Raw genomic sequence first — 232,975 nt, 5'->3', positions numbered from 1 at the left:
CCATCTTTACTCCTCCTCTCATAATCCCAGCACTGTACACCTAAAGATCACTCCTAGTTTTCAGATTTCCTTAGTGTATATGCAGCTCTCCTAAATGGTATGATTCAATTTGAAATTACATCTCTATCTTGTCCTTGGAAAGTAAAATACTCTTATTTTGGCTATAACAGAACTGAAAAGATAGTTTGAATGATTTTTTACTTTGAAACAATAAAATGCAGAAACATTGTTATTAAACTTAAGTTTTACTAGTTTTAACTATTCTAGGAATATGTGTATTCAGGAATATTTTGGAACTAAAAAATTATCCTTTTTATAATTTGAAAAAAAAAAATCATAGAATGGCCTGGGTGGGAAGGGACTTTAAGCCCATCTAGTTCCAGCCCCCTGCCATGGGCAGGGACGCGTCCCACTAGACCAGGTTGCCCAAAGCCCCATCCAACCTGTCCTTGAACACTTCCAGGGATGGGGCATCCACAGCTTCTCTGGGCAACCTGTGCCTGTGCCTCACCACTCTCACACAGAAGAATTTCTTCCTAGTATCTAATTTAAATCTCCCCTCCTTCAGCTTAAGGCTGAATGTGCAGAGAACAGTCTTATTCTTTCACATCTCTATTGTCTAGAACAGACCTGTCAGTATTTAATACAGTGTGTGGCCTACTACTTCTGAAAGAACAGATTTAGGGATTAACCTTGTTATTTGAAGTGTAATATTTGTTCTTCTATGTGTGAAGCATCCCCATCTCATTTCTATTGCATCTCTCTTGGTACCACAAAGATTCTACATAGAAGACATGGAAATTATAAACAATATGTGCCTAGACCCCAGATCTGCAAATTAAAGAATTCCTTCACGATCTCACTAACTTGTTTTTCTCATAATATACTTTCCTAAGCCTGTCGCAAACTAAAAATTGAAAAAGAATGACTGGAACACAAAGTGATGCCTTAAGTCTGCAGACAGCAGGAAAGCATAACTGTGTATGGCCCCATCTACCTCAGAGTTTGTCAAAGATTTCTGGTCAGCTCTGCTCACAGTGAGACAAGGGAGGGGACTGTTTTGGGAGGAAAGCACAAACAATCTACCCATCTTCAGCTGATGCGAGTGACAGTGGTTTTCTCTTCCTCTGCAACATAAGCAAAGGAAAGAGGTGGCAGAGAAAGCTCTTGGTGCTGTTTTTGCCTGCTGATCTGCACTGCCAGGTTGCTAGGCCTTTGCCTGGCCTGATGAAACTTCAGAAGAGGGCAAAAGAGGAACTAAGTGTGGATGCTTGGGATCCACAGCAGGGTTACGACAATGCAATCAAACGTAGAATTTTCTGAATATGGGCTGACTTGACAGGACATGGCTAGTGAAAAGTGCAAGCTAATGACAAGGACAGTCATCTTCCTTGTCCTAAGTTTGCTCCCAGAGAAACCTGTTTCCCTATCAAGCCAAGGCTATAGGAATAGATGGGGCAATAAAGGGAAGAGTAAGGGCACTTAGGGTTTGAGTCTTTTTAAGTATGCCTAGGAATTCCCAAAGGTCCCACAAGTACAGCAGACTAAAAAAGTTTTTTTGTTCCACAGGAGTGGAAAGAAGGGGAAGTCCCTCTGTAACATGAATAATGAAGTGGAAATTCCACAAAAATTCTTGAAGGTTTCTTCCCTGCTACTGCGCCTGCTCTGATGTGACCAAAATTCCCCATCAACTTGACGGGAACTTTCTGAGCAAGAACTGTAAGTAACCTCAGTTAGAGAGTATTTTGAGAGAAAAAATTGTGAACAAAACAGTAGGGGCTTGGGGAAAGTGGCTGTTGTCCATTTAAGGTTTTTTTAATAGACCCCAGACATTTTACAGTTTATGTCTAATTATACCAAGTAGCAAGAAATAAGTATAGAGATGCAGACAAGAAATATCTTGTATGGATATCTGCGATCCAGAGCAGTTCTCTGCATCAGCATCGATGCAAACACATCAGCATTTCCTGTCAGGCAGAACACTAGTTGCAAGAACAGGTATTTACCATTTCCAGCCATGCCTAGCTAACATATCCACATCAATCTGATTCCTCTTTAGCCATGTGGATATCAAATCCATATTTTTCAACTGAATTACAATTAAAAGTACAATCTAGCAGATTCACACAAATCTAGCTGTGACTTCCAATAATAATTTTTGTTATTAAAAATGAGCAATGGCTTGATTATAAGTTCTAACTTTAAGTACTTAACTATGTTTTTTTAAAATACATCTTAAACTCAAGAGGAGTCAATGCAGTATATTGACAGGAGTAGAACTACAACAGTGAGCCAGATTTTAACTCCTACTATATCACTGAATCGCACATCAGACAACATATTTTATCCCATTGAGTCTTAATTTACTTGAACTGCATTGGTACTTAAACTGTGAAACAGTTGGTGAGAGTATTATATTTAATACTGCTATTCATCTGAAGAGGGAGGTGCTTACAGTTTTTTTGTTCCTTTTCAATCAGTTGGACTGGCAGGAAGGATGTTACTGTGGTAAGTCAGCTGATGTGATCAAAAATAAATGGCAACGTATCTATCTTGATTTTTAAATTTAATAGCCATTCCTAAACATTTCCATAGGCTTAGACTCCTAAGAGAATGTCAGACAAATACTGCCTTACAAAAGAATTCATTTGAACTTAGTATTAAATTAATTCAGATCTTTTCCTGCTTAGCCAATAAAACATTTATCTGTTTCTGACTTTCATCTGCTAAATACCTGACTGTCTACTAATGTTGTCTGTGAACTTCCCTTTGTTATTTGCTGCATACAAAGAAAATAGATTGGGTTTTTTTCTAAAAAGCAAGCCTTAAACATTACAGCAAGAACAGCAGTTATTTAGGACAATAGCTTTGGTACTAACTTCTGTTGTAGCCAGTGGAGTGAGACTGAGCAAAACCTCTTGCTGACATGCCTTCTGTCAAACAAGTTCCTGCCAGTATAAGTAGCATTTCTTATGAACTGGGTTAGAAAGATGAATTATAGGGCATGCTACACATTTCCTCTGACACAGAGCAAAGTGCAACCCCATCTGCTAATTGTTAGCAATTACAGCTAGACCTGTATATGCAGATAGGTGGCTAGAAAAGCAAGACACTAATTGTATTAACAGCGCTATGCCATCTTGGATCCCTAATGTATAGAAATGTTGAGCTGATTTTCTTCTCTAGCATCTTCCTTTAGTATAAAGCACTCTCACCATTCAGCTTAACAAAACAGAAGAGGTTTTGTATACCCTGTGAAAGACTTGCTTACCTCTTCAAACTCCAGTTGCCTCAGTTTCGCTTTATTATGAAATTAAGTTTGCTTTGCTTCACACCATACCACGTTACTGGTAATTGCCTCCCTATCCTTTGCCACAGACTCTTGCTGGTACCTCCCTACTTTCATCTGCATTTTTGCAGTCTTGATGTCACTTGACCCCAGTAGCTTGGGCAATGCTGGCATGAAACCCATATTTATCAGCTCAGCAGAGGTTATTAGCTTCCATTTCACATAGAGCCCTGGATCACCTTTGATGTTAGCATGTCTCATTAGAGAGGCATTCCTTACCAGCTGGAGATGGTGTTTAGGATCTTCCCAAGGGCAGTAAATAATGAACTGGATGGAGTACATTTCTGTGTTTGAGATTTCAGTTTGTGTACATGAACTTAGTTATGCCCACAAGAAGAATGAAAAATACACAGCACTAAGAATATAATGGTAGTAGAATCATTTCTGTTCAAATCTCTGTTCTTCTGAGCTCCCTCCCTCAGGATTATCTATTCATTTTCTTGTCTGATTTTCCCCCTGGTTATTTGTCAAATTATTTATGTCTGAAAACAGCTTTTCTCTCTATGAAATACTAGTGAAACAATGAAAAGCTTCTACGAAATCCCTGTTTTGCCTTTGGGAAAATCCTTCAACAAGCTTGTAGAGCAAGAAAGCACAACTTATTCTTTTACATCATTACATTAAAAAGACCGATATTAAAACATTTGAACTAATTAATAGAAAAACTAAAGGTCAGGGAAAAAAATAACGAATGCTGAATAAAAAATGGTAATCACACTTACTAGATAGCATTCCTGATTAAGCTTCTTGCAAGAGTGTGGATCATGAGCCACCTAAAACTGGAAACAGCCTACTCATTCACACCTCTTTCAGAGGCCACTGTTAATTGTAAGATCCCTTTGTTTGCTTGTGTCCAGATGGTTCAATTCACTGTAATACCAGTTTAATTGTGAATTCAATTTAATTGGAGATGAACACAAAATTGGAATTCTTACCTACTCCTGTTCATCTCTGGAAAATATGCTGTAAAGGTTTGTAAAGACACCTCAAAATTCCAAAGCATTGCTTCAGAGCAGGTTTAGTGAATCACAGTAAACACTAGGGCTGTTTTCAGTAGTACACAATTACTGGCACATTCATATCATCTTCACTTCTATTACATCTACTGAATGAGCTAATGGTGTGTAGTAACAATATCTAGGTTATTTTCTATAGTCTATTAGAAGTAATCTTGAGAAGGAACTCCAAGGTTCCTATTATGTATACAATCAGTGTGATAGCTACTATTATACTAAATGGAAAAATGATGTTAAGTAAAAGCAATTAAAATAGTGACCACTATCACATGTTAACAAATCTGAATTTCTTAGCTATTTCCCTTTCTCTTATTTTCTGATATTTTTATGTTGCCATGGGGTAAATCTACCGCATTTTTAAAATTTTTACTCAAGGATTTTTCTACGACAGCTAATTTTTCTTCTGCTAAAACCTACGGTGATACATTTGGTCATTTTGTTTAGGCTTTTCTGAACCACTGGTGTATCAACAGCTGTTTCCTGTGTATTCCCTTCCAGTGTCTAAATATCTTCCTTGGGATTCTTCTAGCCAGCTTTATATACCTGTAAAATGCTATCTTGTTTCCTAGGGTGGTCATACAATACTGAAGTTCTTTATGATTTTTACATACTGCTCTGTAACAAAATTTTTGAGATCATCTAAGTTAAAGGTATAGCATGGTGTGCTGGTGGCTTAAAGATCAAAGGATGGTTTGGCAAAAGTGTAATTTTTCCCTGCAATTTCAGGCTTAAACTGAGATGTCAGGGTTTGTGTTTTTTTTGTTCTTTAATCTATTATGAAGCAATTTCATACGCTACTGATTTTTTAATGCTTATATTAATAAGCAATCTGCCAAAAGTATTTGATTTTTGTAATAACCTGGGTAAGATTAGAATCCTGATATCTATGTATATTGGTATTGATTCCAGCTTGATAATTCTTGTGTGGGCCAGAAAGGGTTTATTTTTTGCTTAAGATTATGACTTTTAAAAATTAGTAACAGGTCAAAAAATGTATAAAATATTAACTGTAAGTAGCAGAATATTATAGCCCTTTTCAAAGGTGGTTTTTTTTTCAGAAAATGCTATATTAAAATAATGAATAGTTCAAAATTTATTCCTTTCTGCTACTATGACCTATAGGATATTTTTGATCATAGAAGTGGTCCACCTTAACAGTCTACCTTAAAAAGATGAGATTATTCAGCTTGTTAAGTCTGTATCTCTGTAAAAGGAAAACACCTTAACAAAGAATGGTTTGTTGCTGACCTGCAGCTGGTTATGGTATTTCATCTGAAAGCCTATTTAAGTCCTTAATGGTAACATTTATTCCCTCTCCCTCAGAGGAGTACTTTACAAACAAAATTAATTAACAAATGAGGATAGCCAATTTTGTCCTATAGTTTAGGCTGACAGTCACCCAAAAGGGGTGTTGGCACTAATAATAATCATTATCTCAAAGTATCAAGAGGTCTCCTGGCTCCAATGAGATGTCTGCTGGAGCTGATGCTTTCATCCTAGGGTGATACACATAGAGCACAGCAGAACAGATAGCAGCTGGCAGAAAAGCAGAAGCTATTGCAGAGAGCACAGGTACCAATAGTGGAAATAGCCAACAAGTAACCTCTGACTCAAATTATCAGCATCTGAACCCTTAATACTTTATGCAATTCATCCATAGTTCCATTAAAAAGATGATTGACACACATCCAGCTTGTGAGGCTTTTTTTAATGTTTCAGAGCTGATCCTTCTACACTGAGTGGATATACATCTTACAAATGATTCAGATTGACTTGACTTCATAACGGTTCTGCTCTGAGCTCAGATCTTTTGCTCCATCTAGTTCTTTCTTTTACTGCTTCTGTCTTGTCTTGATGCAGTTAAGTGGAAACATGTAACAGTGAAGTATTAGAAGTACTGTAGTTTCCTTTACAGCAATATGGACTGTGTTTAAGAAATTAGTCAGGCATTTAGGAACTGCTAATCCTTCTTGTGAAGAATACAAGGCTTGTTTCTTCGAAGGAATTTCTTACTCAAGGGCCCAAGGCACAGTTTGGTTTTACCTACTAAATGCTCTTGCAGCAAGACAATGATAAAAAAAGTAAAAGTAGTGTTCAAATGCAATTTTCTTTCCTTACTGCCAATTTTTCTTGGGCTGTTTTGTGATGGCATTGTTATGATAGATAATATCATATTTATATGTCTGCTCTTTGAAGACCTAATACTTATCCCAGTGCTTAATAACAATGATAACAAAGAGAAATCCAGCTGTTCAAGAGGTAGTAAAAGAAGCTTAATAGCATAGCGATTTAGAAATAAATTGCAGTTCAATTATCATGGGAAATGGACACCAAACAGGAAGCTTCCTCTAAATTACCAAATAAATTCTTCCCATAAATATCACATTTTTCACTGTTGCTACGGGTCTGCTCAATTTCTGTATCCTAGTCTGTAACAGCAGAAGATCCAGTGTCATGTATAGTGACAGTTGATTTCCCCCCCTCCTTCTACACCAACAAATAGTAGCTGCAGAAGGAATAAGAAAAACAATGAAACAGATAAGTAAATACCAAATTTCTAAATAATAAACCTCCATTCCTAACGTGATCCTATTTTAAGTGAAAGTCAAAATTGTGGCCGTAGACATTATATAACTAGATTTACTTTATACAAGAATTATAGACTTGAAGATCTTGTACCTTATGTAACACTTATTTTAACTGTGACTTGAAAGTGGTTCTAGGAGCTCCTTAAGCTTACAAAGGAAAATCCAGCTGGAACTGCACCTACTCTATATTGTGTGTAAATCAATAGTGCCCCCTTGAGGGGATTTTTTTTTTTTATATGCATAGGGGTAGACAGCTTGAGGATGACTTCAACTACAAGGTAAACTAAACATAGTACTTTATCTACAAATAAGGCCCCAGAAAGTTGCACACATTTATAATATTTCTGCGGATTTTTCTATTAGGCTAATGTGGATGCAAACAAGCCTTGTTGCTTCCAAACCTGTCTGTAATTTTGGCTCTACCTAAAAATGCATAAATTGTTTTATCCATCTATTAGACAAATCCTGCAATTTTGTATTAAGGATGATACTTGTAGGACCATTAAAGTAGATAAAGTTCTCAGACTCAACCCTCTGTGATCCCAACATTGTGAGAAAATGACATCACAGATCCTATATGCCTTCTACTTTGGACTGCTAATGCTGATGAGGTACTCATTTGACTCAGGATACATCTGTCTGCAGACCGCAAGTGTGCCTGCAGCTCAAAGTTCCGTCCAAACTGGAAACCAATAAACCAGTTAAAATATTAGCAGCATAGCTATAGTAACTCTGGATTCATTGCTGCATGTTTACTGAGAGCCACTAGTGGGTTTCCACAGCCTCTACTATTACAGCTAAATTTCTACTAGTGTCTGAGCAGGACTCATTTAAACCTATCTTGGCGCACCTACACAAGCTATTATCACATTGCCAAGTAACTATCTACAGATACTGTTAGAGGAATACAGGAAAAGATCATTGAGAACAATCATTTTTTCCCCGCTTTCAACATTTGTTATGTTATGAAATAGACCTAAATATGATAGAAAATACTTTAAAAACATTTTTCAAAACTAAAAAGCACCCTAAAATGCCAGCCTCCCGAAGCAATGTTCTCTCTAAAACAGGAAGAAAAAAAAAATCTTGCAAATCTGGAACAAATAGAATGATGCTGGTGTGCAGTAAAGACCAACGTAAAAATGCTTTGTTTCCAAAGATGATAATGGGAAGAAAATTCAGAAATTTGGGCAGATAAGGATTTCAGAAATAAGCAAGCAAGATATATTACAATACACCAGATTATTAGAAGGAGAAAGCATGCTAAAACAAAAGTTCCCTGACATTGAAAAAAATACAAGAGGAATAGCTTTTTGTAAAAGCATGTGAGAAATTCTGAAAGCACCATGTGTATAGAATTCAGTAAGGGAACTGCTGATTTTACAATCAAGAGTTGCTGCTGTTGCAGGGTGTGCCCACATAGGGGAATGGAACAAATTAATTGTACTGAGCTCAGTTACTACTTATTGAAATGATCTGCATCCGTACGATGCAAATAGTGGTTTGCAGCCACTGCCAAAATATTACACATATGCTTCTTTCGAATGTAGTTAGTTCATGGCATTGTAAGTTGGTATAACTTCCATATTGATGCCTCAGAGCTATACATTATTTTGCAGTCCTCCAGGTGCTTTACCACACAACTTGCCTTCTCACAAAACCACGCAGTCACGATTAGAGCTCCACCATCCCTTGTACTTACAGGACTCACATTAGATTCATTCAGATATCAGAGAGTCTTAGGTAAGAGACTGGCTGAGCTCTGAAGGAGAAGCAACATGCTGAAGTAGACCCTGATCAAAAAAAAAAAAAAAAAATCTTTCAGCCCTTTTATCTGCCAGCTATCAATTCCTATGCACACCCAAAGATCCAGTCCTGCAGTTGAGACCTTGGCTTGTTGGCAGTTGTCTTGTGACTCATTACACCTGCTATTTTTGTATGCCATTAGCATTACACTTCATGAAGCAGACTCAAGATGCACCTTAAAAAAAAAAAGAATCATATCAAATACTAACATATTGGGTAGATGCGAGTTTTTCCTCCTCTAATCAGGCACGCAGAAGTGGTGACTACAAAGGATTGTTTAGAATCAGTCTTGCCCTGTGTATCTCAAGTCATCTGCTCCTAATCAACCAAAACATCATTCAACTTGTCACAAACTATCACCTTAGCTTTTTGAGCTCCCTATCCTGACTTCGTGGCCTCAAACCTACTTGTATTCAGTGGTGAAAGCACTGAAGGACTAGCACAAAAAACATCACTACAGTCTTCAGGATTAAATGGTACCTTTTCCTCAATGACTTCCTCAGCCATGCCATCCTTTCATGTTGGTTCAGCTTCAGAGTCTGCCACTCTGGAAGTACTTCTCTTTCCCATGCATTATCTCCTTCGGCATCCTGGCTTTACAAATGAAAATTCTACCACAGAAAGTACTCACTGGGTATATAGCAAGGAGCTAAACCTTTTGTGAGGGTCAGTTTGAATCACTCCATCATATTATAGATTTGTATACAGTATACCACATGAGGCCTTTTGGAGGAGTTTTCCAAGTAAAAAGTATTGTATTTCATCTGTACAAAAGCTTTCAAGACACATTTTTCTCATATAAAATTATTCTGGCACAAAAATGCATACAAACAGCAAGGAGCCAATAATATTAATACCAAACATGCTAAACTGTATTTATGTCACTGAAAACCATGTGTATTTCTGCAGGGAATGTAAAATTGAGTTTTAAGTACAGGAAGTGCTCTATTACAGCTCTGGCACTACAATGCTTTGTTGTTTGCTCTGAAATAGTAAGCTAAGCCTGTCCAGCCAAGTGATGTATCAGGAAGGAATCTTCTGATCTGTAGCACCAAAATGTATCTTGCTGGTCTCCAGTCAGCTTTCCCAAACAATCAGTTTTTCTACTTTATCACACTGAACACATTACCAGTATTAAGACTCCCAGCAGAGTCTCAAATGCAATTTCTAACCTCCCCCAAACCCTTGTCCTCTGTCCAGCTCTCCTCATGGCCTAAAGTCCTGCCAGGATTTCTGCAAGAAGTGCAAAAGCATGGATTAGCTTCACCCCATGAGCCTCAAAGCCCTGCTTGCCAGCCCACTATGGTAATATGCAAAACAGCAGAACACCATTAAGCCTTGCTGAGAGCCATCTACTACAGCCAATCATGTCAAACATCTTAAACAGAGACTGAGCTCTAAGGAACCTTGGGTGCAGCAGTATCTCAGTATTAGGAACTGACTAAGAAAGCATCTTAAGCATGCACCCCCTCCCCCCAAAAAACCCAAACCCCAAAACAATAAAACCCCCCAAAACCAAAACCAACAACAAAGAAGGAAGGAATTACAAGCCTGGTCTTACAAGGTCCTTGAAGCCTCTTCACATTGGGAATAGCAGTTTATCTCAAAGACTGTCTGATCAGCATTTCTACCTACAGGCTATTGAAAACAAAAGCTAGTTGCTAACCTCTGATCCCTTCAGCTGAAAAGCAGGATGGCTTTCAGTCTTCTACCCTTCAAGAAAGTAGAACTAGGACTAGAAAGACAAGGCCACAGCAAAAAGCTCTATGCACCAAGAACTTCACAGTCTGCCTTCCATTGTTAACACTAGTTTGAAATCACTAATGTTTGTACCACTCATTTCACTTCATTTCCTGTCTTTGTTTTCTACAAAATCTAAATAGCCTGCTTGTTCACACCTTTGTAAAGACCATTTAGAAGTTTTATATGCTTGCCATACTTAGGAAGCTTTATAAGGTTAAAAAAGCATGAGTAAAACACAGTGAGTGTGCAATGACAGCATAGCTCCCAGCCTTGAGTTCTACTGTGAGGTAATCCATGATGCAGTCACAAAATAACCCACAAAGTTACACATAGCATCACTTGATAATGAACATTCTGTAAAAGCATAGTTTCCAAAGTGGTTTGTTTTTTTTTTAAATCATAACATTAATGCACAAGTAAAAATCCCATATCCTGAATACGTAGTCCACAAATTTAAACTACTTAATAAATAACTCATGGTGCTTTTGTAAAAATCAACTACGAAAAGTTACACAAAGCTTAATGAAAACCATGCATGCACTGGAATTCTACACTCAGTCTACCCTCCAAGTAGGAACACAAGCAGCCCTGCTTATGCTACTATCATTTAGTCTATTTATAAATTGTGAAAGGCTCCACTCTTCATCTCCCAACTCTGCTTTATTGTGCCTTCCTGTTCTCACACCTACTGGTATGGCAGTTGCATTCAGACATTCTTCCCAGCAGCTCTTAGGCACGTACAACACAGCCTCATCTGTCCCACTATTCCAGAATGGAGCCTCTGGCATAGCCTGATTAGGTGGCACCTTAGCAGACAGTAAAAAGGAAATATCAGAGTAAGAGTGAAGTAGCAACACCGCAGCAACACCTTCATAGTGCTGTCTGTAGTGGCAAATCTTTCCCAGTGATGCTAGAATCAAATAGTTCCCCTCACCTGCCTTTGTTTGTAGTGGGTAATGTTGGCTCACAAGTAAACCTTGCCAGAGCAGAACAACAGCATAGCTTTTTCCTACTTACAAATTGAGAGGCCTAACATTAAAAGTGGGAAGAAAAGTAGAAATAGGAACACTGGTTCCATCTACTCTCTTAAGCAACTGGAGAGCCCCTAAAAACATTATTGACCAGTGCCCATCAAACCTGCAAACTTTTGGGAGGCCAGCTGCAACAGCGATGAGAGCTAAAATGGTGGTGTGATGAGTATGTAATTTATGAGCTTTGCTCAGATCCCTGGAAAAGTCACCCTGAAACTGTTGTGTCACCCTGAGCACGTGGCTTAATCACAATTGTGAACTGCCACAGCTATAGCATTAATTGGTAGCATGGAATCTTTTCTATGCCTGGAAGATAGATGACACACATTGGCAAATGGGATAAAGTTATGCTCTCTAGCATATGTGATTTGCATAATTCTTCCAATATTTGAGTTGCTACAAGTTCTATACATCTGAAAACTATGAAACAAGACAGACTATGTTCTGCACAAAACACTTCCATCTGTATCTCCACTGAAATATTTCTTGTATATCCAGCTGATTTTTCTGTTTCAGAAGTATAAAGCACAGTTTCTGTGAAGCACTTTAATGCATTGTCTTTCTTGTTTTTCCTGGCTTTTATAATCAACAATGCAATTAGCTGAAGTTCTTGGGGGCAACTGAAACATGTGGATAATAAAAATCAGAAATGCAAACTCTGCTTAGGTTCCTACAAACCACCCCCAGAACCAGCACTTTTGTCTGTGCGGTAATAAATACCTTCTTGAAAGCCAAGCCCTGTGGTAAGACTAAATGACTCAAACTCACATCCCTAACCATTGCCTTTAAGATTCTTCCTTGCACTCTGCAGACCATGAAACTCCAAGGCTGGGCAGCTGTCAGATCTGTTCTAGTTTCTCTCCCCTTATATCCTCAGATAATACTTCAGTAATCCTAATATTGAGTATCCTTTTTTAATGGAAGTTCTAAAAAGAAATTAAAGTGCATATTTCCTAACATGTTAAAAACTGAAGAGAAAATTAAACTAGCTGGTGTGCAATAGAAATCTTTCTGCTTAGCTTGCATGACACTTGGCTGAAAATGTTAGAGATTCAGGAGGGATCTGGGACTCGTATAGAAAGTTTCACAACCTCAAAAACAGACAATATCTTCCCCAAAAATTCAGATTAAAAAAATAAAAATCATAGCCTTAGAAGTTTTAACTATTATTATCAAGGACTTGTAGCAGTCACATGCTCTGACCTTTTCCTACTCTTCTGCAATAAGAAAAATGCCTTAGCATCTGCCAATTTATTCCTGCATTCTTTAGATTAGAACAGGGGGACAGAGTGAAAGTTAAATCAACCTAGATCAATTTATCTTCTCTTAAGACAATTATGAGCTTAAATTTTCTAGTTAGGCAAAAATCAAAGCCAGTGTCATGCTTCTATGACCTTTGAAGGAGTTTAAATATTACTGTTTTGTCAGTAAGGTTAACAGTGCAGACTACAACCAAAGTTAAGGCTATATTAGTTACTAATTTAGTACAATAAGATAAAATCAGTAGACCATGCTGAGAATAGAATGTATGCAGTTGGGGAGTTTTAGCTAAAAGTCATGTTCAGCTGGTCCTGCTGAACCAGCTCACACATAGTTGAAAGCTGGTCCAAGGACCAGCTGTTGTTTTGGAACTTTTTAGAAAGTGATGGGTATTTGGTGCTCAACTATCACAAACCTAGCAGACTAAACCAAATTAACATGCAGTAAGTGGGCAGCCTGGAAATTCACTTCAAAACGACAATAATGTTCCAAACCCAAATACTTATGCAGATCAGACTGTGTAAAAGCCATCTTAATGCGCATCATACAAAACTGACAGCCATAAGAGTAAAACCATGAAGAAGTGTGTATTTTGCCCATCTGAGGAAAAAAATATTTGCACCATCTAATATATCCTGGCAGTTTGTCACTGAGCTTGTAGCCTCTATTACATACTCTCTGTTCTAATCTACTTCTAGTTGCAGAGCAGCAATGAACAGTTCACTTCATGAAATACACAAATGATGGCCATTTTCAACACTGAATAAAGCCTGAAAACCTTTGTACAGTATATTTAGCTTGTAAACATAAAGCCATAACATTTCATAGGAATAATGCTGTTTTAGTGACGTGCCATATTTGTGAAAGGCTCCATGATACCAGTGAGCAAAGGTTACAGTAGACTTGTTTAGATTTTTACTATAGATGTATCTAAAATATAGAGAACAGCAAAAGTGGGGCTACTGCAAAGGAGCCAAGGGCAATAACAACACAAGGAAGAACGCAGACCTTACCAGCCAGGGTACAGTCCTGCAGCAGCCAACCAAATGCTGAGCAAGATCAACTGGGGCCCTGGGACAAATGAGCTGGAGGAGTGGAGGGAGGAGTGTGGATGTGGGGAGGCTCAGGTGAGGCTGGAAAGAGTGACTGAGGTAATAGGGACAAATCAGCTGAAATCAATTTTACCTAATGTGAAATATATTTAACTCTAGAAGTTGTTTGACAACTTCTAAATACAAAATTAGAATGTATGCTACATATTTCCAGGATGCTGGTAAATAAAAGATATCAACACATCCTGAGAAAGAAATATATCTAGGAACATCTTAGATTTTGTCATCATAATACTGCATTAGTCAAATGAAGAATTTGGTTTCTGACTTCAAACAAAAATTTTAGTCTGAAAAATATGTTACAGTATGTTTTAATCTATTATCTTCAGACTAGATCACTTAGGGTTATATATATATGCTTACAATATGCTAAACTAGATCGTTTGCTAATGTCAAAACTAGTTAATCATCAGAATTTGACAAAGTAAATTGCTGAGTTATATTGAACCATCATACTGTGCTATATCCAGAGACCTTTAACCTGTGTGCTGATCTTCAGGTAAGATTTCCTCCCAAAACTGAGTCAAATAGTCAACTCTGGTGGAGAAATGATGCCATGAACAAATCTTATCAAGAAAATGTACAGCTGCTACGTGAACTCATTATTCTTATTTTAATTTTTATTAAAACCAGCAAAATAGTTTGAATTCTGTGGGATGGTATCATCCTGCTTCCACTAGATTTGGGATTGACCTGTGATTTTTCAGAGCCTGACTTCCCAGAGGCAGTAACTCTTACTGTCTCTTTCTCCTGGCACTCTGACAGCTTTTTCTATGGCACAGAAAAGCAGATTCTCTGCCTCAGTCAAATTCTTGCTGAAAGAAACAGCGCCTTATGAGAAAAAACATCGTATTTTACATTTAAAATGTTTTTAGAAAATCACAGAGAGTGTATGCGTGCTCAGGATTTATGGTCAAATTTAAAAGGAAAATGGCAAAACTCCAGTCAGTGCTATCTTCAGAGTCCTGACCGTAACCCATCACACAATAATCAATCCTAATCTAATTATACTGATGACATGAAATTGCTGGTGAGACTGAAACACAGTATTATCTCATAGAGAAGTTCTACCCTCTTTACACTGCTATTTTACAGCAGCTGTAAGCATGGAGTGAAATACTACTAACAAATGTCAGAAATTTCTTTAAGACCACTAGATACCTTGCTGCATGCTACAAGCTTTTACCAACTATGGTAGTGTGGACCCAGAAGATGCTGCTTCTACTCATGTAATACTAATGTTCAGATCAGGCCATGAAGCTTTTTTTGTTGTCAACAGCTACAACACTTTGTAGCATCAGCAATGATGTACTGATAGCCTTCCTGGTTATGGCAGGACAGTGGAAGACACTTCTGAACTCCAGAACGGCAGGGAAATTCTTCCATGGGTAGTCTAATTAAGGGTCATGTCTTAATTTGTAATTAAGAATGAAGAGTCACGAGGGAACATTTCCCAGCTTTGTGAATGCCTGAGATAGTTACTGGCTGAAAAATGAGACCAAGAGTAACCCTTGCAAGAAAGAGGTGCTGCTCGTGAGGAGAATAAAACACTTCAAAGTGCTTAGGCTATTGCAACAGCAGTCAGCTTCAACTCGATGTATTTCTGGAATTTAGATTTAGGCCATGATTACACACATTTTTAAATGTTTAGACTGGAATATGGCAATAGTATAAAGCAGTAAAAGCATTAGCCTTGGAAATTCTGCCTGATTTATAAAACAGCAAAGTGTCACAACCACGGGGTGAACTACTCTTTTGTTCCATTCTTTGCCTCTGGCTGTAATTTCACGTGTGCCAGCTTCCACCCCTTTCTCCCTCCACTCTCCTGGTTGCCAGCATCAGTCAGAAGAACCCTTCGACAATTCAGAGAACCATTTCTTAATTTTCCATTGAAACAACTAGAAGGTACCAGTTTGTTTAAAACATGTATCTTCAATTTAGATTAAACTTCAGCAAAGTTTTCTCTGCTTTAGGACAGAGTTTCTTATCAGGTTCTTCTCTTCTTATGGGAAATCCTGTGTTAGTGGTAACAACCTATTCCAAAGCTGTAGGAAAATGGTTTTCCTGGTTTATTCCAGGGACTTTGAACATCCACATCTATACTATATATCTAGCTATCTATCACATTTATCTTATGTTGTATAAACAAGTATCAGCTGAAAGTGAGGACCGGACCCTGGTAACCTGCGGTCTAAAGTTTGCTGCTTTAAAGGTCCTTCAGTTCTTCTGAAAATGTGACATAAATAGTTTACAATGGCAGTCTAGAGCAATCTTTTTATTGTTGTAATTCTTAAATCTTCCAGCACTGGTGTATGTCAGAAATGTGTACATTTATGTGTATGTCAGCTTTTGTCACTTGCACAATTTCCCAAAACAGCAGTTTGGCCATTTTGGCTTCACAATATTGTCCATAGAAAGGAAGGGGGAATGGAGAGGGGAGAGGTGGCCAGAGAAATGGCTTATTTTGAGCTATCATTCTCTGACTTGCTTCATATTTGTATAGTCTCCTATTAAATAGTTTCATGTATTCAGATGGTAAACCTGCAGTAACTGTAATAACAGAATTCACTAGTTATTTCAGAGGATTTCCATTTCTGTCACACACAGGGAACAACTGGGAGAATAAATAACATGCTCATGTTCTGCACTGGCCAATGAATTTCAGCATTTTGCTCAGGGTTTCTAACCATCTCATACCCTTATTGATGCCATTTCATACTCCACATTTAGGGCTTCCCATGCTACCTTTCCTGGTTCAATGAAACTGTCTACTTCAGAATGAAGGAGACAGGACTTTCTCTTTTTTTTTTTTTTTTTAAACTTGCTCATGGCTGCAGAACTCAGTGCCAGAAGAGATTAGAATAACAAAGCTCACAGGCTTCAAATCAAACCATAGAATTCACCTTGCCCTAATTTGTCTTCCATCAATAACAATCAACTGAAATTGGACAGAAAAAATCTAAAGCGTTACAAAGCTTTTTAGAATTCAAGATGTGCAGACACCACAGAAAAATTAATGGTAAAAGCACTAGAGCAATTACTAAAATACTACTAAAATACTTAGTCAATGTGTGGAGAAAATTCCTATGAAAAGTATACACGTATATATGTGAATACATCCTATTTTTGGTAAATGAAGACCAAAAGTTGCTTTGGGAGAATATATGAAACCAAATGTATGGATAGACTTTTGGATAAATGTGTGGGTAAAATGTGCTACAGTCTGTGGCAAGTATATAAATGAAAAAACTAAAAAAGGAAAGAAATAAGTAATCTTGTACTTTTTAGTATCTCTTATTTCAACAGATTATAAGGTGAAAGCATTAGATGTCGGACACTTGAGATGCTTTTAAGATTAGATAATTTAGCTAAGAAGCATTATTATCATCACATGAAAAGCTTAAAATATGAATGATAACAGCTCTTAAAAATAGAGTTTGGGGGGTTGGAGTCAGCAGGGTCGGGTAGTTTCTTAGTAATAAATGTCTTCTCATTTTTAATAAAAATACTCAATTGTCATCTCTGACATTTTTATTGGAGAAGACAGTTGAAAACTATGACAGCATAAAAGAGAAGAGGGACTGTGTTAAGACTATTTTTGTGTCTCTATTAAATCCTTCTTTTGGACTTATGCACAGATTTAGTAGGGAGTGGGCAAGTAAGGAGCCAAGTTGCTACTCCAAATCCCATGCTAACAGTGGAAAACAGTTTTGGTTCCCCCTTCAGCATCCCAACAATGGGAAGGTGTGGATAAGCGAGCACCAAAGAAGAACTTGTACCTGTAACAGGGCTCTCGTGTTGGTTGCTAGACAGTGACATTCCTGCATCTCTTTGGTACCATCCCTGCTCTTGGAAGAGCAGAGCTAGGAATAACATCTGATGCAGGATGAATTCTAGTGAAATGGCCTTACATTTGTATAAAACATTCAAGTCATGAGAGAAAAGACAAGCTTTATAAAATGATAGAAAATGACCTAAATAGGAAGATCTTTAGAAGTTCCTGCAGGAGTTCAGTGTCCCTAAGGGGAGGAAAATTAAGGTAGCTCATTATTCCTTATTTGACATGAAGCACTTCTTCAATGTGCTTGCGTTCCTTAGAACCAATTTCACTTCTATTTTAGCTTTGACTAAAGTACAATGCAGTCACTGAAGTATACCATATTTGACAAAAAACCTCATGAATAAAACCAGACTGATCAGTATTTTAACTTTTGACATTTTATGCAAAAGTCACATTTAACTCTGCCTATTAGGCTGAAGAATATTACTGGGGAAAAAATGAGAATGTTCATGTGTTAAATTAGGTGCCAGCGGCACACTGCGTTGTACAAACTTATTGATACTGGCAAACAGCTTAATTAAACATTTTATCTAAGGACTGCTGAGTAAAAAGCACTTTCTTAAGTGCACGTTAAATTGTGCACATAAAACCTCCCACACTTGCTAGAACATACTCAATTTCTTCCTGGTGAAAAATAAAGAAGAATAAAAATACAAACTTACATTTTTAGTATATTTTTTGCATGTGCTGTTGTGTAGAGAAAAAAAAAAAATTAAGATGAAAAGCACATGCAAGGAATCACCAGGGAATATGTATGTTGACATTCATGCGAGACCTACGTATGATAAACAGGATACAGAGCTTTAGCTCTGACCCTAATGTTTGCCCCGTGAATCAAAATATATGTGTTTGGTAGATGTTTCTTCTGCTGTTTTATATAAATATAGATTCTTTTGGAAGAGCAGTCTTGCTGCCATAAAGCAGACTCCCATGGTTTCTTTTTTCTCATAGTAAATATTTTGCAGCTGGGTAGTCAGGAAGCCAATCTTGACTGAGTTCCTAGACAAAAGAAATGTGCTACTCTTCAATCGTCTGGCTACTGACTTCGGCCGCTTTGCTCTGGAAGGGTCAAATAGAACATGAAGACAAAGTGCACGCATATAAGCACGTCAATCTGGGCAAGCAAACTCGTAGTTGTAAGGCTTAACCTTACAAACTAATACTCAAGGGAGCTACCCTGCTGACATGAGAAGCTCTGCCCATTTTCCTGTGACATACTCATATGAATAAACCTTCTGGCCTGCAATTTGTGGAACTGTTCATATTTTGCTGGAGTAAAAGCAACAGCTTAAAAATTTATGAACTGCACAAATTTAGAGGCCTTAACAAGTCATAATTCGAGCTTGAAACCTATTTTTTTTTTTTAAAATAACACAGGAGAACATCTCAATATACATTTTAAATACAGTGTGTGATGTACCTCTTTTTCCTACATTGTTAAATATACAATTACACTGTGTTCCCACAGGCTTTCCATTAAATTTAATAACCTGCATTTGTGGGTCTAATACGAAAAATTCAACACAGGAAAGGTTATAGAATCTCTTTTATTAGAAGTTTTGAAGAACAAGTTAAGATAAAAATATGTCAAGGGCAGTCTAAGCCTACCTTTGCTACACAGAAAAAGTGGAGTGCACTACAGCGTCTCAGGGTCCGCTCCCACCCTTCAGGCCCATAGCTGCCATGAAGAAAAAGGCCTTTGCACCACAGCTTTCCAGAAGATAGCTCGAGATCAGGGTTCGCTTTGAGGTCAGATTTATAAAACAAGACTGGAATTTTCCTTTCAGAGATATAATTATTCCCTAAAAAAATTCCCTCCGAAACTAAAATTTATAAACACAAATTGGAAAAGTTGTATTACATATACTAAGGTGAAACTATTTATAGTTGTTACAGTTGTAAGACTATTTATTAGGTACTGCAAATTAGGTGGATGGAAGAACTAAAGCCTAAACAAAAGACTAATAATAAGACTGTTTACTGTAACTGTAAATCTAGGTATTGCACTTATGCCAATATTCTCAAAATTGCTCAAGCATTAACAAAATTATCCATATTGAGAAGACTACAAGGAAAAAATTAAAGGTGATGTAAAAACTAGCTTTGCTTTGCCAATAGCTAAAAGCTCATCTGCCTCACTTTTTGCCTCTTTATTTTATTTTTCAAATTTGTTAGTTTTGACCATCTGCAAGAAACTAACAATTAGGTGCATGGGTATACTTACAACTTTTTCAAATATCAAAACTAGCAGAGATAACACCCAGACTGCCTATCCTATAACTATCCTTAGGGCCTGAAAATACACAATAGTGAAACAAATATTGTGAAACAGTGCCTAATAAAAGAGGGGAGATTGATTTTTTTTTTTACCCAAAGATAAATAAATTAAAAAATGCAGTAACATATCAACAATGGCATTTACCAATAAGAAGCTGGATATTCTCAAGATTTTGGAATTTCATACTTCCTTATTATCGTGCTATAGGTCTTAAGCGCAGACAGAAAGACAACATTAGACATATCAAGATTCAATCAGAACAGATAACAGAACAGCTTTCCTCTTGATCTTACGTGCATTTTTCAAGGCCATTCTCTCCAGAGGAAAATATTTACAAGTTGTGCTGTTACTGTAATTTTGTATTTTGATGCCAGAGAGGAGTTAGGCTAGCCCCTTAATGCAGGCTTCAGTTACATTGGTGAGATACAACCCAGTAAAATGTTCCTGGATTGGCAAACTATGTTCAGATATAGGGCTATACTTGGACTGTATCTGTTCAGTATTTCTGTAACTGTTCAATACTTCTGTTCTAAAGACACACACAAAACAAATTGTTTATAAGCCTAATTTTATACTTAATGCATTAGGGTAAGAAATAACTTTTAGGAGGCGTTCATAACGTAATAGAAATTATATACTAGCATATATTTTTATATATATATATTTAATATTATACTAGCATATATTTATACTTGTGGGAAATGAAAAAATAATCTAGCTATTAGTGCAAGAATTATTTCATAAAAGAGAGACTGAAGAAAAGATACTTTGGGCTTTGTGATTTGCTGCATTACGCATATGAGTGGAACCTACTGGAGGTGAAAAGAATTGGGTACTGACAGAAAGAATTCAGCGATATGCAGAAACTGGAAAGGCTTGACAAAATTTGCTTGTCAGTATATATATAAAGCAACGGACCAAGAGTATGTCAAAATGTCTGATATAGTAACTTGTACAGAGAAGATGGAAAATTAAGCGATAATAGCTCTTTTGTGAGTCAGACAGGAGAGCATTTCCTGCTCCATCTTTTGCGTTATTAACAACAAAAACACTAACTCAAGAGTTCCCCCTGACATCTAAGAACAGAACATAATAATATTGGGCAGTTTCATATGAGGTGACAAAATGGTTTTGATTAGTGGACAGAATTCCCTTGTATTCAGTACTCTAGCAATTCTTCTTGTAACTATGATGAAATGCTTTAAATTTTATGCAACAAATAAAAAGTGAAAAATAAGATTACCCATGCTGAAGGAATAAGCAGATTTTTCTCAGCGTCAGAGCTGTGTGTTAGAGACATTGCAGCTGACCTCAACAGAGACAAGCATATTGCTAGGAGAAGCAAGAAAAGTCAGCTGGTTTTGGCATCTCCTATAATACAGTTATGCGCACTGATACGTAAGCGTGTGATGCAAAGAACAAAATTGGTTTTGCATTATGACCTCTTTATCACAGTTAATCTCAGTATCAATAGCGATTAGAGAAATCAGACTCTTAAGGTTTCAAATGAATTCTAAGTGAGGGACACATTGGGCATGACACTTTGTGGGGATGCTAAGGGAAGAAGAGATTACTGTGGCACAGAGATTTATGGTGCAAAACACTACTCACAAAGCAAGTTATTTTCTAAAGCCATTAGTTGTGCAACATTACATGAAGCAGGCTTTGAGGAAAGTGGAACAGATTTTGGAAAAATAACCAAAATATAAGCATTGTTTTTTGCCAGTGCAAGTAGAGCTAGTGTAACCTGATATAACACAGCAAGGCTGCTGGCAGCTACTAAGCAAGCTTAAAATGACGCTACTCCTATATAATAATTTATAGCTGATTGCGTATGCAAGAGGTGACCATGCTTTACAATCATGTAAGCCTGAATTAGTAATTAAATTATGTGAACAATCACATCGGAGGTAGCTGTTCTACAGTAGACAAGTAATACCTTCATACTACTAGTAGTCTTAGACCACAACACTGGCTGGAGAAATGGAAGCACTGATGGTGTAAAGGGAGTTTACACCTGATTTAACTAACTGCATTGTCCACTGTACCATTTGTTCCTCACTTGCGCTAAAGAACGCCTTCTAACAAGGACAGACTTAAAAGAGGATAAACAGATTTAAGAGAGTTTTGGTAATTTTTTTTTTCTTTTTTACTTACCAGTAACACACAGAAGTAAAGCAAGCAGTCATCCAACATCAGGAGAGAAATAAATTTAAACATCAGGAGAAACTTTTCAGGCTTTCAGCAGTTTAAGAGGTAAGGACAATGACAGCAATTATATTAATTTTAGTAGAAGAAAGGAATGCATCCACAAATACCGGTTCTAAGAAAGAATACCTAAGCCATTAAGTTTCAATGTAAACCTTCTTACATATTGCCTTGTAAATTATTTCCTAATTCTTACACCTTAGGGTGTTTGCAGAATGACTAAGTTACAAATTATGCTGAGGTACCTGTGCTCTCATGAAGGCCTGCTGAGTGGTTTAACATTTTAAGTAAGTTCAGGTATCTGGAATTAGGTACTAACAAGGAACATACGAGTTACTGTTTGCTATGCAATGCCACAGCGCTCTGTGCATGATAAAATATGGGTTAATGAGATTTTTCCATTATCCACGATCATCCTCCACATCTTTATTGTCATATAAATCAAATATATAAACCCAACCTTTATTATACTATAGAATTGTGATTGACAGAAGAATTGTTAAATAATCAGGGATCCCTGGAGGGCACCGGGCCATCTTAGATGAGGTTTCCAGGGCCTTGTCCCATCACATCCTTGTTATCTCCAAAGACAGGGAGGCCACAGCCTTGCTCGCTTTTTGTCATCTTGAAATTGTAAGCAACGAGCATTGTAATTAGTGACCATTTTCATAGCTTTTCAGTACTACTGAGCACATACGTGCCAGGCCGTGGGGGACAGCTGCTGCACGTTCGATCCCCAGTATCATCTTCCTGGGGTACAGGGCCTACCCCCACTCACCCCAATTAAATCTCGGGCTAAATTATCGCCACCCTATTTCAAAGGCCCTTATCAGTGCCCTCCTCGCACCTCCTCTTCCACCCCAGGACGCCCTCAGTTTAACCAAGTCCCTCTGACGGTCCGTTTGCTGGGCAGCGCGAGGTGCCGCATTAAACGATTACCTCGCAGCAGGCCTCATGGCCAGTCTATCTTTTAATGCCTACGTATTTCTGGTGGATAACCCGCACCTCCCCTAAGGCCGTGAGCTGATTACAGGGAATACCATTAGGGCAGCCCTTGACCCCTCGCTCGCTACCGCAGCTCGTCAGCGCCGGCCCTGCGGCCGTAGCGACCGGTAACGGCCACCGGGACGGGGCCCACGCGTGCCCCCGCCCCGTGACGCCGGTTGCTATAACGACGGGCGGGAGCGCCAACCTCCGCCGCGTCCGCGCCGTTCCTCCCGCGGCGGTCCCGGCGATGGCGGCGGAGGAGGAGAGCGACGTGGAGTGGGTGGTGGACACCATCGCCGGGTTCCTGCGGGGGCCTGCCTGGTCCATCCCCATCCTGGAGTTCATGGAGCAGAAATGCGAGGGTGAGCGGCGCGGCCTCCCCGCGGCAGGAAACGGGACGCGGGTCCCCCAAACCCACCCCCCGTTCCTCCGCCACCGCCGGGGGGGTGGGGGTGTCTGTCCCCCCTCCCGGGGCTGCTACGCATGCGCGCCCGCCGGGCCGGGCCGCTGCCTTCAGGCCGCGTCGGGGGCTGTCACCCCCTCAGCCCACGGACGGGGGAACGGGACGGGGCTGCGGCCTCGGTGCGGGCACACGCAGAGGGGCGAGCGGCTGCAGGGCTCCGGGAAGCTCCCGGGGCGGGGGACACGACAGGCCCCGCCGCGTCCGCGGGCCTGGTCTCTCACCGCCGCTGCAGGCACCGGTCAGGGCGCTTCCCAAACCCCCGTGGTTTTGTGCGGACAGCGGGCGTTTGGCACATCAGGCCGGTGTCCCGCGTTCGTGACGATCCCCGCAGGCGCCGTTCGAGAGTGATCCCCGCTGAAGGCTGGTCAGGCTTTGCAAAGCCTTCGTCTGCGCTCTCCAACCGTTTTTAGACCGGGAAAGTGGGTCTCCCCTGAGCAAGCCTTTTTCAGGACGTGGCAATTTGCATTCATTAGCTCGTACAGGGGATTATGGCATGAGCTTACAGTATGACACCTAATCGAGTTCTTCATTCTGCTCTGGTAATACCCTGACGTGGCTAGAAACCAGTTGGAGGCCTTTAATACTTTTCAAAGGCAAGATGTTTTTCCTTAGGAAACTGGGCAGTACAATTAAAATTGCTGTCTGGCCAGCGGGACAGAAGAGAAGGCAGCCCAAAGTTAAATTCTTGCAATTTTGTGAACGCTGGTAGTTAAGAGATGAGAAACCATAAGTTAGTACCCTTCAAAAAGTGATAGCACTAAAAAGTCAATGGTTATCAGTTGTGTTTTGTAGGTGGTCCTGTGCATGAGTTTAGCTCAGAAGCAACTCTAGTTAAACTTCCTTTTCTTCCTCAAGAAAGAGCTGATGGAATCAGGAATAATTTGAGGAATGCCCTGGGTAAACTGGAAGAATAGGCAGTGGAGATAGGATTGGGATAGACCTGTAGCTCTATGTAAAGGTGCCTGAGGAGACCCATATAGGTGTACATGTGTAGTGAGGAAATAGACTTTCTGCACTAAAGATTTGGCTAAATTAGTTCTACTTACAGAACAAATTTCCTGCTGTCAAAGAACACCTGGATCCTTATGGTAGCAAAATAATTACAATTTGGGCAAGTCTGAAATCATTGCCGAAGTGCTTTAGAAAAAAAGAAGCCTGCTTTTGTGATTATTGGAAAAAAAAACATGTTTGACAATGTGATGGCTTGTGATCCTACCCAGCCTGCAGACACTCACACATGAGAAGTATTAAAACATGTTGCTGTAGGCGAATTTAGGATACCTTTCTGTGGCTACTATGAATAAAATCTGTTCCTTTAGTATCACACGACAGGATGTAGGATTCACTAATAATTTTAACTTTAAAATACTGAAGTAATGAAACTAAGGCTTCCAAATACATTTCATTTCTAGGGACTTACTAACATCAAGCTCAAAGTAGAACAGCTCGTACTATTAAAGTATTGTACCTGCTTGCACTTACTCCTTCCTCCCCTCTATCCTGCTGTGGGCTCCAGAACAGATTCTCTAATGGTTGGCATCAGCAGGGCCGGCCACAGCTTTTGTTATGCAGTCACTCTCGTTAGGGTCCATTAAGAATTTTTATTCCATATTCAGTGAACCAGGTGCACCCTTGATTCAGATCACAGCTTCTAAACAAGTTGCTTCTCAGTTGTCCTGAATTGTTTCTACCCTTCACAAGCTTTGCGTGAGGCAAGACCATTGTGAGTATGTACACCTTTCCCTGGTGTAGTGGGAAATGAGAAAAGTAAAGCTGCTGTACTCTTTACAGCTAGGAAGCAACAGAGAAATCTAGGCTAGAAGTTTTTTCATGGAAAGTTTGCCTGGATGTGAGGTTGGTCAAGCGTTTTGATTATCATGCAAAGGGTCTAGGTTTAGGAATCGGGGGAATTGATTATCCCTCTCTGGAGCAATGATCTCTCTTTAGTAGGTTGAGGGGAATTTACTGGCAGTAAGAAGATTTATGGAACCTCTGTAAATTTCCATGTAGTGTGAGGCAGGCTTATGTAATGGTCACTTCCTGCGCATTTGTTTCTACGTAAGAAATTAGAGGACCAAATTAGAGAAATCACTTGCAGTAAATGATCTTCCAAGGTATCATTTGCACTACAGAGTGCTGTTGGATAATTCTCAGAAGCTATTGAGGAAAAAGAAAAGGCTAAAGAAGTGTTACTGCAGTGCTAGGATTGCTAAGAAGCACAGTTAAAGAGATTTGAAGTTTTAGTTGCAGATATCTGTGCTATTTGCTTTTCCTTTCTAGAAATGTACTGTGCTGATTCCATTGCTGGTTTTTTCTTTGTTTTTTTACTGAGATACTTTGTCAGGACAGAATTTTTTTTTGTTCTCAAAACATTTAGTCTCTAGGTTGAACAAGCAAGCTGGCAACATCTTGATTAACAATTTGCGACAATAATTTGCGATTCCTCAAAAATGGAATTTGAGTTTTGATAGTTGGTATGTAAGGAATTTATTTTGGAAGTGTAGTTACTGAGGCCAAGTCCTTGCACTTCAATTTATAAACAATCCTAATGGTTTTCTATCTGTTCATAATTGTTTGCTTTCTTTCTCTCCCTCTTTCTGGGCACTTGATTAGTTTCTCCTGGCTTGATTAATTTCCTTTTATGTGACTGTGAAACTGAAGTTAAATCCGTGGGTATGTATTTAAGGCGAGAGGGCTTTTCAGTTTTATTCAGATGCTCCAAGGTATTAACTGAAACATCATTTGGATGTAGATAAGCTTGATAATAGTTCTGAGCACCAGAAGATAACGACAAGGTACAAAAGGAATAAACAGATATTGTTGCCTGTGACTCCCCTCCGCACAGAGCCGCCTCACCAGTCAGTGAGGACTGGGGCAGAAAGGAAGAGTTCCCTCAGGTTTGCCTACTAGCTCTTGTCTGTGAGGTCAAATGAGCCAGTGGCTCAGTCCAGCAGGGAGAACTCAAACTTGACTTAATGCTCATCCCTTTTGAGGGGTCCTAGCAAAGATTTTTAATTTTGACAGGAAAATGATGAGTTTTTCTCCCAGGATATCTGCGTCCCCTGGCTTATCTTGATACGGTGGTTCTTCAGATCTTTGTTCCTCTCGGGTGACTGAAGCCTCTGTGCCAGGATCTTAAGGAAAATAATGATGACATGATTTAGGAGCCCTGACTCAAGAAAATCCAAGGTCTCCATTCAAAGTACTCCTTAATGCCACTTAACTCAGAGGAGATGCTGACCACAGCTTACTTTACTTGGCACTTAACTTCATCCTCTTTTTTGTTCAGAGCCTGAGAACAGAGAGCGGTTTGTGCAGGCTTTCCACTCTGCTTTCCATGTTGTCCTGCAGCTGGGGAAGGAGGGGAGGACTCAGAAGCATCCCTGTGGCAGTGCGAGGCTAGCTGTTGGCATGGGCAGTGACGGAGGAGGGACGTCCCTGTGTCACCCCTCCTTCTGTGCCCAGGAACAGTAGGAGGTAGAAGGGAACAGAGAAAGACAAAGGTTGGGGCCTGAGATCCCTGGAGGGGAGGAGATGCAGAAGACAATCGAGGCAGTTAAGTGTCTTCACCATCCTGGGTTTGGTAATATGGCGGTTGCCATAGGAACTGAATATTTTTAGAGTAAGATTTATAGTACTTTTTCTACCATTTGAATTTATCCCTAGATATTTTAAAAGTTTTTCTTTACTTTTTTTTAATCCCTTCATAAAAATATTCCCTTGCACAAAAATGAAACAAAATTAAATATTTGTTTTCCAGATTGTCATTTAAAAAGCAAGTTTCCCTTGCTTATTTAGAGGGCCTGAACTGTCTGATTAGATTTCTATCATTGCATTGCTCTAAGTTGTTAGAAAGTGATGCAAGTACTTTCTGTGTCAGGAGCAGCCATCTTGCTTCACACTTTATTAAGGTTTGAAGCGACATTGCCTCAGGGCTGTCACAGGTGGGAAATGATGCTTTCTAAAAGTCACTCCACATTTGTGTGGAAGTTATACTAATTCTATGCGCATCAGTACCATCTTCCATCAGAGACATCATATATATATATATATATATATATATATATATAATAATTCACACTCATTCACCAATTTAAGCAGAATTCCCATTCTTCAAATGACTTCAGAGGACATACGTGGGAAGCAACTTGTCCAACATATAGTGGCTAATCTTGAAGGGGATTGAGGAAGTCTTATTTCTAAGCCTCTGCTTTAATTGCTAGGTTTTACATTACCTCTGTTCATTGTTGACATGATAAAAATGTAAATTAAAAAACCCCAAACCCTAGTTTTCAGTTTCTCTTATTTTCTGCTTCTTCCATCTGTTCTGCAGTGTAGAGGTCATTAGTTTGATATTTCCAGTCAAGAGTTCTTAATACAAACTTAAATGAATATGATTAATATGGCCAATACTATACAGATGCCCATTTTGTCTAAATCAGGATAGATAAAATTAAAAAATAACTTACCTGCAGCAGATTTCCTTTTTGGGGGTTATCTGTTTTTATGTAGGTGGGGTTTCATTTTCCTGTTTCACCTTGGCCTCTCACTAAATGAATGGCATTTAAAAAATTTGGTTTGTCAGTAATACATCCTCCACATGGAGAGATGAGAGAGACAGAGAAATTTCCTGCTTTATATATGTCACCTACTATCCTTGAACAACCTTACACAAGTTCATATGGTAGTTCTTGTATTAAATCTTACTTTTTAGTGTATGTATCTGCTGAATCCTCAACTTGCTTAGAAATCTGCTTCTATTATGAAGATACGTTTTCCTGGTATTAAATTATGAAATTTAATTACATTAAATTACCAAAAGTATATGCTTAGCCTGAATGTGTAGAAGAATACATTATTATTATCAATCATGGCCTATATTTTCATATGACTAAATATATTACCTCGTAAAGGTTGATCTTTCTTTTTAAGGCATAAGTTAATTTCAGGTGTGTACGTAATGTGTGTTGTGTTTTGTTTTTCACAGTTTTTGATGATGAAGAAGAAAGCAAGTTGTCTTATACAGAAATTTATCAGGAGTACCAAGCTCTGGTGAGCATTATTCACTAGTTGTGGTAGTTTTCTAAGAAATAATTTAAAATGTTAAAGTAGTATTTAGATGAACTTCTAATTGTGTTATCTTTGTTATTTAGAATTGTCTAATATTGCCTATTATGTGTTATTTGGAAATCCTTTGAGTCATAGTTGTCATATGTGTTTTTATGCTTAAACGCCAGATACGTAGAAAAGAAACCTTAACTCACAGTCATATCTCTTATGCTGTGGTACATATTTTTCATTAAAATTAATATATCCAGTAGCTAAAATACTGTACTTATAAGCTTGATAATACTTATATTTTCTGTCAAGTTAAAATGACAAACAGCATGATGTCTGAGAACATGTATAACTTGTCTTTTGTTCACTAATGAGTCTGGTAAATCTTTTGAATTAACTTTCAATTATCAGAAAAAAACTACAGGAGATTTTTGGAGCATGCTTTAAGTACCTATAAAACCAATGCACGCAGATTTCTAAAATACTTTTTTTGTAACAAGGCTTGGTAATACTTGATGTTAAAAGGCATCAATTGAATAAATACAGACCAGCATCCATTTTCTCTCTGACCCTGAAAGGTTTCAGGTACATAGACTAGTAAAAAGCCTTTTACCTGCAGGGCAAAAAATTATGCAGAATACTAGCCAGGAGTCTGGGAAAAAGGTAGAGAAGTGAGATTCTTGGAAATTGGAGAAGCTAAATTAAGTAGTAATGAAATATAGCAATAAAAATGCTTATTTTGAGCAGTTCATGAAAGTAAATAAAGCCTGACATATCAGAAAAATCAGTTATACTATTGCAACAATTTTCCTTTGAGTTTAAAAAATACAATGTCAGCAGAAAAGAACATACAATTAGGAAAAAAAATTGTATGATTCTCAGGGAAAAACCTCTTAGAAAGTAAGACTTATACTTTCTTACAGGTTGAAAAATTGTTAGAAGACTATCTTAAAGAAGTTGGAATTAATGAAGAGAAATTTCAAGAAGCTTTTTCATCTCCTCTTGCAAAGACTCATACTTCACAGGTAAATTTTCCTTTGTTTAGGAATATATAGATTGAATTTTTAGCTTTGTATTTTCACCAGTATAGCAGGGTGGAGATGAAACTTTGAAAAGCTTTCTTGGTAAAACTGTAATTTTCTAAAACATAATGTGTTTGTTTATATTATGAACTTTGACCAGAAAAACGTGCATCTTGAAAATAATGACAGATATTTGTGTGGTGTCACACACCTTTTGAGATTCATCTTCTACACTTTGTATTTTCTAAAACAAACCTCTGAGCTTAGGGTGTTTCTGCCACCTTTATCTGCATATTTGTCAGCTTTATGTTAGTCTTCAGTCCATTTACAGTAGCAGACAAAGATTAAAACGATAGCCATATTCCATAAAATAAAAGATGTTTTCCTCTGATTTCATTATAAACCAGTAAAATCTTTAAGACAAACATTGGCCTTGACAAGATAAGGCATGGTTAGGCAGCCTTTCACCTGCTCAAAGATACCTTTCAGAATTGTCTCGGGTATATTGGGCAGAGGAGTGGGAACTTCTGCTGCCAGTGTAAATCAGGCTTTGTTGACATATCTCCTCCTAGATGTGTAGCAAGCTTCTTCAGAGCACACATTCTTCACTCAAGCTTACGCATTTGTTCAGGAAGTCAAATGGATTGCAGTTGTAAACTTACACTGGGAAACCCTCCAGGTTTTGAGATAATGTTATTGCAGGCATGTTGATCTAAAGACATAAACCATCAAATTCTTTTCTTGGCTATTAGCTCAACTTGCGTGGCTGGAAAAATAGACAGATAGGAGAATGAAATATAATTATTAAACACATGCTCCACAGAATTTAAGTAATTTCAAGCAGACTGAGATGGTTACGATTTCTCTAGGATTTTTAATTTTGTACATGTCTTCCTCCCACAGGCCATTTTGCAAACAGTGTTGGCAGCAGAAGATTTTAGACTATTTAAAAAAATGATGGTACAGAAAAATATTGAAATGCAATTGCAAGCTATTAGAATCATTAAAGAAAGAAATGGTAAGAAATGGTAAATGTGGCGTTTCACTCCATCTTTTTAGTGGTCTTTTGTTGACTATGTAATTTATTAATAAATGAGTATAGAATATTGGTTCAGCTCCAGTTCAAGTTAATGGAAAACATTCAGTTGATTTTACTGGGACTGTGATTTCAATACTTAGTTCTTGGCTTGTATTCTCAGTGACAGCTGTCTGTATTCCTTTTTAAATTAGCAGATTTCTCAGTTCTGTTTGTCTAAACTTTTCTGTGAAATTTGACGTAGTTTTTTTGTTAAAGAACTTTGGTGATAATTTTGAGTATTAAAACAATTACATCAGTTCATCAACAATGACAATATTGATAGTTTGAATTATGCTACTGGCATAGCAACGATGCTGTACTAGTGCCTTGCTTACTTTGCAGTTCACACTGTAGAGTTGCATATGAAAAATCCATATAGAAAGCATGGCCATCATGTTAACGCATGCATGATTTTAAAGAAGAGAAAGTACTTTACACCCAACTCTGCTGCTCTATTGACATTTCTGAAAGGATTTTCATCTACCTACTCCTTTCTTCCATGTCTTTAGTTTTACCTTTTTTTTGTCTTCTTACTGCATGCATGTTTTTTCAGAGAATAATTTTTAAATTTCAAGTTTCATGTAACAGCTAAATATGAAAATGGTTCAATTAGCCATGGCTGAATTGCAGTCTATAGGAAATGCCATATAATGGTCAATGCAGAGTATGGCTTAGGTTTTACCCTTAGGTGCCAAAACTTTCATAGCTCAGAAACCTTTGCCTTTTTGCTACTCGATGCCCAAGATCTAGAATCTTTTTGGAAATAGTTACAGAGAGGAAGAATTAGATGGTTTGTTTGTTGGTTTTTTTTTTTCTTTCTTTCTCCTCTGCTGAAGAGTGATGCCAAACAGAATAAAAAATAATGTTCTTCAGAGTAATGCATAAATTTTGCCGTGTGTTTTTTTTATAGGTGTGTTGCCCGACTGTTTGACAGAGGGTTCTGATGTATTCAGTGAAATTGAACAAGAAGAAATGAAAATACTGAGGGAAGTTCTAAGGTAAAAAAAGAATCAGTCCTAGTTCATACACTATTTTAAAATAAAAAATAAAAAGTGTGTAGGGCCTAACTTCCAGCCTTTTGCAGGAAACAGCCTTAATCTTACAGATAACATGAATGTTCTTGTCAAAATCCTACCTAAGAGAAAGTGAATGGTGCTAGGCAGCGGGTGTGATCAGCAATATTTAAAAACTGAGAGGTAACCACTGCACCATGATGAACTGTCTTGGTGATGCATGGAATGATGTGTAACTTTGAGCCCCATTGTTTCCATTCTCCCCTGAATCTCCAGGCAGACCTAAAGTTAGACCCGGGTTAGGTGTCTCTGGACAATAGGAGCACACCAGCTGTAATCCATTCAGGGAACACCCAAAACATTAAAGCCTTGGACAGGCAAATTCTGCTTTTGCAGTGGGCTTTATTCCTTTCTACAGCTTCCTTCCTGGTTGTGTTCAATGACTGTTGCCATGATCTAAGAAGGTGAGGACTGAGGACTTCTATAGATTCTCCTTCACTCCCAGTTCACACGTATATAAACATAATCTTAAATAATAGCAGATTAATCTCTTCAGGGTGTATTAAATTATGCTATTTTCCATCTGTATTCTGGAAGTACTTCCCTCCCTGTCTTTAAACCAGCAAATGAAACAAAGGGTACATAAGCCTTGCAAATTCTTACACAATTATTTTAGCACAGGGCAAGACAGACTGAGGATGGTGGGTTCTGTGTGTTTATCATAATTCTTTATTGCTATTAAGAATGTATTTTCACGTAAGTCACGGAAGCATTTTGGACACTAACAAATTCACTTTATCTTGTAATTGTTTTGATAGTCCTCAAATATTTAAGCAGTGCTAAATTTATCTAAAAGTCACTGATACTAAAAGAGTCTTGAGTATTTATGTGTATTTTGTGTTACAGGAAGTCAAAGGAAGAATATGAAATAGAGCAAGAAAGGAAAAGGATTGAAGAAGTGAGTATCTTACCTTTCCAGAGGAGTTCTACTGGTGATTAAGAAATAGTCTGACAGTCCTGTCCTGGGTGTCGACTGTATCACTTTAAGGCAATGTGTACCATCCTAAGCAAACAAAAGGTCTGTCAGGAAGGTCTTACTGACACTTCTTTTTGAAAGGTCTGTTCTGTTTACGTTTTTCTTGATGGTATCACTGACGCTAGTGCTAAACACGATGCCATTAACCATCAGTCATTTGGTGGAGCCCATATGATAAGCATATTCCCTCTTCAGTATCTGAATTCTAAAATCCTGGCGATGGATGTCAACCTTTCAGATCCAGCAAACATCTGAATTACTAATATTGTCAAGATCAAAGAGACTTCAAAGTATAAGCTTCTTAAAGATTACAGCATTCATAATCCTTCAGGAATTTTAAGGATCACTTCATAAACAGTATAGTTATTCATTAAGTCTGTACAATACTGCCAGAACCTAATCACCAGGAACCAGAAATCCTCTCCAAGTTAGACCGTCACTTGGTCTCCATCAGAGTAAACCACGCAGAAAGGTAACTGAATGTAAACAGGGACTGGCTAAATTGCCGGTCGTTCAACAACTGAGAAGCAAATTGAAATCTGAGCAAGGCTGCTTCAAGTAAGCAGCCACAACTACTGTGGAAACATGGCAATAAACTTCCTTGTCACTGGGAAAACATATAATAATAGCTGCATTTGTGGGCTGTTTCAAAAGGGAGCAGAATTGCTCTTATATTCTCTTCTATCATTAGGAAATTGAGCCTGAACTGACAAACCACTTGGAGACCAAATGCAGCTGCTACAGAGCTTGACACTTTATTTCCAATCCTACTCCCCAGTTCAAACCTGTGATGGGTGCAGATGATAGCTGTGCTACTGAATGCAAGTCCTAAACGGTTGGGATATTCTACCAAATTAAACCTCTCTCCCAATCTGACAGTGTGGAAAAGTGGTGACAAAACTCTTCTCTCCCATGTTACAATGATAGATTCCAGGAAATGAGTCACCTGTTCTACTGGATTTCTTATAAAACAACCTGGAAACTCAAGCCTTGGCTCATTTTAAGAATTCAAGTTGTATTAAGATGCAGGCTTATCCTAATCTTTATAGACCAGCCAAGAATATCAATATTCTTGATAAACAAGGCAGATTAGAGGGCCCCAGTCAAGTTCACCTGGACAGAGAGAGTGATAGTTCTTCAATAATACAGTTTTGTTAAAGAATTTTTTAATACAAAATAACTTAATATTTTGATGAACGCTGGGGGGTTCTGACATGAATTTGATGGTTGAACAGCGTAGACATTTTCTGGGCAAATCCCAACTGGCTTTACTATTTTGAGAGGTGCGTTGTTGTCAGTATTTCCCAGACAAACATAGAATCGAAACAATAGTGTCAGAGATTATCCAGACCTGTTGTTTCCATTCAGCTGATTATTTCTCTGTTTCTGTGGTAACTTTAGTTTATGTTCCTGGTTCTCTTAATGTATTGTATTTTTCTGGTGGACTGCTTGAAAGTCACAGGCAAAGTGTGGCAAAAAAACCCCCCTACATTATCTATTTGTGGCTGGGAAACAAAATACCAATTTACTTAATACTCTAAATTCTGATTGTTGATTAGGGAACAGGTTTTGAACTAAAATAAAAAATGCTGATTTATGACAATAAGCCAGTAAGAACCTTCTTATTAGTAAAATAGGTAGTTTGCTTTTTTCACTTTGACAGTGCAGTATGTAGTATAAACAATACAGTTTTAACTGGAAGTTCTTTTGGGAGCTTTCTTTGCATTGACAGTTTAATGCCTGAACTACAGTGCCAGGAAATGTAATGCTTGCTTTTGTTTGGTTTTTAATTTAAGGCACATGGTAAACTTAAATTGCCAGATGTTACCTACAGTTTTCCAGGAGATTCAAGAGAAGCTGTAAGAGTTAAGGAATCCACTGAGGGAGCTGACGATTCTGAAGAAACTCCACAATTTTCATTAGGTAATTTTATGGGAAAGTGCAATGCTGAGTGTGCAATGTGATACTGTTTTCAAGTCATTGAAGAGTCCACTCATATCGAGATTTTTAAGAACTTGGCTGAACAAGGCTGTTACTAAACCATCCTAGCTTTGAAGTTAGCCCTGCTTTGAGCAGGATCTTTGTGCTAGGTGGCCTGCACAAATGCCTTCCAACCTAAGTTGTTTTATTATTCAGTGATGTTATAAATCATCTCCAATTGGAGGAGAAATACAGGAGTCTAACAGCTGTTTTCATCTTTCAATTTACTGCACTTATGCAGCCACTACTGTTAAGAACGGTATGTTCCCTGTAAGTAACCGTGAATAATTTACTTAAAGGTACGATTTCTCTCCCTGTGGGTGGGAGGTTATAGATTTAATTTATAATTGTACAACATTTCTTGATAACAATGAAATATTTCTGAAGGAACCAACCTTAAACTGTTAAGATTCATTCAAGCCGAATTGTCAGACCACCAAACTGAATCTTCTTACCTTTGGTTCAGATTTTTTTTACTCATTTTAGTCTTTTCAATTTTACGTTTTTGGTTTTGAGTGGGATTGTGACACTTAGAACTTAAAATACCAAGGAGAGCTCTTTTAAGTAGTCGTGAACTTTACCCAAGTTATGTAGTGAAAGTTGTCTGAATTGTTTTGTAGATGATTATTTACTGGAGAGTGTGACCAAGTCAGTGCTTTTACAGGGAGGAGAAAAAAAGGAATCCCTGGCTGTGATGGAGGTGCTCTTTGTATGCTTATGTTGCAGCTAAAGCAGGAGAATTCTTAGGTGATAAACAGCATATATATGTATGGATGTATACATGTATAGGTACGCATGTATATACACACATGTATCTATGTATATAGGTATACATAGGTGATCTTCGAAAACAGGTTGCATCTCAGTGGGATTTGCTCTCTTAGGAGTTTGTTGAAAAATTTGTTACTTAATACTCTAAGATCACTTCCAAGAATATAATTCCAACTTTCGGAAATTAATAGTTTGCCCTGTCTTTAGTTACGTTTGTCCTGTGCCTAGTACTTGTCTTTGTTGCATTCACACTGGAAGTTTTCATATCACAGACACTCAAGCTGGATACTTTTAGCCTTGGTAGTACCTTTGGGGCATGCTTGCTCCTTGCTTTTTCATTTGATGGCCATTAACAGATGAAGTGGTTATAAGACCCTCTATTCTTTTAAACTGAGTTAGTGTCTTTCACATTAGGAAACTTAATAAATTGTGTCACTGACCTTTTAAGTATCTTTCCCCCCCCTCCTTTATCCCTTCCATCCTTCTGGTGAGGTTTTGTTACATTTATTTGAACTCTTCTCTCCCTTCTGCCCTCTGAAGTATGCAGAAGGCCTGCAGGTATACTCATGTTCTTCTCTTCTCCCAGCCTGCTTTTACTCCTCTTACTTCTGCATAGTTATGCCACCTTGCAAAGGCACCACTAGATTATGTCTATCCTGCAGTGGCTGTTTTCCTGTTTCGGTAGGAAGGCACATTCCTAGCAAATATTCTGCCTGCAGGACTTCACCCTGTGCTTGAAAGACAGGAGATATTGGAGCTCAGCAGTCAAAGCTTCTTGGCACTGGGTGCAGCCCTTCTTCTGTGCTGTCCAAGCGCCTGCTCGGCTGGCGCTGAGCGTTCCCATGCTCTTTAAATGCCAAAGACAGAACAGGTCTACAAAAAGTTTTAGTTCCTTGGAAATCTTCATCCTTGTTGAACTGGCATCTTGTGGCAGCATACCTGTCCAAAGAGGCTACTGAGAAAGTTTGTCACAGCTTATCCTCCAGTATCACCTTTTAGAAAAGTGGTTTTGGGTAGTGGTGAAAAACAAGAAGAATCTGTACTGGGAACCTTATTCTTCCAGACCCCTTTCTCGCACAGAACCGAGGACCGGCCTCCAAGAGCAGTCTGTTATTGCCTGCTTCCAAAACATGGGCTCTCAACTAAAGGTTCACCTCATATAATGGGATCATATCCTCTGCTCGACTTGCTGCTTCTTGGTGCCAGATGTGACTCTGCGAATGGAGACAGCAAGACCTCACTTGTAGGGTTGCGTTACCAAGGAACAGGACAGCTCACCTTTCTCGACCTGTGTGTGGGGAAGAATCCCATACCTCGGGAGCACTGGCTGCTTTTCACTTTGGTGAGCCCCTTACAAATAGTTTACAGAGTAGAGCTTGCAAAACCATTCTTCCTGTACTTTGACCACCCAACTTGTTGCACTACGGAGAGATCAGAAGGGGGAATTTCATAGTAAAGGTCATGCTCAACACCTCAGAGTGCAAGTGACCTTTCCAGCATTCTTGGAGAACACTTCCCTTTCCGGATGCCTGCACGGCAGCTGTCGCAAAAGTTGCACTCATGTTTGCACCAACTCGTGTGTATCATGTGGATAAGAAGGATGCAGTGTCTGCTGGAGTGGTCCTGGGTGCTTATCTTTTGAGAAGATTCCGAATTGTCCACATGGAAAAGAGCATTGCTTAGTCACCCACAGTGTGAATGTACATATAGACGAGTCCTCAAAGGAAAAAAACTGTTACGTACCAGTAACCGTAATTCTTTGAGATGCACTGTCTATTTGTACGTTCCCTATCCACCCTCCTTCCCTTCTCTTCTCAGTATCTTTTCAGGTTTGCGGGTTAAGTGACACTGAGGGCCCTATGATCACATCCTACAGGTACTGCTAAGGCACAAACATCTCCAGCTTGAGTGTTTGCGATATGGACAGCAACAGTGTACATTTACATACACACAACACATTTCAAAGGCCTGCTTTCTGGTAAGTAGCTTTCCTTAATCATTGTGTTGGTTATGGTGTCAGTATTTGACATGCAGTGTGTGGTTTTGGGGGGGGGTTCTCTGCTTTTTAATCAGACAGCTATAGTGTGAGGATTTTTTTCTAGCCATTTTAACTCTGACTTCTCACAGTGCCGCTAAGAACTTCCATTCATTACAAAATTACATTCTTTGGAACATCAAGACTTCCAGCAGTCATATTTCAGTGAAATGCAAATTCTTCAGCTTGACCTTTGTTTTACATTTCTGTCCTGGTTTGTTTTCTGTACTTGGGAGTAACTTTTCCTCTCCTTTGCTTTTCTCCCTACCTTTTCACAATTACGTTTTGTAATTTTCTGTACTAAAGAAAGCAGCAATGTTGAAGAGCTAAATGTATATCGCTTGCTCTAACTTAAAAAAACAATTGCGTGGTGTTCACCCTGCACTACCTTCAGTGGAGCTAGCTTCGCCATCTGTCCGGTAGAGACCAAGGAGAGTACTCGTACCATAATACTCATGCAACTTACTTCTCAGCATTACAGCAAAAATCCATAGTCCAGCACTGTAGAATTATAATTAGCTACATTCAGTTACGTTCTCAACTTGGATATTATGGGTAGACTCAAACTGACTGAACACAGTAAAACTTACATTTCACTGCCTGTATTCTTGCACCTGTGTGGATATTTTCAGGTGTATTTTAAAACACTCCAAAGCCTCTTCATTGTTAATACAAGTATAGTAGGAGCAGTAACTTACCTTACTTGGGAGTAGTGGTAGGTCAAGTCAAGAGAAGTTGTAGTAAAGTTCAGAAGACACCCTGCTCTACAGTCTGGAGACAGGAGAGGCTTTGACTCCGACATCAGTACCTATGACGCCATGGAGTGCAGTGGGATGCAAGGCAGAACTAACCTCAGTACCTGCAGAGATACGGAAGGCACAGCTGGAATCGGAACAGGGTTACTTTTCATTGTTGTCACACGTGGCACTTGTCCAAGACAAACGCAAGAGGTGAGCAGGGTATCATGCAGGACCCGTCCGGGGCTCTGAGTCCTGGTGGGGTCCCGCTCTATCCTCGCGCTGGGGCAAGGTTAGCTCTGAAGAGGAGTAACTGAGCTGTGCCAGTGTAACGCTTCACCTCTTGAGCTTCGCTTCCTCCTCTCCCCTACAAGCTCACTTAAATACTGTATTTTCTGATTCCTTTCTCCGAAGCTGAAAGTTGAAGCAATACACTTGTACTTAGTGCTGGCTGCTGATTGCTGGCTCAGCTTGCCAAGAATATAATCTCAGTATGAATTGTCTGTTGGGATATTGGATATGAAATTACATTCTGAGCATCTGACCATAATTTATAATTCACTGCCATAGATGTACTTACAATGTAAAACACTATTTCACTGCTTTTACAGTGCAAATACAGTATTTATCCGTGTTTTTTGAAAGTAAGTTTTACTAATAAAGCAGAGAAAAGTGACTTTTTAAGTCTTCCATTTCATCAGAAGAGACATCTGGATATCGGAAGAAACACAGATTTATTTTTCTAGTTGATATATTTCTGTTCTAATTGTTTTCCGTGTCAAATGGCTGTTTAGAGGAATCTCGGAAATCTGCAAGGGAAGACTTAAAACCAGTACGCCCGTTACAAAAAGGAAGAGAAAGCTCATCTCAGCCATCTTGTACCGAAGGGAAAGAAGACATTAAGAAAAGGGCAGCTGGAAAATGTTCAGAAAATGCAGCGCAAAAAACTGGGATGCAAGGACCTGTAAGTTTAAAACAAATGAGAACCCCCCCCCCCCAAAGATAGAACTAGAATGCAGAAAGACAAGATTACATATAGAGTATATATTTAAGACATTATTACATTTAAATATATTCTATTATTGTAGTCTAGTGGGTTTGCTTGTGTGGGTTTTTTTTTTTTTTAACCAGTATGCAAACACTGTTTTATGGTATTCACTAGTTTAACTTGCGTAAAGTTCAGATCATCATTCTAGTCTTAGAACAGAATTCAGCATTCAGCCTTTGTCCCATGGTAATTTTTTAGAAGACAGCACTGGCTTGAAACTTCGACTTGGAGGGTTTTTTTTTTCCAGCTAGTAGTTTTGGAGGCAAATATGATGTAAATGTTTTTATCTCACATAACGTGCATACCAAAAATTAATTACAAAATGTGTTTAAAAAAAAATTTCCAGAATTTATCAGAACTTGAAAAGCAGCAGCTGAAGCAACGAGAGGACTACCTAAAGAAAAAACGAGACATGCTGATGGCTACAAAGAAGGAGTCAAGAAATAACGTACTGTTACCAACAAACACTGACCAGAAAGAGGAGGAATCATCTCCAAAAGAGGTGAAGGATTCAAACATCTTAATCGTCCTGACCACTTTGTAAAAACCACAGATGATTTCAGTGAAAGTGTCAGTGTTGCTGCTGAATATTGTAGCAGGATTAAAAAAAACAAGCAAGGGAAGTAGAGAGGAAGTATTTTCAAATTTCTGTTTTTGCAGAAGCTTATAGACTAGAAGTTTTAGTGATTAAGTTAGCATTATTTTGCTTCAGTATCATCATATCCTTCTGATCAATTAAAGTTTATGAACAGCTAAAAAGCTGGTTTTTTGCTAATCTGTGATCTACTGTTTAGGTCCCCCTAAATCTCTCGGTCATTGGTTTTTTTATTTCCAGCCAAAATGGGAAAAAAACATTTTTCTTTCGCAAAGTCTTATTTTACGGAGGTAACAAATTTGCTCGGTTCTTTTGAGAGTTTTGTGCCTATTTCAAATGAAAATTTCCTTGATTTCTATTCCAGCAGCTGATGGAATAGAAGCGACATGATGATAATGATATATTTTAGAAAGATGAGATGCTCTGAAGGGTGGATGCTGGTTGTCTACCCAGTTGCCTCCAACAGAAAAAGTGCTAAAAATCACAAAACCCCTTGCACCATGGGGATGATAGACAATCTAGTTTGGGGAAAAAAGAAGTAAATCCTATCAGGGAAAGAAAGTACAGACATAAAAAACTTCAGAATCCTATGACAGGATAAAGCTCTACCAATATAGAGGTCTTTATCAGATAAAAAACCCAACCTTTTTTTGTTAATTATCATTAATATGACTTAACACATTTGCCACAAATAGGTCTGATCTGCATTTATATGGAAAGAAATGCTTGGAAACTCTCAACACAAATGAGGAAACTGGTAGATTAGCTTAAAACTCCCACAAAACAAATGTAGTAAGTTATGTTTAAAAAAAAATAAAAATAATCACAACTCTTCCTTCCAGAGCATGCACTTAAAACCAGAGATTTCGTATTGCCTCAGGTATTTTTCAGAGTTGCTGAGCATTTTATTATGCTCAGAACGTGCCCAAAATACTGCTAAGTGGGAAACTTCCAGAACAACTAAGCAACACCAGTTCAAGTTGAGGTTAGTCCTCTCAAAAAGCTTGGTACAGCACAGTGGAAGAGGGGCAGATGGATGTAAAGAGCCGTCATCCACGTCCCAGGATTTGCTTCTCAAGAAATGGAAGGTTAGCAGTTAGCGTCAGAAGTCAGGGGCCCTCCCAGCACAGCTGTACAGTTCATTGAAGTGTTTTTTTCACTTTGTTTTTAGGAAATGTCAGAAGAGAAGCAAAGATTACTACAGAAGAGGAAAATGCTTGCAGAAAAACTAAAAGAAGAAGTTATCAATAAGCGGTAATTTTAAGAAGCTCATTGTAGAACCCAAGAGCATAAGTATGCTTTAGAATAAATCATATAAATAAGAATCGAATGGATTTGTTTTCCACTATTATACTGAGTTTTATAGAACTTTCAGACAAGCAACTCACTCCTTTTATATATAAATATTTAAAACTACACTGAAATACACTAAACCCACTTATTTTCCAGAATGCTGGAAACTCATTGACTTTCACTGAACATGTTCAACAGTGTGGCCGCTGCAGCATACAGATTTTCTAAACAAAAGCAGACAGATCTGTTAAAATAATTCCTAGGTGAACACTTCTGAAGGAGTTCTATAATTTTAAAAATAAAGTTAAAATTTCTAACTTTGTTCCTCTTATTAGAATATTATAATCAAATCACTATTTTTCAGCTGTGCAATGTAAATAAAGTCTAATTTCACAAGGAAGCGCAACTATGACCATCTTATTTTTCAGAAACAGATAATGTAGCTTGGAATCAAGGCATTTACGTGTGAACTCTGGATTACATCATTTTGCATACTTTTGGGGCAGGTTACTAGTCCTTAGGTCCAATTTGCTATAAATGCAACTTCAAGTAAAAATAACTGCTTCAGTTGCAACGCTAGGGATGCCACGAGCAATCCGGTCGCGATCTTTTACGATGTCGTTTACTGGTTTGGCTTTGCCAGACTTAAAATGAAGCAGGGACGAGAGGTTACGATTTACACCATGTCACTGCATAGCTGACTGCAATATACTAACTGGCACGAAGAGAAACAACCCGACCAATTCAAGTTTCATGTAACTTTTTATTAAAATAGCATTTATAACTGATACATGTTGGCAGATGTTCGGTTCTTTTCCAAAAAGAGTGGTAGTGGAAGGATCCCAGGCACGGGAACGCGGCTGCCCACAGGCAGAACCCAGGCAGACTGGGACACAGCAGGTATGGGGGTGACAGTTCACCTTCTACTGTGATTTTAGATTTTCTTCTTTTTAAATGGGACATCTAATGCCACTTTACAGAGTCTTTTTCTAGTAATTATAAAAATTCATGACATTCTTGGTTTTGCTGTAAAAAAAAAAAAAACCCCCCTCATGTTGGTCTGAATGTATTTTAAAGCTCCTGACAGTACTTCAGGGAAGAGGTGGGGTGGTGGGAACACTGAGCGAGGACTAACATGCTTCAGTCGCAGACTCTCAGAGAACGTAGGTAGCTGTTAAAGAGAACGGGGACAACTTGGGTCCACAGACCAGGTGACGCAACGTTTCAGCCTCAGGTTAGTAAAGGCACATACTGCGTAACTCTGCCGCTTGAGTAGCGTGCATAGTGCTGGAGTAATTTAATCATCGTTACCAGTGGAGAGAAAAGACTCATCAGGAAGCAAACCAGATGATCGTCAGCAGGAGAGTGAGCACACGGTGACGACACTGCAGCTATGCTTCACCAGCAACCGCTTCCTCAGATCCCCTGCCTTCGGAGCTGACATGGCGTTTCATTGCACAGGTGAAAAATACGGAGTCCTGTTCTCGGCTGCCTGGAGCCTGCAGAGGGCAACACCGCCGTCCCCAGGTCCACGCACGTGAAGCATCATCCATCAGAACACTTGTGGCTAGCTTACACGTCTGTAAGAACTCCTCGCACCTTCCCTTTGGGATTTCATCTAGTGGTATAGAGTTACTTTTAAAACTGCATGGATAACTAGTCTTTAAAAATACTCTAAAATGGCCACATTTAAAATTCAGAGTTAACTTACCATGTACAACAAACCAAACAAAAGCAATAATTATGGAATTACAGGGTCACATTTTAATTCCTGAATTTTACAGTTCAGCATTAATATCACCACATGTATACAAATGGTGTAAAACAAGTACAGTGGTATTTTTAATACAAAATAAACTTCTGTTTTATGGAAAAAACTATACTTCATATCTACACAGACAGCCCATCTTTTTCCAAACAATAGCTAAAATTAAAATTAACTACAAAAATCTCCAAAACAGAGAAACTGCTTCAGTTTAAACTATTCCAGGAGAAATGGACCCATAACACATATTACAAGAGTGATCTATGTGGTGGATTGCAGCTGGTTTCGTATTTTAACATTTCTGACACATTAGTTGTCATGGGGAAATTTCCTCTCACTTCTTCATGATCTCAGATCACATATGGGCAAACTAACATTAAAATATTTACAGTTCACTTGCTGCTCTTGAAAATAAAACCCGGACCGTTTGCCTCTATCAACTCGCCTATTTTTGTCGCAGTTTGCTTACCTACAACGTGGAATGTGCTTTTATTTTTCAAAAAAAAGCAGCTTTCATATTACACCCAGATTCCGGTGCTGCTTGTTGATTCTGCCTCAAAGACCGGTGTTCCGTTAGTAAAGAATTCCAACTTGGTCCAAAGTGACTTTGGTGTTAAAACGCCGCTAAATTCATCGCTATGACAAACCTGTTAGTGTTTCTTATTACCACCTCAGTTACACAATTTAAACTCGCCAACAGGAAAATGACTTGCTGCTCCGAGAAGAGACAGCTCATTTAACACGGAAAGCAGTTTGAATTCGGTCTCTTTCACAACGTGAAGCCGACAGCTATTTGGGTGCACTGTGTACAGCACCCCGTTGACACAAGCACCTCCTGGAGATAGTTTGGAAGCGATCGTTCCTTGGCATAGATATTACTGGATGTCTAATCAAAAAACCAAGCAAAACCATCCATTTTGAATCCAGCTTCCATGTTGTCCTCTTGAAAAATACAAATTAAAACTTATTTTTAACTGTTTTAAACAACTCAACATGCACTATAACTGCAGCGTCCCTCCCTCCAACCATGAGAAATGGGATTGAATTGGTAATAAATGGTCCCAAAATCTGGATTGTTCTTATGCAAACAGAGTTACGTTATCCCTTAAAATTTTTTTAAAAGAGGCGTTGCTAAAAGAACACAACTGACAGCACCATTACGAAATTAAGATTACTGGGTTCAAAATTTAAACTTGAATTTTTTTTTTCCTAGTTCTGTTAAACACTGGGGAAACCCTGCAATATTTTTAAAAAAGTGTTTACCATACTTTTCCCTCCCCCTGCCCTCCCGACACCTGAGACTTTCCTTGCTGAGAAGCCATCATCCAGGTTCTGTGAATACTAACCCACTTTTTTTTTTTTTTTAACATTTTTTATTTTTATTGACAGCCTGAATGGCAGACTCCTTACTTACTAGAAAGATATTAAGTTCCTTGGAAGCTTTGTGTTTACAGAACTAACCCTTTCTAGCTGATATACTGAGTTTCTTTTGCTACTCCTTGTATTATCTTATATACTCATGGGAGAAAGCTTTCTGAATCAGATTCTTTTTAGCTCTTAAAACAGTTGCAGCATTTGAAACCCCATAATAAAAGTTTTTGTTCCAAAGTTTTGGTTTCATTTATGAACCCAGACGAGGTCTTTTCCGTGGAGATGTCTCCTCCTCTTCATCATCATCTTCATCATCAGGATAATCCACTAGGCCAACTAGACTTCCCTGCCAATTCAGAGAAAAAAAAAAAGAAAAAAAAAGAAAATCTCACATTGAAAAAAAGTCCCCAGGAACGTGCAATTTTTTCATTCAAAAACCCATTTGTTTTCAGAATGTTTTTGAATCACAAGGTTAAAAAAGCAGTAGAACTTCCTTGCTCCTCTGGATCTGGCCTCACAATTACTACTTACTGTATTTAATCTGCTTAAAAACACTTCGTAATTCCCCAACAGGAGGCCACGAACATAATTCAGAAAAAACCTCAATCTTGTATGTGTATCACACAGATGGCAGCAACTACACAGTTAAATTCCAGTCCCACCTAGGAACTCCCTAAGCCTTCCCCCAAACCAGTAAGGGTTTAACTAGACAGGGCTTTGGAAGAATTAGTACGTACACCCTGCCTACAACCAGTAAAGCCTCATGCCACTGCTCCACTGGCCTACACGAGGACAGCAGCTTTTGTACAAGTTCTCCCACCTTTGCGGCTGTCACCGCCGTGGTCAGGGTTGCGTTCTTTGAAGAGGAGCCGTTGGAGCTCGCTGGCGACGTCTGAGCTGCCACGGATTTACTGTTTGCACCGTTTGCACCATTGGCTGCGCCGGCTGAGTGGGAGAAAGTGAATTTGAATCCCCCAGCTGAAGTCCTTTTTGGAAGATTCTCTTTGTCTTCACTCTCCTTAGCTGAGGGACAAACATTTTCATACTTGAGTATCAGCTGTACACCACAGAGTACAATCCACATCACAGCACAACCATAGGGCAAAAACTGCCTTTTTTTTTTTTTTAATTCAGTTTAAATCAACAGCTCACCTGCTGACCTCACCCAAAGCACGCCAGCATTCAAACTGAGAACAGCACACAGGACGTTGCTCACGCAGCGCACACAAGCACACACCAAGTTTTGCTTTTGAATGCCATTTAGACTAGATGCGTGCTTGGAGCAATTTAACTCGTTGCTTTAATCCTAAACTAGCTTGCAAAGACCCGTTAGGAATTCGTTACTTAATTACCATGTAAAGAATACTCTTAACTCCTGCTTATCATACAGAGCACAAGCAACTGGTTTGTTTACACAATACTCCATGTATCTGCCATAGAGCACTTTTAGCACTGACAAGCTGAAATTTAGTAAATACCTTTTTTAGTTTCCATAAATTTTTCATAGCTATCTGGAAAATCATCCTCCTGTTTTGACTTCTCAACTGGAGGTACAACAGCTTCACCTTCTTCCTCTTCGTCTTCATTGAACCACATTTCTTCATCCTCCTCTAAGGCTCTTGCATCTCTGCGAAATCTATTGCTACGCAATATAGATGGAACACTGTAAGAGACAAAGGACAAGTGATTCCAGTTTTGCCTGCTCTTTCAGGCACGGCCAGGATCAGGCTTGTGACGCTGTAGAAGGAATTCAGTGCATTTGAGAAGACAGTCCAGCTCCATCCCTGGTTCTACCGTCAATGTAAGCTTCATCAAAACCTCAGCTGACAATAAAGCAGACTGAATCCTACCACTGAGCAACAGAAGAAGGTTCTGCTCTACATAAGCTCAGAGTTTCTGAATGTAATGTGTAATACACTGACAAATAGGAACTGTACTACAGCAGGCCACAAGGAAAGCTAGATGGGGGTTTACTCTAATTGAAGAATTTTCATCAAGAATGAAAGTAACCCCAATCCCAGCCTTCTGCTTTTTCTGCCCTCTAGGGAAGAAAAACCAACCAGCAGTAAGAAGACAGTACATCACGGCATTCAATAAAAGTCTGAGACTGCACAAACTGGGTTGTACCTGTTCAGTTTCTGGTTTTGTCGGTCTTTCTCTTGCTCATATTTTGTCTTCAATCCCTTGAATGTCTGAACATATTCGATAGATTCAAGTGCATTATAAAAGTTTTCAACTATATGTGCAATAAGGGACTTAATATCTTCCTGCATAAAAACAAAAGTGTTTCAGTCTCAAATATTAACATGTTCAGAAAGCTTGAGTTTATTTTTAAAGCAACCAATTCATTGTCTAGAATCAAAACATTATTGTAAAGAACAAATGCAAAGTAATCAGAATTTTCTTTAACAAAAAAAGCTGAAGTCTAGAAATAATTATTAAATTTCCCATATAAATGGACAATATCCTCAGTACTGTCCCAATTCTATTTGCAATAGTTTGATTAAACCATCATGCTATCTAGGATTAAGCCTTCTTGAGACAACCCAGCATTTAGGTGGCAAAAGTCACCTGGAGACACAAAGCATTTTCTTCTTGCTGGAAAAGAAAGCAGCTATGATATCCTGTGACTAAAGCCTGCCCTTCATTTTCGCAGACCACAAAGATTCCCTGAGAAGACTCCCACGCATCACGGCATTTGCAGCGAGTAGCTCGGGAGCTGCTGCAAGCCCTTGTTTTCTACCCCAGCAATACACCAAACTGGGCGCTCCCGCTTGTCCTGTCTGTCCTGTCCACGTAGACCTTGTTCCCACAAACGCTGCCGGGGAAGAGCTACCAATTCAAAGCCAACATTGTCCAAGCAAGCACACGTGTAGGATTTGAAAGGACAACAATCATTCAAATTTATAGTCTAATTTGTCTCATTTATACCCGATAATACCTAGATTTACTCACATAAAACATATTTCACTTAATTCCTCACTTTGAGGTTTTAGTCCTGAAACACTGTCAACCACTTGAAAGCATTTCACCCACAGGCTATGATCTTTTAACACAGACTTCCATATAAATAGGGCCTACGCACACGCTCTGAAGGGACAGTCAAGTAAAACAGCACGAAGCAGCTTACAGGCTCCTTTCTATTTGGATATTTTATCTATGGGATTCTTAGTTTGTGGTTTTAAGTAGTAATGCACCATTTCACATGAAAGATTTGCATTTTGTATTTCTACCCGAGATGTCCGACATGTGTAGTGTAAGGGCTAAAGAAGCTGCTTAACTTACCACTCTGATGAATTCAAACAGTTCGATCACAGCAGAGTTGAGCAGATTGTACCTAGTTCCATTATCCAACAGAGCATTTATAACTGGTTCAAACAGGTTTCCCTTGGTGATGTAACGGTTATAAAATTCATCTTTTAGGCCAATTATCCTCCTCATGAAGCGAAGAGCACCTATATGAAGACAGTAAGTCAAGAATTTAATAACTGCATGCCAGGGCTCCCATCTGCTTCTCTTGGAAGGAGCTGAAAAAAACCGATGTTAGAAAGATGCAGCCCCAAACCCAGAGCACTAAAAAGCACTTTCTGAAAGTTAGAAGAAACATTTGCTGACAGGTAAATTTTTTCTTTCATTCTTTGACTTTCCTGTGTGTTTGAAAGTGAACAGGGTTCATTAATTTCTTTTTGAAATACGGCAGCAATAAACTTTAACACACGCAACGTTAAATTATTAGCTCATTCCTGTGCTTCTCTGCGCACACCTCCCAGAACCAGTACCTATTCTTTAAGCACCATGGTTGACAAAATTTCACTCTCCACAAGGAGCACTAGATTTATGAGGTTATTAAGAAATGACAGCATTTCCATTTAAATGAGCTAAGGCAGCCGATCACAAATGATCCTTACTGTCATAAAAAACTTGAAAGGATCACTGTGGACTTCAAAAGGTACAATTCTCCTCCCACCATAAACTGGATTGGTCTACATGAACAGACATCTGCTACCTTTTTTTCCAAAATAAATAGGAAATTACCATGAATTTTGAATTTAAATATACTCTTGTACTCATACACATTCCACACAGCACATACAACCTCAAAGGAAATCCCAACAGCTCCATACTCACACAAGGCCAGAAATGTATGTTTTGAATTCATCAAGACCAGTACTCTTCTTAGCAAATCTTTGTTCATAATGTAATTCTTGATGTGATACGTGTGGTGTTCCACACAAAAAGTAAGCAGCTCCAAAATTAAGGCAAGTAGTTGTGCCGTTTGATAATTGTCTACAAGAAAAAATAATGCCTTAAGGTTATTTTTTTCTTTTCTTTTTTTTTTTTTTTAAATAAAACCACCATACACCGCATACACAACAAGTTTCAAAACTCAAGGTCAATTAAAGCTTACCAGGACAAATTGTATTACTCTTAGCGGACCCAACTACTGCATCTGAAAATAAAAACAAAAAATCAGAAGCAGGTTTTCAAAGCACTGTAATTATTTAAAAGGTGAGGAGAAACAATCAATTCAATTGCATCAAATCAAAAGTTGCTGTAAGCAACAATGCATACCAGGCGAGATTTCTATATTCAATTTACATCACAAAGTTTCAAACTCAACTAGGTGAAAATACATAATCCAATACTTAGGAATATTATTCCTACCTAGACTAAAAGAAAGTGCCTATTCTAAATTTTTCAAATACGATTATAAGTGTTACAGATATTCCACAAGTTTTATTTTCGTATAAAATGCATAAAACATTTTTTGACTTAGCACTTAATATGAGAAGATGAGTAAGAGGAAATAGACCGATATGTATTTGGTAAAAATGTTTGATTTAATCTCTTGAAAGAGTAGTCAGAAAAAGTCTGACTCCAGAGGCTGTAATGATGTTAAATTTCTGCTTGTAAAGCACTACAGAGAAACTAGCGAGTGTTATTTGCATGCACCAAACAGAGAGTTCCAAATTCATTTACTCTTGTCAGGAAAAATAAAAAAAAAGAAACAAGATAAAGGGGTTCCAAGGTGTATTTGTATCTTTCAGCATTTCTGTACTACAACCAGGTGAAAACTAGTCTTCAGAGTTAACACCCTGAGCGTACCCAATGCCTGGAACCATGTAACCACTGATGAATGTCACAGTATTTTTGTAAACTTTTAGAAAAAAGTAACTATGAATGAAAGACACTGTCTGCTTTACAGCAGATACTCTTTAAAACCGTACTAGTAAAACTAGTGTACAATTTACAAAAGACAGCAGGCCTCCCCTGTTACCAGGATTGTAAATCACTTGAAAACTTTACAAGATTTAAGGCAAGGGGACAAAAAAGAATAAAAAAGTAACATTACCTTTTTCACATTTATCTTCTGATGTATTAGCCAGAAGCGGTGCAGTAAGAACATGCATACAATGGTTGTAGAAGAAATTGAGAAATTCGCTTTTTTCCGTTTTCTAAAACAAAGACAACTTTATTAAATACTCGTATCTGTATACTTCCTTTTAATAAGTAAGAGTAGCAACATAAAAGACAGCCCGCGAATAATTCTATCAACTCCCTCAGGTCTGCCTGTATCTTTTTGGTTGGTCCTGCAACATTATCTTCACTCAAATAAGATACATTTCTTTATTTGAAGGAAAAAAGCTGAGACACATCAAACCAACCTAGCTATCGCCAAAAAATGCCCACCGTGGATGCAAACATGCAATTTCACTGAAGCACAGGACTGCTTAGTTTATTAAACGCTTGCACAATATCACATACACACACCTTTTATTGCCAAAAGTTAAGGGAAATTTTAGCTTATTTTTTAGCTTGTTTAAATTCAGTATCAGACCATACACACCATTGTCAAAAAAGAATAAAAATCTCTTTTTTTTTATCTTCCAACCACAGTAACAGCAATAAAAACTAGGCTTTTAATTTTGCTGAGACAGTAAAGTGTCTTTACCCCTTTGTATTTTCTTACATTAGCTGTGGCCAACATGTTCTCTGGATCTATCAGAGTACGCAAGAGCCCCATTAACTGAACAGCTCCCCCAAGTTCAGGATCAGTGTCGCAGATCATTTGCTCAATGACCACATTGATGAGGAGGATATCCTGAAAAACAAACCAAAAAATAATTAGAGACAGTTTCAATAGTGGAGTTATTTCCCTAGTTTCCATATTAGTTTTGGTTGGGGTTTTTTGTTTTGTTTTAAATGAAGTGAAACCGAAAAATTGAAAAAGTTGCATTTAGACACTGTCAGGCCCAGCCCTCCTCACCTAAAATCACTGTCAGGCAGAGCTACAACCTTATTACTGTAAACATTGGAACGGCAACGTGCTCTGACAGTTTTACATCTTAAATCTACTTTTTCCCATGTTTCTAGTATCTACATTTTTTGAGCTAAGTGTATCCCAAATTCTGGAGAGGTTTGTTTTGCTGGGTTTTTTGCTGTTTGCTCTAAAACGAGTATATTCAAACTCCAAACCACTTTTACTTACGTCATCACTCTGCTGGGCCTCTTGCATTACAAATTCTCGGACCATGGATGGACTAAATTCTACTAGATAAGAAAATATATCTGTAGCAGCAGATCTAACTTGCAGATCGTCCATTCCCTAATAAAAAAAAGAGAGGAATGTATTAGACTAAATCAAGTTTGTTATTTATTATCAAGTAAAGCTGCAAAGCAAAGGGAGGTAAGTTTTGAGAACATTTTATTAGCAAAGTTTCTACAAGAGATGCAGTAACACCATTACAGAAAAAAATAGAGCAAAATCTTTTCCCCACTATTTCCCTCCTTTAAAAAGAATGCCAGGATTTCTGTGAATTTGATAGCCCTGATTTAGGCAGGAAAAATATGTATGGTGCTATTTGCTACAATATTTAGGATGCAAATATTCTGTACCTGTTATCCACAGTTTATTGGTTTTGTACAAAAGGACCAACTTAACAAATCCATTTGTACAAAGAGTTCTGTATTCATTTATAGGCAACAAGAATTAATAATTTTCCTTAAGGTATGCAATTTTCTTTGATAATGGTACAATTTCTAAGCCTAAAGTATTAATGTAACAGGAACTATCTGAGACTGGTCTAGCCCTGGGAAAGAATAATGAGATTAGGGTTCATCTAATCACTCAACATCGATATGACTTTTTTGTTTCCATAACAGTAATGTCCTTTCGTAAGTTCACAGGTTGTTACTCCAGGATATAAAACCCCTTGAATTTATAGTTTCTGAGTAACAGCAGCACTGACAGACGAATTGCAACGGTCAGGCAGCAACAGCTGCTTCAACCAAAGCAGTGAAAAAAAGTTCTGTTTTCACATTGCTGATTAAGATAGATTAATCTGCTTTATAGCTCTGAAAAGGATTACATGATCTTTCGGACAGGAACAAGCTAGCAGTTCAAGATTATCTAAAAATACTTCTTTGGCACTGTTCCAACAACAGAAAAAAACCCACCAAGCTGCCACATGAAACAGAGTATCTTTCCATTTTCACACTATGTTGTCAGAAGGACTGTATTTACTACAGACTTGTCCATCATGCAAAGCAAAAATAACAACAGTAATAAAGTTAAGTAACTTCTGACAACTGTGGAGATCTTTTGAAGTCTGAATGTTACAACAGATTTCAAAGTTCAGCAGGGCAAAGCCGTCCAATCAAATTTATACGAAGGTGCTCGGCAGATCTGGAAAACTGGTTAAATGGCTGTGGAGTTTTAAAAATGTTATTAAAATCACTTACCATTACAATTTCAAGAGCTGGAAGAATTCCCAACTTTGCCAAAGTTTTGAAAAACGCATCTCTGTTCTGAGGTTGTAACGTCTGAGAAAACGCGCAGAATTCCTTGAAAAAGTTAACCTATTGTATAGGAAAAAATAATTTGAGGTGCATTTGATTCAGAAAACTCTCTGAAAGTAGCAAACTGTTACAATTTGCATCAGAGTTTATGTACTGGCTGGTATGTACCTTCCTAGAAAACAGCATTATTCTAGTCCTTTCTCCTCCAACCTCAACAACATCAGCAACGGAAAGCAGAAGAAAGTAAAACCAAACAAATTTAAGAGGCTGAAATCTGCCTCAAAGTGATACAGTCACCTTGTAGCTATTTTATCACCCGAGCATATGAAGGATCAGTGCTCCTGCTTGGCGTGCCTTTTGTTTGAAAGAACAAAGATGCTTCCCTTGCTGAAAGCAAGTTTTTAACAAGGCAATTTAAGCTGATAAGCATATTCAAGGCTAAATAATATTTGTAATATATCTATTACGGGACTACTGGTAATCCTCAGCCATAGGACTTAAAGGATCTTTTTGAATGAGTAAAGTACAGTGAAAAAAGCAGTGTTTATATGACAAATATAAGTGATATGGTATGTTGAAGAGTACTTGGTAGGAAGTCTACCTGTAAGTCTAGGATGTCAGCTTAGTACTTTCTCAACAATAAAATAATTATTTAGAACAAGTAAATCGGAGCTTACATCACAGAAATATTTTTCTAGGGAGTACATAAATGAAGATTGAGCTACATAAGAAATTATTCTGTGATTACAGAAATACAGTGACTGCAGAACTAGCAGAACGGTTCCAATATTTCTACTTAATCTCTGTAGTTTAAAGCATTCAAAGAACTACCAAGACCACTGACTCACCAATTCACATCGTTTGTCATCATCTGTAGCTTCATCTGTTAATTGTGCAAAAACTTCAGACAAAAATTTCTCATCTTCCTGCGTAACACACAAGAAGGATATGACTTACACAATGCCTCTTAAAAGTTAAAACATCGATCTTTATTGGATCTCACTCTGTAGGAAGTCAAACTTAATTTAAGCTTAGCTATGATGCTTAATTACAAACAAAATGCCATGCATTAGATTTGGTACATAAGGGTTTGTGTTTTTTTTTTTTTTTTCTCCACACCTACATTTTATCACAAAAAAGGGAAATGCAAGAGCACGCATTTGGGAGGATCGTTTCCAGTGTATTGTTCCAGCGCTCATTCTGTGCAGCGGAAGCAGGTCCCGGAGACCAGAACCACAGGTTACGCTGAGCACAGGTGGTGATTACTCAAACTGCCTTCTAAACAAACCTGCCGTTTCCTTTCCTTCTCACCACACCACCCCCGGTGGTTTACAGCTCTGCCCTACCCCACACACTCGCTGTAGGATTTGCCACCCATCCCCATGCATCAAAATTACAGAAAATGACAGAAAAATCTTCCAGGCTCCCTCCCCACGCCTTGCGTGTAACCTTCGAGGGGCGTAGTCTATATACTTCCACATTACAAACTGCCGAGAGACAATTTTTACCACACTGCATCTATGCCATTCACGCTACACCATGAACATCAGACACGTATCAGTTACCCTATTTCGGATCTGCAGCACTGCAAACATTTTGTCAGTCCACCTACGCAAGGGTGACCACATTAATACATGATGAGTTTGTCACAGCCATGTCCCCATCAACCTTGTTCTCAAAACAAGCTCCTCTGCTTGTAGGAAGTTCAGCTTTTCCAATCTGGAAAACTTTTTTCAGTATCATTTGCTTTGCATATTCAAATCCTCTACTACCAAGAGAGGCTTATTTTTAAGTGTATATAGGACAACATTTCACTTGTTAAGCGTTTCAGTTACACCGTTGCTTAAGACTCAAGGTACAAGAAAACCAGGATGAACAACATCATCTCTCAACTGTTTGGGCACTTCCTGCCCTCTCTGCATCAAGTTCTCTGCACTCCTTCACATGGAAAACAGCATTGGCGTTCTCTCAAATCAAATGTCTCTGTTACCTTTTAAATACAATATAAATCTTAAAGCAAACAGTAATATTATGCTGCAGCATTACAAAATTACGCATCGCCGTACTGATCCAACTCTACAAACTTTACTTATGTATTGAACAAACATGAACGGAATAGCAGCATTCCAATAAATATATATAAACATTACATTGCATAACATAAACGGTGCTTATTTCTCTACTTTTCTGTGCGCTGTCGCTAAAATCTGCGTGCTTTATTAGGCTAATGTAATACAGAATTTTTACAGCTACAGGAATGCCAGCCAAAGGTTCACACAATTTTGTTCCTGAAAATTTTAAGGCGTGGGGGAAGAAGCGCTTTACAAACAAATGATACCTGGAATCAATATCAGAGAGAGCGTAACATACACAGACTTAGTAGTTTATTCTAAGCTTTGCTGGCTTTAATAGCTTAATTAAGCCTGTTAAAAAAAAAAAGTACTTGTACCACAATCAAGAACAGATAGGCTAGAAAATCTCCGCTACAGAACACTCGGCAACAGAAAGATCTCTTCCTTGTATAACGCTGCCACACAGCGTAGTGCTGATGTCCGGAAGCATGGGATGGACCTAGGTTTGATTTCCGTGCTCGCTCAGTTTCCCATGTGGCTGCTGCCCCTCATCGACAGCAGCACCGAGATCTACTGCTTCACGGCCCGTAGAAAGGAGCTTTACTGCTGCAGCAAACACAATCTGTTACTCCTATAAACTGCCTTCTAGGGAGCTTTGCCGGTGTATTTAGGGTAACAAGACTTCTAATGTGTTCACCAAACCCAAAGGAGCTTTAGAGTTCTTGTGCCACAACAAAAAGCTGATTTATACCAGGGCGCTGCAAAACCAGTCCTGAACCTGAGGTCCGTACTACCACGTAATTTCCCTCAGGCGTGCGATCAGTAACATCTCTTCCATATATACTTTCTTCTTAGTTTGCAATTCTCAAGGCAGGTCAAATGATGTAGGCATCAACATTATTTGTAAATCAACACGCATGTCTCTGCTACAGTCTTTAAAACAGCTAGGGAAACCTATGTGCCATGTACTCTCTCTACTATGGCACAGATGGCAGTGACAGAGTAGCAAAGAACTGTCACAGGATTACAGAACTGTCTTCCAAGAGTACTACAGGTAATAGGAAAAAATCACGGTTTTCTGTTAAGGCACAATTAAACATTCAGTACAGAAAAACTCGTATGAAAAATAAAGAAGTTTACAGAGTTAAAAAAAAATCTCTAAATGGAAGCAGGAGTGTGGCCTCGGGAGAATGATACTGAATTTATTTTTAGTTTTAGAAAAGTAATATATGCAAAAGAATAAAAAGGGAAAGATTTATTTAATACAAAGCCATTAATTCACAAGTGGGATTTACTTTTTAGCTTCTCTCTGCTATTCAACCAAAGTAGAAAGAAATCCAAAAGCTTAGTCATGCAATTCTGTAGTTTTGATTTTTTTCCAGTTCTCTATTGCATTTTTTAGAAATACTCTTTATGGCAATGTTCTCTCTCCAGTTCCTCTCTCTTCCCACAATTTTACTGCTCTCCTCTTCTCCTCGATACATCTTCCTATTTCACAGAGACTATCCACACTCCAAACAAAACTGAGAGGTTTGTGATGTCCTATTCTACACCAATGCACCATTTTTCTAAGGACACGGATCAGAAACAGAATAAAACCACTTTAGTACCCATTAGTTTGCACAACAAAATATGAACTGGAAACCCCCAAGATGTCATGAAGTTCACACACAGCCCTTTACCAAGGCTCCTTCCACCGGCCAGGTTGGTTGTCACGCCTAACTGCTTTTAAGCCTGCTTCTGACTACAAAGTATTCAATCAGGTTTTTGACATAGTAACATGTTGGTTATTCATTATTACTTTTGGATATCAGTATGATATTAAAGAAAAGAATTAGTTCATACTACAACACGAAGATTTTAAGTTAGTACTGTAAATAGTAGTATAACAGAAATAGTTCTGCACATGGTCTTTTGAAACACAGATTCAGAATTTGTTATAAAGATGTCACAATGTCCCTGATATATAAAACAAAAAGTTCCTTGTTCCCTGTATATCTATACAAAACCAGCTCAAAACGTGTATGTTGCTTGTGAATCAGGAAGAACCTTTAACTGTTTACAACCCGTTAAAAAAAATTAGTGTACACACCTGAAATCTACCATTTTAAAAATAAAAGTATCAGAAATAAAGGGAAGCATTCAAAACATTATGCAAATGAAAGCATGTATGATTAATTTACACAGTGTTTAAGCTGTATTCAATTTCAAAACTACAGCTAAAGGTATCTACACACAATCTATCTATACCATATTAAAAACCACTTACCTGCAACATACTGACAATCTCAACTTTGTTGAAGAAAATAAAGGAAGTGAGGGTAGAAAGAAAATTCTCTTCAAAAACAGATGGTGTCGGCAAGATGATGTCCTGAATATACTGTACCCTGTAAGTCTGGTGGATTTTTTGCCTGAGTTCAGAGTCTGTTATAGGAATAACCTCCTTAAATTTTGCTGTTTTGGTCAAGAACTCCCTGTGCCGTTTTGGCTGAGCCAAAGAAGGATCATACTCGAGGCATCCAACAACATCCATAATACACTCATCAGAAAACATCACCTCAAACAGAGTTGCTTTGTTGAGGAACAAAATTCCTCTAATAATTTCATACAAATGATGTAAGCCTTCGGTGTTCTCTAAATTTTCGCAGACTTGGAAAAGCTGTAATAGTTTTTTAATATAGCCTTCATTCTCCAAGGCCAGCGCTAGCTTTTCTCTGCGGATGGGTGAGGAGAGAACAGAGGTAACTAGGTCAGCAATCTCTTCAAGTTTGTTGAGTTCACAAGTAGGAAGGTCGATCAAAGGACTAGTTTCAGGCATTTCTTCTATGTGTTCCTCTTCTGACTCAATAAGGTCCTGCGTGACTTCCACCGAGGGATCCTTACCTTGAACCTAAGTAGAGAGCACACACAATTACTGTCTCATCCCAAAACATATATAAAAATTATCAAGTCAATAACTGTAGTAATGTGTGCGTAAGCACTTTTATACCTTCAGCTGCCTGGAAAATGGCTAGCCATGCAGAGGAGTGAGTTTGCTGCCTCTGAATTCTAGTCACTATCATTATCCTCAATAGAACTTTTGTCAAAAAATCAAACCAAACCCTAACAGCATCTGTGTAGCCAAGAAGTCTGAAACACTTTGGAGACAAGCGCAAAATATAAAAAGAGGGGCGTAACAAAACCTTCTTTGAAGTGTCTCAAACAGAAGGATACAAAGCCTTAAACTCGTAATAAGAGCCCACAGCTATACCAACATTAAGTGAAACATAACAAAAAGACCAAGAACAAAGGCAGGAAAACGTCACAAATACCAAAGTTGAACAAGAAAAGAGGGAAGCAATTGCGTCCCACTCTGCGCTTTCCTTCCGCTTTGTCTGCCCCTCTAACTCCTTTCCCTGGCCTTCTCGTACATCCTATACTTGGTTGCTCCCACTGATCCAGTTCTAGAATTCATGACCTCCTATTGTTAACTCACAGTACAGTCAGGTATGCAGGAGCCTCAAGAACAGAGCAGGAAGGGTTTTGGAGTCTGAAGAAAGAGCCCAAGGCTACTGGTTCACGTTGTCTGATCACATGAAGACCTTCCTCCTAGACCAGTCATCAGCTCAGTCCCAATTTCAAACCAATTTAAAAGCTGGACTATTTAATAGACGCATATACTTGCGGTTGCTAGGATCGGTTCCTTTCAACAACAGTATTTCAGAACTGGCTGAGAAGACATTACATTCCAAACCAAAAGATTAAGAACCCATCAAACTGCCTGGTATATTGAAAGGAAACTGCTAGGAAATCTGAGCTCTACGTTTCTTTAGTTAACAGCTTTACATTGCATCATTTCAAAATCTGATAGGTTATGATAAATTCCAACATGAAAGCCTGGGTTTCTTTTAAGTACACATAGGTGCAACTTCATTGACTTGTTACTTCCAGAGTTGAAAGTATAAAATCTAAACTGTTTTGTGATAAAACAATGAAGATTAAAATATCCATAAGACACAGATAGTCAATAAGACTTAGGTCTTGATGAAAAAAACTTCGCTGAGATTTTTGAACTCATACAGCAATGCCACCTCTTTGTCTCTCACAGTGAATTATCTAGCTCCTTATTACAACACATTTTCAGCTCCACCACACTCTAACAAGCTAGCTTCCCAAGGCTGCCTGGGAGAAAGACAATTAAAACATCTGGCATTCCCCTTTCTAATAAAAAAACCCAAACAAAAGAGACCCCCAAGCACCTGAGTTTCATCATTACATTGATTTTTTTTCAAAAGCATGGAATTCAATTATGAAAGCAACAGTGTTCTAAATAGTGGCAACTTAAGACGTTGCCCAGAAAAGCCACAGGAAATAATGAGCAATACATATTTATTTTAGAAGTAGGTTTAAAAATTACAGCACAAATACATGAAGTTGCAGGAGACACTAAAATATCTGGAAGAAAGAGAATATTTGAAGTTAACTGTACCTGGCAGATTTTTTCCCAAATTTCATCACAGCCAGCTTTTTCTTGAAAACTCAGTGCTAAATCATAGTTTTCTGCTTCTGACCAAACAATCAGGGTGTCCTGTTTAAGACAAAAAAATAAATAAATACTGCTTCTGAAAGAGATCTACACTATATATTAATCTGTATTCCGTTAAGTCCTATGACTAGAGAAGCAATAATTATAATTAATGTTACACTTGTCAAAAAAGAACATAAGCCGCTAAAATATTAAATTACCTGTTCTGCCATAAAGGACATAATCTTTCTTTTTTGCTACTTAATGACCACTACCGTACATATTATACATTTAAATATACTTTTTTTTCATATCCAAAACAGTTATAATGGCATTTTTCTGCAACATACTTCTGAGCCAACAGTCTTGAAAAGGGAACGTGCACATATTGGAGATTAAGAAAATCTGCAATATAACAATTTTTTTCATATTTAAGAAAGTATAAACAAAAATACAAATTACAGTGTTTCCTCCTCAGAAAGAGTTTAAGACAGCCATAGCCATGTGTGAAATAATGCCTCACTAACAAACCTAAACACTTAAAATATTTTTTCCTGAATTAAAAGACACAAAATCTGAATAATCCAAAACTTGTAAGTTACCAACATCTTGCCAACAGGTATTTTCATTTTAGCAAGTTGGTTTTTTCCTCCATTACTATTCCCCGTCAATTCCATCTGTGCACTTGCACAGTGAATCTGGATGATCTACTGGAATTTCTGAATAGACTAAAAAGAGGCTTTTTATGAGGTTTTATTAGGACATTTGCTGCTGTACTGTAAGGAACGTAAGCCTCTGCTTCAATATTCAAATATATAGTTTAGCATCCTACAGGAAACTCATCTTCATGTCACAATGTTCAAACTGAACAGCGCTCTGCTAACTTTGCAGTACATTTGATGAGCTCCAGCAAAATGCTTCAACATTCTGCCAAGTTTGTTGACTTCCTGAACTATTACTATGCTTTAAAAAAAAAAAAAAAAAAGCATCAGCAAACCCTTCCTTAATGATCAATAACGTAATTTACTTCCCACGTTTACAGAGATCAATATTCACCACAAAAGTTATCAAGGCTTTTAAGTCTTTTGCATCACTTTTACTGTAAACAAAATATTGAAAGTGATACCTTCAAGCTTAGCAACCAAACCCAAACAAATATCTGACTGGTTTACAACAGCTACTTGATATACTTGAGGAAACTTCAGGGGCAACAAGAAACAGGCTCTGTCATTGCCCCTTCACTTCTTTACCCCAAAAGTACTTTTTAGTTCCCTTTGTGCACCAAATGACAGGAAACAATGAAGCTGATTATCATCTATAAGGTGTCCTCTATGCTAAAAGGCCAATCCATGACATGGTATATCGTACAACCACTGCTCAGTCACCATCCTTCACGTATCCGCCAAAGACAGAGGGACAAAACCATAATTACTACCAAATGATCATCACCACTCTTGAACCTACTGTCTGAATCACCACTCCTTAATCCTTTTTGATCAAAATCAGGTTAGTTTAGATGGTTTAAACAGACCTTTATTAACACAGTTATCTGGGCTTAAATAGGTCAGAGAGCACTCACAAGTATTTCCACTGGCAGATGTGAGGGGACTAATATTTGGGACAGGACTACTGACCCAGCTGGCATGGGACAGTAGGTAAACTCTTCCATCAGCACAGCTATCTGAAAAATCTCCGCAAACACAACTTGCCAGCTGCTACAATATCACATGAATGAAAATCAGCATTGCTGATAGGGCATTAATTCTTCAGTTCTTTTCTACAGTAATCTTAATCTCTAAACATCCATATGCAGTTGCGTTGTTTGAGGGGTTTGTCTTTGCTTTTTTCTTTAAAAAAAAAAGTTTAGCATAACATCTTTTTCTTACAGCAAAGCTGTTCACAAATGCCTACCAACAAATCAGCTTCTTCTCCCAAAACATAACCACAGGCCACACCAAAACCAACAGCATTTGTACAAGCTCAAGTTTTGTTTTTTTTTTTTTCCTTTCTCATTTTTACATATTGCTTTAAAGAAACAAAGTTTTCCCATTCTGGAAAGAACTGAGCTCATTGCACTATGGTTTTAATGCTGTTCACAAGAGTTGTTTGCTTATACTACAGTGCCCTATATTACACTTGCACTTTTGTCCTACAGTCACAAATATTAATAGGTAGCCCCCCTGCTTTGGGGCTCTGATTCACGTGCGCAAATGGTACAGCATCATATAGCTGACACGGTTTTTGCTTACAGCTGTCCACCCTCATCTCCGGCTCACAGACAGCTGAATCTCTACGTTTACAGTGTGCCATTTTAGAGTGAGCAGTTGAACTGGGCTTCAAGGAAAAAATTACAGCGGTCAATTGTGGGAACTGAAAAGTTCGGTCAGCTCCTTAATCAGGTTCCCTTTTAGAGATTAATCAAAAAAAAAATTCTTCAGTACAATTTTATGGCTGTTACAGAACTCAAAATCTGAAATGTTTATCTTAAAACGTTCTGTGAAATTACTGATGCTCTGACGCTCAAAATCAATACACTTCCAGGTGAGCTGAGACTCAGAGGTGTCTCAATGAACAAAGATGGACACGAAGAAGTCCTGTTCATAGCCCAGGATCATTCGAGTAAGAGATGCAGTGCAGGAACTCAGATGACTGCATGCACCCATAGAGATTTTTGTGAGAATTCCTGAGTTACTGAGCAGTATTCGTTACAATCTGTGCTGCCCACACAAAGCAGAAGTTACGTAAGTTTCTCCAAAAATATTTCTGAAAGACTTAAAAGATAGTTTCATCAGAAAATAATTGTCCGATACCAATGTAAAATCTACTCATCTGGTGTAGACTTCCTGCATGACCTAAGACAACCCACGAAGACCACAGACAGACAGACGTCGTCAGGCCTAGCTGCTGCGAGAGACTTCCACTCCCGCCTGCTTAGATCAGCACCAGCGATGCTCTTCAGCCAAGGAGCAACAGCCATGTTCCTTAATTCACTCAAACACAATGCAAGACAAACAAAAGAAGAGATTAACTCAGAACAATTAAACTAAGAGTAGTTCAAACCCTTCATCAGTGCTGGTGCTGGTTTGCGCAATGTTTTCTACCCCACCTCTCCTCGTTCCTGCCCTGGCCCCTCATCCCCCTCTGAGGCCAGCACAAGCGTGCTGTAGAGTCACCCAGATGGGGGAACAAATGCCAATAAAAATTAATCTGGCAAAAAGAGGTATTTCAACTGAATCAGCTCCTACATCTAACCTGTCACACAGTAACATGAATACTCCTGCTGGCATGAAAGAGTGAAGAAGCCCTCTGGCAACTGCTCGGGCTGGCTTTAACAGCACCCCTGCAAATGTGTTAAATACCAGCCTGAAGTAACTCTGATTTTGCCTGAAGCAAGTTGCTCTGTTGTCACATGAGTGATGGCAACTCTATGCAAAAGACGGTATTTGCACACATTCCTCAGCTCAGATTTGAAAATGGATAGAGCACACCTAAAGGAGAGTTCACATCAGAAAGCGGTGTTCACAGTAAGGATTTCTGTAGCATTTTGAAGTCTTACAGCCACGCAACTGAAAATTACCGCTGCAGGAGGTGGAGGAACAAAGCACACGAACGGATCCATCTGATTTCTCGCTGAAGACACGCTCTTCTGCCAGTTTTGCCAGGGAACAGTAACCTCAAGAAGAGGGCGGAACGACAAAAGGGTGTGGTAACAACTTTTTTTTAAACTGCTCCTGCTAGAGCCTCCAGAACGCACCAGACCCTGCCCTTTGGCAAATCTGGGGTGTCTAGTGCAGGTATGTAATTCTCAAAGCCCATGCCTCAAAATCCAGGGGGATCTAAAGCCTGGCACCTACGTCCAATCCAAGCCCTATTTCTCTTGAGAAAGAGGTTGTGATTATAGTATGCCTAACACATAGACAGAATTGAATTCTGCACGAAAGCTGGTGACCACAAACACGATTTGAGAAAGCAGATAACAGGCCTGCCCTGTTTATGGTTAGTCAATAGTTATAGTACTACTAAGCACAAACAGTGTAATATTGAGAATCGCAGAGTGATGCACAGCAACTAAAAACCAGTTGGTTTTCTTTTTTCACAGAATGTTGTTATGCAAATCAGAATTTAAGTGATAACTATCCTCTAAGTCCATTCAAGTAATTTACATGAAGACAGATGTGTAGGCAGGGCACATTTCCCTTCCATCAAGCTGCACCATCTCGCAGCTTTGCCCAAACTCAAGACCATCAGCACTGTAATGAAAATCTGCAACTGAAAGAAAAGAGAGCGCTCTCCTCCACGCTGCCATTCACCTACAAGGGCAGATCACTGAAACCTCCGAGTCTTCAGCCCACCTACATAACAGACTTCAACATTCAAGGAGGGATGCTGAGGGAAGACCACCTCTCCATCTCTGGTTAACCAAAACATTTTGCTGAAATGTTTCCACCTTTTTTAAAAAGGCTCTGCTCCTGAGACACCCAGGTTTTAATATTACAGCCTTTTGGTGATGAGACTGAAATCTCACAAACTGAGAAAAAAGCATGGGAATGCTATATTAAGGTCTGCTTTTTGCTACTCAGAAGGAAGCACTTAAAACTTGAGGACAAAGCTCTGTCAGCTAAAAGCTGTATGGTTTCAGAGGACAGACAAACCTAGAAGCTGTCTCTGGAAATCATCAATCACTACTCTTAAAAAAACAAAACCCAAAACCAACCCAAAACTATACTTCAAAAGATGAAACAGTGAAGCAAACACTTTCAGCCATGAGGACACAAAAGCGTTAGAATCACTGATAAGAGCCAATCAAAATAAACCTCAGCCTGAGTTTTCAAAACTACAACCTACAAAGACTTCCACAAGAAAAATGACAACAAAAGCCACTTAAGTCACTTGAAACTTTGCTACCAATTAAGGTGGCTTTCAAATAATCAGTTGTATGACATTTCAGAAAACAGGCTGCAAAAGGAAGCAGTTTAAAACTTTAGAGCAACATAACCTGTATTTGTATTTCATTATACATTAGTTTCCTCTACTAAACAGGAAACAGTTCGAGGCTCTTGACTTTCAGAATGCTGCAGAGCTCCATGAAGACCGTCCTCCTTCCTCAGTGTGGCCTGCCCAAAGAAAGCCTACGACTGTCATCCACCTGACTAAATCCACTGATGTCTAAGGAGTGAAAAGTAGAAACCACTGTAAACAGAGCCTTCTGAAACGCTGGGCCTGAGACTCTGACTCGCTCCCAAGCTAAAGTCAGCCAACCTGTGCTCAAGACCTAACAAAGTCTCTTTCCTCAAATTCTCATAACATAACTTGTCACCTTTCCATCAAAAAAAAAAAAAGCAAACCAAACAAAATCCTTAAAGATATGGAAGAACAAAATTACTGTTTCCTAGTGCTGAAACACTTCTGGATACCATAATGATGAAGAGCAGTATAAATCACTGAACAAAAGGAAGAGAGAATCTACTGCAGAACAAAGGAACAGACAGAAAATAAACAGTAATAACCATTCGAACAATGCAGGCAGAGACAACAAAAATTAATGCAGAAAAAGGAAAAAGCAGTAAAAGGAAAAAAGATTTAGTAAGCTAGTTTTTGTAGTGGATTAAATAAAAGTGACCTATTAACATCGCTCCCAACTGGTTTACTACTTTGTTTTACAGAAGGCTTACCCCCAGGAAACACAACCCTGCAAGTAAGTCTCACCATGGCTAGTCAGTTTACTTAGGATAGAAGAAGTTTTCAAGGCTGAAAACAGCAACAATGAAAGAAGTCCCACAAATTCCTCCATGTTATTTCCAGAAAAAGAACTCAAGAAGTAAATACGCTCTAACAGAGCTGGCCAAAGTTTTGCCTTCCTAATTCAGCAATTATTTTGAACAGCCTTGGATAGAAGACAAAAGTTACACGTAAATGATTCTAACTAATTTTCCTGTAATGAGTTCAATATCTATCCAAATTGCATGTATTCTCGTCAAAGCCTGAAGTCCAAAAGGGTTTTTTTAGGAGACCCACATTTTAATTTCCAGAACGTGAAAAATTATAGCACCTACAGACTTCTAAGCGAGTTTTTCACCTCTCTAAAAAACACCATTGACAATTCCACGTCGTGCTGCTTTGCTTTTTTTTCCCTGAAACACACAATTAGTTTGAGCATAAAACAATTCCTCAGCATCAGTAATCAGAAAAAAATAAAGCCTAGCAGTAATACTTGCCTGCTGTTTCTGATATGCAGTATTTGGATTTATCTTCGATTCTAACAGTAGCGACCCTGAAAAAGGCACGAAAAGGTATTTACTAAGTTTAACAAAATAAACATCTCCGCGCATCTTACAACAACCACCCATGCGCCAGCCAACATATGCTCAACTTCAACCATATCTTACAGAAAGGCCAGGAGAACCGTCGTCTTTAAACATAATTCCCTAAAAAAACCCAGGCAAGTCAAAATCCAACATAAATATCCCTATTAAAATATATTTATTTCTCTTCTAATTTAGACCAAAATTCTCTGTAGCGCTGTTTTTTCTCCTGAAACCTGGTGCAACAAATACCTTGTTCAAAGGCCGTTCAGCAAACCTATACAAACGCGCCCCAGGTAACACGCTGCCCAGCATAAAAATGTTTTTGCCCACAGAAGCCACGTGGGCCATTTGCTTTTATTTCCTTCAACTGTCCTTCAGAAGTGAATCATCTAGATACTACAAACCCAGGGACGTTATCTCGTGTATGCAAGTAGTGTATGTATCCTGGCAACAGCTCCAGAGTAATTTATACCAGTCTTAGGTGGTTTATTTAGCACATTAGCACCTGTCGGCTGACAAAGTGGTGAGCGTGTACCCTCCCCCCTCCAAAAGAGACCCTTAAGGTGACTTTAAAGTGAAATAAAACATGAGGAACGCCACGCAACTCGAATACAATCAGTGGATTTCTAGGACGGGAAAAAACCCCAACCAACCGAACAACTTTTTATAGTAGCAAGAAGGGGAGGGAAAGAGCACTTCAAAAGGGAACAAAATTATTCTGAAAGCGAACAAGATGTCGTCACGCGGAACAACTTCATCTCTACTCAGTCAAAAGAGATGCAGCCGGCTAATGTAACTGCAAGGGGGAAAAGTCTAGGGCCGCGGTGGTAAACACCGCTCCGGCTTATCTGGGGAAGGAAACTTTAAACGCAGCCGCAAGCTAAAGCAAAGAAAGGGAGAGGAAATAAGAATAATCCTCTGGGGTCTTCCCTAATAAACGCGGGGAGGGAAGACACCAGCAGCCAAGCCCAGCGGCGGGTGTCAGCGCTGGCGAGCGGGGCAGCGAGGGGCGCCGGGGCCGGGCGGGCTGCGCGGCAAGGGCCGGTGCCGCGGGGAGCGAGGGGAGGAGGCCCGGGCCCGGGCGGCGGCGGGCGGCCTAGGCCTCCGCGCAGCCCCGGCCACGCTCTCACCGTCCGACTCGGCGCGCACCAGCAGCGACATCCCCTTGAGCCGCTCCACGTAGGTGGAGGAGACGTGCCCGGTGCCCCTGTCGTCCCATTGCCGATCCTCGTTGAGGGTGTAGACCTTCACCCGCCGACGGGTGTCCGACATGGTGCAGCCCCGGCCTCGGGCCTCCGCGCCGGCCCCGGGCCCAGGCCCGGGCCCGCTCCGCCTCCGGGGGGGGGGGGGGGAAGAGGGGGGCGATGGAGCGAGGGCGGGGGGGAGGGAGGAAGCGGGGCCGCCGGGCCACTCAGGGGCACCGCGGGGCCTTTAACGCGCCGCTTTTCATGGCTCCCGGACGGCGAGAGAGCGACGCCGCGCCCCGGCTCGGGCCCTCGCTGGCGCCGCTCCGCCGCCTCAGCAGCTACCGCAGCGCCGCCGCCATCTTGTAACCCGACTCTCGCCGCCTTTCTCTTCCTCCCAGCCCGGCCACGGGCTCCCCTCGCAGGGGCTACGGCGGCCGGCAGCTGCCGCCGCGCCGCCGACGGGACGGCGGCCGCGGGCGGGGCGGGCTGAAGCGAGGCGGGGCGGGCTGAGGCCAGCAGGGCCCGCCCGCACCCCCGCGCTCCCCCCGGGTAGTTTACCACAGAAACGGGGAAGGTTGGAGCAGCGTAGTCACATGTATTTGCATTTCTCAGCCGTATCGTGCCTACAGCTTCTAATCGACACGTAAGCTATTCCACCCATTAAAGAAAAGCTTAAAAAAAAAATTTTTTTTTTTTTAAGTCTCGCTTAAAAACTGGTACCAGCACAGACAAAGCATCACCCTTTGCACGCAGGGAAAGGGCCGCCGCCATGACACAGAACGATGGGCGAGATCCGTGTCCACACGAGGGTAAGTTGTAGGAGCAGCCCGTGCTGTAATAACACAGCTCACAGCACACGCGGGGCCTAGAGCTGAAGTTCTGGAAGAAAAGGTTTCCCCTCTCCTCACAAAATAGCAGCCAGGTTAATTTGTGGCATCTCCTTTTGCCACTTTCCAACCCTTTCCTACAGCTATACCATAAATATGCATTTTGGTGCACAGAAGGCTCAAAAGCTAAGCTAAATGTGAATCTATTCACAGTAAAACCTCTCCATGAGAGAAAAGTGCTTAATTAGCCTTTACAAATGCTGTACCATTTCAGACAGACCACGTGCCAGGCGTTGTAGAGCCTGTAAATTTTAGTTTTCCATACCAAAAACCAGCCACACATTTCCTCTGTATTAAGAATAACAGTAAAAAAATAATTACATCTCAGTGATAGGGGAAAGACAAAAAACGTGCAAGAAATCAAGCTGTGTGAAACAGTGGGGACTTTAGGGAGGAGGGGAAGCTTGAAAGTGTCTTGGAACAAAATCTTTCAGGCTCTGAAGTGGAAGGGAGATGGGAGGGCGAGTGCTTCCCAGGCCAGGGTGTGTCTCATTCCCAGACGAAGCAAGACTTTTCTAGCTCTTGCCTAATGGCAAAAGTAGTTACACCGGTATAGCTCTTTCTTACAAGACTGGCATTTCTCAGGCGTGCGTTCGATCTTGTTCCAGATGAAGGGAAAGAAAAAGTTTACTACAGAATATGCCACCGTAAGTAATTATGCACAACTTTTCCATACATTAGAAAAACATTCTCTAGGCAGATTTAGGAAATTTACATCTATGTAATGTTTAAGTCTCAGCTTTTGCTCTGACATGAATTCTAACAGGCCTCCTTCAGATTTACTGTCATTCAGCACACCCAGTATGTGACAGGCACTGATCACCGCTGGGTGCAGTTTTCAATCAGCTGCACTGGTGTAGCTGAACAGCTGAAGAGTCTTTCACATTCCTTAAGAGGCAGCCTCACATGTCTGAGGACCGGTCAGTCTGCTTATTTAACATCTGCAAAACAATCCACCTCTAAAAGGCAGGGTTCAGCCCTTGTTTTCATCTTTAACAGGGGCTATTGAAAACACACAATCTTACAAGTTTTCTTTGCAGAAAATGACAACCGTAAGATAAGCGTATACAGTAGTTCTGAGGTGTATCTTTAGCTGTATACAGTATAGGAACATACTTCAGGATATGTGCATCATATCGTTATGGATAAGTCACTAACTGTACAAAAGGCCACATTATGTTAGTGGTTTCACCAACCACGGTTTGGGAATCACATTAAGCAGTTTACAGTTGGGTTCACCTAAGCCTCCCCCTGCCACATGTCAGTGGCCTTTTCTGCATTACATGGCCTGATCCCCTCACAGTTTTACACATCGGACATATTTCTGCCTCTGTGAAAGCTCAAGTAAAAAGAAAACACACAAAAAGAAACACAAAACCCAATGGCCACAGCATATTGCTGCTTCAGGATGTCTGCCACTCACAAACTCTCCCCTCTGCAAGACTTCTAGGCATGCTCTTGAGCTCTTCACACCAAGTGTGTAAAACTAAGTATGACCTCTCCTACTCAAGATTAAACACAGTACTTCTCCAGATATACAAAATAGCAAGAAACCACAGCAGAACATTCTGGAGCAAATTCTTATCTATCTCTGAACAGCTACAGGAAGAATAGGAGATATCAGAGCCAGAATTGACACAAAAAACTATTTATCTGCTTAAGCTGTGAAATAAAACCCATGACCTCTCCAGGTGTGAAATCAATGACCTCTGTGGAAAAATGCCACTCGAGAACACACACAGATTGGATTCCCTTGGACGCGGGGCTCCTTTTTGCCCAGAACGGCATCCAGGACTCCGCAGCCTGGGGTGTTAGAAACCACGGCATGATCTTGTCATCTATAGCAATAAAAAGCACATCAATTCTGGGGAGCTTTGCCTGATGACAATATGCAAGACTTGCTCCAACAGTTCTTATGTATCCGATTTAAACCCAGGGTAAATCCTAGACCAGGAAAGCAATACATCTACCTCTTCACATTGTAAGATTCAGAGCAAGCAAAGCAGCACTTTTTGATTGTGGTGGTGCACCTGCCAGTAGCTCATCTCCCCCCATTATCACAAAGCAGCAAGCTATAGCTGTTGGACTTCTCTATTCTTCATCAAAACAAAGAATTTTGTTAGGGTAGGCTGCAGACAGAGCAACTCATCAAGCGTCACAACATGGAGCAGCAGGGAGCTCTCATTTTTTGTTGTTTTCAAAAGCAAGACAGACAACTCATTCCTAAATCACTTAAAATTTCTTGGAGTGAAAGTAAGGGACTGCATCATTCCCTCTGGCATGTAATCCCAGAAGTACAATTAGGCCAGCTCTTATGCTTTTATTATAGTACTTGTAATATTTATTGCTGGCATTTAAAGATACCCCAGCTCCCGATGCTTTGCGCCTGTATGAAAATTTCAGCTTTGTCAAATAAACGCATTTCTGGCCCTTGTGACCTGGTGTAATGCTGCAACTGCCCAGCTTCACTTTCTAAAGCAATTCCTTTCAATGGCTCCATTTAAGATGGGTCATTAGAGAAGCTAATTACCTAGGGCAGTAGACACACACAAAAAAATATCACTACTGCTACTACAATAGGGCTGAGCGCACTTTCTCAAGTGCTATTAACCTACCTGCTCTCTGATCATGGCTGATACCACCTGAGAGTCAAGTATCTCCTGCCACAGTCCAACCCGCCGCTACTGACGGCTCTCAGGTGAACCTGGGATGTCTGAAACCAGCCTGCCTTCCCTCCAGGAAGGTTCAGACTATCACACACTTACTCAATTCTTGGCTCCCATTGAGCTTCTCTTCTCAGGTAAGAGCAGCTGGTTTGTGCTCCTCCCAGACAATTTCCAAGCATAGGGTTTTTTTTCCACCCCTTCCCATAGGGCCTAAAACTTGTTACAAGTGCAGAAAGTCAGGCTGACTGTACAGGTTCTGCCACAGTAGCATAAAAGTCTTTTTCCTACTTTGTCATCTAACAAACAGAAAATCCCCCAGCACTCCAATAGTTGATTTACTGAGACTGCCACCTACCACACAAATCATTAATACTCCTGTTACTGCAGGCAAGAAAATACCTTTACAGGAAAGAATGGGATTCTTTTGGCTCCTAAATCATCCATTTTCACAGATTCAAACGCAAGCATCCTACTACTGTGCTACCTAAAGCAAAAAGCTTCTATAAAGTTAGTATTTTATGAAGTATTTTAGTAACTAGAGCATCCATCTGTTCTACTACAAAAAGGAACCTTATAGAGAATATTCTACAATAAAAGAAGCTAAACTTTGGAAAACCACTTAGATTGGGGAGCTCCATTTCTGAGAACAGTTACGAGGAATGGAAGTGTCTGAGCTTCTGTTTAGGGACTTTAACATTTGCCTATATAATTTCATTAACACTATCAAGGATACATAATGAAGGAGATATCAGTCAATTAAGTTAAGTCATAGTAAGCAAGGACATTAGAATTCTTCCTAAGAAATAACAGAATACAGTCCTCAAAAAAGAAGAAAAGATTGCTAAGGAAAACTTTTTCAATCCTGCATGATGAAAAGACAGACAACTACAAAGAAGTGGGCCAGTCATTTCTTTCTTTCTTTAATATTTTAGAGCTTAGAATAAAAAAAAAAAGAATGAGCAATTTTTACTGTACATTCACATTTCTCCTCTCCCCAGTGCTTTGTTTTTTCCTTCAGGAGGTTCAGAGCCCACTTGCCATCAGGTGGGAAGTTGATTTTCTTATTAGGTCTACATACAAATTGGTGAACATCAGAAGGGACACCTCTGATTTTCAGTCTGTACCTCACAGTAGAAAAACAAGTAGTTCCCGTGAGCCCTGGGAAGTGTTTTCAAGTCTAAGAGACCAGTGAACCCACTGATAGAGAAATTCTGACACACTTAATGAGGGTGTTTTATAGGGAAGATTTATCACATCAATTGTTTATTCCAAAACAATTATTTTAATGTTTTAATTATATATTTTAAAATTTAGTGTTAGCAAACCCAGATAATAAATGATGATGTTTCAGCCAGGTTCTTTGTTTCATCCCCCTTCTGCTCAGATATTTTAGCAAGTCTGAACCCTGTAAAAGTTATTGATGTATGTATCTGAAACAGTGTCAATCATGTTAAAGGTGATACTTCTAAGTCTTTATCTTTTACTCAACATTTCAATCTTGCACACTGAAAAGCCAGTAAAAAAAACTTTGGCTGTGTGTGCCTCTCAACCAAGTATACAGGATAATTCTGCCTTGCATTGAGGGTCAGGTAATTTCCTTCTCCCAGGAAAGAATTGTTGAATACTTGGTTCGCATCTTTACATTTTTATTTTGAGACGATAGTGAGAGGAATCTCAAGCACTGAAACGTAACCTGCTCTTCAGTCTATACAATTCCATGTTCTTAGATGCTCATCTCACCCTCGCAACACAAGATAAGAGCATTGGTTGTTTCTGGTTTTATTTTAAAAAAGAGTTTTTAATAATTTTGAAGACTTTGAAGTTCTACATCACCTTTAAGCATAAATAGTGTCTATTTTAAAAATATGATTCACTACCATCCACCTGCAGATTCTTGCGAAGACATCTACAGATTCTAGCAAAGGTCGCTTGTATTCCCATGAACTATCACACCTTTTTTCCTGAAAGAGAGAGAAAATACTCTGTAACCAACTAATTGTATCAAGGCATGAAATTCAAAAACATTTCTTAAAAAAACCCCACTCTTCAGTGACTTTTAATTTCTTCTAGTGTTGTGGATCATTCCTAGATTGCCATAGATTGCCTGACTTTATCATTGGTTCATTGCATTTCCATTTGCCAATAACTGCTCTTGACTTTATGATCAGACACCTTTCCCCTCCTAAGGAAAAAAACCATAGGCAACAATTCGGGGAAAAGTTTAGGCATAAGTCTATTGGCAAACATATGCTGGGAAACTAGCTCGAGGGAAGAGCTTTGGGCGTTCCATTAATTGACTGAGATTGACTGACAAGTCTCCACTAATTGACTCAAAACTTTCAAGAAAGCAGCTTATTTTTACTTCTCTTCCCTTACTCTGCTGGGGTTTTTTGTCTTTAAAAAAAATGGTGGCAAGGTGGAGAAGAGGGAATGCTTACAGAGATGTAGATTAACAAATAAGTTTGTTCTGGAGAAAGTGGGCTGTCTAGGACACCTGAAACCGTCAAGGCATTTGAACCAATTTTACAGTATCTTTACAACTGCAGCACATAAAAGGGCAGTTGCTAACTTACGACATGCTGCAACATAACTGGCAAGCAGTATTTGCAGACCACTGAAGGGTAACTGTACGATATAAAAACCAGACTGATAGAATTCTTTACAATAGTTGTAAAGGAAGTGCAGTACTGAGCCATCTTAAGTTGTTCCTATGGCCTTACCTGTCACTGGGATGAAGAGGATGATTGTGGAACGGTGCCTCCCAGGACAATACTGTTTTTGTCAGTTAGGGTTTTAAGTACGGTTGTGGCTGGTGACTGCAGAATTTTACGTGAAAGCCTCATTCTACCATCAGTTGGATCACGCCCAAAGTATTTAACCTGTTAAGAAAACAAAACACTTTAAGACCAACCAACTTACAGAGCTGGAAATAGTATTTTCCTTAAAAGGTGGTGTTTTGTTTGTTTTTTTCCAATTTGATGTTAGAAAAAGCCATAAACAGGCACTGTTTAGCCTATATTGCTCTGTCAAATTAATGTGGTGCCTAGATAGCAAGAGTATGACACTAAATACATCTAATTCAAAATGATCAGGCCTTTAACCAGCACAGAAAGGGAATCTGATATGGCAAAATATTTTCTTAATAAACACAAAATTAAGAATGCACTCAAATTCTAAAATATGAACAGCAATTAGCATTTTAGAGTTAAAAAAAAGTTACCTGAATTTCTTGTCCAACTTCTAATCCTAGGGCACTAGGATGCTTAATCTAGAACACAGTGTTTTTCAGAAAAAAAAAATTCAGTGTGATTCATTTTGTAAGGTTAGTTATAAAAGTACTTTCTTTTAGGGATTCCTCATGCTACACTTCAGACAATCATAGTGGCTCAACACCACCTTACAAACAACAGGTTTCTAAATGTTACATAGAAAAGGGTATTGCACATCTAAAGAACTTGGCGATGTACATAAAAGCATAAACAGTTGGATTGTAGCAGGTGTACAGGTAGATCCTTTGCAGCTTTAGGTACAGGGCATGCAGAGGTTAAACAAAAAGGTGCTGCTGATCAAACACAGCTTTTAACATGAAAATGGACTGGAGAACAACAGTATGTGTGCTACAGCTAATGCAGACTACATTTAGTGAGAATCAATTAAAAACAGATACAAGTGTCTAGTTTATACTTGTTTAAGCACCTATTACCTTTCTTTGATCAAGTTGTGAATTATGAAGTAACACTGGTGTCATGTTTGGATACAATTTTACCATCACTCCAGAATCTCTGCAATAGAAAACAGCACAGTTCTTTCAAAATACATTGAGAGAAATCTATGTCTTTTACTCTGCATATTGACCCCAAAGCAAGCATTAGTAAACTTTTCATAAACAAGATTTTACTCCTCCCTTTATCAACCATAACATGCTCACTCATCTTACCTTAAGTGGAAGTGGAAAATGACTTATTTTTTCAGTAATAAGTACCATCCAAAAAGTGCATGTCATTTCAATCCAGTATTTGTCTTGCAAAAAATCAAAAAGCGAATTCCTACCATCTCTCTCGGATACAGAGATGAAAAGAAGGCCTTAAGTTTTATAATTTGTAGAGATAGTCTAATAACTAAACAAACAGCAAAAATAAACAGTCTTATTACGAAACAGAATAATATTTTCAACAGAAAAATAAAATCAGGAATGATGCAGGTGCCAGCGTCACTAGCCTAAGTTTGGCATCCTTAAAAATCAATTATTTTACATCATATTTAGGTATCAGGAATATAGCTGTGTAAATTGCTACTAATTTCTACTTCAATTCCAGAGCACTTTTCATACCTTATTTCAGTTATTGTGGCTGTATAAACTGCACCAAATTCCAAATTAACTTCCTGCTGTAGGGGGGAAAAAAAACCAAAAACAGTAAGACATGAATTCACAAAACGCAAACTGAAAAAGCTAACAACAAATGCCTGTCCTTACGTCATCTTTGCAGATTTCACGGATAAATTCTCTTGCTTCATGCATGGCACCAGGTGTGGGGGCAAACACAGAATATGTCTCTTCATCCAGCTGACTTACAGTTACACCTTAGAAACAGAATTTAATGAGAGGATTTAGGTGAACGTCACTATCGTTTCAGCAAGCAGAAAAGTTGCATTCAGTGAAGACTTGCATAGAGCAAAATGATTTTGCACAGACTCTCTAAGTTCTCAGAGTCCTAATCATTTCAAATAATCTTCTTTAAGCATCAGACAGCTTTACATGCAACTGAAAGGAAACCTTGTACTCTGTGTGGGACCGTTCACATTTGCAAAATTACTATTATAATTCTTTTACAACAGGAAAAAAGTCTTGAATGAATTTTGGTTTTATGAATAAATCTCAGCTTCTATGAATGAATTTCATAAATATTTTTAATAATAAAACTATAGCTTTCATTAATAGCTGATGGAAATTAAAGTATTTCAGAGCCAGATCATAGTAAGATTGCACAGTAGAATTCTTTGCACCTCTAGACTAGTTTTCTGGCCAAAGACTGCATAGGTTGGCAACCAAAGAGAAGGTTTTTTTTCTCCTCTTCTCCACCCCAATCAAGCTAGCTAGAGCATTAAAAGAGTTTCAAGTCCAAAGCAGCTGAAGCAGAACATCCACTTGATACACTACAGACATCAGCCTTTTTTAATTTGTGGCTTTCTAAAAGCAGGGAACACGTGAAGAAGTTTTACTATATTAAGTAATAAAGGAAAGAATTTACATTTACAAATAAGTGCTTATAAAAGAAATCTGATTTATTTAATAGCAATCACAGCAGAAACTCACCTCCGCCATCACGGCTGACTATTGGTTGACTGTTACCTTCATCATGTTGGAGATATGGTAAGGGTGGGCTATGTCTAGTTTCACCGCTTTGATTTGTTTGAAGAAACACTTTTAATGGTGTAGCCTCTCAGAAATACTTAACACTTTACAAATTCCGTTCACTAGTTCCTGAGGGCAACCACAGCGTCAAGCTATAGGCCTAATTCTAAATTACCTCCGTCAGTCTGCATTTATCTCAAACAAAGCATCAATTGCCCTATTTATGAAATGGTAGTGAAAAAGGCATCATCTTTGAATTTGGCATTTAAGGTCAGGCAGGACAAAAAACTGTGTAAACAAATAAAATTAATTTATAATTAATTTATTCCAAGAAATATAACAAGGTCAGGAAACTTGTCACGCTCTCACTACTAGTTTATGCCTCAGTACAGGTTGCTCTGGCAATGTGATAGCAGGTTGGACTGCTAACATATCCCAGCATGTTAAGAGTGTATACAAGCTCTTCCCAGAATCCTAGGAAAACTGTCAGTGAGCACTGTAGGAAAGAGCTCAATGTCCCCTCCTAACCACAGCAAAAACACTTTAGTTTGTAGGAAGAGAAGCTGCATAGATTTGATCTACACTTCAGCATATTCATGATCAGACTTGCTCGACTTCACATCTTTCAAAGTTATCTGCAACACTGTCCCTAGATGATCTTTAATTGCCTCTTCTGTAAGCCCTGAAAAACCACCATCACATGTGCACCAAACTTCTGGGAAGTCCTGCCGCAAGACAAACTGCAAACGCTTTTACAGAGAGAACCTACACAACTAAGTGTCACTGAAGTGAGCTTCACCTAGCTCTTCAAACCACACGCATCTCTTAAAGATACAATACAGGCTCAGTTTGTACTGAGCATTGGAACAGCTCAACATACAAGTCTGAAAACAAAGGCAAATACTGTTTTGCAGTCTGCAGCATAAAGCACAAATGAAAGAGGACCCTTTTCTCTGAATGGTTCTTCCTATCTACTTATTCAGGTCGTTGCTGCTGAAGCACAAATGCCAGTTCTTTGGAGGTGGTCTATAGAACAATTTGGGAAGTTTACATTTAGCTACTTACAGTTTCTGAAAGGGCATAAAGACAGATAGCATTAAGATTCAGCAATAGCTGTGCTTGTCATACCTGTGCTACCAAGATTCACTAATTAGAACTCCACGCTAGTAATTTTCACATAGAGAAGAGAAGCTAATAACACATTAGGATAAATTATCACAGGAAGCAAGAATGTCTTACCAGTCTGTGCTTGAAGTTTTTTCAAGTTATAGGCCCCAGGACCAACGAATCTTAATCTTTTTGATAATGGAACGTGGATGGTTTCTGAAAGAGCATTTAAAAATACTTTGAAATGCTAAATATAATAACCTTGAAAGCTATCACAAAAATCAGTCACATTCATTCAGATTTTAATCTTCTAAAGCTACTTGTAATTACATCCATGTTCAGCAAATCATACATTTATGAATTGAAATAAATGAAAACAGACTAGAAATACTTTGATGAGTGTAAATTACCTTAAGCCATGCCAATACTGACATCTAGATCCATTCTGATTTTGTGAGAGTTTCACATAACTTCAGTTTAATTCTGTTTTCTTGTGTATGCTGAAATAGTACAGTGCTGCCCCTCATGGCAATAAAACCCAAAAATTCATCTCAAAAAACCCAAAGAAAAAAAATAACCCCAAGAGCCAGGGGCAGAAATATACAACAAACATTCATTTAAAAAAGCTGTTTTACGCAGCAGCTTATCGTTAAAAAGATAATTATATAAGATCTGCATTCTTATCAACATGCAACTAACATTACCTACAACTGGTCCACTTTCTTTCCTGTTAGGTCTGGGTTTTGCCAGCGTTTGGTTCATAATTTGTAAAATCTCCCTCTTTGCAGCTGGGGGCGGGGCAAGGAGGAGAAAGAAGGAAGGAAAAATAAAGAGTTTTGTGTAAGATTATAACAAAACTGCATAAGTTTATTTTAAAGTAGATAAACATCCATTCATAAAATCTGCCTCCTGCCTAGCTTGACAATGTATCATGGTAACTTCACACATTTCAGGTTGCAGTAACACAGCCTGCTCTGCATATACAAACCCTATGCCTTCAGCACATTTATTGATTTTATGCAGCCCAGAACATTACATACAGTCCTGTTTCGGTGTACTGTTTAAATAAATCAGGGTGCTGATAAGAGCAACAGGGTGTATCTTTGATTACTAAGTTATGATACACTGGCTTGGACCTTCAGCTGAGCTGCTTGAGGTGATACACCGTTGAGTAGGAATTACTAGTTCTTACATTTTAGTAAGGGTTTTCTTACTAAAATCTTGCTATTACAATCAAGTTGAAAGTTTTCTCTTACAACTAGTTAAATCCTTATTAAACCTTGTAGCTTCAGTTTTTCATACGGCTCGAGAATATTTTAGTTGTCCATGTCAGAATACAGACAGCAGTAAATTCCAATAGTAAATGAGAAATAGTTTGCTGTTCTTTTTATAACATTATTCTGTTGGATTTTAAAAAAGTCATGTTTGTGTGTTAGTCCAAATCCACTTTGGTGTTATGGTAACACTTTACGTATTTAACTAGCAACAGACACCACCTCCCTCTCCCAACTTTCACCAGTCAAAAGCAATCCAGAGTTTCAGTGCACAAAGCTGCACTTCAGCCTTTACTACCTGTTTTATTCATGGGCTAGAGATCTTAACCACGAACTCCCTGAGATGACACAGACTTTTACTTAAGTTCTAAGAACTCACTGCTCAAGAGACATTTAAAAATTGGTCTGAAGCTCCTTCTAAATTACTTTGGAGCTTATTTTTAACAACCCTTTTTGCTGATTTATTGCACAGCAAAGAGCAAACCTTTTTCCCCCCCAACTCACCACATATGGTTTTAATACAGTATGACAAAAATTTTATAAACTGGCATGGCTTAGTAATATTAAACTTGCATCAGTCAAATCCAAAGTACTGCATGTAAATATTTCCTAAGGTATTCCTCTACCCTGATGTTGCTCTTTTGTGTAAGTTCCCTCCCCACTTTGCTATGCCACTAATTTTATAGCAATTTTTCAAAACAAGTTACCCATTGTACTAAACTGGTGACTTAGTATCACACCATTTTTGTTCTGTTTTAATAAAAAGTAACCTCCAGGAGCAGAAGATGCTTTCACTGACACTATGTACAATAATATGAAACTTAAGTGTAATGGAAAGGGCCTGGCTTTTTGGAGATTGGATCCTCTCCTCTGACACAAAAAGCTATTTATTTTGTACAAAGGGCCTGTATTGAAGCATAACAGACGACACCCAAACTAGACCAGTTTTGTGGAAAAAAGCTGCTTTCTTCAAAATAAGAATTAAAAAATTTAATAATTCATTATTTAGTTACATAAAACTTAGAAGGTAATACAATTTATCATTTAATATCATAAAATGGGTGCAAATATAAACATGGACCTACCTGTAGCTTGCTGAATAGCTTCCATTACAATTTTTATTGGTATTCCTGGCAGTTTTAGATCAACCTAATCAGAAAAGAGTTACATCAGTATGTACAGAAAGCTTTTTTAGATACAATCTCAGAGTTCCATTTTAGGAAGATTTAATGTTACAATACCTGCAAGGCAGTTATTCCTTTATTAGTACCAGCCATCTTGAAATCCATATCACCATAGTAATCTTCAATTCCCTACCAGCGTAGACAGAAAGCAAGCAAGTTGGAGTAACTCTGTCCCAGTGTTAAGTCTCATTACACTAAAAGTACGTTCTCTGTTTCAATAAGAGACAAAGTAATTCTGCAGACTTGGAATTCTGAGACTTGTGTTTTTCTTCAGCCTTATTCTGCTGTTCAGGATTAAAACTGTTCCTTTCCCGCCTTAGAAATTAAGAGCTTTTGTGGACTAGTTTCTGAGCAACAGATCCACAGTTGATTTTGCACTATCAGTGGCTGCCACAGGAAGAAGCAGCAGCAGGATGATAATATGCATTTTTCCCACCCTAGCAACTTTGCTAAGTGCTCATTCTCCATCTGATATATTGTGTTTTTCAGTAAATTAAAGTATTCAAGAATTATCAATCTCTTTCTCCCAAGAGAAAAGACAAAATTCATTGGAAAGAGAGCTTACAAGACCTTAAAAGAAATAGCTGAGTAATTACGAAAACCTAAGAAACATGACTGGACATTTCATAGAGATTTTTTGAAATCAGGGAGGAGTTTGGAAGACAAAACAGAGAAGGTGAAACTATTCACTATTTCTAGTAGTGTATGTTCCAGAATTAACTGGGTAAAACGTTACAAAAGGCGGCCATAGAGGGTATTTTACTGAATTAAGCAGCAATAAAAACAAGTGCTAGAAACTCACCAGAATGTCTGTCAGCAAACGATAGTCCTCAATGTCTCCTTTTTCTAGATTGCATTTGGTGATGAGACCTATTGCTACACCTGCCACTGCATTTGATACTGGAACTCCTATTAGTGGTAAGTAAAAATACATTTTTATAACCTTTGGTCATTCCCAAATCCTACAACACATCATCATACGTAGTTTATCTTTGTAAATGTCGTCTTTTGTACCTGCATCCATTAACGCCAGACTTCCACCGCAGGCAGAGGCCATTGAAGAGGACCCTACAGAGTTAGAATACAGGGAAAAAGAAAGGATTAAACATTGGTTAGGAGTACCTGAAACAAAATGAGCTTTTTTAAGAATCAAACTCAGTCTCTAGCACCAAGTTAAAAATAAGAAAATCCTAATACCATTTGACTCTAAGACTTCAGAAGTAACTCGTATTGTGAATGGGAAATCCTGAGGAATAATTGGTTTCAAAGCTCTTTCTGCCAGTGCACCTGTGTAAAAGAAAAGAAAAAGTGATCCATAAATAAAAACAATCAGATAAAATATTAAAACTTACAGCATGGGACTTGTCTAGTCTGAACTTACCATGTCCAAGTTCTCTTCTGTTCATACCAGTAACTTTGCCGATCTCATTAGTTGCGTAAGGTGGAAACTATGAAGTAAAAAATGTGTATACAGAAAATTAACTAGCGGGTTTTTTTTTCTTTTTTAAAACTTAAAAAATATCTTTGAAGTTTTGGTGCATTGAAAGGTAAAAACAAATGAAAAAAATCAAACTACCACATGACTTCTATCAGTCACGTCGTTTGCAAACCAGGACCAGTTTAGGTAGTGTTTAGTAAATGTTTTACTTGCACAGAACAAAAGAGAATAAAGCAGTTGCAAGATACTTGAAAAACAACACAACAAGCTTACTCCAATTAAACTTGTCAAACAACATATCAGAAATCTTGTTTCTGTCGTACAGATAATGAAACAAGATATGCCTGTTGCCCGGACGCAATACTTTGGGCAAGTTCCAAAGGCTGAGACAGATCCAAGATGTAAACTATATACTACACACTACTATTGGTGTAGTACGTCAGCTGAACATATTAATAGAGTTTACTGAAAATAATGGAGCAAGTTAATCCTGCTTTCAGTAATAACCCATTCTTAAGGAGATAACTTAATGTAAGATATTAAAAGGGCTGTATAAAATGGCAATTTACAAATTATCTAGTGCTTTTTAGGAAAGCAGCACTTTTGCTCATAAACTGTGGTATAAATTCACATATGAATTAGAATTAATAAGTTTTAGTGAATCTAGAGATAATTTATATCCTTGGAAATGATCAATTTCAAATTTAAAAGCAAGACATGAAGCCCTTCTGTAAATCATGCAGAAATCTGTGACACAGTAAAACTCTCACCTCATAATGCAGCATGAAGTTTTTATCTTTTATTCCACTATTAATTAAAAACAAGACCATGTCAAAAAAGAGCAAACATGTCTTAAATACAATATTTAATATGTAAGATTATATGCAGTTATGCTTACAAATAGACCCAGTAAAAACAATGAATCAATAGATTTGCTGATCACCTACATTTTTCCTAAAGTTTTCTATCAAATTAAAAAGCATAGTCTACAAAGAAAAAACCCTCATGTGTTAATCATTAAAATAGTTTCCCTAGCTGTTTAGAATAGAATAGGCCCTATCAGTTCTTTATGCTGGTTTTGGTGTCTTTCACTGAAGGAAGAGAGAAAAAAAAAATCAAATGTCAAGAACATCAGCATCCTACTGTACACATTGCAGTAGAAATGTCAGCACTCAGGAAAATTGAAAATCTCTGTAATCACAAAATAGCTCAATTAAATAGTGTGCTGAAAAAAGTTACCAAAGTACCACAAGACTTGACTCTTCGCAACAAACACAAAAAAGCTAATCTATAAAGAAAATTGCATCGAGTCAAGACTTGCACGTAGTTTCATAAAGAGGCAACCTCTCATTCATGAAGCGACCTAATAAATTAAAACTCATTATTTAACAGAAACTAATTTCCAAGAATACCAAAATTACAGAATATGGACAAACACCTCTAGGCCAAAAAATTTAACTGAAGCAAAGCTGACACACTAAAATGTAGAAGCTGGTGGGATGAGATCACTGAACTGCAGCTTTAAGGGAAGGAGTTTCCCCTCCTCAACAAGTTAACCCTCAGCAATAAAATGTTAACAGCGCAAGTACTTGCTTGCTATGTCCTAAGTTAAATTTTCCTTACTCCATTAAAAAAGGAACACAAATATATTTGCCCTCTGAACATTTTTATTTTGAGACAAAATGAGAATATTTAGATAGGCTGATTCAGTTGGGAGAAACACCTCCCCCAATTATCTGCTTTTTAATTTTTTTTCTATTTGAACCAAACTTGACAAACAGAACAACACTTCATGGGCTACATGTATCCAACCTATTGAGCAAAACTTCAAAACTTGTGAGAAACAGATTAAACGAGTAGAATACAAATCAAGTTCCAAGAGTGATAATGAATACATGGAACAGAGAGAGAATCAACTTTAATCAATTGTTTTAAAGAGATGATATATGGACACAGTTTTACAGATTCAAGAGTAATTCACTATTTTCTTTCTCTCAAAACCAGACTGGATGTTACTGTAATACTCTCCAATTTCCAGTGTGCGTCTATGGAATCAATGTCACCTTAACAAAAAACAACTGCCAAGATTTCTTGCAAACAGGCCACTTCAAAATCTAATTTTGCCCAGTTTTCAGTCCTAATGAATATACATCAAAGTTCATGGAACTTTTATCAAATGTGCTTAAATAAATGCTCACCCTCTTTTTATTACCACTGACCAAACACCAAAAGATACACATACCTCACTGCTGTTGAAATAAGGTCTGATTTTACACTTGATTCTATAGAGTCAAATGTAACTGTACAGAGAACCTAGAATAAAACAACAGAGGGTACATAAACTGCTCTTAAACACTTTCATGTTTCACAACTTTTACTGGTTATGAAGAATCAAAAAGAACGATTTCAGCAACAAATACGATGCCATCGCCTACCACTTCTGCAAACTTTTTTTCTTCCTTCATCACACAAACTTATTCATAATCTGTAAAGACTGTATAATCTTACAAGCCATCACATTTAAAAATACTAATTTAACGCTTCTTAACCTGGTAGGAGCCTAGAACAGTTTGTTCACCAAGAAACCAAACTACTCCATTTAAGAGCCAGGGTCAGATACAGTCACAATGGCATGCAAAAGAGCAAGCCTGTTTATCACATGGACTTGCGGCATGTGTTATTTTTAGCAGGATAAAAGAGGACAACACTGAGGAGTAAATAATTGTTTGCAACTACCCGTGTACCCTGTAATAAGTCAGATCAATGGCTGAGAGTCTTCTAGGAAAATGAGCTATAAAAATATAGGAGATCAAATTTCAAGTACAATCTTAATTCAATCCAGCCAACATGCAACACTTTTGGCAAACGAGGAAAAAAACCCATCTCATCAGTGTGATTTTTTTTCCCCCCTAAAATTTCCCTATTTAGTCCAGGTTACATATGAAGTTCCTTTTAAAAGGCTTCTCATGACATGCACAATTTAGCACCACTCTACATACCAATGACCCATTAACCGAGTCACCCATTTTTCTAAAAATGAACAGGATTATATTTTACATTAAAAGTTTTTGTTTCAACAGATATCTAACATGAAAGTCTACGTAGAGAGATGAAAAAGATATGATTTTGGACTCATCTTATTAAGAAGCAATTTCAACTTTAAGCCATCCTGAATTGGAAAGCTTTCTTAACCCCACTCAACCAAAAATGCCCCAAATCTGTCACCCTGAATTGAACAAGGAGAACCCTTACAGCTTCTAACTTTGGTTACTAGACATTCTTCACAGAGTCTGAAGACATAGTAATGCTTACCAGACTCTTTCTGGGCACATATGCTTGGAATGTTATCCCAACATCTGTACTGTTCATGTAGCAAGAAGCCAAGCTTTGTCTACTGTCTTAATGGACTCAGATATATTTTGATTAAATCTAAACTGTTTTCTAGTTGTTACTATTTGAAGGTGAAGAAAAAGGAAACTTTGCATTTAAATGAAAGATACAGATCTTTCAGCTTTTGATAAATTAATTTACAATTTCTGATGTTTAAATATACTACCTGTGTTTGACCTCTCTGAAATAAGGCTGATCCGTGAAGCATTTTAAACATGTTCACTTCGCATTTAATATCCCTGAGGGAAGTCAAATCTCTCCCATCACACCTAAAGTTACAAGCAGAAATTATGAGATCAATGAAACTATAGTATTGGATATAAAGTTGTCAGAAATATTACCCAGGAGTTTGATGTACTCACCTTCTATACTCATTCAGAACAAGATTTCTAAAAATATCCTTTGAAACCACATTGAAAGATTCCATGATTTCATAAGGCTCAGCCTCTGGAAATTTTTCTGGGTATAAAAAAGAAATTGCATCTGAAGTTGGAAAATGAATTTTATAGAACTTTTAGTAAAATAGTTTGGCCAACAAAGAGCACGCCGTAACTCTTAAATAGTGCTAGCTCCATTTAAGCATTCTTTAAATATTAAGAAAGCAGAAAATAATACCTTTCAGCTGTTCTTCTGTTTCAAGCCTTATTTTGTTAATTGCTTCATCTCTAGAAATCTACAACACAGGATTTGCAACCAGTTAACTCTACAGGGCAGAATAACAAAAGAGGTTTGGCTTGTTGGGTTTTTAATTCTGTAAAATTCAAGGAATAAGGAATAGGATTGTCACACAAATTCAAAGATCAATAATGTACTGCAAACAAATATTATGGTAGAAAAGAATTTACAGAACAATTTATATTGCAAATATATGCAGAGGAGAAGAAGAGGTTTTATTAACATTAGCTGTGAAGAAACTAGTTCTTACTACAGTTTCATTATGATATTAATTAAAAAAGAATTACATCACATTTGAATTGATTACTTACTTTATCATGGCTGGAATCTGTGAACACTGCATAGATCTTGTTAAAAGCAAGTCTTTTGGAAGAAAAGAAAGAATTTTTGACAAAGCAGCTTAAAAAACACTTATATAATTAGTTTCTTGAGGACTAAACATTTGTTTTCATTAGCAGTATGAAAGCACCAGACTGACATTTATAAACATTACTAGCTCCAGCCATCCCTCCTGCCACCTCTCTGGAATTAGTTACCACATCCACAGCAAGGCTCACGCAGGCCAACATCCAGACTCTCGTCGCCATTCCACAAGAATGGCCTATTAACAATACTTTCACTGGGTTTTCAAGGTATTTGGTTTGCCCTGTCCTCCTTACTACATGTAAAAGAAGAGAGCTGAAAGACCACGTTCCTAAATTTCTATGGGAAACACAAGTAATTCTGAATGCTCAAAACATGCTATTTTGTTAAACAAAACCCCCAAACTATCTGATCAGAGCTCCTAAAGATAAATAATTGTTAAACAAGAATTTTGAGTCACTTAACAGACTTTAGATCAAAATTAGGTGTTCTGAACTTACTTATTTGCACATTCCACAATCTCTTCAGGAGCAATAAATAACTTCTGAACAGTTCTCTTGACAACACCTCGTTCTTTCACTAGCTGTTGAATTCCCTGAATTATTTGCTGGGTATGCTTCACCCCTACTTTGATGGCATGACAGAAGTCTTGTTGCAATATATTCTCAGCAGTTGCTTCCAACATAACTATCAACGGAAAGTTAAAAATTAAGTAATTACTATTTGATTTTATTTATTTTCAATAGCAATCTAACTCAACTGAGGAAATACAGATTAACATTAAACTGCATAAATATGATGGAATTTACCTAATCAAAAGTAACCTAAGCTATCACTGTTGTTTACTCCTACTATTGTGTAAAAATTCAAGTTTCAAAGATTAAGAAAATATCTGCAAAGAGGCACCTACTTGATTTTCAAACACTCAACAGATATTAATAATTAACCTACTTACCAACTTGGCTTTGTGGAGCTCCAGCAACAACTAAATTTAAAGCACTAGACGACATCTGTTTCCGAGTTGGATTGATAATAGTTTCTCCATCCACCAGTCCTACCCTTACTGCACCTACAAAGAAACTCCAGAAAATTATTATTATTATAATAAGGAAGTTCTTTAAGGCATTATTTTACTTTGAAAATTATACATCTAAAACAATAATTAAAGCTATGGATTCATTTTAAAATAGTAGCATGTTAGATACATATTAAGAACAAATATGTAAGGCAAAATTATCTATTCTTGACTGTCTTTTGGGTAGTATTACTGGGTAGGGCATATGATGCCAAGCAGCATTATACACAAGGCTGTAAGTCTATTGGGTTTTTTTTTTTCATCATTAGAGCATGAGATTTCTAGAAAAAAGACAGGTGAAAGGAAAATATAGCTAAATATTTGTTCTTGGCTAGATCATTTCTCTTCCCCAAAAATATCCACAATGAAATAAAGCTCTTTTTAAGTTCCTGGAGAAAAAATATTCTTATCCAGCTATTTTCTAAACAATGCTTTTCAAGACTAAGTTTCTCTAAAGAAAAAAATTACTGGTCTCTATACTATACTATTTCTGGACTGTAAATCCTTCCAGAAGTATATTTAGTCCAGGAAATATAGTGCTTTGAAGTGCAATAATATTATCCATTGTCAAATTAGTTTCAATACTTGAAACAAAAGTTAGTGGACTTTAGATTTAGATTCTTGTTAGAAAAGAAAGCATGAATTATGGTCTAAGTCTTCCATTATGTTCAAATCATCCATCATTTCAAAATATTTACTTACCAATAGGACCATTCCATGGGATATCAGATAATGCAAGTGCTGCAGAAGCTAGAATGAAGAGATAAAAAACTGTATTAGAAAAAAATCTATCACACCAAATCACACACAAGCAGTAATTTTTAACAGTCCTCTTACCTCCATTAATTGCCAGAACATCAGGATCATTGATACCATCTACTGCTAAAAGATTACAAAGGATCTGGCATAAGATAAAAGACAATGAATAATTTGGACCTATACATTTTTATTAGCTGTCAATACAAAGCTAAGGACAACAAACCAAAACATTCCACATATTTATACAAGCTTATTCTGTAAATGAAAATTTGTTCAGGTACTTAAACTAGAAACCTAATGAAAAAACCACCAATGTATAATATCGTATCATGTCATATAAGATATACCATTAGCCTTTTCCTCCCTCTGTTGTACAGAGGATATTTGAATATTGTTCCTGTACCTCTGCAACAAAATTTGGAAACTAGCATGTAATAAAAATACTTTAAGACAAGGAGATGACAAGCTAAAGGGCAGCATTACACTATTAGACCATTTTTCAAAGTGTAAACCCTTCCTGGATGCTAATGAAAACTACTTGTCTTAAAATAGTGCCTATATCATGTGAAATTTTCATTGGAATGGAAAACTTGGGTACATCCAAAGGTAGCTATAGTTAAGGACAGCGAGCGTGACCTACCTGTGTATCATAAAAGTAGCCTACTGGAAAGAGTGGTCTGATTGACCGATCTGCAAAAGAAATAGTCAAAGTTTAAGTAGTACTTGGTTTTCAGTAGTTAGTATTCAGTTTGTCTTGTAATAACCCCACAAGAAACTGCCAAATTGTTTAAATGAAAGACCCAAACAAACAAAAAAGAAAAGGCAGAGAACCCAGGAAAAAATTTAGCATCAAAAAGCAACAAAAGCATGTACATTCAAAACGTTGCATTACTTCCATGATGCGTAGATTTCCTTTTAATTTTATTTCTGTCTCAAGTGTACAGGACTGTGTAACACTCCAGGTCTTATAGGCTGCTTCCTCTTCTTTTCATTGCTGTCTTAAGACACTGATGTATTCGACATCAGTTTTATACAAATGTTGAATTTCAAGGTATTATCTTATTCATGAATGGAGATAGCCATGATAGAGATGACTTTTCAAGCAGGATCAAGAGAGAGAGTATATGAGTATATGCCAATCAGTAAGTCTGCCTCTTCATATTTCATTTTAGCTCTGTTGTCTCCTCCACCTGTCTAGAGAGACAATGCAACTACAGAGGTAATATCTCTGCAGTTAGGATGAGATCTTAGATACAATAATATCAACAAAGGTGACAACAAGATTTCTCAAGATCCAGGCTTATATAAAAAGGAATATGCACACAAGCCCAGCTGATACACTGTTTTAAGAACTAGAAACTACAAGTTTGTTTTCTTCTGACATTACTGCAGAAACAATCAACTCTGCAAACAGCAATTATAAATTACTATATTTTTACTCACGATGATATTACAGAATAGTTAAAATACATTGTAAATAGGATGTTTCAGCCTACCTATTACTCTGCTTGTAAGGATTTCTTTATCAGTGGAACCAAGTTCTCTTCTTAGGTAGTTTGTAGGAATTCTTCCTGCTGCAGCAGCTTTCTGACGATAGTCAACCTTTTAAAAACAAAATGGGGATTCCTAAAGACAAGAGATTACTGATTTCAGAACCACACAGTTGTTTAGGTTAGAAGGGACACCTCAGAAGGTCTCTAGTCTAATTTCCTGCTCAGAGTAAGGTCAACTCTGAATTCAGATGACATTACTCAAGGCTCTGTCTTGATGCCCTCCCATTCTATATCATATATGGACTGCCCAGCCAGCCAGTCCCCACCCTGAACTGTTGCAGGGCACTAGCTGACTTTCTGTTTGTCCTTACAGAATTTCATAAAGTTCCTGTCAGCCCATTCCTCCAGTCGGCAGCCCTGCTTTAGCATATCATCTGCACCCCCCAGTTTGGCATCATCTACAGACGTGATGAGCAGGAATTTGAGGTCACTGAGACAAGTATGAAGCAAGCTGTGACCCAGGACAGACTCCTGAGGAACTTGCTATGATTCAGCCTCAAGGTAGAACATGAATCATTAACCCTTAATAACCACAACACTTTGAGCCTTATGATCCAACCGGTTTTCCACACATCTAAAATACAACATCTGAATGTGGATGTTGCGGCAGACAAAGTTCACAAGGCTGTTGTGGAAAGTCTTGCTAAAGTCAAGGCAGACAACATCCACTGCTCATCCCTCACCCATAGGTCTAGTCATTTTATCACTAAAGTGATATTATTATTTATGCTTATTCTGAAGTCCCAGGTCTGTAGTCTGCCACTTCATTCCTCATTCCCCCCTCCAGCATCTTCAACTCCACTATTTAATGATTACTATTGCTAAGGCTACCACTGATGATCACGAAACTAATTTTGTCATTAGTACTTACCACTAATGGCATAAACTGAGATGCAGAAGGCTTAGTTTTACTGACTGCTGTGACCATTACCGCTGTGTCACCTAGCTGGATTAAGGAAAAAAAAAAATAATTGAAATTACCTGCAACCAAAATACTAAGTCCTAAACTTATTCAAAAACTAAACCTCCAGAATATTCTTTGCAGAAAACAACTACATAAATCCAGGCTTCACACCATTATTTTTGCTTTCAAACACATTTTTTTCCTACAAAATACAGCTGTACATTCATTAGGGATTAAATTGCCACTTGAGGCTCTAGATCCTTTGAATAGGCTCTGATGTCCTGACAATGGCTGTTCAGATCCAGAAATGCTGACGTTGCACAAACTTTTTTTTTTTACCTGAACAACAGCAGATCCATCAGCAAACCTAGCAAGTTTTCCAGAAGACAATTCCATCTTTCTATCAGAAAGAAATAATCTGTTACTTATAGTGAATTCAAATCATTTTTGCAGTAACTTCTGCATTCATCTACACCACCAACCGTACAGATTGCAGGCTACGCTTCCCATTAGACATAAACCCCCTCATGAGATATGGAAACTGAAACTCTTGGACCAAAAGTGACCAAATCTCCTTGAGTTTAATGTGCTTTTGCCTCAGATGTCCTGCTGCTTTCACCTTGAAGCCAAGGCTTGCAGCCACATCAGAACGTCACTCGCCTACAGGGACACCCAGGGCTCAGAGGCAAAACGCTTTGCTCGCACTGTTAGATCAATCACTCACCTGTTCGAGTCGGGGTTTAGAGCGTTACCACTAGAAAGCGCAAGTACACGCCTGCTGTGCCCTCACAAGAGAAGGGGAGCTGCTTGCACACCCACAAAACACCTTTTCCCACCGCAGCTGCAGAATATTCTCCCTTCCGTAGGGGAAAGGGAAGGAAATACGCCTGCTCTTCTCCCGCTGTGAGCGAGGAACAGTGCGTACGCGCGTCTGTGGCGGTTTCTCCTCACGTCCGTTTAACCCACCGCCCCAGACAGCGCTCTCCATTCACTCCGGGGGCCGAGGGGTCTGCCGGCCCCCTGCCCAGAGCCGGTACCGAAAGCCGCACCTCAGCCAGCGCCGCAGCCCGGGCTCAAGGAGCGGGGGTGGGGAGCACCGGAGCGGGTGTGTCCGTGTCCCCCCGCTCCTCAGGGCGCGGAGAGCCCCTCACCTGCCCCCCACGTCCACCGTCACCGTCCGGCAGGGCCCGGGCTCCGCCGCAGCGCCGCGGGCGAGCGCAGGCCGCAGTAAGCAGCCGTCCGGCAGCAGCAGCCGCCGCCATCGCGCCGCTGTCCCGCCGCCAACAGCCAAACCGCCGAGCGCGGCGCGGCGACAGCTCGTGGCGGCGGCCGCCATCGCGCCGGTGGGTAGGAAGAAGCAACCCCCCAACGGCAGCCGCCACCTGATTGGCTCCTAGAAGCGGCGGGGGGCGGGCTGCCGTGCAGTAAGCTGGAGGCGGATTGGCTCCCGTACCGGCGGTTTAGTTTCGATTCTGCAGCGTGAGGGCGTCGCTGCACCCCCGCGCCCCCTGGCGGAGGCGCCCCGCCCCCCCGGCTACGGCGGCTGAAGAGGGTCAGGCAGCGCAGAGCGCGCGAATGAGGCGGCTCCGGGCCCCTCAGCGGGGCTCTGCCGAGAAGCCTGAGGTAAAAAATGACAGAAAAAGCTCCGCGGTGGCCCCTAGGTACGAGACGGCTTTGGAGCCAACTCAGACTAAAATTTGGGGGCCACCAGCCCAAACGAGGGCCCAGACAGAGGGAGAGGACACCTGCACCAAGGCTGTCACCTCCCTCCCGCCGTTGGCGCCTCAGAAGACTTTGTGGCACCTCGGCACTGGTGAAGCTCTGGCTGCCCCGGCCTGAGCAGCCACCGCCTTCAGTGAGCGACAGCAGCTGCGAGGCCTGGTGTGGGAAAGTTATGTTACACAGTCAAGTCAAAAATTCAGGGCCCTTCCTTTAGGAGCACAGAAAATACATATATTTGGAACTCTGTTGCCCCAAAGACCTTGTTCTGTGCCTCTTGTTTTCAAAACTAAAACAGCCCCGCATTTCAAAGTAAAGAATTGTAATTAAGCCCCCTGAATCTTTTTAGTAATTAATCTTAAAGCTGTGTTAACCATTGATCCCATAGCAGGGTCTGGCAATTGGAGCATGGCAACAGCGTTGAGAGACTGACGCCAGACTTCAAGGTCACGCTCATCTTGAGTAACTGAAGGGGTCACTTCATCACGCCATTCCTCGGTAAGGCAGGAATAGTGATCCTTAGCACTCTTTTAAGCCAGGAATGTCAAAATATTTTTTCAAAGTGCAAGAGGAGGGTTACAACAGTTGTTACTGCTTATCACAAAGGCTTGCCAGTTAAAATATTTGTTGTGCTGTTACGTGCTCAGAGTGCAACAAAATGTTACACTTATGGGGCAGTGGTTTTGTTCATACATTAATTATTCCTCAGACAGATTATTGCTCAGTTGTATAATGCAAAAGAGATTAGTAATTAATTTATTATTAAAGTCTGTGAGCATGAATGAATAGTAATGTGATCATGGAGATCTGATCCCCCCCAAGAGTGAGATCTATGCAGGATTGAATTAATACAAACTGTCACGCTTCATCCTGAACTCATCTGTCATCTGGAGCTAACAATTTAAATTTGGAGAATATTTAATAAAAAAATAGTGCCATTTATTACTAGCTTGGTTCTAATGCTATTCTGATATTGCTTGTTGCTTACCAGTCTTTTCTGTTTACTTAACTGGATTTTTTTGTTAAAGCTACATTTATAGAAAACAGATTCATTGGCTGGGAGAACAGTCCAAGTAATAATTTTTCTTCTATGCCAACATGTTTCTTATCTTTTTGGCAAGACACAGAAAAGAAATGAGATGAGCGATCCAGAAACTTAGGATTTGGCCTGGGCAAAAGGACCCTTAACTTTATCCAGATTCAGAATTCACTGGTGCAGTTTTATTTGGTACAAAAATATATTTGGTGGCAAAGCAAGAATGTTCACCATGTTTGCCTGAATTCACATTGGCTTTGCTGCTGACAAACAGAGGGTTGTTTGGAAAGATTTTTATGTCATTATTACTCATTAAAATTGCTATTCTCTAGCTCATAGCAAATAACTGTTCAAAGCTTTATACTGCTATAAAAATGTATTTTGTTTTGTAAGAGTGATAAAGGAGTGGTTGGAGGCATTTATATAATATAAGAGACACAAGAAACACAAATCTTGTCTTCTGTTAAGCACAGAAGGTGGTTACTTAGGGATTTTAAAGCTTAAATTCAACTGGGGAAGCCAACATAAAGCAGAGAATTACATGATACAAGTGACAAGAGGAGACAGCGGGGTGGCATTTCATGGAGAATGAACACAAAGCGATAAATATATGTTGAGGATGAACAGACTTATGTTGCAGAATTTTAGAAAGAATCATCACAAAGGTGTAGAGGAATACGTAAGGATGACAGAAGTGATCTGGAAGTGAAGATCTAAGGCACTGTCCATACACCACAAAGGACAAAACCACACAGAATTAGCATGAAATGTGTTTTTCTTGAGCACTTTTGCTGTTAACAGTAACCAGCATACAACAAACACTTTTGCACTAGCTCCAAATGTCTGACACTTTGTCTCAATAATTTCTGTGTAAAAGAAACTCTGACATTATCACCAGCAATATTATACAGTCATAACTTGGATTCTGACATCTTAGAGAAATGCCATAACTCAAACTTTTGAGAAGCAGCCATACAAAATGTATGCTTCAACTTTAAAAAGAGCCATTCATCCACATTACTTGTACCAAAGAATGAATTCTGTAGCTGAGATTATGTATGGTTGTAAAAAAGTCCAGAATAAATAGAAAAAATGTTTTTCAGATGATGCTTTTAAAAATAATGATTAACCTTGTTATTTTTTCCATTTGAACATGCTTTAGAAGAGTTAAACAGTTCACAAACGGCAGTGAGCATTGAAAACAGATCTTTTGACTTAAACCAAAATTATTAGATAGCTTTTTCCACACTCACCAAAATGAAAAGCCTTCATAACTGTCACAGGCTAACATGTTATGGCCATACCACTGTAACAGAAAAAGGATACAGGAACTCATATTTAGTTCAATATACAAGGCAGCAAACAAAATTCACATTTAACCTCATGAAAAAGGAAAAGTATTATTCATTTATTCAGCAAGATTAGAACTTCCTCTGGTATTTTTTTGTACCCAGATCCATATCCAGTTTAATGATATATAATATTATAACGCCACCAAAGAACACATGTCACTTCAATTTCCCCATTCACATTTTCCCCATCTAGTTTGGAATTAGGATAAGAGACATGTTTTTCTTCCAAACTTCTGCTTATGCACAACAGATGCCAGTAAACCGGGAATAAACCTGTTTTGCACTGAAACTTCAAAACTACAGCTTATGAACCACCCCGCCAACATTTCAGTAGGCAAAAAAAGTACCAAAAAGGTGTTTTTCCAGTCCCGTTTAACACAGATGCTTGATCTTTTCATACTATACAAGACCGCGCTCTGCACTTAGGATACCACGCTGACAAGATCACTTTCTAAAATTAACCTCCGCAAACACTCTTTCAGGTCTCACCTGGGGAAATCACACTTTACTGACTATATTTCCCATTGTCTTCCCAAAAACAAGACTGAGTGTGGCAAGTGGATGGTCCATGCTCTGAAGACCGGCACATTTGGACTCTTTCTCATCAAGAGAAATAACAAGCTCCAGAGCCAAGGGACCTCTGCTGTGAACGCCCTACCCACAGATGTTCAGCAACTATAAATAAGGGCTAATCTCAGCTCTGGTGACAGCACATGTGGAAATAGATTTCTCTTTGCTTTTTTTATTGAAAATGTATCCATCCAAAGTCCTGAGGGCATGCTGAAAATGCTAATTAAAATTTGTACACATACTCCTTGGAACAATGTCTAGGACTAAAACCCCTCCCGAAATCTTTCTCCACCCAGAAATCAGAGATCACCCAAGCAGGCTTTTCTCTCCCAGTAGCCTTGAGGTTGGGTTAGCCAGGCAACCCTCACAGCAAGCCCCAGAGAGGGAGCCTAGAGGTCAAAATCTCTTTCTGTGGGGGAGGTTGTTCCCCATCATGCTGCAACATGAGGCATGTTCCCCCAGAACAGCTCTCCCAACCACCACCAGACCCTTTTCCTACATTTCAGGCTCAGTAGCTATGACTGCCACCATTCACCCCATTTCTTGCCCTGTTCAGAAGAACGGCCACAGTACATTCTGCTTCCACAGACTATGGCTTTGTGGCAAAGTTATTCCATTTGAAAGCAAGAAAAATCAGTTGGAAATTAAAAACCAAACCCAAACCAACTCCAAACCAAACAATAACAACAACAATAAAAAAATCAAGACCAGCATGGTATCTGCAGCTATTTAGCATAAAAAGCTTGAGCTTTCCAGGAATTTTGAGAGTCCATCCTTAGTACCTCTTTTTTGTAAGACAGGATTTCAGAATAGAGATGTCTGCTGTACCTGAAAATGTAGCCTCCATAGTAGTGTACAAATGCACATTTCTTAAAGAATATTATATTACTTCTTCAGAAAGATCTGCTATAGCCATTTCAAAGTCTCCCAAGTCATACGAAGCCTGTGAGTTTCTCCTGGGAGATGTTTACTCAGAGGAGCTACATTAAGAAAAACACTGAAGTGCTTTCTGCTCTTTGAAACACCCAAACAGCTTGGATGTGTATGTAAAAGTGTCTGTGGAAAGTATTGAGTAAATATATCTACTTGACTTCAATAGTTTTAATATGCTTTGGATCATTAGTCAAGCTTACAGGAGACTGGCAGTAATTTTTGAGCCTTTTCTAGCAGCTTCTGCCACATTGAAATAAAGATGTTTAATATCTGTAATAACATTATTCCATCTTCTGATGCTGTACGAGTCTTACCAATATTTATCACATGGTAGTTATTAAAAGTAGGCATTGCTTTTAGCATCAGCTTAAGCAGCTCCCTTTTGTCCTGTCTATGCCCCATACTTCCCAGTCCACTGGGTGCACTGGTGCAACTTGTGGGATCGCAGCAGAAAACTCATCTACATTAAAGTTTCTCAAGTTCTGTGGGGGGAATTAGTTACAGTCCGCTTAGTCTTAAGCCACTTATTTATTTTGGCCAGAATACATCTGTAGTTGATCACCCAATTCTATCCATAGCCTGCTCCCCATCCTACAGCTAAATAAATACCTCATTTACAGCACTGTCTCCTTGGTAGAAAAAAAATCCTTTAAAAAACCCAAAACACATACATGTGTAAAAGAGTGATACGTGCATACTTTAAGTAACTGGTAAGTGTACAACCAACTTCTGTGGCAAGAGGCAACTACCATTTTGCCTACATTTTTTCCACTAGATGGCTTCTTACAGCTATACTTTCTCCTAGGTTTAAGTTCATACATTATATTATGAGATTAATTTGAGCTCCTTAAATAGCTTTGGCATGAAGTTATGCACTTATGTTTTAAAATTTGTTTTTCAAGTAAGACTTGTTGCACAAACTTGGGCATATGAAAGCAACTCACCGTAAATAACAAAGATAGCGCTTACCTTAAAAAAGTACCCCAATGGTAATTTACAGTGATTTCTTTTCCCCTTTTTTGCCATTATTGCAGAAAAAGACAATACTAGTAAGAAATTATTCCTCTTCCAGTAAAGTTTCCTAGCAGTGCTCCAACCATGCCACCATGCCCAGGTAGGATATCTTAACCTGCCCACTCCATTACAAGCTATGGAAAGCAATTACAAACTGTGCCTGGGACCAGCATTAAATAGGCTTTGGAGCCTCTTCATAGCCCACACCTGAGCAAGTAATTTTTTTTGAACTGGTAAACTTGTTTTAGCAGGATACGTATCTATCTATTCTCCTAACTTTCCAAAGAAGCCTTAGGAGTCTAAATTAAAATAGCATGATTTTAAACCAGCTTCTTTTCTGTTTTCCTTGGTCTTCTCTCCCTATTCTCGTCACAATTAGCTCTACTTTAATTTCCTGCCGTATGTCTTGTGATAGCTTTCAGACGCTGCAATGATTACTTGAGTAAATCTCCCTGTTTTCTCCAGAAAACTCATTTGGATGAACTTAGTAATCAAACCTTCTGTGGCAGGTGGATGTAATCTTTTATTTGAATGCGGGATTTTGGAGCAAAAGAAGGTGGGCTGATTACATCAAACAAACTATCCAGCCACACCCATCTGACTCCTGGCTTGCATTATCTTGGTGGGGCACCTGTGGCTCATCCTATTTTAGGAGAGTACCAGTCTTCATTCTCTTTTTTCTTGAGTACCTGTGGGCTACACACTGCTCTGGTCCCTGAGCAGGTAGGAGGTGCAATGCAGTAGTACTCTGTGTTGTGTATGCACGCGTATGCCTTGTTTATGGGAATGGAGGATAGATTTGAGCAGAGGATGCAGGCAACTAAATTCTAAGCCTGTGATTTTCCTAAGCATTGTTGGCCTTCTGAGTAAGTTGGAGATGCCTACAACCAGATACATCTTTTAAGTGAGTACTTGAACCCATAAGAAGCAGTTGTGGATGCATGTGCTTTTGTCCTAAGCCAGTACTATGATTTTTGAACTGGGTGGGTTTTTTTGGGTGAGTCCTGAGGATCATATAAAGTGTAAGTAAGGCAAAGGATTGAATGATTGTTGGAGCAAACTTCCCCCCCACCTAGGAAAGCTATTTGGATATGGTGGTAATCAAACTGTGTGTATATGTATAGCTTATAAGTTTGTATACAGTCTGTCATACCCACAGTGTAATAGATGCATGTAGCCTATCATACTTTTGAGTAATAAGGTTCTAAGATATTTGACTTATGATTTTTATTACTGTGAAATCTAAAATTAGTGAAGAATGTCAGGAAAACTGTTGCTATTTTTTCCCCAGTTTTGGTAAAAACCAAACCAGACAAAACAACAAAGAAAAAACAGGCTTTCCACTTGAACAAGTGGAGTGCAATTCCTCCAGGTTTGCTAGGGCTCACCTGCGTCCTGTCTGTTGTATTAAGTTGGGAATAAAACAGACTTATGTTCAGCAACCTGTTTTCAATGAAGGCATCTTGCTGGTGTACAGGATGCGATGGGTCTCCAACAAGACAGCTTTAAGATACGCTTTATGTGAAAAAACATTGACCGCTGGGTCTTTTGCAGCCTTCTGGCAGATGAAAAGGGGCTCAGCAGATGCATGGGGTGGGAGCGGTCTTTAAAACTGAGGGTCTGTAGTGAAAACTTGTATATTCAGATGCAGGGACTTTGTAGCTGCGCACAGGCTTTGACTAAAACATGTTAATGTGAGCTTACAAGTGCAGTTCTGTGAGATAATGGGGGGGTGCCTGTCTGCTGCTAATAGAAATGTTTATATATACTGATAAAAAGCCCTCTATATTACTTTTAAATAAAGACATGGTTTGTAATTCTTCTTTCCAGAATCTTTAACATCCTTGGCTGAGTACTGAAGTAGAACTGTAATGGTTTCTGGGAGTTGTGAATTTGGGGCCTTTAGCAGTTGAAGCCTCATCAATTCATTTAATCTGATGCTTCAAGTCCAGGTTCTCCTAAAATCATTATCTGCACATGCTGCGAGATTGTATTAATGTGTATTTCCATCCCCTGCTTAAAGGAAAATTATTTCCTTCAACAAAGCCTGTCCTCTCAAAGGAGTTACCTTCATATTTTATGCCACTTTTTCTTGAGCTGCTTTCTCTTTCACCAACTCCCCTGGAAACAGAAATATTTCAGATCAGTGTTTGGAACAGGTGGTGGTAGCATATGAGGGTTGTCTTTGTACATGTGTGTATTTGCTTACTAAATACATAGGCCTGTTTGTAGCATTTGAGATCCTGCAAATATTTGTTTTAAGTATTTGTATAGTGTCTTTGAAATAAATGCCTTTTTTGAAGTGGTAGATATGTTTTGGAGATGAGCATTGAGCTGGGGCTGAGGCTTGTGCTGGGGAGCCGGGGGATGTTCATGGGGTTGGACAGAGGAAAGGAATGAGTAGATGGACCTGAAACGGTTGTTCCTCATTTGTTGTGTTGTCATAAATGAGGGCATTTGGGCTGGAAAAAGGAGAAATGTTATTAAGTGGGGGGAAATTAATAAATGTAACTTGTAAAAGCTGGGTGACTACCCTAGGTGTGAGTGTGGGAGAGTGGTCCCCTTTAGCTGATGAGGTTGGAGAAACAATATTGAGGGAAAGAGCCTTTTCTTAAAGAACTCCCTGCAAGCAGGAATAGAGAGCACCTACCAAAGCAGCGCAGATGTGGCCCTGTAGGTCTTGGGCAGTGCTACTGTTCATACTTGGAAGCTACTTTGTTATCCCAAACCCTGGCTGAGAGGATGCCTTGCAGAGCTCAGTAAAAGGCTTTAAAAGTTACCTCTTCTGACAAAGTTTCTCTTTCCTTCAGATGTGTCATGTGATCATCTTTGGCTTCACCTGAAAATTAGGAGCATGAGCAACTACAATGAGAGTTACTACTTTTAAACAGTTCACCAGATAATGATGTGTTTCCTCCAGAGTAGTGTGAAACATCACATTTTCATCCTGAAGACTATCCCTTATGCTACATGTCTTTGCTGGAGTCTTTTTGGAAGACCCTTTCGGGGGGATCTTCATCATGCCCTGACCTTTCTGTAGTGAAGAAATTGAGGCTACCCTGCCCACATTTGCAGCAAGCTCCCTGGACAGAGGAAAACCCTACAATGAGTTTAGTTCATCTTTTTCTATTTAATTTTCCGCCATACGATGGCACTGGTTAGCTGATCAAGGAAGATGCGTTCCCTGTTGCAGTCCAGGCTGGGTTCCCGCTGTTTTATGGCGATGCCCGCAGAGTGCAGCTTCTGCCCACACAACTCCTCCACAGCTTGCTTGGAAACTTCAGGAGTTAGACTGAATATTTGTGGAATAATAGGAAACAACAGTTTATTTTTCGTTACATATTACTTCATAGCTCTCTAATCCTTGAGATAAATCTCCAGCTTGCTTTTTTGGTGCCATTGAACAAAATCTTCAGGGGCAATTTTTAACTTACAGGGACGATGAATCATTTAGGTTGGAAAAGATCTTTAAGATCACCAAGTCCATCTGTTAACCTAGCACTGCCAAGTCCAAAAAATTTTACTTGGTGTGAAGGGGAAAATCTACACAAATGATGAATTTTACAAAGTTTACAAGAGACAATGCTTTCCCCTTTGTGTGTGCAATGGGAGCGAAGAATGGCTGAAGAGCCACGAAGTCCATGGTTTAAAAAGAAGGACCTAGAGGTGTGATTTTAAGCCTTTTCAAGCATTTATGTGAACTCTGAGCATTGAATGCTCAATTCTTAACAAAACAGAGAGAGTTTAACAAAAATAAACACAAAAGCACTCTGGCTGTATGGGATGATTTTTAGATACCTGTTCTGAAAACTGAATTAGCACCACTTCTAACAGTACAAACAGATTTTGTGACTTGTATCTTCAGTTAGTTTAAAAAGAAACATGAATGCCATATGTAATGCACAAAGCTTCCAAATGTGTGTGCTTGTTTACTGTCAATTCAGTTTTGGGTGCCTAAGTTAAAATGTTTTGTACTCTTCTCTGTACCAACCTATGAGGCCATGCAGACTTTTGGCTGTGAAGAGCCAAAGGTCTAATTTTAAATGATTATGATAGTAATAATGATAAATACCAAGGAATACAAATAGGTCTGAAATAATCTGAAGCCCTGAATTACTTGCCCGGGGCTGAAAACTGAGCAAATGGCAGTGGCAGACTGAGGGTGGGCATCCTTTCAGGAAGGTGGTTTCTCAAACAAAGACAAGACCTTTGTTTGATGGGCAAGTAGATGTCTGATCTAGCATGTAATGCAAAAAAATGCATATTCTTATTTTATACGCATTTTAAAAACCAAAATCAGTTATTGTCTGTGATGTTTTTTTTTCTGTCGTAACCCATGAGCTAGTGGGACTGCACTCACTGTTGCCTTAAATCTTTGACAAATTTTAAAGGAACTATAACTTTAAGACCTGATGTACTTCCTTTGCTGCTTTCCTATTTCTGTTAGGGAGAAATGTGAGCTCTCTCTTGGTGTTGTATGAGGATGCATTTGCCTGATTAAAATCACTTTGGTCACTGCTCCGCTTGGGAGTGTGACTGTGGATTCAGGGTCTGCCCCTGTCCTGCAGCATCTTGTGGGGTTGTTGCCCATTTTTGGGCAAGATAATGGTGTAAGGCTTTGTGTTGGGGATTAGTGTGCTGAATGGATGAGTGAGAGGTGGTAATTAAGATGATGAAATGAAGGCAGCAATAAGGATTGATGAATGGAGCATGGGGTGAAGATGAGTGATTTGAAGGCAAAGCGATTGATCTGTGTTGTGTCAGGTGATGGCATGAAAATAATCAAAAAGGTAAATTTGGAACTTTTCAATTCCTTTTGTTGAAAAGCTAGTCATGATGATTTAGCTGTGGATGTGACACTTTGAAATAGCTATTTAATGATTACTTAGGCTTTCATGTTGGACATGCTTTCTTTTAACTTGGCATTTTAATTTCAAAAAGCATTTTTATTTTTGTTCTGTATGAAATTCAAGGAAAAAGTTTTAAACTTTGGTACAAGTTGGATATTGACAAAATCTGAAATTGCAGCAGTGGTTGAGTGTAGTGGATGACATGCTTGAAATAAAGCAACAGCCTTAGAGCTTGTAGTCCTATGGATTTTATCCGTTCTCTCTTTCCCCTTTGGCATGATGGTTTGCATTTTTCTCTTTTTAATTTCAAAGTAAAACTATAAATAGGAGTTGGGAACTGTGCGGATGTGATGATTGATATGGGTTTTGTTTGCTGTTCTCACCCACTTGCCTTATAAAGGAGGTCTAAGCTTAAATTAAGAGCTAATGATCGAGCAGTTTGTCAACCTGTGCCATGTCCTTGATCTATTTCCAGTGCGTTGGCTCCATCCTGTTGCTGTGACAAATGTCATTGATTTTGGCAGGGTGGAGTCAAACCCTTTGTATGGAGCTTTCAAATTTTGCCACAAACACAAATATGATAGACTGAAAATAAACTTTTTTTCAAAATGGCTCCTTGGAGTCCCTAAATGTTTACATTAATTTTTGGTTTTTTGCTTAGGAGAAAAAAAATCTGTTATCTTTTGGGACATGTAATAAGAGCTATACCTTGATATAAGTCCTCCTGATCAGAGGAGATAGCACATATTCCTATAAAATGAAGGATGAAAAGACAATTAAAAGTTTCTAAGGCAGATAAAAATATGACATATAGTCCAGACCCAGTTATAAATCACATCAACACTTACTATACTTATACTTGCATGGTGCTGCATTGTTGAAAGAAAGGTTAGTAAAAGAATTAGGTATGTGGTGTTTAATTCATATGGTTACTTACACAAGTTGCAACTAGCATGAAAAATGCCAGCACTGTTAGTAAAAGTAGTAAGAGAACAGTGATATATGTTAATAGTCATAAGAGTATGACTACCATTTAAAACTAAGTACAGTCAACTGTGTTTTGGGACCAGAGATGTGTAGAAGAACATGTACAATTTTTAATAGGGTAATAGCAGCTGCAGAAGTCAAAGTAGTAGAGGAAGGGGGAATTCTTTAGCTCACAGTGACAGGCATTTGCTCCATAGCTGATAATTCAGTGATTCAACTTCAACCTTTGATTTATTTCATTTAATTTTGTGTGTTTGGCCTTGAGCTTTTCTTCAGGCATTGCCCTGTCCTAAGAGCATCCAACCCCCCCCAATTTAACCTTTAAGTTATTTGTAACTCTTTGTATAGTGGGTGTAAAGAGCATCTAGAGGAAAACCAGGAGTTTCTCCATGGTGCACTCTGATTTTTAACTTTGCGTCACTGAACTGATCCTTATCAACAACTCCCAGTATATTATTCCTAGGATGGGTGATATTCTATCCCTCTGCCTTTGGCTTCAGAGGTTACACCCCAGTTCTGAAAAAAAACCCAACTCTATTAAATGTTTTTTAATTGGGTCCCCTGTTTTCAAGTTACTGAAATGATTGTGGGTGTACAGGCATGTATAAACAAACTCAGGGCAGTGCTATCCAGTGTATCATGTTAGCTATGTGCTCTTGTTTACTTAATCTTCTCTCAGTGACTTTTTTCCTTTAGGATTATGCCTTTTTTTTCCCCAATTCCAAGCAGTTGCCAGGTAGTTTCTACTTGCAAAATCCTCAAACAGATGCAATTCTGCCCCTGCCACGATCGACAAACAAGCTGTCATCTGCAAATCTGTTGTATTTTCTTCCTGAACCTTCTTTAGTCTAATACTTTTACTTTTGAGAGGAATAGTTGTAAAAGTATGCTAATAAAAACTTTATCCTGCTTTATCAAATGCTCATGCCATGTAGACCCATCTCCTGAATGTGTAACTTATAGCCTGGCTGTTACTGTAACCCACTCGCATCACCCATGCATGTGAGGCTTCCCGTAGGAGTGACACTGGGAGCTTCAGGCTTGTGGCCAAGTGTGCAAAAGGAAATGTAAAAAATCCAGGTCACCTCTGTAATCTTGCCTTTGTGGGTATGTGTTGTGTTATAGGCTTTAATTACTTGGCTACAAAATGTTTCTCAAGTGTACTATAACCAGCATTTTCTAAAACCTTAGTTGTATGAGTTTTGTCTCTTTTGAGCTGTTTTGCTTTCTGCAGACTGTGCTGGTGCTATGACGCCTGCCTGACAGTGGTGCGTGGTCAGCTCTACTTACACAGTGATTTCCACATGTAACAGAGGTACGGTGCAAACGCTGACGGGCACCAGCAAACACAGCCTCTAAGGAGGCTGTGCAGAAAAGATGATGCCAAAAAATGCTCTCTTCCCTCTGCTTTGCGCTCTGAAGTTTGACTTGCCATGCCACAAAATTTTGAGGCCAGGGCTGATTTTTTTTGACCCTGGGAAGGATTTAAAGCCTCCATGAGGTTGTGAGCCTCTTGCCCTGAGTGGCTGAGCTGGAATAAAGCTGAATTTCTTGGCTGACTCTGCAAGGTTTGGGGATTATTGGCCTTCGCAGTGGGATCTCTGGCCAAGGCTGGCCCTGAGTTCTAGTGGCTCCTGTGCCTTACTTACATGCAGGAGGGAATATGCTTTTGAGGATTGTGGTAAAATTGTGCTAAGGGTGCATTTGTGACAACCTGGGGTCTCTGTTTAGCACCTGCCTTTTACTGGGCAGGGGTTAGTTAATGCTTCCTGGAGGGGATTTCTCTTCTGTGACCAGGCAGCTGGTGATGGCACCTCCTAGCCTGACCCTTGTAGCTTGGCAGGACACACGCTGCTATCCTGAAATGCCTGAGGGGGACCGGGAGCTGGCAGGAGCCCATCTGTGTGTCCCCTGACTTGTGTTGCTGATGGCAGGACATGGGATGGGGGCACCTTGTGTGCCTGGTTGTGCTGGTTTTGGCTGGGATAGAATTAGGTCTGAATGCTGAGCAAATGTCAGAGCAAAGACTTGCACAGATTTATTCATGTTCAGGGAAATGTGCAAGTCTTGGTTACAAAATTAGGAGCGCCAATGTTTGAGAGAAGGAAAATGAAGTATTAGTGCACATACTTGCGCCATAACTGTACCCCCAAATTGAGTTAGTTATGGATAGACTTCCTCAGCCCTCCTGTTTCCCACAGATTTTTCCGTACTGGATGAAAACTTGCATCTCATTCCAATTGTCTGAGTTAGGTGGAGTGAAACCTGCCTTCAATAATACTGTGGAGCAAAATTTCAGTTGTGATTTGTTGTGATGAGCTGCACCATATAACATCATTAAACTCAGTTATCACACTTAAGTTTGCTTTAGATTTTTGTACTTTTATTAGCTATTTTGTTCAGTTGATTTACTTAAGTGGAGTTCCTGAATATGGAGGTTTTAAATGTTTTTTAAGTTCTTTAAGGATTTGCCAACCTGTTAAAAAAAAAAAAAACTTTTGCAGGTGTCTTGCTTCCTGAGGGCTTCACAAATGCAAGGAACAACACTCTTCTTATTTCATGATAAAGACACTGGAGATCTTAGTGAGTAAACTAATGATCTGTGTAATTATAGTACAGGTTGACATGCAAACATTTTACGAAGTATTTCTCACCAGCTGCTGTAAAGCCAGTGCTTCCTGCCTTGCTGGTCCAGAGACCTGAGGATGGACTCATTTCATGGAGGAATTGATTACAGTTGCAAAACTTTCTTGTAAATATGTTTCCTTGTCAATATATTCTTTCCACCAAACCAATGCTGATTCAGTTGTAAATGTTTTTGCATTTAGAGGAAAGTTTTTTCCTGTGTTATGAGTAGACAACAGGATTTCTTGCAGATCCCAAGCATGGTCTGATACAGACTGATTGTATAGGCAAAATCTGTGTATAACTGTTGCCATCACCATGATTTCTGGTCTCCAATCTGTGTTGTCTCTGGATCATAGCAAACAGATGGTGTTCAAGTTTTATTTGAATATCTGACTACATTGGAAATGAAGTGAAATGAATTCAGCCATCACTAATAAGAATAATGCCAAACCCTCAAGATGTTTCTTTCCTCCCTGGCTTTTCCATAGCTTTGTTTAACTTTGTTACACAGTTGTGTTTCATCTGAATGGTTTAAGCAATGACTTTGGAGATGCACCTGCAAAATTTTTGTGTTTTGTGAGATGAATTGCAATGATCATGGTTACTGTGCACACAAGGGTCTCTTTAGATATGCCTGTCTTGTTGGTGCATGCAAAAATGTACAGAAATGTGGTTTTTTGCATTAAACCCAATCTCCATAAAATACAGTTACTGTTCTGGCTAGGTAAATGCAGTGTTTTAATTGTATTTACAATTTGAGCCCAACTAGTTCTGTATTAGTAACTGTTTTCCTCACAGCAGTAATGAGCAACAACCACAGACATTGAGCTTTATGCTAACTCTAATTTTTGGAAAAATTGTTTAGCAATTAACGCTAATAGCTGGCTGATATTTGCATAGCATCCAAGTTCAGCTGTACATTTGCCTTTCACAGAGCAGACTTCCAAACAAGATCTGGCACCTGAACATGCCTGTGCTAGACTGAAATTATTCATGTGTAGTTGGATAAGTAAACAACTAAAGCATTTGGAGACTTTTTAGATTATTGAATTTTTTTTCATTTGGTATCTTTCTTTTTAACTTAGAGCTGCCCAGGTAGGTCTTGAAACTAAGCTTTTAGGCTTAAAAGCGCACTTACTTGTTTCTAGGATATGATATTGGTACTTGTAATAAAGTAATGGGATTTAATAAACCCAAAACAGCCTGAAAAAGGGGAAACCATTCTTCAGTGTGGTGGACATATCTAAGCAAACAGGTCAATACACTTTGCTATTGGGTTGATGCCCCTGCAGAGTCAAGCTATATGGCACTGATGGCTCAGTTCTGCTCGTCAGTGAAATATTTTCTTGAATTATCCCTTCGATGTTTTAAAGTCCCAGAAAAGGTGTGTGAGCACTTAAATGGGAAGGAATGCCTTTGCAAGGGTGACATGAGGTGAAAAGGGAAAGTGGCAGTACACGGGCTGCGTCGGCTCCTGAGTTGCATAGCATAGAAAATGCTCAAAATATCAGATGTGTAAGTTGAAATTGCCTCAAGGCAGCTTAATCTTATATGGGAGGAATTGGCATAGTGCATAAACCAAGCAGAAATGGGTCTTGGCAGCAGTGGAGGAGCAGCAGCGTCTCCGGGACAAGTTGTTCTGAACAGTTTATCACTCGTGTGAGCTCACGCTTGCTGTGTTGCTGACCTGGGGAATGCATCTCCTGGTTTGATCTCGGCCTGATATCGCTCTCGGTGGAGCAGTCCTGCGCTTTATTCAGAACTGAGCCAGCCTTTCAGGGAAATCCTCAATGGCTGCTTTCTGCCTGGGCTTTGCAGTGGTAGGGAGTGCTGTGTTACCACCCCTGGAATGGTGGAGGCAGGTGACAGAAGCAGTTTTAGACTTGGAAGGTGGAAGAAAACATTTGAGAAAGCATTATTTTCATTAAACTATAGGTCATCCCCTGCTTTTTGTCTTGTGGTTTTTTTTTTCTCCTCCCCCAACTGGGATGGGGTGGGCAGGTTTTGCAGCGGTCTGTGCATCCCGATGTTCAAATCAACTTGGGCGGTTTGGTGCCTCAGGACTCATTTCTGCTTCGTGATTGCTTCATGCTGGGACATTGCGGTGGGGTTGGGGGAGAATTAAAAGCTTTTTTGTTGTTGTTCTGGATGGGTTTTGGCGCTGAGAAAACCTGTAGCTCTTGCAAAACGTTCAGCATCCCTGAATTTAAACACTATCGTAGCATCAGACCTCACTGGATTTTGGCTTGAGGCTTGCATCCGGAAGTATTAAAACACTTGTGTTAGACAGGAATGTTGCCCTCGATATAAATTTCCATATAAAAACCTCTGCTTGTCGTTTCTCCATATATTCCCCCTGTTTGTCTCGCTCTTATTTCTTTTTATTGCTGTTTCTGCTTGGCAAATGCCACCCTGGTCCTAGCTGTGTGTCAGCCTTTGAGGGAGCTTCTGCAGGGCAATGAGGTTTTGAAAATTAAAAAATATATAAATTTTTAGGTTTCCTATGGGCTCTGTGGACTCTTTTGCCCCCTTGTTTGTGCCTGGTGAAGGAAATGTGTGAGCACTGGGATAAGGCTGTGAGCGGGGGGTGACGTGGGGGGAACCCCACAGACCTCTCCCAGTGCCTGGGTGGCCACAGCTGTGGCTTTTTTCCTCTGTGGTGGGGCACCCTGTCCCTGCCTGGTCTCCCCTGCACTCTCCCCGATCCCACTGTAGTGGGCAGGATGGCATTTACACCTTTAAAACCTCCTCAGCTCTGTACTGGCGAAGGGCTGTGTGGTTGTTGGCTCCAGCCTCAGCGCTTCAGGGCATGATTTCAACCATGTCTATGGAGACCAATTTTCAACATCAAAACAAACCAGTGTAAGTGGAATTTATATTACCTTCTAAAAACGCAAGTCAACAGAGCTGAGGACTCTGCTTCGAGGAAGCCTCTTGGGTTTGTTCAGGGAATTACTACAAATATTTTACATCCTTTTTGAGACTCCAGGCAACCTCAGGAAGTGTCTGCTGAGGACAGCTGTTGAAATACCCCAGGTTGCATTGCTGATCGGGGGATTTTTGGGCCTGTGGTGTGAGAAAGCACCCCCCATCACCAGATATCCTACAGTGCTTGAAAGCACAGTCTTAATTTTCAGAGCCAGGCTGATCTTTCTAAACATCTAAATAGTATCCCCCCCCTCCCCCCTCCGAAGCACAGTATTTTCAGCTTGGGTGATGGTGGTCAAGAACAATCAGAGCAAAAGCCTTTATCCCAGGTGCCTGAATGTGTGCAAATTTGAGTACAGTGAAAGGCAAAGAAATATTTTACCATCCAGAGATGGAAAATATCCCTGCAGCAATGTCACAGCAGTGGAAGGATTGAATTCAGATAAGAAAAGGCTGCAGCGGAGGATGTGTCGGGATGCTGCCCAAAGCCCATTGAAGAGGCAGGTTAAAGATGGGTGGGAGTGTGATGGAGATGCTCTACTCCCCTCTGAAATGTGCCTTCAGCACTTGGTGCTCAGACTGATTATCTTGGAAACTCAGTAACAGATGCTTAAAGCCAGAATCTGGAAACTTTACAAATGTGTTTTGTTTTTTCCCAAGCTGGTTGGAGCTTATGCCATGTCCCACAGTACAGGGAAGAGAAAGACGTACCAAGCTACTGGACTTAACACTTGAAATTAGCCTTGTTTAGGGATTTTGGCCTAGGTACAAGCATCAAATTATGTCAAGATGAATAGTGACTTAACTGCTAATTTTATGATAGGAGAAGGCTGTGCCAACAAGCTGCCAGCTTAGAGATGTGTTTTTATTATCTGGCTACCTTGTAGGCAGGTAGATTTGAGTGGGATGTTGGTACTGGCTGGATCCTTGTTTCTTTACGTATCAGCACTGTGTGTATGTATTGTACATCTGTAATTAATTCTTAAACTGTTTAAGGAAACATATTCATGAAAAATGTTTTCTTGTGATGGAACTGGGCATCTTTCAACTTGGTATGATGGAAATTGTAACAGCCAGCAATGCCTCTGTTGTGTAGTGGGAGGAAAAAGGGGGGGGGGGGGGCGGGGGGCAGCAGCTTCATGATAAAAGTGGGAAGCTGAACCCTAGCAAGTTTGCTTAGAGATGGAGTCGGCTCTGAAAATGTGATGCTCTTGCAAAGGTTTTGCTGTAGTTTGTCTGTTTCCCAAACTGTCTGGCTTGCAGTAAGACATAAGTGTACGTCAGCTTGATCCGCTCTGTGTTTGCAGAAAACAGAAGAAACTGCGGCCTTTTGTGATATATTAGAAGAAACTACTACTTGATTGTCCATGAAATTTTAGCACGTTATTTGAGATGTTTACTGTATAATTTAGGTCTTCCTTCTTCAGCATACCAGAGCAAAGGCAGAAATCTTCCGACCCCATTACAGTTTCATGTTACTGTTTTGATCCTCGTGATTTGGTTTTTAATACAAAAATCACCGGCCTTACAGTGAGTGCTCAGCATGTTGCTTCATGTCTTGCACTGCCTACCTACCTTTGTCAGTTTTTAAAGCTCTCATGAAAGAAAACAGCTGTACTAAATATTGGGGGGTAGTCTTCAGACTGACCCTGGGTTGCAAAATTGTCTGGAACCTGATTCATTGTGGGAAGAGAAAGCAGCAAACACAAACTTCAGCCTCAGGCTTTGAATCACTTCAAGGGTCGATTCCTGTCTAATAAGTGTGTCCAGAAATGGCTTTCCTAGAAACACCATTATTTGCAATGGTCTGGTTCCTGCTACTTTCCCCCAGGCAGTGCCTTTAGACTGGGCAGAAGTTAAGTTTTTCTCCCTTGAAGCTGATTTTTTTGCAAGTATTTGCTGCTCACAGTTTACTTTAATGCTTTTGTGGCCACAGCTGTGGCACTGGGTGTGATGGCTGGTCACTAAACCCAGTGCCTGCATTTCACCATGGACCGACTGCAGCAACCGCACTAAAATGTTACTAATGCAAATAACGAATGTAGCATCGAAATGCTTTGTGCAGGCTACCTGCCTCTTTTTTGGTGTGATTTTAATTTTTTAGGTATTTGGTGTCCTAACAGACTGTGCTGATGGTAGAGCTTCTGGTGGTGATGTGTAACAGCTTTGGAGCTACCAATAGCAGATGGCAAATGCTTCCCCTGTGCTCACAGGTACCAGGGGAAAACCTCCTGTCCAGGACAGCCACATATTTAATGGGTCTTGGTGGGCTTTTCTGTGAATTTGTGCAGTTTTTCAGACTGATCTAAGTTTTAACATTCCCAACATCCTGCTGTAAGAATGGGTGAGGGGGGGATGGGACCCAAGATGTAGTGGATTTACACAACTGTTCCCTGCTCTGTCCTCAACTATTCCTGATGCTGGATTTGCTTGCTGGAGCTGTGGTTTCCTTTGAATGGTCTGTCATAACTGTGATACCGTCTTCCTGAGAGGAGGCGATCAGTTCAGAGGCCTTTGCTGTTCAAATAAAGCTGGAACGCCTTCCCCCATGTATATCACTTTACACTTATACCCTTTGATTTTATTTGGTGTATTTGCTCAATATTTAGAGGCCTTCCTCAGAACTGTAAAGGCTCTGTTTTCCAGGGGGTGCCCATCTTTACCTGAACAAATGGATATAGTTTGCAAATTTTGCTCTTCCCTCTCTTCCAGCCACCTCTTGATTTGAGGCGGATCCTTTGATACAGTGCCTGTAAGAACAGCTCTGGCATGGTGGTGTTGCTAAATTCCTCCTCCAGGAACATGATAGAAACTTCAGCTTTGTTTTTCTGCCATGGTGTTATCTCTTTTGCTTATTCCCCTAATGTGGGGGTCACCCCTTGGCCCCATCAGCCTCTTGGGAGGCTGCTTCTGCTGTGATTGGAAGAGGTCTGATTTGCTAGTCTGGGTGTTTGCAAGTTGCTCCTTTGGCCTGCCTTGTTTGTTTTTTACGTGCAACCTTCCAGATCTCAGGAACATTTATATTTTCCTCATTCGTATACAACCTCAGCTTCTCAGAGGATGACTTACTGATTTTAATAATGCCTTTTACCCTGCTGTTTTGGTATGTTGGCTTCCCCTCTGCAGCCCTTACTCTGAGCTTCCAAAATCTGTTTGTTTTCCTAGTTTCCATGCCGCCTGCAAGAATTTCGCTCTTTTGACTTCCCACTTGGGTGTTTGTTGTATATATTCTGTATAGGAAACATTCCTATATATTGTACATAGATACTCCAGAAACACTCAAAGTGCAAGAAGCAAACGTGACCCTCAAGAGGAGGTGGTCACAGGTTCAGATGTTTTCCTGGCATGGCATCGGCAGGATTTAGACCCTGAGGTGTCTATGTAACTTTCATGATTGAGCCTTCAGAGTTTAACAGCATAAATGTTTGTTTTGTCAACCCAGCTGGCAGGTTGCTAAATTTGAAAGCCTCTCTGTATGCTCGTTCTGGTGTACGGATGGGGATGGTGCATGCCTTTGCATAGGGAGTTTTTGTAGACCAGAACTGCAGAGGCTTTAGGGGGTATCTTCTGGAGGGAGGGGAAGAGGGGGAAAAAAAGAAATAAAATTTGATTACAGCTGTGCAGTAAAGTGCACCAGTGTGTGTGTGTGCAGGGCAGGCACTGCTGAAGGGGTTAGTTGAGAGCTGTGTCTTTCACTTTCAAAGGTCTGAAGTATGTTAGTGGGAATGTTTCTCCTCTTAGAATATAAATGTATGGTATGGTTATATAGAAATTACAAAAATATTACGTTAAAATTAAACTATTAATTATCCAGACATATTTCTGGGAGGGAGCGGAGATGCTGAGTGCGGATGTCCCTTTTGGGACTGTTGGGATTCCGGATGAGACAGTGACATAATTTCTCTCACTGTGATAGACACAGTGTGACTGTGTTTACGAATGAAACCTGGAGCTCACTTAAGTCCAGTATGTTGATCTGCAGGAAGCATTGCTGTGTGTCTTGGCCACACAGCCCTTAATCCAGTATCAAGGCGTTTTCTGGGCTACCAGAGAATAAATCAGGGGAAGCCTTTAGTACTACTTTGTCATATTGTTGTGACACAATGTTTGCAGCTTTTTCTGCTGAGCAAATATACACAATAAATGGGAGGCTTTAAAAAGAGTTAACTTTGAGATCACTTTAAAAAAACCCCAACTTGTTCAAGGTACCTAATCTATATCAATATAAAATCAGACTGTATTTTTTCCCATGCAAAAATGACAAAAGCTGTTGTACTGTCCTTCAAATTTGCTTTGGCAACTATAAGCCAACTCCATTTTATTAAACAGCTCTCTTTCCTCCTAATATATACAGAAATGTTTGCAGTATAAACATCTTAACTAGACATCTGTTTTTCCCCAGATTTAAAACACAGTTAACTTTTTGCCCTGTTTCTGTTCACTGGGGCTGATAACTTTTTCTGCTGGCCAGATGAAATAAAATTGGGTTTTGTACCAGATGCAGCACAGTTCAGTTTTGCATTACGCAGGTGTTCCCCCAGCTGGGAAGTGTGGAAACGTGCCATTTTGCTGAGATGATGGTGAGGTTTAGAAATGTGAGGGCGTTAAAAATAATTCTCTGTGTTAACAGTGGGCTTTGTCCCTGGTGGGCTCCATATGCCGAACAGCTGACTGGGGCAGCAGCTGTTCTATATTTTAATAGGAGAGTTATAAAGTTAGAAACATGGATGATCATTCAAAACATAAGCAACTCTTTGCAGTCATGGAAACGGGATTCAACAATAAACTTGCATTTGTGAGCCTTCCAAACAAAATAATCCCACTGCACTGTGTTCAGGTGGTCTCGGGGAAGTGAATGAACTTGCTTTTCTATTTTGCTAAATGCTGTTTACTCAAAGTCCTATTTTTTTTACTTTTTTCTCCCTGTTTTCTATTTCTGAGAATATATTAAATTTTGTATGTGATCCTGATTTAGATTCTTCTCCAACAGTGACAGATTTATGAGAATCTTTCCAAAAGCGTGTTATTGATCATGCCGGTAGGATATAGTGAAGGCTGAGCAAATACTTTGCTCTCATAAATTTCTTGGTATTTCAGTGTCCCTTTTAACCCAAGTAGCTATACAAACTCTTGTTACATGTTTGCTGTGGCTCTGTATCCTTTGCAAGGAACATACAAAGTCCTGCTTTTGTAGAGAAATGGATGAACCTGCAGGTTTTCTGGCACAGCGCAGTGTACAAAAGCTCTTGTTCCATCTCTGAATCATCTTCTCATTTTGATTATGGGCTTCTTTCACTCTCATGCTTGATCACATACCGCACCCCTATCCAAAACAATACCAACCACTCCTTCCAATTTCTGCACAGCCCTGCTGTAGTCCCCAGCTTGCTCTGCTTGTGTTTTGGTTTGGAGGGGCTGCTGTTACTTCAGCTCCCTGCTTCATAAAAGTGCCGTGATTAATGTCATGCGTGGAGAGTGGTGCCCATGCCCAATGACTGTGTTTAGGTCTCAACCAACCCGCAGTGATCTAGTGGTAAGCAGCTGGATCTGTGCTCTTGAGCTGTGTGATAACCTCTGACTTGGCTAGTATGGGCCGTAAGTGGTCTTATATAGACCTGAATGTTGCAAACAGATGGGGAGCAGCGGGGTGGTTGGCAGGACGGTTTGTGCAAAAATAAAATGGGTTAAGCCAAGTGTACGAGTGTGGTGAGATGTGGAGGAGTGAGCAGGCTGAATATGGCTTGGGCACAGGTATAAGCTGCTGCTGCCGCTGCTGTTCATGCCACTTTATAAGTGTATAAATGTTATTTTTCTATACATATAATCGGTTGTGGGTCATTGTCATATAAGAAGAGATTTTAAAAGGAAAATTGAAAAGTGCTGGTGATGAAACTGGTGTACGTAGTGGCAAAACATGAAGGTAGGGTGAATCCTTGGGGCAGAGCCTGGCAGCTTGGGGATGTTGAGGATGATTTGTGGCTGCTTAAGTCACTGCAGGGACCAGCCTGCAGGACCGAAGGAGGCAAAGCCACTTCAGCCTCCTCTGGGCACCTATCGGAGCAGCTCTGCCAGATGTGAGAACACAGCTCATTTTAAACCTAGAAACAACAACAACGGAACCAATTGTTTCTTGGAATGGGCAATGCTGGATGACACAATTTGCGAAGTTAAAAGTCTGTGTAAAAGAGCAGTGTTGATGCTGGGGTAGAGGGGGATGCCTGAGGGCCAGCACAGCTCATTTGTGAGGACAGACTACATAGAAAATGTTAGTTGACAGACTAGGTGTGGATGTGAGCGTGTGCTGCTTGCCACCAGGACTGCAGGGAGGAGGCTGGAGGCATTTTCCTCAGTGCATGTGCAGGATGAGGAGTTGCCTTTCAAACCAAGTGGATTTGTAGCAATGATGAATGGGGATGAATCCCTCTGGGGAGAGGAAGGAGCTTCCTACAAGCCAAACTCTCTACATCAGAGTTTTCACCATGGAAAACACCAATTAAATCACTCTACAAAGCAACTGGATTTGTATTGGTGAGCTTTTCTCTGCAGAGGGGGATGAAGGCTACCTGGGGTCTCACCCCGCAGTTCTGGGGCCCCAGGCAAAGAAAATGTGAGCCAGCACCAGCACTATTTTTTTGGTCTAAGCCACAACCATGTGCTCTGACCCTTTTGGCAGATGAAGTATTTGTTTAAAGCCACAAATGACTGCCTGAAGGAATGATCATTGGAAAATGGGGTCCTGCTCTGCAATTTGTCTGAGCGTGGGCGATGTGTCACCCTAAACCAGAGCGGTTGTGGCCTGTTCTAAGTTATATTCTGGAGCGGATTTTTGCTGTCTTGCCATGCAGGACCTCTGGATGCCAAGTTCTCCAGCCATGCTTGTTGCTTCTTTGGACATATCCCCTGAAAGCAATCACTGAGGGTGACTGACATAATAAATACGAATCTGTGGGTCTGCACTAAAAGAGGATTTTTTGTGTATAATGTACGCACTATTCACAAGTATTTTCTACAGAAAAGGAATTTTAAGTAGAAAAGAGGCTCCTTCCTGTAAATCAGCAACTAACTAGCAATATGTGTATGTTGGTATAGTTTTCCTTTTTTAATGTCAGCAGAACTAAAACTCATAGGTAATACCTTTGTCCTTCTACAAAGGAATTGTGGTTTTAGTCTTCCATGAACTAATACTTTGTGGACTAAGGTCTGGGTCATTCTGACTCTGCAGAATTCGATGGGGCTTTGACTCCCACGGTAGCTGACTATTCAACCCTCTAATGCTGTTAATAACTACCTCAAAAAAGACTAAATACAATATGGTAAGAGATCTTTATTAAAAACTTTGTACATCAAAGGATTAACTACTACGTTTTAAACAAGAAATAAGATTTTACATATTACAAAAGATGTTACTAGTTCTTGAATTAGGAATAAATTTTATGAACACTGTACATGATACATCTGAGTTACAAGAGCAGGAATAGGACCGAGTGCCTGAAAATATGATATAACTTAATAAGAAAATGCACTCAATTCTTAGTACACAACATAGTATTTCTGGAAAAATAGCATGTTAACTTCTGTCTGAAAATGCTGTATCCCTCTAACCAGTAACTACCAACAGTGTTCTCAGGAGAAAGTGCTGACACATGTGCCCTGTGTGGTAATTTCTCCATTTGGAGTTTCTTTCATTGTTAAAGAAATCTTCTTCCTATGGTCTATTTTTCTTGGAGAGAGCACAATGTTATTCCATGGTACGGTTAACACAATCTGCATATAAAAACCCAATGCCATACATCTCTCACAATGTAACTTTTACCTCCAACCCGGTTTAGAAAAACCAACTGATAGCACATAAATGTCTACAGAAATAGATTTTTATTGACTGTTATCTTTTGTTACAAAGTAGTTAAAAAGAAGAAATATATTTTAGCTTATCAGATAACCGTTAATTTGTGTATCATTCATACTATATAATTTTTTTCTTTTTTGAGATTGTCAGTGTAGCTGCATTAGAATTTAAAATAAAAACAACACAGAAGATCAACTTTTAATTGCATGACCTATTTGGCTAGGAAGGGTGTGTGAAGTTTTACAGGATAGTATGAACATACAGTTCTCATACAAAAGCATAGTATGTATCTAGTCCAAGAAAGGTAATAAAAAAGATTTAAATCTTTATACAGAAAGTGACAATGCCCATGTTATACTATGGAACACATCTACTAATTTTGAATTACAGGTGTAATGTGTGGATTAAAGATATAAACTTACTAAACAAACCTTAAAAAAAGAGAGCAAAATCTATAAATAAAATAGTAAGTGCTTTCTTTAAGATAATATTCTTTGGCTGCTTTAAGTGCCAGTGAAGGGTTATTGAAAACCACTAAAATGCGTAAGGTCCCACTATTATTGTTAATCTTAACACCGAGCTTGTACGATAATTCAAACTGTTGACTGTTAGCATCTCCAGATCCACAATGTGTTCTCTTGGTCCCGATAGTGATTTCACCAGTACAAGCATTGCGCTTACGGCGCTTGTTTGCTGAAAGAACAACAACAACAAAAAAAGTTTAATTCAGTCAAATGTAAAATGATTCCCTAGTTGTGTCAAGAGAGTGCTTGTGTAAAATGCACTGTAAAAATGCTCTGTCTCAGCACAGAGATACACAATGCAAGTATTCTTTTAACACTGTTAAATGGCCATGACTAATCTCACACCTGGCTTTGCAGGGAAAACTTTACCTGACTAAGGCTCAGAGGAATAAACTGCACTGTAAAATCTGTTCCTGGTTATGCTGACTCTCCTAAAGGATGTGAAAAGTGGTAATCTATCCCAGGACGGTCTTTGTTTTTTATCCCCATCTATCAGCTTTTAAAATATATGGAGAATAAGTAAAACAAGAGAGACCTAATGTCTTTAACAGTGATATAGCTTGTTCAGTGGAGGGAAACTCTATCTCATGGCTCATACTCCAGAAGTAGTGCTCCCCTTGTAAACACTGGGAATTTTTGCAACTGGTGTGCCTATTGCCCATCCCCATTCTGAAGCTCTTTTCCCAGTCTGGGGTCATGTTGCTGGGGAACACTGACAGGCTTTGTCCCTAGTATGCTGCTAGTTTGTTAAACAGCTTTGTAATTAACAGATGATAATAAAAGGGTAAACTCCATCTCTCCCTTCACCTACTACAAATATTTTCTCACAATGTCAAATGATTAGGGTATACAGATGAATCCATCTGCTGTATCTGAGACCCAGATCAGAGTTTTACTAAAACAATAGGAGTAACTTCTAAGTAAGCCTTTGTTTACTGCAGTCCCTTGGCAGGAATAAACACATGCTTCCTTATTTAAGGCCTGAGATTTCTTGTTGGGTGGCAACAGAAGATTGGAATTGTTAAGTCAGTTCAAAGGCTAGATTGGGGTCTAACCCAAATTAGAGCTGGAGTGATCTTGTTCTTTTTTAAGCAAATAACTGTTTGTATTTCAGGGGCTGGTACAGGGTTTCGATGTGAAATAAATCCAGGGAAAAGCATTGGATTATAGGTTATACCAGAACAAGTGAGATACGGATGAGTAGTTCCTTGTTCCCACTTTGGGGAAACATGGTGTAAATAGGCAATACCCTATCGTGGTGCACTCTTTGGATCTATTATCAAACTCCCCCAATCTTCAGGTTTGAAGAAAAATAGCAAAAATTAAAACCTTCCAATTAATATATTTCTATTTAATTTTTTGTGCTGATTCTGTTTTACTGAGTGTAAAGCCACATATGAAGCAAAAAGGATTTCCCAGGAATTTGTAAATATTACAAGTGTCCAAGAAAATCAGCTTTCTTCCAAAAAAATCTTAAAAAGCAGATGTTATAGACACTTTCATTCATGCGTATCTACTTGAATGCATTATACCAACAGGAAATACTGCTATTGTAAGTCATTTGAACTTCTGTGGTTTTTTGAAATAGTTGCAGCACTGTGGGAAAATAAAGGTTTAAGTATGTTTCAACACAAAACCTTTGCAAGTTGGCCTGAACTTAGCACTCTAGAAATCAGTGTCTCATCCCAAGCTATTCTTCAATATCTCATTGTTGTGAAAGAATAAATAAAAGTAATTGTACAAGGAATCTTTCTCTAATCCTTTCCTAAATACATATATATGGGGTGTTGGTACAGAGTGAAAAGCATAGAGGTATCTCATTGGTATCTGACAGGGGTGTCACGATATTGCTAAATATTCATGATTGCTACTAGTGTTGTATTCGTTTGAAAAAACCACTTTGATTCTCAGTTTAAAGTTTTCAGGTAGAGAAGTAAAAGGCTTTTTAAAACTCTGAAATCAAGCACTTTTAATAAGGAAATATAAAAAATTAATAAACTCTGGGATGCTGTGATACTCTTACAGGAACATTTGATAGATTTGTCAAAATGGCAAGGCATTCTAACGCCTTGGTAGCACCAGTGGTCTTTATACCCCACTCAGGGTCCAACCAATACTCACTCTCAGGTAAAACTCTCCATTTTCGTTTCCAGACTTGATCCGGAATGTGTTAATAGTATTAGGGTAAATAGTGGTTGCCTGAATCTGGAAGATATCGGAGGGCACTGTTCTGTCTGAACGGATGCTCATGTATTTGTACACAACAGAGTAAGGCAGCTCTCGGCAAATGGCATTCGATACAGGGCAGACACAGCGGCTGAAAAACAAAAATGGGTGAAACTATGATAGTTGCAAACAAATGGTGCTTGCTTTCTGTTGTATTCGATCACGTTGCCTGTTGAGGATGATCCTAGAAAAAAAAGACTAATTTTTCTCTTACTTCTCAGATGTAAGGACATAGGGCTCTTGGCAAGGATTTCTCGGGTAACAACGAAATCCTCCGTGGTAATTCCAGCAAATTTCATCCTCTCTGCATTCATTAGTAGTCTCACACTCATTTATATCTAGGAAGAAGGAAAAGGGACTGTGTCAGAGCAGATGGAAATGAGTTTGCTACAAAACCAAACACAATGTCTTCAAAACAACAAGAAAAAAAAGCCACCTGCTTGTCTGTTGAAACCAACAGGTTTGTGTTCTTTACCTGCTTTTCTGGGACCTGGATCTAAAGGATTTCTCTATACAGAAATAGAATAAATTTGTTTATTGAGTGTTAATTAAGCCTGAAGACTTTTTTAATTGACTAGAGACACACATTAATAATACATAATGCAACTGCAGAAATAGTGAAGTTTCTAATTAGCAAAGAATGATTTCATAGCAGAAGATATCTTGTAGACAGAGGAAAAAGGTTTTGAGGAAGTATTGCGATTTCCTGCCTTTTGCAGGTTCACTAAGATGCTTAGTTAATGGCTACATTTTAACTAAAATACCTTTGTAAGGAATAATGAAAACTTGTTTATTGTGCAAAGTAGAGCTTTCTTTTTTTTTAGCCTGGGAAAATAACCCTGAATGGAGGTGGGTCGGACTTGCACTGTATTAACACTCTAACCTGTCAGTGCCAGAACCCAACTGCTGTCTGGTTTCCTGAAATTAAGTCACAGAAAGGGTTTATTCAAATGTAATCTCTCAGAAGGCACAAATGGATTTTTAGATGGCCAAACTAACTACCCCACAATGTTCAATATCAGCGGCTGTTCTTAAGAATGGAGAGAAAGTAATCTGAATTTTATGAAAAATATGTATTTCCTCATACCTTTATTTCTAAAAATGATGACTGTTAAATTGGGTTCTGGATTACAGAAGCAATGGTTCTTGCACTTAATATGTTCTACAATATTCTCTAATAAGATGCAGAGACATTTAGCACCAGTGAGGAAAAACCACAAACTTCTGACATTTGGTGGCACCTGACCAGAGCACTTATTTTTCTAAACACAAATTATCTAAGCTGCTCAAGTCTTGCATTTTTTTCTCCTGTTATCAGAAGAAACATATCTTTCATTTCTATTGTGGCTGGATTTAAGAATCTCTATAAAATGAAACATGATATAAAGCCATGTTTACTGTCTGTAAACAAAAAAAACCCTGATTTTTTTTCAGAGATACTTATTTCTGAAAATTAGACTCACTACATAGACATCCATGACAAGTTTTACCTGAGGGGTGCAAAAACTGAAAGTTTGTCCTAGGAATCTGAAAGACTTAGTTTGAGCTGAAGGATTCAAATAAGAATTAATATAAGACATGCAATGAATCATCAAATGCTTTATTGACATATCTTTTGCTAATGTAATGGTAATCCTGTCATGAAATATAAACATTTAGATAGCAACCATTCTTAGTCTTGCCTGAAATGGTGGTATTAATAATGCGGTATTGGGGCTGCTAAGATGATGGCACTTACCTTGACATGTTCTGCCTCCTACTACCTGGTATCCCTCAGGGCAGACGCATGAGAATTTTCCTGGTTCGTTGACACACTGATATTGACATATATAACTTGAGGTTCTGCATTCATCAGTGTCTGCAGAGAGCAAAAGAGCTTAGTCATTGGGTTTTAACATCTATCTTATTGTAAAATTAAATATAATAGTTAAAGTCTGGTTCTAACAGGGAAAAAAAATTCTGTCTAAAGAATGTCGTCAAAACCCTGAAATGTATTGCTTAAAGCCTCAAGGTTGCAAACAGAAGGGCTGGTTCTACTTATGTTTTATCAATAATCTTCCCAAATGAGAATTCTGGATTTGAAGTAGCAAAAGCTAAATTAGACTTCAGAACAGGTTTGGGAAAATAACTCTTGAAAGAATTTATACTTTTAGCACTCCAAAATGTGATTACTTTCACAAAAAACACAGATGTGAGATTAGTTAGGCAAAAATATTGCCTTTGTACTTGTGCCCTACGCTAATGGAGCAGCTCTTTGGGGAAGGCCTCTCTTTTTGTCTTCAAATAATACTCAGTGTATACAGTTTTATTTTTATTCTTGTGTAACCATCAGTCCCTTGCTAGAGAAATGTAGCATGAAACAATGTAACAGTATGTGCCATTAACTGGCAAAAATTAAATTAAACCTATCAAAACTGGGGAACGGCTTGGAAAACAGCATAGCTCCCTCCTACTACCTCTGAGGCTTGAGCCTGGTTCTTGATTGTGTCAGGGATGTCCTTGGAGACTGCATACTTGCTGCTCCCTGTTCTGTTCACTTGCATGCAGGATTAGTTTAAGCAGCTTGGAGAGGGAGCATCTGTAATAGCTCTGCTGGCTTGTTTAGGAGGGCAGTGGTAAACCAAAAAGACCTCTTTGGCTCAAAGACTGGTAGAAAGGATATGGGCTTTAAGGGTGAGATCATCATGTGTCCAAAAGGAGATTAGAGGACCCCTGTGGAGACTCTGGCAGAGGAAATAGTGTTGATTGTATAATCATCGGGAGATGTGCTGTTTGTATACATAGGCTTGAAAGCACCTCAAAAGCACAACTGTTGCTTCCTTAAAATCAGAAATTTGAGGTTTTATTTTCAGAGGAGCCTAACACACAAAATTGCACTTGTTTTTAGTTTGCATTCCTTTTCGATTCATTTAATGCTCATCAGCATTAGACCACACACAATTCAAGTGAGTTTGTGAAATAAGTATTCAGAAGCCTTATTCTTCCCAGCTGTGGTCTGAAGTGTAGTAATGCCTGTCCTGTTTTGCACTTACTATTAAAGAGATACCCACATTCACATGTAGCTGAATGCAGCTGCAGCTACTAAGGTGTGTATTAGCAACTACATTTGCAACATAAAAAAAAAAAATGTCTTAAGGGTTTTGGCTACAAGCTGCACCCACAGTGTGGCTCCACTTGAATTATATCCCTTAGTTCACAGAAAGACTTTTGGGATGATAATTTTAAAAAAAAATTGCTCTTCCAAGACAAAAAAAAAATTGCTTACCTTCACAGTTGATTCTGTCACTGCTTAACTCAAATCCTGGATTACACTGACAGATGAAAGAACCCAGTATATTGTAACACTGTTGTGCACATGGGTTATTAGCATCACATTCGTTTATGTCTGAAAGGAAAAATTACAGATCTTTATCTTGTGTAGCTGGTAATTAGGCTGATTAAATGGATTAGTCCTTAGTCTGGGTCTATTGCTTAGCAGAAGCTCAGTTTACTCTACCAGTATAGATCTGCAGTTGCTGGAACAATGTCGGATCTATGCTTTACATTCCATGCAGAAAAAGAGTATTTTTCCAGGAATGAGAGTTATTCTAATGTGTGATGAATTCTTCCAAAAATGTTTAGTGTGGCTATTAAACTCCACATTCCAGCGTCTCTTTTCAGGTATGAAATGCCAAGTCTCTATAAATAATTGATATAAGGAACACATACTGATAAGACCTCTCAGCATGCAGTGGTTAAGATTTATTCAAGCTATTTATTACTCTTCAAATTTGTTATTTTAAATTCCATTACAATTATAACAGAGCCTTTAAGGCCAGTAGAGTTTTGCAATGGTCTAAGACCTAGACCATATTGGGGGAAGGTATGTTTCTGTGCTAGATTTTTTCCATGATGTGCCCATCCTAAGAACATATGTGAGAACACTGTGGTATGAGAAGAGAAGCAATTTTTAATGGCAGGTTTGTATAACTGTAATCACCTCTGGAATCTGTAACACTTGTTTTTTCATAGGCTGTTGACTAATTGCTACTCCTCTGTCATTCACTTTGTAGATTTTAGTGTATTTTCCCTTGTTTTCCTCCCCTGCATGTTTTCCACTCATATTTGTGTTTATCAGATATAACCATTAGTAGAGAGCTGCACTTGAAAAAAAAAAATCTTGAGTTCATGGCTTTTGCAAATGCTTACAAATGTCAACAGCACTCAGTCATTTACAGTGCTAAAAACAACAAAGATGACTAAGATTAGGCATTCACAAAAACCAAACCAATGAGGAAGATGTTAATTCTATACACGATGAACCTCATAGTCCTGAAAATGAACTGTGATAGGGGAAAACTGATTGCAATGTTTTTTTCTTCCTCCTTTTAGTTAATTTCTGGCAACAGTGCAAAGAACGTACATCACAACAATGCTACCAGAAGGAATAAATAAGGTAGCCAAAGCCATAATTCTCTTTGTTTTCCTTCAAAGAAATATTGACCCATTTTCAATATATGCAAAAGTAGTAACACATTTAATCAGTTCAGTTGCCAAGTACCACTACTGCCAGACTGTTGCAGATGTGAAAGTCTGTCTCAATGCAGCAACCATTAATTTACTTAAGATTTAATTCACCTTCCTGATGGGAATGTCTTATTAGGCTGGGAGGCCACCAAGTCAGAGAAGTGGTTTTTTTGTTGAAGCACCTAACAAACTTGGAGCTGTGGAAAGGGTCAAATAAATAACAACTTGTCACATGGCTATGTTGTGTCCATGGGCAAATTTTTATCCTATCATTTGATGAAAAACAAGAAATTCCTCTCACTTCAGTGCTGTGCAGGGTACTTGATAAGATATGACACTGCTTGGAACTAATGGCAGAAGCTGGAAAACCCAGATTGATATATGTAAATAATATAGTTTTTATATAAAAGTTAAAGCCATAAAGAATTTCTGATCATCTCCATCACCAATATCTTGATTTTTTTTATGGCTATTGTCTCTGCACTTCAGCAGACATAGTTACTTTTTTATTATTACTCTCTAATTCTTCTAGAACAGAACTTATGATTTCAAACTTAACAGTGGTCTTAAAGTTCTACTGCAAGGCTTCCCTTAGTGTTTTATTCTAAAGGTAGGATCACTTCTAAAGGGTCATTCTTCCTTAGTGACCCTCATTGTCACTTCTAACTTTTTTCTAGATATGCAAATGTGACATTCATAAATATTTTTTTATCACTAAATTTATCATGTGCTGAAGATAATTAGAGGTATAGTATTGCTTCCTCTGGCTTCCAGTTCCAGCCTTCATTGCATGAACTGGGAATAATATCATGAAAGCCAACAACAATGCAAAGCGATCCACCAGAACTGAAGGAATACTTAAATCTAAGATTAAATAATAAATATAAACCTCCAGGGTTTCAGTTGTCAAATCGGATGCTCCTCAGAAACCTGCTATGCAAACAAAATTAACAGGTTTTCAGTAAGGCTCCAATTTTCTCTGCTGTACTTCTTGGATCACTTGCAGGAGAACCTCTCAATACAGCATTTATTTATTTATTGGTATTTATTTCCTTTAAGTTGGGATGAAGATACTTAAATTTCAACCATGGCAAGTCATGTGCCAGTATTTGTCCCTATGCTGGGCGAGCTCATGTGTAAGCACGTGTGGAGAAACTCTTACCTACACAGGTGTGGTTGTTGGATGCTAACTGGAAACCGGCATTGCACTGGCAATAATAGGAACCAGGAGTGTTCACGCATCGATGGTGGCAATACGGAGGCAGGGTGCATTCATCAATGTCTGAGTTATCAAAAAAGAGAAATTAGTTCAAGTGGAATCACAGCAGTTCACTGTTGCTGTCTTGTGTCCCAAGAAACTGTAAAATTAATTGCACTTGATTAAAAGAAGGGAAAAAAGCTTATGTGAGCCAGGTACTGCTTCTATGGGTATTAATGGCAGCACTATTTTACTTTTTAACTTTTGTAAAATCTGCTTTATGCTGATTGTCTCTCAGCTACTGAGATCAATACATTCCAACTTTATTTTTTATTCAGTTCCACAGTACTGCTTAGTTCTTGGTTATTTTGTATAGGTAAAACCCAGAATATTTTGTGCTGCTTTTCAGCCAAAATGTCTCATGATCAGCCATAATGCTGACCAATACAGTGAATGTGGCTTGTAGCTCTTTTTGAAAAAAAAAAAAAAAAACTTTGCATGCAGCACTCTTAACATGTACTAAATCTTTTCAGCTCCATTAGGAAGAGTCCAAATTTTCTGCGCAAGCACAGGGGAATGGTGAGGGTAGAAGATTAATGGGCCTGAAAAGGAAACAGGTGGCTGTGCTTCTGCAGGGATCCCCCAGAAACTGGCTTGCTACCCCAAGGGGCTGCCATTGCTCCCGTTCCCCTCTCTGCCTCTTCTGCATACTTTTCCATACGGCAGCATTAGCACCTTCTGGCTGCGTGCTCTGATGCCGAGGGAGGCAATCAGACTGGTTGAAGCTGGTGCTATCTCAGGCAGTATTAACTTTCCACAGACTCTCCCTGCAGATTAGCCCTGTTTTTGAGGTGGTACAGGCTGCCTTTCCAAGTTTCAGCATTCCTAATGTGCATTGGAGCAGGGTTTTCACCTGCCAACCATACAAAATGTGCAACAGCCCATTCTTTAACCTCCCTGCATTTTTAAAAGGTTTCCTTGCATTCTGGAGGAGATACTGCCTCTGTTTTTTTGTCTGAAAAACATTTTTTTTATTATGCCACAATGCTCATCGTGCCTGTATGTGCAGCAGCCGTCTTTAGTTGTGGCCTGAGTGAGTTTGGTGAAGAAATCCACACCGTGTTCTGTACATGTACACAATGTGAGATTTCAAAGGCTCAACGCTCAGACAAATAAGACTAGTTTTCAGTGGAACAAAGAAAGGCACTTCCCATATCCATGCCAGATCTTGAGTTTCCTACCTCCAGCTGTTTCCACCATAGATGTGTTTAAAAAGAGGCCAAGGCTTTTTTTTTTTTTTATAATGAGGAAAGTGTTTGTTTTAATATCAAGTGAAAAAATAATCTTCAGAAGTTAACCCTTTCTTTGTCAAATTTCACTGTTTGGGGCTAAACTTAGAAGTGGAGTGTTTTGGATGGTTCTGAATGAAAAGACGCTGGAAAATTCCTGGCTATCCGTACAGCAGCGGTTGTCGCTGTAACTTTTGTTGCAGAGAAATTTGGAAGTAGAAACGGAATAAATTAGGAGGCACCGTAGATCTCTACCATTCTTGACTTTTACAGGACTAAGCTCTTACAAATTGCTGTTTAAAGATCTGATTATACAATATAGACACATGAGCAATGCTCTGCTGCTTAGGCACCGCACTTATGCACACAAATGTTTCCAGGATCTGACTCTGATTCAGTGAGAGTTTTCCTTGTGGGATTAGGCACATCAGCTCCATGCAGATCTAAGGACTAAGCATCATCGTCCAAATCTTCTGTTTGAAGTAATGTTAGAAAACCATTCTATCTGCAGTCCTGTGTTTCAGAAAATACTAACTTTGCAATATGTGAACAAGCAAATTTAAAAACAATCTCAAAAAAAGACAGAAATGATTAGTGAATTTAGATTAAAATCAATCAATTGTTAGAAATGAGCCCTTTTCTCCCTCTACCTTTAAGGCAAAATCATCTGGAAAAATTTCTTTCAAATTTGAGAAACATTTCCTCCCATATGGAGAACCTCTATCAAGATCTGGCCCCAAGAACATTTTCTGGCTAAGTTGTTATAAAATCCCCAAAGACAGGCTTTATTCTGAAATGCTGACAGTACTAAGCATAGGGATGTACTTATAATTTAGGTCAGTGTGTAATATGTAACACAGGTGTTATTCTTGGTTTTGACCTAAATAAGCGAAGGGAAATTTCACTTTCCAGACATCTTCATGTATAGATTTAGACGCATTAATGTATTCACATGTAGATGTAAGGGTGTATCATTCCCTTTCTTTTGCGTGCTGTAATGTGTCCTGTGACACTTGCAGGTAATACCATGGGTCTTGGCATTAAAAGTGCTATTGCATAGCAGTAATATACTTTACCTGCTCTAAAAAATCTAGATAGACCCCCAGATATCTAAAAAAAAAAAAAAATAATGGCTTATCAAAACTATTCCTCTATCTACATTCCAAACTACTCATCCTACTCTTGCACAGAGAGCTGAGAAAAATAAGATACATCTGTATTTATACCAATTTGACAGTTCAGGGCCTGATCCACATCTCTTGGGAAAGAGATAAGAATTTTTGCATTGATTTCTACAGCCTTTGGCTCAGAACCCCAAAGAAAGAGCTGTGCCCAGAAATTTAGGTTATTCTAGATGTGTATTGAAATCTTCCCCGATTCCCTTCCTGCAGGTCTTGTTGTGCAGTGACTACTTATAGCCTTTGCAAGGCTTTTTGAAAGAGATTAAAAATAAACAGAAAGTTCTTAAATGCAGGATCCTTAACACCAAGAAAAAGAAAACTTGAAGTTCTGTTTCTGTTTTGCTGAGGACAAAAGAAAACCCCAAATGCTTTTCTCCTAGGCTGCATAAAACCAGTCTTGTCTTATAAGCGATAGTCTTGACTATCACCTCATAATGTATATATTTGATTCTCTTATTTCATAGTTGTTTTTATTATCTGACAAACCTGAGGCTCAAAGCTGAGTGCATATAAAAGCAATTCATCCATTGAAATCATGATTAAAGAGGTGTTAAAAAGGCTGAAGGAGGACTGCAGGAACAGAGTAATGGCACTTTTGCATAATGTCCCCAAATGAGGATGGAATAGGAAAGATGCAGTGTTTACACTGCCCTTGGATTTAATTTAATGCTATACTTGTATAGCTCCCAAGGGTGCTGATAGTTTATTTTGGCACAAAGAATAAAGTGTAGTGGTTTATAAGTTGCAAATATCATATACCTGCATTCAGAGTTTCCATCTCTTTCATTTATACTCATAAAACCAAGTACTGAAACAGACTGTGCAAGGGGGCCCTGCAGAGCAGGGATTAGGTCTGTGTGAAGGTGGTGCTGTGTCCTACAGACCTGGAGTCAAGACTCCCTCAGGTCAGTGGAAAAGACAAGCTTTAGTTTGCCCCTGTAGTGGACTTACGACTATATCCGGGACATTAGGCAATACCCCAATGCAAATAATAAACACAATGGTAACTATTAGGAAAATTAATCTTGTGAAGTTCAACTCCAAGTGTTGATATACTTAAAATAGTTTCTAGTTCCATGTTTTAGTGATTAATTATTGTGATGAAGTGATTATTCCATTGCATTTCAAAGTTATGTAGCTATTTTACAGTACATACCTATATACTTTATACTCAATATAAAGTTTGCAACCATGGATCTATGCTGGTGTGTAGATAATGAAAGAAAATAATTTAGTCAAGAGCAATGCTTACCAACGCATTGGTCTCCTCGTTTCTGATAGCCCGGAGGACACTGGCAGCTGAAGGACCCTCTTAAATTGACACACACTTGGTCAGCTCTACAATTATGGGTTCCAGTTGCACATTCATCTATATCTTTATTAAAAAAAAAAAAAGCAAATGCAGTGTTAGTCATAAAATTTACTTAAAATATTTAGTCTGTTGAAATGCTTTATGTGTCTTTAAGCTACCTATAAGTGAAGGCAGCAAAGTTCAAATCTACTCCAAAGAAGTCATCTCGACGCTTATTCCATTTGCAGGACATAAAATGTTATCAGATTTCTAATAGCTTTTAATTCTGGTATACTGCATTTAGAAATATTTTCAGATATGGTTATTTTAAACAATCAGATATCTTTATTTGTCAAATACCATTAATGTTTTGTACTTATCACTATAAAACTTTCCATAAACTTCTTGCAACTTTGTAATATTTTTGTCATATCTTAATAATTTGACTTTTTTGGTGGTTTTTTCCCATGCTGGTTGTTTGTTGCATGCTGAATTACTCTGGAAAACTTCAGCAAATGTAGTTCAGCCCTTTCTCAAGAATGATGAGAGTTAGAAATATGTTGCTTTGCTGACACTAAAAAGACGCTGGTGATCTCTTTTGCATGGTTCTCGTGCTCTGTACTTTGGACAGGGACTTGGAACTTGGGATGCGGTGGCCTTCTCATCAGGAAGAGATCTGCCTCTTGTCATTCCTGTGAAAATTCCCCTAATTCAGTCAATCTGTTAAAAGTCTTTGGAAACAGTTTATGTATGTTTACATCTGAACAGTACAGCTAAAAATGCAAATACTAGACCAATACTTTTCAGTGTAATTCAGGCAGCTTTTAATTCACACTAAATGCAGGTTTATACAAGTATAAAACCAACATTTTGGTTGTGCCTATTCATTGTAATTGCTGGAGGTACTTAATTATAATTCAACTGCATGTGCTGACAAATAGGTTGCTTAAAGTGGAATTACAACTTGCTTTCTCATCTGAACATCCAAAATGTTGGAGAGCTTTTTATTGTAACCTGACACAGTACAGTGAAAGGGCTTTTTAATTTTGGCATTGTACACAATTTGGAGACTCTAGGCTGAATAAACAAATTCCTTAAAACTTATGATCTCTAGTTTACAAATCTCAGCTGACCTTGCTATTTGTATAGGCACTGGGGACGTTAGAACATCACCAGTGGCAGATTCTGGGTGGTGCTTTGGAAAAAATGATGGATTCTTTCTCATAGCAAATGAAAACAGTTTTGACCACAAGATTCAATAAAAAATAAACGATCAACAGTTTGAATTAATTCTCAATGTTTGCCCTTTCTCCAAATGTCCAAATATTTTACATATATCTTCTCTTTATCTGACAGGAAAAATAAAGTCCTTTTACGTTAGCCTGCTCTTTGCATTTCTGCATATCACCAGTCCTAAAGCTGCTGTGTTAATGCAAGACTTGCTGACCGCATTGTTCTGTACGAACAGCTGAAAAGCACATTCTCAGGTGTAAAGACTTTCAGGGACTATAGCTGGCTGCCTCATACCAACCCGACACATCATTAAATGCTTGAGCCAAAGCATGGTGGAGTTCAATGCAAGTCTTTGTAGGGACTTCACTGGGCTTTGCATGTACTCCTAGTGTCTACAAAAGTTGGAAATAAAATGGCTATAGTGCTCATACAGTTCAAATTCTTTTTGTTGTGGAGTGTGCTGGAACAATGGAAGTTTATTTGATCTTTAGGAACTTCATGTATCAGTTAACATGAGTTACCTTTTAAGATGGATTAATTAAAATGCATTAAGTCCTTATGTTGCCATTTGCATCCATGGCTTGATTGCCATTTAGCTTAATTTCTGTGGAATAGTATGCTACTCCAGCTAAAATGAAGCAAACTAGATTGCTCTTATGCACTCAATGTCTTTGATTTTTCCCAATGGTAAGTTCAGTTTGAAAGAAAAACAATTATTCAAAAGTAGTGTTTGATTGCTTGCTGCCTTCTCATTTGGAAACTCGTGGAGGATTTGATGTTATGGCCACAAAGATCTGTGTTCATAAGAACAACCTTTTCTTGAGACTTGTTTCAAGGAAACCTTTAGAGCTCTCCTAAGCTTCTTACTCAAGTTAGGATCTGGAACTGGGTTGCATATTTGCTGTGGCTGTCCTGTCTCTTCTACATGCTATGAAAATGCATTTCAGCATGTGGCATATTTTTGGTGGCCTCAGGAGAGGTTTATCAGTGGAGTCACTCTGCATCATCATTGTACTTTTGCTATTTTGACTGTCTTTGGATGGCTTTTGTTGAGATGTGAGTCCCTTGGCAAGCTAGGGAAACAGATACATAGAATGAGGTATTGATGGGAGTTCTTTGAAAACTCCAATCCTTCTTTTTTTTTGTGGACTCAACTGCATCTTTACTGAACTGCCTAAGGGTGGGAAGTGAAGATGGACAGGAGAGCAGCCTCTAGCTGTCACTGGAAAGTGCAGTAGGTTGCCATGCTTGGAGCAGCGCTGCTCAGATCTGTGCAAAGAAATCGATAATGTTAGAGGAAGGCTGATGGCCTGAAGATCAAGTTTCTGAAGTGCTTCAAGGAAAATATTGTGGGAGGAGAACAGGCAGCTATGCTAGAAAGGCTTCAGTGCTGGAACATTCAGTTCTGAAATGTCTAGTATTGCAATAATTAGACATGTCTACTGTTGTGACTGATACAAGGGTGAGGAAGTGAGAAGATTTCAGTGCTGAAAGCAGTGCCAAATGTGAGTTGTATTGGTGTGACACCAGAAGCAGCCCAGCCCTTGTGGAGTATGGAAAGAAGCACTGGTGGATTTTGCAATGTGATGTTGCTGCACAGATCTCTGCATCTATGCTTTTGCTAAGTGAGGCCCAAAGAGAAGTCTTAAGCTTCTTGGCACTCGATGTGACCTGAATCATTCTCCACTAGAGAAGCACTCCTTTTTTTCTAACTGTCCTGAGAGTTACTAGAGCAATAGAGGAAGCAACATCGATGCTGGAGGTCTCCTTGGGATGTGACTGATCAGCTCCATTTTTCTCTGAGGTGGCAGAGGTAGAGTTACCTACCAATACAGACATGCATGACTCTCTCCCCACACGAAATAGTATAATCTTACACTAGTGTTGCCAATATTGATCCGGGATTCCCACTTAGTGTTTATGGTTGTTGAATGGGCAGACTGTCCATCTGCAGTTGCTTAGGGTCTGACTGAACTCTGATCTGATGTTTCCAGATTGTTTTCCCAGTTCTGTCACCTCTGTATAGAAATCAGTAACTCCCAGGTCTTTACTCCATTATTGTAAGAACTTTTTTTCCAATCTGTTAAATACCTATCTTTATCTTTTTTAATCTTTTTTTTACTTGCACAGTGCCCACTGATTCTGTGACAGTGATCTGGAAGCTGCATCAATTCCTGCTTTTAGTCTGTATCAAATGCAGTAATGCTGGATGAGATGGTGGTTATATGGACCACGCGTTTTCTTTTAAATCCTACCATCTCATTCCATTTGATCTATCTTGACAAAATCCCTGGACTTAAGTGTGAGCAGTAAATTGAGGGTATGGGGAATCCACACTTTTGGCTTCTGCCTACTGCAGACACCCATGACCAGACCAACTTGGTATCTGTTGAAGACACAGCAATCTAGGGCAAGGGTGTGATAGAAACCCCTATGGGAACATCAGCGTTCACCAGCTTTAATCCTATGAGCAAGATAAATTTGTCTGACCTTTCCTCTCTAGCACAAATGTTTAATAATGTGTTACGTGCATGTGTATTTATAATAATTAAAAAAATTAAATCAAGACACTCCACTGCACACACTTGTCTCTCTGGGGAGAGGGTGAGAGAACAAACATGTGACAGATGTTTGTCATGTTGCTTAATGCACTACTGGAAAGCACTCAAGATACCACAGTGATGAGTGCAGTATAAGAAACAGATCTAGAAAGAAAATAATGGGCTTTTACAAGCTCATTCTTGAGCATCTTTCCTCCGCATCCTCTCTTCCAAACTTAGTGTCATCATGATAAAGTTTGTTTCCATAAGCGTTTCAGCAACTGATGCCATAGCTGAAGTTTCTACCTTACGCAAGTATCTTGTAAGCTATACCTGGAGACACCCTCAACTCATTCCTCATCAGCTTTGTTTAAACTTCATTTCTAGAATACATTTGTTCACTCAGGTAGGCAATTTAAATTACATTGGTAACCAGTAATGAAATTTTTTAACGTTACCCATCTTTATTTCTTTGCATTTTCTAATCTCAGCTAACATTTTAAAAGGACAAAAACATTGTGCTGTTCACTACAGATAAACAAGAGCTGTAAGTTCACAAGTTGTTAAACAATTTAATATATACATCAATAATCAAATAATATTCAACTTGTGAAATACAGATTAATTTTTAAACTCACTGTGTATCTGAATCTGATCTAAGATATTGCTCAGATTTTTATTCCCAGAAAGTCATTTTCTGGACAGATACAGCCTTGTGTAGTTAGAAAACTTCCTTTGAAATAGTTTGGGTGTCTCTAATGATCCTTTAGCAGATTGATCTTACTTGAAAATGGAGCTGGATTACCTTCAGTGTCTTGATCATTGTAATAACTGAACTCAGGTAATTATATAATCTTTCAATAGGCCACTCAAAAGCAAACTTATGGGATTTATTTGTACTTTGAATACTTGTAAAAAAATTAACAAAATTTGTAAAATGTGTTTGGGTTGAGTATTTTAATTTCCACATCTTGTTTATAGGTGTTACATCCAGAATACTCCTACCCTGAAAGAATGTGACAGTTTCAAAGTCAAGTACTTGGGGAATTGCAGACCGCAGGATTCAAGTTCTCTGAACAGTCTGAATTCAGATCCATTAAGCATCATGACAGAGTCTTTAATTATATGAATCTCATTCTGTTTTTTCCCTGCAGGCTTGGGCTCGGTCAAACCTTACCATTCCCAAAATGGGTTAGGTGATATGGTCCTCTATCAAGTTGCAATGGTTACTGCTATATAAAAACCTTAAATTGATGTAAAGAGTCAGAGTCAATAGAGAAGTGGGGGGAGGAACATTACAATTAAGGATGCTGGTCTCAATTAAATTACATGTAAGCCACACTGCTCTTTCAGAAATGTTTATGGAAGTCCTCAACTGTACTATGGTAAATATGGCCATCAGACCCCAATGACTCATCCTAATATAAATACTGCCTTTTGCAGCAATCTCCAGGGCTATTCTAGAAAGTTCAATTTAGAAGACTTCTGCATTGATAACTATCTGCAGGTTAAGATAATGCTCTGATTTGCATAGGCTACTGTTTGAAGTCTGCAAAGTGCTGCAGAAATAATGTGAGAACCATGGAGGGCAGCAGAGCTTGCTCCTGTATTCCTTCAAAATATAAATCAACTTGCATTTCATAGTTTTAATTCCACAAGCCTCACTAATAGCTATACCCAGTGATTCCCTCATTTTCCAAAAATGTACCCGCGCTCCCTCTTGAAGTGATTTACACAATTATGTCCTTCCATTGCTGACTTTGGCAGCCTGCTCTATATTTCAACCACTAGTTGTGTACAAAAATTTTGCCTGACCTGCTTTTTAGCTATAGCTTTCTCTGAATCTAGTGTACAGTTCCCTGTTTTAGAGCTAGTTAGTTTTTCTATTTCTCTGCTGCAATCCATTCTGTCAGGCTCTTATCTACATCCATAAAATTCTTTCCTAGTCTCTCTTTCTGAGCTACAAACCTGGCTTCGTTCTCTTCATGCTGTGACTCATTTTTCCCAAACCCCCTGACTCATGCTGCTTGCTCACTTATGCAACAGCTTAATCTCTGTAATTTTCTTTGTATCATTATGAGAAGTACATAAATTCATAAGATGAACTTCACCCGGTGCTTCAAACTTTTGTAGAGGGGGGGCAAAAAAAAAAAAAGCAATGCGCATCTATTCTTTGTCTTAAGCCACTTAAACCTCTTCTCCTCTAGCTCATACCTGTATGTCATGCTCAGAGCTGGAGAACTGATTTCTTAACTAACTCAAGTGTGTCTTACTTCTGGGGCTGAAGGTGCTCAGATTCTTGCTGCTCACTGGCTCTCAACATATTGTAACTTACTACAGCATCTTCATGCTCTCCTTGTTTGTGTATGTATTAATCTGTTCAAACAAGTCACAAAATGTTTGTAGGTTGCTTTCTCTATTCTGGTCCGTAGCAATCTTGTAAGCAGAATGTTCCACTGTATCAAAAAGAGGGCTCTTAAAAATGACCTTACAGGATTCATATTCTTACTTCTGCCCCCACCGAGCAGCGCTAATAGACCAGCTTCTGAATGGATTATACAAATCTAAACCCAGAATGATTCCACCGATGTCAGTGTTGCACTTGTCACTGACTCCAGTGAAGCTGTTTTCCATTTGTTTTGAATGTAAACAATAAATATTTTAGTTAATCAGTTTAATTTTTTTGAGTTCTCAGTGTGAGTGAGACCAGAAAATGACTGTCTATTTTTCTAATAGATTCATCTGAACTGAAAACACTGCCTACCACGTAAGCAATGGCACCAGTAAGTCTGATATCAGCCATAGAATGACCTGCACTGTACTGCAGGTATCATGGACAATTTACTTCAGGATTCTGTAAAGCCTTTCACTTTCTGTCCACTTCATTAGCTTTCCTTCTGACTGTAAGATGTCTTCTATCAGTATTTTTCAGAAATAACCAGCTGAAGGTAAAATACTTGAAGAAATTAGTTCTTCCATGAGTATGGGCTTACTTTACCAAATTAAGTATTCTGTCTTATTTATATTTCTTATATTGTTCTTGCAACTGAAGCCAAGCTCACTGCTATGTTGTTTCCTGGATCCTCCCTGACCCTTTCTTACACATAGGAACAACACTAGCAACCTCCAAATTCCCTGGTTCCCTCCCCAGCCTTAGCAAGCTATCAACAATTTCTGTCAAAGGCTTTTCTATTTCCCTTGCTACTTCCTTCAACATTTGGGATGTTATTCATCTGGGCTGGATGCCCAGACAACTTTTAACTCATTGGTGTTGGGAGGCTGTGCTTTGCGGTGGTAAACACCAGCACAGAATCTGTTACATAACATCAGGTCAGTAGGTACCAAAAGACCAAATATTTGGAGAAATTTCTCACTTCTGGAGTGGTAAAACCTGTTAATATAGAGACCTGTGCTCTAACAGTGCAGTCACTATCCAGTAGTGTCATGAGGTAGTGTCTCTAATTCTGTACAACTCTGTAGCAGCCCATAAACTCCCTCTTTATTGCTGGTTTTTCTCTTTCCCTTTTAAATTTTCCTTTGGCCCTTTCATGTTAAGTATATTGGACTGATCGCCCTGGTAACAAGTTTTCACAGTTGCGTGAAGGTAACCTGTACAAATACTTGTTTGCACAGGAAAAATATATGTAAGAGCCAAGACCGACATTTAAGCAAATATGTGAGGTAGAATGTTTAAATTAATGAGATTTTCATGAAAAACGGCATGACTTCTTTTGCTGTGCTGAAACATTTCCCCTCTCAAATTTGAGAGTACAGCAAAGCAAGCTCCTAGTAGATTTGTCTTTTTAGTACTCCCGGACATGGCAGCGCAACAAAACAGAAGTAATGCAAAGTATTACTGTAGAAAATGTACAACCCCCACCTCCCCCAAATGCAGTGCAACTTATAGTTCCTTGTGAGATTTCTGTATTTGGACTGCAAAAGTGTTAGCAGCTACCATGAATTTGGGAAAGTTACCCAACCTCAGTGACTTCATGAATATGAGGTAGAGAAAGAGCATCCTTCTACTTGCTCAACAGTTAACAAGGGATCAAGCTGTAATAATCGAGTCTGTGGACTGTAGTACTCTGTCACAATTAGGTACTGTCTTTGGTAGTCCAAACTGAATTGACTTATCACATAGAATAGCTAAATAAAGGAGTGAGCCATAGCTTTCAGCACTAGAACATCTCCCACGTGTGTGTTTGGGAGTAGCAGGCAGCTGAAAAGGGGGGAAAAAAAAGCAGCTTTGAATTGATGCATTGCTTCCTTTCTCTTCTGCTTCACCTCCATCTGTGATGCTACCCTCCTTCTCTAGCGTATGCCATGCAGTCTGTAAATCACACTGCAAAAGGGAAATGGCTTTTAATCCTGAGACTTTTTGACTTTGAAGACTGAGATGCCATATGCAACTGAACGTGCTTTTTTCTATCCTGTATCTTAACATAAGACAATACTTACAATCGTTAGATTCAGGACAGCATTTCAGTAGTGATAAGGTAAAGGTTCTTAACCTGAATCAGTGCCCAAACATATATTCTGCTCCTATGCCTTCTGCGCAGTAGCTGTCCATGCTGGAAATGGTACGGCAAGTTAAAACGCCCAATGCTGTATTACAACTTTTTCTATGTTGTACTCCGTACTTCCAGGCTCCCACCAGTACAAGCCATGGTTCAACGCAGCTTGTAGGAATGTATTCTGATAAAAAGATATATTTCGTTGTCAAATTACAACCATAGCGAATTAAAGGAATGTGACAGATAAAACCACTGTTCAAGTAATACTGTAATTAAAATGATTATTACAAATAAAGGTGGTATGGCTAATATGACAACAATGTTCGTCTGACACAAGGCCACAAAAACTATTCCTAAAAGGCATTTAACTATAATATTTTCTAGCCAATGTTACTTCAACATGCATTCTTAAAACGAGCACATGGATATTAATATAGACGTCTTTTTGTTTAAAGTTTCTCAAAGGGGAAGTGTACTTTTTCCCCAATTGAAGATCACAATGTTAACTATTAGTCTCCCTGCTCATCAAAAAGAAAAATATTCCATGTTTTTGATCTATGTTGATTTAAAATTTGTATTTTTGGCTTTATTTCTGCTGGGGCCATAAATGGAGCCATACAGGCTTTCAAGCTACATTGCACTGAATTACCGGATTGTATCTGCAAGTCTGAGTGCTTCAAAATGTGAGTTGCCATAATGGTAAACTCTTTAATTTACATTGCAATAGCTTATTTTTTGCTTTCAGTAGAGTATTTCCTGCTGTTGCTTTCTTGTGACTTTATGCTAGAGGTCTAACAACTTGTGCTTTTTGGTTCATGCCTGCCTAAGTGAGGATCACCCACCCATGATGACCAATACACTTGGACTATACTCAAAAACAACAAGGGTGGATTAAACTATTCCATTATTGCAGATGAAAGAGTTCTCCCCGACATCTGGCATATCATCTTCAAAACTGATATGGAACACTTCCATAAATTCAGCTTAACATTGTTTTTGTGAGTGTTCCAAAGTATTTTTAACATGAAGAAATAGCATGCAAACTAATTTCCTATTTGAAAGTAAATGTCTTGTTCTTATTTCTAATTCACCCAGTTATTAAAAAGAAAAAAAAAAAAGAAAAAGACGTTCACTTAACTTGAAGCACACTGTTTTGTTTACTTAAGTTAATGGAAAAGCTAGTCAGTGTTTGATGTAAAGCTGCCCCCTTGCTTGAAAGAAAACCAAACAACTGGTTATGAATTATGAATATCTCCTAATAGTTTCCAGAATTATCTGATGTATTTTTTTCTTAATTACGTACACTTAAAAGTTCCAAGTTCCCTATTCATTTCCATTTTGTTTATTTCTCTCCTTGGAAACCTCATAAGCATTTTCCTTTAGCTAGGCTTGACTGAACAAAATATTACTGCTACAACCTGTAATATTAGGGAAATAAAGGCCTGAAAGCTCATTGTGGTTTTTAATTAGGAAGTTGAAGAATCACTCATTAAATCTTTGCAAGCCTTTTCACAGCATGCTGGCAGCTGCTGCATCCCTGCAAAGGAAAACACAAACTTCTACCCAAAAAGTGTGCTTCAGAGCACACTGTAAAAATCAACTTTTATTCTGAGACAACACAGAAAACAGTTCCTGCAAAAAGAAATCTTGCTTTTTTTTTTGTATGTTGGCATGTCTTCAACTGGTTTAGTGCTAATCAGGCTGTTCCTCTTGTGAGGACCCACAGTGTCTCCTTACGGTGAGGGAGGCATCTCCACGTGGGAGTTACTGGCAATGGTTCTGCAATGGGGGATGCAGTCAGGTGAAAACCTGGTCTGTGTGGCACTGCCATAGTCTGCATGTCCTTCTGACTGTAAAGGCAGCTCGCTATCAAGTGAACAAAAGCTAATTAACACAGCAAGGACACCAATGCACTGAGCATATAACCTATGTGCTATCCAACCCTAGCCTGAAATACAATACCTGATTTTTTTCAGTAGTGAATGTGTAGCTCATCAGTGCACACTTTGTGAACTTATGAAACAAGGGACCTTAAGATAGAAGGCATTTGAGATATAAAACAAGGGACTTAGAATATTTGATATAAGGGACCAATTTTATCAATAAAATCTTATTGTCCTTCTGCTTTTGCAGGCTGAATGAGCTGGTTTAGGAATTCTAACTGTAGTTCCCAAGCTGAGAACATTTAAGTTCAAGTTGAGTTCAATAGCAACTATCAGAAGGAGAAAGCTTATCTAAATGATGATATTGTTTTTAGCACTAATCATACTATCTGTTGGCAGTACCAACATGCTGCAATCTCCACAGCTCCCTACGTAAATAAGCAGATTCCTGATGCCGTTCCAACTTCAGAAATGCCTTTGAAGGCATTATTTAGTTATGAATTTTTCCTACATGGTTATGTGATACTTCTAGGGTGTTGCTGTATGTACCCACAGATGCCTTGTTTTGAAGAAATGTATCTAAAACTTATTTACTTTCAAAGTAGAATTGGCAGGCACTGGCCTGTATTTTACCTTCTTGTGAAATAAAAATGAAACGGTTAAAAGAAATTCACCTTCACGCCTTCTACAACTTTTGAATGATAAAACAATAAAAGCAAATTATGAAAATAGTACTTTAAAAAGACACATCAGTTGATTTGGTCCAAAATATACTCCAGGGATGGGAGGGGATTGGAAGAGCTGGGATAGAAAAACACAATGTTCAGGTTGTACAGTTCAAGTAAAGTGAAATGGATGTGCCGAAGTTAAGATTCCTGTGGCAATATCAATTTAACTCTGCTACAAACAAGCAGCGTTATGTGGTACTGATCTAACAAAACCATCGGGAACTGTATCTTGTAAATTTTTGTTTGTCTGTCTTGCCTTAAGGATTCACATTAGCCGTCTCTCCATTTGAACTGAAGTGGAAAAATCCAATTTTCCATGTAATTCTTCACATGAAGAGGGCTTAAAATGAAGTTTTAAAAGTTCTTTCTTTGAAAGAGAATAGATACAAGAGGCGAAGCCAGGTAGGATCAAAAGAGAGGCAGAGGCACTAGGGAAAAAGAAATCTATTCTTTGAAGGTAAAAGAAAAAATAAAGGCAGTATGAATATTTATGAAGGAAGAAAAATAAATATCAAAGTCAAAAAGATGTGTCATGACAGAGGTGACTAAGTGGAGGCTAAAGAAAGGAATGGGGGGGGGGGAAAGCAAGGCACATACTTAAGAGCTGCTTTTCACTTACAGAAATAGTTTGTTAAACACTTTATTACAATTCAAGACTAGCAGTGTGATCTGCTTAGATCACCAAGGTGTGTTTGATGCTTTTTGACTGGAGAGCTGGTGAGTATCTGCCAATGTCTGTATTTTGCTGCTGTTTCTCTGATTCAAAGTCTAATTGGAGCTGTGAGAAGAATGCCGAAACACTAAGTGCTGAGGTGGTACAATGCACCCTGTGTAGTGCAGGAGAATGTGTCCTGCTGTGGTTGCATGTGCCTAGGATGTGGTGAGAGCAAGACGTGAGCCCAGGGGGGGTTATGGTGGGCTCTGGGCGAAGGGGGACAGACAAGAAGGGTAACTGAAGTAACTTGAGGGTGTGCAGCGCGCTGAAGATTGTAAGTTGGAGCGGTGCTTGGGAAGTATTTGTTGTTCTTTCAAAAACCTGACAAAAAAAATCTTAAAACTGAAAATTATTATTATTTTTGGCCCCAAACTAAGATTTTTCTGGGGTTTAGCCACATTTTTTTCTGTTTGGGAACAAAAAAGAAAAAAGACACCAAAAAAATACTTTGTTCTTTCAATGAGCCAGTAATAAATAAAAACTAACATTTTAAAAAACAGAAGTTTCCTTGGGAAGAGAGAGCTATTTTTCTTCCAAAATTACTTTGCCTTAAAATTGCGATCGACTCTGCTCTCAGGCTAAGGATCTGACTTCCCAGCTGTCTTTAAGCAATCAAGTAAAAGTAGCAATTGGGACAGCTTTTCTCTCTCTCTCTTTTTTTTTTCCCCCTGGTCTTTGGCTGGGAAGTTACATGGGCTTGCCTCAGAATAGATGCTGTGCTACCATAATCCTGGCACTTTTCACTGAAAATGAGATTTCAGCAGTGTTTCCTAGAGTAAGTAGAGTACTCCTGAAGTCTGCTTGCAGGGCTGTCGGGATGGTGAAATGCAGCAACCTGCTTTTGTTTGCCTGAGCATGTGATTTTTTTTCTCTTTTTTTTTTTTTCTTATACCTTGTGATCTTCACAGACTTCTGGCGAAGCTTAAAAGGTTAGTTTGAGGAGGGAGTGGCTATCATTTGTTTAGAAAATAAATAGAAAAAAGTAGGCCAAATACCAGTAAAGTTCCAGTTTTAAGATATTAAACTAACACACAACATTGCTGACCTGAAAAGGTCACATGAAGTGGGAGAAAGGATGTATTTAGACTGATTGCCAGGCAGGACGTGGGATCTCTCACTGACTTGGCAGTAGATACTTCAGCTTTTGCTATTAGTGCTGTTTCTAATGCTCCTTATTTGCTAAGTTCTTAAGTTTGACAAGATCCATGCCTTATTTTCTGGTATTTACGCAGTATTAAGCAAGTGTGTAAATCCATTCAGAGAGTAACCAAGGCCTACACCGCCCCCTCTTTTCTGCTTCGTCTTTGGTTAGTAGGCAGGATGCTCAGAAACCTGGGAAAATGGAAGTTTTGAGAGGTTTTCCTTTGGGGTATGCTATCAGATAACAAGGTTATTTGTAACATGTTTAAACTTGCTAAATATGGTGGGATAGGGATCTTTGCTTCCAAATTTGTCAGTGAGAGTGAAGAAAGAAATGAATACTTAAACTACAATAGAGCCATTACAATTTCTTCGGAAGAAATCATAAGATTTAATGAAAACGTAAGCCTGCCTTCCTACAGTCTGACTTTAGGGTACTTGGCTAGCATAAAGTAGAAAACCTAACGCAGCAGATAAATAATTGCTGCCACATCATCTAAGCACATCATTATCACTGCTGGATGAGATGAAAGGTATTTACAAATGAAAGTCTGCCAGGAGAACAGAGTCAGCTCAAGCTTGATCCAGCTCCAGCTGTAATCAATAGGAGCCTTCAACTAAACTAGAGCTTAAGGAACAAACTAACCTCTTTCTGAAACGTGTTACACTTCCAATTTTGCAAAATTAAAGCTGGAGCTCATCAGAAGTGAGGTGCAGAGGGATTCGGTGCCTAACAAAGCTCCTTGTTTTACTCCACGCGTTGTTTGATGGTCTTCAAAATTATACTTTCCCCTCTGACAACCTAAGCCCCTGTTTGTCCCCCTTAAATCTCCCACTTTTACTTTCCTCCTGTTTTTCTTCCCCCATTCCTCTGGCTTCTTCCCTTCTAATTTTTCAAGGCAGAGAATGTGCCTTTGTTTGTTGAAGAGCAAAGCAAGTATATGGCACCCTATTCATTATATTTATGAATCATATCTAACTGAATTTTTCCCATAGCCCAAAGGTGGCTGTTTGCCCAAAGGCACTGCTCTCAGCGCCTGTATTTTCTATTTATAAGGTGTATTTTAGTTTACATCAGAAGCTGAGGGAAAGACTTCTGCTTGATATCACTTCTGCCAAATGAAACCCACAGAGAAGCTGTGGCCAAGGGAACTCTGTACAAAAGTTGTCTGGGCTCTGTAATTTTGTCCACGTGGGTGCATGGTAGTATACATTAGTTGCCAATAAAAACAATCTAAAATAGATACAGCACTGTGCAAGTCTTGAGATGATCTTAAAATGTACAGAACACAGGTAAGTGAGCTCTGGGAGAGAAACACGTTTTGTCAAAACACAGTTTGGTGAGGAAATCAGCTTTTGCAAGCTGGTCACGAAAGAACAAGAAGCTCCTCTGACAATCCCTTCTACTGCGTACAAGTTGATGAAATTCCTGAAAGAGTAGTTTACAACTGAATTAAAGAAAATTGTTGTTTTTGAGACTATTTGTGGTTGTGACAAAGTGTGGGCGCTCCCCAGAACACGTTGATGTTAAATAGGCAGTATAGCCAAGGACAGGGAGGAATTAACCATTTCAGTCCCCAAAGGTCTACACTAGCGTTAGCTACTGCTCAACGTCAGGCACGGCTCCTGGCTCTGGGTCACCGGCAGGCATCGAAGCACCAGCAGCACGGAGCCTAGTATGCGTGTAGGAGGAGATCTACTCTGAGACAACTGTTAGTACAGATGCCCATCCAAACTAGGCTTTTTGCCTCCAGAGACCTGCAGGAATAAGTAAGAATTGGCTTTGTAGCTAACATGGGGAAGGGAAGGAGCAGGCCCGGATGGATTCACTGGACAAGTTTTTTAATACTTTGTGGCATGAGATGTTTCTCTTGCTCCTGGCTGCAGGAACAAAGATGAGTGGGAAGCTTTAGCCATCCTTCCTGAAAAGGCAGTATTGAGGCCCTTCCTTCTCTTCATCTTTCTTTCAGAAGGTATTTTGCTTTGGTTTCAGTCTATTCCCTTCCCTCTTTAAAAGGCATGAGGTTCCAGATTTTGATTTTTCTTGCTAATTGCCAAGGATATGCATCTCTGCCTTGCTGAGGGATGCCCAGAACATTATCACTACATTGATCAACATAACTCTTTCTTTGCCTGGTTGTCTCTAGCTCGAAGTAGACAGTCAGAAATGTTTGATTAAAATGTAATCTAGCCTTTCCATGACCACTGCAGAGGTTAACTAATGAGCACAAGCCTACAGGGGAATGTAAGGGCCTCATATGCTGTTGAATACAGGCCAATCTTGGTTGGTCAAAATAAGTATTGCTCATAAATTCTTGCAGGATGGGAGAAGAGATTTCTCAATTTAGACTTCTATCAAAGCTATTGGAAAAAGCCGTCAATCACACTCAAGGTTTTCATAGATGTCTTGCTGCCTCAAATGCCTTCCAGAGGGATTTAATTCCAGTGTGATTGACTGTCCACTCAGCTTTGCAGCTGTGCACTTCAGGGGGGAAAGTCCATGCTGTGCTCATTCATCTGCTGGATGGCAAAAAATATAGAAGACACTAGTGGCTCTTTCTTCATGGAAGTGCTACCTTCCAATAACTGATGAGGCAAGAGATGAACTGACAGAAGATGAATCTAGGGGAGACTGATTAAATCAAAGTAGTTAATGCCAAGAGCAAAGAATAGAATTAAAAGGTAAAGCAGAGAGACATGTACCTAAGTATTAGTGAGATGGTCTATTCACAGTGGAGGAAAAGTAAACATCTACAAGCACATTAATTTCTTACCAATAGGATAAGAGGAAGAATTGCTTAAAATTCTCAAGCTAAAGTGTTCTAAAATAAGTTTTTTGATAACTTTACCAATCCTATTGTTATTTATGCTACTATGATTTTTGTTAGCTTGAATAACCCAAACCTCTGTCTGCAACATTAAGCCTTCTCCCACGCTAATCAACTTCAAATTTCTTGTGTAAGCTTAAGAGGTCTAATGTGGTACTTGTATTTCTCTGTGCTGTTGGCTTACAGATGCCCTCATCATGGCTAAGGATTCCACTGTTCTGCTGGGATGCAAACTCTGGACTGAAAGACAGGGCCACTGTCAAGCAATCTACAACCTAAGAGAGGAGAGAGTGGAGGATTTCAAAGGATGACAAGAACCAGTGTGGTAGGCAATGATATTTTCAGCCTGTAAAGTTTTTTTTTTTTTTAAGCTTTTGCAAAATACATGATTTCCAGGCAGGAACTACTGAAGAGGAGGGGAAGTTTTTTAACAGACTGTAAACATGTAGGCTTAAGTAGCTTGAAAACTTTCCTATATAGCACCTAACCAACTCCATTGATTTAGAGGCTGGTTTTAATTAATCAGATGCTACCAGTAAATATGCAAAACACTGGTGGAAGACCAATGACAAGATTGGTTTCAGGCAGTTAGCTGAGCATCCTCTGTAGCTAGGTCTGTATCTAAACTTATTTAGGACCTAACAGACTATTAGTGTGCTTCAGAGATTTCATGGACAGGCAAAAAGATCAGTATGAAAGAAAAGAAATACAGTGTTTCAGATAAGAACAAGATAGGATCGCTGAACTGATTTCAAAGTTTGAAAAACACCTCAGAGAAATGAAAACTAAGTCATGAAAGTTCTTGTATCCTATTATTTTCAAAAGGACTGGGAAGTGTTCAATGTGTTTTAGGATCAAGTCCAAATGATTTTTAAGGACTCATTTTCAATGAAAGGAAAATAAAAGGAAGCAAAGCATAATAGATAAGTAATGGCTGAATACATTAAAACCAGAAATCTTTTCAAAGCAAAGAACAATGATCTCTTATCTACAGAATGTTCAGTAACTAGGTTAATGCTGCATATTGACCTAAACTCTTGGGCTTGATTTATTATTACTTTTATTTGTGCAGTAATTGTTATTTCCCCCGTAAGTTGTCATACTTATTCCATGTACGTGTGCTTGCCCAAAATGCCCAGTAGTAGAGCAAAACCTCTTGAGCCAGAAAAAGAATCCGAGGAGATCATGGAGAGAACTCCCTGTGACCGTACGGCTACATGTCATTCTGTCCCAAACCAGTTGTGTCCGCTGCATCATTCTGCTCCTCATAATGAAGAAAATGTTTCTGATTTTCAGATCATAACAATTTTGCAATTCAATTTCTAAAAGGGATAAGATTTTACAGACAGGATACTGAGGAGATGATTATTTTAGTCAAGCTAGGCATCACCTCCTACAGAAGTGGCATGAAGTATCTAGTTAGTAAAAGTGACAATATTTTTTCATCTGGCACTGTAAACTGTTCACACTCCTATTTAGAGTTACCATAAATCATGAACTGTAAAGTATCTAGTTTCCTAAAGGAGCAGCTTTATTTCATTAACATTTTGAAACTCACGTTGCGATGTTGCTAATTGTATAGTAATTTATCCAGCATCACAGTGTGAATTGCTGTTTTCAGTCAGCTTTTGGCACTTGTTGCGAGTTGAAGTAAAGCAGAGAGGAAGAGAGAATAAAGAATTAGGCACAAAACCGACATGAAGAGTATTTAAAAGGGACAGCACCAGTAGATGTGAGGCAAACTGGGATACTCAGCAGAATTATCTGAAAACTATGTCCCAGCAATGTAACTGCAAGCTGAGTAAACAGCACCGTTCCTTCAGATCAAGGCTACTCCCTCCTATACTTTCAAGCATTTCCTACCCACCCGTGAATAGGCTCAGTCTGCGCTTGGTATTGCAGGCTTGCTCTAGCAAGTTTTTTAGTGAGGGTTTTTAAAATAAAAGTTCCTAGCAACAAGGTGAAGGACTAATTCAGGACAGCGTTCCTATTCAGGACAGCGTTAAGTAATTGTGTAAATTTAGGCATGTGCAGAGATGTCAGTGAAATTGCTGGGATCCAAGCATGTGCCTTAAATGCTGGAACACAGCTAAATGTGCCTTAATATGACACCTCAAAGTATAAACGGTGGTTTTGTTTATTAAAATCAGTCTTGATAAACTTTCAGAAGAAGTTTGGTGGGCACTAGCTATGAATAAATCTTTGCATTTATTCATAGCTTTGCACATTAAGTAGCATAGACACTGATCAGTGAAACTTTACATTTTTTCTTCGTTTGTGGATACACATTGATAGTTTGGTTTGTTTTTTTTTTCTTTAACAAACTGAAAAAGCTGCAGAGATTTCGTTTGTAGCAAGAGTTGGGTTGTGGGAGGCTGGGAATGACATTCAACTTCTCACTGGCCAGCCTGCTTGCCATGAAAATGTTTTCATTCAAACTCAGGGCTGCCCCAGAACTGCGTTACTTCCTCATCTTCACCTTTTGTAAGAATGCAAACAGCTTTTCCCATAAATGCAGCACAGTTTTATAAAAATTTCAGCTCTGAAAAGTGCAGTAAGAAATAGTCTTAGTGGTAGGTAAAACCTAAGAAAGTGTATTTTTTAACTTTGTTGAAGAAAATAGACTAAAGTAGGAATGGAAGCCAAATGTTTAAAAGTATGAAGATGGAAGGTTTTCTCAGGTGAGAACTTTTTCACTGCCTCTGTGCACACAGTGCCTTCCAGAAGGAAACTTTCATTGGTGACTGGCACCCTCTCTGTGCTAGAGCCAAATGAAATAATAAATAATTCTAAATAGTTTGATAAGTAAAATTGAGGGACCAATGCAAACCAGCTAGAAGTATAATGAGAAATGAAGGGGGGAAAAAAAAAATGTATCTTTAGCACATCTCTTCTCTGTCTCTAGGGTGAATTGAAAGGAGGGGTTCTGACTGGATATAAGGAAAAAGCTTTTTCACCATTAGGGCAGTCACTAAGTGGAACACGCTGCCCAGAAAGATTGTGTGCTCTCCATCCACAGGGGTGTTCAAGACCTGACTGGATAAACCTTCCTGGTCTTGAGGGTCTGATGAACCCAGTCTGATCGCAGAGCTCACCCTGCTTTGAGCGTGATGTTGGACTAGATACCTCCTGAGATCCCTCCTCACCTGTATTATTCTGTGATGCTGTAAATATACTCTAAGCTATTAACCAGAATGGAGACCTGTACTACCTTTCTTTCCTCTGACAGATAGTGTTCTTCAGGCAACAGTTGAGTCAAGTGAGGTTTCTGATTAAAACATTTATGAAGGCTGAGTCACAAAACTTATTTTTATGCAACCTAAGCACCAAACTAAATAAATTCAGGACAGCTGTGAACTGAGAGGTGGAAAACAAACTGTAAGGAAGTAATTTGGTCATCACTAGGCTAAATTGTGAAATTAGTGCTAAGAATAGTTAACAATGGGACATAAGCATTTAATTTTTCAAATTAAGGACAAATGATAGGAATGGAAAAACCTGCATATTATCATTCCAGATTTTAAGGGCTGTTGTCTACCCAGCCCATCCCAATTGCATCCCAACGGGACAGTAATGCTGTCTTGAGTCTGAATTTGTGTGACAGAGACGGTTCTGTAACTTTATGCCATAAAGCTGGAGTGCGTGTTAGCTGGTGCATTGCGTGAGCTTCTGTGGTGTTCTGCAAAGACGGTCTTGAGCTGATCCAGGCAGATCCCACGGCTGTTCTGCTTGGAATGTTATGGCCAAATTAAAAAACATTTTTGTGTTGCCTTTTTGCTATTTTTCATATTTTTAAACACTTAGGATCGTTCTTTCTGGCTGAACCCCCTGAGTGGCCATTCAATCTGTGAAAATCCCAATTGGTCCCTTTGGTCTCTTTAATATTTTGCTTTCAGCCTACTGATCATAGCTGTCGTAGGAGTGTGACTCCACCCTGAGGACAAGGCGCTGTGAAATGGCTCCTTAGCCCCTGTTTGGTCACAGATGAGGCATGTGTATGGAGCCCCCGGGGCTCCCACAGCATCTACGAGCCAGAATTTGCTGAGGCCAGTTTTTGGCTAGGTTGGACATGACAAATACTAAAACAAAGAATCAAATGCAAAGAATGATATAAGCTGCTGCTGCTTTTGTCCCAAATACTAAACACAGCAATAGCGTTGTGAAAAGTGTGTGCTTGTTAAGGTATGAAAGTACATGTACCTCTAAGCTGTTCAGAGTAGGACAGACTTCCCTCTACATGTATATGTTGTTCAGAAGAATGGAGCTGTAGTAAAGCCCCTGAAAGCTGTGGCAGTACAAAATGATGTCCCCGAATTTCAGTATTGCATGCTTTTCCCCACAATAACAAACTGTGATTCCTGTGATAATGTTCTGAGATGAATACTTGATTTCTTTTTGATACAGAAATGTTGTAAATTGCATTTTACAGTGAACAGTGAGATCAGATTATTTGTACATTGCTTTGTCAGAATTGCAGAAACTTTTGTCTGAATTTCCCAATGGCTTTTATTTTCAACAAAACTATACTGGTTTGCGCTCTCTAAAAAAAGTTTCAACCTTCTGTAGCTTGTAGGGCATGGTATGGTTCCGTTACGATACTGAACATCTGATGTCCACCAGACTGATTAATCAAGGCTTTGGGGAATAGGCTTTATGCTCAATCCACAGGTAGTGGTCACCAAATGCAGAAAGATGGAAAATTTAACACGCTGTGCTTTCTCAAATCAGGCAGCATGAGATACCTCAGAAGGGTACAGATATTGCCAATCTACTTTCCAACAGGTAACCTCATCCCGACATTCTTAATTATTAAAAGATTGCCTTAAACATATAAATTAGGTTTGTTATGCCTTTCAAAAGCTGTTTTTTTTAACTTCTGGTCTCACTGTATAAAATGTCCAGACCTTTGTTTAAGTTCTTGAATTGCTGGCCTCACTCATATCCCATAGCAGTGAGTTGAGGAAGCATTTCCTTTTCTGGGGTCCTCTGACTATACTACCTTTCAGCATCATAAATGAAGTTTTGAATTGCTGCGTTTCAAACTAGGAAACAGCAGTTGCAAGTCTGCTTTCTCAAACTCCTTCATTATTTCTGTATGGTTTTGCCACACTTATCCCTCTTCTCCGTTGTTAAAATCCCTCCTTGTCCCCTAACTGTTGCTTTCTCCTGCTGTGAGCCGCCTCTATTGTGCAATATTCCCCTTGAAACGGGCTGAGCAGGATTGCTAACAGCCGTGCTCCTCCTGAGCTGTTTGATAGGTAAGAAAATCAAGCAAGTGAACTGTTTCTGCATCGCGAACAGCCACTCGTGGAGCTCCGGCTTCTCTGCTAGCTGGGGAATCCCCCAGGAAGCTTTCACGAGGGTGGAGAAAGCGGAGACAAGACCAAGACTAGTGCTCTAAAGCTGTGCTTAGGGGAAGAGGCTGAGGGTGTTCGAGGGTGTTGCTGGGTGGATCTCCTTGGCTAGTTTCTGGTTTTGGCTTTATTACATGGCTGTGCTTTCAATTTATTTCAAAGGTGCCTGGAGCCTTATAAATCTGCATACATAGTAAGGAAGAGATTCTCTTAACGGTGAATACTGAAATTTGAGTGTAATCATAATGGAGAGAACTTTTTGATTTAAATACATAACGAAGCAACCTTTTCATAAAGATATCTTCTAGAAATGGTGAATTTTCCCTTTCATAGGCACATAGAGCCTTCTGATTGAGGAATACTTTATCTTGGAACACAAAGCAGCCCCCTCCCCAAAACAATCGTTTGCCACATGCTGAATAATAGATTAAAACTTAGAAATACATTTTCTGGATTGTTTAAATAATGGTCCAATGGTGTTTACAATGGGAAAAACTGGTGGTTTTCTCCTGCACCCAACTTTTGCAGTGCACAAACCATATCAGGAGGATGGTTATAACTCTTCCAACTCAGGCTCATATGAGCTGTAATGCTCTCCTGCTTCTGCAAACCCCAGCAGCTTGACAGGTGCTTAACCAGTACAATGTTGTTGACTTAAGCCTATCATTTTTATCTGCTTGTACAGTGCTATCTGCACTAGGTGAAAAATACCGGGCCTTAAAGTGTTGGCAACATCTTAGGGTCTTGCAACCATTCTGAACTTCTTTTCTACTCAAGTAACATACAAAGAGTGAGCTGGAAAGAAAATCTGTCTTCATCTTTCAAATTAAGCCAGATAAGGTTGAGGAAGATCTAGATGCGGAGTAAACACAAGCAGGATGACTTCAGATAAGAATGTGTTTTTTTCTTTACCCCTAGGAAATGGGAATGACTTTTGGGTTCTGCACACTTTCCTGATTTAGTCTCCAACAACTTCTGGGAGGAATAAAGCAAGATATCTTCCACAGCCTATGCGGGCAGATCAGTGGGTGCTCCAAAGCTTTCCTTATTTCTGATGTGACTATGCTCTAACTGCAATGCCTCTTGAAATATTACTGCTTTTAACTAGCCTGAAGTGTGACAGGCAATAGGTTGTTTTATCCGGTTCACCTTTATCATCTGAAAGTTACGTGGAGAACTTGTTCCTGATAAAAAAAGTCCCTTGAGAACAAGAAAGTGCTTTAAATACTACAAGATATAAAAGTACAAGTAAGATCTGGTAACGCAGGTGCAAAACAAAATGATTTCAAAATTGATGTAGAACTTGGTAACTATTTTTAAGGCACTTGATAAAGATATCTATTTCTTGAAATGATGCTATCTTTAGCAACTTAGATGAACCTTCTCCAAGTACTGAATGGTATTTGTTGCTTATAAATGTGTATTTAATTCCATTTCTTTTTCTAATACAGCCCAGACACCCAAAATTCTCCATGGAATAAGTCTAGACAAGAAAGATTGCTTTTTCCATCTTTCTGATCAAGATAGTTTTACAAGCTAGGTCAAGTCAGCTAAAATCACACTTAAATTTCTGCTCACTTTGCCATGTTTTATTCCTTTCCTCTGTGCAAGTCTGTCATTAAATGTTAGCTTATTGGCAACCTCTTTAAAACCATACAGAAAATTGTTACCTGTCAGAAGTCCTTGTATTTTCCAATTCTAGCTACTTCTGGTAGAACAGGCAGCTGTTACAGTATTGATAAGGATTTCTTTTTAAATTGTTAATGCTAAGGGGTATGCAGTAATTGATTGGCCATATTACTGTTTTTCTAGCATCATGGTATTTTTTCATCCTGTAAGATTTCTCCCCCCCCTCCCCCCCCAAAAAATTTACTCTTTTGAATTTTAATTATTGAAAAACAAACTTCTCGATCTTCATATAAACACCAGTTTTACACAGCAATCTGACTTATCAAAGTGTTTCTTTTTGTGCAAGTTACAGCTGGTAGTGGAATTTAGGTGTCAATAGTATGATTATTTACTCAGAGGCCAGCAGAAAGCCAGTTCTTCATAAAGACCATCTTTTTGAAAGAAAAGATTCACGAGCAGACAGTGACTAATTACTCTGAAAACTCAGGCTGAAGATTTTACTGGTGTTGATGGACAATAAACATTCCTGAAGCCATTCAGGCTTGAAACTTTAAAATCACCATGCTTGAAGCTTTAAAATCACCATACTTTCCATTGCTTTCACTATCTATTGAGGTCTGATTGCACACATTATGACCAGTTACCTGTTAACAGAAATCCCACCCATGCAGGCATATGCATATAAAAATCCTTGAACAAGTTCTGTTTGTACTCAGGAAACTACATAGAACATCTGTTCAGGCATGGACTAGACATGCTCAAATGCAATGTCAGATTTGCTTATATCATGTCATACTGGGTCATGCGTTAGGCTAGAAGTTTACTTCAGATTAAGTTCAGCTTGTAAAAGAAAGCGCAGCCATGTCTTTTCCTTTTCAGAACTGATTTAAATTGGCTTAAATGATGCCTAGATATGTTCACTCAAAGGCATCGATTTTTGTGATCAGGAGTTAATAAAGACAGGTTCAGAGCTTCCCAAAGTAAACATCTCTTCCCAGGAGATACACCTTCATACACTGAATTCTGTATCACCCTATTTAAGAATTTTACTTATTTCTGGGGTTAGTCATCCATGCTCATATCACTATCCTCGACCAAACAAGTACCATTTTTCCCACCTCCCACAAAACTAGTGTTTTGTCAGTAAGAAATGAAAATATAAAAGCTGTGAAAAGAAAACAAAAAAAAACCCCCAAACAACAAAACACAACCAAACCAACACACTCCCCCTCCACGCTTCTAACTGCAGAATGAATTACTAGGCAGAATAGTATGGGGCACTTCTCAGTTAGGTGAAGTTACTTATTTAAGGTATTCAGTAACAGCAGCAGATGAAAGTCTACTGAGTACTGAGCTATAAAAATGCCTAATTAAGAGATTGGGATACATTATGTCAGAAAAGGTCCAATTCTTCATTTCTTAGCACTGTAGCTTACGAAAGTGTGTGCAACACATGTTGTTTTCTTAACTTTTTCAGTTTCAGAGCTTCAGGTTTTACCATATAATTATACATAACAAAAATTAATCATTTCTCCACTATTTTTACAACAGAACAACTTTTAAGATGATTTCAGATCAACAAATAAAACACATGTGAATGAGCATAAAAGGTATTTTAAAGTAACTACTTCATAGCTCTGTAATTTCCAAATCCCTCCTGTATTTTTAGTAAAGTTAAAAGGTAAATGAAAGAAGGTACAAGCGGGATTCTTGTGCGTTTAGTAAGCTCTTTCAGGTTAAATTTTGCTGTATATTGAATTATGGCAAATAACTTTCTCTCCAAAACTATTGCTTTCTGGCTACTACAAAAACAAAACTTAGCAAATTCAAGATGAAAACAGATATAATCTTTGAAATTTCATGCTTTTTATCCATGAACCTTACATGGCTGATTACCTATTCCATATATTCTTGTCACATACAGACAGAAGAGAGCTTACTAGCGAAGTTCAGGTCTTTAGATCTTGTGGATAGAAGCAATTGAACTTTATGACAGGTATGTGGCAAACTTCCCTTTGATAAGAACCCTTCAGCCGAAAAGATGCTTAAATTTTGCATGAAGTATTATAGAACATGCATAAATTATGATAGGCCAGAAAAAATAGCTCAAAAAGCATCACAGAGGGGAAAATAAGAATAAGTATTTTTGAAGTATAATGAAAGGAGATGGCCAAGATCAAATTATATGAACTCATGAACAAAAAGTAAAAGTTGTTAGTTCACACACGCACAGGACAAAGGGGTTGCCATAATAGTGTTGTACAAGAATAGTTGACTGTATCACAAGATATGCAGAATGTTTAAGATGCAACCTGGTAAGCTGAACTCAAAAATTACTCTCTTGTGGTTTCCACCAGACCAAAAATATCTCACTAGTATGGTCATTGTACTTGATGATAGGAAAATGGCAAAATAGCAAGCCTAAACAACATAATTAATTCAAGTAATGGTGGAGACTAGTTTGCTTGGCTATAGTGCAGCAGACATTTTTCCTTAGTGTAGGACATGCAAAGGAACCTAGGCATCACTAGCTGGTACAGTGAGGAATCAAACAGACCACTTCTGTATTTATGGAAAGTTTTGTTTTTCCTGTAGGACTATTTTGGCACACACAGAAAGGCAAAGATAAACAGTAGCTTTCATCTTCCATTGCCAGCATGAAAAAGAAATTAAGAAAATAATTTAGAGAGAAAATAAAATAAGGAAAACAACAATTCTGAACTTCAGCTCATTAACAAGTTTTCCAGCTTGCTAAATTAGTGTCCTGTCATTGGAGATGCTCAAGAAATGTCTTGGACCTTTAAAAAGTGTGTGTCTAATGCTGAGATCCTTCAGAAATGTTCTAGGGTTGGAAAAGGTGACTTCGTGACCCAAACTTCAAAAATGAAAATAAACCACAGATGAGAACATTTCCATTATATACTAAGTAATCTGAAGCAGGCGTCAGGTTTGAAAATGGAGGAAAAACTATTGGTTGAGAGAAAATTACCTTGAGCAAACAACTGGAGAAAGGAGGAACATACAACCTTTCTCAGCAGGCTAAAGAACTATAATGCAGTAGTCCAGGATGAAGTAACTGCAGACCTGCTCAAAGCAAACACATTGAGAACATTGCTATAATCCTTTCATGGAAGATGGAAAGAATCTATGCACAAAGTGGCAACGGCATCACTATAAAGTTATCCAAGAAGTGAGCTAAAAGTAGCTGCCAGGATGCCCTCACATTGCTGTTGCTGCCAGGGAAACTTTCTATATCATTGCAATGCTATAGACTGCAGTTCATTGACAGCGGGTATTGAAACAGGGAACAAAAGCCAGCCTGTGCTCTCACAGATTGTATTTTATGCGATCTGATGCTACTGAATGCAACAGATGATAGCTATCCTTCCTTGTAGGGTTTACTGACTTTTAGGATGCTTGTGTCTGAGTGTTTGTAACAGAAATAGGGAATTCCTTGAAGGGATAAATAAATATTCTGTGCCTTTTGATGGAGTGCCAAGCATACTGGGATGCCCAGTCAGGATCAGATGTAAGCGCATTCTTCCCCTTTGCTATCTGGTGTTATTCCTGATTGCATTATGAAAAAGACCTCCAGCTTAGTGAAACGCTGAAGGAGGACAGATGGCTGGAGGTTTGGACTTTCTTCAGGCCATGTGCCTTCTGAATACATTTGCAGTGTTTTGTCTGTCAAAATAATAGAGCTACTAAGCAAACAGGCTTTACAATCAACAAATCAAACCCCAAAGTATGACAGTCAATGTGACTACCGTACAATCCCGTTTTGCTTGAATAAGAAGCCATGAGAACTGCTAATGAGTTTACTTAAACTGCATAATCACAATTCAAGAAGCTAAGGTAAATACAATTTTCGGAAGCTTGCCTGAATCTAGGACACTTAGCGTGATTAGCATATGGTATGAATCTGTAGCTGTAATGTACTGAGCATATTCCTGCAGGGGTCAGAATAATGGAAAAGCAGTAAGTAACTAAAGGAAGTGAAGCAGCTGCTAGTATTTATGCTTGTGATGGATGTTCACAGTAAAATGGTCAGACAGAACAGAGAATATCTATCCAAGGTCTTGACATGACACTCACAGCTGTGCAAACAGTACAGATGGGAAGATGATTCAGAGTGGCCAAATTTTGAAAATGCCCGAAAACAGGCCCTTGAGCCCTCAAAACAAGATGTTTTTTTGTGACCTCCCCTCTGGTCCCTCAAGGCTATTAGAGAGATGCTCCAGAAAGGGCTCTCTGCAGCAAAATGCAGCGGTTTCACAGATTAACAGCTTGAAGAATTGGTTCAGGATGGGCTGATGAAAGATGATCTCTGCATGATGTACCCAAATGTACAAGAAATTAATTGGCACCTATGAACACTCAGTACAAAGAGCTGTGAAAATGTCAGCTTGTATTCTTCTGTGGATTCTCTTAGACGTGCAAAATTCCTACGGCTTTTCCAAGTAATTAGCATTCAAATGGCACGTGTATCCAGGTCACTCTCTTAGGGGGACTACTGCTGGCAAGGAGTATTTTCCACTTGCTGAAGTACTGCAGCAAACATATGAACATATGAACTGTGCCTGAGTAAGCACTTTGATGAACTAATGGCATCCTGAAACAGATAACTACACCTTATCTTTCCTACCACAGCTTCTCTCCTCATCCTTTCCTCAAACTAAACAAGTCTTGTGTTGTTGAGAGGAACAACTCTGGAACTGAACTTGTCACGACTCAGGCTCTTTCAGTGCTTCTTAAATACAAGCAGGAGAACTTGGGATGGTGCAGTATTTTACAAAAGGCTCTCCAAAACATTTCTAGGGCCAGCCTAAGAAACTATTATAGGTGTATTTTAGGCTGCGTCTATATTAGCAAATAGTGTGGACCCACAGGAGCAGATTTAGAAGTTGGTGCAGAGGCTCCAATGTCCAAGTTCGTGTGTTTCTGAGGGTCTCTGGGCTCTCTTGAGTCTGGTCCTGGAGCCTGAATGCTCGTTAGTGGTTGTGGCATATTAGTGGAACTCCTGCAGTGCATTTCAGATTTAGTTTCATCTGAACGGGATGTGGTTTGCGTGTTCTAGACCGCTCAGTGAGGCAAATGAAAAGGCGTTAAGTGGACCTCATTAGGAGGTACATTTCAGAATGCAGTCTGCACCCCAGCCAAAACATCAATGAAGAGCACCCTGCCGGAGCTACACCCAGACTCTCCAACCTGAACCAGCTCTGCAAAGGGCCAGGCTGAGTGCACCTCCACTCATCCAATTTTTATGTCCTTATGTGCTAGTTGCACATCCCTGACGTATGTATATACACACACATATATCTGTAAAAAATATTCAGTGATTTCTGTATGGAAAACAAACCATCATGAACTGTTCCCCCTTCTCCCTCTCACCTTGAAGAAGAAAAAAAAAAAAAAGAGGAATCCTAGAGATGCAAAATTTAGGCTTGAGTTATTTACAGTAAGTTAACTTGAGGTAAAAGCCTAGACTGAGTATGGTAAGTTACTTTGAAAAGAACTGGAAAACTAAACAACGCCCCCCAACCCTTACCAATTAAGGGATCCCTAAAATGATTTTGCAGGAGGAAAAATAACCACAGCACAGAAAACAAGTTAATTCCTTTCCTTCACACGCCCCCACCCCCCACCCCCCCCGAAGGAAAAAAGCAACCACCATCCACCAAGTCTAGGCAGAACTATCTGGAAAATGTCTCTCTCTTCCATATAAGAAAGCATTGGTATCTTTTATTATACGCTGTCTCCTCCCTGTATTTTACAGTCAAGGTAGCCCAAAGGGTTATAAGGGGACTAGAGAAATACAGGAAGCTAATCTAGCTGAGAAGCAAAATTTAGCTCACTTTATTGCTTGTATTGCCAGCATGATAGGAAGGCAAAGAAAAAAGTTCTTTTCCCTTCTCAAGTTTACAGGTTACTTAAGGTACCAATGCCTGGTCTTTTTTTCCTTCAAGTGTCATTAACATTCTAGGAAAAGCTAGTAATTTGTTACAGACTAGATCTGACAAAATTGAATTAATTGGGTGATTTTCTTTTGACTTCAATAGGACCAGACTCAAATCATAGAGAGCCTAACAACACAGTAGAAATATAATTCAGTCTTGTATGCAGGCAGCAGAGTGTAGCTATTTATGTTTTTTAATCAGGCAAAAAGTGTCTGTGACTATTAGCTCAGTAATTTGCTTAGAAATATTTCTTACTCTGTGTTTTGCTTTTCCCAATTTGAGTCACACTCTCACAATGACAGTTTGGAACATCTGAGTGGCTTCCTGAAAGCGCTGGCAGGTGCCACACATGGGAATCTACCTCAGTGACCAGTTCAGCAGCCCTTTGAGTTACAAGCAAATTGAGAAGTGACAGCGAAGTATGACCTTAGTTAAGGTCATAAACTCAGAATTTAAGATACAGTCAACGTGTTTTAAGTTGAAGCACAAAACTCAGGGCTCTCTATGTAGTCTACATAAGAGATCTTCCTCCAGAATAACCTCTGCCTCATCAATTTTGGGGGTTCCTGGCACTTACTGCTCACGTACAGTATCTTATGAATTTCCTAGGAAATTTTTGCTACCCCCACTTCTAACATCAACGCAACTATACAAGAACACATTTCTGATCGCTAGCAGTTATAAAAGTGATGTATATCATAGGAAATTGCAGTCATGTCCACGGCGATGTCTTCGGCAAGGCAGAGTGCTTTGCTCTCAACCTGCCATCTGTGCTATTCATGCGCTACATGGGTTCTAATAAGTAACAGCACACACTGCAGACAGAAAACTCTCACCACTGATAAATATTGTAGTTGTCACTTGTCTTCTTCAGGTCAGAAGTTAAGAAGGTATTACGTATCTTTTGTAACTCAGGCATATGGCCATGTTGTGGTAGATTAAGAAGTGCAGAGAATCACACGCCTCTCTGACTGTTTCTCATTCCTGTTAATAGGATCTGGCCACGCTGCATCACTCTTTACCTAAGGATGAAGCGCAGCGCATCACTGAGGCCTCTTAAAGTCCAACAGGACTAGTGTTGTATATGCGTGTCTATTCCGAGCACAGAAACCAACAGGAGTGCGTTTGGCCTATTGTACCCTCACTATTCTGCGTTTAAAAAGGGAGTGGACGTTTGTATTAAAACAGAAGGCCCCTCATACTCTAGTATGATGTCAGTAATACAGCTCCTCAGAGCATGTTATCGTTTTAAACAGAGGTCTCCACACTTTCACATTGGTTATAAAATACTTAGCGCTGCTGGACTGGAAGGAAAATGTCATACATCTGCAAACAATTAGAAGGAGCTGGACTTCATATTTGATTTACTAAACAATAAAACAAGCTTAAGTGTGACTATATGTGTAAGTTACACTCCCTAGGAGCCTCAAGCAGTTATCATAGCAAAGTCTTTTAACCATAATTAAATAAATCCACAGTGGGACCATTGCTGATCAAGATTATCTTTTATAAGATATTTTCAGCAGTGAAAAGCATGAAGATCATGAAGTTGAATGCATGCTTTAAGTGCTCCAAAAGTCTTTTATCGTTTCTTTCAAGCACACTGTCCACTACCCTTTTTCCAGCTGGAATTCATTCAGCACAATACATTTCAGCTTTTAAACACTAATATTTCCATGCTTTCTGCATTCAGATTGAAATTTTGGCATGAGGAAATTAGTAGCAAAACTCTGATTCAGTCAAGCCCAAGATTTCACCATAGTTTGTGTGTCTGCTAGTTAAAAAGTTCTGGTACTATAACAACAGTTAGCTGTTGTTATAAATTAACCACAGATTTGTGAATTGAATATAAATATTTAGCTCCAAGTTTCAGGAAGCCAGAGCATAGAGTAAAATAATAGTAATGCATCACCACCAATCTTCTCAACAAAACAAAAACCTCAACCAGTTGTCAGTCTCCAAGTTAACCCTAACTCCCAATCTTCATTTGGAATATAAGGTACATGCTGTTAAACTTTCCTATGCTACCCTCAATTTATACACCTAAAGCCAGTGTAGCAAAAGCTGTGTTCATGTTTGGAAATTTTCTAGCATTACTTGCATTTTTTAATCAAACAAAAATGTTGTTACATGCTAAAGTTGAAGTGGTTTATTGTGATTCACCAGCGATGAGTGTGTCGGCCACAGTAACACAGCATCACCTGAAGGAGGGAGTGCTGGATGAAGCACAGGAATCTGGTACTCTGTTCCTGGTTCTGCTGCTACTTTGCTAAGTTAGATAAGGAAAAAAAGCCAACCAATCTGCCATCCTTGGCATTGATTTTCTCTTGATAACCCTAAGTGAACGCTCAGGGTTAAGGGAATCGTGGTACTGACCTCCTGCAGTAGGTTCTTTACTGACATTCTTGAATTAGAGTGACAGAAATGTTGAACATTAGCAGATAAGCCAGAAATGCAACTCTGAGGCTTTGCCTACAAAAATAACTTATCCAGCCTCTATGATGATTACTGTGCTTCAGAATGACAGGGAATTTACTTACTAGTGATAAATAATGTTCTGTATACATGAACACCAGGGAGAAAGGAACTACCACTGTATATTACAGCTTGCCCTGATTATAGTCACTCAAGTACTATTTTATATGATTATACTGTTATGGGCCACAGAGTGGAAAAGATGAACTATAGGGTCAAGTTTTGCCCTCTGTTTGCATGGGTATCCCACTAACGTACTTGAAAACCAAGTTTATGAACACGGAGTAGAATGTGTTTTTATGAAAGAAAACAAAACAGTGGACAAAACATTTGTTACTTCAGCAAGTATAAGAGTAAACTATTTATATAAAATAATAAATGAAACAGTCTTAGTTTACAGTTGCGCTTGTGAGTCTGGTTCCTGAATGCATACAATTAATGTTGCTAATACCCTGAGAATTTTGGCACTGTGTGTGGTGCATGTACGCTCAGATGAAAGCTCTTCATTGCCATAGTTTCAGAGGCTGGCTAGACTATGACTGGAAGTGAGCTGGCAGGGTCTGCGTAGAACTACTTCCATAGAGACCAGAAGAACACAAGCTGTTCAGATGTTTGGTTGCTACTGCTTGATCATACGTAACAGAAACACTCTATTCTTCTGCATTACAAATTGGTCTAAACAAGAGTTCATAGGGTGGTTATTTTTTGTTCTATTCAGTATTCACTTACTGAAAAATACATATCTTTGCAAATCTTTAGAAATCATGTATGTATGACTTGCTATGTTGCCTACTTTTTTCAAAGCGCTGCCTCTCCTGGACATAGTTAATATAAAATGTTTGACTAAAGTTGCATACTTGCATTAAGGTTGGTTTTTGGGGGTTTTTTTTGAGGATCTACAGACAACAGAATTAAATTCTACTCATTAGCCTGAAATAGATGAAACAGACTGTAAGGCTGCAACAAACTGCAAGTTCTGTTACCTTGAACAATAACAACACCACGCATGTATTTTATTTACATATCTTAAGTGCGTATGTGAGCAGTTAATGGTGCAACAATATAGTCTAGTAAATGCAAGAGTTATAGGCTGTCATTTTTGAGGCATTAGATTTGTTATCACATACACTCCAATTATACTGAAAGTAAAACACACGGCAGCTTGCTTACCTTGGCATACATTGTGATCACTTTGCTCATACCCAGCTGCACACTGAATTTGATGAGTTGGGTTTGGAGGGGCACGGTGAGGATCAGCTGGAGTCCGTCGAATGACGTTGTTTCGACCACTAGTGGATTCAGCTGCTGCTTCTTCTCGCTCATTTACAATAATTTGCGCTGTTCTAGGTAGACAGAGGTATCCTCCATAGTGGTTAACACATTTCATCCCACCTTTACATGCATCTGGGACTATTTCACATTCATCAATATCTGTGGTTAGCAACAACACAAGTCATGCCTTTAACAGTTGAACTTTCTGCGACAGCCATTAATACAAATAACACAATGAGACATGCAAGTACACCTCCTTGTCCAGAACAGGGGTGTGTAATGATAATACTTAAAGAATACCAATGATGAGTCTGTCTTTGAAAAGTATTTACTGTACCTTTGCACCGTTGCCTAATGGGATCCCATTCATAGCCATCTGTGCATTGCTATAAAGAAAAAAAAATAAGAATTAGGCTACTCAGGATTGTTTATTTTGGAAAAATAATCAAGCATATTTCAATGAACTCAGAGTTTGCCACTAAGGGAAATGCAATGCTTGCATACCTTGGTAAGCTATAGAAATGGCTATTAGTAGAGCATTGCTGTGCAGGAGCAACGACAAGTATATACAGAGAGAGCCTCTATCTCAGGAAGTTCCCAAGATATCATTTGCTGTGAGTAGGTAGGTTTTATTGGGGCCTCACTTTCTCCTTGCCTCGTTCCTATACGCTGTTTTAAAGCATCTGGCATTAGTCATTGTCTAAATCCTAGAAGAGATGAGCCTTTGGATTGACCCAGCTGGCCAGTATGAAAATCTTCTTATGAAAAAGAAGCGAGTTTTTCCTGAATTTTGATCTTGTTCACTGCCTTCCAAAAGGCGAACATCCTTCATTCCTGGGGCCGGTACGCCAGAGGGACTAACAGGCCTCTACATCCCTGTACCTCATCCTCTCTTCCATTAGCACTCTAGCAATGGGGAAGGATCCCATGACAGCTAGAAATTCATTCACATGCTCTTTAATCACATGACTCCAGGAACTGCAGTCTAGGAAGAACAATTTATATTGTGAGATATAGAATAAACGGTTGGAGTTTATAACAATGGGACTACTTATATAAATAAGACTTTGCAGAAATAAAACAAGACTATACTCAGCAACTATTCATATCAACGCAGACGAGTGACTTCAGGAAGAATTTTAAATATTCTGCCCTGCAGTTAGGTAGGCATCTTCATTATTCCCCTGCCCAAAAGCATTACATTGTCTGGAGCACAGTAATTTTAATCACGGGTGACAGCTACAGAAACTGATTAGCAAAGTATCACAACGCTACCAACTACAGCGGATGCATTTAAAATATCAATGAATCAACTGAGCTGCACTACGTAGGTGCATATACATCCTATGCCGCTTAGGATATTACTTTAATGGCCCTATAGTACGAAAGAATTGAGTCGGCTAATGTAATTAGTCACAGTCAAGCAAGCTAAATCTTGTTGCAACTTCTCTGCTGCAGAGGAACTATACAAGTGACATATTTGACTTTCCGATACAGAGATCCACTTGTTCCACATACCATCCTCAAGTTATTTTGAGGAACTTGTTCCTAACAGACACTGACTGAGCAACAGGATTGAAAATATTTTCTTCATTTGCAGGTGACACTAGCTATCTGCCAAACGTAACAGCGAGTTGTAACTTTGGAGGCTTTTTCTTCCAAAGGGGTAAGTGGACAGCAAATTGTATTACAATTCTCAATCTCTAAAGGAATGACTACATGCTGAGTTGATAACACCAAAGTTACTGTAGCTATGAAAACGCAAACCCAAAGGAAAATAGCTAATTCATGCATTTACTGAATCACCCAAGTCCTGTTAATGCACAACAGGAGTACTGTCTAACTGTAAGGAGCCAAGTCCAATGATTACTGCAGCTGAAGGGACTTCTACAATACAAAAGGATTTGGCCCTAAATGAATACAATGTACGCATGAGAAACAGTAGCATCCTAAGAGTAAAATTTCCAAAAGCTAAGGTTTTTTCTTAAGTAGTTTTACATGATTAGAGTCTAATGATCACTGAAGCACCTACATGCTAAGACCTCTTTGAAAATGGAAGATAGGAACCTAAGTCATATATGCATGCTAGAAATTTTCCATTAGTGTAAACAGAATGATGTAGGCTTATCAGAAAAATGCTACTTAATTTTTTAAAAAGAATGTGTAATAAATGCAGAGAAAGAAGGGGGTGGGATGCCTATATTAGTCTAGATTTTCAGAATGAACTGAGATCTTCAGTTTCCCCTTCTATAGGGGGACTTAAAAAAAATAAACTACAGAAGCCTCTAAATAGAAGTACTCCCAACCTTCAAAAATCTATTGCTTATAAAGCCCAGTGCTAAAGTATTTTATGACTGACTTCCTGATGCTCACTTGAGGCTTCTTTGAGCCCCATCTTCTACAATAAGGTCCAACTCTGCAATATTTACTTGCTTGAGCCATCCCACTGACTTCAGTGGGATTACTTGTATAAGACACAATCTCAGTCTTTGGCTGTGGTTCTCTAACTTTTTGCATGTGTGCAGAATTTTCTGCTTGTGTGGCATTGCGCTAATGTCTGTACACATACTCAGAGGTCCACCCATATGAAGCAAGTTGCAGGGATTACAACTGTAATCAGATGTGAAAATGCGGGTTTTTCCCCAGCCCAAGCCGATGTAATTGCCACTCCTTCTATGACATGCATTATGCAAGCCAAAGACTGAACACAAGCAGATTAAAAAAAAAAAAGTTTTAGAAAAAGGCCTTTAAATCTTTTGCCCTATCACTTGGTTACAAGCAGAACCTATTTCCAGTATTCTTGTACAATTTTATCAAACCATACAAAACCACTGCTCAAAACCAGCTCAGAAACTAAGAGTCCTATGACCACTACGGGACTTTGATGCTTCATTAACACCACTGAAATTTGAAGTACTTATATTTTTTTAAAAACAGCTTGAAATATCCAAAAGAAAACACAAAAAAAAGTTTGACCTAATTATCTGTCAAATTGTGTATATTTCAAATGAACGTCCTAGAGATCCTATCTTTATGAAAATGGATTAAAAAAATATTAAAACCTCATAATTTTGTTCAGTTCATCAAGCTGAGTACATAGAAAAGCTTTTCAGAACAGGCAGTTGTAGCCTATTTTGCTCAATCTTCTCAACTTCAAAACACTGTTTCAGTGCAGGAACAGCTTATTTTATGGTTAACATTCGAACTCAAAGAACTTTGTACTGCATGCTATACACTGGCAAGAAATTTGGTTTTTCATAAGGGTCATTTAGAAAAGAATCCCTGCAAAGCAGTAATTATCTCAAACTGTATTAAACCTTACCGTGTACGTTATGGTTTCCTCAGTTTCCTGCGAATGTACTGTAATAAGAATGAGAGCAGCCAAGAACATAGCTGTCAACATCGTGAACCTTGAAAGAAAGAAAAACAAATAAAGCGGGTATATTTTTAGCGGTCTCCTTCGCTGGAGGAGGCAGTCAGCACCTCCGGGAGCGGGTCCTGCCCCGGCTGCGAGCGCAGGGCGCCCGCCCAGGCCCCTACCTGGCTGAAGCGGCCGGGACGCTGCCCCTTTTCTCCTGCAAGAAGAGGGCGAGGTTTGGCTGCGCTTCCAGTCCGTTGTATTTTATCCAGCTGAAGGGGAAGGAGGGCGGGGGGGAATTATAAGTAATAAATGGAGTTTAAAATAACACAGCACTTAATGCCACACTGGACTGGAAGCGGTGCACTCCGCCGCGGCGCTGGGCAGGGAGCGGGCAGTGCGACTGCGCTGCCATCGCGCGTTTTGGGGTGGCAAAGCGGCTTTTCAGTAAAAGCTCACCGTCCCCCAGACGGGCGGCAGGCTGGAGAGGAGCCCCGGGAGGGACGCGCCGCGGGAACCACCTCCCCGCGGGGACAGGGCACCGCTGGGCCGAGCTGCGCCGCGCCAAGAGCGGCTGCCGCCGGGCACCTGCTGGGCTCGGCCCGGGGCCGCCCTGCCCTGCCCCGCAAACCCGCCCCGGGGAGCGGCCCCCCGCCCCGAGAGGCACCGGGACACGCAACCGCCCCGCGCTGCCCGCTCCTACCTGCGGCGGAGCCGGTGCAGGCGGCTGCTGCGGCTGCTCCCGGCGGCGCGTTACCGCGGCTTCAAGCCCCGTCTGCCCGCTGGCTCCGCTGCGGTGCCGGCGCCCGCTCACTCTCTTTCCCCCCCCCCCCTCACCTCCCGCGGGCCTTCAGCTAAATAGAAACGGTCCCGGCTCCTACCGGAGCCCCCGGACGCCCCCTACCGACCCCGCGGCGGCCGGCGGCCGGAGCCCTTCGGCGGGGCGGGGCGGGGCGGGGCACGGCCCTTCGCCGCTCCCCGCGCCCTCTCGCCGCCGGCCGGGGCGCCCCGAGGCGGGGCAGGTGCGGGGCGCCGCCGCCATGTTGGGTCTGTGAGGGAAGGGGGCGGCGGGGTCTCAGGCGGCGTCCTGAGGGCGGCCGTGGCCAAAGCCACCAGGGTCGTGTTGCAGGGAGGGGATGGGGGTCCCTCCTGCCATCCCTGCCCAGGGAAGCTGTGAGGGGATGGCTGCCGTTCCCCACAAGAGTCGCTCCCTCATGCTGGGCACAGCTGTGGCACATTGCTGCTCGAAGTTGGGCGCTCTAGCAGAGCGGTTGGCACTGTCACAGTTGATGTCTCCATGACAGCGCAGGGGAACCATAATTTTGGGGATAGTCATGGATCACACGCATCAAGCTTCGAGTCTTGGCAACTAATGAAGGAGCCCCATGAGGCAGAGGTGGGAAGGAGGGAAATGATGCGGGACTTGCTAATTTACCTTATCTAGATTATAGTAGGCCTGTAGGTAACCCTACCGTATGTAGTGTAGCGTATGGTATGGTTTGCCCTATTGTCTGAGGTAGGGCTGTGATCCCAGGAGCACCAAGTGTGATGGCTGTCTTGCTCCAGGACAAATGAGCGTCGCCATGTTCTTACCCGAGCTTTCGATCAACTGGCTCGTGCTGGGTGCTGGGCTTGCTCCTTGGAGCATGTTTTTGAAAGCCTGTGTATAAATACATATTTTTTAAAATTTAAGCTGAATGTGACTTCACGAGCAATAGTATGGAGTGTTTATCTAGCTAGGCAACCTATTTGAAATTTAAAATAGCAGGACTGATGCATTTTCCTGCGCATTCTGAATTCAGTAAATAAAAACCATGAGGAGTCCTTCCTAGGGGAATGCCTGTTCCTTTAGACACCACGTACATTCAGCAGTCATTACTTTTAAGGGCTTCTTCGGTAAATGAAATGCCATTCTTTCCTTACCCAGTGGGAAAGTTACTGGACTGATGAGCAGACATTACAGGGATTTAGAAGCTCTTGTAGGTGGCACAGTTATGGTGAGAAGCAGCGTGCCAGGGAACTCTTTCTACAGAGGGATAAGCTGGATCTTTATTTAGGTCCTCAATTTTGCTTCTGGGGGCACTGTGCCATAGTAGTGCAGCTCTATTCTATTCCTCTACTATAGTTGAACACGAGGTCCTTAATTTTAAAAAGGTTTTTACCTCCTAAATGTTGACCATGAAGGGCCTGGGGAACTCGAGATCTCCTGAAAAAGCATCATACTAGGTTGCAGACCTATGGCACTGCTGGCCTAGAGAATAGCTTTCTTATATAATCCCTTAAATTCTTAACATTGAATTATATTATGTAAAATATCAATTCTTTTTTGCATGGCCATACATAGCACATTAATTTTGTCTCTGAACCAAATTGCTTCTTTTCTTATCTTTTAGAAAGACCCAAGTTGGGTAGTTTCAGAATACTTTTAGCTGTAACAGTATGTTGCTTTTTTTTTTTTTCAGGTAGTGATAAGAGAAGACAGGAAAAAATCCTCTCTCACTGTAGTTTCTGGGCTTACAGGTGAATGGGACTCCTAAAACTGTTGGACTTGGGAGTCCACACACCTCACTGGTCGTCGAAGTACAAAAGCAACAACATAGTAAAATAGAGAAAATGTAGGCTGACTACATTTTAGGACATTTTGCTGACCTATTTAACAGGTTGACACCTACTCTCCCGCTCCAAAGAAGATTCCCTTAAAGCCCATACACCATTTTTTAGAAATACAACTTAAAAGTGTTGGAGTGGCTCTAAGTTAATGACTCCTGTTAGTGTAAACTGGATTCATATTTGTAACATGCCCCCTGATGTATTTTGAAATTTTACTGTTTCATGCTTACGGAAAGCAGTACAGACATTTCTAGTAAGCTAATGAATATGAAATAGTAACATCAATTACTTGCATCTACTGGCCACAACACGTAGTCATGCAGATATGCTTTGTCATATCTGCCATGCAAAGAGAACTGAATTTTACTTGTTGGATTCTGGATTAAGTCAAAATTTAAAAAAAAGTTTTGTCTTAATCTACCCCCAAGGGAAACATTACCTGTATCACAGAACTGCAGTTAGTTATTTTCACTCAAGAAAAAACAAAGCAGAGAACAGCAGAAACATCATTGTGGAGGATGTATGAACACTGGCTGAGCATAGATCCTATACGTGGCTTCAGACAGTTTATACATTTGCTGGAAAAACATATTCTGCCAATGATAGTTCTTGATCCTTTAAATGGAGGTAGTAGACTCAGTTCATGATTTTGTAGTTCAGATATTTCCTACTGAGGCAACTGGAAACTTGCCTGATATAAGATGGCAGGATTTAGACCCTTGGAAATGTTGAGGAGTGTGTGAGGTATGTGACTGAGGTGCTCAGCAGTAGAACAACTTCTTTACGTACCTGAAATGTCTGAAGACATCACGTAAGAAGTGGTCAAGCCATCCATTCTTTCTTGCTGACCATACCACATGGCATTGCTGAGGCCATCCCCTTGCAACAGCCGCTGACAGTGCTTCCTATTGAAGCGGTCCCGTGAGAATGGCCCCTAATTATTTGCTTTTGGCTCCTTCTGAAAATGGTGCGCTCTATTCCCTCCTGCTTCAGTGAACTCTTTCTCACATCTCAGTTTTTGCTTTCTTTAAAGCCCATGTTTTTCAGGCATTCTTTAACTCAAATGTGTTTACAACTTAAACGTTGGCGTTTTTTCTTCCTGGCAGAACTTGTTGCCACCCCCCATTGTCCTCAAAAACCCAAGGATAGGTAGGCTGAAGGAAGACTGTGTGTGGTCAAAATGTCACTGCACTCCAGCTAATTCTGGCTGCTAGAATTGTCCCTGGGGGCAATAGACAGCTGGACATAATTTAGAGCAGGCTGAGATTGATACTAGAGGCTAGCCCGAAAATGAGGAAAACAAAATTGCAGTTTAATCTCTTCTACTCCCAGATCTGACCCCCTTTTCCTGTTTCAAACATAGCTCACTAGAACAGAAAATCAAGCACACAGCAAATTTAAGCAACTTGTATTTGTCAGCTCAGGGGACTATCAGTGTCAATTTAAGATGATTTCTTTTCCCGAGCATGTTATATCAAGTAACACTGGAGTTGTCTAAACTAAGAGCTGGAATGGTGGAGATGTTATTTTCATGTTGGACTCACAGGAATTTTAGAACATAAATTATTTTGATAACATGGCAGGCTGCCTTTCTGCCACACTGCCTGCAAATGTCAAAATTTTTTCCACGTTTCAACTTGGAAATGACATAGTGTTGGTGAAGGATAAATTGTGAAGAATTATATGTCTGACTTTATTGCTGATTAAATATGACAAATGTTGAACTTTTATTTGAGGTAAGATTTTACAAGTTTATTTATCTTCAAGGGAGGTATCGTGAGCATATTGCATGTGGCGTGAGGCGTTACTTTACTGTAAACTTAATTTGAAAGAACTGTGCTAGCAAATTACTCTCACTTTTCATAGAAAGCTAACAGCGAGAGGTAAAAATGTGTCATACTAGTTTCTGATCATAGATGTTGAAATTATAAAAAGTTAATAAGGACCCAAATGTCAGTAGCAAAGGACAGAGAACATATTCTCTCCTTCAACCTCTCATGAAAATTAAACATATGTTTATTGTTATTACCTGTCTGTTGCTTTGTATTACAGTAGAGTACATAGGTGACAGACGATACAAACACATTGTTAGCGAAAACTCCTGTCCCATAATTCTTGCAATTCGGTGAGGAAAAAAGCAAGAGAGTTGGATTAGAAAATCTAGTAACCTAGGATTTCAGTCTTTATTTTGCTAAAATTATCTCCTGTATGAGGGATCTTGCAGGAGTTTTGTTGTGCTAAAGCCTTTGGCTAACTTAGACTAACCTGTGATTTCATTTCTAAATGCCTAACAATGCTCTGAGGATATTAAAGTACAATGTTGTTGCCATTTTTTATTTTAACATTTACTAAAGATCAAGCATGTGGTTTGCATGCAATTTATCAAGCGTGTAGTTTGCTTTTCTTCTGCAGTTTACAGGGATGCACTCTTATATTTTGTATGTTTCTGTAAACTCCGGCAGAACTATGAATACCCAAAGAATGTGGTAATTGTATTCTCATCACAGTCCTTTGACAGTGAAAGAAAACATGAGACAGTGCGAGTGAATGAGAAAGGTGTTTCCCCAGAGGCTGTCCGTCTTGTTCATTGGTGCAGTTGTACAGCCATAATGAATTAGAAAGTTGAGTTCAGAAGTGTGAGTAGTTTTCTGAGATGGCTGAAATGAGGATGTGATAGTGTGGGGAAGGATGGGTCCATTTTACTTTCCATGCGTGGTTCACCACCTCTGGTGTCTTACGTAATTAGTATTTTTCATGACTGTAAACCACTCCTGTTGATACTTAGGTGTGATGTTAAGTCTAGGCTTCCCTTTGAAAAATGAGAGAATATGGTTTACAGGTACTTTCTTGATGTTTTCAAGGGCATAACTTTGAGGCCCAACTTAACAAAAGTTTACTCACAATCCCAGAAAGTCTGTTTTTATGAATTAATCAGACAGGTAAAGATTATTTCATGTGGTAAGAATTTCAGCTATGACAAATTTGGGCCTTAACTTAAATTGCACCACTGTTGCTGTGAGGATTTTATTTTACTAAGCAATTGTATCTGGAATTTGATGAGTCTTCCTATCTTTTGCTTGTATGGGTATTTCTAAATCATGCAGTCATTTTATTCTGTGTAGCAGCCCTTTTCCATTGCTCTCTCTACCAGTGATTTCCCATCTCTTTTTCTTCTTCTCATGCCAGGTAAGAGAAACAGCAGACCGGGAAACATGCACCAGTGTAGATACGTGGCTTTTGTAACACTGGAGTCATCATTCCTTCTTTCCCTTTTCTGGAAAACCAGCGTTGCTGCATACAGGAGTTTAAGTCTGATGCTGTACTAGGTTTCAACCAGTTTGGATAAAATGAGAACAGTCTAGAACCTTTTCACAGAACTATAACCCATCTGGGGAATAGACAACCTTCCTGATATTCAAAATACTAGCCATAATATATACTTTTCTTCTGATTAAACTATGTCAGTGCAGTTCCTTGCTCTGGCTAAGAGGCAAAATAAAAATGCCAGAATTCAGATCCAGTATTACCCAGAATACGTTGGAGACAGTTTTCATCTCTAGTTTTGGCTTCTCGTGAAGCTTTGTGCAAATCATTTAATCTATTTCTTGGTACACTCTCTGTCTGTGAAATGAAGAAAATATGTGATGCTTGCACAGGGAAGTGGGGCCAATGCATTCACTTACGTATCTAGGATTTCCAAAGACAGTTAATTGTCTTAGATACCCAGATCTCTTTCAAAGTCAGTGGAATTTGGATGCTTATCTGTGAAGTTGACTTCAGGCTGCTGTGACAGGGCCTGCTGTGGGCACCTTGCCATTGACTCAGCTGAAAGTAGAATCAGGCAGAATTTCATCTGCTGCAACATTTGTATTTTAAGAGAGAAAAATGAGTGTGGATGAGTAAAAACTCCGTATCCTCTCTTTAGCTTCCTTGCATGTAGGAAATCCATTTCCCCTTCCTCTGGGCAGTAAGTGTCTCTTTTTGTCCTATGTAGTCTTTTTAATTTCTGAGAAAGGTGAATGTGAGCTGATTGGAATAGAATACATGTGTATGACTCGTGTAGATTTCTAACTGGCAGGTCAACTTCAGCAGACTATTCAAGCTGTTAATGTGCCCTATTTTTAATTTTTGGAGTTTTCCACTATTTTATTTAGCTCCAGATTTTTTTGAATTATTTTGAATGCTACAATGTTTTTTGTCCTCAGTCAAGAGGACATAGAGTATTCCTGATTTTCAGAAAGTGCTAAACATCTTCAATTCAGACATCCATATTTGAAAGCCTTAACCCAATGCTTTCTGCAGAACCCTATGGACCTAGAATGGAGTGCGACAGTGTTGTGATCTTTCAGCACAACAACAACAACAACGAGACATCTCAGGAATGCTGCAGTGGAAGAGGACCTTAGAAGAACAGATTTGTGGGGCAGAGCTCTTGCTAATGACTATTCTGCTTTTTTGAATTCATAAATATCAGGATCAGTAGATATGTGAAACAATAATTTGGTTTCATAAGCATCTTCTGACCTCTCTGAGTTTGCTTTTCTTTTCTTTCCTTTCCCTTTTGAGAAAAAGTTATTCATACCAGAAAAGCAGCAGCATTTCTTATTTATGTTGTGTAGGGATGAACTTGGCAAACAACCCGCCCAGTTAACCTGTTAATTATTGTCCAGAGACACAACTTTCCTGGTGAATATCTGCATGCTAATACTAAAGGATATATGTCAGAGCATTTTAATTCCCTAGAATATTAAACTTACTTAGTGGTAGTCTGTATGCTGTCATACAGAAAGCAGAAGAAAAATAACAGTGGGGATTTTCCTTTTTGTGAGATTAAAGCGGCTATCCTCTCACCCCTCTTTGCAGATACATGCAGTTGAAGGGCATCAAAATTCTGGAGAAGGCTGGAAGGTGATACAACTGAAAGCTGGCACAGGAAAGTCCGTATCACTGCATGCTCTGTAGGAGTTTAACCACACCAGGGAGGAGCTCAATTCTGAGAGTGAAACAGAGGGAACACCACTGCTCTAAGTCATTGAGGTATCTCTTTCAAGTGGGTGTAATAATACCAAACATTTTGTCTGTGTAATAAACTAGCATGTAACTTACAATATATACTCATTTTAAATTACGTGTAACACAGGAATTCTTTTTTTATTAATCAGTTCAAGTTCTCGTTCCCTGGAAGCCCAAAGCCCTGCAAATTAATTCCTGCTTATTCACGCCTTACCATGCTTTAAGGGCTATTAAAATTTAGAAGACTGCTAACGCCAAAAGAGATAAAGGCCACAAATAAACTGATCCATGCAAAGAAAAACAAATACCCTTCTCCACCCCCATCCAGACCAGCCTAGTGTGGTTCGGTTAACTTGCTTATGTCACTCAAGAAACCTCAGAGCTCTGTTTTGCCAACAATAGTCTCAGTGTGTAAGGGGCTGTGGGCCTCTTTGGCACCGCAGCTGCAGGTCGTAAATACAGTTCTGGAGATTAAGATATTAAAGTGTCCCTCTTTGGAGGCTGCAGAACAACGCCTGAGGTATTGCCTCCTGCCTCAAGGCAGCCTGGTAGCTCCTGGGGCTGTCAGGTGACGGTACAGAGCACACTCGAAGTGGTTCCTACATGTGGATTAGTTCTCCAAAATGACATTTCTGCCATTTCCTGTGTTAGCCAGGGAGTGTTTGGTACGTTGTGCTTCCATTTCCTGCAGAAGGCTCCTTAAAGTTGGTTAAAGTGGTTTGCTGAACGTGAATTCAGTGCACATAAGATAAAGGATGGGTACATGCTTTGAGAAAAGCACTGGAGACTTTGTGCAGACGAGGTTACGCTGGTCTGTCCTCGTGTCTTTCCATGCACATATAAAATGGTAACAGAAAGAGAAGGGGGCATGTGGAAAAAATCACTTGCATCAGTGCAAAGGAGGGGAATGTGTTTACCTGGATCCTACTCAGTGTCTTACTAGTGCTTACTTCCAGACTCCTTCTTTATTACCTTTTATCCCATTTTACGTAGAAAAGGTTTTTGCTTTCCAACTCCCTTACTCTTGAAAAAATGTGCCTTTCTCACTGTAATGTTTGCCAGCACTTTAAACAGTGAACTGTGGTTGCAGAAGTTTTCACTTCTAGAAGCAGTAATTAGAATGTGTCAGAATTTTAGGCCTTGGTCATTTATGCTTATGTTCATAATTCATTTTTCAAATGTGTATTTCTAAGAGAGAACAGACTTTTACTACATAAATTCAGCCTCTGCAAGAAAACACTAGAGCAGGAAAAGCATAATTGATTGAGCTTGCCTGTGCTTTTCTCAAATCAAAGGAGAACTCTTGGTTCAACATTTTGTCAGCGAATTGTGGCTGAGTTATTAATTATCTGTCTCAGTTATTATGTACCTGGAATGTCTAAATCTTTCAGGAAGGCATTTAATATACAAATCTCTGAATGTTACCGGAGCTCCTGACTGGTATCTCTAAGTAAGCTGTAGACACTAAGAGACATGTCATCTTGAAGATGAATGAATTAAGCCTGTTGAAGTAGATTGTTTGATTGCGTGATGGTAAAATAGCTTTTTTGGCACTTGTTGCTTTGGGTCCAAGGGTCAGATTCTTTCTCTCCCTTGCACTGGAGATACACTGAAACTCGTGTGGTCTGAGTGCAGTGGGTTAGGAGCCTGGTACAGTTTTGTGAGGAACTGTGTGTGATGGATTTGGGGGACAGGTCTTGTAGTTGCTGTTAGCTGGTAAATTCCTTGCTGCTTTAAAGGGGAGGGCACAAAACCAATGGAGGTGACTTTGCTCTTAAGAATGTGGCACCGTGATTATTAAGAAGGACCTTTCCTTATTTTTCCCATGCTTTTCTTCAGTCCCTTTTGTTATGCTGATTCAAAAGAAGATTAGCCAAAAGAGAAAAAAACGTGACTACTTGACCGCAATGTCATTCAGTGGAGTCATTGCTTAAGACTGTTTTCAGGAAATTGTAATAATTACTGAACTTAACATTAGTTCAGAATCAGCTCCCGCCCTGCGTGGAGATAGAATGTAACTGGTGTGTGTGAGTGTGTGTGTGTATTAACTTGCACATATATCACAAGATCATTGAAAACTTGGCGGGGGGGGCACGTGTGGAGGGTTCAGAGTAACAGGCAATGTACTCTGACAGTCATCGTCCAAGCACTCAATACTACTCTGCCACTGTGCTCTGATCTCATCTACAGGGATGTCTTTATTTATAAAGAAGGGAGTTCTTTGTGCTTCGTACAGTCTAGTCACTTAGAAAGTCTTCAAAGATAGCATTTCATTCTGTCTGTTTTAGTGGTGGTTTTGTGATGACAGCACCTAAATTTTATGAGTAGAACTATATGAAAATGAGAAGTTTTCTTAAAAAAACATAAAATAATCCTGTGAATGGGTGAAAACTTTGTAAGGACAGTTCCAAGACGACTGTAAAACAGTCTTACCAGCTATTCTTCCTATAGCTTCCTGCCTTCCACCAAAGATTTTCCTTTCTTCTTTAATTAGCAGAAAATTTTATAAGAGGATATATAATTTTGTTTCTCTGAAGGTAGAGGGTTGAGTGGTTTTACAATTAACAGTCACATAACATTCATTCTAGAACAAACATATATAAAAAATACTTCTATGTAGAAAATCACAGGTTATGGCTGTGGCGCAAGGCATTGCTTTTATGGAATTACACCCGCTTCTTGACACACTTCATCCAATTAACTGGAGTTTTCATCTCCAACATGGCTGTCATTATTTAGTAAAAGCCTTCTACACTGCAGGAGATGTATCTGTGGTGTAGGCCTGAAGTGTAGCAAGTTGCGATGTTTAAAAGTTGGCCCCTCTGCACTTGGTTTAAATTGCTAGAACCCACTTCGTTGTGTAAGTTGCATTCAGCATAGTTAGCTGAAAGTGTAAGGGTAGTATCTTCTCTACAGCAGAACAAGTGTTGGGGTGGATTAACAGTTTCTCAGTTTTAGGAGGTTTGTTTTGGTTTGGTTTGGTTTTGGTTTTGGTTTTTTAAATGTGTATCTTAGGAAGGTAAATAGGAGCTATTACAATACTTCATTTGGAGTCAGAAGACCTTCTTTCATTGCACTGCTGCATTTTCAGAATGATTTCCCAGTGTCAGGCAAAGAATATCATGGAGGCAGGAAAGAAAGTGGAATGGATTTATTTGTAGTAATCTTATTATTTGCAGTAAAAGCTCTTGACTTTTCCTCCTTCATTTTCCAGGAGGAAATGAAGATCACATACATTTCCTTCACAAAAAAGTAGGTTTGCTTTTTGTCCCCCTTGAGATCTGAATGAAATCCTTATGCCCAGTTGGTAATATGTGATACAGCATAAGCATACCTTTTGTAACAGGCTGTGTAAGGCATTAATGATCTTGTGAATTTATTAACAGCAGTAATAAATTATTTTACAACTATTAGGGATCCTCAGTAATTTTACTAACTCGAATTTAAAGGTATCTGAATGATGTAAGTGACATACAAGATAATACTAAATAGAGATGTTTGCTCACAATTTAACTTCTCAAGCTATCAGTTGTTTACTGGTCTGGACCAATGAAGTGCTAAAAGCTAAATACTGTGAAATGTTAAACTTTGATGAAAGATATGAAGAAAGAAACTGTTTCTTTTGCCAACACTGTGGTCAACAGCAGTGCCCTGACCTGATTACTTAAGCTGATGTTTTTCCTAAATCTGTCATGAATCAGTAATTATCAAGTTTTGCAATACTCAATGATTCTCTTGTGAATAGCAAAAAGATTTGTTATTGTAGGTTGGTATTTTCTGAAAAGAAACGTTCAAGTCTTGCATCTGCAAGCTCTATACAGTATGTTTTGCTTTTTTGCCTGGAGAACTGTGGAATGCCACAACAAATCTCCTGAAGAGTTTCACAAAATGTGAGGAAAATTCAGTCTGGCCTAATCTGGAAGTGACCCCTCTAGTGTCTTTTAAAATAAACTTTCAAGTCAGTGTGTTTTTCCATTCATGGTTGGACGATATCCAGCACAAGTATTCAGTTGTAGGGCTTGACTTGTAGGCCTTCTGATAGGAAAAGGAACTTGTACAACTTATTATTATTATTAGTGGGGTGTTCTCATAGTAATTTAAGATGGTAGTCCCAGAAAAAATTCCCTTTTCTGTTGCACCAAGTGCCATATGGCAGTGTGAGGTGTGTTGTGGATGGGGTCAGCAGAGGGACTGCATCCCTGAATGAGGCTGGAAATTCAATCCATGCTTCCCTTGATTATGGTGGCATAATACTAACAGCTGGCTTCGAAGCTCCAGTAATCCTTGCAGCTCCTGGCTGAGTTGTCTGAGAAATAAGGGACCAAAATTAGGGGAACTTCCCAGTTAAAGGGAATGAGAGATGATGCATTGTCTGTTTAGTCATTTTAAAAGGGTGGGATGGCAAAACCTCTGTGGGGCTAATTTGAAGGATGCTTTTGGTTTATGCCCATGCAGATCCGTGGCTAGAGCCCTGTGGAAATCGGACTTCGCTCCAAGCTAGATGTGAAGTTACCGTGGAGCCTGCCATCCCCTGAAGCTTGTATACGGAATGCAGCTGGGTATGGGTAAGTTGGACTGCACTCCCCGTGTGGCAGAGCTCCTGTGATCTGACTGACGGCAATCATTTGTTGACTGATGGGTGAGCCTGAAAGGGGAGAATGTGCAAAGAAGCAAATCGAAATGCAAATGTTGATTTGAAGGCATGGTTTAACATTGGTGGAGATTTATCCAGATGATAGGGGACTTGATAGCAGGGAAAAAACAGAAAAGAAAGAAATGAGGAAACTTGAACCAGCCAGTTCTTTTCTGGTGAAAATTGCTTAACATAGATTTGTGGTTTTAAGTAAATGTGCACATTAAAAGAATGCTGACCTTTAAAACCATGGTTTTCGATAAATCGCTATTGTTGCTGTTTAAAGCATATGGACTTAGAAGCAGCAGAAAATACCATAGGCCTATAAGATTGGGAATGCACCATGGGAACAAACAGTTCCCTGGCAAAATAAAGAGATGTTTCCTCAGTGGTGCTCTCCATTAAAAAGTCAACTCAGCATAGTTCCTTCTGAAGTCCGCATACAGGGATACTGCATACCTCTCAAAGATAAATGCACAATAAACTGGTGAATTAAATGGTAACCACTGTGTTTTGCTTTAAAACAAAGAAGGCTTTTATAAGATTCTTGAACCAAAGTTATATGTTGTGGATCCATTGTTTAGCAATGCAATGAAATTAATTCCTGGTTGAAGTAATGAAAAAGATCCAGAAATATAGAGCTGCCCTCTCGTGGCAAAATGGCAGTATGAGGCATTGGTCTCAGTGCTTGCAGTGGTTGAAAGGCGGAATGCTGACTGGAAGGCAAACAAAAACATGCAAATATTTTTGAAAGGATTCTATAGTTACAGTTCAAATGTCAGACCAGCAGTGGAGAAGATGGAATATTAGACATAGAGCACAGGCATAGTGCCCTCTGGGGAGGCGGTCTTTCACAATTTTCATACCATATGATGTACAGAAGAGCTCCACAGACTTTATATCCAGAGCTTGTTCCAAAAATTCTGAATGCATTAAAGAAGTTTGGATTTGGACATTTGCTTTAGCTCATTTTGGGAAGAGAGATCATCTATGAAACTGGGACGTAGCTTCATAGCTGAACTTGCCCTAGTCTGGAAGTGTTGAAATTGATGGCTTCGTCCAAGGTTTTTCTCTGCTAGATGAAAGAACTCTTTCCTGAATGATACATTAATCCTCTTCACCTCTAGTTTGCATAGTCTTCTGCTCTGGTTCACGAAGAAAGGAACCTTCATGGATGAAATGAGCCAAAATTACAAATCGTCTGAACAGACTCACCTTAGAAAGGAAGGTAATGTCTTTATGGAGAGTGCCAGCATATTCTAGCATAATATATGCAATTAAACTAATTTTCCACTTGTTTAAACTGTGGTAATAACTACTCCCACCCCCCCTAAGTCAATTTACTTATTTAAAATTGCATGAAAGAGAAAAGAATCAGAGTAAGTTATATAACTCATGTAGCAAGCTGTTACATACAAACATTATGTCCTTTTTGAGACTTCATTTGTTGCTTTGTCAAAGCAATCAACTACTCTTTGATACAGTTATTTGGAAAAGCATGTGAGTTTCTGTAATGACTACAAAGATGTGTTTCCATGTGACGTTAGGAAGGGGTAGACTGGTTAGTGAGGGTTAAACTTTTCTGTCCTGGCACGGTATTTTCTGAAGCTGCTGCTGCATTTTCATGTTCTGTGCAAAATGTGGTTTCTGTTTCGATTTGGTTAAACAGAAAGTTGAGTAAGATGAATTCTAGAAAAAAACCTAGGCAGGACTAGGAATCCTAAATGCAACGATTTGTCTTAAGGTTCAGGTTCTGGGAATAACAGAGTGTTTCAGATTCCCAAAGAGCACACCACCAGGGAATTTGGGAGTGGCTGCATTTCTCCAGTGTATTTCTTTGAGATGACAATGGATACGTGTGTGTGGGAAGAGTGAGACATAGAGGAGAAGGATATGAAAAGCTCTTGTTGAGAAGTTTCTTTGTGTGTATTAATATCGGTGTGGATAAAAGGAGAAGTAAAGATAATATTGATTGCAAACAGTTTTAATCAATGTTTACTGCCTGTGCAGAGTCTTCAAAAGATTAAAATGAGAGGGAAGACTTCTGCCTGGGGAAGTCAATGTAATAAGCTGAGTCTAAGGAGTGTTGATGAATCAGGTTTTCCTTTATGCACACTTATCGGGTACATCTCCCTCCTATTCATGTTTCCTACAGCTTCTTTTGTTTTCCTCTTAATTAATGCAATGCTTCTTAGAAGGCAAAAATCAATTTCTCTGGGTGCAGAGGTTCTGGAAATATGGACAGACCTATGAACACACATGTATATGTGCTGAAAAGCACATGCACACATGCATACACACACAGAGAGCACATGCAGCTGTGTAAGGGCCTTTCTGGTAGCATCTGCTGTATTTGTCTCCATGGGTAGAGGCTTCTCTGTGCTAGGCTAAGCAAAGCAGGTTTGGGGAAAGCTGAAAGAACAGGTAGCTCATGGTTCACATGTTGTGAACCAGAATTACTAAAGATAATGGTGCTCCAGGTTATCTCTGGGACTAGGAGCTAGGAGGAGTCCCTTTTCATGTGGGTCTCATGTAGCTGCATAACTGGGAAGTCAGAGGGCGGTGCTGGAGGCCACAGTCAAAGACCTCTCTCCAGAAAATCCTGACCTTCTCTAAATTTCTGCAAATGAGGTGAAATCTTCTCTTCCTTGATGGGCTGATGTTGACTAATCTCTGTGACTGTTCCCCTCCACGGGCTACTCTCTTGCTTGTAGTGTAAGAATGGACATTGTGGCTCAGTTCCTTTGGTTAGAGTGTTCTTTGGCCTGTCCTGAATCTGATTGAATGAAGAGGCTGATTGTGGTATCTAACACTGAGTTTTGATGTGGGGAGATGGAGATGCTCCACAGAAGCTGCTTAGTGATTTCGTAGACACTTGGAGGCAGACATGCAATGGAAACTTCCAGGGATAACTAAGTCCAGTTAGACTCTGTGCTAATGGTCAGAGAGTAGAGTATCTGTTAATTCAGATGCACTATACTGATGTACATGTAATACTCTTCTAATAACAGCCTGGGTCTCTAAAACTTGCCAGACTTCTGTGTTAGGCTCAAGCACATGAGAGCTGAAGCTAGTATGTATGCTTCATTTGAAGCATCGGTGAAGTAATAATTTGGTAATATTTTGTTATATCTGTCCCTTCATGTGGGACATTTTGTTCCCCATCTCATGATGCAACATATTCAGGAGTAAGTGTTGTTTTCCTTGCTTTTCCCATCTGTCCCATCACCCATACCCACCTACCTCCCCAGGGATCAGTGTTCCCCCCCGTTATTGCGATCCAGTGCTTTTCATTGATGATAGTTAAGAAGATAGTTTGGGATATCTCAAACAAAACAAAACAGTCACTAGAGAAGCAAACAACTGCTTTGTGCTTAGGAACATCTTCACCTTTCATCAAGCCTTCCAGAACTGCTCTGAGGCTGGAACCTGAAGTAGTTGCTGGCTCCTCTGGTGCCTGTTTTATTTTGTGTGAGATACTTGATACAGATTATATCTTCACCAGACTACTTGTGGAGGTTAATTTGCATGAGAACAACATTTACAGTATCCTTCAGGCATATGGTAGAAGATGCAGCCGTTGAATCTCTAGGGAAGTTCGTATTGTCCTGTAGATACACAGCCAAGAATATAACTTCGATTCCCAGCAAAGACACATTCTTGTTCAGGCATTCAGTGGGGAGTATAACCTCTGCAGTGGACCTTACTGTTAGTTCCAACAGTGAAAAAACTGTAAGCGTCATGAACTGTGATTTGTTTTCTGAAAAGGCTTGGCAAATTTCCACAAACACTAGGTATCTGTCTAATTGAATTTGCAAGTTCTTCCAGCTGCCCTGGGGAGCTTGTAAGTTCCTTGAACCTCATTCCTGCCCACATGGAAGTTACAAGATGTGACTGCTTTGCCAACAGGGCTGGTAAATTCCAAGAACCCCAGATACTGGATTCACAGAAATTACAACCCTGCTGGCCACACTGGTCAAATGAGAAATATTTTGGAGTTTCATGAGCCTGAGCTGTTTCTACATATAATTTACAAGTTCCAATTGTGTATCTACGTAAAGGACTTTGGCACAAACAGCTGGAGTTTTTGGTGGTTACAATCTCAGCCAGCACAGTGCTTTAAGCAGAACTTGGAGAAGATGCAGTGCTGATGGTTTCTCAGCAGAGCTTGTAAACCTGGTGGTCTCTGGGCTGGATGTTTTTGAGATTGCTGTTCATTTATCGGAGGAGATGCTACTTTTGTGGCCCTCAAACTGCAGGGATGGGATATAATCTATCACATCATTAAATGACCTTGTACTTTTACTGGAGACTAATGTTAATGATTCATGGAGATAATAAATTCTGCCTCTCAGCTGGCAAGTTTGGAAACCTCTCTATAATGTCCTGATGTGAGGGAAGATTGGAAATATAAAAGTCAAGTTATCAATGTATGAGAATATAAATTCTCTGAGTTTTCTACAGAAAGATTTACATGACAAAACTTTCTAGCTTCTGTCAGAAAGTTTTCCTCTTGTAAGAGACCAGACACGCTGTATTCAGATGGCAAAGAGGGGGATTTTTAGTTTTATAAAGTTAAGGTAAATTGGGTAAAAACATGTCCTACCCTAATGGTTTGTCTCACAGAATTCAGAAGTTCCATATCAACTGTAATACTGCATTTAGAAAGAAGTAACACTCCAGTTTTCTTACCACATCTGACATTTGAAGAATCTCTAGCAAAAGAAATATAAGGATCCTGGACTTTTCTTATGGACAGGATGCATTGTATTACAATGACGGTTTGGATCAAAGGATCCTACATAATCTTGATGTCTTTTCCCTTTGTATTCTGTAGACACCGTTAAAAGGTTGAAACAACTTTCTTTTCTAAGTGTGTAAAAACACACAAGTTGAATCTTGCCATTTCATGACATTTGGAGTCTGGACTTCGCACTTCCATATTCTTTCAACATTATTTTTATGTGTGTAGTTACATACATAAGTGTTCATATATAAATAAAAACAGTAGAATATGTTAAATATATAGAAATAGTGTGGCTGCCAGAATAGATTGAAATGGCAGGAGAAAAAAAGAAGTTTATAGACTAAGAAAGAAAAATTGATCAAAAGGGGATAATATTTATATCTGAAAAAAAACCTTCTAGAGGCCAATGCTTTTGTGCCAGTAACCATCCCTTTTGTGACATGGAATAACATTCCTGAACCTGCTACTTAAAACAAAAAAAATGCTGTGATATGTGTTTCTCTCTGTCTGTCAGCACCTGCTGTGCCCAAGAAAAATTCATGACCTATGTTATAAAAAATTATTTCCTTTACCTTACTAAATATTGTAGAGAACATAAATCCTGCACTCCTGCTTGCTAATATGGGCTTACTGCGCAAATGATGCTCTCTGGACACAGGTGAGGGCCTAAGAAAACACAGTTGCAGAACTGGAGTCTAAATGTATAGTTTTGTATTTATTGTTGACTACACGAAGTGTATGCCACAATGTGTTTAAACTTCACATTGCCAACTGTGCAAAGGGGCTGTTGGAGTTATGTACTTCCACAGACACACAGTTTTCTGTGTGCGTTACTACCTAAAACTGTTCCTATGCCATCAGGCAAACAACACTAAAGATAGAAAAGGAGATTGCTAATTGCATCTGCATTTTCAGTGTCTCCCTTTGTGTTCTCTTTGCAAATATGAGCAGTGTAGCTCTGAGGGTATCACAGTATTGTGGGGAGGTCAAAGAAAATGATTGATCATATAAAATATTCTGGAAATGCTTCCCTCATAAAGATCTGTCCTCTGTTAGCTGACATGTAGGTTGTTAATCTTTCCCCTTTCTCTAAAAAAGGGAATGTGGCGATATATCTTTATGTCAGAGCAGTTTTTTCTGTGTCCATAGTCTGTCTCATTCTAGCTCTGTGCATTAGATTAGTTGAGCTGTGTACAAATGTAATTTTTTGTGGCCATCTTCTCTTCTGATGTAACTCTTTTCAAAACGTTGTGGGCAGTCATCTTCTGGGTGGCTGCTCTGCACATGTTTTTTCCTTTATATTAGGAGTAAAGTTAGCTGGCAGTTGTGAATCTTCTTGTCCCCTCCCCCCTCCCCCTTTGATTGGCAACTCTTCCCCTCTTTCATAATTAGTGATTGAATAGAATTTGCTGGAAGGAGCAAGAGGGCAGATCTCTAGTGATTTGAAAATTGGACTTGATGTTCATGACACTAAAGTTAATTTGGTCAAAGCTATCGATGAAGAAAATTTTTCTCCTATTTTCCCTTTTTGATTAAAGTTAACCCCTACTTTACAAGCTTATTACTCATCTTGTATATATCTCAAGTATAATGGTTGCAACTAAGAGTGTAATTAAACTTCAAAGCTGTGTTATTAAAGACTCAGCAAGAACACCCCAAAGCAGAAGAATTTGCAGTTAAGACTATACAAATCCATCCTTAACTAGTCCATAGTGAGTAGGGATTATGTAGCACAGTAATAGCATTTGCTGTACAGAGGATCCCTGCAAAATCTAGACATAATGGACTGCACGGAGTACAGTACACAGCTGAATGTTCCAGGATTATGTTTCTGGGATTTTCTTTATTTCTTTTAATAGACATGGCTTTGCCTTAAAGGGTGTAGCTGAAAATCGTTTTAGATAAGCAGGACTCTTCAGTCCAGGGTTTTGCCTTGACAGTCATCTGTAAAAAATGTCAGCTGGTTTCCTTCCAAAATAATGAACAAAAGGCTTGATTCTGCTGTTAGATCTGGGTTTATGAATCATCAAAAAGTGCATTAACCTATGTGTGTGGGTGGCTAACTGCAGCGTGTGCCCCAAGCTGTTGCTCCATCAGGACTGTAGAGTCATCCAACAGGGTGGACAGCTTTGTCCGCCTTCCTTCTCTGTGCTGAGAGATGGTCCAAGTGGGAGGTGGATTAACCAAAACGGGGGGACCGTAGACCTCCGTGCTAGTTACTCATACCCTACTGTCTGAAATGGGCATCTCTGGAGCACATTTCTTGGGTGTAACTTATTTAATGAGCCTGATGGAATAAGTATGGCATCTAAACATCTCCAAGTATGCAGTCAGGAGAGAGAGGGGCCTGTCATTTAAAACATCTTTCTACTTGCTGAGATACTTGGGCAGAAATTCAAAAGATGTGTAAACTTCTCTGGAAGACTTTGTGTCCTTAAAGTAGGAATTACAGATTCTCTTTTTTGATACAATGACTTGTTTCACCACAGTCACCTTCTTTTCTTTCCTCATTGCCTATACTATAGGCTTTTTTTCCCCCATGTTTATTTTTTTTTGTTTGTTTCTTTGTTCTTTCTCCCATTTCCAGCAGGAATTGTGGAATAGCGTGGTAAAATTTACACCGATTTTTAGGAACAACCACTGTTTTCCATATGCATACTCAGCTGCCAGATTTTCGAATAAGGTAAAGCTTGAAGGAAGCTCTGCTGAGCAGAGGTACAAAAAGAAGTGATTTTTCATTACTATGTGTAGTTAAACTGTGGAACTCCCTGTCTCGGGTATTATGGATGCTGCAGATTACATGGGTTTGAGGGGATACAGGTCAGGTTCATGGAAAATAAATTTGTTAGGGATACTAAATGAATGGGAACGTATGTCTTGGGGGGTTAATGAGCTACAAATTGTTGGAGCCTGGAAGAGCATTTGGGAAAGTACCAGTGTGTTTACCTTGTTCTTGCACCTTGTTGTAGTTTCTGCCAGGTGAATTGGATGGATCTTTGGTCTGACACCATTATGATAATTTTTACTGTAGGGAACACCTGCCTCAGATAATTTTTTGTATGTATAGAGATTCCTAGGAAATACCAGACTGGATTTTATTGCCTTCAAAAGCAGTGAGAGCAGTGTGGGAGATTGAACATGCTGGTATTTAATTACTGGCTTATCAAATGCTTCCTTCTTCCCTCTTCATTTTTCTCCCAGGTCATAGCTGTCATAAATGAATGTGGTGCTCTGTGGTTAAACCTGGTGGAGCACCGCATTTCCACACTGTCCTCTGGCAGAGGCTGAATCAGGGAGTGAGAACAAGTAATGTAAAGGTTGCTTTCCCTCTGAGATGACAAAGGTTTCCCAGGGCAAGAATTATTGGATATTGTCTTGGCAGTGAGGAAAAAAGTGAGGAGAAAAACAGTTAATGCCATTTCTTTTTTTGTGGCTGTCACTGCAGGCTGATCAGACAGTAGCTGAACTGGGATAGAAGTGTGAAAGGGGAGAAAAAAAAAATCGTGGAAGAAGAGTAAATTGACCCTTTTTGCCTCCTTACGTGTTTCCAGCAGCTTCAGTGAGGGAGCTCAGAAGCTGGCCATAAGCATTCAGCAGGGAGGAGGGAGGCAAAGAAATTACGAAAAAGCAAAGCAAGAGGAACCCATCGCTGCCTGCTGGTGGGGATGTGGAGCGAGACCTTCTTAAGCCCTCTGCCCTGTGTTTCCATTGTGAAATGTTATGTTCAAATAATGTTTCCAACTATGCATCTTTCTGTTTGAGTATGTTTGTTCCTGTCTTCCTGCAAATCCTCTCTGGAGAATGCATAGACATTATTGGGGTTCTGGGAAGCTTAGTGGTTTGTTTTCACTGAAAAGCTGTTCCCCTCCCTCCCTGAATCAGCTGAGTTCCCAAGTGGGGAGGCTTCCTTCCTCACCCACTTCGATTCGTTGATATCTGTAGGCTGTGGATACTCTTAGTCTGATGCTGTGTGCTGCAACAGCAGCAGCCGTGGCTTTTCTCTGCTGCAGCAAGTGTTGCCTCTTGACGCTGCCTCCCCGGAGGGATCATTAGCAGGGTGGAGGCTATTTTCTTTCCTAGAAACAGGAAGAGAAGAAGAGGATGAGAGATGGGAGGCCTAAACAATCTAGAATTAGATTACAGCGTGAGCTCAATGACATCAGCTCCCTTCAGTCTTCCCACCCATTTGCTCTCTCATGGCATTTCTGTTTAGGCTGATGGGGATCTGGCAGTACCTATAATACCATGCAAATTCCTTGGTGGTTAATTGGGTCCAAAGCAAAGGCCCAGATCTGCCAGTCCCACTCCCCAGTACTGGGAAGTCCCGAGTATGGATAACTGCAGGTTGCACTGCACAGGTAACTTGATACATCTAACAGGCTGAAAAGCACCGGGTTTCAGAGCACTTCTGAACTACTGCCAGGGGATACAGTCACCTTGAAGTCCAGTAAATGAAAATAAAACCTAAAAGGAGTAATAAGTTTTGCAGTAAGAGCTCTCTATTTCTCTCTCTTTCCCCTACATTCCCTTCTTTGTGGCTACATGACCACAGAGTTGTTAAGTTTATGGAGTGCATTCACATTTAGCAAAACTTAAGGTTAAGGCTTGTTTAAAAAAAAAAAGTTTTGTTACAGATTCACCAAAGAAAGGTAAAAGTAAAATGGCTCCTATAGAACTAAGGAAACTAACTATGTGCTTTATGGCTGTGATAATTTCTGAGAAGGATGTACTCTGGTTATACTTGGTTAGGGTTGGCATGGCCTCTGTCTAAATGAGAGACTTGGGCTTGGAGAAGAGAGGATTGTAACTGCATGCCATCACATGAGAGCATGAGTGGCACCAGGCAGTGCTAATTGCAGAGAGCTCGATTCTTTCTCATTTCTCAAATAAATCTGTGTTCTTTGGTGTACGGACATGGGGAAAGCTGGCTAAAATTGCCGCAGCATCCAGACCAGTATGTCATGTAATTCTGCATATGTGTGTGGTGTAGGATCTCTTCTTCTCCCTTGTCCACACATTGCCAGCTGCCCAGGTTAGTGTATCTCCTGCAGAAGTAGGTATGAGCTTGTGGAATCAATGAGCATAATGAATCAGACCCATTTTTCTTCTCCTCTCCTCTCCTCTCCTCTCCTCTCCTCTCCGCTCCGCTCCTCTCCTCTCCTCTCCTCTCCTCTCCTCTCCTCTCCTCTCCTCTCCTCTCCTCTCCCCTCCCCTCCCCTCCCCTCCCCTCCCCTCCCCTCCTATAAAATACTTAATACATATGTAATTATTGATTATTTCATCCTTTTATTGCTAGCTCCTTTGTGCAGCAGTTATTCCTCACATGTTGTGAATGCTTGGACTGTGGAACTATGCCATTCACTTACACTTGATGTGCTGGATGCATTTTTGGTGCTAGAAAAGGTCAAAATAAAGCAATGAAGAGAAATGTTTGGTGTATTTCCCCTTGCATACAATTGTTTTTAAAAAAGATAGCCAATAGGGAAAAAATAAGTCAAAGGCCAGTGTTTCTAAGTCTGGTAGGCTTGAAATATCTTCCCAGGAAGGGAAAAAAAAGGGCTAAGAAACTGCTTTGGTTTCCTTCAGACTATTCCCTAGGAACCTCAGTGCCAGCTGGAGACCTCTGCAGGATTCTGGAGGAGATTGTAGGTCACAGTTTAATCTGATCACAGCCACAAACCAACACAGGTGGTGTTGGTTCCCCAGAGGGACTGGAATAAGTTCTGTGTCGCTGCATAAACTGCAGTGTTGTGAAACTGGCACTTACCTTTCTGACCTCGCAGACAACATCTGCTTACTCAGGCTTCTTGTCTTACTCCTAAAATTACTCTTGCCACAAGCCATGTTTCCTGCCTTTTAGAAGGTGTTCCGTGTCTCTGCATGTACGGCGGCGCCTTTAGACTGCTTTTGTGCTATGCAAATGTCTTCTTTGTCAGTGGAATGGTTCACTCTGAGGATTTAACCTGTGGACTTGTGCCAGCACTTCTCATCTCCAAATACATGGATTCTGGATTGAGGATTTGAATATAAATTTTGCTTCCTACCAATGTAACATAATGAAACGCACCTTTGGTTAAAAAAATGCCTACAATTTGTGGGATGGAGATGAGCTCCAGATCCCTGTTCTTATTCAAACTTTGTGGCCAGACTAATCTCTGTGTAGAAGAAATGGGTGAAACTCATGAGGAGACAGCCAGGAGGGTGTATTTACAGGTTTTAAGCTTCAGGTCCGACTAAGAATAATGAATAAAATAATGTCAGTTGACTCTGTTATATCATAATTAAGTTCTTAGTCATCCACTTTCCCCTCAGATAACTATGGAGGTGATGTTCTTTGTGTCAGAGTGCAGATAAGATTTGCCAGGTTATCTTTCTGAGTAATTAATACAAGAAAGTTTACTGGTAGTTTTGATATCCTGCTGTGCATCTTCCTGCTTCAGTTTATCCAGATTTCTGTTGCAGACTGGTGATTACAAATTCGTGTGGGATGAGGTATGCTTGGAACAGAGATATGAGACCTCCAACATGTCCACGGATGTACTGGAGGGTCCAGATGCTTTGCTGAGCCAACGCTCAGCTGAGAAATCGTGCTATCAATAGAAATTGTGTTGGTGAGGGCTGTGTTCTTCAGGTGAGGTCTAAATCAAGGCTGAAATAACTTTTGGAGATGCAAGAACCCAAAGAGCTGTAAAGATCTGTCAAATTAATGTTTTATAAGTGGTCTTCTACTCACCCAGATGTCACACGCTGTTAAAATTGGATATGCTTCATTGAGTTCCTGAGTGAATTGTTATGCATTAATGCTATATGCTCTCCTTTGCTGTGTTCCAGTTCAGTGTGGCTTCTATTTCATCAGCGAAGAAAAGAGTCCTCTCTCTCTCTCCTTTTTCATTTGGTCTCATAGATACGTACATATAAATCAGTATGTATATCTTTGTGCAGATATTATAATAATACAAAACAAATTGTAAATAATTTTGCAGTACTTTGAAATAAAGTACAATATAAGCGACTATTGTCATTATCGCTATCTTTATGTTTTAGGTATGTCTTGCAAATCTTTTATGAAGAGAAATACATTGCTGAGGTAACCACCTCAAGCAAGAACCGTCCTCTTTTCCTTCAGTTTTTTCTTCCAGTCTGGTTCTAATTGCCCTGCCCTAATCTGGGAGGGAGTGAGGTGTCCCACTGAACAGCACTAACACCTTTGCATTTCCCTCTAAAGATAATACTGTGTTTTTGTGAGAGCGCTGTCAAGTTTTGGTGGGTGGACATTTAGCAAATACGTAAGCATTACAATATTGCAGCTATTCATGTTAGAAACTCGTAGATGCTTGTTTAGATGCTGAAGGCAATGCATTAGGAACTGATGGTGACTGATTATTATCCAATCAGTTCCTGATGCAGTATCTGCGACATCAAAAACTCTGCAGTGGTTTTCATTACGTCCTAATTTTTTCAGTTGCAGTGTTCCCACTTAATGTCTTTTTAAAAATATTTTAAACTTCAAATGCTGAGACTTAACAAGGCCAGTGTACTAGGAAGAAAAGAAAACTGCTTAATGGCACCACTCATTTTTTTTTTAGGAAATGTATACCTTTCTTTTATCTGAGAATTACTAGGAATAAATATTACCAAGAATCACGCTAGGTAGCACTGCTAGAGAGCATTATATCTCTTACACAAGTTTTACTTTATTCAAAACTGTTATTTGTTGGTTGAATGGTTTAACACAAGTTAGTCAGCAAGTGTTCTGCTTCTCAAAAATGCAGGAAATGATGTAGGCTTGCAGCAGGGCGAGTCTGCAAATTCAGTAAGTGTTTGAGTTGTGAAATTAATGAGAAACTATAACCTTATGCCAGCACGTATGGGCTTTCTCTATGAAGCATTTTGGCTATGAGAGCTACAGACCTAAAGTTGCTATCCTATTTCTCACACATTTTCTGAATCTGGAAAAAACACTACATTTGAAAGGAATAATCTGATTTCAGACCTCAGTCTTGATAGCTAGCCTCTACATTTCCACTGGCTGACTATGGCCAGGTATGTCTGTCCATTTATTGTAGATCTTACTGTACTGAGAGCAAATAATGCACACAACATAAGCAGAATATGGTCATCACAGCCCTTGGGCATCAAGATTTGTGCTTTCACTCGCTTCTGTTTGAAAGAATGCAGTCAATGATTTTGGAGATAGCTGGGGTTTGTATTTCTGGTATAGGCCTTAAAAGAAATAATCTGGAATGTGTCTGACTGTAACTAATGTAATTAAGTCGCTGTCCCCCACAGAGGTGGGATAGGCCTGATTGAACAGTATTCAAACATTTCACCAAAACTTGTGTTTGGCCAGTGGTTGTTTTGTTATTTTTTTCCTAATACCTCCAAACAGACTATTTGTAAGCAGCAGCAAAATAAACCTGAGAAATAATAATCTTCAGATTACAGTCTGTTCATGTCAGCTGTTAAGAGTGTCAGTCCATAGCTCTCGCTGCAGATGCATGACTGGAGCACGCACTGATCTTCAGAAATTCTGCAACATTTTTTGCAAGCCATTTTTTGCTGGTAACTCATTTTGTTATTGCTTTAGTGGCACAAATGCCATGTAGTCTGCTAGGTCTGTCTGTTAAAATATTCTGCAATCTGTGTCCCACAGTGATACAGGTATTTTCATTAAATTGAACTTTGGGTGTGGAAGAAAAATGCTTACAGTGAATAGGGGAATTTAAAGAACATTTTCCAGGGAAAAATGAACCATGTCAGGTGACATCTGGTGACTAACAAGAGTGATAACTAAGTCCATATAAATATCATGGAAAAACTACACTTTTGCATCAGAGGGAGTTTTGTTAGCAGTTCCTGAGGTAGGAATCATAGAATCATAGAATGGTTTGGAAGGGACCTTAAAGATCATCGAGTTCCGACCCCCCTGCCATAACATCACTTCACCAGGGCTGGTTCAGAGAGTGCACTTTTATCTCAGAATGATATTTTTCTAGAATTTTGCAGAACTAAAAAAACCTTGCATCATACCTGGTTTTGCTGAGCACCGACTTCCGTACATCAGAGTGAGCCATCTTTTATCAGGTTCCTTTGATCCTTAGTGTGACATGAATAGTTTTTGGCAGACTACAGATGCCCCTTGGAATCTCACAAGTAAATAAAGCTTAGGGAGATATCTCTAAGGATTGGCCATCTGGAGCTTTCAGCCAGAAGACTGAATGAATGAATATAACTATTTTATGTGCACTGGCTATATGTAATATTCCTTTCTGCTGGGTATCCATAGGCTGATATAAAGCCGTCTACTGTTAACGGGAATCTTGCCTTGATTTCTGCATCTTTGGATTGGGCTGCAAGTAATGAAGTTGCAAGCACTACAAATGTGAATAACAATATTATGATTATAGCTAAGGAGCTGGCATATTTCCTTGACAGCTTAGGAAAATTATGTGTGAGTGGCATTTGGTAGCAAGGAGGGTCTCTGCTTTCCATAATTCTGAATATATGCTTCAGCAGCACAGGATTTGTGTTTGATTACTTGATAGCTAGCTAACTCTAACGATCTTTGATATCCAGCCAGTCAATGATGACTTTATCGTTAAATTGTGATGATTTCTTAAATTAATGGAGTTGAATTAGAGACAGAGGGTATTGCTTGAATTTGCTTATTTATAATGGTATCTCTAATTACATTTTAAAGGTAAGTAAGAGCTAAATGAGAACTACATAAAGGTAAATTGTACACCGCCTTTTCCACACATTGCATTAATGCTTGGTACCATAAATATGGATATAGATATGATAGCTGTGTTTCTTGAAATGCGAGGTAATCATTTGTTCCTCTTCAGCATATGAACTTCAAGTTTAAAAAAGTTACAAGAATGCTGACTGGTTTGAGTTGGGACATTACCAAGGTCATAAACGTGGGAAAAATGGATTGCAATTGTTTTGGGTAATGGAAAATTCAGTGTAGATGGTGGTTATTGTGGAACACTAATCTTTGAACTTGTGACAAGACAGGGATGAAATGAAAAGTCTGGGCACAGAACTTTGTTTATCTTCAAAAACTCAGATGCGAAGGATTAAACATAGAAAAGCCATTGTCTGCCCTATGGTTTGGTGCTAGACCGATGTTTTCAGAAGGTATTTTTAGAAGTAATATATTCAGTGGGGTTGAAATGAGATGTGATGTCAGAAAGATTTTTTAACCCAGTTAACACAGAGATTGTTCTGTTGCTGCAGGATTGTTCTGATGCTGCAACAGTAAAGCTGGGACAGGTAGGAGTTACCAAAGCAAAGTCCGGAGTTCAGCGTACTTTAACAGTTTGAATAAACCAGGAGGTTAATCTTGTGTGCGTGGTGCGTATGGACTTTGCGTAGTGCAACAGTATCCCTTGGTTCTGCAATTTAGGTGCCATGCAGGTCTACTAATCCATTAGAGCAAAGAAATTGCTGTGTTTAGCATAATCCCAGATACCACTGTGAGAGAGTTATTAACTGCTCACAGTTGCCAGCTGAGATTAAGCCAATTCACAGCCATCCAGGTTAGGCCTGCAAGTGGATTCATGTCAGCTAAGTTTCTTCCCTCAATGTCCTACACAGGAAAAAAATGGCATAATTCCACAGACAACACCTGGTACTGTGAAGATCTGTCATTAAAACACTTAGGGTCTCTGTGCATCTTCTCTGAGACAAGTATTATTAGGCAACTCCATTTGTTGAACTGAGACCTAGTTTTTTTGGTGATCTTTGGCATGCCCCAATCTGCATGTAAACTGATAAAGCAGACTTGTTCTTTCTGGTTCAGCCTCTGCTTATTTGGCTTCTCTTGTATAACAGGGAATACAATAAAATATAAATTCAAGGGTACTCTCTAACTGCTGAACAAGAAACATTTATGTAAAGCATCTAAAAATGATGTGCATGTTTCTTCAGCTCCTTACACTTACCTCTTTTTATGCGTCTGTAACTGCTGATCAGTGCTTTCAAACCAGGGTAGCACAACTGAGCAGAGAACTATAACCAAATGCTGCTTTTATGTTTGGTCATTATGGAGCTCTGTCAGTAAATCGCAAACGTTTAGAAGTAAAAGGCCAGAACTGCACACAAGAACAGACCAGAATCAAAAAAGAAGTTGGATGTACTGGAGACATTTGATGAAATTATAAGCAGAAAAGTAGATATTGAGAGATTGTTCTGAAGGATGAATGTTTTCTGAAGGGTGAAGTAAAATATAAGCTTGTTTCCTAGAGGTGATTACCGACAGAAGATGATAAGCAAGATCATTCATTTAGGTTTCATCGTAATTTGCCGCAACATCAGAATATTGTAGCAAGGACAGCCCACTGCTTTTTTCCCTGCAGGTTCTATGGGCGATATTCTGCTCCTATTATCTTAAAGAAAACCAGTGTCACCCTACCCCCAGCACCTCCCTGGGGCTGCACTGCACTCCGCATTGGGAGGGCTGCAGAGCGGGTGTAGCAGCAGCAGCGCTGACACCATGTCTGTGCACCATGTCTGCTCCGTGGGGTTCTCTGCGGCTGCTCCTCTGCATTGCGATGGAGAGGTGGGAAGCCTGCGGCTGATGGAGGGGCAGACTGCAGGGGTGCTGGCAATTCCCGGTTAAATCTTTACCCTGCGCGAGCCCTCTGGCAGGCAACAGGGTATGTGTTTTAATCAGATGATTTTGCAAGGTTGGGCTGCTTTCCTTACCTTGCGTACTAAAACCGTGAGGCCCACAGAATACAGCCTGTACCATCGCTGATGTAAAGCTGTCGAGTTTTCTCTGGGAGAAATCTTGTGTGTAGTGCAGCCTTGGAGCATACTGGCAGGGGAGCGACTTAGAAAATCCTCAGAAAAACCAGCCTTCTACTGGAACAAACCAGAGGCGGACTTGGCAGGTGGTCTGATTATGTTTGCTCAGCCAGTTCAACAGTATTTGCTGGACAAAAGAAGGCATCAGGTGATACAGAAAGTCCCAAACAAAGCTCCAGATGAATACAGACATGACCAGACTTTCTCATCTGTTGCATATCTGGGAAAGTGGAGGAAAGCCTGTGGCTAAAGGAGAAGAAGGCACAAGAGCCAGAAGGCGTATCTCGTCTGGTGATTCTCGTACGGGAGGCTACTAAACGCATCACTACTGAAAATTCTGATTTCTTTGTGTTTCTTTTGTAGTACTTAAACTGTTTCCCATTGGTGACAAAAGAGTTAAAACCATGTGGGGTAAATTCTTGTAACTCCTCTTCTTGCTCAATCATTTTTGGCCTGCACCTTTTTCTTGCTGCCATCCCTGTATGCAGTGCTAGCTATCCTGCAAACGCAATTTTGACATGGCACTGAAATCATAGTCAAACAGTGGTGGATGGAGGATGGCTGTTAGATTGTGATTTTTTTTAATTTGAGCTATTTGAGCCAGTTTGTAGAACTTCTGTGGAAGGAAAGGCTCCAAAGGAGCAGGAGGCGGCCATTTCTAGATAAGAATTTAGGCAAGCATTACTACAACATGGTGTAAATATATATAGATTAATATTACGCACAGAAGCTACCTGCATAGGTTAGATGTATTTCACAGGGTAAACATGCATTTTCCGCTTTCTTCCTCCTAGCTTCTTGATGAGTGAGAAGATGTTCCAAGTTTCTGAAAGATTTGGACTACCTTTCACTTTGTTATGGTGCATAAAAACCTTATGGTTAAAGAATGTTAATCTTGTTCTAACACATGTAATCCTGTAATTTAAAATCTATCTCGCACTGCAAAGGCACAGAGGGGACAGAATAATTGCATGCAGGCAACCTTAATTCTGGCACTTTCTGATTTTTCCTTGCTTGACTCTTCAACCTTCATGATCTTTTGACATAGCTTTTTCTTTCTTTCTTTTTTTTTTTTTTTTAACATGGCTGTAATAAGATTATGAAATGAGTGTAAGACTGATTAAAAAAGAGTTTAGAACTTCCAGCTCAAAGATCAAACAATCAAGCCACAATATTTTTCATACTGTAATTTGTAGTGAAAATGTCTAATGGAAAGTTCAGACATAATGAAGGTTTTGCTTACATTCAGAGTTGGATAAATAGTAGGTGGTGTTTCAGTTCTACAGGCTGCAGAAAGTAAAGAATCTGACTGTTTTAAAAAAAAATTCGATAAATAATAGATAGTCTTAGGTCAGTATTTGAAACCTGGGCAGCTGTACAGGAAAAGAGATCTCTAGCAGTTGGTGGCAGCCATCACAATGTTGAGCTGGTGCAGCTGCAGAAGAGTTGTGTTACCAGCTTGTATGTTCCCTTCATTGGTGGCAAGTGTTTAACAATTCATTTTTTTTGTTTTGTAAAAAGGAATTTTTTAGTATCTGCTATTTAATTTTCCACTATTCCAGTATGATGGGTTCAAACTAGCTCCCTGGCTTTACTGCTGGGTGACAAATTTTTGTGTCTTGTTTAAAAATATTTGCTAATAGATGGAGAGATGGAAATAGATCATTAGAGTAAGGATGAAAGGCTTCTGGAGGAATCCCACAGAAGACAGTGCAAAAACCTGTATTGATTTCGCAGGGGCCTAGATTTTATCCAGAAAATAATAAATGTGCATTATTGGTATTGACATAATTACTCCAGTTTTATGATGAGATCTTCAAACTTGCAGAAAAATTTGCTTTTCTCTTTCATGCATGATATTTTAGTTAATACAATGGCAGCATTCTGAAGATAAAGGTGTGAATTCTGGCAGTATGACAAGATAATAAGTATTTAGAATGATGTCAGCAACTTAAAACATACAAAATGAACCGAAAGAGCCTCTTAATCAGAACAGTAACAAAAAAATTCATAGAAAAATAATCAAGGGAGTAAAATTTTAGATTAGCCTAGAGTGATTCTAGCATCGATTTGAGTCAGTTCCTGGAATGAAGCTTTGATTTCTTTCTCAGCGCTGGATTTGCCAGCATAGCTTCTCTTTGATGCATTTCTTTATGAATCTGAATGGATGGGCAGGTTGCATATTATTAATCAACAGCATTTTTGGAAATGTGTGGCACCATACTGATATCTCTGCAGGGCTTGGGCTGACTGAATAATTGAAGATGGATTTAAAATATTAGAGTGGAATTGTCAGATACATTTTTTTAAAGTCATACAAGGTAACTGATGTTTTTATTGCACAGCACATTTTATGGCTTATTAAAACAGTCTCTGTGAAGACACAGTAGACAAGAACAAGTTGGCTTTAATAAAAGTAAGGATAATTTATAAGGGTCTGATTGGGGAAAATGTGTTGGTTCCAATTGCAATTCTGCCTCCAGTCCCAGAACTAATATTTAAGGCTTGTGTTGAAACAATCATGATATTGAAATTAATGGGGCTTTGCCATTCTTTTGAGTTATTCTAGGATATCACTGCAATTTTTATTTGCAGATGCTGACATGCCAATTGTACCCGCATGCACAATTATCAGCCATAATCACGGTAGTTGCACATGCTTGCCCTCATCATTTGTCAATTAACACTTGTTTGAGAAGAATAGATTAAACTCATACCTTTATGTGAATTCCAATCTAGAATAAAGGTGGTAACTCTACTGGAAGAATAGTGGTTTGCTGGGAAGTGCTGGGAACTGGAAAGTCACATAGCAAGGCTGTTGTGCAGAGTAAGTATGTATCTCTTGTAAATAGGGAGAACAGAGGAGATGTAGAATGAGGAAGCAATAAAAATGTGTGGGACTCACTTTCAATTAAAAAATATGAAAATAAGGCCATGTCTAGGTACAGCATAGGATTATTTCTGTGCACACATAAGCTTTTAGGAATGCATTTCTGAGCAGAATCGACGTCTTGATGTTTCAAGAACATTCAAGAGTTGCTGCCTTCCTGAGCCCTAATAAATATTTGTCCAATTATCAATCTGTTGAATGTCATTCAAGTAAGATGAGCTAAAACTTCCCAAATATCAGATAATTCTAGGAATACTTCAAGTGAGGGAAAAAAATGTCCTTTTTTCCATTCATGAAGGCCTGCATTGCTAGATATTTTCTTATCTGAAAAAGAGATATTTCTTTCAAAGTGACTTATTCTTGCTGCTGCTGTGTCCAAAGCTTGATTTTAGAATGTTCATCAACCAAACAGCTCTTCAAACCATCATCATTTAAAAAAAGCTGAACTCGTCCAGCACTGCATGAACTAATCACCCATGAAAACCCAGTTGTGATTCAGGTTCAGTTAACAGTAGGTATAGCCTATTAATAGATTATTAAGCCCTCATACTTGAAATATAACCTATAACAACTTTGTCCCTTACTATACAGATATTAACAGTAATTTTCCAGTGTCCAATAGGTTAATTTATGTAGGTTTTGTCCTTTTCAACTTTTGGCTCATGAAAATTATTAAGGAAAAAAAGCTTACAGTCAGCTACAGGCTATTTAGGCAATTTGGATTAAATTCAGCTCAACTCAGCAGAGGTGCAGCAGATGAAGAACTGTATACTTTATAATTACTGTGTATGAAGATGCCAGATTGTAGAATCTCTACAGGTAATTGTGAGATTGCTATAAAGACATCACATTTGCCTGCAGAGATTTCCCAGTCTGCGACTTTTTTCCAGGTTGAAGAAGAGAGAGAAATACTTTCTTTCTACTGGTCCGTGTAATATTTTAAACTGAACTTCGAGTAAGATGTTGAAGAAGGTTCTGTTGTTGAAAGACCAGATGTAACTCCTTAGAAGTTTTCAAGAAGACTAGATAAGTATGTTGATAATAATGAAAATGTTGTTTGATTCCGACATGCTTCATATTCACAGTCTGTGTGGATCCCTGTCTTCCAAAGGCTGCGTTTCGGATGCCTCACAATCACCTGGGACTTGATCTGGCTGAAACTGAGAAAACATCTTCCTTCTAAATTTCTGCGAATGAGTACTTTTTGCCCCTGACTCTTCTACATTTTTTTTGGTCTCTACTGGAGCAACTGTAATTTTCCCCTTTCCTTCTCAACAAACATTCTGCTTGTAATCAAATGGCAGTGATTTCTTTTCTGTCAACTTTTTCTCTCTGTCCTTTTTCTGTCTAGTTGTTGTACTGGGAAAGAAAGGAGAGAAAATTTTTAGAGTCTCCTCCTTCTCCTCCTCCTCGCCACCCCTTTGACGGCTGCAGCCACATGGAGGTTCCTTGGTACTCCCCTTCAGTCAATGTAATTCTCGCCTCGTTTATGACTTTCCCACTTGTTATGTCTTGTTGTGCATTTTTACATTTACATTGTGCATTCTTTGAGGCACAGATTATGAATAGACTTGTACTGTGCGGGTGTTTAAAAAAATGAAAGAAACACAAACAAATGAGAGGAGATTAATTGTGGACTATATAGTTTCTAACACTTATGCTAATTCCAGACAGTAAGCACAAGAAATAAAAAAAACGCAAAACCCCACACCCTACTTTAACCTACTTTAATACTCTCTGTCTGAGCAGCAAAGGAGGCTATAAAAACCTCAGATTAATTTACTCAGTTCTGGTGTGGAGCTTTCATTTTAAGAGATTTGTTTTTGCCAATGCTAAGTGACCCAAAGAATTTGAAGGATGAGGAACAGATCTTGGGTGCCTTTTGCTGTGGAAAATCTTTAATGTGCTTTAGAAGGAGATTAAAGGCCACTATTTATTTCCTTTTGTCTTTTGGAAGTGAAAGGATGTTTTGTACCAAGTTCTTGAAAAATCCATGCAAAAACGTCTCCGTAAGGTGTGACTCATAGTGACTGCTTTTACAGTATAAACAAATGAAAAACAGCTTGTGTCCTTGCTAAGCAGATTATCAGGAAAGGTTGAAAAGGTTCTTTCTAGAGAACAACTCATTCCTGTAATTTTTTTGTAATGCTAGTGGAGCCCTAGGAAAGGGGAAATCAACACAGAGGGCCACATTTTCCCCTCACCACACCCTTCAGTATCAGAGAAATCAGTTTGTATTTTGTAAAAAGAAATTGAGGTTACGGAACATCTCCATTTCACTGCGACTTTTACATGTTTATTCTTTGCGTTCAGCCTATTAGTTAGCTCGTCCTATCTGTTCTGTCCCTGCACGTGTGCTGCCTCTTCTGACAGCTGCTGGGGAGGCTTTGCACCATTAATGGCAGTGCATCGTACCTCCTCTGTGGTTCCTTTCAGCATGGCATCATCTCGCTGCAACTTTTAATATAGCCAGTTATAATTTTTGTAGAGTGAGCGAATGAATAAATGTATAAGAGGGAAAAACTCTCCTAAGTACCAGGATGAAAACTCGCTTCTGTTGCTGTTATTGACAGCTCTGCACTGACTGCCTGGGGTCTAGGATTCGACTCTCCCCGTTTAAAACAAACAATCAGACAAAACCCAACCAACAAAACCTGCAAAATTATTCAGTCTATTCTGTAAACTAATGAGTATAGTCAACCAAATTCCATTTTAAAGGGAAATGAAAATTTGGACTGAAAACTGTGATGCTGTGTTTTAAGACAATGAAATTAACTATTGTGCATCTCTGAAAGAAAACTATAATGAGCTGGGAGACCAATCTGTTGCTGCATCCCTTTGCATCCCTTTGATGTAAGAAAAAAAAAATTGGCTTTGTATGCTGATTCATTTGTAAGCACAAAGAATAACTTCATCCTTGGGCTCTGAAACTTTCTGACATTATAGTTAATGAATAACGTTAGTATTTGCCACCTAGTGACTTGAGGGTATTGCATTAGAAAAATCATCATCCTAAAAGCGTGAAAGACAATAGGTTCATATGCATTTAATGACGAATCACTATTGATGGGTTGGTTTTAGTATCTTTACTATTATTCTGTTTTGGTTTATGTTGTAAAAAATGCCTGTTCTTCTGTCATTTTACTCAGATGTACCTCTGGCGGCGAGGAGAATAGAAACTTCCATAGGGCTTAGCTGGTGCACTGACTGTTATTTCCCGATGATCTACAACAATGGTTATTCGGTAACAGCTGGGCCATGTCTTCTTTAGACAAAGCCACTGTGGGGCTGAAACCTCCCATTGCTGAAGCATAACTGTTTCCCTGGTAACGGTTAACTAGCACGTGTTTTATTGTTTCAAACTGCTTTCCTAGGGTATTTGCAGGTGGTAGAAGATGCTTTCTTAAAGAGGGGTCATAACCTCATGAACTTTCAGATGTCGCAACAAATTGGGGGACAAAACCATTTTTTTTTCTTTCAAATGGATTAAGTAAATCTTATTATATAGCCTTTACGAGACAGATGTAACTCACAGTTTGATTTTTAGCATTATATACAGATGCTGATACAAGCATTTCTGCTGTCAAAATTTCATTTTCGGAATGTGATTTAAGACCATATTCCAATAAGAAGATTTCAAATAAACACGGTGAGAACACGCAGACATTCAGATTACTGTGACTTTCTTTTGTCTTGGGTTTGTTTTAGCTGTGGTTTGTTTGCCTGTACGTATTTCTTCTGAATTTGATAATTCAGTGATTTATCTTAAAAATGCATTTGGATCTACCGGAATTCTTAGGTTGGTCTGATAGATCTCAGAATAAATACAAAATTATCTCTGAACATGTGAAGGATGGTAACAATGGAAAATTCACTTGCTTGGTATTTTAAGTTGGAAAGTATGATGCACACATACATGCAGAGTATGCGTTTGTATGTGTATCAGTAAGTAGGGAAGCAGAATCTTTGTAGATAGGAATGACATCCTTATTTTTTGCTATACCAAAATTAAAAGTGCCTTAAAAATTTACTTATTGCATTCATCCAAAAAATGTTTTCTGGTACACAGGAGTGTTTCATGTTGCAGAGTTGTTTGTTAAGAGGAGACAGTCCAGGACAAAAGAATGATAAGAAGTAACATGTGACATAGAATAAAAATGTGGTTAGATTTTAATAAGTTCAGCAAAAGCCATTCATAATCTAGTGGGATGAAGAGAGAGCTCCCTCTCCTGTCTGTTTGACAAAATTTATAGAAGCTATTTGCATGTTTACTTTGATGAAGGTATAAATAAAAATAATGTATAAATGACATTCTGTGAAGCTTGTAATAAAAGGCTTGTATTCATCTCTTTGAAAAGAGTGAGTGGTGGTTAAATCTGACTACCCTTTTTTTGAGCCATTCTGAAATTATTCTGTTGCGTTGGCAGTGTGAAGTCTGTTTTGAAAAAGGTCCTGCATAATAGTAGATGACCTGTTTTGTACAGTGTGCTCTAAACTAGGCGTGAAACAAAGCTTCCCAAGCTCGTACAAGAAACTGTCCTGATTTTCATGAAATTAACTCTCAACCCAGTGGGCAGGTTCAAGTCTCCAGGATCACGGTTAATAATTAATTTTTTTTGTTTTATTTTTTGGTATCAGGGCCTCATTCATGGAATTTATTTAATGTCACATTTTATAGATAGGGTTTTCTCGAAGGTATGGAAGTGGTAGGTGTTCCTAGGCCAGCCCATCTGCTCCCTTTGTTAGAAAACACATACCTAACGTGTAGCTTAGATACCCTTGGGCCGTGTGCCTTAGCTGTATCCCAGGCAGATGTGCAGAGAGCGAGGGCAAAGTTTCTGCTCCTCGCAGCTGAGCAATTCCCGAAGATTTAAAAGAGCTACATAGCAGTGAAGAATTAGAGGCTACTGGTGACTGAATCATGTCATCAGAAGAAAGCAAATAAGTCATATTACTACCTGGCTGAAAACAGTATGTCATTTACTGAAATGCAAGTGTGAATAAGACTATGCATTTTGTAAGACTGGTAGCGTTTGTGGTTCTTTATTAAAACACTGATTTTTCAGTTTGTAATGGATTTTTTCAGAGAAATTTGAGCATCCATGTATAGATAAAGTAGCCAATGTTACTTGGTTGCTAGTTCTTGTTTGATTTGTAGACTTAATCCAGGTTCCTTCCTGTATCTGTCCATGAAAGTCTCTTTACTTGTCTTCTCTCTATTCCCCATCACATCTTTGCTACAGATAGTAGTTTGTATGTAGGTTGCTCAGTCTTTTTGGTGGACATGTCCTGACAGCGAGAATCGCTCATCACTAACTCACGTATACATCTGCGGGATTAAACGCAAAGGTCAACCTGGTAAGTAAGCACAGGGCCGGACAACGTGTCCCTGCCCTGAGCCCTAACCCTCTGGCAAGGTCCTTCTCTGGGACCTGCCTTGGAACAGGGGAAAGGGCAGGATAAACGGCTCCTGGGCCAGGGCTCCTTGTGCCGTGGCAGAGCACGAAGCAATTTGACACAGCCCAAGGGATTTTCAGTCAGCTCCTGGAGGAGCCTTTGTAGGGAGCTGCGGGGAGCTCCGTACCTGGCTGTCTTGAGCCCAGGTGACAGAAGACAAATTGCCTCTTCCCCAAGATGGCTGCGTAGGTCCTTGGGTTTGTGCTGGAGAAGGGGATGGGAATCACAGCTTCTGCAAGGATACATCAGATACACCCCAAAGTGCTGGGTGAGAACAGTGCTCTTTTTTTTACATATGTTCCGGAAATATATTGCTCAGTGATTTCCTTCACTCAGGCTCATGACTGAACTGCATGAAAATGAAATCAGACTGAATTTTTGGACAGATATGTTTTCTGTTATGATCTCTACATAATATGTTAGCAGAATTGGAGAATGGAATCTGATTTGAGGCGAGATAAGGTAGGGAGAAAAGCAACAGGTTGTACACCCAGCCTATTCCCCCCTTCCTTTTTTGAGGGAGGGGGGCTTGATTAAATTAGCATTTAAATAAATTATCCACATTTCGGACCAGAATTTTTGCTTTACAGTGAAGACTGAAAGAAGAATGAAAGAATCATCCTCATTGTTCATTGCGTTTCTCAAAGCACGTTTGTAATATACAAACCGGGTAAAAACATTCTGAAACACAGACTGCCCCATACGAAATGCCCTGAGCTATATTCTTCAGGAGCATCACATCGGTTATGGCTTTACCTTAAGATCAACATGATATCAATTAATAAGTAATTACAATGAGAGAATTTTTGACCACACACTTGTTCTGCTGCAGGTTATCTGGTAGCAGAGTAACCAAAATTTATAATCGGTGTGTAGTCGCACTGCTCTGCATGCCTGTGACTCTGTTTCACTATAAACCAGGATTGATTCCTCCCCCTTCCCCATTTAGTACCAAACTACTTTTAAGTCTTTTATAAAACAACTTTGATTCCGGACATAGCAATGAATCCACACTGAATTAATTATATTCTGTAAACTTCAAAACTCGGTTAAGTCGTTTCATTTTTCATAGTTCTGACTAAAAAGCAAACGAGGCAATGACACAGGCTTGAGTGTTGGTGATAAAAAGGTTGTTGTATTTTGTTGTATAATTACTATCATCTCATTAATTCTAACTGTTGAAGAGCAGCTGCTAACTGTTGGTACCAGTTTACAACTAAAACAATGTTCTTGTTTAACAAATGAATTGACATTATTTTCGGGAAGAAAGCAATAAGAATATTTACAGTGCTATAGCAATGATTAATAACAGCGCCTGCCACATATTCCCAGTAACACTACATTTACCAGCAAGCTCCCCCCACCCCGGAATTTAAAAGTCCAGACTTACCAGTAAACATGAGTACAAGCTGTTAACCTTTTATTTGTATTTCTCCAGACTTCAGTATTGCTTTCAGGTCTGCTGACTAACATTTGTAGTCACTTTAGATACTTCTGGACTGGGATAGATGCTGACTGATGTGAGCTTGGAAATGACTTAAAAAGAAAAGCCTGGTAAATGCTGCTTTATGCTCAGACCTTTCTGCCTTTGCTCACTGTTTACCACAATTACTTTGCTAAAGTGATCCTCTGTCTGGGGCAGTAATCTAAGAGAAGATTAATTTTTCACCGACTGCAAAAGAAAGCGAATGGAGAAGGAAGAGTTCTCTCCTTGCTCTCAAATCCCTTCTGAGGTCCCCAAACTGCGGCGCTGACACCAGCACGGGGGCACAACTTCCTAGAGTCAGGCCTACTGTGCCGCCGGCTGCTCCCGGGATGTCAGCTTCCAAGTTGTTTCTTAAATAGAAAAGCATGCATCTGCTCCTCAGAAGTTTCGGAAGCACCAGAAAGATAGCTGAGAATTACAAGTAAAATACAAGTTTTCTATAGGAAGCAGTCTGGCAGTCCACACTTTGTTATTCACTTGATAAGCAGAGTCTTTTTGACAGTCCTAACCTTCTAAACTATAGGTCCTGCTGAGCCCAGCATGAGTCAAACGCTGGGTACCATCTGTCAGAGCTTTAGTAGGGTTTTTTTTTTTTTCCTCTCTCCTCTTTTACTACAATCTGCTAAGAGGGGTGTGGAATAGAAGTTGCTTTTCTGCACTTAAATGAGAAAGTAGGGAAATTCAATAAGCAGCATTAAAGAAATCCTGCTGTTCCCAAAAAACTCGTAGGCACAGGGCAGGAGAACAAATTGTTCCCGAAGATTTTAAAAACAAGTATATAACGTGCCTCAGGAAGTGGGGGAAAAAAATCTGAAACCCAAAACTGAAAAGATGATTTTGAAAAACTAAGTTATATGAACCGCGGTATTAGCAAGAGTTTTGAAGTGATGCACAGTTCAGAGGTTTCAGCTGTTTTCCTAAAGAAACATTCTTAAAGGATATTCCAAATTTCCCATTGATGGACATTTAATAAGAGGAGCTGGCAGAGAAGAAATGGCCCCCTGCTGCATTGTAAAAGAATTACCAAGGGGACATTTTTATGTCTCATTAGTTTATGTTCAGCCCTAAATTGGCACCTGTTCTGAATTTGGTCAAAGTTTGCTGGAACTTTAGACACACAACTGAATATTTCTCTTTAACATGTTACTAACAATTCATCAAAACAGAGGGGTTTGCGGGTTATTACAGATGTACACGCACACACGGAAATAAGAATATACCACAAGAAACATCCTGATTTTCCGGTGCCAAGGGCCGTGTCAGAAGATGTATCTGCAGTTACCCATATGGCTCTGCAAGCGTGGTCGCCACGTCTGCATGGTGCAGCCAGGTATCCACACCTCCTACCTGCACAAATTGCTGGTTTAGAGTCAAATTCCTACGAACCACAGCAGTTGCTAACACTTAGCAGAAAAGAGTGGAAAATTGTTTCATGTTGTTGATTTTTGAGCTGCCTGTGTCTTTTAGAACGGCCGTGGAACTGAGGTAATTTCGTATTAGACACTGCAGTGCCAGCTATATTAGCTCCATACCAGTAGCACAACCCTGTATGTCACCGCCATTCCTGAGGGGGACATTTAGTGGCTTTCCTGTCTTTTCTCCCACTACTTCATAGACTGAAGGAGGTGTTTTGCCTCTGAGAAGCGGTCTCTGTAACTCCAGCTGGACATTCGTGTTGCCAGTGCTCAGTTTTCACGTGAAATGATCGTAATCGACCATAGAAAGTGCATGCATATTTGTGCACGAAGGTCTGAAATTTAGAAGACAGAAACTTAAATATCTGAAACAGCATGCCTAGGTCTCCTTTTACTGTATTATGTTGTTCTACCTCTACTGACTGGCGTCACGTTATTTTGATTTGTGTTTATTTAGCGGAAGAGATATGTGGCTAACTATGAGAATAGATTGAAAAAGTTCTAATGCAATTTTACTGTCCCCTTACAGTTTCTTTAGTCATAGCAATTCTGTATTGCCATTTTAAAATGTCAGCAACGTGATTTTAATGAGCGTTTGATTCTGGGCTCATTGCAATTTTCTACTCGTGCAATTTTGCTTAATACACTGGCAAGTGCTGGGGCCGGCGAAACAGGCGGGGAGGTGATCACCAAGATTCAGAACTCGGATGCGCACTTTGTCTCTTCTCGTGATAAGGGTCGTTGACACGTACCCTTCGGGCGCAAGCAGGTAGTCCACAAAACACGGTTGTGGTGTGTGTCAGAAGCAGCGTACATAAAGAAGTGACTTTAAGGGCTTATGTGGGGATAGTTGTACCTATAGATGTTGCTGTCGTTGGGTGCCAGCTGTTACATATGATTTGAAAAATAGCACATGGTGATGTCGTGACTTGCCTAATATTAGGAGGCTATCGCGGTTGTATGTAAAGTACATATTTTTACAGATCCCTTCCCACAGTTATGATCATTCTCCTTGCTTATGTTTGTTGTGGTAATACACAGGGATAAACCAGAGCTGAATCCCTTTGTCCCTGGTGCTGGGTTAACACTGAGTTGATGTTGTTGATTTTATATTTTGTTGCTATCTCACCATTAATTTGTATTTTTTACAAGTGAGTGTGAAGTGTGTGTTTCCCCATCATGTTATACTGCTGCGTTAGCAAAGCAAAACTGTGATTTGAGTATGATTCTGTGGCTTCTTATTCTCTTCAATCGCTTGCCAAGCAACATTTACATTTATGTATTTCCTTTTGCCATGAACATCTTTGATTAAATGTACTATATGCTAGACTGTATGTCTAATCACAAAAGTGCTTTAGGCCTTATCTCTTCCAGAAAGACCCTTACTAGTTGTTTAACTGTGAGAGAGTATAACATCTGACAAGATCCACTTTTAAAGATGTATTGTGAGAGAGAAATGAAACATCTCCAGGTAGACAGCTATTTCAGAGATGGTGAGCAAAAGCAATAGCTTTTTTTTCCCCCCCTCCACATGCACTGCAGCTGCAATAAGCCGGAGCACCTGTTCTTTGCATACTCCTGCTGATTTGTGCTGTTGTATCTGCTGCCAGTGGGGTCCCAGGAGAGATACAGGAGCTTTTTAATGGAACAAGAAAAGCTGGGAGTGCATAAGATGTGCACTTTCACAGCAGTTGTCTCTCTCTTCTTAAAATGACCACAGTTATGAGGTCAAATCACATTCTTTTGATGCAATTAATAAAACTGCATGAGAATTAGTTACACTTCAGCATTTGTGAGAAAGGAGAGCTTTTCTAGTTAAGTTACTGTACTTTGTGAGTATCACATTATTCAATTTGTAAAAATTTCCGTTAGTATTTTGAAGCATTTAAACCAGCGTAGCAGTCACTCTGGGATATCTAGTATTTTGTGGATATGTAGTAAGTGGCATTTACTTTAATAAGCTAACATTTATATTCCATCAGGATTACTAGAAGACATGTATGAAGTGCTGTTCATTTTCCTGTCTTGGCAGACCAAAGAGACTTTACTTTAAAATAGTTATTTAAAACAGTGGCTTGTGTTGGTAAAAGGGACGACATGCAAAACCCAGTATATTTTAATTCCATCTTGTAATTCAAGTGATAGAAATACTATTGCATCTAACATTACGTCTGAACTAACTAAAAATTGGTAAATGTGATTTTAAAACCAGCTTGTTCTCTCCTTTGTTACATGAGAAAACTTTCTATACTGCTCTTGCTTCATAATGTCTTACAAACTTATTAGCTCAAATGATTGGTTTGTCACAGTCAGTTTTGGTTTAATATCGAGTGAGTCAGCCTACAAATACAAGGTTAAAGCACATAATTTCTAATGAACGTCCAGACTATTTGAAACCTATAAATTCATAGCAAAACAAAGCAAACAACTACATCACAATAGTAGTACTTTATAGAGATGCTATGATGGTTATGGGGTAGAAGCACCCCATTTATATGTTTGCAGTGTCATAAAATGTAATCAAGTGATGAAATAGAACCCTTAATAACAGCTAAACAGGTCTGTATTGTAACTAGGGGTATGAAATTAACCCTATAGACTATCACCCTAACACGGACTCTTTCTTCAACAGTGGCCTGTTCTTAAATTGCCTTGCCATTTAAGGCAACCTAAAGAAACCTTTCTTTCTTTCTTTGTAGGCCTGACAGTGTATGATCTTCATGCTGACCAGAACTCCAAGGACCGTAACATGGGTGTCTTCACAATAACAGCAACACAAGAGCAAAGGTAGTTTTGGACTTTACATTCTCTCCTCTGCCCTGAGGTGCAAAAGGCAGCGAAGCACGTCTGTAATTTTGCAGCGGAGGGGAGTGTTACCAGGAAGCTTTCATATCCTGCTAACCCCTAGACTGTGAGTGTTGAACCCTTTCATTTCTTAGCGGTCGTGAACTGAGGAAAGTCCACACACCAGTCACTGTATGTGTTGTGTTTCCTTGAAGGACCGTGCAGTTTGCAGCACAGATTCCAATAGGTGCCAGTGTATTGTTTTGCATCAGTCTTTTTTTCCCACTTTTGCAAAAAAGGATGTTGAAGATGATGGCAATGGAAAAATTGTGGATCAGGGCAGCTTCCTGGTACCCGAGTTGTAGAAGATTAGGGCTGGAAGGCACCAGGATTTCTGCTGAAATGCTTATAAAACCCTGAGGAGCTGCTGAGGGGTAGGATGTCACTTTGTGTCACTTTGAGACCCTCTTCATGTGTCTTCAGAGGCTGTCCGTTGATTTCATGAGAAATACTGCTTTAACATTAGTTTGAATTACAGTACTGTTGCCAGATCTCCTTCCCCATGTTGGACAGACCCATTTAGTGGTTATTGTTTATTACTATTATATTAGAATTGTGGAAGTCTCTTAGGCTTCTCTTTAAATTTTAAATACTCTAGGAAAACCTAAGTAAGTCCTGATCCCATAGCCATTATTTTTAGTGGCATAACTGCCATTGATTGAGTGAGCCTTGGGGCCTCATGCTATATATAACAAGTGATGTTTTTAGAAGACACAAAGTGAAAATATCTTTTCTGGAAAAATACACTAATGTGTCTTTCTCTTTTTAAAGCTAAAATCACACCTCAAAGTTGACTTGGAAACTGGTTGAGTCCATTTTTGTTTAAATATTAAAACAAATTTTAAAAATCCTTTTAGATTGCAGTCTGTATAAGTCCCAACCGATATTTCTTAAGTGCACTAGAAAAGAAGAGTTTATCTTCATTTGTAAAATCACTTAATGAGTAGTTAACAGAACCTTAAAATTTTCTGTCAGAGTAAAATATGTTTTCATGGTATTTATAAAGTACATAAAATAGGTGTTTGTCATGTAGCATCTTCTTGTGTAATATGTATCATTTAGTCCGGCGTGCTTTATGGGATTGTGCACTGTCTCTACATTTTTCATGCCAGATGACATAAGATTGCTGTTAGAGGTATGGGGTGATTAAATTTACATATGACTGGGGGAATTTACGCTGATACTTGACTTTCAGTCTTATGCAAATTACTAGCATCCAATTTAGCAGAAGTAAAATTACTGACCTTTCAAATGTTCATTTGCCTTCAAGTGTCCAATGGGATCAATATGGACATTGCCATCTATATTTTGTACTACTGCATAAGGCTTTGGAATAGTTTGAGTTCCTCAGTTCCTTCCCATGGATATTGGTAGGTATTTTTCACTGCACATCAAGAGTTACTTATTTCTGATAGATTTTACTTTTTTTCGTCTTCCATGTGTTGCTTAGTCCTCATTAGGAAAAGTCTCTCTTTCACTTGAAAACGTCCTTAATTAAATAACGGTAAGATAATTTTCTTTGCATATAACTTTTAATCTTGTTATCTTCTCTGGAGGGTCTTAAAAATCAAGTAGTTTTGAGAAGAGGCTTCTTCAGGTGGTCTCCTTCCAAGAGCCTGAAATCCTCCGTAATATTTTTCTAAAAATAAACTGAAAATAGGAGCTCATTCTACTTCACTTGTAAATAAGAGCCAGTTTCTGGAGCACGGTCATTCAATACACAGTTTCAAGTGACATACTTGGCACTTAAACGGTCCCCATTGGAATTTTATGAATAAGATGGAAAGGAAATTTTAACAATTTGAAAAAAAATGTTAGTCATTTCATCTAAAGGTAGTCATGAAATCGGATGACTGTAGTTTTCACAACAAAGTGTGCATCATCTGACTTTTATTGTCATATTGAATGGAGTGGACTAGAGAAAATAGAGTGTCTTCTAATGATTCTGTATGTCCCTCTTCCATGTCCCCTATTTTGACCTGAAGAACCTTTTATTCAAGTAGTGTAGCCAGTCTTGAGTGTCAATTGTACATTTTCAATTCCAAACTTGCATTTTATTGAGTTGAAGGGTCAGTATGGACAGAAAGGCATGATTTTCCCAATAAAAGGAGGACTAATTTCTGAAGTAGCTATAGTTACAAAATGCTCTTTTCAGCAGACAGAACTGCTGAACATAATGGTCACACCATTATCTACCTCAGAAAGATGAAAAAAGGATCTCCCTTCTTTTAGACAACCAAATATCTGGCACGGATGCTAATTTCTATTTCTGAGCTTCCACAAAAACTAACACGTTCTGTGGGGCAGACTTTAGTCTAATGCAAATTGCCCCAGTTCCATAACAACAGCTTTGGCAGTACAGACCAGCTGAGTATCTGCTTCAACATACGCAGTTTTCATCTAATGAACTGATTTCTTACAATTCTCTTAACTCAAATAAGGCTGTATGGTTTTGACAGTTAGTGTTTAATAAAAGCATTAAGAACATGGTTGAAAAGAGAAAATCTGCAGAGAGAGAGAGTGAGCCCTACCCAGCAATTGGCTAACGTGTTAGATTAGAAGTAGTAGTAAGACTGCTCCTAACCTGTCTTTTATAAACTCACTGCTTTTCCTTGTATTACCAGAGCTAAATCCTTTCAAAACTTTTTGTTTCAATAATCTCTGATGCCCAGTTTTACTTCTGTGACTCTGTGGACATTAATTTGCTACTAACAGCAGTGTTACCTGCTAGAACACATGATGTGCCGGAGCAAAATAATAGGAGCAAGTTATTAACACTTCAAGGTTGACCCGCCCTTTATCCCAGAATTCATTCTGTATGTCTTCTTATTGATCTGACTCATGCAGCTTTTTGTCACCTGGGAATTAACAATTCAATGTTTTATTTGACCATTTATCTCTTTAGCCAAATTGTTGCAATCTCTTTGACCTTTTAAAATGTTTATGACAAGGTGTTTGCAGTTAATTGCGCTCATAAAAGAGTAAAGCCCGGATCAGGGCTAAGGTGTGCAAGGAGCCAACCAAGACTTCCTTACAAAAACATTCTAAACTATAATGTGAGTATTTAATTTATTTGCAATATAATTAAAAGAAATAAAAATTTCCCAGACCAGGAGGAGTGGTATTAGGGACAGCAACTCATGTCCTAAGACCACAAAAATAACACCGCCGTATTCTGAGTTCCTACTTCTTTTGTGGGGGGAAGCATCAACTAAGGGTAGAAATTATCTAAAAATAGAATTGCTTATTAAAACTGCAATTTATAAGTAGCTGCACATATGTTTTTTGTTATTTGCTATTGATGCTGATGATAATGTTTGCATTTTGCTGTTGCCACGTGCCATTTAAGTCTCTATAATGGAGAGAGCATGGTATATTGGGCTGAGATCGACAGGTCAAGCCTGTCGGGTTTGTTACTTCCGGCAATGCCTTGCCATAATCACCATCACAAGGCGTCTAACCCTCTGTCCAGCGGCTCTGTCCTGTACCACCAACCCGTGTCCTCAGATACCACACATCTCAACGCCTTCCAGTCACTTTCTCGCTCAGTTTTCTGCAGTCACCCTGTTCCTGTCCACGGCTGTGGACAGAGATGATGGTCCCTGCTGTCCTTCTGCTGTGCAAAAGGGCATGTTCCAGGTAGGGAGGACAGTTGGAAGGCTTTATCCCTGGGAGACAAATGCGTGATGGTCGAGGGCAGGGCTGCAGCTAGAGGACTCAGTGCTGCAGATTTGGGGATACTATTACCATTTCATCTCCTAAGGCTGTCTGTGTTGCACGGAGGTCAGTGCAGCCCCCGTCTCAACCCATGCTTAGCCCCCAAAAGAGCCTGTCTCACTCTGTTTGGCAGCATCACTTATGATCTCATTTTAGGCACCCCAATAAATTGCTAATCTGGTATAAATCTGCATCCTGCCAGTAGAATTAATGAGGTCGCCCTGATTTCCTCAGCTGCTGCACTGGTTTATGCCTCCTACCTTGTCTGTCTGAACACGGCAATCTGGAAATGACTGCACTCACAAAGCATTAAAATGATGTAGTGAGACACTGTGAAAAAGTGAGTTTGGTGGCACAGCTGTGTGAAATTTCACAAAACAAGACAAAAACCTCACTGATACTGGGAAAAGAAAACCAGTCACTCCAGAATCCTTGAACTATTTTCTTAACTAGTAAAATATTTTTATGTGTATTCATGAGTGACCGACTCTAAAAGTCTATTTTTGCCATGTATGTACTCCTGCTCTCATGTTATCCGAGTAAAATGCAGTTTTGCGGCTTCTCCAGCTGTGCGTTTCCCATAGCTAACCGAGCACATGTTCAGTGTACTTTCCTGTAATTTTCAAGGCCTCACTTTAAATGATAAGGCCTGAGGTGCTTGGCTTATTCACATCTGCTGCTTTCCTGGAGGTCAATCAAACAGTTCTTCATTCAAGAAGTAATGGGGTCTTACAAAGGAAAACAATTATTTCACTTGAAATCTATTGATCTGGTTTCTGTGGTTCATGTGGTGTTTTGGGTGAAGAACAGTTGCTTGAAACAATTTGAGATCAATTCAAGTGTAACTGAATCAATAGATAACCATAAACTGAAATGCACTACTCTGGCTTTATAAGAATATATTTTTTGCTACCAATAGTAATATGAGAACGCTAAGAGTGATCAAAACAGAAGGTCAAAATTAGAAGCTGTTATGTATTAGTGAGAAATACTACTTCTAGCATCAAATTTCAGTCTAAAGGAAAGCTGAGACATGCATAGCGTTATGAAAACAGTGATTTGTTATTTTTAAAAGCGTTTTTATAAAAGCTTTCCAAAGAGTTGGGCTAATTTCTTTTCCGTTCTGAGTATCAAGTCATCCAGAGCTAAATTTGCCATATTTATGATATTGTACAGAATGTTGCTATCTTTAAATAATTTCGCTTCAAGAGGGCAAAATTTGCATTTTTTAATTGCATTACTTTCACAATAAATGCCGGTGCTAGAAATTTTTAATTCTATAACCAGGTCTCCTTTCTATGTTGCCAAAGCAGGTTTTTTTAACTCATTTTTCTGTTTGCTCCAGTTCTTTTTGCTGGTGAGAAATTATTCAGGCAGAAAATTTCTAACCATTCAAAAGAAGTTTGAAAACAATGGAGGAGGAAAGGCAATCGGGGTATCAGAAGATGTATTTTGACATTAACTCTTTGTCTGCTGCCAGAGTACTAGCTGACAACAAAACGAATGGAGCAGGGGAAGCTTTTGTTAAAGCAGTTAGTAAACATTCCACATAATCATTCAGTCCTGCGCTTAGAAAAATACTGGTTTGAAAATCTTTCCTGTAAAATGCTGAATGCTGATAGAAGTCTGGTGGACACTGAAATAGGCACATTTGTTTTCAGCTCTGTAGAATGTTTCTGCAAATTACTTATTCTGGAGGGGTAACAGCTCTTTGGGATCTATAGGATGAAGATCATAACAAATTTGCTGAATCCTCCATTTCTGTGGGCAAGGACAGCAAGCATACGAAAGTAATGCATACTTAGTAATGAATAAAAAGTGACAGGCAAAAAGTTTAAAAGTCTTTTTATCCTTTTCTGAAATAATTTCCATTGAAAAAAAAAGTAGTGCTTTTGCCTCTTGCTAGTTTGCTTTCCTAAAATAATTATTTGACACATGATTGGTAGTGTATATGTGGAGAAATGTGCTTCATTACAAATATACACTACAATAATAGATTTTCACAAGACTGTTAAAATTGTTGTGATTTTTAAGCAATTGCACCTGGAAAGGACATTTGGGTAGGCATGTGGTATTGAACTGTTCAGATAACCTGCTCTTTTTGCATGCAGAAATGCCTTTTGCATGCAGAAATATAGATACCTACTTGCATAAAGTATTGCACGCAGAGACGAGATTGATTTAGTCCTGTGAATCTTAGCAGTGTGAACTGCCTTAAGCAAATTCAGGGAGATGCTTCAGATACTCTGTTATGAATTTAGCTACTCACTAGGTCTTGCCTAAACTTAATGATGTCAGCAAAATATTCTAATGACAATAATGAACACAAGAATTAGAAGTATTAAAAAGAAGTCCCCAAATCAGGAGACGCAAAAGTCTTCAGCCAAACCACAACATAACAGTTGGAACAAATTTCCAAAGTCTAGCAGAAAGAAATGTGAGAATGTCTCTTTGCTCAATTTGTAAAACTGATAGGATAAATTATTTGCTCGAGGCCCCCAGTTTCAGAGATCAAATACAATACTGTGAGCAAACCCCAAATATTTTATTTGTGGACAACAACATACGATGTTGTTGCAATTGGCAGTATTGGAAAAAATACAAGGGGCACAGTTCATAGCTTAGAGACTACAGTCATAAAGGTATATGAAATTATGTTGTGGGAAAGCAGCAATATGTTCGAGAATGTCCAGAAAGAAAACAATAAAAAAAATTCCAGAGATCCCATCAAAAGAGCTTAATGTTTGAGTGTCTCAAGTTCCTGATTTCCAGAAGTTTTACTCATTTATTTTACCATGCAATAAAATATACGAAGAGATTAAAAGTTCGTTTGTTGATCTTAAAATTGGAAATCTAAAATTAAGCACAGCGTTTCTGCTGCACTGGATGAAAATGAAAGTAAATATTATTTATGACTTGTTGCCAAATTATTGCTGCTAAAGAAAATCACCCTGTACAAGCTGACAGTATTTTCTTTTAGTGGTATATCAATCTTGGGTCTTCTGGCTGAGCTCAAAAAAGTAGGTCAAACCATGCTAAATTTCCAAACCAGTTAACACTCAAGGCTCCCATGCAAGGTGGCCAGTTTTGATCATAACAAGAGGCCAGTTCTGCAGCATTGCTTACTGACCAGCTCCAGAGATGATCTGTTTGATATTAGAGTTTCTGCTGAAGAGCTCTTGCGATATTGAACAGCTGTGGACCTGGTGGGTCCATGACTTTCAGAAACCTATGTTACTCTGAAGAAATAACGTTCATCTCCTCCTGCAATGGACACCAACCCTCATTGTCCTACACTTTGTCATTTAATTTGTGTCTGGATGTGCCTTCCCCTATATTTAGGGATAATAATCTTCATCCATCTCTTACCTCTTGGCGTGTTCTGTTTGAATGACTCCATAGCTGCTGCAGTGCAGAATGAGAGCAGGGATCTGCAGCGCGGAGTGGGGAGAAGAATTGTCCTCGTAAACACTGCCATGCGAGTGAGGGCTGTGCCGAACCGCGCGGGCAGTTGTTACGTGCCTATCTCGTGTACAGACCTTCAGCGGTATCTGTAAGTACAACGTTATGAACAGATCTTCCCAATTAAGACTCCTAATCTGAGGAATAATTTTGGAAAAGAAAATTGGAGTTAATATTCAACCTGGTTTTGCTTCCTTTCACCTTTCTTCATTTTAATGATTTCCAGTTTAATTGCAAAGTTAAAATGTGCTATCCTCAGAACAAAATTACTTTTCTATGAGGTAAATAATGCTAAGGAGAAATGGTGATGTTGGTTGTTTTCATTTAACGTACCGAGTGGAATATCACAATTCATTTAGGTAATAGACTGCTACAAAGACTAATGAGAAACTGTGAAAGTCAGGAATCATAAGGAGTAGTGAATCTTCTAATTAGCAGGGATTTAAAAGCTGACAGAAAATCAAGATGCTGAGGGTCACGGTGTGGAAGAAAGTACTTGTCATGGGTGAACAGATAAATGCCACGCTGGGGTGTGTAGTTTTCCTGCTTGGGCTTTTCCTGCTGACATTCAAATAAACACACAGATACCACAGTCCACTTGCTGTCTGCCTGTCCGGCATAAGGGGTTAAGCAGAAAAGGTCTCTTCTTAGACCAACATTGACGTCTTTCTCCTTTACCTGATGTAAGAGAGAGTTACCGGTCTGTGACGTTACAGCTCTCATGGTGTTTATGGCATAGACCTTGAAGGAACGAAGTGGGAATGGCAGGGGAGCAGTGTATCCTGTGGCTCCCTGCCTGTCGGTCGGGCATCCTAGACCTCTGTGATCTGCACTCTGGTCAAATAAATGCCAGGAAGATCAGGCCCGAGAAGGTTCAGGAACAAACATCCTTTCAATTAGGGACACACTTGTGATAGAGATTGCAGTAGTCAGTCCTAAGGCAGGTTATAAATATTTACTAGTCTTACTATGAAATAGGAAATTCTTAGTGAAGACAGGGTATTTCTGAGATAATGCAAACTTGTCAGCTTGCTTTATTTGCATGTTTTCCAGTTTTACCATTTGGGAAACCTGTTTACCTTTCCTTTCTGATACTTTGGGTGCCACAGTTTTTCCTTCAGCTCCAAGACAAGTCTCCTGGCTGTCTTTTTCCACTGTGCTAGCAGTGACCATCTGCAAAGGTGGATCTGTGTATTTCTGATTAAGAGCTGCAAGATACAAAATGTGTCTTTTGCTTTGAGCCCCATTAATCATGCTTTTTGAAAGCCCAGGTTACATCCATCAGCTCTACACTACAGTTGGAATATACTTATCTTCGTGTGACTAATACAACAGTAGTTTTTATATAAGGTAGATTTAATATTTTAGGAGAAGTGTATTGCTATTGAGTGAGTGGTACGGAAGGTGATCAGAGAGACACCTGTTTCTAATATAAAAGTTATAGTGGTTGACTTCAGACATTTTGGGTCCAAGTTTGGAGAAGCAGCTTAAAGCTTTGCTTTTTAGTTTTCGGAAAGCCTGTTCTGCACTATTCAAAATAAAGCATTATTCCTAATAACATTAGTTGGTTATTGAAGTTGTGACAGAGAATTCAACATGCCTGAGGGAACCAACGGGAAAGACAGAGTTTAAGAATAGTCATGGAAATTACAATGACCAGGGAGACACCTGGAAGATCAAAAAGCTAATGGACTGTCGCACTTGTGGCTCACATTATTACAAGAAGCTTTCAGCTGGTCATCCTCAGTCTTCCAGAGACACAGCTAGCGGGTTGTATTTAGCAGCCTGCGTCTGCAGGATAGGAAGGGGACTCCGTGCGGGAAGTAGTGCTCACACACGTACACGCTTTGGTTAGTGTCCCAGCGGGACATCGTTCTTTCCTCCCTATGTTACAGCAAAAAAAATTTATTTTTTGCATCAATGTTGTGGAAAATATTTTTCAAACTTTTGCAAAGCCTTTTTAGCTTGAGACGTCTTTGCTGTCTGAAGGCTTGAAGAGCTTTAAACTTAAAGTGTCCCACCCTGGGAAATATTTGTACTCAGAGGTTGAGATCAGGTGTTATAGGAAAAGTTGGTGAAATGTGTGAAACATCAGGAAACAGCTTCAGCATTTTGGAGTTTCCAATTGTTCTTTTCACCTCAAACCTATGTAATTTTGGAGCTACGTGAGCACAAACGTAGAGTAACAAAAAAAGGCTGTACTTTGGAGAGGAGTGCACGTTTTTGAAGGCTAGGTGGTTTTCAGAGATGCTGGTTTTCAGTCTCCGCTCATTATAAAACAGCAACAGAAACCCAAGAGGAAGATTTCAAAGCAAAAAAAAAAAAAAAAAAATGCCTATGCAGTTAGTCTTCTCCAAGTCTGTGCCATTTTCAGTCATTGTTTGTAGATGCAAAGTGTATCCAAATAACCCTTTACAAATCATTAGTGATTGTGGTGCCCTACCGCAGATTTACTAAAGGAAAAGGCAGCTGAAATTTATATTTTAATAGTGCTTTTTGCCATTTCTGCCTTTTAAATCTATAAAAATGCTTGTAGGTATATCATATCACTGTGGCTTTTAATGATTCAATACCAAGTATGAAAGCCTGCATCTGGTCATAAGAATGTTAAGTGAATAAAATTGGACCCAATATATTTTAAATTAATGATGAAAAACTAGCGACTAAATCTTCCTTGGCTCTCTGGCCTGCCAGTGTCAGCACTTCGTGGCCCTAGTCGTTGTTTATGTGTCCTAAGGAAGCAGGTTAATCCAGGACAGCTGTCTGAATTTGTTTGGGACTTCCCTGGATTTTTTAATCTAGCCCTGGATATTTATGTGTTCTCCTGAAAGCCCAAATTTTTCAAACCAGATGGGACAGAAAGACTTCTACTACTACAGACATTTGCAGAGAAGTGCCCTCAGCTCCTGTGTCTGTCCTGCTCTGCATCAGCTCTTGTATGCTGATGCCTCCCAACAGGCTGGGAGGGAAGGGGATCATTAACCCTCGTCTCAGCTTGAGTGAAAGTGAAAATTTGGGAAATTCAAAATGCATGGATCATTAATAGTTGAAAATTCCTAATTTCCTCACAGCTCCTTCCCGGACTGTAGAATTTATGTGGTGGGAATCTGGTGCTAGTGAAACCTGGCCATTGGTAATTGGTGCCTTTTTGCTCTCCAGGACTGGCACACTTCCTAGTGTCACGATCAGAAAAAGATAAATGGAAATTCCCTTTCCAACATATTTACCACCTTAATTAATTTAGTGAAGTGTAAGATTACAGAGTAAAGAACAAATTGTAGCTATGTGCTTGCTACATAGAGTCATTTCATAATTGAATTAAGATTGAGCACCTTTAACAAACAGCTTTTCATAACAGCATATTTGGTTCTCTTATACATATATGTTGCAGATGTAAGTTATATAGGAAAGTTAAACTCTTAGATTCCTGCGTTTGAAGCTCTTTCTTGATGGATAGTCCCTATAACGCATTTATCCTTAATTTAATGATCTTGTCTGTAATCCTGTTTAACACGATTTCTATTAGGGAATTAATATTTGAACTTTTGAAGGTAGCAGTTGCTGTACCTGGGGAAGTGTAACTTCTGAACAGAGAAAGATCTGCCCTTGTTAAAACTGGTGAGAAGGTTTCTGAGGTCCTCTGGCTTACCACCAGCATGCTGTGTGTAGCGCAGATGGTTAAACAGTGTTACAAGGCTAGGGTCTGATAATTCTGTTTTATGATCATCTATTTGTCTACCACCTCTTTGATGCGAAAGCGGTATAGCAAGTATTCAATAATTTACATACTGTACAATATAGCCAAATATAAATGATGCATTATTCTTCCATTTAGCCCCATTTGAATTGATTGATTACCAAATCTTCCATTTATCATTTATCAGCATTGCGATTATTTATAACTTTCGCTGAGTTTACAAAGTAATGCATCAATCAAGAAGCTGAGTTGCATTTCCCTGATTTGTAATGGATATTTTAATGATCAGTACCTGATCCTTTTATTGTTTATTTATTTAATTTTGTCAACATTGAGCTTGAAAAGAGTAGCCTGAAGAAATGAGGCTAAAGTCAAGGCTGAGAAAGATGAGGGCCCCCCCCGTCTTTTTTTCCCCTTGCTTTGCATTATTGACTTTTACTATTGTAATATTTACTTAAAAGAGTACCACAAAAGTAAAACCGATGCTGTTAATTTTAGTAATGAGATCAGCGGTGCCTGGGAAGCCACTGGGGTCGTTCGGTTTCTAGCAGAGAGAGGAGCAGAGCGCTCTGCCTGGCTGTGAGCGCTGGCGTGGGGGCTGTGAGCCGGGGGCACGCTGACTTCCAACGGTCTGGGTGGCACCTGGAGACCCGCCAGACACCCTGAGACCCAGGCTGTGCGCCTCCAGTCCTGATGCCTGGTGATTCGAATCACTAGTGGGGATCCACTGCTGCCCAACACTGCTGATGGGCATCCCTGGGACAGACGAGCATGCCGCCTCGGGAGGAAAGGATTGGTTTGAGGCTGGGTGGCCAGTGCCTCCTGGGCCAAAGCCCCGTGGAGGGAGACAGCAGGGCATCCTTCCATTTTCCTCCTACCTGCACTGACTTGTAACAGCTGACCATGGCTGAGGTTTCACTTACTCTTAGATGTTGCGATTTTTTTATGGGCTCTCTCTCTGTTGTGAGCTGTTTAACAATTTGAGTGCGTTTCCACTCTGTAAGTAGGGTGAGAGCAAAGCACGTTACGCTGGAGACACTGCCTGATTTTCTTCCCCCACATCCATGCAAAATCCTTATTTACCTGAATTGGCTCCCTGGCTTTCTCTGCAGTTCAGGTCAGGCTTTCTCTCCACGCTCCTGATCTGATGGCTATTCCATGGGAAGCTCAAGGAAGGACCCAGGCCTGATACCCTGAGCACTAAAGTCTTCCCTAGTTAAAACCTGCAATCCCAATTCATTCTTTTGAGTGAAGCAAGTGATGTTAGTGATGAATTTGAGGCTAGTGAAAGAGAGAACATGGGGGTGCTGGCTCTACTAAAAATTTCTTATTTGAGTTGGAATATTGGTAAAATTCATTGAATACAGAATTCATGGAATAAGTCCTTTTTTGGCTATTGATAGCTTTCATGTTTAATCACTGTGCAACCTTCTGTGGTTTGGGCTCACCTAATTGCTTTCTTGTTAAAAATCACACTAATAGTCACTAGCACAACTGAAAAGCGTGGAGATCTCTGTGGCGTGTAGCTCGCTGGGCTTTTACCCTATCCACTATCCTTATTAACATTTGCTCTGCTAAAAGAAAAGAAAATTGAACATAAAAACCTGAAGGTCGTCCATACAGTTGTCTCAATAGCAATCTGTGTGACTTTAACCCTGTTGAGGAAAAGTAATTACCCTTTGGCTTCTGATGACCTCAACTAACCTTTGTTGAAGGACCAGAGAAAATAAAGGCTGACCAACAGCCTGCCCTTCCTGCCCTGTGGTTAACCCGCTCTGGGAATGAAGAACACCCTCAACAATAGAACGTGAAAATGTTGCCATGGAAATATCATTGGAAGAAGAAACAAAAATCTATTACAATTAATAGTGTTTTATTAGGTGACTCCAATAGAACTGTTTAATCCATGGAAGTTGCTCTATCTTAAGATCTGGGGTCAGAAAATTTCAGGAGGAATAAAAGAGGGAGGGAGAGGGTACCTCTTTAAAAATTCAGGAGCTGTTGACAGAGCTGGGATGGTTTGCATGAGATAAAAGAATCAGTTAGATGTTGCACACTGTACGTATGGGAAATGATAGCAAAGAATAAATGCAATTACAGTAATTGCAAATGATAACCGCCAGCTATCCGACTGGTCAGGAAGTGTATTGACACACAAATATTTTGTTTTTGTTATATGGCAAATAACAAGGGTCATTTATCTTTTCATATTTTTTCACACTACTAAGGCCTTGCCTAGAGGACACCGGGTTGTTTGCAGAGCGAGTGCTGCTTTTGTGTATCTGGCATTTTCAAAGTCAGATCCTAGAATGCTTTTGTTTTGATTTTTTTTTCCTCCTTTTACTGTTTATTAAATTTGACACCTTGCGATACATATTACATTGCTGTTAAATTCACTGGTCTGCTTTGGTTTGTGTTAGGCTGAATCTTGTGCTGTTCATTACCCCAGTAACTGGTAGTTTCAGTTGGAGCTGGCAGTGCCGCACATTTTCAGAAGTAGTATGGTAGTTTCTAACAAATATCCATGGTTCTTTGACCACACAAAGGCAAAAAATTCTGAAGACATAAAAAAATCTATGTGTTGCTGAACTACAGTGTTCCACTTTCTACAGCATGATAAAACATTTCAATTAAGGCAATTCTGTGACATTTCCTTATTCGTGTGACAAATTACAATACTTTAATTAATGTCAGAAAAAGTTTTAAATGTGTGTTTCTATATGTGTGACTTAAATATTGCTTTTAAAAGAAGTAAGAAATGTTCGCAGGATTGTTTTAAGACATATTAATACGCAGTCATATGCAAGTATTTTCTGGTATTGAAAATGAATTCAAAATAACACATTTGTTACAACGCATCTTTTAAGGATGTTACACAAAGTCATACACCAGCTTCCTTTTTTTGGTCTTGTTCCCAAAGCATAAATATTACAAATCTCAGAAGATGTTACTTGAAATACTTTCATTATTATTACTGATAATCTTAGTGTAAATGGAGCAAGTCTGTGCCCTAACTGTATATTTCTTCTAATAAAAGCTGAAAGCATGCTAAGGAAATGAGTTGCAGTAGACATCATATTAAAATCTTTTCCTTCTTTTAAAATGGTGAATAAGATTTTTTTTTTTCTCCAGTATTTTTATGTCTCAGCTTCTATTAATACAGCTATGGATTTTCACCAGGAGAGTACTCTTCAACTTAAGTATATTTTCAAATGGTAATTTGAAAAGAGAACATAGTATGCTGGATAGAAACAAACATTTATTTCTGCATGAAAAAAAGTTTCACCTGAAACATTAAAATAGTTTTCTGTATTGCAAATATGAGAATTCTCTTAATCTTTTCCTAATTGTAACAATATTATTCAGTTTTGAAAATTTGTTTGCCATTCAAAATTTTTCAGCACAGAGCGCACGATGCCTAGATGCAGAATTACAGTAGTGATAGTGCACCCTGCCTTTTGTTTATAAAACGTAAACTTGTCTGTTGCTTTAAACTGATTGTCTGCTGCTACGTCCATTTGCAACTGTGTGGACACTTAAACAGGCTTTGGTCAGATTTCTTTAACTACATAAGCTTGTATTTCAAGTTCTCAAACCAGTGTAGGTCCAAGATCAAGGCAATGTGCTTTCATTAATTTTCAACAATAATTTCCATGTCACTGGCTCCAAGTCATTGTTTGCTCGTATAACTCACCTGGTCGTGGTGCTGTGGAGAACTATTACCTGTTTCGTTGACTGTTTCACTTTTTCCCTTGGGCTGGTGCCAAGATTTCCATGTTATTCCCTCTCCATTTCCAAATGCTCTAGGTCCGTGGCATGCTGGCTGAAGCTCAGAACAAAAGTCAAGAAAGTCCATCATCATCTGTGGAGTTTCTGTTGCTGTGTTTATTGAAGAGAGAGAGGAAGCAGGAGGAGAAGAATTACAATGTGTTGCTCAAAGGTAAGCATATTGATAATTTGCTTGGTTCTCAGTACTTTGAGGAGTTTGAGAAATCCCCTTAAATTATGCAGATCAGATTATTTCTACATTAGAAGTTGTTGTTAAGGTGTCTTCACTTGTGGATTGCATTCTGTCATGCTTTAATTGGTACATAGGCTACATCTTTTTCCATTTTAGGCTAACATAATTCTAAGGCCTTAGAAATGTTTTAATTTATCAAGATTTCAATTTGTGGGACTAATAAAGATAGAGGACTGAGGGATCTAGGAGCCGTTAGTTGTTCCTGTTGTTGAGTGTTTGCCACAAGAAGAATTTTCTGACTAAATTAGTAATGAGCTATGTATACTTATCCTGCTTTGTAAGGTGTTTCATACTTTTATTCTCTGAAACATATATTTTTGTCTGCCATTGTCAACTGAATGGGAAACGAAATACAAACTCTATTTATAGGGTATTGTTTTACTGCATTAATGTTATTTTGATATGTCCATACAGGTGTATGTTATCTTATGCTAAGCATAATACAACTTATCTAAAAGAACTAGGTAGGTAATATCAAAGCAAAATAGTCAGAAATGTTTTTAATTCAAGTGCAAAGTCTGGTGCCATGCAATCACATTCTGTAGAAAACAAAAATCTATTTATGCTTGAATTAAATTATGTTCATGGCTATTTTCACCATAAAACATACAAATGTAGTTTGGTAGCTAATGCTTAATCTCGCTAGCATATTATGATACATATGTTGTGGAAAGTCAGAAATGAAATTATTTCTGTGTTATTCTGACCTGATAAATTCACAGACAGCTATAAAATGCAAGGCTTTTAGACATACCACAATTCTTAATGCTTTAATTGATCTAACATTGCATAACTGGTGTATTTAACTAGTGGCCTCCTATTGTTCTATAGCACTATCTAAAAATATTATGCCTTTCAAGAGAAAGACTGACAATACCAAGGTTTAAATGTTGTATAAATGTTATAGGGAGAAAAGAGAATCGATTCAGTCATCAGTGGTAATTGCGGCAGAAATATTAATTATAACAAGATTACTTCATGGCAAACTACAATATTGAAAGTACTGAATGAACATCTGATTCTCAAAAATGTAAATACAGTCCGAGCATCTGAGGCATTGCAAAAATGTTTACAGATTATTTTAGCAATTTGCACAAACTACAGAGGAGGTATTTTTAATAAAATAGTATGACATCTCTGTAGCAAATTACCGTCACTTCAAAGTCATCTGCTAGATATTTATTAATAGTACAGCAATAAAGCATTGAATATAGTTTGGATGAGTGTTTATTGGCAGCCTACATCACACAAACAGATAAGTAAATTTTAGCTTGATGGTTTTGTTTTTAAATCAACAGCAGTATTAGACATCCTAAAAGTTACCACAGTCATTAAATACCTTATAGTGCTGTATCCCTGGTAATCCAATTTACAAAACTATATTCTCAGCAGAAACTCCTGGGGTATACAGTAGTTCTCTTCAGTAAGCCCTTCCTGCTTTTTCTTGTCATGAAGCAGTGATGGTACATTTTTATCCTGTTGATAATTTGACTCTCTTTAAACTATTTCTTGTTGACCCACTGGATTGGTCTTTATTAGGGTGGAGGTAGCTGGAAGACTGAAGGACTGCAGACCATATATCATTCTTCCTTTTTTACTGTACCTTAATATTCAACATAGCATAATTATTCTGAGGCAAAAAGAGAAAAGCTGGTCCATCATATATTCCACACATTGCTAGTCTTTCCTCTATGTCCTGCAGTGCTAGAGAGGGGGATTATTGCTGCAGAAAAAAAAAAATCTGGCCATAGTGTAGGAATAATCACTGCAGTCCAGCTCACCCCCACACCTCTCTTTCTCTCTCTCTCCTTCTCTCTCTCTCCCTCTGTTTGAGGCCCCAGCTGATTCAGTCTGCATCCATCCATACATAAATCATTGCCCTTATTCTATTGGTTACATGGTACATGGCAAGTATTGATTTTTTCCGTTGCCTCATTGCTGGAGAACCCATGGTTTTTGTGAGGCTGAAAATGCAAAATTTTTTGCTGGAGATCTTGTCAAGGTACAAAAATGACAAGCGAGGAGGGTGCTATTTTAAGGTTTGTGTGACTTAAAAATCTTCACCTTCTCTGTTCTACTCTACATTTGCCTGTGTCCCAAAAAGTCGTGGCTTGTTTAATCGCTATTGCTTTAGGTAGGCTTACTGGCTAAGCAGCAGGAGAATAAGCAAACAGAAACAGGGCCTGGCCCTTCGGAGGAAGGCACTGCTTAATTATCAAAAGTTTAATTATCTTCTGAAACATTAACACAAGATAAAGAATAATATGAAAATAATGCCATTTGAAGGGAAGAAATGAATCCTAGGGACAAGATGATTATATGCTGTAGAAAAATGGACATTTGTTTCCCTTCTGCATAACAGAGATATAATATCGTGCTTAATTATTGAGCTAGGTCTTTGTAGCATTTTAAAAGATATTTACTAACCCTTTATCAGTATGATTGCTGTACTGAGGTAATTTTGCTCAGCATTCAAAGCTGCCTGAAAATGTCTCACTAAAGATGGCACCTTGTTTCCTCAAAAAAGTGTTTTTGGGGAGTAGGAAGACTGGGTTAAGAGACAGGTTATGAGATCTTCTCCTTCAGTAATAGAGGATTCCCTGATACAAGATCAGCCTGATCCAAAACACACTGGAGCCAACAGGAATATTTTCATTGACTCTGTAGGTGCTGGATCAGCTTCAGATTACACAGAAGCCAATATTTTCCTTTTTTTTTTTTTTTTTTTAAATACGGTCACTTTCTCCCATTTTGAAGAGATGAAATGGGTTAGGATGGGTGGTTTATAGATGGGTGTAGAATATTATTATATGTAATCTGATCACATCATCTAACACTTTTAAATGAGATGTATTGAAATATGTGTATTTTCTTTAATGCCTGGGGTGCAAAACCTGAGCCATGTCTATCCTGTGCCATTCCCAATTACTGTATTTTGCTTCTCTGCTTTTTTTTTTTTTTTTTTGCATTTGAAAGCCACTGCCCATTCTTCTTTTTACCTACGCTACCTTTAGACTCCAGTCTTCACCAGATGTTGTGTGGACACCATTGAAATAATTTTACCTATCTTCTGCCAATTGCACATCCAAAGCAGGTGATATTTTCTATCTGCTCTTTGCACGTAAATCAAGTACCTTAAACAGTAATACAGCTTTAGAGCTTTTGTATTTCTGGGGCTGTAGAAATTGAGCATAAAGCTAAAATTACCAATAAGAAATCCCAGCCAGGCACCTTTACTTGCTATATGGCACATATAGGAGCCGAAAACATAGCATCCCGCTGGCCCTCTAGTTGAGAACCGGGGCTGGGCTGTTGAACCACCCCTTCCCTGAACTGGCTTCGCTCCTGCAGGAAACAGCCTGCTCTGACCAAAACCTTGGGTCATGCTGGAGTGAGCCACCTCCTCCATATTTGATGGGAGCAATTGCTTCCTTCCTAATGCACTTTTTTTTCTCCAAAGGTATGTTGCAACTGTTTTGAATATGTAACTTAAAAAAAAAAGGAAGGCTGGGGGAAACGTAAATTTTTGATTCAAAATAATTTGTGTCATTTTTGTTTAGGAAAAAGGGCAGGACATTGCCTTCAGTAAGTGAGCTTCTCGCTTCACCAGAAATGTAGTGTCACTGAAAAACGTGCCTTTGGTCTCACTGTAAACCATAACTTTTCTACTGTTTTTGGATACACACAGGCCAGATTTTGATTATAATTTTTGTAGTAATTGAAATGAGAATGCTTCTGTAATCTCTGTGACAGTGACTGTGTACAAAAGAATTTGTTACATGTTTGTATATTATTCATTCAAAACAACTTTCTGGTTTAAGTTCACTCCTTTTTAACCTTTGTTAGTAAAATGGAGGGTTATTCAGCTGGTTGAAGTATCCTTTATCAGCATAGTTCAGTGGTTATAACACCAAGAAAACATACTAAAGAAATACTATCCTAAAGTTGAATATTACCAAGTGCGTTTTATTGGTTCCTTACAGAGTATCAGGACAGAAAATGCCTTCAGAATTTGTCCTCATTTCCTAAGCTTTTAGGACTCATCTTCTTTAGGGCCGTGGTTCCCTTATATATGTTTCCCTGGAGTGACCCAGCCTGAAGTCTGGGCATTCAGAAGGCAGTTGGCCTCCCTGTGTTAAACTAGTTTTGCTGTAGTCTGTGCTCCTCCTTAAGCAAGGTGTACTTGCATCACAGCTCTGGGTGTTTCGGTTGAAACTGCCCACATACGACACAGAAATATGGTATGTACGCACTCCTCACCATCACCTTTCTTTGTGGTTTTCTTTTGAGATGCTGCGTTGTGTTGTCTGTTGGTCTTTTGTGTAGAAGGATGGATGCTCTGCTCAGTGTAACCAGCACACATGCATCACACTCACCAGTCCCCGCAGTACGGACTCAGGTGCTGGCTGAAGTAGGGCTTTAGTATGGCTTGAGGAGTTCACTTGTGACTGCTCCAGGCAATAAGGCAAGTCTGAACACCCTGAAGTCGCGGAAAGCGAGGCAGGAACTGGTCTTATTCACTGGGTTTTCACAGCAGAACTGGCTGCAGAAATCCTTCCTGAAAGTTCCTCTGCATGATGCCAGATTGATAGCTCTTGGAAGCTTCATGTTCCCCTATCATAGGTTATTGTACAAGGGTCTGGACAAGGGGACATCTTAGATTTCTTCCCCTTGAAAGGAACCCAAGTCACTTGAGAGCCCTGGAACAGTCCTTCCAGTGTGTCTGGGAAGTCCTCTCAACATTGCCCGTTGTTTCCAGAAAGAAAGTGGAATATAGACAGCGTGATCCCAGAGCATGGTCCAGCACATCGTCCTCCTTCAGATATTATAGGAGAGGCCATGCCTACTTCTCTGCAAACATGTGGGCAGTTATAAGAACTGTGATGGGATCTTCTTCATGCTGGTCAGAGACTCTGAGAAAGGGGAGTCATCTGCTCCCTGGGCTACTACCACTGCCTTTGGTGGCTGCTTGTGCTTGCTGATAGGCACATGTAGGTGGCTGCACTAATCTTGTGGACACCTACACCATGGTCCTAACCCAAAGCCCATGCTGAACCTTTGTTGTGCACCCAACAGCCAAACTCTAATCATAATGCTTTTCTGTCCAGCTTTGTAACAGCAAGATGGAGTTAGCGTAGCCAATTCAGCTAACTTCTTTTTGGAAGAAGGCAAGTGTTGATTTATTAATTTCCTTGAAGATGGACATGAGAATTAATAAATAACAATGACAAGAGGTAGAAGGGATTTTTTCCTGTAGCAATCACTAGCAATATCTTTGTTGAAAATACAAATGAAACGAACAGGCAGAACGGCAAAGCACGTTTGTGTAAGACAGAGCTGAAGCAGCCAGGGACATTAACCATTCCCTGAGCGGAGAGGGCAGAGCAGCTGCCCTTTTCCCCATCAGCCTGCCCCAGGAGCCAGCCCACGCTGCTCCGCACGGGGTCACACGCGGATACCGCATCCAGAGTTAGGATGAGCTGCTGACAGCTGCGGCCAAGCTAACCCGGTCTCTCTCTCACCCATCGCCAGTGACTTGCCATCCCCACTGTGCACAGCTGTATCTCTGCTAATGAAACATCAGAAAATTATGAGTCTGTTGGGCAAGAGCAGAATTTCATCCTCAAAGGCCTTCACAAATAAGGTTGTGATATAAAAAAATAAGGCTTGCTAATATCTCCGTTTCACAGGTGAAGAAATAAAGGAACACCACGAGCTGGCACTGAAGCCGAGATCATGTTCGAGAGCTGCTGCTTGTGACACACGTGGGAAAAATTGCTAAAGAACCACGCGCACATGCGGACGTTTGACCCCTATAATGCTGCCAAGGGCAGCGAGGGCTTCGGTGGTTTGCTTAGCAAGCGTTAGTCACAAAAGCACATGGCTCAGCTCAAACCTCTATGTTGTGTTTTCTTAAAAATAAATTAAAAAAAAAATCCCAAACCAAAAAAAAGGAAGGAAATAGGAACACCAGGTCCTTTTTGCAGGAGGGCCTGCCTCTATTTCTGGTTTCCTCAGCCTGTTATTGTGTACATCACTCCCTTATACCCAGCAAATTAACTACACCCGCTGCAATATGCTGTAGAAAGTCTGTTGTAGATTTATCCATTTAAATAGGAGCAGAATATAGTGCCACTTCATTTAACCTGTGCCGAATGCTGCATAAGATCCCAGAAAAGTTATTCAGCAATAATTTTAAATCCCATCCCTGGGAAGAAAAAAAAAAAAAGAAAAGAGCTTTGGACTATACAGTTGGAGCCTGTAGTTGCAATAAAATCCAGGAAAAGGTTATTTTACCTGAATTTATCGCTTAGCAACCAAGAATCTACCTCCTGAGATTGCCGTTCATGGGTTACCAAGTAACTGGCTGTGACAATTACCAAACAGCTGTCCCAGGAATCTACATAGCCTTTAACCTCCATCAGCTGAAAGATGGGCTGATGACAGCTAACAAACAATAGAAACACACCCTAATATTTTATTTAAGAGCTGAGGGAAGCCACAGCTGTATGATCATTCAGCCAGCTGGATTTAACTGCTTCAAACTGCGTGTCCTGTCTTCAAGAAACTGCTCTGCAGCCACGCTGTGTGTTTAAAGATGCTTTTGGGTCTTTTTCCTCCAAACTTCGTGTCAAATAATTGAATCCAAACTATCAAGATAGATTTTGCTATTGTGCAGGAAGGGTAAGTGGCTAATTAGCAAGTGGAGTTTTTATTTATGCGGCCAGTGATTTACAAAATTTTCCCATTAATTGTGTTCATCTTGGGTTTTTCTGAATATAACTGTTCCACTGATTAGCAGTGATAGGGAGAACATTAAATATCAAAGTCATAAGGGAGTAATTTAGAATGAGGGAAAAAAGCATAATTAAGACTGGTAAGGTAAAATTAAGGAGAAAAGAATACTGAGCTTGGATACTGAGAAGAGCCTCTCAGTAATGAGGTACAAAGGAAGCAAGGGAAACTACCATCAGCAATGTGTGGGAGTAAACTGGAAACAGTGTAAACCACTGGAAATGTTAGATATACTAGCGCAGGTGTCAGTCCTGAGCAGTGGTAATTGCTTCCCCCCCCCCCCCCTTCCATTTTTACTTTCTGTGATTTTATGATGTTACAAATAGCAGTCAGCAAACTTGCAACAAATTGCAAATGCAACATTTTACGCTGGCGCTTTAGATGCCCTGAGCCCGGAGAGATTTATGGACATTCTTCTACAAGTTCTGAGTGGCTCCTTTTAGTTTAAAATAGAAACAGGAAAAAGGTTTTTGGAAGTTAAGGGCCCCGTTCGCATTTACAAATCCCAGGCATGCAAGCTGTGGCTGAAATGGCAGCGAGCTCAGTTTCTCCCTGCAGGCGCGGTGCAGGTATCCAGGGGGAGAGCGTTTGGAAATCAGCTGTCTCCCACTACTGCTTGTCTTCCTCTAGCATAGTCTAGTTGAGATATTATAAACTGCTCTGCTACATTCTTTTTTTTTTTTCTTTTTTCTTCTTTCTTTTCTTTATCCCCTAGCATGTTCCATATGCCTCAATAGCAAGAACTGGCTCAGCAAATTCTTCACCAGATTTCCACTGGCAGCAAGTTCACAAAGGAAATTTTCCCCTGGCCATTTGTGGCCAGAAGCCTTCTCCTTGGCACTGGAGGATTCATTAACTGGCTGGTCAAATTAGACTAGATTTAATTTGGCTTCCTCTGGGATTTTAATGTAATTTTTAAAGCATGGCTGCAAAATTGCTAACACTTACCCTTTCACTGCACACACCTGGAATAACTTTTCAGGTACTCAGGCTGAACAGGAATTTTTGTTTCCTCAAATAGGTTTAAAAACCCCATAGCTGCATCAGTATTGTTTCTCCTGGTACAGTAACATCTCTCCTGGCATGTCCCACTGCACACACAGACAGCTTTTCAGAGTGAGTCCATGCTGCCCTGCAAGAAGGAAATGTTGAGGACAGTGACACACCTGCAGGTACCAGCACACGCCTGCTTCTGTTGAGCAGAAGTGTGCAATGAGCTGTCAGCAACAACACCTTTCCTCGCAGCACTTAAATGAAACCTTTTTATTACCAGTTGATTGAAAGTGAGTGATGATGAATATGTGAATGCTTAGAAAATGAGCAAATACCTTGGAAATATTTATTAAAAATAATTGAAGCACAGTCCCTTGTTGATATTAATGACCTGTCATTGCCATCATTACACTGTATTTACATATCTGCCAGGCTTGTAAGCTCTGTTAACTCGGATGTCTGAGGGAAATGGCACCATGGTCATAAGCAAATTGGTGCATGTTTGGGGAGGGCAGAACGGGTCTCAAACTTGTCACTGCCCAGAGTGTGGTTCCTTTGCTGTTTTCCTGTATCCTTTGAGCTAAGCACCAAAGGTACGTTGACTCCTACGCTGATTATTGGCTTGTTTGGGTATGGAGGGAAGGGTAGGAGAACACAGCAACTGTCTTGCTTGCACCCTGTCCTGCTAGTCATTTGTCTCCGTGGGGGAATTTGATATAGGAAGGCTTTGCTGGCACATTCTTTCTGTCTCCTGATGACAGATGATGGTTGTCCTGTTTTCTGGCTGGTAGTTGGTTGGTTACGTTGACAGATGTTGCAATGATTCTTTTGGCAATATTCTGTTGTGCTGACTGTTCAAACAGGAAATTCATCTTTTAGTATTTGCACATGTTAAATGTTTGTTTTAGTAGGATTCGGCTCTGACAGCAGGCTGGTCAAACAGTGTATTTTTGGAGCAGCAAACTCTGGAATTCTCAAAGTCCTCATCGTCCCATAGGTCTGCTGGTGCTCGGCTTGGAGCCCTGGTCCCTGAAATACCACAGGACTGCCTTCTGAGGAGAGGAGACTTGAAATTTTGAGCTCCAGGTTGTTGCCGTTTCCCTCTTTTGGTGACGTGTTCCTCTGTGTGTTTGATGGCACTCGGTTCAAATCATGGCACGGCACTTAGTAAGGTTTGCTGTATGACAGCGTCTTATGCTGGTTTTGTCCTCCCTTTAGTTTCTGAAGATTTGTTTCACTGAGTTGGCCTCTTGTCTAATGTTAGCACAAGTGAACAGGAAGGTGGTCGTGGCTTGTGCTATACAAGTAGAAAGTGAGGACATGCCTTTCCTCCTAATGAGGAATAGCTGGATAATTTAATCTGAGAAAGCTAAATCTCCAACTAAATCTCTGTTTGGTGATAATCCCATTTCAGGTGACTGCTTTTTGACCTTGATAGGCAGCTTCTTTGCAGGACGGTCTGGTGTGATATAAAGCGAAACATTTTAACTTGCTTTCTAAATTTTCATCAAGCAAAATTGTGTGGACCACACACCACGCTGAAAGTGGCTGGTTCATTGTATGCACCAGTATTAGAGATACCCTGGCTAAAACCTGTTGCGCTATCCGTCAGAAAAAGTTTATAAGATGTCAGAAGTTACAATATTTACTTCTTTAAGTAAGCTGTCTGTGCTGAAAAGACACGCACGTTATGAGAAGTAGCTACGTACAGACTTCCGGTGCATGTGGTGGAGGAAAGGTTTAATCTGGTCGAGACCTCTCCAGACCCCTTCACCGTCACTTAGTAGGTGAGAAACAAGTGGCTGCAACTCGCATGTAAAAGCTGCTCTGTGTCTTGCCAGCCTTTTGGAAATACTTCAGACTTACAGCTATTTTGAGTAGCGGAGCTTGGAAGTGGAAAAAGGCTTTGCGGCAAGCCCAGCATATGCATTTCTGAGAATTGCATTTGGTTCCTATATGCTTATTTTTGTGTAATTTGACAGGAAAAAACTAATGTTGAGGAGAACGTGCTCAGGTGAGCCAGATTACAGCACACGTGTGTATTTGCAATGTGTGTATTTGCACGCAAAAGTTATACAATTGCATGAATAGCTGTGTGAGTATATAACAACAATTTTTTCTGGTTTCTGCTTACAACAGTTTAGGTACAAAATACACGCTACTCATGTATTTATAAGAAAAACAGAAAAGTTTGTTAGCTAGTGAATCTTTGAAAATGTTACACCTGCAGGTGTAAGGTGGAAGAATCCTTGAGAATCCAATGCTGATTAGCATTGATGAAATATAGGAAATACAATGAAATATATCCTTCAAAAACTGACATTTGTATATTCGGGCATTTGGACTGATATTGTCAGTTTGGAACTTGCATCGATTGTTCACCAGTTAGTTGAATTTTGAAAGTATATGGTTTCTGAAGCTTTAGTGTCTTCCCCGTTTTGACAGTTTAGTGACCACCAGGATGTTAGACTCTATCTTTCTGCCTTGATTTATTAATTTTCTTAAACGTACTCATCCTCATATCTGAGTAACATCACTGGTTCTGGAAGCGGCACGCTCTTTCCAAAAGAAATTCAGAAGTGTTTTCGTATATGTTGGGTGAAAGTGCATTGCAGGAAAAGGCACTGTCTTTTAACAAAGTTTGGTTTTAAGCACAAAATAATCAGGATTTGGATGTTATTAAAGTAGCATTTTTGTGAAAAGGAACTGGATTTATAAAAATGAACCAACTCTTCAGCCAGACCCGTTATGAATTGCAAAAGCAGCTGGGAGATTTGGCCAGAAAATCAAGGTGGTTTTTTTTTTTCTTCGTCAGAGTTTGTAAGAGATTTGGATGGACATAACATTTATTTCTTATTTCTCTGAGTTTCAGTCCAGGCCTTGGAAAAACCCATCTGACAGTGAGTTTGTTTGTATATTTTACATTTTTTCCCTAAGTATGCTAGGCTCATTAACAAGCCTTGGAAAAGGCATGCTTTGTTAAAGTTAATATGGAAAACAAGATACTAAGGGCTCAAATCTGTCTCCAGAATATAAATAAGCATAGCTTCCTTTGGACTAGATTTTGACCACACTTATACTGGAACCCTTGTTTCAGGGAGAGTTACGAATGTGCGTTTGCTAGGAAATGCTGATCCTTCAACAAATTTCCTAACAGTGGTCGCTAAGTTTATGCCTACAGCGTATACACATCTCCATTCAGAATGACTGCAGTGCATCTGGAATAGCTGCGTAGCATCGCATGGCATGAATGGGACATCGCTTATTGCTGGGTGGGAGATACTTGCCCAGCAGATACAGTGCAGGAGGAGTGTGGACATCAGGGCTGTCCCAAATCCTCTTCTGTGCCAGAAGAAGGCCCGTGCTCTCTTTCCTTTCTGACCCATAGTGCTGGCCAGCAGCGAGCAGGCACAGGGAGCGAATAGCCTGCTGCTGGCTATGGGCTCGTTCCTCCCTGGAAAAGTTTCCTGTTCCTCTGGATCAAGGGAAAACAAATCATTTTTCCTTGCTTTACATGGAGCAAGGTGTGGTTTCGCCTCTAGCAGCGTAGAGTACTCTACCCCTGTGCATAACAAAGACGTGGCAATGACAGCTTAGGCTGACCGGACTGTTTTACTTCATCCAATAACCAATATGTGACACTGTATAAATACTACCGGATCCCCTCTAGTGTGGTGACCAAAGAAGACACTGCTCAAAATTATGCTTCAAAGACTTAAATGAAATAATAAAATGATGTCTGTGACATTGCATGAAGCAGTCATCTTTAGCTGAGCATCTTAATTTTTATGATTTTTTTTTAATTAAGGGATTGGATTTGAGAAGTTTGTATGTATTAAACATCTGTGTAAGCACCACTTAACCAGTTGGCACAAGGTGGATGTATCCTCATTAGTCAGAATTTATACTTCCCTGTTAAGCCAGAGTCATTCCTATTCACCGTCTTTACACTAAGCTGGGTCCTTTAGTGATCTCCTAATTCCAAAAGTACAATGGCTAAATAAGCCTTGATTAAAGCGGCCCCTGTTTTTAAGCCAAGCATATGGTAACACTAGAGAATATAAAGAAGAGTGGAGCCGCAACGGTACTGGAGGACTTGGGATATCTTGAATTGCTGCTTGAGAAAAACACAATTTCTTGAGGGAGGGTGTACATTTTTCATTTGAAACGTGCTCTGGAGCTCAAGTCTCCCCAGACTATGACGTTTACTTGGTTCTTGAGCTAATAACCAGAAGAGTACCTACATGAATCTGAGCATGACGCCCGGTGACACCTTTTTTGATTGCTGAAATATTTAAGGCTGCTGTGGTACCGTGTGGTAAACTCTGTAGAATAATTTTGACTATACGCTGTTCTGGCTGTCAGTCGTATTTACAATATTCTATCTGTGATAGCAGAAACATTTTTATCTTTACAGAATGTTTATTTTTGTCAGGTTTGTCAGCTTTCTCCATTATTCTTTATCTGAAATCACCTTTTGTAGCATTACTTAGTTGCACTGGAGATAACAATATTCTATTTATGATATTAAAGGGCAGCTAGGTGAATGCTAAAAGCATTACTCTCAGGTAATCTGCTTTTGTGCATGTGTCCATGGAAATTTTAAAAGGTGGAAAATGATGCCTTTTTATATTCTTCATGATCTCTATTTTGCGCACCAAAATTACAGTTAGTTCAGTATGGCTACGTATCAACTT

At 39.3% G+C, this 232,975-nt stretch overlaps 4 protein-coding genes and 1 long non-coding RNA gene across 8 annotated transcripts; 2 read left to right on the top strand and 3 right to left on the bottom strand.

The window, feature by feature from the left end:
* The first annotated feature begins 23,258 nt into the window (after window positions 1–23,258).
* On the top strand, window positions 23,259–41,748 carry CFAP36 (cilia and flagella associated protein 36). The gene is made up of 10 exons (XM_054821814.1): window positions 23,259–23,581; window positions 28,670–28,734; window positions 29,664–29,765; window positions 30,666–30,780; window positions 31,751–31,838; window positions 32,760–32,811; window positions 34,686–34,812; window positions 39,207–39,376; window positions 39,807–39,962; window positions 41,227–41,748. The coding sequence occupies exons 1-10, from the start codon at window positions 23,467–23,469 to the stop codon at window positions 41,311–41,313; spliced, it is 1,077 nt and encodes a 358-aa protein (XP_054677789.1). The 5' UTR covers window positions 23,259–23,466; the 3' UTR covers window positions 41,314–41,748.
* A 343-nt stretch (window positions 41,749–42,091) lies between these two features.
* PPP4R3B (protein phosphatase 4 regulatory subunit 3B) lies at window positions 42,092–66,796 on the bottom strand. Of its 2 annotated transcripts, none has more exons than XM_054821809.1 (16): window positions 66,296–66,796; window positions 65,076–65,131; window positions 58,825–58,923; window positions 56,626–57,246; window positions 53,133–53,210; window positions 52,228–52,344; window positions 50,975–51,091; window positions 50,456–50,587; window positions 49,838–49,940; window positions 48,893–48,934; window positions 48,613–48,771; window positions 47,770–47,939; window positions 46,612–46,751; window positions 45,963–46,147; window positions 45,305–45,429; window positions 42,092–44,830 (listed from the first exon to the last, which is right to left on the bottom strand). In XM_054821809.1, exons 1-16 carry the CDS (start codon window positions 66,435–66,437, stop codon window positions 44,735–44,737), a joined length of 2,382 nt encoding a protein of 793 aa, XP_054677784.1. In that variant the 5' UTR covers window positions 66,438–66,796; the 3' UTR covers window positions 42,092–44,734. The 2 variants fall into 2 exon arrangements, with proteins under 2 accessions (XP_054677784.1, XP_054677783.1); XM_054821808.1 differs by having other exon boundaries at window positions 45,305–45,507; window positions 66,296–66,792.
* Window positions 66,797–71,668: 4,872 nt separating this feature from the next.
* Window positions 71,669–90,340, bottom strand: PNPT1 (polyribonucleotide nucleotidyltransferase 1). Its single transcript, XM_054821810.1, has 29 exons — window positions 90,132–90,340; window positions 89,320–89,380; window positions 88,948–89,022; window positions 88,020–88,125; window positions 87,164–87,213; window positions 86,602–86,665; window positions 86,467–86,514; window positions 85,645–85,758; window positions 85,190–85,376; window positions 84,638–84,689; window positions 84,267–84,324; window positions 84,014–84,110; window positions 83,818–83,920; window positions 82,504–82,574; window positions 81,032–81,068; window positions 80,205–80,271; window positions 80,021–80,110; window positions 79,838–79,891; window positions 79,626–79,732; window positions 78,881–78,952; window positions 78,725–78,788; window positions 77,070–77,153; window positions 76,498–76,581; window positions 74,380–74,486; window positions 74,236–74,291; window positions 73,609–73,687; window positions 73,126–73,173; window positions 72,626–72,784; window positions 71,669–71,866 (listed from the first exon to the last, which is right to left on the bottom strand). The coding sequence occupies exons 1-28, from the start codon at window positions 90,314–90,316 to the stop codon at window positions 72,629–72,631; spliced, it is 2,376 nt and encodes a 791-aa protein (XP_054677785.1). The 5' UTR covers window positions 90,317–90,340; the 3' UTR covers window positions 71,669–71,866; window positions 72,626–72,628.
* A 23,968-nt stretch (window positions 90,341–114,308) lies between these two features.
* EFEMP1 (EGF containing fibulin extracellular matrix protein 1) lies at window positions 114,309–163,575 on the bottom strand. Of its 3 annotated transcripts, XM_054821811.1 has the most exons (12): window positions 163,388–163,575; window positions 162,867–162,956; window positions 162,649–162,736; window positions 159,664–159,712; window positions 159,225–159,485; window positions 127,020–127,142; window positions 123,262–123,381; window positions 120,859–120,978; window positions 119,332–119,451; window positions 117,808–117,931; window positions 117,489–117,684; window positions 114,309–115,536 (listed from the first exon to the last, which is right to left on the bottom strand). In XM_054821811.1, the coding sequence occupies exons 3-12, from the start codon at window positions 162,727–162,729 to the stop codon at window positions 115,378–115,380; spliced, it is 1,353 nt and encodes a 450-aa protein (XP_054677786.1). In that variant the 5' UTR covers window positions 162,730–162,736; window positions 162,867–162,956; window positions 163,388–163,575; the 3' UTR covers window positions 114,309–115,377. The 3 variants fall into 3 exon arrangements, with proteins under 3 accessions (XP_054677786.1, XP_054677788.1, XP_054677787.1); XM_054821813.1 differs by lacking the exon at window positions 123,262–123,381; XM_054821812.1 differs by lacking the exon at window positions 162,867–162,956 and having other exon boundaries at window positions 163,388–163,517.
* A 6,636-nt stretch (window positions 163,576–170,211) lies between these two features.
* On the top strand, window positions 170,212–205,538 carry LOC129204965 (uncharacterized). The gene is made up of 3 exons (XR_008576550.1): window positions 170,212–170,331; window positions 174,763–174,872; window positions 205,449–205,538. It is a non-coding gene; the product is annotated as an uncharacterized LOC129204965 (long non-coding RNA).
* The last annotated feature ends 27,437 nt before the right edge of the window (window positions 205,539–232,975 follow it).

The sequence above is a fragment of the Grus americana genome, chromosome 3, assembly GCF_028858705.1.
Source record: "Grus americana isolate bGruAme1 chromosome 3, bGruAme1.mat, whole genome shotgun sequence".
Taxonomy (NCBI): domain Eukaryota; kingdom Metazoa; phylum Chordata; class Aves; order Gruiformes; family Gruidae; genus Grus; species Grus americana.
The sequence above is the reverse complement of the archived record's forward strand: the minus strand, read 5'-3'. Positions and strand labels throughout refer to the sequence as shown.

Excerpts from the sequence above, each read along its gene's own strand:
- CFAP36 (XM_054821814.1), top strand. The coding sequence starts at position 23,467 with ATGGCGGCGGAGGAGGAGAGCGACGTGGAGTGGGTGGTGGACACCATC. Across the intron at positions 30,781-31,750 it reads AATCATTAAAGAAAGAAATG|GTGTGTTGCCCGACTGTTTG; the intron begins GTAAGAAATGGT and ends TTTTTTTTATAG. Across the intron at positions 39,377-39,806 it reads AAACTGGGATGCAAGGACCT|AATTTATCAGAACTTGAAAA; the intron begins GTAAGTTTAAAA and ends AAAAATTTCCAG.
- PPP4R3B (XM_054821808.1), bottom strand. The coding sequence starts at position 66,437 with ATGTCGGACACCCGTCGGCGGGTGAAGGTCTACACCCTCAACGAGGAT. Across the intron at positions 65,132-66,295 it reads GGTGCGCGCCGAGTCGGACG|GGTCGCTACTGTTAGAATCG; the intron begins GTGAGAGCGTGG and ends TGCCTTTTTCAG. Across the intron at positions 47,940-48,612 it reads ACATACATTTCTGGCCTTGT|GTGCTCTTCGCTTCATGAGG; the intron begins GTGAGTATGGAG and ends GTCTTCATATAG.
- PNPT1 (XM_054821810.1), bottom strand. The coding sequence starts at position 90,316 with ATGGCGGCCGCCGCCACGAGCTGTCGCCGCGCCGCGCTCGGCGGTTTG. Across the intron at positions 87,214-88,019 it reads CCTTACAAGCAGAGTAATAG|ATCGGTCAATCAGACCACTC; the intron begins GTAGGCTGAAAC and ends TTTCTTTTGCAG. Across the intron at positions 84,111-84,266 it reads AACAGAAGAACAGCTGAAAG|AAAAATTTCCAGAGGCTGAG; the intron begins GTATTATTTTCT and ends TTTTATACCCAG.
- EFEMP1 (XM_054821811.1), bottom strand. The coding sequence starts at position 162,729 with ATGTTGACAGCTATGTTCTTGGCTGCTCTCATTCTTATTACAGTACAT. Across the intron at positions 117,932-119,331 it reads AGGAGGCAGAACATGTCAAG|ATATAAATGAGTGTGAGACT; the intron begins GTAAGTGCCATC and ends CCTTCTTCCTAG. Across the intron at positions 117,685-117,807 it reads TATGTCCTTACATCTGAGAA|CCGCTGTGTCTGCCCTGTAT; the intron begins GTAAGAGAAAAA and ends TTTGTTTTTCAG.